This window comes from Siphateles boraxobius, unplaced genomic scaffold (assembly GCF_051911475.1).
Source record: "Siphateles boraxobius isolate OS27281-9 unplaced genomic scaffold, OSU_SipBor_1 119, whole genome shotgun sequence".
NCBI classification, from domain to species: domain Eukaryota; kingdom Metazoa; phylum Chordata; class Actinopteri; order Cypriniformes; family Leuciscidae; genus Siphateles; species Siphateles boraxobius.
This window is the reverse complement of record NW_027508721.1, coordinates 2,776,658-3,041,724: the sequence shown is the minus strand read 5'-3', so window position 1 is coordinate 3,041,724 and position 265,067 is coordinate 2,776,658. Positions and strand designations below refer to the sequence as shown.

Sequence of the window (265,067 nt, the reverse complement as noted above, 5' to 3'; positions counted from 1 at the left end):
GAACTGCAGAAGGTTTTTATCACCGTACAATCTATCACGCTCAGTTTAGGGTCACAAAATTCTGGACTTTTAGCAGTACCTAGGATATCTAAGTCCACTAAACTGGAGGAAGAACATGTTCGCATTTGGCTCTTATAAACTCTGGAATACCCTTCCTGATGATGTTTGGGGCTCAGACACACTCTAGAGAATGACACATCTCTTTAGCCAAACATTCACTTTGCATAATGCACCTCATAACCTTGTACTCCATTTATATCAGATGAAATGCATATGATTATCTTTTACTTCAAATGTTATGAACAGCAGCAGCTATGCCGCAAATTATTTTCAAATTGCTTTTCTGTCACACCTTGGGAGGCACGTTTCATAAGAGACTAGCCTACTTCAGCTCCAGTTTGATCCAACCTCTTACAAAGGCCCCAACACCTGTCAAGAGACGACACAAACTCCTGCGAGGACTTAAGATTAATCAAACCCCGAATCAACACGCACCAATGCTCAGTTTTCTATAATAGGCTATTGTAATCATTATGATCACAAATTGTAATAATTGCTTTAATGAGATAATTTTTCTGCTCAATGAATGATATATAGCCTAGCTAAATGCATGAATTGTTACTTTGACACAGTCACGTCTGATAACAGGCTACACTAAATTGTAATGTAGAAACATGCATTTTTCTGTAAAGCTGGTTTTTTGAGAAAGCTTTTTTGTTTTGTAAAAATCGTCATACAAATAAATTTGGATTCAGTTCAAGAGCTTGTTATAGAAATGGCAATACCGAATGAATGAAAAACATATTTACTCATATTATTATTGTAATTCATATATTATATTATATATATTTAAACAATATTATATCATTTTTAAAATGTGTAAAACAAAATAGAAATGTATTCAGAATTTATATACAGAAATGAACCAAACATTATTATTTATTATTAAAGTTTATTCATTTTAAAAAAAATCACAGGAGACACTCAAATTAAATCATTTACATTTGAATGAATATACATATTTTAAAATGGGGTTCAGCTGATAAAGATGGGAACCCCTGTGCAATCTCTCATGTACATTATCATATTTACAATGTTTGTACAGTATTTATTTAACTGTGGTAGTACAAATATCTTCCCAGAAGTGAACTAAATTCAAAACCCTTCAAAATCTCCCTCAATTAGAAAAACAAACAAACAAAAACAGTACACAATAAAAGCATAAATAAAGTTATCTTTTAATATTCTAAAAGTGAAACGTGGTTTTTTTAGGGGTAAAGTTATAGGGACCGTTAGTCCATAGCCATTTTACAGTAATTAGTTATAAAACAATATAAATACATATGTCCCCTTATATAAGTATAAGTAAAATAAATATGTGTGTTTATAGGATTGGCTATTATTAGAGCCAAATTATGGAAAATATCGACACAAATAGGCCTATGGCAAAAATATGGAGAAAAAAAACCCAACTTGTCAAGAAATTAGAAGTGACACAAAATTTTTTAAAGACTCATTAAATAAAATGTAATGTTAATGTTTTAAATAAAATTTAATGCGATGTTGTAGCCTGATAATTTCCAAGAAAACAACAATTCCCTATCCCCGTCTTATTAAAGTGATACAGAAATCAGAATCCAGTGATGCGCCCAGACAAAAACAAATCACACATCACGTACACCTCCACAGATGTGATGCAATGCATCAATTTAAGTGTTCATAAACAGGGTATTTTAAAGCACTCACACTGCAGGTACATAGATGGAAAAAGAGGATTCATGTAAATTATGAGGTCATGAAGAGTAATCTACAACAAAAGAGAAGCATCAGAAACACACACACACACACACACACACACACACACACACACACACACACACACACACACACACACACACACACACACACACACACACACACACACACACACACACACACATACACACACACACACGCACACATACAAGAGCAAGAGGATGATGAAAGGAGTGGGGGGTGAGAAAAAAACAGGGCAGACAGAAATTCTTCGGTATGTGTATCAGTCCTAATCAAGTGTCACCAACATGTGTGTACAAAGATCTATACAGGGCATTAATTACCGCCATGACGATGGGTTTTATATGTCTGTGACTAACATTAAGTGTTCTAGGGTTCTGTTCCCTTAGCAACATAGAAGTCCTGAAAATATTGCTGTTTTATCTATCTAATCTATATGGCCAGATGGTTAAAGCTACGTTATGAAAACATGGGTGTGGGTATATAAGGTATCGGTGTGAAAGTATATAGGTGCCTGTTTGTGCTATGATTTATTGCTGCCTTAATGTTCATGTGTTATTTCAAACCTTTATTCATCCTGTAACTTACATCCACAATCAAAACCAAACATACAAAATCTAATTGCGTCATTCTGTAAATGCCAGCAGCACTACACCCACCTTTATGTGTTCTTTCTCTATATCCTTCTCTCCATCCTGGTACAATTATGCAAATATTGACAGTGAATGTATAAAAGTGGTTTGGTTCCTTCATCATTATTCTGAACTGCTCTCTGATTTTATTGCAGTAATGATGGTAGAATGCACACACACACACACACACACACACACACACACACACACACACACACACACACACACACACACACACACACACACACACACACACACACACACACACACACACACACACACACACACACACACACACACACACACACACACACACAGAGTTAATGATTGAAGGACGCAGAATTAATGTTGGTAAGGCATTAATTACTGTTTGGCGTGTGTGTGTTTGTGTGTGTGTGTGTATGTCTAATTCTGTTGTTCAACAGCTGTTGTCACTCTTCTGTTTAATTGTATTGGTCTCTGAAGATGAGCACATAGCAGCACTGCTTGATGTATCACACACGAACAGACACAAACACCTGCAAAATCTTCAAATAGCACATGGACTGATCACACACCTCCAACAATCATAATGTCATCGGACTCATATTATACACAACATGACCAAAAGTATTTGGAAACCATGGCACACAATATGTGTGTGGTCCAATTCCAAACGTGCCTGACTTTGTTTTTTCAGTGAAACAAAAAATCTTTTTTTTTTCCAGCCACACAATGAATGTCAGTGGTGTCCAAAACAACATTGCACCCCAATGACTTTCATTGTATATGGAGGGGAAAATATATAGCTGCAAGCAGCAATTATCGGTGTTCAAGTGCTTTAAGGCCTTTAAGCCCATGTATAAAAAGGTATTGTTTTATTTAGCAAGCCTATAACCACCTAGATCATAGATGTAAAAGCCAATTTACAGCCAAAACAGGCAATTTACTCAGGAAATATGTTTTTAAAGCTTTTTAACAGTTATCGAGGTTGAGCCAAAAACCTTGGAATAGTTTGCAAAAGTAGGTTTTTGAAATAATCTCCATTATTTAACGAACGATTCGATTGACAGCGGCAACAAAGTTGCTAAGAATGAGGAGTTCTATGCGGTATGAATGTGGTATGATACAATCCTTTAAGCATATTGAATAACGGGAAGTCACCCCCAGTGACCAAATTCTTTCTAATTTCTCATTGGCCTCTAAGGCCGTGAGTCAAAAAGGCCCAGCTATATTCATCCTCTGTTAACCTTGTCTGACAGCCACTCGAACTTCATTGGCCATGGCGGTGTTTTTTGAGAAAGTTTTCCTCTTAGACAATCGCAGCACCTTGGACAATGACACCGCATACCAGTTTTCAAGTCAATAGTACTGACTGTTGAGTTCAGTTGTTGTCAGAATTATTGGCACCCCGGGTAAATATGATCAAAGATGGCAGTAAAAATAAATCTGCATTGTTTACCCTTTTAATATTTCATCAAAAGAATTCACAAAAATCTAACCTTTCATTGAAGTAAAAGAATTGAAAGTGCATGGGGGGTAAATAACATTATGAAATACATGTCTTTAAAAAAAAAGTTGGCCATTTGCCTTTTATTAAATTATTTTGCAAAGTCCTTTCGACAAGATAACAGCTCTAAGTTATCTCCTATAATGCCTGATGAGTTTGGACAACACCTGACAAGAGATCAAAGACCATTCCTCCATACAGATTCTCTCCAGATCCTTCAGATGTTGGTGCTTCTTCTCTTCAGTTCACCCCACTAATTATCTAGGGTTCAGGTCAGGGAACTGGGGTGATCATAGCAGAAGCTTCATTTTGTCCTCAGTGACACATTTTTGTGTTGATTTTGATGTTTGTTTTGGATCGTTGTCCTGATGGAAGATCCAACCATGGCCCATTATAAGATTTCAAAGCAGAGGCCGTAAGATTTAGATTTTTTATCTGTTGGTATTTGCTAGAATCAATGATGCCATGTATCTAAACAACATGTCCAGGACCTCCAGCAAAAAAATAAACAGGCCCACAACATATAAGATCCAGTATTTAACAGTATGCATGAGGTACTTTTTATTGGGGTGGGGTTATTTATCTGGTGGGTTTACTGCCAAAAAGCTCTATTTTAGTTTCATCTGACCATAGAATCCACTCCCTTTTGAAGTCTCAGTAATGTCTGACAAATGAATTTGCTGGATTTGTTTTTGGATTTTACTTGAAACCCTCCCAAACAACATGTGGTGATGTAGGTGCTGTTTGTTATTTTTAGGCTTCCTGACCCAAAGACTCAACTAACCTCTGCAATGCTCCATCTGTGATCCTTGGAGAGTCTTAGGCCACTCAAGTGACAAACACACGTCTTCTTCCAGGCAGATTCGTAACATCTTTATTTGATTTAAACTTAATTATTGCCCTTAAAGGGGTAGTTCACCCCAAAATGAAAATTCTGTCAGTATTTACTAACCCTCATGTTGTTCCAACCCCGTAAGACCTTCGTTCATCTTTGGAACACGAATTAAGATATTTCTGATGAAATCTGAGAGCTGGATCATTCCTCCATAGGCTTCTTCGGGGATTGAACTTGCCGGCCTCGAAAAGTTATTCTAGGGGGTTGCCAATAATTGTGGCCAACATGCATTGGAGAAAAAAAAAATCATAATGTAATTTTCCCCCCACTTTCAATTCTTTCTTTTACTTCAATGAAAGGTTAGATTTTTGCACATTTTTTTGATTGAATGATCACAAGGATATACAATGCAGATTCATTTTTAGAGCCATCTTTGATCATATTTACCAGGGGTACCAGTAATTCTGACAACTGTAGCTATAGCTGTTTTTGTGTTGTTGTTTTTTTAGTGCCACCAAGTGGCCAGTCACCGCATTGTACTGAGTTTAGTGAAATTCTCTCATTCCATTCAAGAAGAATAGTCGTTTTAGTAAAAGTGGTCACGCCCACTTCAAAAGTTTTGGCACCCCATCACAGACGTGAATCAAAATTTCAACTTTGCACTGGTTTGGTTCGGATCGGGAGAAAAACCTAGGACTAGTTCAGATCCAAACAAAACAGAAAATTTCATCAAATCAAATCAAATCCGAGAATGCTGATCCTTGGAAATTCTAACAATTACAACAGGATTTCAGCACTACCTGCTTGAACCACTAAAAACGTCTCGGTTAGCCTACATATGTAACCCTTGTTACGTCGACGTGACGTCGAATGTGACCGACAGAAAGGGAACACAGACATTCTTCAAAATATTAATTTTCTGCTGTATATATCAAGTGTAACGTTATGTAAAATGTCACCACTGTGACAACAGAGCACTGTCTGTAAACCCTAAAACAACTAGAGAATTTAAACAGTTTTACAGCTCAATAAAACAAGTTTTAACATAAGAATTAGAGAATTAAAGTGGTTTTATAAAATGATGCGATTTACATTTCTGCTTTGAAATCCTCCAAAAAATGCACTGTAAAAAAATCTGTAGAAATTACAGTATTACTGGCAGCTGCTTGCCAGTAACTTACTGTAGATTTAAATTGATGTATATTTACTGGCAACAGTTTGTTCAAAGTTAAATGAACTTAAACATTAACAAGTCTTTATCTTTACAGAATAAAACTAAAATAACAGCCTCATGCAAAGCATTCTGGGAACCAAAATCTGAAGGGAAAAAAAACAGAAAAAGGTTGATGAAAAATTCTGGTTCCCAGAATGCTTTGCATTAGATTGTTATTTTTTTTTATTCTGTAAAGACAAAGACTTGTTAATGTTTAATGTTCATTTAACTTTGAACAAACTGTTGCCAGTAAATATACATCAATTTAAATCTACAGTAAGTTACTGGCAAACAGCTGCATAACTACAGCAATTTTTTTTACAGTGTGGCCCTATTCATTGCACGTGCCTTACTGTAACACTGATATACTGTAATAAATATATTTCTTTTTAAGAATCAACATTTTACCACAAATGCTGTCGATTGAGAATAGCTTGTATTAAATCCTTTCAAATTTGTCTCCACTAGAATTTCTGTAAAAGCCAAAACTGTCCATTTAAAATGGTGTGTTCACTTATATATAAATGCACACATTTTAGAACATAAATTAATTTTTCTCAATAAATGTAAGGACTTTTAAACCTTATAAAAGGACTTTGCAAACCTGACTTCCCCTTTGAAGGATTTGAATCATACCGTGTTTGATCCTCAAGAGCAGCTGAGCTGGTTGTATATGAAAATAATGAGCTGGGTCTGTGATTTGGGCACCACTTCAAAGACGTGTGGAAAAACCATCTCCTCATTTGTGTCTTCCTCAGAGAACCTTATTAAACATGCAACATGCTCACTACTTTCTGCTGCTGCTCCAGACATTTACTTTACTTTACTGTTTATTGTTTATTTTTACACGGATAATGCACAATTAAGAGTAGTTGCACCAGAGTTAGCTAATAGCTCATCTGCTGTCCCTGGGCAGGTAAACAAATAAAATAACATACAATATTACTTATAGCCTAGACCACATAAAACATCAAAATACATATGTCCAGGAATGTAAGATTTACAAAATCAGTATATAAAAACAAATAGTTTACAACACAGTCATTAGTGGTTGCAGATTTGTTCTGATAGCAGCCAGTACTTAAGATTTGGTTTGTGAACCTTTTAAAATTCACAATTTAAAATTGTGAAGCTATCAATGCTTGTTTATGGAAAGGAATTCCATATCCCCATTACTAACCCGAAAAAGCTTTTTGACCAAAGGCTGTTTTTCTATACTGCGGTACCAAATCTACCCTAGCAGATGCACTTCTGTTATGGGCCAGGCAACCCTTAGGAGCAAGATTATGGATAATTTTTACATCAGTGTAAAATACAAAATTATTAAAATTTTAAAAATTTAACCTTTTCAAGATAGTACAATGATGATAGTCCCATGGCTTTTTGTCTAAAACTTTCATAATTTGTTTATGTTATATTTCATAATTTGTTTATGTTATATATATTTGTTTAAGTGTAGTTGTACCTGCCTGGGACCAACTTGTTATACAATACGACAAGTGAGGGAGAATCAAAGTATGTACAAAAAGTAGTGCAGCCGATTGAAAAAACTGCCTGATGTTTTTTAAATTATTCAAATTAAATGTAACATTATTTAGAACTTTTTAAAAGACGGGTGTTGGTTTATATTCCTAAATATTTGACAAATATTGCTTCACCATTGAATACAATGTCTGGATTCACCGAGTTTTGTTTTTGTATAGTGAAATACATGCAAACTGTTTTGCTTACATTAAGAGAAAAACAAGACTTATTTAACCAATCCGAGACTTTCGCCATTGCAGATGACAATTTGCTTGCAGCTAGTTCTTTAGTTCTTGCATGAGTAAAAAGCACAGTATCATCTGCGTACATTATAACATTAACACCTGGTCATGCTTGAGGGAGATAATTAATATAAATACTAAATAAAATAGGTCCTAAAATAGACCCTTGAGGAACCCCTATAGGACAGCTAGCAAAGGAAGAACACTTATCAACCACTCTTGTACATTGTTTCTTATTAGTCGGGTATGATTTCATCCACATCAAGGCAGTAGCAGATAAATTAAAATTCTGAAGTTTGGAAATTAAACAGTTATGATTCACTGTGTCAAATGCCTTTGCAAGATCTAAAAACACAGCTCCAACAACACCACCATTGTCAAGTTGACTTCTAATTTGTTCGACAAAAAACAATTAGCCGTTTCTATAGAATAGTTCTTTCGAAACCCAAATTGCATTGGGTGTAAATTCACTTCACTTTCATTTAAATGAGAAACTAATTGGTCACAAACGACCCTTTTTGCAATTTAGATCCTTTTAAATCATCAATTATTTTCAATACAGTAGATTCTGAGATATATAGATTTTGAGAACCTTATTAAACATGCAACATGCTCACTACTTTTTGCTGCTGCTCCAGACATTTCATTGTAAATTATAATCACATTTGGCATCTTCTGAAAACAATATCCGTTTATAACCTCATGTTCAGTCATAGGGGCAAATTCATACAGTTTCAAAAAGAACTAACAGATATAATAGCTATAAAATAAAGAATAATTTTATAAATAATAAATAATATAAATAATGAATAATAAATAAATAAAAATGAATTAGTTGATTGTATTGTGTAGATCAATGAATGATACCATAAATATTCCAACTTCCAGTAAATATAATTTGCTTGTTCTTGTTCTTTTGTTATTGACATAAATATGACTAAATACTACTAATTTGATTTTGTCTCAGACTTTGACAGAAAAAACATAAAGTTGGGTGTTACACAGTATAGAATTTCTGCTATTTTTACACAATAAAAACAGTATAGTACACAGTAAAGGGCCTGGGGATGATAACAAGATTAGCTGATATCTGCTTCTAACCCCTGATAAAGCCCTACTACACTGCAAGGTCACAGCAAAAACATGTAAGGCCACATTTTTTTATGTGAGACAATATAGCTGACATTGATCTTGTTGTCAGCAGTAAAATAATTAGTATATAAACATTATTTATTTTTCAGCCATATACATCCATCTTTGTGCAGCAGCATGAAACATATTTTAATCCAAGAATTGTCCTTAATGTTAAGATTGTGCCAGGAACAACACACTTTATCATAACTCCTAACATGCACAGTCCCTCTAAAAACCAAAATACCCACATTTACACACATAGACGCCTAGATGAGACGTATTAATCACTTCCTGTTCATAGCCTTAGAACAACAAATCAGATGCTCAAAAATGTAGTAATTCTTTCCAGACGTTACAGACTCATTAAAGTATAGTAATTAACCCTCTGGGGTACTTCGGTCATTTATGACCGGAATTTTTTAAATCATTTTTTTTTAAAATCGTAGCTTCATCGGAATGGTACGAAACTTGGTATACTTGGTATATGAACACACAAAAAAATTGGGGACATGATTTGAAAAGTCTAAGTGGTCGTAAAAAAAATAGTCACACTCGGGACCTGACCGCCCATAGGAAATGAATGGGAAATTGGCAAAAATATGAAAATTCAGAGTTTTTTTGTGCGTACAATCTACAAATCAGCCACGATGCAGAAAAAAAGCACACAACAGTGAAGGGGTGAATCTCTAAAACATCAAGAGTGCAAAACAGACACATACACTCTCACACACACATACTTATACACACAAAAACACACGCACACACAAATGAACGGGTGTCATTGCAAAAGCTAATTTTGGGAAATGTGTGAAATAAAAGCAATTATTCATCAATGTAAGGAATAAAAAGCACACAGCAATGAAAGCATGAGACTGTAAGCCATCAAGGTTGCAAAATAAACACACACACACACACACACACACACACACACACACACACACACACACACACACACACACACACACACACACACACACACACACACACACACACACACACACACACACACACACACACATATGAGACTGGTGAAACTAACTATATTTACATATGTGTATATTATTTGCATATTCAATGAACAGTAACTCTTATTCAAAAGGCAACAGGAATTATGAACAAAAAACTAAAATAACAGCAAAAGTATAATAATTGTCATAAAAAAGAGAAATAAAAAAGTGTTTTAAATATCATCCTATTTTCCATTTACTGTTTGATAATTATTATACTTTTGCTGTTATTTTAGCTTTTTGTTCATAATTGCTGTTGCCAATTTTGAATAAGAGTTACTGTTCATTGAATTGTACAAAAAATTATTTTAAACCAACCAAATAAACCAAAAACTTGACAAAAATAGTCTTTGAGAATCTCTTATTATATATTAAAATCCACAACCTGAAAAAATAGGCAAATATGTGCAAAACAACTAGAATTCACAAGCCTTTCTACAGAGAGCTGTAAATCCTTCAGATGGCACCAATCTGATTTAAAAAAAAAACTATAGGCCTAGTCTCTAATTCAACCTGAAATACAGCATTTATTAGAACAGTTTCTGTCATTTTAGTGTGTATGCGTGAGGTAATCGCAGCTGCTAACACACAAGAGCTCTTGAAACCCCGCCCTCTGAGGCAGCTCGTTTGCATTTAAAGGGCCAGGCACAAAACGGTGCATTTTTGCTAACCCTCAAAAAGTGACTTTTTGTCACTTTTACAAGCTATATAAAAATATCTGTGGGGTATTTTGTGCTAAAACTTCACACACACACTCCGGGGACATAAGAGATTTATTTTACATCTTGTAAAAAGGGCATTTTACAGGTTAAAGAAATGCATCTCAAACATCTTATTACTCCCCTTCTTTCGTTTCTGAGCGCTAAAAGATGTTAATCAGTGACTGCTAGTCTGACTGTATGTGACTTTATATGTTCTTTTAGGAGCAAAAACTTAACAACCAACAACAAAGCTTTAACGCTACAAGCCATTCTTTTCCACTTTGAAAAATATATATGAATTAACCATTCTTTTGAGCATTTGGAAGCAGCCTTTTTCTCTCTTTCGCTGCCAGACAAAGAAACAGAAACATAGGAGCCAATGAGCCATCATTGAGTAAGTGCTTCAACACAACAGACGCAACACACAAAATGAGAATGTCTGCATTGCTGCGAGTTCTCTGCTCTCTTCCTTTTGTACAGTTGAAGAAAATTCCACATTTTACATCCAGGATTTTTAATGATGTTGTGTGAAAGTGGATGAATAAAGGTTCTTTAGACTGCGGCTGCTGTGAGAGCTAGTCATTTCCAACATTATTAACCAGAGAGATTCGAAACAATCTTAATGAAGTGAGCTCATAATGGAGAGGACAGAGAGGGGAAATGATTGAGGAAAGGATATTCAGATGGGCTACTTAGTATCCCAAGAGACAGTCCTTTCATTGTACCAGCACACACTTTTTGTTTGGTGTGTTCAGTCTGATCACTGTGCCTGTTTTGTGTGTGGCCCTACTTAATTTAAGGAAGTGTCATTGTGTGCTGGATATGTTCATGTCTGTTCATCTGGCATATGTGCAAAGCTGCACATAACTTTTTTGGTCTGGTTCTCAAGGGAGCACCTGGAGATGTTGCTTGGTACTCACACCTTATGAAGCACACTTATCCTATAAGCCAAATCATCACAAATTAAATAAGTAGTGCTTTATATTTTTGTATTCAGATACAGACATTGAATAATCAAATGTAAAGTAAGACTACAGTCTTCAATGTATAAATTAAATTAATGTAATTAATACAATTTATCTGTGTTAAAGCTATAAAGGTGATTTTTTTCTCTTTTGTTGTTTGATTAACATTGGATTAAAAAACAGCTGCCGGTATATTAGGCTGCTATCAATTTAAGACAAATGCACAGATCCGTTTTCTTTCTCAATTGTTTACAGCACATAACTGATTGTGTTTATGAGGATACTTGCCAACAGTGGCGTCATGCCCATTCAAAGTGGGGGGGCACGTGCCCCCTCAGATTTTTCCTCCCTGATAATTTTTTTGTCACAACTTTATTCCTATTATGCTCCATAATTACCAGAGCCTATAAAGACTCAAATGTATTCTCAGAGAAGTGATTTTTCCGGATTAATTGGATTAAAATACATGAATTGGTTATGTCTAAACTGAAAGCAAACCGAGAAAATTGAGAGAAATCTGCTTGTCAAATGCGTGTATATTAGACGCGTCGCGTACAGGTCTTAAAGAGACAGTAGCCCTAATAATAAACATGCAGCCGCTTGTCCTTAAAGGGATAGTTCACCCAAAAATAAAAATTCTGTCATTATTTATTCACTGTAATGTTGTTCCAAACCTATATTAATGTATTTCTTGTGCTGAACACAAAAGAAGATATTTTGAAGAATTTGAGTAACCAGACAGTTGCTGGTCCCATTGACTTCCATAGCGAAAAATATACTATGGAAATCACTGGGGTACATAAACTGTTTGGTTACCCACATTCTTCCAAATAACTTCAACAGAAGAAAGAAACTTATTCAGGTTTAAAACAACTTTAGAGAGTAAATGATGACAATTAAAATTTTTGGGAGATCTATTTAATGTTAATAAAACAACAAAATCGGTATATTTTCCTGCTTTTTTGTCCTTAGCCAATCACATGGCTGATTCTTCTGGATGTGTAATAAATCGGTCAGCATCAGCCCGCCCCTTTTTCCTAATATGGTGTCTGTGTATATCAAATCAGCGCTCTTGAATCTTTGCTGTGTATGTTCAAACAACTCACTCGTCTCGCACGTTGAGCTGGCAATGTTTTACAGATGGTCTTGAAGTGGTAAGTGGGCAAAGCAACAAATCGGCATTGAATTAGTTATCGGATGATATTAAAAAGTAGTGGGATTATTTGTGGTTGACCTGGAAATTTGAACTTGATCAAAAAATTATGGATTTGATATTAGCTGCGAATTCAGAGCATTAACTTAAGTTGTGTCAGTGTAACGTTATCGATAGCTAGCCTAGTGTAACCGTCAGAAAACAATTGCCTCAGATTGTGCCCCCTCAGAATTTTGGCTTGCATGACGCCCCTGCTTGCCAATACAGGCATTTTGACTTAATTTTACGTCCACGTGTCTCTGAGCCATGGATGGTTCAGAGGAGAGGAGAGGAGAGAAAGGCCTGAATTCAGCGTTTACATGCTGTCTGCGTGGACAAAACAGCGCGTGAGTTCCAGTCTTGTTGTTGCGCTTGATCTTTCCACTGACAGTACTTAAAAACACATGCAAATGATAAAATTTCACTCTATGATGGGTAAACTTTGCAATTAATCAGCGAATCACATGCGTTTCGACTTCCGAACCGAAACCAGTCAACTGGGATACCTATAACGCTATGTGCATGACATCGCACATCATGCGGTGTGACTCTTTTGCGATACCCACATCGTGGATGCTAAAATGTTTTATCGTGGTGCCCTAATCATGACTGCTATCTTACCAGAGATAAAGAAAAACTCCAGTAAGTAAATGAGTCCGTGTCCCCCAAAATGTTGGTACGCAAAAGCGCTTCCCTGCACGTTTTCTGGTGCGCAGCGTTCATTTTTACCACGCATGCGCAGTTATGTGCACTACTGCATATGTGGGTAATTTCTACTGCGACAAAACCGCCAATTTATTAAGAAATAATCCAGATTTTTTTATATACCTTGTTCTAATTTATATATAAAAAAAAAAATGTTTTCTGAGAATGATTGCATCCTCCAGGACGCCACATTTTTTTTGGAAGCAAAACACAAATTATCAATGTATTTTATGAATTCAGTGATGTTTTGTGGTATTTGTTCCATCCTCAAGATTATTGTATATAAAAATATCTTTATACTTCAAAAATAAAATAAAAATGAACTTCAAGTAACCATCTAAATCTCATATGAGCTGACTTAAAACTAGCTCTTTATTTCCCTCCTGTTCCTATTTGACTTGATTGGTAACATTTTATTGCCATTATAAAGATTGTATTGCCATTATGAGTCATTTTAACAATCAGTTAATTCAATAGCAAACAGTTCAAGATACATGTTTCAATTCTCTCATCGTTGTGATGAATCAAAAATGTTACAGTCTAGATTACTGTCTATAATGTCCACCCAATATCTCTCATGTCTGTATACTATAGCATCACAGATAGTTTGTTTACACACCTCTTATATGGGAATGTCAGTGTATATAGAATCAGCATGTACTCATGTAGCACTAGGGATAAACAGCCCCCGCCACAGCAATATTATAAATCAGTCAGTATGATTGATGTTCAGGCAATTGACTGCAAAACACTGGAAGAAACAGTGTTGCATTTTAAAAACACACACCTGCTGTCTTGACACACTGCCAGCATCCTCTTTAAAAAGAGATTAAATGTCTAGAAAGAGAACTATGCAGAAAATGACTCTGTCATTTCAGGCATTTTTCCAAAGACCCTTCTAAGAAACAATTTAGATAATTGCACACTACATCTACAGATCAATCTTATATCTTCCCTTCTGTCACAATCCTGGTTGCAGCAGAGATGAAACTGTATCTTAATGCAGCAGTCTTTATTAATGAGAAACTCAAACTAACAGAAATACTCAAGATTCTCAGGATTCAAAAACAAGGGACAGAACAACCAGGAACTTTAAGGTAAACACAGACAACAAAAGACACTGAACAGGATTAAACATGGAGCTTAAATACGAAGGAAACAAGAGAGGGTAAATTTCTTAGACAAACCTGAACAGAACTAACTCAATTAGTAACCATGGAAACAAACTGACAGGGGGCAGAGGAGAACTGAGCCAATTAACAGAAGATTAACAAAGAAATACAAACATGAACAGAACAGGAAAAGAGATCAAAAGATGGCGGCCATCTTGGTGGAAGACCCAGGCATAGCGGCCATCTTGGCGGAAGATACAGGCGTTTTAATAATAATAATAATTTGTTACATTTATATAGCGCTTTTCTGGGTACTCAAAGCGCTTTACATAGAAGGAGGAATCTCCTCAACCACCACCAATGTGCAGCATCCACCTGGATGATGCAACGGCAGCCATATTGCGCCTGAACGTCCACCACACACCAGCTTACTGGTGGGTAGGAGACAGTCATGAAGCCAATCAGTATATAGGGATGACTAAGAGGCCATGATGGACAGAGGCCAAGGGGCAAATTTGGCCAGGATGCCGGGGTTATACCCCTTCTCTTTTTTGAAGGACATTCTGGAATTTTTAATGACCACAGAGAGTCAGGACCTTGGTTTAACGTTTCATCCGAAGGACGGTTTTACTCTCTGAAGCAGATTCGGGGATATCACACTCAAGAATGGACCATTTTGACGGTCGTTGTAGAATTCACACTGAAGGACTGTGAGTCAAATCTTCTGACACTAGCAGAATTTTGTCTGAGCGCTCATTAATCGGCTGTCAGTGAACATTTCAAACTAACGATCAGAGACTTCAGATTTTAGCCTAGGATCAGAGGAATCTTTAAGGATTTGCAAAATGTGTCTCAGAGTGCTTAAACGTGGCAAAATCGTATAGTGTGAACCCGGCTTTTGATAGTCAACCACAATATACTCCAAGACTGGAAAACTGGACAGCATTTGGTCCTCAGGTGGTTTAGATAATATTTAGAAAACAGGGATTACTATGTTAATAACTGTAAATCTGAGAGGACCTCTATTAACAGTGTTGTTACAAACTGTCTGAGACTTGGGTTGAAGATCCAAATGCAGCTTTATTGGGACAATCGAGAATCGTAACCCATTTAACAAGCAAAGGGTCAAACACACGGGCAAACAATCCAAATAAGCAACAGAGCAGAAAACACAGGCAAATGTTGTGATACAGACAAAGAATCAAAAAACCAAGGCACAGAAAACCAGGGTAACATTCAGAAATGCAGAGAACAACATAAAAGACTCCGCAAAGAATGACAGAACACACAAGGCTTATATATGCAGTTAACAAGGTATTGAGACACAGCTTAATGTAATCAAGCCTAATTAGTCCAGGCAGTGGATTATGGGAAATTCAGTCCATGATATGATAGCACAAGAGTCGGGAGGAGTACACTCTAGTGGAGATCATGGGCACTCCAGCTGGTGGATGTGACACGTGCAGTCCCCCGGGCTCAATCCTTGGACCTTTCCTGTGTAACGGTCTAAACGTTACCTGGGTTTTATCGTTGTGTTTTTTCTGGCTATTGCCCAAAAAGAGGTCTGGGTCACGTGCAATACCTTTTGGAGCCTCTTAAGCGCGCAGTGGCTACGAGATATAAGCCTGATATCCCATGAACAAGACAGTTCAGTTTGGTAGAGGGAAACCGCATGGTGCTACCTGCTTTACTCATTTAAAGTCCTGTTTGAGAACTCGTAGAGTTTATGCTCAGATAAAGAACCTGTGGTTGAGCTATTTAACTCTGGTCATTATATGAGCATTGTTGGGATGATCCTCTACACCACTCTAGGAAGCTAGAAGTAGGGATCTGGGTGTTACCACGCTGTGGCGAGGCAACAAACACCTTTGGCTATTTCACTTCACAATCATACTGGATTACGGGATTAAATCATTGCTTCGCTCTCAAATAACCTTGTGGATTTATACTCATCATCATCTCATCACCATCATTAGTGAACGCACCTAAAGACTGGACATTGACGATAAGTTTGACGACAAGACAAAGACTGCTTGTTTTGGTATATTGGTTTTTGTTGGGGCAATCATATAAATGCACGTAGAATAAAATAGAGGAAACGAGTATTTGTTGAGTGAAGTGTATTTTTCAGTACCAGTCGAATTTCTGTTGAACCCCCTCAGGGTAACACCTAAAAAAAAGGGGTGTTGCACCTGTTCCATCTGTATGCTCCTATAAGCCAGTGTTACGTCCAAGGACGTATTCATTGTGTGTCTGTTACATACCAGGAGTGTTGTGTGCATATGTATTTTTCTCTCTCTCTTCCTCTCTTGTGTGTCCTTCCCTTATAGGATTAAGGGCTACCACCTGTGCTCATTTAGTTGTGAGTGCTGTCCACGCACTGATTGGTGCGTGTCCTGAGGAGTCTAATATAAAGCAGCAGAGAGAGCGCTGAGGAAGGAGAGAGACATTGCGGCATTTGAGGTTTTTCCTCTCTCCAAGCCCAGACAAGTGAGCGCTGGTCGCGCTCTTTGGTGTGTGTGGTCACAATGTGTGTCCTAATGTGATTATTGAATTTATCATTTCTTTTCAGTTATGATCAGTTAAGAGTTTATGGGTATCGTAGGGTGGAGGATACCCATAACCTTTATCCCGTTTAATGGTTAGTTAGGGAGTGAGGGAAGTTATATGTTGTTTTGTTTTCTGTTTTGTATAGGTAAGTTAATGGTATTCCCCTTTTAGGTAGAGGTATTTTTGTTTTTCTTTTGAGTTGCGCCCTACTCACGAGGTAATACTTTTGTTTTGGATTTATTTGTAATGTGTTTATACTACTTTTATACTACTATACTACCTTTACTTTATACTACTATTTTCTTTAATAACTCCTGCTAAGGTTGAAAATAAAAAGCAGACATGCCATTTCAAACCGAAATTTGTTTGGTTATTTTGTGAATCTGGGAGAGCTGGAAATCCTCAGACTCTCCACTGTTTGTTCGTCACTCCCTATTTTACCCCTAGAATAAGGGAAGACGTAACACTAGATTATATATATATATATAAAAAAACGAAATTGCTTATATCTATGCAGAATACACCCATATCTACCTATAGCTCTACCATTAAGCCGTTAGTTACACCTTAATAGACTGTAGCTTGTGCATTAATATGAAAAAAATATATAGTAAGAATTACTTTCTGAGTATCCAAACCAGACCTACAAAAGACATTCAGAAGATCCTGCCTTTGACATTATCCTTTAAGTTGAAGTCTGTTTTTCCTGCATTTTTCTTATAGTGTACCATGTATGGATGTTTTTGCATGTGTGCCTGTTTGAGAGAAACAATATATATTTGTTAAATCTGCTTTTATCTGATTTGATTTACAGTATGAATCTGCCAGTAAGTCAGTATCTGTCCAGCAGTTGTGAAAAAAAGACCGAGAGAGAGAAAGAGGGGAGTGTGTCTAATGTCATGTGATTTTGTTTTGACAACGTAAATGCAAACTACAAAACTGCCATTAGAATATTAACGGTTCCTAAAACCATATTATTATGTAGTTGACATATAATACTTTCATTCTCACGTGTACCCTCACACATAAATAAACACATCCTCATTATGCCAAGATCCTCATTTTCATCAGAGGTTGTTTTTTTACTCATTAAAAAAAAAAAACATTTAAACTAAGAAATCCATTGTACTGAAAAAAAAATGCTTTTATCACTGCTTACAAAAAAATGTGAGAAAACACAAACCACATTTCAAAATGTCAAAATATTTAATGCTTCAGGGTTTTGTTTTTTCTTTAGGATGAAAGCCAGCTGGTTCGTGCTTGCAGACAGAAGAGGAAAAAGTTGCCTAAGAACCACAACTCTTTGAAATGTCTACCTCTTGTTGCTAGGCAACAGATTTTGCCCGAGTGCGGCTTTATTACCCCCAGTGTTTTAGAACTTATTGGAAACCTGAGTTTGTAAACTTATAATATAGTACTTAGAGGCTTCGTTTTATGATGCAAAACTTACTATGTGTCTTTTGTCATGGTATCTGTTCGTTCGTTCCCAGTGACTTTCGTCACTGCTCCTTGTTGTCATTGTAGCTCATGGCGGCTGTCAGGAGAGTTTAAGTACATGAGGCTCAAAAGTGAAGAAGAGGTGACCATCTTCCCTCTGGTCAGACTCATCCTCACATTCATCACATCCTCTCCTATTTCTATTACCCTTCACTCCATTATCCTTCACACTTTCTGTCCAACTGTCCAACATTTCTGTTCGATTAGTAGCCAGCTTGTGATGAATGACTAAAAATGTATCAACTTTTATGTTCAGCAAATTTTTCCTGTCACTAAGATTTATTCGGTCATTAGCATTTTCCATATATACACATACTGTATTTGTATAATAATTTTTTTTTTTGCTAAAATAGATTTTTCACGAGTTCACATCAATTAAACAGAGTAAAGATTATGCGTATTTGGCGTGCTGTCCGGAGGGAGGGCTCCGAGCTCGGAATTTTTGCCCGAACCCAGAGTACCTTTTCACGCACAACCATTTCTAGGGTTTACAAAGAATGGTGTGAAAAGGGAAAAACATCCAGTATGCGGCTGTCCTGTGGGTGAAAATGCCTTGTTGATGCTAGAGGTCAGAGGTGTAAGACTGGAAAAACTGGAAGGACTTTGAGAGAGGCCCACTCTCTGAGAAAACAAAGGAAATTAACATTTGAACTCCCCCTCATGCACTATTGAAACGAAGGTCTCACCTCCCTCATCCTGATCTACATTTCTCTCCCCCATTCTTCATCCTGGCAGAGGTCTCCCAAACTCACACAAGAATCTAAATGGTTTAATGTGAAGGATTATCATCGAGTTTTATACATGTTTGGTATTATTTGAAATGTCTCGGTGCGACTGGTACAAATGTCTCATTCCCAAAGAAGTAAACCAAAAAAAAAAAAAAGGTAATAAAGTTCTTAAGAAGTTTAGAAATATCTTCCAGGCTGGAGGGTGTGTCTTTGAGTTAACACCTTATGACCATTTCACTAAATGCTAATTTTCCACTGCTAGCAAATGGTGACATACAGGTAAATTTCCACTGTGGATTATGTTTAGATTTGAAATGAGGTCTGGGTATATAAATGAAACGCAACGAGAGCTCGGGGCTCCTTTCTGTATCTCAGATCAGCCCGTGAATGCTGAGGGACCCCGAGACTAAGCATTCATGTATGTCTTTGTCGGGTAAACATTTTTCCTCTTTGTTCTAGAACATTTGATGTTTTGCATTGACTATGAAATTGTAATGATACATTTACCTGACATATTAAATTGTGATATTCTAATTGGCTTCGACATTATTTCCATTCAAGAGTTTAAAAGAATAGTAAAACATTCGGTCACATGTAATGATACACGGATATCATTAAAACCCTTTTCATTTATGGAGTCAGATGAAATAACGAGTCAATACATATGAGAAATGTATTGCATTTAACCAAAAATCCCTTTGCCTTGAGAAAAGACGGAACACGCGTGCGTGAGACCTTCACCGCTAATTCGAATACCGCCATTGGATCGAATTAGATGGCCTTACAAAAAGGAGAATGGGCCGACTGATTCAAGCTGATAGAAGAGCAACTTTGACTGAAATAACCACTCGTTACAACCGAGGTATGCAGCAAAGCATTTGTGAAGCCACGACACGCACAACCTTGAGGCGGATGGGCTACAACAGCAGAAGACCCCACCGGGTACCACTCATCTCCACTACAAATAGGAAAAAGAGGCTACAATTTGCAAGAGCTCAACAAAATTGGACAGTTGAAGACTGGAAAAATTTTACCTGGTCTGATGAGTCTCGATTTCTGTTGAGACATTCAGATGATAGAGTCAGAATTTGGCGTAAACATAATGAGAACATGGATCCATCATGCCTTGTTACCACTGTGCAGGCTGGTGGTGGTGGTGTAATGGTGTAGGGGATGTTTTCTTGGCACACTTTAGGCCCCTTAGTACCAATTGGGCATCGTTTAAATGCCACAGCCTACCTGAGCATTGTTTCTGACCATGTCCATCCCTTTATGGCCACCATTTACCCATCATCTGATGGCTACTTCCAGCAGAATAATGCACCATGTCACAAAGTTCGAATCATTTCAAATTGGTTTCTTGAACATGACAATGAGTTCACTGTACTAAAATGGCCCCCACAGTCACCATATCTCAACCCAATAGAGCATCTTTGGGATGTGGTGGAACGGGAGCTTCGTGCCCTGGATGTGCATCCCAAATCTCCATCAACTGCAAGATGCTATCCTATCAATATGGGCCAACATTTCTAAAGAATGCTTTCAGCACCTTGTTGAATCAATGCCACGTAGAATTAAGGCAATTCTGAAGGCGAAAGGGAGTCAAACACAGTATTAGTATGGTGTTCCTAATAATCCTTTAGGTGAGTGTATATACACCGCTTGTATACTTGTATATACACCGCAACTCGTTGATTGGGTTGATTAACAGAGTGTGCTCCACTCGTCTCTAATTAGGTTTGATTATCTGAATGTGCTCCACATGTGTTTAATTAGGTTTAATTATCTGAACGTGCTCCTCCCGAACTTTGTTAATAAAACATCATTTCACGAGTTCACACTTAAATCAATTAAACAGAGTAAAGATTATGCGTATTTGGAGTTTTGAGAATATGCCTGGTCGCTTGACCAGGAGGGCCTGCCTGCTCACAAACAGGGAGCATTCGTAATTTGGAACAAACAGTCGGTAGGGCTCGCACCGTTTCTTGACAGGAGCAGCTCAAAGTCTCAGACAGGCAAGCTCTACTGGCCGATGAAGGAGGAACAGCGTGATTAATTCCACCTGACCAGGAGGGCCCTATTGGCTGACGAATGAGGAGCAGCAAGATTTGGGAATGAAGGGTGAGCTCTGCCGACCGATGGGCGGGGAGCAGCGAGATCTAAGATGGCCGACCGAGAGGGCCCATGTAGCTTCCGACGGGAGCAGCTCACAGCGTCGGGCTGGTGGGCCCTACCGGCCGATGGCGGAGTGACAAATTTTGGAAGCCCGGCCGGGAGATTTCTTGCTGTGTCCGCTGGGAAATCAATACCTGCTGGATGGGAAAGAGGAAACATAGATGAATGCTACGTCCGCTGAGAGACCAAAGCTCCCTGGACGGAGAAGGAAAAAACAGATGCATGCTATGTCCGCTGGGAGACCAATGCTCGCTGGACAGAGAAAGAGGAAACATAGATGCATGCAGCGTCCGCTGGGAGACCGATGCTCGCTGGACAGAGAAAGAGGAAATCAATGCATGCTACGTCCGCTAGGAGACCAATGCTCGCTGGTCAGAGAAAGAGGCATCAAGTAGGAGTTTTAACAGGAATATTAATTCTGAATAGTGAGGTACTGGAGAGGAGACATCACTGCTGCGGCAGTGGAGAAAATTAGCCAGAGAAACAGAGCTCCTGCGGGAGAAGAGGAGACATATCTGCTGCGGCAGTGAAGAAAATTAGCCAGAGAAACCGAGCTCCTGCGGGAGCAGAGGAGTCATCACTGCTGCGGCACTGGAGAAAATAGCCAGAGAAACAGAGCTTCTGCGGGAGCAGAGGAGACATCACTGCTACGGCAGTGGAGAAAATTAGCCAGAGAAACAGAGCTTCTGCGGGAGCAGAGGAGACATCACTGCTATGGCAGTGGAGAAAATTAGCCAGAGAAACAGAGCTCCTGCGGGAGCAGAGGAGACATCACTGCTATGGCAGTGGAGAAAATTAGCCAGAGAAACAGAGCTCCTGCGGGAGCAGAGGAGACATCACTGCTGTAGCAGTGGAGAAACTTACCTGGAGAAAAATGAGCTCCTGTGGAAGCAGAAGAGACATCACTGCTGCGGCAGTGGAGAAACTTACCTGGACAAATTGAGTTGCTGTGGTGTGAGGCTGAGCGAAGGGAGGAGTAGATTGGGGCCTGGCGGGCCAATGCTCGTCTTCTTGCGCGTTAATCAAAGATGCAAGGAAGAGGAGGTGAGAGATTAAATCCTTGCAGGATTATGCGCATCTGAAGTTTAAGTGGCCGAGCAAAGATAGCAGTTTGCGTTTAGAACAGTTTAGACTGTCTGGGAAGGTGGACGAGATGAGAAATATCCTATCGATTTTTTTCTTGTAAAGTGCAAATGGACGAGGCTGAACCCATGGTTTTAACCAGTGCAATTGGAATCCCGAGCTCAGCAGAAACTGTGCAGGGCTGAGAGATCGATTATTAAACGTTTGAAAATGTTCTTATTTTCTCAGTTTATTTAGTTTATTTTCATCATTTCTATTTTCTCAATTTATTTAGTTTATTTTCATCATTTCTATGGGTCACATTCCCTGCCGATTTGTTCGTTCTGAATCAGAAAAAACAATAGTGAAGCTGTGGGTTTAAATGATCTAATTCAAAAATAAAAATACATTTATGCTATAACTTTAAATTTCAAAGCGATTTTTGTAAATAAATTGCAGGACAGTGTTAACGAAAGGTTCTTAATGATTCTGTGTGCAATCTGCACGTAATGTGCGACCAGGACCGGCGCGTCCATATAGGCGAACTAGGCAATAGCTGGTTTTCACATGACGTCACGTCACTGCGTTGCCATGGTGATACATACAGATGGAATATATTTAGGAATCACTATAACAAACTCAAAATGCCTATGTTTTGCGTCGTTTATGGTTGCTCAAATCGATCAAACCACGAGGAGTTTTTATCGTGTGCCAAAATTTGTTGTTCATAAGGGGGGAAAATACAAGAAATTGACAGAAAAACATCGTAGAAATTGCCTTGCAAACCTACGTCTGCGGTCGGGAGGAGCCGAATGGGAAAATGCCCGTGTGTGTCAGTGATCACTTCGTCAAAGCTGAGTTAATACAGCTTATGTGTCTGTTTGTGCAACGTACCAGTCTTTGAACTTTGTAAAGTCAAAGTATGTCTGTGAGACGAGGTAGTTGCTGATATCTACCGCCTCAATGGCAGGCAAATCTTTCAATTCAGTTGAAAATCGGTCCTCTTCATAACGTAAGGATCACGTCCAACATATGTTTAGATTTTTTGTTTATATATTTAGCATGTAATAGCGTCTAAAGTAGTACAGTACGGACTTTCCTCCATCTCGTCCATTGCGTTCTTCACTTCCTGCCCTCCATCTGAATTTCACGCGTCAACACAGTCACGTGACTGCAAACAACCTATTGCCTAGAGCGGCACTTTTGTAAGGGCGGCAAAATGTGTGCCAACCGGGAATGAACAATTTACAAAATAGGTTATTTATATGATTTACTGAGCTGCCGCCGCCCACGCAGCGCCGGCACGCCCCTGCTCTCACGAGTCATGACTGGGTGATGGGAAGTTCGGATCATTTTACTGACTCTCTTGAGTCATTCGAGTCATTTCGTTTATTTAAGTGGCTTTAAATGTTATACTTTTTAACAGCCAAATTCCCCGATCACATCCACCTACGCAATGTTGATCATATTCTGAATTAAGAAATCATAATGCAGTAAAAAATTATTTATAGGGAACATAAATAATTACTTTACCTTCCGAGTCTTACGTTCATTTGGGTGATCCGTTCAGTGCGTCACGTGACATACGATCGTTCATTAATCACCGATCAGGGACTAATGCAGGATGTCGAAACAAACTAAATTATCTGTTTATATAATTTTATTATCATTTTAGTATAAAAAGAGACGACTTATAAAGGAGAAAGCACACCAACAACAGAATCGAAAGAGAGGATGCAGTTAAGACCTTTGCTGCGATGAAGGCCTGCCGTGCGCGCTTCTGAACCTGCTGATGATATATTAGAGTGTTGAAGTCATGATGTCACTTTGTAGGACAACTCGGAAGTTAGCGGCGCATGGGTTCCCTCGATCGAAAAGCTATGCATTTTCCCCATAGACTTTTGGAAAATTGCAAAAAATAAGATCTGTGTTCAACAAAGAGTTGACCCTTACACGTTTTGTCTATCAAGATAATCTTTACAAGTTAATCCAAAATTTATACAATTTGAAGCCTATATAAAGTTTTAAAAACCACAAGCAGACACAATAAAGTTTAAAAAACCACAAGCAGGTTATAACTGGTGTGTTTTATGTCATAGATCAAAACGTGAAAATATTTAGAGGCTTTGTTAACCACAGACCTTATTTCAGGCGATTTAGCAAAAACCCATTCAAAAAACCCATAGACTTTAGGGCGAGGGAGCCGGAAGTTCTAAAATGCTAACTCACTTCCGCGTTTTGGCCTACAAAGTGACGTCATAACTTAGGCAATCTATGTGCTTGCGGACATTTCATTTGTGTGTGTTTTACGCACATAAGAAAGTGGTGTAAAGAGATTCGCAACAGTAATTTGAGGAGGTGAAATGTCATTATATGGAAAAGTCATGTCATGACTGCTTAAAGAAAAATGCCAGCAGGCATTTGCCTCCTGCATGAACTTTAATATTGTTGACATTTTGGGCACACTCGCGTTGCGCACTATTTGCGTTATATGTAGGCCTATGGCTTATTGGTCTTTGTGTGTTGTTGCTGGTTTTGCATTATATGTAGGCATATGGCATATTGGTCTTTGTGTGTTGTTGCTGGTTTTGTGTTACATGTATATGGCATATTGGTCTTTGTGTGTTGTTGCTGGTATACGTTGCACGTTGGGGCGGCACAAATTTTTTTTTCACCTAGAGCGGCAGAAGTGCACTCGCCGGTCCTGTGTGCGACCTACTCTTTACGTGTGAGTTTACGCCACAAGGAAGCATCGTGTTGATGAACGGCAAATCATTTATACAGAAACTATTTAAAACGCGTGTTCCCCCGATCAAAAATTAGTATCCAGATAGCATAACTTGCTCGCGATTCAACAACTGAAGCCATGCGAAGTTCAATCAGGGACAGAAAACGAAAAGGTTTTGAGCGGAGCACTCACGGAGTTGACCCGGCAGACGGTGGCAAGGGCCCGTTTGTTTGGCCTGACGCCCATGAGATAATACCAGAGGATTGCGGCAAAGATTCCCAATTCTGAAGGACGAAAGATTCTTCATCGAATGGGAAGAGCTCGATTCGGACATGTTAGGAAAGGTACTGCGGGGCCAGTGTTGCCAGATTGGAAATATTCCAATTATCATACCAGTAGTTCAAAATTACCGTATTTGGAAGAAAATTATCGTACACGGTTTTGTTGGGGGGTGTGGGGGGATGGTGGGGGTGTTGACGTGCGGGCCGGGCGACACCGTGTGGTGCCTGTGTGTGTGTGTGCATGTGTGTGTGTATACGAGCTTGCGTGCAGGCAGGCGAGCCTGCGAAATGATTCTGGGTCAGAGAGAGAAGCGATAGGATGTGTGTTTGGACAAACGACTGAAAACTGAAATTATCGTACATTATGGGATTTTTTTCATTATTGATCGTACATCGTACAGAGGTCAAAATGATCGTACTCCCTACTATATCTTGAATTATCGTACATCTGGCAACACGGCCAAATGTTGTTAAACTGTCAATGAACGGAGGTAAGTTTCTTCTTCCTCGGTTTTTTAGGGCAGCTGGCATCCAAAATGTTGCATTACTGCCATCTGCAGTTTATTATCTTGACACTTCATACTTATATTCGTCTTTCCAGTCCAGTCCACTTTAGAAAATACAATACATATTTCTTTTCTTGTTCACTCTTCCCATATTCTAATATATTTTTAACATTATATTTTCCTATACCAATTTCTTGTAAATGATGTTTCAACTCTTGCCTTTCTTGTGTAAATTTCCTGCATTACATAAAAATGTGACTGACTGTTTCCTCTTCTTGACATTCATCACATTGACCTGTGGGGTGTTTTCCTAAAATACAAAGAGTTCCATTTAACTTACTATGCCCAATCCTAAGTCTTGTTAATACAACTTGCTATTTCCTTCTATTTGAAATCTCTCTTATAATACCTACTTTATTTTGAATCATGTATAGATGTCTTCCTTTGCTTTCATGATCCCATTGATATTGCCATATTTCCATTACCTTTTTCCACATAAGACTCTTACCTTCTGATTTTGACAATTTAATTTCAATGTCAACATGCTCTTTTTTTGTTGCCTTTTTTTGGCAATCTATCAACATATATATATATATATATATAATATTTTCCCCTTGTCTATACCCTTGAATTTATCAACAAGATTTCATATAATATTTCTTGATGACTAGTAGCTTTTCCAGTCTTCATTCTCATAAGAGCTGATACAGAGTCACTACATATTAAAATGTTGCTATCCCTGGATTGCTCAACCCATTCTAATGCAATACCTATAGCACATCATACAACAGCATAAACATTTAGATTGTCAGAAGTTCTTTTACTAATGCTCATCTCATACTTAGGGATGTATACCGCAGACCCTGTTGCATCTGATTGTAGGTCCTTTGACCCATCTGTAAAAATCTAAATACTGTCTTTATACTTGTTGTTCTTATATTTATAATATGCATTGGTTATATCTATATTTCTGTTACATCCTTTAATTGATAAAAGCTCTAGATCAACGTTCGGAATTTCCAAAGTCCATACTGGTTTAATAGGCCATACATAACACAGTATTAGCAAATCTTTTACTATACACTTCCATTTCTTTTGCAATTAAATCACCTGTCCAGCCAGAACTTTCTTTCTGTTTTCTCTCCTTTTCCCAGCACTTCTGTAACACCTTTTTTTTTCACCCTCTAAGATTTATCCAATAATTTGCTGACAGTTGTTTCCGTCGAAGCCACAGTGGCATTTCACCTCCCTCAACCTGAAGTGCACATACTGGAGAAGTTTTGATTGCGCCCAAGCATATTCTTAAAGCACACAATTGCACGATGTCCAATTCAGCTAATGTTGTCTTTGCTGCTGACCCATATGCAACACTCCCATAATCTAACTTAGACCGTAAGCAATATAGATATATTTTAAAGCTGAAACACTTGCTCCCCATTCCAACCCTGCAAGACACCTCATCACATTTAGCACTTTTTTACATTTATTAACTGTGTACTTTATATTTTCTCTCCATGTTAGTTTTGTGTCAAAATATAATCCCAAGAAACGAAAAAATTCTACTTTCTCTAATATACTTCCATACATTTTCAACTTAATTTCCTTATCCTTCTTTTTATTTGAAAAAGAGAATTTAAATCCCCATTTTATTCCCCAATTTTTAACTTGATCAATTCCTTCCTGCATCTTCTTCAAAATATACACAACATTTCTACCTTTCTTCCATACAGCACCATCATCTGTGAATAAAGACCTCCCTATATCCCCTGGAAGTTTTAAATAAATATCATTAATCATAATGGAAAATAAAGTTGGACAACATATATTGATATATACAACATATTGCTTTGATAAATCTACCCCAATTTTCACCTGTATATTCCTTTTATTTAAGAAATCCATAATCCAATTAAACATTTTCCCTACAACTCCCATTAAATGTAATTTGACTAAGAGACCCTCTTTCCACAGCATATCGTATGCTTTCTCCACATCAAAAAAACTGGTACCACAATTTCTTTATTTACTTGTGCTTTCCTTATTTCCTCCTCCAAGCTTATCGGATCCATTGTATTTCTTCCTTTTCAAAAACCACTTTGACATAAAGCCATTTTATTTCTACTCTCTAAAAAATATATTAGTCTTTCATTTATCATGCGTTCCATTATCTTGCATATATGCGATGTTAATGCAATTGGTCTGTAATTACCAGGATTACTTGGATCTTTTCCAGGCTTCCTTATTGGAATAATTACTGCCTCCTTCCAGCTTTGTGGAAGCCTTCCTTTCTCTCACACCTTGTTATATAAATTCAATAATTTCCCCAGCCCCTCTATACTTAGATGTTTTAACATACTGTAACAAACTTCATCTTTTCCTGGAGCCGTTTTCCCTGACCTATCCAGTGCTCTCTGCAACTCTCCCATGTTAAAAGAAGCATCTTGTTCCTCATCCCCATAATGTTTCCTGCATATCACATCCTTATACTGTGTTTTTGTTATTTCTATTGCTATTCTTCCCTCCTCTGTCAAGTTACTAGAACTGTTTATACTAACAAATCCTTTTGCCATCATCTCTACCTTTTCCTTATTCGTTATCGCATTCTCGTTTCCAGTCAAAACTGGATAATCCCCCCCCCCCCCCCACACCTACATTTTTTAATCATTCACCATATTTCATCTATTTCAGTTGTATTTCCTATTGTGTCACAATAAGACTTCCAGAATGTTCTTTTTGTCTGTCTGATTGTCCTCCTTACTATTGCTTGAGCTTGTTTATACTGAATCAAATGATGATAATTGTGTGTTCTTTTAACTAGCCTAAACGCTTTGTTTCTATTTTTCACTGCTTCTTTACATTTTTTATCCCACCATGGCACTGCTTTCTTTTTACGTCTTCCTTTACTCCTGGGAATGGATTCTGCTGCTGCTGATATTATGCCTTGCTTAATTTGATTGTCTAATACTTCAACACTCAATTTATTACTTTCCTCCTGGAATTTTCCCCAATCCGCTTTCTCAAAAATCCATTTTCCACTTGCTTCCCCAATACTCAATACTACCTCTATATTTATTTTACACCACACTGGATAATGATCCATTACCTACCTATTGTGCCATCTTTATACACTGTCCAATCACATCTTGCTGCAATTCTATTTGAAACTAATGTGAGATCTAATACTGATTCTTTTCCAGTGTTAACATCAATTCTTGTACATACACCATTGTTTAAGCACACGAAATTCTTCTCATCTAGCATTTCTTCTATTATTTGACCATTATAATCAGTTTTGTTCACTCCCCCACAATGTGTTATGCCCATTAAAAACCCCACACCATATAATATTATTACAATTTTGTCCCTCTAACTCTTCTAGCTTATTTTTCTCTAGTCTTTTACAAGGATTATAATAATTAAAAATCACCAACTCTCTCTTTCCAGCCCAAACTTTCACTACTACATACTCTTGTTCATTTCCCAATCCTAGATTTTATACGGTATTCCTTGCTTTATAAATGTGGCACAACCTCCTCCTCCCCCCTCCCTTCTATCATAACTTACCGCCACATAGTCATATAAAACAAAATCAAATTTAGGTTTTAACCAAGTTTCTTGAATGCACACTATCTGTGGTTTTTCTACCCTACTACCAACAAATTGCTTAAAATCCTGCCCATTAGCTAAGAGACTTCTCGCATCTAAGAGACTTCTCGACTTCTTTCCATCCATGCTTTCCTCTTCCCTTGCTGAACATTCATTTCCTCTTGTCCTTTATTCACTCTTACCTCTATATTCTGGTTCCCTTTCAGTCGATAACGTCAGACGTAGTCGACGGTCGACTGAATGGGGATCTCGCTAGAGAGCCTATCCTCTTCGATTACTATTGAACGAGCCAATGTAATTGGTGTGCGTGATTTGCATCACACACTCCGCCCCATCAGCGCGGGTATAAATACGTAAGTGGATGCACGCACTAGTTGCCTTTCGCTTCGGAGCCGATCGTTTGATGTCTCTGAGAGTGCTGTTGTCTACAACGAGCGAGTGTGTCGGTGTTCTTCAGGAAGACTCTCCCAGTGCTGGTGTTCTACAGCGCGAGTGCAGCGGTGATCGCGAGCTTTGAGCTCTCAACTGCTGTTTTAACAGCAACAAATTTCTGAATGTTTGTGTGTGTTGATGGCTGGTTAGAGGGCGGAAAAGTGAGTGCTTCACTGTTTCAGTTCTCTGTTCAGTGTTGCCGCGGTCATTCCCCTGTGTGCTCCGGCACTGGTGACGGTCCTATTTTCTGAAAGAGCAACATGGGTGCGTTTGCGTCTTTTTCAAGATGTCATTCCGCCTGTGCGTTTCTGGGTGTGGTCGTTCCCTGTCTCTCTCTGATGGTCACAACTGTTGTGTCACGTGTTTGGGCTTACAGCACGCTGAGACAGCTTTTGTGGACAGCTCCTGTTTTCACTGTGGGAACATGACTGTCGCAATGTTGAGGGCGAGACTCGAATTCGTTAAACACGGAGAGCGAGTCCCCATTACCATGCCCCACCCTGCACGGGTGCTGTGTGGGATGGGTGACCGGAGGATAGTGTTGGATGTCCCACCCGGTAACCCTTCCCTGTGGGCTCCTCACTCCTCCCTTCCACTGCAACCACTGGAGCCTCCTGTGTTGTCTGCTGGTCCATCTGTAATGGCTGGGCCAGCGGTTTCACTCAGGGCTCCCCTGGAGGACAGGACGTTGATTGCAGCATCGGAGGGTGAGCTGACTTCTAGAGATGATGACTCGGCTGCATTGTCTCCCTCCGGGAGTTCAATGTTGCCCGAGCCGGATCCAGAATTATCAGCTATGCTGAAACAGGCCGCCGAGGCTGCCGGGCTCGAGTGGAACCTCCACCTTGTCCCGTTCAGTCTCGGTTGGAATCTGGAGTTTGGTGTATTGGGGCGGGCCGCGCTGGTTCTCAACTCGCCGCCCCAGTGCCTTTCTTTCCCGAAATGCATGGAGAGCTTATCAGGTGGTGAACAGCATCTTTCTCTGCCAGAAACTGCCTGAATAGCTTTTCCCCCTCATTACCCTTGATGGAGGAACGGTGAAGGGTTGCGAAGGGTCCCTCCATTGGAGCGGTGTGTCGACACAGGTGCACCTGTGTCCGGCGGCCACTGCCTTTTGGGGGGATCCTCGTCTCCCCCCTAAGGCCTGTGAGTTTCGTCCGTTCCAACGGGCAGAGCTTACAAAGCCTGTGGGCAAGCCGCTTCCTCTTGCATGCCATGGCGTTGCTGCAGGCTAGGACACCCATGGCATGCACGAGGGTAATCCAGACCGTGTGCTCATAGGTGAGCACCGCACTGCATCCGACCTCACCCTCCGGGGCACAAGTGTCGTAGCGTGCGTGATCGGTCTGGCGATGTCCAACGTGGTGGTCCAGTCAAGTCAAGTCAAGTCAAGTCACCTTTATTTATATAGCGCTTTTTACAATACAGATTGTATCAAAGCAGCTTCACAGTGATAACATGAAAATAATATAACAGAGTTTGTTTCTAAAAGAAAATTGAGTCAACGTCCACCTTAAGCAAGGCAGATCAATAATATTATTGAATATTAAATGTCCCCAACTAAGCAAGCCAAAAGCCAAGGCAACAGTGGCAAGGAACCAAAACTCCATCAGGTGACAGAATGGAGAAAAAAACCTTGGGAGAAACCAGACTCAGTCGGAGGGCCAGTTCTCCTCTGGCCAACGAAGGAACAGTGCATGATTTATGATTCGGGCAGCATTACAAGGCAGATTGGATCGGAACATTTAGAATATTTATCCATTTCCATCTTTTGGAAGTCCAAGTAATCACGCCGGTGTTGAGACGAGTTGTTGAGGATCAGTGCCGTCCACCATAGAGGGTCCATATCGCCGGTGTTGAGTCGTCTTTTCACAGGCTTTGTGATTGGGGTATCTGAAGACTCCGTGAAAGGCTGGATACAAACTGGAGCTGACGAACGCCGTTTTTCTCGGGACTCGCGTCCCGAGATAACAGCAGAAAAGCAAAAAGGGAAAATAATTAGCGTAGCTGCTGTTCATAATGATTTCCATAACACGGGCGTAAATAATAAAAAACATGAAGACAGTGATTCTTGCGTCCCACAGTCACCCCCCTCCGTCCCCCACTCAACTCAGCCCTGCTTACTGACCTCTACATCCCTCCTGCTGCTGAGACCCAACCACAATCTCACAATCTCTCCGCAGCCCAACCATACGCGCCGACCCGTTTGACTAAGGCTGTCGAGCCCCACTGTCGTTAAAGCAGGTTCAGTGGCAACGGTTCCGTATGGCATACCACCTACCGCAAAACACAATATCTACCCAACCACCCGTCATTCACGCAATATACACAGGAACGTAATGACTGTAAATACTATGCAACCTATATTAATAACCTACAGACTCTTCAAGTTTTATAATATTAAATGCATTTGATCTGATTCAGCAGTGGTATAAAAGGTAAGCATTATGTAAATGCTTGGCTAAAGAGATGCATCTTTAATCTAGTTTTAAACTGGGACAGCGAGTCAGAGCCTCGAACAATATCAGGAAGGCTATTCCAGAGTTTTGGAGCTAAATGTGAAAACGCCCTTCCTCCTTTAGTGGACTTAGATATCCTAGGAATGACCAGAAGCCTCGAATTTAGTGATCTTAAAGAACGCGATGGATTGTAGGGCGATAGAAGGTCCATTAAATACACAGGAGCTAAACCATTTAGGGCTTTATAGGTCAGTAATAGTACTTTGTAATTGATACGGAATTTGATAGGTAACCAGTGTAGAGATGATAAAATTGGTGTTATATGATAATATTTTCCTGACCTAGTTAGAACTCTAGCAGCTGCATTTTGCACTAACTGTAGCTTGTTTATTGAGGTTGCAGGACAGCCAGCTAATATAGCATTACAATAATCTAGTCTCGAGGTCATGAATGCATGAACTAACTTTTCTGCATCAGAAACAGACAGCATGTTACGTAGCTTTGTAATGTTTCTAAGGTGGAAAAAGGCTGTTCTTGTAACATATGAAATATGATTTTCGAAAGACAAGTTGCGGTCTAGTATAACACCCAGGTCTTTTACTGTAGTGGATAAAGTAACAGGACATCCTTCTATATTAAAGTTGTATTGTAAGTGAGTTTGTGGGTAGTTTTTTTTGGACCAATAAGTAATACCTCCGTTTTATCTGAATTTTGTAGCAGGAAATTACGCGTCATCCAGCATTTTATATCTTTGAGACACTCTGTCAAATTTGATAAGTTAGTGTTTTTATCTGGCCGTGATGAAATATATAATTGAGTGTCATCAGCATAACAGTGGAAATTAATTCCATGTTTTCTTATAATATTACCAAGTGGGAGCATATATATTGAGAATAGCAGAGGGCATAAAACCGATCCTTGCGGCACTCCATAGTCTACTGACGTTATCTTTGATTTTTCCCCATTTAAACAGACAAAATGATAACGGTCTGATAAGTACGATCTAAACCAGCTTAATGCCTGTCCCTGAACACCAGTGTAGTTTTGTAGTCGATCCAGGAGTATTTTATGATCGATAGTGTCGAACGCAGCGCTAAGATCGAGTAGAACTAGTATTGAGATACAGCCTTGGTGTTGTAATGTCTGTCTGTGTTCCCCCTGTCTTTGTGCTTTTGGTTCAGTCCTGTTCAGTTTTCCCGCTCCTCGTTTGTGTTCATGTATACCACGCCCCCTTGTTATCTTGTTTAGCTTGTTTGGCCTTGTATTTAAGCCCTGTGTTTCAGTCCAGTCTTTGTGAGTTCTTGTTGTTGTACCTTGATGTTGGTGGTTCTGTTCCTGAGTCTTGTGCCCTAGCCAGAGTCTTTATGTAGTTTGAGTTTATTAAATAAAGTGTGCTGCAATTGGATCCTGCTTCCTCCTTGCTTCCACCTCATCGTGACAGAAGAACTCACCGCCAATGGATCCAGCAGTTGTTAGCAACCAGGCCTTAAGGAAATTCCTATCATCTCTGTCTCAAGATGGCCAGCCCTTGGAGAGGTATGTGAGGGACTTTTTGGCGTGTTGTCATCTGGGAGCGCTAAATGACACCCAGCTCGTGGACCTGTTTTGTAGCGGGCTGGATTGGCACATCGCTCAAGTGATGCCGGAGGATCATACTGGCTGGACCCTGAAAGGGTTTGTTGATCTGGCCCTTTCCTTGGGCGGTTCGGCACTTGCAGAGCCTGAGTTTCCCCGCGTCACGCCAGTCAGCGGGTCTGACACCGGATCGGTCTATGGGCGTTCAGGGCTGATGTCCAGCTTGGCAGATTCCCCGCTAAGGTCCGTACGGTCTGCAAGGATCACCGTCCTGCCTGAATCTCGTCCCGTCAAACCAGTTCCAGAGCCCGTCCAGCCAGAGCCCGTCCAGCCAGAGCCCGTCCAGCCAGAGCCCGTCCAGCCAGAGCCCGTCCAGCCAGAGCCCGTCCAGCCAGAGCCCGTCCAGCCAGAGACCGTCCAGCCAGGGACCGTCCAGCCAGGGACCGTCCAGCCAGGGACCGTCCAGCCAGAGACCGTCCAGCCAGAGACCGTCCAGCCAGAGACCGTCCAGCCAGAGACCGTCCAGCCAGAGACCGTCCAGCCAGAGACTGTTCTCGTCACGTCTTCCCAGTCAGAGACTGATCACGCCACGCATGCGCCGCCTGAGCCCTCAGTGACCGCAACACTAGCCATTATGGCCACAGCCATGTGGTGTGTGTGGGCTACGCACACACTTGAGCCGGTGTCCGCTGATCCTGCGCCAGAGCCCGCTGATCCTGCGCCAGAGCCCGCTGATCCTGCGCCAGAGCCCGCTGATCCTGCGCCAGAGCCCGCTGATCCTGCGCCAGAGCCCGCTGATCCTGCGCCAGAGCCCGCTGATCCTGCACCAGAGCCCGCTGATCCTGCGCCAGTCCTGTTCAGCCCAGAGTTTCCTTCACCGCTGGTCCTGCCCAGCCTAAAGCCCTCTTCACCGCTGGTTCTGCCTCTTTCTCCTGAGCCGGTGCCTTCTCCAGGCTACGACCCCGTAGCTACCCCCAAGAATTTTTTGGGGGGGGGCAGTAGGCCACCACCATGGCCACCCGAAGGGTCCTCTCCAGCATGGCCGCCCGAAGGGTCTTCACCGCCGTGGCCGCCCGAAGGGTCTTCACAGCCGTGGCCGCCCGAAGGGTCTTCACAGCCGTGGCCGCCCGAAGGGTCTTCACAGCCGTGGCCGCCCGAAGGGTCTTCACCGCCGTGGCCGCCCGAAGGGTCTTCACCGCCGTGGCCGCCCGAAGGGTCTTCACCGCCGTGGCCACCCGAGGGGTCTTCACCGCCGTGGCCGCCCGAGGGGTCTTCACCGCCGTGGCCGCCCGAGGGGTCTTCACCGCCGTGGCCGCCCGAGGGGTCTTCACCGCCGTGGCCGCCCGAGGGGTCTTCACCGCCGTGGCCGCCCGAGGGGTCATCACCGCCCTGGACGCCCGAGGGTCCGACAGCTCCGCCCTGGACGCCCGAAGGGTCTGCTCCGCCCTGGCAGTCTGTTCGTCCAGCTCCGCCCATGTTCCATGGCCCAGGTCCGCCATCGCAAGACCCCGGTCCCATTCCCTGCACGGACCTGGCCCGCCATCCCTCCCCCGGGACCGCCTCCGCTCCACCACCCTCCCGAACTATGTCTCTAGTTTTGATGGGCGTCGGGAGCCGCCCATAGAGGGGGGGCTATGTTGTAATGTCTGTCTGTGTTCCCCCTGTCTTTGTGCTTTTGGTTCAGTCCTGTTCAGTTTTCCCGCTCCTCGTTTGTGTTCATGTATACCACGCCCCCTTGTTATCTTGTTTAGCTTGTTTGGCCTTGTATTTAAGCCCTGTGTTTCAGTCCAGTCTTTGTGAGTTCTTGTTGTTGTACCTTGATGTTGGTGGTTCTGTTCCTGAGTCTTGTGCCCTAGCCAGAGTCTTTATGTAGTTTGAGTTTATTAAATAAAGTGTGCTGCAATTGGATCCTGCTTCCTCCTTGCTTCCACCTCATCGTGACACTTGGTCAGAAGCTAAGAGCAAATCATTTGTAATTTTAACTAGCGCAGTTTCTGTGCTATGATGCGGTCTGAATCCTGACTGGAATTTTTCATATATTTCATTTTCTTGCAAGAAAGAGCATAATTGAGCGGACACAATTTTTTCTAGTATTTTAGACATAAATGGAAGATTTGAAATGGGTCTTTAATTTGCTAAGTTATTTGGGTCTAATTGCGGTTTCTTAATGAGAGGTTGTATTACTGCCAGCTTGAATATTCTTGGAACATGACCTAAAAATAAAGACGAGTTAATAATATTGAGAAGAGGCTCTTCCACTACAGGTAACACTTCTTTCAGTAGTTTAGTGGGTATTGGATCTAATAAACATGTTGTTGGTTTCGATGCAATGATAAGTTTATTTAGCTCTTCCTGTCCTATAGTTGTAAAGCGGTGTAGTTGTTCCAGAGGGGCGATAATTGAGGCTGAATCATAAGACACCATAAAAGAGTGTACATTTACAATTGTGTTACGGATGCGTTCTATTTTCTCATTAAAGTAGTTCATACAATCATTACTACTATACTGTAACGGAATATTTTGCTCTGGTGATGTCTGTATATTTGTTAGTCTAGCCACGGTGTTAAATAAAAACCTTGGATTATTTTGGTTATTTTCTATTAATTTGTGGAGATGCTCAGCCCTGGCTGCTTTTAGAGCCTTTTTATAACGTGACATACTGTCTGTCAGCGCGATTCTAAAGACCTCTAAATTAGTTTGTTTCCATTTACGCTCTAAGTTACGAGTTTCTCTCTTGATAACATGCGTAGCACTGTTGTACCAAGGTGCTTTAGTTTTCTCTCTAACCTTTTTTTATCTAATTGGTGCAACAATATCTAATGTACTAGAGAAAATGGTGCTCAAACTGCTAGTCATTTCCTCTAGTTCATCTGTTTGTTTGGGTTCACTGAGCAGCTGAGATAGATCAGGAAAGCTTTTTGAGAATCTATCTATAGTGGTTGGAACGATTGTTCTGCCTGGTCTATAACGTGGCGCAACATGACAAATTTCAGCAGTACGTATTATACATGTTACCATGTGATGATCAGTGAGATCGTCACTTTGCGGTATAATATCTATATCAGTTGGATTGGTTCCATATGATATAATTAAGTCTAGTGTATGATTTAGACGATGAGTGGGACCACTGACGTTTTGCTTGACCCCAAAAGAGTAGTGCCTTCGTTGGCTCAGCCTGGTTGGTATGGCGGATGCGGACAAGGTTCGGTTCATCCAACAGTTCTCTGCCGCTCAAGCGCAGACGGAGGTCATCCGGCACATCCTGCCCCGGTGGCCAGCTGCTGCCTCCACCCGCTGCCGGTGGCAGCTCCTCTGCCTGCTCGTCGCCGTGGGCGTTCCCCGGCCGCCGCTCCTGCTGGGCCTCCGCAGCAGCCTCCACCCAGGCCTCAGCATGGAGCCGGCCGCAGTAGAGACGCCCAGCCCGCTCCAGGCGCTGCCAAGCCAGGTGGCAAGCGACAGCGAAAGCATTCCGGAGCGGGCCGCCCAGGAATGGATGAGATGCTCTTGGAGTGGCACGATCACTCCCTCCCCCCGGGTGAGGGCCGGGTGGAGCCTTTTGTTTGTGTGTGTGTCTGTTCCGCCGGTGGCTCCCTAAAAAAAAAAAAAAAAAAAAGCGGAGCAAGCGGTACCCACATTTCAAAGAGAGAGCAATTTCATCTGTTCCTGGGTCCCAAGAGGACCAGTCTGGCGGGTGTGACCCTGTATAGCCTTACACCCCTCAGCTCCCCCTTGGTCGCCAGCAGGCAGCTTGGTGCGTTCGAGTACCCGGTTATCCGCCTTCTCACGCGGCCCCTGCCGCTAGTGGAGACTAGTAAGTGTTGCACAGCACACTAACACCACTCTCTCTACTTTGCTGCCCCACCTCAGGCTCGGCTATCCCGCTCAAGTCAGTGATAATCATCACATTAGGTGTTGAGCAGACGTGCTCCTGAAAATTCAGTGATATTCATCACACCGAGTGTTGAGCAGTGCTCCTGACTTGTGCGTGCTTATCTTATCCTGCTGGCGAAGGATTTGATATAGCCGCTCCTCCAGCCGGTACGAAGGCCAGTTGTAAACTCGTTCTTCGTGCTACTAGGTGGTGGGTCGTGACCATCTTGACACACGATCGGTCTGCAGCTCCGACCTGAAAGACATGTGCTTCAGATCTCTACCTTCCGCACCGCAGGCCATCCTGTGTGTTGCGTGTAAGGGTGGAGTATCAGTACAGTGTCATTCCCCTCGAGAGCTTCAGAGCCCTTTGGTCTTCAGGTCAACTGGAAGAGAGTAATCTCACCCACGGGCTGAGTATCTCTTTTTCAGTTTTGGAGATGGACTCGGTCTAACACGTCTCTCCAATGAGAATGTGTTCAGCTGGTGTTTGAAGTGAGAAAGGGTCCCACTGAAAGAACTTATATGGGGTATATTGTAGTTGCAGCCTTTGGCTTCCTCCATATGTGACCGCTTCAGCGCTAGCTTCATGATCGAGTCCCGAGGTGATCGTGGCAGAGCAGCTCACCCTGTGTGACTATAGTTCATCCCGGTCTGCTGCCAAACCCTCTTCAACAGAGGGGCCATGTACAAAGGGCGTGTTTTAACGGGGGCCGGGGCGACCTTCGACCAGGGGCCCACAGAAATGCGTTTAACCCCAGTGAGCCTTCTAAAAGCGACGGCGACTCATGGTCGCCTTGCGCCTGCTCAAGTCAGTGAATTCATCACACTTCATGTTGAGCAGAAATGCTCCTGAAACTCAGTGAAGTTCATCGCACTCAGGTGTTGAGCAGAAATGCTCCTGTAGCTCAGTGAGTTCATCACACTCAGGTGTTGAGCAGAAATGCTCCTGTAGCTTTGTGAATTCATCACATGCAGTGCTGAGCAGAAATGCTCCTGTTGCTCAGTGAAGTTCTTCGCACTCAAGTGTTGAGCAGAAATGCTCCTGAAGCTCAGTGAGTTTATCACACTCAGGTGTTGAGCAGGAATGCTCCTGAAGCTCAGTGAACTTATCACACTCAAGTGCTGAGCAGAAAATGCTCCTGAAGCCCAGTGATCTTTACATGTTGTGTTGAGCAATGCTCCTGTCTTTTTGCGCCCGTCGCTTGCACCTACGTGCCAAGTCAGGAGAGGAACAGGTCTTCATAGTTGCCCCTTATTGGAACCCAACTAGACCTGGTTCCCATCGACAGCCTTCCTGACTTCCCCTGAAAACTCTTTCAGGGACGGGGCACGATGGCACGCGCGTTCTTCCCCCGGAGATTCCGGGCGGTCTTACATCTGAACGCGGAGGTTCAGGTGGCTATCACAGGCATGTGATAGTTACCATCACTTCTGCGAGCACCCCCTAGAAATGGGTAGCGTGCTTACGCCTTTAGAAGTGGAACCTAGTCGTTGAGTGCGTCTTCTCTCCAGAGGAGATCCTGAAAGCTTTTCGATCACTTCAGTGCTCTCTTTCCTGCAAAATGGCTTGGAGTAGGCTGTTTTCCTTCACCCTCAAAATGATGTTGCCTCGGTGTTTAAACGACGCTCATCGTGTTGCAGAAGTGTGCAGAAGCACGTTCTGATGGTCAGGTTCCTGAGGAGCAAGGTCTTGTAAATCCTTGCGTCCCTCTTTATCCTCTTGGGCCTTGTCCCTGGTGCGATGCACTGCAGAGACCACCCCTGAGCCACTGCAGGCAGTGAGTTAAAAATTCTGTTATATCAGTTCTCCTGCTCGCGTGGTCTCTACTAGAGGGTAGGGACTTGCTCGCTTTCAGTCAACGTATTGTGCCTGGAGTCTGGGCCGGCTAACTCTCACAAGCTGAGACCCCGGCTCGGATTGTGCCCAGGGTTCCTACCTCTCCCGTAATAGGAGCAGGTGGTGAGCCTGCAAGCGCTGCCCTGGAGGAGGCAGATCCAGCCCTGGCTTCTCTGTCCGTTCGCTTGGAAGTGTACGAAACGCAAGCCATAGACCTCAGACCAGCTCTACAAATATCTGTTGGAATTCAGCCGAGAGGGAAGGCTGTTTCCATGCAAAGTCGCACTAGTGCTTGCCTTCATTTCGGTAAAAATCCGAGATGCAACATGTCCACTTAGGTGTTGAGCTCCTCTATGATGAGTGTAAAGTGCTCCGCCTGGGCGTTGACGATATGCTTTGCTAAAACAGATTCTAGAGTTGGGGGCTGGACGACACCTAGTTGAACCGCTGCTTCCCATGGGCTCCCTTCTCATGAAGCCAGTTTCACCCGTGAGCCCCGTTCAAGAGTCGGCTTGCTGCGCCATTCCCCTCCTATGGACTGGATACGTGCGCCTTTCTACTCCAGTTGAGTTCCCTTAAAATTGAACCCTGTTGAGTTCCTCCACACCCCTCCGACGTCGGACGTGTGGAACGTCTGGTGTTAGGCCTACCACTCGTAAGCAGTGTGGAACCTGTGATAGGCTGGGTCCATATGTGGCGGTCCCTACGGCGACCCCATATGTGTATTCTTCCACGATACGGCTCCCTGCGGTGAGCCCGTGTCTTCCCTCGGCAGAGTCTCTCTGCCGTCACTGTCCAATGTGTCTCCCCCCGTCTTAGGCTGGAGCCACCCTAGTGACATTCCATATGTTAAACTGCCTGCTTTCCGCCCAGTTCATATGTGTATTTTCCACGTTACCTCCCTCTGGGTTGGATATGGCTTCCGCAGCGTCCCTTCCTTCCAATATACGGGGAACGCTTTCCCAGTGGTCCTGTAGGAACAGCAGTGACTTCCCTGGCCTAAGTCCTGTCCTTCCCCGCCTTAAATTTGCGGGGGCATGAGGAGGCTTTGGTTTAGGCACTGGAAGGTGGCAGCGTTAGTGGCGTTTTCAAAGGTTATCCCCATTTAGTCGACCATCGACTACATCTGACTTTATCGACTGAAAGGGAACGTCCTGGTTGCGTATGCAACCCACCGTTCCCTGAAGGAGGGAACGGAGGACGTAGTCCCCTTGCCACTACCGCTGGACCACCGCTGACCCTGGGTTACTCTCGGCTCCTCAGCGAAAAGCAACTAGTGCGTGCATCCACTTCAGTATTTAGTATTCAGTATTCGAAGAGGATAGGCTCTCTAGAGATCCCCATTCAGTCGACCGTCGACTACGTCCTCCGTTCCCTCCTTCAGGGAACGGTGGGTTGCATACGCAACCAGGACGTTCCTCTGTCCACTCATCTTAACTGCTTCAGTATATGACACCTTCTCTTTTAGTCGTATCTTCTGTAGTACTTCTACCTCTTTTTTAAGTGCTTCACATCCCCAGTATGCTACACTATGGTTTCCTCCACAGTTACAACACTTAGGTTGGGTTCCCTCACCACACATCCCATAATCAAGTTCACCTCCGCATCTAGCACATCTTCTTTTCCCTTTGCACATTTTAGCTGTATGCCCAAACTCCTGACAGTTGTAGCATCTCATTGATTTCGGTACATATTCTCTCACGTTGTATTTTACATATCCAAAATATATCCTCTTTAGGTAATTCTTTCTCCTCAAATTCAATCAGTTTTGACTCTGTCTCCTTTTTCTCTATTCCTCTGGTAAGTCTTTTTAAAATTTTACTGTGAAATTAACCACTCTCATGTTTTCCATTATCTCTTTATTATTGACATTAATGGGAATCCCATAAATCACTCCTTTGCATCCATTAAATCTCTTTTCTCCAATTTTTGCAACTTTCCAACATATGTCATCTTTTTAGCTTTGTCTAACTGTATGTCATTTTCACACCCAATAAGCAAATTTCCATCTCCTAGAATCCTTGCATATTTCACTTCCCCAATCTGATTCTTGATGATTTTTGTTAATTTAATCGGGTCAATTTTCTTAACTCCGCCTTCTCCCTCAAATCTAACAACTACATTCAATATTCCTTCCTTTACTGTTTTTCCCACCTTTCCGCTTCCATCACTTTCCGAATCTCCAATGCTAGATGCATGTTTTTTCTTTCTTTTCCGACACTTTCCCTTCTGTTCGTTTCCATCACTTTCCCATTCATTTAACCTACTCTAATTTCCCTCACTACAAGCCATGCTAATACTCTCACTGTCAGAGTCATTCGCTGCCATCTACTACGGATTGCAAGGAACTCCGTGAGACCACCGTTCCGGACCTATACAGGCCGTCAGTCGATAATCCTACTGCAAGTTCCTCACACAACCCCTTCTTTAATTATTATTTTAAACTGTATTTACAGTACCTTAACTTCTCAATCCTTAGTCTTTCCTCCTAGTAACTTGTCGCTATGTTTGTCACTGTGTCAGTCAAAAACCCTCTCATGCAGCATTCCACGGAGGTAAGTTTGCTGTATAGGCTATATATACACCGCTTAACTCGTTGATTGGGTTGATTAACAGAGTGTGCTCCCCTCGTGTCTAATTAGGTTTGATTATTTGAATGTGCTCCAAATGTGTTTAATTAGGTTTAATTATCTGAACGTGCTCCGTCCGAACTTTGTTAATAAAACATCATTTAAATATATACAACATGTTTGCATGTCTTCAACCCAAGCACATGCTCAACACTTAACACTTATGGACAGATGAAACAAACAAAAAAGAGCTTCTTGGCAGCAAACACTTAATATTGGTTTGGTTCATACAGTACAGGGATAAAAAAAGTACCCCATGTGTAAAATGAAATACTCTTTTGTAATTTTCTGCCAGAGGTCCTGGACATCTTGTTCAGATACATGGAATCATGGATTCGATCATATACCAACAGATAAAAAATCAAAACCTGACAGCCTGTGCTAGAAATCGTATAATCGGCCATGTTTGGATCTTCCAACAGGACAGTGACCCAAAAACAATCAAAATCAAAACAAAAATGGGTCACTGAGCAAAAAAAAACAAAGCATCTGCAATGGCCATCCCAGTCCCTGACCTGAACCATATGGAAAAGGAGTGGGCTGAATTGAAGAGAAGAATTGCCAACATGGATCTGGGAATCTGAAGGATCTGGAGAGATTCTGTATGGAGGAATGGTCTTTGATCTCTTGTCAGTTGCTCTCCAAACTCATCAGGCATTTTAGGAGAAGACTCAGAGTTGTTATCTTGGGAAATAATTGTTCCCAATGTGTTTTGGAGAAAAACATTTATTTCATAATGTGATTCCCCCCCCACACTTTCGATTCTTTTACTTCACTAAAAGGTTAGATTTTTGCATAAAAAAAAATAAAAAAAATAATATATATATATATATATATATATATATATATATATATATATATATATATATATATATATATATATATATATCAAAAGGATAAACAATGCAGATTACATTTTTTACAGCAATCTTTGATCATATTTATCAAGGGGGCAAATAATTCTGACCAGCACTGTATGGGATAACCTTGTTTCTCTTGAGAGCCCCCTGCTTCACAGCGTAGTATATGCTAAAGCTTGCCCGCACTTTGATGGGATTGGTTACAACATGTTTGTGACGTAGAGAACAGGGGCGATTTTAAACTGCATCTTTGGTAAACTGCAGTTTTAAGGAGAAAATACTCCAGTGTTGACAAATACCAAGTTGACTGATGAATTTGCACATGGTTTGTGTTAAAACATTAAAAACACCACATAGACATATAAACAACATTAAACACTTGATTTTTTACAATAGAGGGCCTTTAAAAAACACACACATGGGCCTATGTAAACTTTTATTTATTTTTATTTTTATTTGAAGGCTTAATAAACTGTTCAATTTCTGACTATTAGTTTCACATGTCAGCCTTTACGGTCCAAACGTAAATGTAAAGTGTGCATAGCTAAACACATTAGAAATGGTCTAAAAGCCCCAAACTCTAAAGTTCATGGGGTCTTCAGTTTGCTAAAAGGATTTTTTTTTTTTCAAATGAAACAGCTCAGAGATCCAGATAAGATACAGAGCAAAAACAACCATAACATGCATTTTTACATTTCAGATGTCATACTACAAAGAAATGTTGTGTCAGAGGTCATGTACTACTATGCCTATCAGAGAGAAAAGATCAATGCACTCAGTGAAGCAAATATGGATGATTTTGATAAAGTGCACTGCAGAACATCTTTGATGTGTCTGAATGTAACAAAGAGACACAATGACAAAAATCATGAAAAAAATGCCTTATAGAGTAAGCCTAAATATGAGCAATATAAAAACTAGAACATCACTTCAGAATTCACAGGATATCCACACTTTCAGTAAAATATTTCATTAAAGTAAAAAACATATTCCTTTCGAATATCACAAGTTTACGGATAACAGACAGTTGGAATATTCAGAATGAAAACAGCACTTTCTGGAATATATTACTTTGCTTGTTATTTTCCCAGAACAGGATTCCCCCTTGATTCCCTATAATGGCAAGAGCATCAGGGCTCACTTACACATCAGAATAAATAAATAAATATATAAATCTGTCAAATGTGTTTACTTGGGATTGTGATATTTTTGTTGCTCCATTTATGGCCGTGTCGCTAAGCTCTTGTGGGAAGTTAAAGAGCTTTCTCTCATGCTGAAAGAAAAAATGAAAGGCTTCTTCCTTTCTAAGAAATGCATTTTTGCTCACTTGTTTGCACCAGCAACTGTGTCATTTTGATGGCATCTTTCGAACAATCTAAATCTAAATAAAAATTTCTTCTTAGCAATTTTCAAGGTGGACACAAAATTAAACTGAATGAAAGAATTAAGATTATATAGAGTATAGTTCGGAATGTGTTTTTAATATTGCAATGTCTAAAAAGTCTAACATAAACAAAGATGGAGAAATAGACATCCAATGAAATAGTCATATATATATATATATATATATATATATATATATATATATATATATATATATATATATATATATATATATATATATATATATGGTACATTCTGTACACAAAAAGTACAGTGCCTTCCCCGCATGAACATACACATGACATAGCAAAGGTCTATAATTGCGTTGCTTTATAATCTGGTACTGTTTTACACTGGGTTGCTCATTTTGTGATTATACTGTTGTAGTAATTTAGAACGAATTAATCACCAATGTTGGAAAAATCCCAACAATAGCAAATGACAGTCTGCACAGCAATGGAGGAGCTTGATAACCACTTCAATGGCCCTCTATTTATCATTCTGAGGGTAAAGTATTGTAACATATATATATATGGAATACTCAATGTTTTTATCAAACCCTGTATTTTACTGTACAATTACTGTATCATAAAATATTTTTGCTCTCACAAATTCAAATGTTAATCTAAAAAAAAAAAACTTCATTGACCACATTGACCATAAAACAAATGAAGGCAATACATTGGCAAAACATTTTTTTCTAATATTGAAGCAATAAATCTAAAAAATATTTGAAAAATCTGTCAGTAAGCACAGTACCTCAATAATAACATGTTATATTCAAGTAGAGGAAATTAATATCATTATCAAGTTAGAAATAGCAAAGAATACTTTACAAAACAATCATTATGCATCAGTGCAGAACTACAGTACATTGATAAAACACTCTAAAAAATGCTGGGTTGTTTCATGTTTGGGTCAAATATGGACAAACACAACTGCTGCTTTTAAGATTTTAATTTAAAAATTTGAATCAATGATTGGGTATGTCCATATTTGATCTAAACATGGGTTGAAACAACCCAGCATTTAGAGTGTACTGATACATTCATATGTTTGTTTGTATATAATGTGGATTAGGTGAGAGTGGCAAAAAAACAAAGCAAAGCAAAAAACTAAACAAAACAAAAATCAAAGCAAAACAAAACAAATCAAAACAAAGCAAATAAAACAGCAAAAAAAAAGAGTTTAAATCAGGGGTAACCAATCCTTCTGGAAAGTTTCTAGCACCCCTAAAGACCTTGAATACCTCGGTCAGGTGTGTTTAATTATGGTTGGAAACAGGACAATGGCCTCCAAAGAGCAGGACTGGGCACCCCTGCCTTAAAATAAACAAACAAAAGCCTTGTTTACACTGACAGCAAGGTTGCCGGGCCACTCTGCTCAACTTTGTCTCATCACCAACAATCGCTGTTACTCGTGTTGTCAGAAATGGCCAATTCCCATTGAAATAGAACCATGTCGGGTCACTTTATTGCTGCAAATTGCTGTCAATTGCTGAAATTCATTATACATTTAAATCCATTGCTGAATTTGTGACCTCTTGGGCTTTGCATTAATTTTCATTTATTCTTTCTTCACAAAAATTCAAACACACAGCAGGAAGAATTCATTTGAGTGATCATAGCTCAGTCTGAACCTCGTACGATTTCTTTTATGTCTTCTGACTCTTACAGTACTTGGTCCCAATGAGCCCTCACTAAAGCAGGACATTGGATGTTTCCAAGTAATGTATCCAGCATCCTTGCTTGAATTTGTATATACAATTTTACAATTATACTGTAAAACAGATCTTGGAAAGTAGTTGCTTTCTTATAGCATAAGTCATGATATCAAACGTTATGTTTACTAACAATCACTCTATTTTTCTTTTAAATGCACACTTTTTTTTAACTAAATCTGAACAGACGTTTTATCAAGACAGTGCATTTTACAGAACACAGACACGAGTGTCACTTAGAAAACTGTACTAGAGATTAAGGCTACTAATTTTCAGTGACATCTTAGACACATCCGTTTGAATAGTCGACATGGCAACCATGTCATATTCATTCTCCCGTGCTGACACAATCTTGCAGAGTCGGAAAGCCCGAAGATCACGCTGGAAGTTACGGTTCAAGAACCCGTAGAACACCGGGTTTATGCAGACTGAGCACATGGCAGTTAGGTGACACAGTGAGAACAGGAGATTGTGGGTACAGTGCATAGCCACTTCATGGTTCCAGTCGATGACAGCATTAAAGACGTTCAACGGGAGCCAGCAAACCGCAAATGCCACCACGATGGAAAAGAGCATGATGTTAATCCGTTTTGTCTCACTGCTACGGTATTTGTTTTCACGTATTCTGTCCATCATGTTATTACGCCGCTGCAGACGAGTGTAGATCTGAGTGGAAGAGAAGATAAAAAATCGTACATTTTTATCTCATATTAGGATGTTAACACTTTTAGCTCTGTGGACAGTTAGTAAATTATTTAATTTATCCAACAGCAATATTTTTCCACCACAGTGTCCTTTCCACCACATATTAAACAATGTATAGTGTTAAACACCATAAAGGCATTGGAAATTATACCTTACATTTTTTTTGCGGGGGAATAAAATGACTCCTTTGTCTTGCTAAAGCTAAAATCAGTTTAGTTAATATATGGCTAAAGCTAGTATTTTATACATTATTTTATTATTATTTAAAAAAATATATATTTTATGCATCCTATAAAAACATAATGTTTGAGTTTCGTAATTTAAAAAAAATGAAGCAAAAAATGTTGCATGAAATATTAAAATGGTTTATGTTAATTTGACTCATTGTTTAAATTATCATAATTTTCACAATTTTTTGACGAATCGTCTCGGTTACTATTGTAACCCTCGTTCCCTGACTGAGGGAACGGGAGACGTAACTTAACGTCGACCTGACAACGTAATCGGGATCCCATGGAAAACGCCACGGTTGCTGCCACATCCAGCGCCCTATGCAAGACTCTCAGACCCCCAACTGGCTGGGGCGGAAGGCCTGCGTAGAGGGAGTTCGAACTGCTGTTACGTTATAACCCACACAGTGGAACTCTTTGGATAACACTGGGAAAGCGTAGCTTTCCAGGGGAGAGGGACGCTGCGGAAGCCACATCCTGCCCGAAGGCAGGTAACATGTGGAGAATACACATATGGACTGGCCGGAGGGGCAGTGCAACATATGGAATGTCACTGGGGTGGCTCCAGCCTGAGAAGGGGGAGGCTACAAAGACAGTGACGGCAGAGCGGACTCTGCCAAGGGAAAGACACGGGCTCACCGCAGGGAGCCGATCAGCCAGCCCGAAGGGTATAAGCATATTCTGGTATGGGTATTCTGCATAAGCATCTTGAACGCAGCCTGTGAAGGGACCGGTTCAGGACACGCAGGTCCAAGATTGGCCGCAACCCACCGCCTTTCTTGGGTACAATGAAGTACGGGGTGTAGAAGCCGGTCTTCATATCGTTTGGAGGGACCGGCTCGATCGCGTCGTTCGCCTTGAGAAGGACCAGCGCTTTCCTTTGAAAGCTCCAATGGCGGCTGTGCTTGTGAGGCGTGAGGGACCCACGGAGATTGCCTTGGCGGGGAAGCCCTCACGGTAATCCTCAGATCACCCTGACCATGCACAGAAGTAGGTCTATTCTGAGGTCCAGAATAGACACTAGATCGGAGCATAGGCGAGGGGACTGCATCTCCCTTGAGGTAAGCAGGATCTCAGTGCTGTCATAGTCATATTCCCGCAATGGGAACATGAACTATTCACAAAAGCTTCCTCAGCGTGCTGAATGCCCAAACTCGAGAGGCAACAATTGTGGCCATCTGCTAGCGCCAGGGAACGACCGCACCCAGAAACGCACTTGCTCTTTTAGTTGAGACAAAAAATATAGAAAAGAAAAAAATAACTCTCAGTGCTGAAGCACCCAGGGATAGCTGCGGTGTAATCGGGGTACACACTAAAAAAGGAAATGCCCACTGAGACCGACACATACAGACACACACACACACACACAACCAATGCTGTGGAAACAGCAGTTGTGAGCTGTAATGCTCGCAGCCACCGCTGATCGCGCCTTCACACCAGCACTGGATACAGAGTTCTTCTTTCCTTTGAAGTCTCAACGTTGCAGCAGTCGGCAGAACTCAGAGTCAAAACGAAAGCTCGGCTCGGAAGCGAAAGACAATGAGTGCGTGCGCCCGCTTCCTGTTTATACCCGCGCTGCGGGGCGTGTGATGCTTTTCACGCACGCCAACGTTCATTGGCTCGTTCTGTAGACACTCCAAGTTGATAGGGCTCCCTGAAGTGATCCCAATTACGTCGTCACGTTGACGTTATGTCGAACGTGAGCGACTGAAAGGGAATCTCAATTTCTGACTGAAATCTGGATCTTGGAAAAGGGTAAAACATTAGTTTATACATCAAAGGCATTTGACAAGAGACAGTACAGATATTGAAAGAAGTGTGTTCACAGAAAATTCCAAAAATAAAAAGTGCACTTTAAATACCCAGATGATACACTTAATAAACTGAAAAAATTAAGCGGGGAAGGTTAGACATTACATGCACTCAAATGTTTCAGCTTTACATATTACGTAGCAGATGGGGAGGGGCTATCAGACTCTGATATTGAATGACAAAATAACCATATAAAATTCATAAACTACACGATTGAGTACATAGTGCATTCGTACATAGTGTATATTTGGGAGAAAACTGTCTCCAAAACGAAAGAACTGATTCCTAACTGCCTGAAACGAGTCGTCAATATTTCCAGTCTTACTTCCTGCACAAACCTATGAAGGTTTGTAACAAATTTGCATAATACCCGCATGTCGTCTTCTAAAACATTCACTTTGAACTCCCAGTCACAACCAATTAAAACAGACTAAATCATTTGATTTTGACCAATCAAAGCAGAGTAGGTTCTCTGAAAGGAAGGAATACTTTAAGCCTCATTCAGGCTGTGTTCAGACTGTTACTCCAAATCCGATTTTTGTGCATATCAGATTGAAATCCGATCAGATTTAGCAAGTGTTTACGGCAAAAAATCACATGAAATGCAATTTTTTCAAATCCGTTTCAAGCTACATCCATTTGTGGTTTGAAATCCTATTCAAATCACATTTCTGGAAATCTGTTTCAGTCTGACTGCTCTGATCGTAGTTCTACGTCTGATCGTAGACTTTCTCACGCCACGTAAAACGTAAACGTCACACGTTGTTATAGGAATCGCTGCTGAAACAAGGCTGCGTTGTTCCAAAGTGCCGGACCAGCAGAAAAAGACAATATAAAGGAGAGATGTTTGTAAACCAAAAGAGACGACAGCACGGAATAAAGCCACGCATACCAGCCTCCTCCGGTTCTGCCATTGCCACAGAAGATGCAGTAGACCAGTGAGGCGGCTACACATTGTAATGTTAACAAATTTAAACAAGACAACTCTATTGCAAACCCCTTCATGTTGCATTGCCGTAGAAACCAATGCAGGTATTCCTGAAAATGAAAGAGCTGCATGGACACACAAATCGGTTCTGAACAGTTGCGGTACACAGTGTGGACGTCAATAATTTTAGATTAGATTCCAATCAGATACACAAATAATCGGATTTGGACTGACAGTGTGAACGTAGCCTCGGACTGTCCGTCCAAGTCCGATTCTTTTGCATATCCAATTGGAACCCCATTGGAATCTGATTATATTCAGATGTCACTTCCTCGTGCCATGTAAAAAGTAAACATGTCCGACATTGTTATAGGAAACTTGCTAAGTCGCTGCAGTGCTGGTCGAGCAGAAAATTACATTATAATGGAGACATGTTGAAGTTCGAGACCGGTGGAGACGACAGCACAGAATAAAGCTGCGCATACCAGCCTCATACATTTCTGCCACTGCCTCATAAGACACAGAAGTCCAGGGGGCAGCTATACATTGTCATGTTGTATATAAAACAGCATCAGTATTGCAAACCCCTCCATGTTGCAGTTGTTGTTGTTTTTGGCGTATACCTACCAACGCAATGTCATTGCCATAGAAACCAATGCAGATATTCCAGAAAACTAAAGAGTGCCATGGGACACACATATCGGATCTGAACAGTTGCGATACGCAGTGTGGACAGTTAATAATTTAGATCAGATTTAAATTGGACAGACAATGTGTACATAGCCTTTATTAACCATTTCAGACACTGTGAGAAGAGAGCATACTGCAATGTATATATTGAGAAAATGAAAGTGCTTTTTGATCTTGGTTGCATGTGGCCTATTGTAGGAGACCTCCAGAACAAAATTAGGAACCTTTAAATAGCATCATAGGGGCACTTTAATGTGATCTTTATCAAAAAGTTTGTACACATCCACATTTAGTATATATTTTAATTAGATTTGCAGTCTAAAATCAACACCCTCCACCAACAACCATGGTACACAACCCTATGACATGTTTGCCAGAGCTCAAAAACTATAGCTGACCTGAGGGCAAACCATCATTAAGAACACAGTGGGGGAAAAAGCTGCTCTGACATTTCAGATGATGATCTCGGTGTGTGTGTGTGTTTTCAGGCTCTATGTCTTTTATATTAGTGAATCAACACAAACTGACGGGCAGAATACCAACAGGACCCTCTTTAAGGGCTGCAAACATGACGTTGCAAGCTAAATAGTGGTGTTGTCAGAGATTAATGTGCCTTTGGAAGCACACTCAATATGCCAAAAACAAATCAAAGCAAATGTTTGGCAATTTCTCTTATTCCAATCTAACAACAAACAGAAGACAGGTAAAAGGAAAAGGAGGAATTGTCATAGTTTTAAAAACCTCTAAAAAATATTTTTGAAAACCTGTTTCCCACAAAATGTTAATCAGGGGCCCTGTGCTAGAAATGCAAGTTGCTTGTTTATAGTGTTGTTTTTGGCGGCCTGTTTTAATTTTAGTTTTAGTCCAGTCTTTGTGGCAAGCTGTCATTTTAATTTTTATTAGTTTTAGTCACATTCGTACTCTTTTTAGTCTAGTCAAGTTTCAGTCGACTAAAAGTCTAAACATAGTCTTATTTTAGTCAGAATTATCCATGACTATTTTTGTCTAGTTTTAGTCTACGAAAACTGATGACGCTTTAGTCAAGTTTTAGTCTACGAAAACTGATGACATTTAGTCTAGTTTAGTCAATGAAAATTGTATTTTAGTCTCTTTTTACTAATGCAATTATGTTTAACCCAGTCAATATAGCATAAGTACCTAGTAGTATAGGCGAAACCAAAATTTACTTTTAGCTAAACCCATTTCAAACAAGGTTATCTTATTATATTATTATTACCTTATAGACTCATGAATACATCCATTCCAGACACGGAAGATGCTCTGATTTGAATTTACAACATATTTATTATTTTAAAGTTTGTGGTGTTTTTTCCTGTGATTTTGTGGCCGCATTTCTCCCCATCTTTTTCCACAACACATTCCGTTCCCTTATCGAGTCGGTCTCTCGACATTACGTATGGGGGAAATCCATTTTCCTCGAATCATGAAGTCTGATAGAATAACTCTTTTGCTTGCAAATAGCCAATGGCAGTCCCGCCATCACCTGATTGGCTGACACTGCTCAATATAGGTGACGGCGGGCGCCAAAAACCTCAGAATCTTTTTTCTTCACTCGAGTCTGTTTCACCGTTTGATTTACGCATTCAGAGCGGAGTAAAATTAGGAGTTTTTATCCCCTCTCGCGTTCCGGTGGATTCTACTATGTCTCTTTGTCGCACGTGTGGTGGACCCATCGAATTCCCGGATGCACACAAACATTGTGTGCTGTGCCTGGGTCGGGACCACGCTGAGGCGGCACTTGAGGGATCGGGATGTCCCGCCTGTGAGGAGCTTCCCATCAAGATCCTTCGTGCAAGGCTGGCCGTTACACGTAACGACGACCTTGTGTCTCCTTCCTCTCCCCAGTCTGCCGCCGTCGAGCCGCGGACCGGGAGACAGCAGAGACCTCCATCCGCGGGTTCTGTTGAGGCGCTGTCGTCGACCCAAGGCCCACGCCATCCTCACGTGGCAGAGCCCGTGACTTACTCTGAGGCCTCTTACCGCCCTCCTCAGGAAGCGCGGGAAATGGTCTCGTTTGGATACGACGATGACGACGCCATGTCCACCAATGCCTCCGACCCCGGAGCATGGTCCGAGTCTCCGCCTGAAGGCGCCCCCGCCTCTTTGGATGCGGAGCTAATGGCCATTCTCTCAGAGGCGGTGGCAGATATGGAGCTGGAGTGGACGGCTCCCAAGGAGCTGCCGTCGAAAAGATGGATGGACGGTTCCTTCCTCGGCGCGGGCCGTCAAGCTGAAGCCCCGCGGAGACCCGCCCCCTTTTTCTCTGAGGTCCACGAGGAGCTCACCAGATCATGGCGCTCCCCTTACTCAGCCCGAGCCCATGCACAAGGTACCCAGCTGCTGACTACAGTGGAAGGAGCTGAGAAATTAGGGTACGCACGGTTGCCTCCCGTCGAGGATGCCATCGCGGCTCATCTGGCGTCTTCTCCTGGCTGGAAGACCGCCCAACTGCCTTCCAGACCATGTCGCGCTACTGCCCACATGGCTGAGAAGGCTTACACTTCTGCGGGACATGCAGCATCTGCCCTCCATACGATGGCAATCCTGCAGGTTTTACAGACGCGACTCCTAGGGTCCCTGGATGAGGGAAGCCCGGACCCTGAGTTGCTCAGGAAACTGCGCACGGCGGCAGATCTCGCTCTGGCGGCGTCTAAGAAGGTCGCTCAGGGAATCGGACGCAATATGGGCAGTCTTGTGGCCCTGCATCGCCATCTGTGGCTAACGCTGTCGGGGATGCGCGATACTGACAAAAGGCAGTTCCTGGACGCTCCGGTAAGCCCCACGGGCCTTTTCGGTGTTGCGGTGGAGTCGTTATCCGACAAGTACGCAGAGACCGTCAAGCAGTCTAGAATGATGCCGCATCTGCTGCCGAAACGGTCTCAAGCCCCCCCGGCGGCGAGATCCAGATCTTCCTCTGCACAGCGCCCAGCGGGACCTACCAGACGCGCGCCCCCGAGCGCGGCAGAACGTCACGAGCCAGAGCCCCCCTTCCGCCAGAGGCAGTTCAGGAAGCAGCCCCGCTTCGGTGCGAAGCCGGCCTCTAGTAGCCAAGGACGCCCGGCGGGCAAAAAGGAGCGGCATTCCTGATGCGTGTGTCGGGGAGGAGGGAGCGCGGGACGTGTTCGTCGGACCCGCTGCAAAGAGGGCGTGTTCCCGCCCAGAGTTCGACGAGAATGTGTTGATTTTGAAACCGCTGTGTTCTGTTTCAATAAACAAAGTGCATTACATGTCTCAGCAAAAGAGCTTTCCTCCTCCCAACACTATTACCCGCGCCATAAGCAAAACCTCTCCCCCGGGAGACGTTTCGCAGAGCGGAAGCTCGGGGAAACCCGAGAAGGTGGTTATTTATGTCCCCGCGCTAAGAGCCGCGGACGAGCCATCTGCCCTCAATATAGCGGCCAATGCTTCCCCGGTGGCTGGCGCCCAGCCCCCGCCGCAGCATTCATTAAAGCCCCCCCTATCGAGTCACCTGAGTGCGTGGTCAACATTACCGACGGCTTCAGTGTGGGTGTTAAACACGATAAAACGCGGCTATACGCTCCAATTCGCTCGCAGACCACCCCGCTTCGGCGGTGTGATTTTGACAGAGGTGTCAGAACAGAGCGCCCCGTTACTTCGGGAAGAAATCTCCTCTCTCCTGGCCAAACAAGCAGTAGAGATAGTTCCCAAAGAGCGAAAAAACTCCGGTTTCTACAGCCGTTATTTTCTTGTACCAAAGAAGGACGGAGGTATGCGCCCTATTTTGGATCTGAGATTACTGAACAAAGCGCTCGCGAAACGCGCGTTCAAAATGTTAACAGTGAAGCAGATCCTCGCGCACATTCAGCCCGACGATTACTTCCTTGCAGTGGATCTAAAGGATGCATACTTCCATATTCAGATAGCCCCGCATCACAGGCGCTTCCTTCGGTTTGCTTTCGAGGGTGTGGCATACCAGTTCAAAGTGCTGCCTTTCGGGCTGGCCCTGGCACCCCGTGTGTTTACAATGTGCATGAATGCAGCGCTTGCTCCCCTGAAGCTCAGTGGAATGCGCATTCTGAACTATCTCGACGACTGGTTAGTCATCGCGCGTTCGAAGAGTGTCCTTGTGGAACACAGACACAGACTCCTCGTTCACCTGACGGATTTGGGACTGTCTGTGAACATGCAGAAGAGCGCGCTTCAACCGTGCCAGTCCATCACATTCCTCGGTATGGTGCTGGACTCGCGCACTATGATCGCGAAGCTATCAGAGGCGAGAATCCAGTCGATTCAGAGAGTGTTAGCCCTATTCGTTCAAGGCAGAGCCATCCCCTTAAAAACGTTTCAGAGGCTACTCGGTCTAATGGCAGCTGCAGCTTCCGTCTGCAGACTGGGCTTTTTACACATGAGACCGCTTCAGCACTGGTTACAGGGGCGCGTACAGCCGCGGGCATGGAGAGCGGGAACGGAACGCCTTGTTATAACGCGTTCATGTCTGGAGACTCTAGCACCGTGGTTCGGCACGACCATGTTCGAGCAGGGAGCTGCTTTGGGCAGAGTGGTCAGACACGTAGTGGTCACTACGGATGCGTCGCTGTCAGGCTGGGGAGCCCTTTGCGATGGCAGACCGGCATTCGGTACGTGGACAGGAGATCGGACGCGCTGGCATATAAACTGCTTGGAGATGGAAGCGGTTCATCTAGCGCTGCGTGGGTTCCTCCCATTTGTGAAAGACCGTCATGTTCTCATCAGAACGGACAACACGGCAGTGGTGGCGTACATAAATCGCCAGGGAGGTTTACGTTCGCGATCCCTGCAGGGGCTAGCGAGGCGGCTATTATTATGGACGGACAAAGTACTACTGTCGATTCGAGCAGTACATGTGCCGGGCAGTTTGAATTGCGGCGCGGACATGCTGTCCAGGGACGGCATTGTGCACGGGGAGTGGAGGCTTCATCCGCAGACGGTAAACATGATCTGGAATCTGTTTGGCAAAGCGGAGATCGATCTCTTCGCATCGCAGGAGAACGCCCACTGCCCGCTGTTCTTTGCATTGACGGCGGCCCCTCTAAAGGGAGACGCACTGTCGAGCCGCTGGCCGAAGGGGCGGAAGTATGCTTTTCCTCCGATCAAGTTAATGCCGCTGGTGCTGCAAAAGATCAGGGAGGAGAGATGTGCGTTGGTTCTGGTAGCGCCGAGATGGCCCAACCAGCCGTGGTTCCCGGAGCTAGTGAACATGGCGCTTTTTCCCCCGTGGCGGATACCGCCGAGAAGAGACCTCCTATCTCAGGCGAGGGGGACCATATGGCACCCCAACCCGGAGCTGTGGGACCTGCACGTGTGGCAGATCAGCACGGAGTATCACAGCGGGTACTACAGACAATAGCAGAGGCTAGAGCCCCTTCAACGAGGCGCTTATACGCTCTAAAGTGGAGGGTGTTTGCTAACTGGTGTGTTGACAAAAAGGAGGACCCCAGGAATTGCGATATCGCCATTATTTTGACCTTCCTACAGGAGCGTCTGGATGCTGGCAGTTCGCCATCTACACTGAAAGTTTACGTGGCCGCTATTGCTGCTTGTCGTGATGTAGATGGCCATTCAGTGGGGAAACACATTTTGATAACGGGTTTCCTCCGGGGAGCGAGGCGGCTTTTCCCCCCCCGCCCTCGTCAGGTGCCGGTGTGGGACCTGTCGTTAGTGCTTAGTGCGCTGTCTGACCCGCCTTTCGAACCAGCTGAGTCTAGTGACATCAAAGTTCTCTCATTCAAGACGGCGTTTTTGCTCGCGCTAGCCTGCGGTAAGCGAGTGGGGGACTTACAGGCTCTGTCAGTGAACAGTGCATGTATGCAGTTTGGACCGGAAGATTGCATGGTCAGACTTTTACCCAAGCGCGGATACTCGCCTAAAGTGCTCTCAACTCCATTCAGAGCCCAGGTGATTACAATTCCAGCATTTTGCCCCGATGTGGCCAGTATTTCAGAGTCTCAGAAGGATGCTTTGTGCCCCGTGCGTGCCCTGCGTGCTTATGTGAACAGAACTAGCCATTTTCGAACTTCAGAGCAGCTCTTCGTCTGCTTCGCGGGTGCCAAGAAAGGCGGCGCGCTGTCGAAACAGAGGCTATCGCACTGGATAGTGGAGGCTGTGCGACTGGCTTATACTTCTCGGGGAGCTGTTTGCCCTATAGGAGTGCACGCCCACTCCACTAGGAGTTTGGCGTCATCATGGGCGTGGGCGAGAGGTATGTCTATCCAGGACATTTGCTTCGCGGCAGGCTGGTCGTCGCGTAATACGTTTGCGAGATTCTATAACTTGAATATTCCTTCATTCACACCGCATGTACTGTCAGTACAGGGAGAGAAAGCTGAGCTGTCATTGGACTAGGCTAGACATGCCCCTAGTGGCGCACACTCTAGCCGCGGTTCCGACTAAGCGTGAGTTATTAGCAATATAAAGCTATCTATTCTCTATGTTGTGTCCTTATTATTATGCCCGCATTCATAAGCCGGCAGTGTATTCCTAAGCACCAATCACATTGCTGCAATTCCCCACTCATTCAGTTCAGTGTTGCTTAACTGTGTGGGAGGGGCCACGTTGGTGCGGTTGCCGACTTGGCTCTGTGCCAAGAGGTGGTTTCGACCAGGTCCGGTGGCGGTTCCTGAGCTGTATAGGGATTAGCGCTTGTGCTATCTTCAGCTTGTTCTAGCTGGGCGGGGTTTTTCCCACGCGGCGGGGGTTTTATTGTTCCCCATACGTAATGTCGAGAGACCGACTCGATAAGGGAACGTCTCTGGTTACTCACGTAACCGTAGTTCCCTGAGAGGAGGGAACGAGACATTACGTAACCTGCCGTGTGGGAAGGGGCTCACAGTTCTTACTCTCGTTCAGCTAAGATTCTGAGGTTTTTGGCGCCCGCCGTCACCTATATTGAGCAGTGTCAGCCAATCAGGTGATGGCGGGACTGCCATTGGCTATTTGCAAGCAAAAGAGTTATTCTATCAGACTTCATGATTCGAGGAAAATGGATTTCCCCCATACGTAATGTCTCGTTCCCTCCTCTCAGGGAACTACGGTTACGTGAGTAACCAGAGACGTTTTCTTCTAAATGTCGTTTCTTCTTTTTCTCCCAAAGACGAACCCCTGCTGGCCGGCCATTGGTCCCTTTCTCTGTGTCAGACTTAACTTTGTTTGTTGTCGTTTATGCTAACTCACCGCAACTGCATCTTCTAAATAATACTGAGAGTGGGGTTTGAGGAAGTGAAGTCGCCCGCGTCTGCGCAGTACGACCTGAAGTAAGACACAGGAAACAGAAATACTGCAAAATAATAATAATAACGCGACTAAATGAGACGAAATAACGTTATAACATTTCATCTCGTCTCGTTTTGGTCAACGAAAATGAAGAGACATTTTAGCATAGTTTTTATTTTTTAAACCACATTTAGTCTTGTTTTTATTCGTCAATAATATTTCATTATTCATTTAAGTATAGACATCGTCACATGACCAGCATTTACGTTGCGTCTTGTCTCGTTTTCGTCACGTGATAAAGGTTCCTTGATGACGATATTAAGTCATATTTTTCGTTGACGAAAGCAACACTACTTGTTTAAACACAAACTAATTGAACTTAAATACATACAATGCAAAATTGAATACAAAAATGCAGTTGGACGAGTATAAGAAAATTTAGTTTGACAAATGTAATACATTTCAGTTAAACATACTAGAGTAAATTAATTTGACCTAAACCAAATAAATTGTGTTGACCCAACTAAACTGATTTATTTTAAATTAACTGAATTAAAAACTTTCCATATATTAAATTAGTTCACCAAAAAAATTAAGAAAAAAGTCATTAATTACCAAAGGCTAAAAAAAGCTGTAACTTGCCAGTTTAGGAGAAACTTTTTTAAATAATGGCTGTGTCAGTCCTAATTTTAGGATTTTAATACTTTAAATACTTAATACTTAAAAATGTTAATACTCTATGAGTATTTCACAAAGCACAGGATCGGGAAAGGTCCACGAGTAGGAACTCGAACTCGGGACACCCAAGCTAGCAACAAGGCTATCAGCGCAGATGATGGGACATTATTTCTGTCCATTACGTTGTATGGTTATGTTTAAGGATCTAAAAAAAATTGTCTATAAAATGGTATAAGGGCAATTATACAAATATCTTTGATATAAAGGATTCATAATATTTTAAGTTTTTTATCTTTAAAAACGTAATGATGTTTACGTTGAAATGTTGCCAAAATGTCCATATTGTATGTTTCAGCATCAATCCAAACATACAAAAAAGTATGTTTTATACCTGCTAATGTTACGTATTAATGCCTATGTATTAACAATGAGATCAGGTTGGAATAAAATCTGTTTATTATATAAAGCAATCATCCCTCTTCAGAAAATTTGGACTAAACCACTGAATTCATAGGGATAAATTTTACAATTTCTTTATGCACTTTGTGAAGTGTCAAAGTGGTAGTTGCGTGGACTGTCAATGGAGGGACAGAAATCTCTCAAATTTCATTTAAAATATCTTCATTTGTGTTTCAAAGATGAACAAAAGTCTTCCAGGTTTGGAACGATATGAAAGTGAGGAAATGATGACAATTTCATAATTTAAAAAATTTTCATTTTTGGTTGAACTAATCCTTTAATCAAGGATAATGAAAAGGGACTATTTATGAGAGCAGATTTTATTTTTATTTTTGTCTAACCCTGTAATGCAGCAGTTCTCAACCTTTTTTTGGTCAAGCCCCCCTTTAAACCTGGTCCCCATCCATCCAAAAAGTTGTGTGATTTTGTGAAAATATGGGACGGAGCCGTTCTCAAAAGCCTCATCTTTCTTTCCTAATGATGTAAAAGAATTCTGTCCATTAAGAACAGAACATCTGTACAAGCTCCACTCACTGTGTGTGCACATGCATATGCATGCATTACCGAAACAAGATGAATGAATTAAACATTAGTTCATAACATGCCAACAGATCAGAGTCTTGCAAACACAACTGACTCTAGACTTTTCCCTCCTTCTTATTTCTAGCTCTACTTTCCTCCGTTTTCATTCTCTCTCTTTATTTGATGAATGGCAACACTGGCACAGAGTCCTGTGACCTGAAATAACTGCATGACACAAAACCCAGAGGCAGAGAGAGAGAGAGAGAGGGAGAGAGAGAGAGAGAGAGAGAGAGAGAGAGAGGAGAGAGAGAGGATGAACACACAGATTGAGATGCAAGTGTTTATCTGTAACTTATTATTTACTTCAGCTCACATTTGAAAGCCAGCATTAGCCAGATTGGAATAGTGAATTTGTATACAGTTTGGTATTAAATTTGTAGGTTTGTCTCTATATCCAAATAATTTTCGATGGAGCTGGTTTTGTTTAGTGCGCTGATTAAATGTGGTCCTAGGTCAATTTTACTGACAGCTGAACATAAAAAAGTTCCTCAGTCATTAGGACGCATAAAGTTGTTGTCTCATACAGAAAGAGACTGATCTGATGCAATCAGACAGTTGCTGCCCTGACCGGACAGCCAGAATCTTTGTTGGCTTCACATTCTGAAGTACCGTGGGATGGTTGGATGACAGTAGCACCTAAGGATCCATCTGAATATAAGCCAATTTTCTCAGAATTAAGTAGTAGGAAATTACTAGTCATCCAGTTTTTTATATTAGCTATGCATTCCGTTAATTTTGTGAATTCGTAAGTTTCGTCAGGGTGTGAAGAAATATAGAGCTGAGTATCATCAGCATAACAGTGAAAACTAATGCCATGCTTCCTAATGATATCTCCTAAGGGTACATGTACAGAGTGAACAGCAATGGTCCTAGTTCTGAGCCTTGTGGTACGCCATAATGAACTTTTGATCAATAAGACATCTCTTCATTTACTACAAACTGAAAACGGTCAGATAAGTGTGAGTTAAACAATTCTAATGCAATTTCACTAATGCCAGCATAATTTTCAAGTCTATTTAAAAGAATGTTGAGCTCAATGGTATCAAATGCAATACTAAGATAGAGTAACACTAATAGAGAGATACACCCATGATCGGAAAAATCATTTGTGACTCTGATGAGAGCTGTTTCAGTACTATGGTACGGTCTAAATCCTGACTGAAAATCCTTGCAGATACCATTTCTTTCTAAAAATAAACATTGTTGTGAGGATTTTGCCAGAAAAGGTAGATTCGAGATCGGCCTGTAATTGACTATTCTGTAGGATCAAGATGCGTTTTTTTAACAAACGGTTTAATCATAGCCAGCTTAAAAGTTTTTGGTATGTATCCTAATGACAAAAAGGAAATAATGATATTAAGAAGAGGATCTATGACCTCTGGAAGCATCTCATTTAATAGCTTAGTCGGGTCTAACATACATGTTGTCGATTTAGATGATTTAACGAGTTTAGAAAATGATTCCTCTCCTATAGCAATGAATGAATCAAATTTTTCCTCAGGGAGAATACAATGCACAGTCTGTTGCATAGTTATAATTTTCACCCTGATATTATCAATCTTGTAAGTAAAGAAGTTCATAAAGTCAATACTGCTGTGCTGCTTGGAAACATCTGGGGTTGAAACTTTATTTTTGTTAATGTAGCCACTGTTTCAAATAAATACCTAGGGTTTTGTTTATTTTCTTCTAATAGGGTTGAAAAATAAGCAGATCTAGGCCTCTCTGTACGCAATCGTGCTCTCTTTCCATGAAATGTGAAAAAAACGTCTCAGTTACGTATGTAACCCTAGTTCCCTGATAGGGAACGAGACGCTGCGTCAAGCTGTGGGAACGCCTCTGCGTGTGTGCGTCATGAAGCACGTATGGAATCAGTCCAATGGAGAGACAGAACGTCATAGGCGGGTGACGTCATCGACCAGGAAACTATAAAGCACCCCCAAAACACAAGCGCGACAGCTTCTGATAGGCCTGAAGGAAGCGCTAACGGGCATGCTGGGAGTATGGCAGAACGACGCAGCGTCTCGTTCCCTATCAGGGAACTAGGGTTACATACGTAACCGAGACGTTCCCTTTCAAGGGAACTCGAGCTGCGTCAAGCTGTGGGAACGCCAATACCCACGTCGCCATAGGAGCAAATGACCGTCATGTGGGAACTAGCGCACAGAGGACGAGAGCACCTGCGCCCCAGGAGTGGAACTTAAGTCCAATTCATAGAACTTAACAAATGTATGCAGTGAGGACCACCCAGCCGCATCACAAACATCACTTAGCGATACTCCTGACAACAATGCTTTAGAAGCAGCCATACTCCTAGAAGAGTGGGCTCGTACAGCCAAAGGTGAAGGCTGACCAGCCGACTCATAAGCAAGTGAGATGGCCTCAACCACCCACTTGCTCATTCTCTGTTTAGACGCGGGACACCCTTTCCTGGGTGGACCAAAGCACACAAATAACTGTTCTGATTTCCTCCACAGGGCAGCTCTGTGGACGTAAGCGTCTAACGCCCTAACCGGGCAGAGAAGGTTAAGTTTCTCCTGATCTGATGACACAAAAGGAGGAGGATAGAAAGCCTGCAGCACTGCAGGTCTAACAGCATTAGTAGGGACCTTAGGGACATAACCTGGTCTAGGGTATAGAAAAACCTTAACCGTACCAGGCGAAAACTCCAGGCACGAGGTTGCAACCGACAGGGCCTGCAAATCTCCGATTCTCTTAAGTGAGGAGATTGCAAGCAGAAAAAGAGTTTTATACGTGAGAAATTTCTCAGAAACTTCCTCAATAGGTTCAAAGGGGGCAAAAGAAAGGCCCTCTAGTACAATGGCCAAATCCCAAGTCGGCACCCTCGTACGAACTGCAGGCCTCAGCCTCAAAGTGCCACGAAGGAAGCCAGTTATAAGTGGGTGTCTCCCAAGAGAAACTCCACTGAAAGGGACATGGTAAGCAGCTAGTGCCGCCACATACACCTTTAGTGTGGAGGGGGATAACCCTGCAGAGAAACGCTCCTGCAGAAACTCCAGCACTGCACCCACTGGGCCGTTAACTGGGTCCTGCCGGTGTTCTGCACACCAAGAAGTGAAAAGTTTCCACTTCAGGGCATATAACTTCCTCGTGGACGGAGCTCTGGAGTGAAGGATGGTCTCAACAACCTCAGTTGAGAGACCAGATTCTATGAGCTGGGCCCCCTCAGAGGCCAAGCCCACAGTTTCCACAACTCTGGGCGGGGGTGAAATATCGTACCGCCCTCCTGAGAGAGTAGATCCCTCCTGATCGGAATCTCCAAGGGAGAGCCGTCCAGAAGAGATATTAGGTCCGCGAACCATACTCGGGCCGGCCAGAACGGGGCTACTAGAAGTAGGCTGACCCCGTCCCGGCGAACCCTCTCCAGAACTCCTGGTAGCAGAGCAACCGGGGGAAAAGCATACAGACGTGACCTCGGCCACGGCTGTACCAGAGCGTCCAACCCCAGAGGGGCTGGCTGACTGATGGAGAACCACAGATGACAGTGTGTTGTCTCCTTGGAAGCGAATAGGTCCACCTCGGTGCGACCGAAACTCAACCAAAGGAGCTCCACTACCTCGGGGTGGAGCCTCCATTCCCCTGGCCTCGGCCCCTGCCTCGACAGGGAGTCTGCTACCACATTCAAATAACCAGGAAGATACATAGCTCTCAGAGACCGTAACTTCCCCTGGGACCACAGGAGGATCACTTGTAAAGTGGACGCGACCGCAGGCCCCCTGATGACTTATATACGAGACCACCGACATGTTGTCTGACTGAACTAGCACATGATGACCTCTGAGGTCTGCTAGGAAGTGTTTCAAAGCTTGGAACACCGCCAACATCTCCAGACAATTTATATGCCATGATAGATGATGGTCCTGCCACAGACCTTGGGCTGGATGACCACTCATGACCGCCCCCCACCCTGTGAGGGAAGCATCCGTCGTTAGCGTTACGCGACGGCAAAAACAGCCCCCAACACCATGACCAGAGCCCGAAGGCAGCGCCGCGTGACTTTGATCGTGCGGAGGGGTTTTCCCCTCGGGGAGAATCCCTTGGTCCGGAGCCACCACTGCAGTGGTCTCATGTACAACAGGTCGCAAGGTATAACGTTGGACGCTGCTGCCATCAGACCCAACAGTCTCTGAAACTGTTTTACAGTGAGTAGCTGGCCTAGCTTTACTTGTTTCATAGGTGAAAGAATCGAAGCGATGCAGGTCGGAGAAAGTCACGCCCGCATCGAGACCGAATCCCAAACGACACCCAGAAAAGTGGTCTTCTGAGAAGGAGATAATACACTTTTCTTTGCGTTCAGCCTCAACCCCAACTTTCTTATATGAGCGAGAACGACATCTCGATGCTGAACCGTAATCTGCTCTGTCTGAGCTAAAATCAACAAATCGTCGATGTAATTGAGGATACGAATGCCCTGAAACCTCAGGGGCGCCAAAGCTGCATCCATGCATTTCGTGAAAGTTCGGGGAGATAAAGCTAGGCCAAATGGAAGAACCTTGTACTGGTACGCCTCGCCCCCGAAGGCGAACCTCAGGAACTTCCTGTGTTGTGGAAGGATGGAAATATGGAAGTATGCGTCTTTCAGATCTATCGTGACTAACCAGTCCTCGGATCTGATTTGTGACACAATCTGCTTGATAGTGAGCATCTTGAATTTTAGCTTCCCTACCGAGCGATTCAACAGGCGCAGATCTAAAATTGGACGCAACCCCCCATCCTTCTTTGGAACGATGAAATATCGGCTGTAAAAACTTGACTCCAACCTGGGAGGAGGAACCCGTTCTATAGCCTCCTTTTGAAGGAGCGCTTTCACCTCTTGTTCCATTACCAGAGCCTGCTCGGGGCCCACCACTGTGGGCAGAACCCCTCTGAATCTTGGTGGACGACACCTGAATTGGATAGCATAACCCTTTTTTACTGTGTGCAGAACCCACTGAGATATTTTTGGAAGGCTTTTCCACTCTGCCAGAAATACTACTAAGGGTACCAGTCTCTCGAGACTGGCCTCTGGTGTAACTTGAGCAGCAAACAGAGCGCCCTGTAACGGCGCACCGGCAGGGAACGACTGGCTTAACTGCTCTGAGACCCTCCTCAGAGGGGGCGAGCGTCCCTCGGGAAAGCGCTCGCTGGGACCGTCTGTGCCCCGGCATGAAGGCGGGTTGGCAGAACGGGCCCCTGAGGGCACAGAAGAAGAGCGGGCACCGTGTAATGCGGTGAACACCTCTCTCCCATGGCAGGGACCACCCTCAGCATCTTGACTTCCTCTTTGCCGAAGCCTTCTTGGCCATAATAACTGTCCTCAGATCAGTTTTGCCAGAAGACTTCGGCTGAGAGTGCCGCGTCTGGTCCCACTGTTTGGAAGGGGGAGCGCGAGACGCGACACTCTGCTTCTGTTGCGCCCTATGTGAGGAGCTGACTGACGGCCTGGACTGCTCCCGCCCAGCAGTACCGGGGACATGAATTTTAAGAAGCATAAATTTCTGAAACGCTGCCGACTGTTTCTTCTCTTCCTGAAATCTATCTATGACAGTATTGACAGAATCACCAAAAAGACCATGAGGAGAGAGAGGAGCGTCCAAAAGAAAAGCTTTGTCTTTTTCTTTCATGCCAGAGAGATTTAACCATAGATGCCTCTCTGCGGCCACCAGGGCTGCCATAGTACGGCCCATTAGCTTGGCCGACTCCTTGGTGGGGCGCAGAGATAAATCTGCAGCCTGACGCAGTTCGCGAACTACGTCAGTGCTGACCTCTTGAGTGTCACTCACATCCTTTAATAAGTCAGCCTGGTATGCCTGCAAGATGGACATCGTGTGCAGGCACGCCGAGGCTTGACCGGCCGCCAAGTACGCCTTACCCACTAAAGCTGATGTATTTCTAAGAGGCTTAGAGGGTAAAAGTGGTGCTTTAAAAGAAGATGCAGCTTCAGCAGAAAGATGACTAGCAAGCGCCTCTTCTGCTTTGGGCATTGCCCCATAACCATGAGATTTAGCCCCCACAATGTTTGAATAAGTGGACGTTTGAGGGCTAAAAACATGATAAGGCTTTTTCCACGATCTCGAAACCTCTGTGTGGAGATCAGGGAAGAAGGGCAAGCACCGGCGTGGAGGTTGAGAACGGGAAGGCAAAAATCTTTCATCTAATTTAGATTTTTCTCTAGACTCCTGCCTAACAGCTGGCCACTCGATGCTTAATTTAGAAACAGCACGAGTGAGCACCTCCATAAGCTCCTCACTTTCGGTGGAGCGCGAGATGGCGAATCATCGACATCTCCCGCATCCAGACTAACAACATCCAGATCCTCAGAACTGGATAGTTGCAGTACTGAGGCCTCAGTTCGGGGGGAAGAAACCGCAGAGCGTGCTTCCGAACCCGAGACTGAGGCACTGGATCTAACAGGTAAGGGCTGAGATAGGGCAAAGCCCGTCTCAAGCCCCGCTGTTAGATCCATCTGCGATCCCCACGAATGACGTCGCTGCTCAGCCTCGGCATAAGCGGGACCCGGTCCGCGGGGATTGCAAACCGAACCACTCTCCTCAAAGAGTGATCGGCGGGAGCGGAGGGTCTTAAGAGGCAAACGCTCGCAATGCTCACAATCAGCCCCCTCGAGAGCTGACTGGGCATGCTGCACTCCCAAACAAACAACACATAAGCTGTGTGTATCCCCGCCCGTTAAATAGCGCGAGCAGGGAGGAACACACTTCTTAAATTGTTGTTCGCTCGCCATTGTCTCTCAATATAATATATTTATATATATAGTTTTTTGAAATAGTGAAACTCCTGCTTAGTGACAGACAAAAACACTTGAGACAGATCCACATATAGCGCCTACTGAAGGCATAGAAGCTGTCGCGCTTGTGTTTTGGGGGTGCTTTATAGTTTCCTGGTCGATGACGTCACCCGCCTATGACGTTCCGTCTCTCCATTGGACTGATTCCATACGTGCTTCATGACGCACACACGCAGAGGCGTTCCCACAGCTTGACGCAGCTCGAGTTCCCTTGAAAGGGAACTCTTTTTTTTTCTTCCAGTTGCGCTCCATTTTTCTGAATGCTCTCTTAAGAGCCCGAGTGTCCTCGTTGTACCACGGCGTTGGACTATTTTCTTTAATCTTCTTTAAGCGCAAAGGAGCAACTGTGTCTAAAGTGCTGGAAAAGAGAGAGTCAAAAGTTTCTGTGGCAATATCGAATTCTTCTAAGCTATCTGGGATGCTGAGGAGATGAAACTGATCAGGAATATTATTAATAAAGTGATCTTTAATAAAGTTTAATCAAAGGAATTCGTTAAAGATTAATAAAGTGATTTATCATTTACACTAGGTAGTGTTACATTAAGCACCAACACTTCAAAATAATTATATCAGAATCTAGACTTCTCAGTAATTCTGAAGATATTACTATAAATAACAGCAACACCTTTGCATTTTAGATGAGGCTCATGTTCATAACAGTAATCTTGTGGGGTTCACTCATTTAAAGTAATGTAATCGTCTTGTTTTAGCCAGGTTTCTATCAAACACAGCACATCTAGGTTATAATCTGTAATCATATCACTAACAATAAGTGCTTTTGAAGTAAGGGATCGAATTACAGCAACCTGAGCTTTATCATTTGTTCATCCGTATTATATCTGCTTTTTATTTGTTGAACATCAATTAAATTTTTACCCTTAAATGGGTTTAGGGGTTTTTTGTATGTCCTAATCCGGGGAACAGACACAGTCTCTAAGTGATGGTATTTATCTGACCTCAGTGACTTGAGACAGCTAGCAAATGGTCGGTTTAGCCGGTCTCTCTGCTTCCTGACCTGAGCCCCAATTCATGTTTTAGCTCTAAGATTATGTGCCATATTACTAGAGATAAGAGCAGCACCATCCCAGGAGGGATGAATGCCATCTCTTTTCAACAGGTCAGGTCTGCCCCAAAAACTTTTCCAATTGTCTATGTATTTTATATTATTTTGGGGACACCACTTAGACAGTCAGCCATTGAGTGAGTACAGTCTACTAAGTATCTCATCACTCCGGCAAACAGGAAGAGGGCCAGAGCAAATTACAGTGCCTGACATCGTACTTGCGAGTTCACACACCTCTTTAACGTTAATTTTGGTGATCTCCGACTGGCGAAGTCGAACATCATTAGAGCCGACGTGAATAATAATCTTAGAGAATTTAAGATTAGCATTAGCCAGCACTTTTAAATTTGCCATGATGTCAGGCGCTCTGGCTCCCGGCAAACATGTGACAATGGTGGCTGGTGGCTGATGTGTGTCTCTAGTTCTGAAATCTTCTCCGCCAGCCTGACTGTCTCCTTGCATTTATCCCATGCATATCCTATATTGCTGACAGAAAAGGCTATACTATACATGTGACATGAAGTGCAAGTGACAATAACAGGAGAAGATATTACTCACCGTGTTTGTTGACTGATCCTATACACCACAGTTATTTGTGGATTCGTAAAAGGCGCAAGAGAAAAAATAAATAAAGCCAGCAGGCACGGATGGCATGAGCGCATGAGAGAAAAAATAAATAAATAAGTAAAGACGACAGGCACAGATGGCGCGTTAACAGGCTAGAGAGTTACTAGTGTGTTGTGCAGGCTAGCGAAATTACTAGCATGTTGTGCTAGTGATAACGATTTAGATAGAAGCTAGCGATGTCAGATTAATGTGTGGTGATGAGTAAAATATAATTAGCAATATAAACAACACGGAATGATAGTAAATAAAGATTCAAAACCGAAAGCAATACGGAGCTTACAGACGCAAACCACTCTGCAGCAAGGCAGACAGGAATAAATGCTTTAGTCATTCTCTGTGGTAGTGATAGACCAAAATATTGGCCAGAGCGATTAATTGGCTGGTATGTGGCCATTTTAAGATTGCCAGTTACAAAAGACAGTGAATAGTGCACTTTTTCATTTTTTTAATGAATTTTGAATTTGAATATTTTTAATTGGTGGTGGTGGCGCAATGGATAAGACACATGCCTTTGGTGTGAGAGACCCGGGTTCGAATCCACTGTGAGAGACCAATGTGTCCCTGAGCAAGACACTTAACCCCTAGTTGCTCCAGAGGCGTGCGACCTCTGACATATATAGCATTTGTAAGTGGCTTTGGATAAAAGCGTCAGCTAAATGAATAAACGTAAACGTAATGAATTTTCAGTGAATTTTCAGTAAATATGATTTAAAATGAATGCTAATATAACGCTTATTTTCTTGTTTTAGTTGCACATCTTATTTTCATTATTAAACTGTACTATTTGTAACTGTTTCTTCAACTTACAGTGTATAGAATTCTTGAAAATCATTTACAAAACCTTCATCATTTATATTTGCTACTTTTTCATAGAGTATACTTTTTTATCCTTGTCCCTGTAATTGTAATGTTCCGTTTTGTCCTGTTAAAGTTCCATTTTCACTCTGTTTGATCTGTTCCTTTTAGCCTGATTTCCTAGTTTCCTCATTTGTTAATTAGTCCCACACACCTGTTCTGTTTCATCCTGATTAAGTTTCCTCATGTTTATAAGCCCTGTGTTTCATCAGTACTTCGTCCAGTATTGTTCATGTTAAGTGTAGTTGTTATTATTTCTACCAATTACCAAAAAAATAAAAATAAAATAAAAGTAGAGCTGCCCAAAGTTTGTGGCATCATTTTATCACATCATAAGAGATTAAAGTTATTGAGATCAAAGTTAGAAAACAATAAAAAAAATGTAAAGTAAATATCACATGAATATAATCCAATTAATCTTAAGCAAATTTACCAAAATGTGTGAAAACATTATATTTACATTATATTTAATTATGCATATTTTAGGATACACAAGAAAAGCTAGATTTAAAATTAGCCTTTAAATGAGACAAATGACAAAAACATAGCAACAACAAACAACAAATAAAAATCAAAAGATTTCAATCACCATTAATTGCATTATATATATATATATATATATATATATATATATATATATATATATATATAAAACGTCTCTGGTTACTTGCGTAACCTATGTTCTCTGAATAGGGAACGAGACGCTGCGGAAAGCGCAGTGGGATATTCTCTGAATGTGCCGATTGTCTGAAGCCTTATAGAATCACGCCAATTCATTGGCTGATGGCGTCCGCGCGATATGGCTCCGCCCCGACGCTCTTACGTCGCATCATTACATATTCGCGCGCGCGCCATCTGCTCCTCAGATTTCTCTGCCGAAAAGAAACTGTCAGCAGCGCGAGGAGCTTGGCCGCTAACGCAGCGTCTCGTTCCCTATTCAGAGAACATAGGTTACGCAAGTAACCAGAGACGTTCTCTTTCATAGGTTCACTCAACGCTGCGGAAAGCGCAGTGGGAACGGACTACCAAACTCGCCAAGCCAGAGCGCTTTTATAACTGGTAGATAAAAGAAACAACGACCGAAATGAGTTCAAACAGAAAGAACCTGGGAACCCGGGGTCATGTCAAGATCCAAGCTATAGAACCTTACAAAAGTGTGCGGAGAGGACCAGCCTGCCGCAACACAAATATCCCCCAAAAGTGCTCCTCTGAAAAGAGCTTGAGAAGATGCTACACTTCTGGTGGAATGTGCTTTAATGCTAAGAGGTGAAGGCAAGCCACGCACCTCGTAAGCCAACGAGATAGCCTCTGTGACCCAGTGAGAAATCCTCTGCTTTGATGCAGCAAGCCCACGGCGGCTAGCACCGAAGCAAACCAGAAGCTGGTTAGATTTCCTCCAACCGCCTGAGCGGTCTACATATATCTTAAGAGAACGAACTGGGCAGAGCAAGTTAAGCTTCCTATCTTCCTCAGACGAAAATGGAGGAGGGTGGAAAGCGTTAAGGTTAACTACCTGTGAGCGGAAAGTTGAGGAAAGAACCTTGGGGACATACCCTGGTCTCGGCCTCAAGGAAACTTTGACCAGGCCAGGGGCAAAGTCCAAGCAAGACTCGCTAACAGAAAGAGCTTGTAAATCTCCCACCCGCTTTAATGAGGACAAAGCTAACAAAAGAGAAACCTTGAGAGTCAGAATCCTCTCCGGAGCTGACTCCAAGGGCTCAAAGGGGGCTTTCGTCAAACCCTCTAAGACAACAGAAAGATCCCATGGGGGAACTCTAGGGGAGCGAGCCGGTTTCAGGCGCTTCACCCCACGCATGAAGGCAGAAACTAACCTTAATTTGCCCAGGGGAATCTCATCCGATTCCCTATGCGCTGCAATAGCCGCGACATAAACTCTGAGAGTGGTAGCGGCTGCTCCAGCAGCAAACTTCTCCTGCAGGAATTCCAGTACTGAACCAGCAGGGCAGTTAACTGGGCTCCTATCATGTGCTAAGCACCAAGTCTCAAACACCCTCCATTTGGAAGAATATAATCTCCTTGTAGAAGGGGCTCTAGCACTCGCAATGGTCTCCTGAACGTCAGTTGGGAGACCAGAGCTTAATGCCGACGGCCTCTGATCGGCCAAACGAACAGCTTCCACATGTCTGGGCGAGGATGCCATATCCTGCCCTGTAGCTGGGACAGAAGATCTTCCCTGACCGGGATCCTCCAGGGGGAAGATTCCAGTAGAGGAATTAGCTCCGAAAACCATGGCTGAGATGGCCAGAACGGAGCTACCAGGAGGAGGCGGACTCCGCTCTCTCTCACTCTGGCCAAGACCGCCTGGATCAGTTTGATGGGCGGGAAGGCATAGAGTTTCTGCGTTGGCCAAGGGTGAGCGAACGCATCTATCCCCAATGGGGCCGGGGGACTCAGGGAGAACCAAAGCGGGCATTGGGACGACTCTTGAGATGCAAAGAGGTCCACCTCCGCCTCTCCAAAAACCTCCCAGATCAGGGCCATCGTCTGGCGGTTCAACATCCATTCCCCCGATCTGAGTTTCTGTCTCGACAGAAAATCTGCCGCGAGGTTCAGAACCCCTGGGACATGAACCGCTCTTAGAGATAGGAATCTGCTCTGAGACCACAGGAGAAGGTGACGCGCATGCCTGTCTAGGGTGCGCGACCGAGAACCTCCCTGCCGGTTCACATGAGACACCACTGCCATGTTGTCTGTTCTGACAATGACATGGTGACCCTCCAGAAGAGGGAGGAAATGATGCAGAGCCAGAAAAACGGCTCTTAACTCCAGGCAATTTATGTGCCAAGAGAGAGCCTCTCCGGTCCAGACCCCACACGCTGGTCTGCCCTCGAAAACTGCTCCCCAGCCGGTGAGAGAGGCATCCGTCGTAATCATCTGGCGACGAGATACCGCACCCATGCTGATCCCTTTCCGAAGAAAAAGAGGGTCCCGCCAAACTGACAGGGCTCGAAAGCAACTGCGCGATACCTTCAGTAGGCGAAGGGTTGACCCGGAGGGTCGAACCCCTGAGAGTTTCACCCACCACATGAAGGGTCTCATGTGGAGTAGGCCCAGCGGTAGCACGGAGGAGGCCGCGGCCATAAGGCCCAGCATCCTGCGGCAGGTGCCCACAGACACATGATGGCCTAGCAAAAAACGAGCCAAGCATGTCATCAGGCTGGAAATCCGTGCAGGGGCCAAGCGGGCCTGCATGAGAACGGAATCCATGTGCACCCCCAAGAAAACGGTGCTTTGAGCCGGAGCAAGAACACTCTTCTCCGAGTTCAACCTCAAACCGAGAGACTGGATATGACTCAGAACGATGTCTCTGTGGTGGGCCACTAGGTTCCTGGACTGGGCTAAAATGAGCCAATCGTCTAGGTAATTTAGAACACGGATGCCCTGGAGCCGCAATGGGGCCAGAGCTGCATCCATGCACTTTGTAAATGTCCTCGGGGCCAGAGATAGGCCGAAGGGAAGGACCCTGTACTGGAACGCCCTTCCTCCAACGGCGAACCTGAGGAACTGCCTGTGTCGCTGAACAACCTGGATGTGAAAATAAGCATCCTTTAGGTCTATCGTCACGAACCAATCCCCTGGCCGAATCTGAGATATGATAGCTTTCAGCGTCAACATTTTGAATTTCCCTTTGTAAAGGGCGAAGTTCAGTCGGCGGAGGTCCAGTATGGGACGCAAACCGCCGCCCTTCCTCGGGACCAGGAAGTAACGGCTGTAAAAGCCCCGCTCGGTTTCCCCTGGAGTAATCTCCTCTATTGCTCCTTTGAGAAGGAGGGAAGAGATTTCCTGCTGAAGTACAGAAGCCTGAGTGGCGCTGTCTACTACAGTAGGAAACACCCCGTTGAAACAGGGGGGATTGCGGCAAAACTGAAGAGTGTAGCCGAACCGAATTGTGCGAAGAACCCAAGACGATACCCCTGGTAAGCGCTCCCACTCTGGAAGGAAATGTGATAGAGGAGGAGGGATGTTGTAATGCAGACGACATACCTGAGTGAGGGTGCCGTGCTGACGCTCCTGGAGTAAAGAGGTTGACTGTGCAGGAGGGCCATCTGCGTCCTGGCACGTGATGGGAGGCATCGATGCTGGGGTCATGGTGACCAGATCCGCCTGCTCCGGAGGAAAACGGAAAGTGCCTCCGAGGATGCGGCCGGTAGTTATAGAGAGTGTGGGGGGTGAGGGGAGAAAGCAGAAAGCGTCTCCTTCCTCCCGCACCAGACTGAGTAGAGAAGGTGAAATATGACCTGCACTTCGAGACACTCTGAGTGGCGAAGGTGACAGGGCAAGGAAAGGAGAGCTGGGAGGTGGGCAGAAACGCTTGTGCGGTCTGACCCAACCTTGAGGAAGCAGAGGAGCTCTCCTTTTTCTGACCGGAAGGTCAGGAACGGCTCTGGGCCGCCGGAGCAGTCGGTTTGTCGGACCGCCTCAACTGGAGGCGCTTGTGAGGCCGTTGACGGGGAAACGGGCGACCGCGGGCTCCCCAAACCGTGGTAGGTGGGAGATGCCCTGGTTCGCTTCTTCTGGAAGAGAAATCCGGTCTATGAGAGGGACGTTCTCTGGGTCGCACCGGGGCGGGAGCAGAAGGTTCCCTAGCCCTCCTGGGCATGAACTGTCTGAACGCGGCCGATTGGGATTTGGAGGAGCGGAATTTCTCAACCACTGTGTTGACCGCCTCACCAAACAACCCCGTTTGAGAAATGGGGGCGTCCAAGAGGAAAACCTTCTCTTTGTCACGGATCTCCGTGAGATTAAGCCACAAGTGGCGCTCCACCGCAACAGAACCAGCCATAGAGCGACCTATAGCGCGTGCGGTATGCTTGGTGGCTCTTAAGGCTAAATCCGTAGCCTTACGAAGCTCCTTGACCGCTTCAGGAGTCACGCCGTCGCCCTCGTCCATTTCCTTCAGGACGTCCGCCTGGTAAGCCTGGAGAATGGCCATAGTGTGCAGGGTCATGCCTGCCTGCCCAGCCGCCATGTAGGATTTCCCAATGAGAGAGGAAGTAGTCCTACATGCTTTAGAAGGGAGGAGGGGGCGCGATTTCCAGGACGGCGCAGACGACGGAGCAAGATGGTCGGCTAAAGTTTCCTCAATCGCCGGAATGGCTGAATAGCCCTGTTCCACAGAGCCTACCAGGTTGGTGAAATCAGCAGCAGCCGCATTAGTGAGGCGCGAAGAAAAAGGCTGCTTCCAGGATCTGGAAATCTCATGATGCAGATCACTGAAAAATGGCAGCTTCCTCCGTTGAGGCCTAGAATTAGGGCCACTGAGAAGCCTTTCGTCGAGTTTCGACGACTGAGACTCACGTGGCTCGTCGGGCCAATCAATAGTGAGCTTCTCCGTAGCGCGCGAAAGCACGTCAACGAGCTCCGCATAGGCCGCAGTAGGCCGCGCTTCCTGGCCGCTCGGCGGGATAACCTCGTCGGCGAGAGTAGGCCCGAAATCCTCGGAGTCGGAAGCCTCGGTAAAAAGTATATCCTCCAGCCCGAAAGAAACCGCGTCGCGTGCTCCCGGGCTGGGGCGCAAATAATCGTGTGAAAATTCGACTGGCATGCCTCGCGCGTGCCGAGGGGAGGGAGGGAGAGAAAGAGCGGGGCTCGTCTGCTCGAACTCCACATCCTCAAGGTCTACATCCGAACCCCATGTCGCAGATCCTCGAGAGGCCTCGGGAGCGCGACAGGGGGAGACGAATGATTCCCTCTCAAAGACCGCGAGCCGCGATTTAAGGGTTTTGAGCAACAAATTTTCACAGAATTTGCATTTAGACGATCCTATAACTGCCTCACGTGCATGTGAAAAACCCAAACACTTAACGCACTTACTGTGTGGGTCGTCGTTAGCGATGTAACGAGCACATGGCGGAGTACAGCGTCTGAAATCCATGGCAACTTCACCGTAAGGAGAAACAGAGTTCCGCTTGAACAGTCGCAGAAGCGCCGAGAATAATCCAGATGTATTTGTAGCTCAGAAAAATCACGAGCGAAGGGCAACGTGACCGCTTCGCTCTGAAGGTAGAGAAATCTGAGGAGCAGATGGCGCGCACGCGAATATGTAATGATGCGACGTAAGAGCGTCGGGGCGGAGCCATATCGCGCGGACGCCATCAGCCAATGAATTGGCGTGATTCTATAAGGCTTCAGACAATCGGCACATTCAGAGAATATCCCACTGCGCTTTCCGCAGCGTTGAGTGAACCTATGAAAGAGAACACACTATATAATTTGTGGTGGGAATTTTCATACCTTTCTTTAAAAAAATGACAAAAAATGCACATATGTCCACTGTTGGACATAGTGACTAAACAAATGAAATAAACTAGCAAGAGTGTGAAAAGTGGCTTTGTTTTTCTGTGGCGCAGTTTGGTCTAAACCACAAAAAAGCTAAATTTTTAAATGAGGATGGCAGATATGGAAAAAACACAAGCAATGAAGAGGGAAAGAGAGAAAGAATGAGACAAATATGGATGTGTTTGTATGTGGGTGTATGTGCTGTTCCATTTTTGAACTAACCACCCGTGGTTAATTGGGTGTAAAAGTGACAAGCATCTTTGACAAAATTTGGTCATTTCACTTGAACACCAACAAACGCTCAACAGCACTTGACAATCTGAACAGCGAACACTCATCACATTGACGGCAGAATGCTCATTCTGTCACCCCACACACGCATTTTAATTTTTACAACTCTATTAGCATAATAATCTCCATATTAAACCCATTACTGGGAAGCTGGAGCTTGTCACATGAATCTTCCGTTTCATTTATGCCATTCTTTTATACATTATGTTTTGAATCCTTTGTATTGTCGCATTTCTCCCTATTATTACTACTATTTTTGTACCCTTGGCAGGGGAGCGATTATGACTCATTCTTGTGATCTTGGAGGTCTTTTTGCACAGACCCTTTCTTCTCATCTTCTTTCTCGCTCTCTCTTACTCATTTATTCTGCCATTCTCTGACAAATCCCACCCTCTCTCCCTTCTCTTTCAAAACCTGAAGTACTGGGTTTGTGTTGGCAATGAGCTGATGTGTCACATCATGTTGGCTGTTGTTCATGTTCAGTCAGAACATACACTCTGCTTCACTATGTCCAAAGCCACTGGATAGGATAAAAAAAACCTCAGCAAAAATCTTTCGACAATACAGAAGACCAGAAGAGACATGCCTTCTTTGTGTGTGTGTGTGTGTGTGTGTGTGTGTGTGTGTGTTTGTTTGATTGCATTTCTAAGAATGCTATTCTATTGAACTAGTTTGTGTCTGCACTTGTATCTGGTTTTAAAAAGTCTACATGAATTTTCATTTTACTTCTGTAATGAGCAGTGTTGGGGAAAGTTAGTTTTAAAAGTAATGCATTACTGTATTGTGTTACGTCCTTAAAAGTAACTAATTGTTTTAATTAGTTACTGTTTATGGAAAGTAATGCATTACGCTACTTTTGTGTTACTTTTTCACACCTGGGCTGGGCTTTCTTGTTTGTTTTTAATTTTAACAAAATTAAGAAAATATCTATTTTTGGCAAATGTTAAGGCCCTTTCACACCAAAAGTAAAATGACAAAGGACAAGAAAGTTCTACACTCTTACTTCAGCAATACATTTTTTTTTTTTAAATGAAACGCAAATTTGATGTTTATCTAAAGTCATTTTTGCTCATTCGTAAGGTTGAATTGGATCATCGGCAGTATCAAATCAGTGGAGAAGGCAGTAAAAAATCCGTGGCAAATCAGCAGTAAAGACACTGTTTAATAATAAAGTGAGATTAAATACATAAAGTATATTTGTATTATTTAGCATATTTAATTATTGCAGGCATGCATTTCACTGTTTTTATTCATTTTGAGGAATACTGAATCTGTTTTTGTGCAAGTGAGATGAGTAAACCCAGCAAGCAATTTTGCGTTTAAAAGACCTCTCCAAACACAGTCCTGACGTCTTAAACAAGGCAAAATTTGGGCTGTCAGTGAAAATTTAATAGACGTCTAACCATAGCCCAAGAATAGACTAGTCATCTAGATCATGAAAATGTCAAAGAAACTAAACCAAACACCTTTTTTTCTAACTGTTGACTTTGCATAGAAGATGGAAGATCATACTATTGATGCAAGCTATTTAGGCTATTTAGGCTTCAAGCTATTTAGGCAAATACGACATGTGACCAAATTCAAGGTTATTTTGGCTAGAACTGGGCTACTCTTAGCCGGACTACAGTATATTGGGTCTAGTTAACCTAGATGGTGAAATGATGGCTATTGCTTGCTGGGAATGTTCACATTTAGCCTAGAACAACAATAACCATCATGTTTACACACACCTCTGCACCTCACTCCAGATTTCTCTCAACATGGGGACAGGAGAGGTTTCAGTCAATAAATGGGAAAACTTGCATTACTTATTTGAAAAAATAACTCAGATATTTTGTTGTAAATTTAAAAGTAATGCATTACTTTACGTTTTACCTGAAAAAAGGGTAATCTGATGACTCAACATTGGTAATGACCAGTATTTAGCCCCTTTCACACAGAGATTCCGGAAAATACACGGATAAAGCGACCCGGGATTTGACCCGGATTCGTTTGATTTTGGTTCATACACACTGCCAGTGATTTTCCGGAATCAGAGAGTGCGTTCACACACAACCCGTAAAAATCCCGTGACATCGATGTGACATGTAATGTCTCAGCAGCGTCTATAGTTTGCTTATGAGCTGCGATTTCTCTCTGGAGAAACCACGCTTGTGCATTTTTTCTCTGATTCGATCATAAACTAGTGCATTACGTTTCACTAGCCTGCTTTCACTTCACTTCAGCGTCATCATTACGACACGGCACTGATTACGGCTTTTGTTTACACAGCGAGCGTTCCGGGACTGACCCCGGCAATGTTACTAGGTCCCCAACCCGGGACCAATCCCGGCATCAATCCCGGGTCGTGTTTGCGTTCACACAGAAGGTGTTCTGGCAATTTCCCGGCAATTTCCCGGGATCAGCGCGCTGTGTGAAAGGGGCTAGAGTTAAACATTGTTCATTTTATTTTTGGGGGATTTGACTGGATGATGAAAAGAGGTGGGATTACAGAATAGTCAGACTGAACGTGAATTTGCTTAAATGTACTTAAGTGACATCAGTGAGAAAGATATTTAATTTTGATTAAATATTGATTGAATTTACGACAACCACATTTGTCTTTGGAATGATACACACTAAAGAATAGTTTACAACAAGACCATGAACGTGTATAGAGCATAGGTAAATTTTGATTTCTAGTTGACTTTTAAGACCGTCCTCAACTCTGTGTTAAGTCTCACAAAGCAGATAATTAGTTTAGATTGACTAAAATAGCTTTAAAATCTGATCAAACAATGGAGCTTCAACTGAAATTATTCACAGCAAGGTGCTTAGTTTATCACAGCTTTGCTTAGTTTATCACCTTACCTTTATTGCCTCTTATAATTGATAACGACTATTAAATTGAAATCTATGAAGTATGCCAGCTTAACATTACAAATAAGTACTTAGATAAGCCTGAATAAATGTCATACTGTGAAGCTCTCAGTGACATCTCACTGACCCCTAACCTCACTGGTCAGACAAAATTCCCCAGTAACAAGAAAAAAGCAACATGTACAGTACATCTGCTTTAATATCCTCGTTTTACCACAGGAGATGTGTACTAGGCTGTGAGACACCAGTCAGGATGTAGTAAGAGGGATTTGTTCTGTTCTGACTAATATGGGAATATACTGTAGAATAAATTGGGCTTTCCAGAGCCCAGAGAGTCCTGACAGAGAATTAAACATTCCAGCAGCAGCCCTAAAATTATCATTTAGTGTTACATTATGTTTTGACATTCTAACCCTGTATATTTATTTTAGAGGAAGATAAAGTTTTTAAAGAAATGTAACATCAATCTTTTCCATAAAACAACCTTTCAAAGTGACCACAGAATTTAAGCTCCAAAAGCACAAAAAAGCACTTTTAAAGTGGTCTATGTGAATCATGCACTATATATTCTAGTCTAAGTCTTCTGATAGCTTTTTGTGAGAAACGGGCCGAAATGTCTGTAAATTATTCCCTGATAATCTTGATCTCAAAAGCACCTCTCAAATAAAATAATTTGTCTATGATGACGTCTAGAGTTTTACATCACTGGAGACACATGGCGTCTTATGCTACTGACGGCCAACATGCTTGGTGTGGCATATCCAAATAGTGAATTCGATCAGTGTATAATTACGTCAGCACAAGGCCAATATAAAATTGTATTAAAATCACTGTATGGAAAAGATACTATTATGTTCTGTAAAAAAAAAAACAATATCAAATGAGTTTGTAACAGCCAGAATTTTTCTAAAATTTCATTATATCTGAAATATTCTCTGTTTAACTCAAATATCTTGTATTGTACTCAAATTTTTAAAAATATTTTGGTTACCAACATTCTTCAAAATATTTTCTTTTGTGTTCCGTAGAAGAAAGAAATGCATACAGGTTTGCAACAACATAAGAGGAATATCCATATTCACCTCCTAAGTGTTAGATGTGAACTTAAATAAACAGTGAAACTTAATTAGGAATACAGACATAAGGTTGGTCTCTTTTTAAAGAAGACACTCAGCAGACTATTGCAGAAGTGAAAGCACTTCAAAAAATGAAAGTGTAAAAATTTATAGAAGTTTACATTTAACGTAAAGAAAAAACAACCAAACTTTTTAGATTTTATACAAAATAAATCATTTACAAAATGATTTGGACTCTAAAAATTGCTTATTTTAAATTGATATTACAAAATTTGAGCCTGCTAAAAGGTTTTAAAGTACCATTTCCATGGTAAATATGTGATGGGGGAAAAAAGGCAATAGAAAGTTCAAAGACAGCTTTTATTTTTTGAAACAATGTAAAAGTCTTTATTGTCACTTTTGATCAATTGAATGCATCCTTGTAATTTCATTATATAAGTCTATATCATCTAGACCAGTGTTTCTCAAAAGTGGGTCGCAATACGTTTTGAGTGGGTCTCGTCAAAGTGTGCAGTCAAAGAAACGCCGATTCTGTGTTTCTGATGCAAGACTTTTATTGTGCCGACCAAATAAAAAGTCTCTCACCTAATAAAAACACCTGTAAGCCATTATACTGTGCTCGTAGCGCACACACGGCAAGCTGTATATCACTTCATTATACATAAAGTGCAAAAGAAATTATGAGCATGCAACGTCAATTATTTATGTTATCAATTAGTGAGTCATGAAATTACCAAAAAGTACCAATACATTTTGTAACTGGTCCTTTGTGTGTTAGTTGGGAAGGACTTGCATGCAGGTATGACATTCATTTTATTCATCAGGAGCAGTATTTATATATATATATATATATTAGGAAGGTTCTTTTAAAAAAAAAAAAAGGGTCGCAGCCAGGTAATGACCATGGGAAAATGTGGGGCCGATGGCCAAACCAGTTGAGAACCACTAATCTAGACCATGTTGTACATGAAGATTTATACTCTTACAGTATGTCAACAATAAAAACACACACACACACACACACACACACACACACACACACACACACACACACACACACACACACACACAAACACACACACACACACACACACACACACACACACACACACACACACACACACACACACACACACACACACACACACACACACGCACACAATCAAATGTATGACCTTTTCTTACTCTTATCATTCTGTTCTTACCTTCAGGTAACAGATGAAGATGAAGGTGAGAGGAGTGATATACTGCAGCACCAGCATGCCAGTGGTGTAGGTGAGCTTGATTTCTCTGGAGGGCCACTCTTCCACACACACCACCTTTCCCCTGTACTGCTCCTGAAACACTGAGGGCAGCTGCTTCAGCGGGGCGTCTGTCACCCTGGAAAACAACAGAAATGGTGTGGCAGTGAGGACGGCCAGGGCCCAGGTGAGGCTGATGCCCAGACAGGCATGGTTCAGGCTGGGCCTCCATCCGCGAGGGTGCAGGATGAGTTGGTGCCTCTCAATGGCAATCAGAACCAAGGAGAAGATGGACACCGAAACGGAGCAGCACTGGACCAGGCTGTTGAGTTTACACATGACCGCTCCAAACACCCAGTGGTCCATGTAGGTGTAGATGAAGGTAAACGGCAGACACACTAGGGACATCAGCAGGTCCGAAACAGAGAGGTTTGCGATTAAGACGTTTGTGACGTTGTGAAGTTCCCGTTGCCGTGCAATAACGAGGATGAGAGCCAGGTTGCCCACAACACCCAACAGTACCACAGCACTGTAGGCAATAGCCATGATAACAAACAAAGAGTGGCTGCCGTAGCACTCATCATCGCCATATGAAATTGTGGAGAGGTTAGCGAAAGAGCAATTGGATAGGCCCAAGGAACAGTTCAGAGCAGTGACTGGTGGAATTGGTGGAGACAGGGCGGAGTCTGGCATTGTTCCGGCTCCTCTGCAGTTATTTGGTGTTGGTTTAAATCAGGTGATTTTAGACTCGTTCCCTCCACGTAACAACCTTTCCAGGACCATGTTTTCGTAATTCTGACAACATTCTGTGGGGACATAAAAAAACAACAAAATCAATACTTACAAAAGACAAGACGTCTCTACTGTCATGTTTGATTACCGACCAATCCGGTTATAAAAATCAATACATTTTCTCTTCAGTTTTATTTAATAAAGAGTTATTTTAATCTTCTTGCATCACCTTTGTGATTGACCTCATTTCTAAGAATTATATTACACTTTTAAAGGGCAAGTCCCTCTAATGCACATTTAATCGGGCAATAATTATGAATCATCCAAAAGCATTTCTCAGGCGATGTATTAATATTAAAATATAATAATAATGCTTCCCATTTCTAAAAACTATAATTAAGCCCGAGTTGGTGTGCATGGAATTGACAAGTTAATTAAGATTTTGGCATTTGATTCATTTTATTTGTATATTTAAAATTAAGCCATCAAATACTCCTGGCTGAGCTACTGGTAATAATGTGAATAAAGCAATTTGATTTTGGCGCATTGCCTAAAGACAAGTACACACACACACACACCCACACACACACACACACACACACACTCGGCATTTTCCATGAACTTCTATTGTTTTCATAGTAAGCTAATGATATATTCTACCCCCTAAATCCTTTCTGCATGTTTATATATTCGTTAAGACATTATTTAGTGTGTTGATTAAGCCATCTACAATCTGACCCACATATTTCTGTTTTCTTCTTTAATATACAATATGAACGCATGTAGACATCATAAAAATGTCATAATTATTATTAATTTTACTTCCAGACATAAGCACAGACAAAAGTCCAGACATAAACTCTATTAAGGACTCGCATTGGTCTATATATCAGAGTCTGAAGCAGGTTGTCAAGGTAACAGAGGTGACAAAGCCTCCTGTTTTTAGGTCTCTGGTTCTTTCATCTTTAGCTCCCTCTTCTTCTGTCTCTATCAGCAGCCAATTTCAGCGCTCTAATTTCAGCATGTTCAGTTATTGTTAATAAATTGAATATGTATTTGAACAACAGAAACATTACAGGAAGCCCAGCCGTGAATCTCTGTCTAACCTTATTTATTTAGCAGGCCAATTCGCTTACAGTACAATAGTCTCTTGCACATGAACTGCAAAGGGACTCGTAGACGGAGGATAATCCCAATAGACTGAAGCTAAATGGCAGGCCATTCACATGCTCTGTACAGAGTATTCCCTTGACAGTACTGTTCTACAAAGTGACCTTAAGAGTAGAGTGGGTAACAAAGGGAATTTGCAAGCATTTGAAACAGGCACTTAAATGTCAAGATGGAGAAGGAGTCATTCATTTGTCTTTGCATGCCTGTAAAGGGGAAAACTAATTAGGTGTGCAGAGTATTAAAAATGTATTCCACTGACATTAAAATTAGATAAAATAGACAAAATCACAATGTCACTTAGGCCCAAGGAATTTGTAAAGGTAGTTAACAATTATCATAAGAATATTTTACTGTCATGGACAACATATGACAAATGCTATTACAAATATTACACCTTTATTGTTTAATTTTCCAGCGGAGCCTCATTAATACTTAAACTGTGTGAATAATAGTCTCTTATCCCACTGACATTTATCTTTAATCATTTAACAGACTGTTTTATTCAATGCAACTTACAAATGAGGAGCGATTCATCATAAGGACCTGGTAACATAAAAAGTGCTGCAATCCGTTTCAATATTCTTCTGGGAACTAGACACTAGAACAGAGATAAAAGTGAGAAGTGGTGAAATTTGAATTTGCAGGTTTGAGTCGAGTGCTCACGGAAGAGATGTCTTTAGATGTTTTGTGAAAGTTGAAAGACACTTGGCTGTTCGGGTATCTCTGATATTTGATGCATGCATAAAGTATATCTGGGTTATGTTTGCTTCAAAAGAATAGTGCATTCACTGAATGAAAATCTGACAGGTCTGTTTATCTTCTGAAATAATCTATTTAAAACCATAAAACCTACCAGACAAGTTGCACGTCGACAAAATGGAAATTCATCCCATCGGTTTTCTAAATGTGAGTTATCTATCCTCTTGTGAACGATTCATCCATGCATACGTTTCATTTATTTATATGGCCTCGTAATTTTTAATCAAAATGTCGATATTATACGGAGAAATGACAAACTTCTCTCAGATGACGTATGCTAGAATTCTCCAATCATTACTTTCTCATAAACTCTGTTCTTTCATACAATCTATTGTTTGCACTCAGATCTGCCTCCACAAAAATAATTTGTTTAATTTCTTTTCCCAGAAAAGATCTGTTGCTACTTCCGTTACATTGTGACTTTGATGTAACATGGTCCAGTGCCCAGTTTTAGGATCTAACTCAATTCTCTTTTACATCTTTCCTTCGCTAAATATTTAAGCTTAACATTTCAATTTAGGTATTTGAAATGTTTTTGCTTTTGTTTACAATAAGGTTTATACTGTATATGTATCATCAATTTACCAATTTGTTTAAATCCCATACATTGTAACTAATTGAACATTGTTTGTTCCACAGCCAGCCATACTTAAACTATTCATACTTTTCGACTCAATAAAAATCATTGTTTTCACAATTGACAGATTTATGCTGATTCTAAGCAATTTGAATAAATGCATTCTGAAAATATTATTATTTGATGAATATATTATTATTATTACAAAACCAAACATGTTAATAATAAACTATGCCATGATTTCTTTGAGTGTTGAAATCTTACCTGTTCCCTTTCAGTGCCTCAAGTTCGATGTAGTCGACGTGTCGACTGATTGGGATCACGCTTAGGGAGCCTGTCATCTTCGAGTACTGTAAAAATGAACCAACGCACATTGGCATGCGAGATCTGCATCCCACACTCCGCCCCGCGGCATGGGTATAAATATGGAAATGGATGCAAGCACCAGTTGTCTTTTCGCTTCGGAGCCGATCGGTCTTCATGTCGATGTCTCTGAAGAGGGTTGTTATATTACAATGAGCGAGTGTGCCGACACTTCTTCAGGAAGTATCTACCGGTGCTGGTGGTTCTACAGCGCGAGTGCAGCGGTGGTCGCAAGCCTTCTGAGCTGTCAACTGCTGTTTTAACAGCATCACAATTCTGTGTTTGTGTTTGTTTGTCTGACGGCCGGTTGAGGGTGAAGAAAGTGAGTGCTTGACTGGTAGAGGCTTGCACCATCCCTGTCAGTGTTGCCGCGATCATTCCCCTGTTTACTCCGGCACTGGTGAGAGTATTCATTTCCTGAAAGAGCAACACGGGTGCGTTTGTGTCTTTTTCAAGATGTCATTCCACCCGTGCATTTCTGGACACGGTCGTTCCCTGTCCCCCTCTGACGGTCACAATTGTTGCATCACGTGTTTGGGCTTACAACACACTGAAGCAGCTTTTGTGGATGGTTCATGTTCCCATTGCGGGAATATGACTGTCTTGGTGTCGAGATCGAGACTCGCCTTCGTCTATGAAGGTGGAGTCCCCATTACCATGCCCCACCCTAGGGTACCGTGTGGGATAGGTGATCGGAGGATAGTGATGGAATACCCGCCCAGTAAACATTCCCTGAGGGCTCCTCACTCCTCCATCACAACGCAGCGGTGGAGTCCCCCGTTGAGCATGCTGGTCCCTCTGCAATAGACCGACCAGCAGTTTCATTCAGGGCCCCTCAAGAGGACAGGATGCCGATTGCAGTATCGGAGGGTGAGCTGGCCTCTGAAGATGATGATTTGGTTGTGTTATCTCCCTCTGGAAGTGTAACGTTGCCCGAGCCAGATCCAGAAATGTCAGCTATGCTGAAAAGGGCCGCCGAGGCTTTTGGGCTCGAGTGGAATGCTCCACGGTGTCCCGCTCAGTCTCGGTTAGATTATTATAATAATAATAATTTATAAAGTTTTATTTATATAGCAACTTTCCAGGGCTCAAGGATGGTTTACAATGAACAAGCAACAATAATGGCAATGGACAATGATAACAAACAAAACAACAAAAGGTAAATGAGAGTAAAAGTACAGTAAAGGAGAATTATGAAGACAGGGCAGTATACAGCAGAATACAATCAGACACAACGAAATGTAGTACAACTTAAGAATTTAAGTTTAACTTAAGAAAATAAGTGAGTTTTAAGCATAGTTTTAAATTCAGAAATAGTATTAACACAACAGAGTGATCGGGGGAGAGAGTTCCATAGTTTGGGTGCAACACTGAATGGACTGCCCTCCTTTGAAGGTAGGCGATGCCAAGGAACAACGAGAAGGCTGGAGTCAGAGTATGATTGGTTTCTCGGGGCGGGCCGCGCTGGTTCTCAGCCCGTCGCCCCAGTGCCTTTCTTTCCCGAAGTGCATGGAGAGCTTACTAGATCGTGAATGGCACCTTTTACTGCTAGAAACTGCCTAGATAGCTCCTCCCCCCTCACTACCCTTGACAGAGGAGCGGTGAATGGTTATGAGGTTATCCCTCCAGTGGAGTGGTCTGTCGCGGCACACCTATGTCCGGTGGCCGCTGCCTTTTGGACAGGGGATCCTCTTCTCCCCTCTCAGGCCTGTGAGTTCTCGTCCGTTCTTACGGGCAAAGCTTACAAAGCCTGTGGGCAAGTCGCTTCCTCTTTGCATGCCATGGCTTTGCTACAGGTCTATCAGGCCAAGGCACTCATAGACATGCACAAGGGTAGCCTAGACCGTGCGGTCTTGAGTTAGCTCCGCAGCGCAACTGACTTGGCCCTCCGGGTCACGAGCGTTGCGGCTTGTGCGATCAGTCAAGCGATGTCCACCCTGGTGGTCCAGGAGTGCCATCGTTGGCTCAGCCTGGTTGATATGGTGGATCCGCGTGTACAAGGTTTGGTTCCTGGACTCCCCAATTACCAACAGTTCTCTGTAGCCCAAGCGCAGACGGAGGCCATCTGGCACATCCTGCCCGGCGGCCCGCTGCTGCCTTCTCCCCGCCGCCGACTGAAAGGGAACGTCTCGGTTAAGTATGTAACCCTCGTTCCCTGAAGGAGGGAACGGAGACGTAGTCCAGTCGCTACTATTGCTGGACCACCGCTGACTCCGGGCTCTGCTTGGCTCCTCAGCTAAAAACAACTGGTGGGTGCATCAACTTCCGTATTTATACCTGAGCCGTGGGGCGGAGTGTGATATGCAGATCTCGCTCGCCAATGTGCATTGGCTCGTTTTAACAGTACTCAAAGATGACAGGCTGCCTAAGTGTGATCCCAATCTGTCGACATGTCGACTAGGTCTCCGTTCCCTCCTTCAGGGAACGAGGTTTACATATCTAACCGAGACGTTTCGGTTACATAAATGTAATTTTAAGTACAATCAACTTGGCTGTATAAGTCTTTTTACCTTTAGTTGCATTAAATTGACTTGAAAAAGTGGAATGTTCTATAACTTAAAAAAAGTTGAAAATTTTTTAAAGAATGTAACTCTACACCCTTGCTTCATTGATCCATGAATATGAAAAATAGTCCCTGCCTCCTATTTATCACACCAGCTCAGACCACCTGATCTTTACTTGGTCAACTGCAGTAAACACTACACAATGGCAAGTAGAAATATTGGTTTAATTCAGACATATGTTTGAAAAATAAACTGATTCATAAGAAGAAGAGGAAGAGCGAATTATTCAGGATCATCTACATGTCATAAAGTAGGCCGACAGAATGGTAATGCGTTTTATGTATCACTCTCTATAACGTCGGACACATAACGGTAATTGATATGATTATCTTTGGCTTCACTATGGTTTGTTTTAAAGCATACTAAAAACACCACATGGACATACATTTTTTACCACATGGGTTCTTTAACTTATTTTGATGAGTTAAAGTAATATAAAAACATATGTTTTCATGCTTATTGATCATATTATTTTTTACAGGGTACATAAATCTTAAATTTAGGGCTATATATTTTTTGAGTGTAGTATCCTCTGTTTCTTATATTGTTGATGGTCACAAAGCTAATTCCCAACTGTCCTAAGTAGGCCAGTAGTCCACCCCGAAGTTAGTCCACAGGTCACCCAAAAATAATAATGTGGTCACTATTTACTCAACCTAAAGTTGTTCCAAACCCGCATGCTGTTATTTTTTCTGTGAGACACAAAAAATAAAAACGATAAAGATTCTTGATGCACCATAAGTATTCAATTCATATAGCCTATATTTCTAAATGACTAAATTAGAGCCAATCGCCACCAATTGATAAAGTCATCGCGTCATCTTTTTTTGTCATGATTTGAGAGTTTAGAAACAAAATGTATGAGACAGTTATTGTCAGATTTCATTGCCGATTTCAATTATGAATTTGAATCGTAAGCTTAGTGAAAAGCTTTGGAGAATTTGATATTTCCCCATTCAAAAAGATAGGAGCTGTAATTGCATGACTGAAACAGCATGCCCGAGAGGCTTTTCAAAGATGGCCGCTAAGTGAAATTACTTGCCTAAAGGGACTTTAGATATATTCAGAATTTTCTGATAATCATTCTATGAGTTGGGTCATTTCACTCAGTTCGAAATCAAACTGAACAATTTGTTCACAAATCAGACTGATCTGGTTTGAGATCAATTTCAACACACTGTCTCGTCATTAACTTGCAGCTCAAGTTATGAAGAAGCCATCCGGAAGTGAAAATCATTGAATAATAACTTCCATTTTGATCTGTTCCTCATGCAAAAAAAGCAAAAAAAGCTTCAAACAGCTTGTACTTTTTAGAGCTTTTTTTTCTTTTTTAAGTCACTTTGAATAAAACAGTCACACTGTTTAACTTATTAAAGTTAAATTTGAATGAGACATGAGGCTATTCACTATACATTCAATAGTCACAGCATTTTCGATATGTTGTTCATAACAATAAAATAACCCAAACATACATTGGTAAAAGTAAAAGTCAACGTATTCTATTATACTATTATTCTATTATAGTATATTATAGTATTTATTATAGTATTTTTTTCTGAGGTTTTATGGGAAAGTTAAACAGTAGTGTGTAATATTTGCCATTGCCTTGGTCATATGTTCAATTGGCCATAACAATAAAATTAATTGTTACAGTCATTGACACTATGAACTGCGGTTGAATATAAAAAAAGTTGTGTGAAGATTCTTCAAAATATCTTCTTTTGTGTTCCTCAGACAAAGAAAGTCATACAGGCTTTGTAAGACCAGGAGAGTGAGACAGAACTGTCATTGTTGTGTTAATGTTAACTATTCCTTTAAAGTCCCCCTGTGGTGAAAATCAAGCTTTTAATGTTGTTTATATGTCTCTGTGGTGTTTTTAATATGCTTTAAGACAAATCATGTGCAAATTCAAAAGTCGACACCATTGCTGAGTATTTTCTCCATAAAACTGCAGTGAAAAAAAGTCTAAAAAATGCAGTTTGAAATCGCGGGTGTTTCTGAGCTGGTGTGAGTGAGTGGAGGCGGGGCTAATTTGCATTTTCATAGAACTGCATATACTAAATTAAGCAAGGGTGTAGAGTTACATTCAAGCTATTTTAAGGCATGAAGAATTTTTTTTCAAGGAAAAAACTTTAAATATGTCATTTTGGTGATCAAAGGTGAGTTTTTGGTATAAAATTATTGACTACAGGGGACTTCAAGATACATTATGGCACTGTTGTGTCTCAGAAATTTGTGATTACTGGCAGCCCAAACAATATCAAATTAGACTGTATGGTCAGTACTGACCATTTTTTTTTAATGAGTCGATAAACTATGAAATTAATTAATTCATCAGCAGAGGCTTTTAATGCCATTGCCATGACAATGTAATTAGGTCACCGACTGTGGTCTTTCTAGAGCCCATTGAAGAAACTCATTGAAGAAACTGAGAATGTGTGCATAAAGAAGCTGATATAAACGCCATTCAAATCGAGACTTTGAGGAGCCTAAACAAGTATCTGAAAACATGAAATGCTCCATTCTGTTCTGGGTAAATTACTTACAAATTGTAGTCGGTAACTGATTCCAAATTACATGAAAAAAATTGCAGTTAGTAACATATTCCATTACATTTCACACATAAGGTAAAATAATCTAACTACTTTTTGATTACTTTTGAATCCCAGTAAATATGATATTTGAATGTGTGCATTTTAATGTGTTTGAAAGACAAAAGCTTTCAAAAGTGTTTTTCAAAAAAACAAGTATTTTCAAAGACAGCGTGTGTGTGTGTGTGTGTGTGTGTGTGTGTGTGTGTGTGTGTGTGTGTGTGTGTGTGTGTGTGTGTGTGTGTGTGTGTGTGTGTGTGTGTGTGTGTGTGTGTGTGTGTGCAATTCCAGTGTGTGTGCAATTCCACGAACCTGAAGACCTTCTGAACATATTATAAGCAGTAGGCTTTTTTAGAAAAGAAAATGTAAAAGATAGTAGTATGGATAATCAATGAAGTATTAATAATTCACTGCCATTGTGAGAATAAAATGTGATCATGTAATCAATAAAGAGGTGTAATGTAGTCTGATTGTGAGTATTTTAAAAAAGTAATAATCTTACAAGAGCTTAATTTTTGGAATCAGATTACGTAATCCAGATTTCATGTAAACAGTTACCATCCAGGGGTGCGTTTCCTAAAAGCATCGTTGGCCAACTATGATCGCAATTTCCATTGAACTCTATTGGTAACGACGGAACTTGCGACCATAGTTGTCTTTGGGAAACGCACCCCAGGACTACTCCCATCACAATTTGAGGCCTAATAAGATTTTATGACAAAAAAAAAATGACATACAATTTTCTCCAAATAGAGCCACTGGGAGCCATGGGAACCAAGTGAAGGAGAGACAGTACAAAAAGACAAGCAGGTGAAGAAAGAGAAGGGTGGAAGAACGCAGTGACATATCAATTTACAGAATATGCGAGAAATAAGAATAGGAAGGAGAGAGGGTGGAAAAACAACTGTTTTAAATTATATCTGATGTCAGTGTTTTAGTAGCAAAACTGGATCCCACATCATGTAACTATAAGCTGCCAGTAGCAACTAAATAGCCTTCCTCTAACCATCCAAATTTATCAGGAGAGGGGAAAAAACAATATCTCAGAAGCACAAAAATCAATTCCCCAAAATATAGTTTTAAAGTTGAACGAATCAGTTTTAAAATCTGACAAAAACATATCCTTCTTTCATAACACACAGAACCAGACATCCTTCGGCTTGAATGATGACACAATATGAACTTTGATATTTTCAGCCTGCACCAGAAATTTATAGAGCACCATAAATGACAAATTCACAGAGTATGAAAGCAATTACAATAATATATATCTCGTGTTGAAATACAATCTTGACAAGACATAAAGAGATTTGATTTGAGCTCATCAACACATTACCTTAATGCATCCTCTTAACAATCTGAAATGTGCGATTACATCCTTAAGAGAAAGAAAAACCCATCCAAGGAAAACATTTAGGCTAGGTGTGCGAGACATCTCCTCGCTGTCATTTCGTTCCCACACTTCCAATGAGAGCATTTGATCAATTATTGCGCGTTATTGGTTCAAACTCCTGAGCTAAGTGCTTTCATTGTGTGTATCGTAAACAGGTCAAAGTCCTGCAGGTACTTTAGTCCTCATAGCCCAACGATCCTTTTTTTGACCACCAGCTGCGCTTAGTATTTTGGTGCTCAAAGTTTATTTTAGAACACATTATAAAAATCAGCTAAATCTATTTAGCCTATCCTATATTTCAATTCGTTTCCCCTCCAAAACGTGTTATAGTGAATAGCATCTTAACAGAACCGAATAACATCAAACAATATAACGTGAGAATGAACCGCATTGCGTGACTGGCTTCTCTTAAATAATATGACATTTTCGTTTACAGAAAAAGCAGAGATGATCACGATCGAGTGGATATATCCGGCGTGTCTCCAATTAAGCGCGTTCGAGAGTCTTACCTGAAGCGCTTTCCATGAAGGCACGCGCGCGTCTCCATCAGTCTGAATGAGTGAACGTGTGTGTGTGTGTGTGTGTGTGTGTGTGCATCACTGACACTGAACTGACAGCGCGCTCAACTGCGCCTCTGCACAAGCGTTACTCACGCGGGGTCCATGTCTGTCCAAAAAAGCACCAAACGCCACCGATTCACAGCATGCCACCGTGATGCATTCATTGAGCTGTTGAAAACATGTCTCCAGTTCGTTAATTCTGAGAAACTATTCACAGGACTTTATTAAAGCTTTGTCATGTGATGGGGGTCTTTGGCATTATTGGTGAAGAAGAACATTTAATATCCATGGAACCTTTCCATTGCACAAAAAAGTTCGGTCAACAATGCAGAGGTGGGATCAAGTCATTGTTTTGCAAGTCAAAAGTAAGTTTTTTTTTGTAAGTAGGCCTACATTTTATTTAGACTAGTTACAGCTTACACTGACCAAAGTGCTGTACAAAAACAATTATAAAATAGGCCTACAATACATTTTTTAAATAAAATAGTGAAAATCTAAATAAAAGTTGATCATTTATAAGTTAATAATCAGAAAAGGCTAGAGTAAAGATGTGTCTTAAGTCTAGATTTAAAAACAGAAATAGAAGGAGCACTCTTAATGTCTGGTGGCAACTGATTCCATAACCGTGAACAGCACCAGATCTGTCACCTTTCGATTTAAGACGTGACCGAGGGACATGTGGGAGAGCTTTATTGGCCAACCTGAGGACTGGAGCTGAATTCAAAGAAATGAGATCAGAAATGTAAGACGGGGCTTGTCCATAAGAGCTTTAAAAACAATCAAAAGCAAAATTTTGAACTAAATTCTAAAAAAGACAGAAAGTCAGTGAAGAGAAGCTAAAGTTGGAGTGATATGATCACGTTTTTTTTTTTTTTTTGCACTATAGTTAAGAGTCTATCCGTTGCTTTCTGAACCATCTGCAAAGGTGCCAATGAATATTGGGGAAGACCAAGATACAAAGAATTACAATAGTCCAGACATGATGTTATAAATGCATGAATAACTTTTGAAAGGAAAGTGACAAGATTATTTGCCATTGAGTATTTTATATCCTGAAGACAGTCAAGTCTTGAGTCATTGTTGTCAGAGTCTAAGTCGAGTTGCAAGTCTTCTTTGATTATGTCAAATCGAGGCGCAAGTCATCACATTTGGGACTCGAGTCCAAGTCAAGTACAAGTCATGCGACTTGAGTCCCCAACCCTGATATTAAGTGTCTTTAATTACTACGTACTAACTTTTTAATTAATCATTTAATACAATGCACTTATTGTGTACATACATTGTACTTATAGGCTATTTAAAAAAAATACCTGCAGAAAAAGTGTTCTGCAATACAGCCTTAACACAATATGTAGCAGTTATTATGTAAGTACATAGTTAAATACATCTAATATGAAGGATGACCAAAGGGGTGAAAAAAGGTTCTTCAGATTATTAAAATGAAAATTTCAAAGTCAACCTCAATGTCATTTTTAGTATACATTGCATGGCAATGAATAAAAAAGAAACAATTACTTCAGGATAAACAGGGAAAACGTAGTAGACAGTCCCAACGACTAGTAAATACAGAATAAATAAATAGGTAAATAAAAATAAATTGGCATCATGGCGCAAAAAGCCCTTTTGAAACCTTTATTTTTAACAGTTAGATATAGGAAAAGTATACAGGAAGCCAAGGCTAGTGTTTAGAGGAAAAAGTCCAACTACACGTGTGTATAAAAAATAGTTCAAAACCCTCTTAAATATTTATTACCCTCTAAATCAGGTAAAATTATTATTATTATTGTGAATTCTGTCCTCCAGACTAACATTTCATATTTTTGTTATAGCTGCTAGGTAAACAAGTGAACACAATAAATCATACTGGCATATACTCAGGCAAGAGTCAACTATATTATGATGATAGATTTTAACCAAAATGTTGAATTGTGCTGTCAGGATTTTTTTTTATTTATATATATTTTTTTTTATATAAATGTCAGGTCAGGGCAAGTTGTCACATGCATTTTAATTGTAAATGTATATACCTTTATATAACCTTTAGGCTACATTTTTGCTGCCTCATTAATTGGTTTCTGTTTTTTTAATTGCTTTTTAACATCTTGCTGAAAAGTCAATAATATTCACAGTGGCATGCCAGGCTATTGAGGCATGTCCTCACAATGTCAACTGTGTTTAATGATCTGTATCTTTTTTCCAGGGTGATAACAGTGGACACGGTCAATATCTTTTGGTAGCCAAGACTTTAAGTTCTAAGAAATTCGATTTTAAAAATAAACCTACCCTGACAAATGCTGTGGAATCAGTTGAAATACCCTGGAAACGTTCCACTGTATGCGTGATGATGTGACATTTCTCGTACTCTCGTGAATAGATCAGCGCCACCTGGTGGAGTAAAGTAGCGAGAAACTGAGTTCATGTCAATGGATACAATTCAGTTTGGACGCATTATTTACTTTCATACAAGTAATTTAACTGTTTATGTTTTAACACAGTCCTCAGTTCTATAGCAAAAATATCACACAGTCCATTTAACCCCACATAAGCAAATATAAGCAAAATAACTTAATTAGATATAGAATAGATAAATACTCCTTTTAAAAGGTTAGATTTTCTTCCCAAATAAATTTCTTCAGACATTTTAAACCAACTACTACTCGACTATTACTATGTCAGGGTCAAAAAAAAAAAATTACTGTCATTTTATTTAATTAATTTATTTTCATTAAACATGAAAAGTTTTTATGAAAAGTTGGTAAAACTATGTTGTCCACAAAAATTAACGCACAGGTCACTGAATAGGTTTTGAAACACTCTTCTTACACTTAATGACAACTAGACAGAAGTTCTATAGATTTTTCTGCCAATTACATTAGCAGTAGCTCTGGAGATCAAGCTCTTTTAAATGTCAGTGAACTTTCTCTCTGACCTGTTTGTGCGAGCTGTCACTTTTTATCTGCATGCATGGTTCTTTTTCTCAAACTTCTTTAAAGGCCCAAGTCAGTGGGAAGGTCAAAACGAGTGAACTGTGAGCTGTTATTCATCCGTGTGTGTGTAATGAACAATGTGCAATGGCATGAAGCTGAAATCTACAAAGTATGGTCTTTACGATGCAATGGGTACAATATAAGAAACAAAATTAATCTTTGGGTAGCCTTCCTTTATATCCCAGGTGTTGATTCTGGGGATGAAACAAATTTATTAAAACTTTATTTATTTTGTTTTGTAAATATGACTTTTTACATGTCTTGCATAATTTGTATGTATTGTTTGACCCCCTTAAACCTTAAAACAACAACAACAACAACAACAACAACAACAACAACAACAACAACATGCCATTACATGATATAAATATTGCCTAAAATTTTTTTTTTCAAACATTTCCACCACAATGAACACCTGATTGTGATGTAGAATTATTTTTTTTCTAATTAAATGGTCTTTTTATAGGGATAGTTCACCCAAAAATGAAAACTGTTTTATTACCGACATTCTTCAAAATATCTTCTTTTGTGGAGATGATCGTGGACTTCAGGAGGAACAGCTCAGCACTCCCCCCACTCACCATCATGAACAGCACTGTGGAAGCAGTGGAGTCATTCAGGTTCCTGGGCACTACCATCTCTCAGGATCTGAAGTGGGACAATCACATTGACTGCATTGTAAAAAAAGCCCAGCATAGACTGTACTTCATTCGCCAGCTGAGGAAGTTCAACTTGCCACAGGAGCTGCTGATTCAGTTCTACTCAGCCGTCATCGAGTCTGTCTTATGCACATCCATCACTGTCTGGTTTGGTTCAGCTACCAAATCAAACATCAGGAGACTACAACGGACAGTCCGGACTGCGGAGAGGATCATTGGTGCCCCCCTGCCATACCTCCAGGACCTGTACTCTTCCAGAGTGAGGAAGAGAGCAGGTAAAATCATCACAGACTCCACTCACCCTGGACACCACCTGTTTGAACTGTTACCGTCAAGACGGAGACTCAGATCACTGGCCACAAGAACATCTCGGCACAGGAACAGTTTCTTCCCACAGGCCATTTCCCTTCTGAACAGTTAACACACCTCCCAAGGCATACGCCTTTAAGTGCAATACTCCCACTGTTTAGTGCAATATCCTACAACTCAGGTGATACTTATATTTAGATGTATTTTTTATAATATTCAAAACACTGTAAATATGTTCATAATCTGTAAATCTGGAAATGTCTATTCTGACTAAACCTAACTGTGATACTTTTTATTATCATATATTTATATTTTTATTCTTTATTCTTATAATTTGTAGTATTATGTTTCAAGTTTCTTGTTGCATTTGTATAGTCCACTGGAAGCCTCAGCACCAAAACAAATTCCTTGTGTGTGCAAGCACACTTGGCAATAAAGCTCTTTCTGAATCTACATAATTCATTTAGCCTACAATTTAGCAACAATAGACCTAAAGCAAACAACAGATGACGAGACTTTTCCTGAAATATTGAACTTCGCGTTCCAAAAGGTCCCTATTTGAACAGATACGAGTGTAAATAATATTTTCCCTATTTTAAAACGCATCACATTGTTGTTGTTGTTGTTTTTCCAATGTAATAGCTCTGAAAGTTTCCAGTAGTATGACTATTTAGGTGTTAATCATTTCACAGCCCACGTGATTCCTTTCTGCTGGCCAGGAAAGACCACAGTAGTTTGTCAATATGGGCTAATATATGCTGAAAATCTATTTTATAAATATTGAAAGAGAAGATTAACATTAACGAATAGCATTTTTAGTGTACAAATATGTACAGACAAAAGAGGCATTTTCAGTGGCATTTTTTAAAATGTTTGTGTTCAAGCAACGCTTATGAAACTTATGAAATATGAAATAGCATGTATGACTTGCATTGCACGCCCTATGCAATAGGTGGCGACAGATTATACTTTCAAGAGACTGAGACGCCCGCGAAGAAGAGTAGTTGTGTTGTTAGTGGAAAAATGGCGTCGTCCATGGGCGGAATGTTTACTGGTCAGCAGCCGTCTGGATCTCATCCACCTACAGGTCCAGGGGGTCCAGGTCAGCCAGGGCTTCTCACAGGCCCTCCCGGTAATAGAGGGACAAATAACACTTTAGTAGATGAGCTGGAAGCTTCTTTCGAGGTGAGATCAAGAAAACTGCTGCCACAGTGAAAGTTTCTGTGCAATTATACTAAAAGTGACTGTTTGTAGATAAATTGTAAACTGATTATGCACTCATTGAATATTGTTTTTTATATTTAATATGATTATATTCTTGTTTTATATGTAATATGTAATTGCAAGTTTAATGCATTTAGTAGAAATTAATTTTTTGCTGAATTGTAGATCGAAACAGTGTAATTATTTTCAGTGGAGTTATTATATTCCTGTCAGTGTAGTAATATAACCGATACTGTTATTAATTTATATTTTTGCTTTAAAAATGTTCTTTAATGTTTTTATTTCTCCCAGGCGTGTTTTGCATCTCTTGTCAGTCAAGACTATGTAAATGGAACCGACCAGGAAGAAATTCGGACTGGTAAAAATGTTTTGTATTCTTCTGTTGTTTCTTATAAAAATGACTGTAACTGCTATGCTATCAAATGGTAATTCCAGGGAATTTTAATAAATATTTATTTCTGAAGGATTACCATATTTATATATACCATACTACAAGCTGCTTCAAAGAATTCCATGATATTTCCATAGTGCCATGTCCAAAGCATAATATAATATAATGGTACCGTTTTGTACATTATCAAAACTTAGCAGATTCTAACATTATTTTAAAATGCATACATATATTAATTTTAAGACACAACACCACAGATGAACAGGGAAAAATTATTACTAATAGATAACACCATACTTTCCCAATTGATTTATCACAGTACATTAATACCGTTGTGTATTGCAAGTTTTCTGAAATATTACTTAGAATAATAATAATAGAATAATAAACACACTGAACTGAAGTGGAGATTTGTCTCAATGAGAAAATCTACAGATGCAAATAGATAGTGTAATTTGGATGTTGTCTTTCTGCTTTTCTGAAAGCAGACATGTTATGAAAGCAGAATAGCCCAAAATCTTTTTTTTAAAAAGACCAGTGGATGAAAAAATCAATGGTTTTACCTATAACGTCTGCCATACTGATTTAACCTGTTGTGTATTTCAGGGGTTGATCAGTGTATACAGAAGTTTCTGGATGTGGCCAGGCAGACTGAATGTTTCTTCCTTCAGAAGAGACTACAGCTGTCTGTACAGAAACCAGAACAGGTGGAAAAAGAGGTAAACTTCTATTTTTGCCTTTGAATTCTCTGCAGCATTGATAAAAATCCAACTGTACATTATTTAAACCAATACTACCGTATAACTTTTTACAGTTACATTGTGACATTTGAAACACTGTATACTGTAGTTCAGTGGTTCCCAACCTTTTTCCTTGGGGGCCCCCGGTGTACATATTTAACAATCCGTGACCCCTCCCCCCCGTATATATATATATATATTAATGCTATGCACATAAACACACACACACACACTGTATATAGTAACTAAATTTAGTTTTAAGTTTTTAATGACATTTTATCACATGAATACACAGGAAATGTTCGTTTCAACTTCAATTGTTTCCTTTTAGCCTAATATTTTCATTTTTTCACAACTAGTAAAACGCAGTTGTTTCTCTTTTTCAGGATTTTGTGTATAAACATAGAATACTGAATGTTATGACGTAATGTTAAATATGCACGGATTGAATGTATGTAGCCTACTTACATGCATGCATGCACAGATCCTTATTTTTTACAAGGCTAATCATAACGTCAGCGTAAACACATAACGCTAATGTCCACCTTGGGCTTGCATGCCTTTGACTAGTGATGGAATGTCAGGTGTAATGCCAGTCTAAAATCGCTGTGAACTTCCAGTCTGTTGCGTGACTTTGTTTTTATAGCCACAAGGGCACTGAAGGCTGTCTCAGAGAGGTAGGTGGTACTGAAAGGAAGAATGATCTTTGTAATGGCATAGTTTGCGAGTTTAGGTGCGACAACAGGTCCCCTGGCTATCCAAAGCCTTTTGAATCCATTCTCCTGGAAGTACTTTTTTGACAGTGAATCAGTTTGTAGTTCAGCGAGCTCATCTTCACAGCCAAGATATTCCACATCTTCCAGCCTGGCTGTGAATGGATCCATAACCCACGACTCCTTGGATAATGTGTCAACATCCGCAAAGCGGGACTTTAATTCCTCCTGTAGCGAAGTCATGTGACGGCAAAACTCGACGCGCAAAGATGCACTCACGGTACCCCCAGAATGTTGAAGCAGCAGTGGAAAATGTTGTAAATGCCCCTGTGACATTTTTCCAGCCCTGTACTCCAGCTTGCGCATAAAAGCATCGATTGCTTCTTTGCACTCCAAGATGTTTGACTCAGAGCCCTGCAGTCTCTTGTTGGTCTCATTGTAAAGAGTGAATATGTCAGCAAGGTATGCGGTTTTGATCCAGAACGCATCAGTCAGCTGCTCCAACAGTGTGTTTTGATTTCGCAGAAATTCCAGGATTTTATCCTGCAGTTCTAGAAAGCACACAAGCACTTTGCCACGCGAAAGCCAGCGCACCTCCGTGTGTAGCAGTAGAGTTTGGTGCGCTTCATCCTCACACAGTTGTGCAAATAATCTCTGGTTGGTAGGGCGAGCTTTAATGAAATTTACGACTTTTACAACTGTTGCCAGTGTGTCACTAAGGTCTCTGGACAGTTTTTTACTGGCAAGTGCCTGGCGATGTATCATACAGTGGAAAATTACACAGTCTGGAGCCTTTTCCATCAAACGGCTGTTAAATCCCTTATTTCTACCCATCATCGCGGCAGCTCCATCCGTGCAGCAAGCGATGATATTTGTGTAGGGCAGATCGTACGATGTGAGGTATGAATCAACAGCCGTAAAAATATCCTGACCTGTAGTTGTTGTGGGTAAATTGGTAGACATAAGTGTGTCCCGTTTCAACTGATCTCCGTCCACATACTGTACATATACGATAAGCACAGACTCTCCCGCTACTGTGGTCGTTTCGTCCAGCTGTATAGCAAATTGGACTTCTCTAAGCTTTTTGTGCAACTGTTTTTTGCAGTTTTCTGCCATTTTATCAATTCTGTCTTTAACAGTGTTGTTAGAAAGTGGGACAGATTTAACCTTTTCAGCTGCTTGCGGGCCACATAGTCCCTCCACTATTTTAATGCAGGCGGGTTTGATTAACTCCTCTCCAATATTATGCGGCTTTTTTGCCTTGGCAATCAACAGCGAACACTCAAAGGAAACTTTAGTGGCCTTCTGTAAATCACTACCTGCTCTTTCGAATACTTTTCTGATGTCTGTCGATCTTTTTGACAGAGCCATGTCTTTTTTTCTCTCTAAGAATTCCTTATCTTTACCGATAGTCTCTGGATGCTTCGTTTCCTGGTGTCTTTTCATCTTGCTTGGTTTCATGCTGTCGTTTGCCAGTTTTTCACCACAAAAGACACATTCTGGCCGAGACTTGTCTTGGCCTTCAATAAAACCAAAATTTATGTAGGTTTTGTCATAGTGTCTTAACTTTTTCTTCGCCTCTGATGAAGAATCACCGCATTTACGTTTCTCTGCCATTTTCCTTTTGATTTTGCCCTTACTATGACAAGCACATTGGGCAAGTGACGGTGTGCGTGCAAAATTTAAATTATTTTATATAAGAGATAATTTTTTACTGCCTTATCTTGGCATTGTAAGCATATGATTTTTTTTTTAAACTTTGAAAAAAATATTTTTATATAAAATTATTAGTGGAACATTTTATGCATCTTTATTCACCTCAAAGCATATCCACTCCCGCGCCCCCCCTGTGAACTCTGGCGCCCCCCAGGTTGGGAACCAATGCTGTAGTTGATATAAATGTGCGGTTTGGTCTTTCAGGATGCATCAGAACTGAAGAATGAACTCCAGAGGAAGGAGATGCTGATTCAGAAACATCTCGCTAAGATCCATCATTGGCAGCAGGTGTTGGAGGACATCAACGTCCAGCACAAGAAGCCCACAGAACTGCCACAGGGTCCACTGGCCTTCCTGGAGCAGGCATCAGCAAACCTACCCGCTCCCATGAAACCAAACTGATGCATGTAGATCCAGAACCCTTTTCAGACTGTGTTCCAGGGACCACTTCCTCTCTCCACCCAGAAAATTGGACAATAATGCCTTGTTGTAGAATCTATTAAGAGATGTGTGATGTGAAAACATGTTTCAAGAGCTACTAAAGGACGTTACTGCCTCTTATCTCTCATGAGGGGCTTGTAAGTCTGCCAGTAGGTGGTCATTTTAAACTACTCTAGAGTCTTTAATATTTAGTCATGAGCATACTTAAGAATTAATTTACTGACAAGTTAATTTTAAGTACAGGTGTCATGTAGAGGAACTCTATTGACGAGAAAGGGCTTTAGTTGGAGAGAATTAATTGGGCTAAAACTTTTTTTTTTTTTGAAATTGTTCTTATTTTATTAAAACACCTTTTTTACAATTTAAAATAAACATGTTTTGTCAAGTGAAAATGTAAATTCTCTTTAGTCTTCCTGTATTTCCTGGCATGGCAGTCCAGCACTGTGCCTCCCTGGAATATTGCTTTTCCCCCCCTCCCTTTATAACATACTATATCAAAATAAGGAGACCCACATATCCAGTAACATCGCATTTGAATATTTATTTCCCTTTTAGTAAAGTAAAAAAAAAAAAAAACCTAAGGCCTTTGACACATTTTGGCAACATTAAAACAAATCAGCCATCAATTAATCCTTAAGTGGTTAACCTGTAAATGACATGCTAAAATTTCACATTCTTTCATAAACTCAAAAAGAAATTAGATTTTTTTTAAATAAATGACTTAGAAATTATATAAAAGAAAACAAAGCCTACTTTTTAGACCATGAAGATTTTTACATGGTGATTAATTACATTTTACCCCAATATTTGAATATAATTTAATTGCGAATGCAAAAAAAAAAAGGATGTGGAAACTTTGCTTAATTACATAAAAATAGTCACCGCCTTTTTAGAATGTGCTTTAAAATAGGCTTTGTTGTCTATTGTCTTTATGCTATATAATTCCTGCTTTTATCCTGTGCAGTCAGATCCATCAATATAATAAAAAGCAACCATTACATGTGCAAACATACAGTGAAATGAGGTCCATTATAGTGTAAACATGACTTAAAAGTGTGTTAATTCAAATAGAAGTAAAATATAGTGAGAAATAATTGTGTAACTTCCCAAAAACATTAACATAACATCTGTACAAATATTGCTGTAACATTTCAAGTATTTTAGGACCATCTCCCTACCTAATATAGATTATATTTCTTCTCAATTTTGATCAGGTTGTTGTAGCTGCGTAGCCTGTATAAAACGCATAATAAATCTCTAATTTGCAGTATTCAAAATATTTAAAGCCGCAGTGATTTAAAAAATATATATATAATGTTAAAGCGCTCCACCGAAGACTCTGTTTTGTACATTTCTTGCTCTTATCTTAAAAGGTTTACACCTTTGAGAACGCAGTCAATAATGCCCCAGATAGAACAAGACAGAAAGCAACGATGAGGACAATGTAATTTCGCCAACCCTGAGGGAAAGAGGAAGAGATGGGGAGTTCAATGCAATATAAAAGCAATAGACCGCCGGAGCAGAACTCATATACCAAACACACAAGTATTTACCTTCACTTCTTTAAACACTACAACACCCCAAAGAGCTGCAATCAGTCCAGGAACCTGAAATGGAGCATTCAATTTCAACGTTAACATTAAAATACAAATGTAAATAGTACAAAAAAATCCTTCTGAGATCTGTCACTCACTGTGGTGATAATAGGGAAGCTCACTACAGCACTGAGATAGTGGTTGGCCAGGAACCAGCAGCACGTGGCCACACCCCACATGATGCCAGAAAGGAATCCTACACGGGAAAAAACATCATTCTATACAAAATAACATCAGACGTATGCGGAGTAAAGATGATAAACAATTCAAAAGGAAGTGAAAATGAAACTGAAGTGATGGCGTTTACCTGGCAGCACTGCTTTTGGAAAAACTTGTGGTTTGTTTTTTTTGATGGCACAGTACAGGAGGAAATACACTGTACTAGTGAGGAAAATCCCACTATATTGTGCAAAGACGTAATCCAGATCTACACAAACAAAATGCATTATAGTTCATATTTAAGAATTCAGCCAATTCATATCATGAGGTATTCTGGATTTACCAAACTGGCTAGCCCCACTGTACTGGCTTTTTGGATCATCTGCATGATTTTTAATGTATAGAACTGGAACAAATGATGACCCGTACAGCACTCCAGCGACGACAGCAAGAAACGTTCCACTGAAAGACATAACATTCAACATTCGTTTACGAATGTATTATTCTTATTAGATACATTATGAGCATGCAGAGACTCTAATAATTTAATTAGAATTTGATTGCGGTTGATACTATTAGTCCAAAAAGTACATTTACATTTTGATTGTGTACATCTACATGCTGATGCTATATAATGTAAATTAAATTATTAATCCAATATGCAAGATAGAAGTGTGATGTTGTGTACATACACAAGACGTTTGGTGCGTGGTCTTAATGCATCCACCCAGGAATCATCTGTTGCCATCACAGTTTCTGAGTTCACTGCCTTCGGATTAAATTGATCAAATCATTTAACTGAATAATTTAAAAATGCAATATTTAAAAATGTACGAAGCCTCTAAAGGGACAACATGGTGATGGAAAATTATGAAATTGGAGGGGGAAGTTCATTTTTTTTTGACACTTTTCTATTACTCCGAGAACAAAGAACGGGTTTACTAGCGAACGCAAAAATCAATTAAAATGCTTTTGGGTTCTTTTTCCCTGAGACACTTTGTGTTGCAAAAAGATTGCGCTCTCCGAGAAACTTTGCATTTGCTCGGAAAAAAAACAGATTACAGGCAAACGCAAAGTTTCTCTGGGAAATGCAAAAGTCTTCCATTTAATATTTTTGTCCACCACCATGTTCCCTTAGGGGCTCCATAAAAATGTCACAATTCCAAATGTATGTCAACATACGTGGTCTATTAGTAAAGGCGTTTCTTCAGATGTTGATGACCTTTGAACATCAGTCTTCACGAAAAAAAAAACAATGGCACTGTAAACATACAAAATTAAAAGGATTAAAAAGGGGGAGGAAAAAAAGAGAACATACATTATTTAAAATAATAAGACTTAAAAGTAACATCACATTCTATTGCATTCAAAAAGAAAATAAATAATATGAATGCATCACATTTACCTAATTAAACAAAGACCTGCTCCACAGGAGTTCAGCACTGGTTTGGAAACAGTCTCAGCACCAATACCAAACCAGCCAAACCTAAAATCAGCAGCAAGAGTCAGTGTATGATAAAGAAGAATATAAAGTTCCTTATTTGGATCCTGAAAGCAGATTCTACTTACCGTGAGCTAGCCCAACCCAAGAGCAAATTAAATGAAGCCCATATAAGAAGACCAAGACCAAGCCCAATAGTCTTTACGATGGGAACTACAGTTATATTACCTATAGAGAAAACACGTAAACATTGACACAAACATGTGACAGAACTGAATCATCACTGAAAAACAAAACAAAATTTTTTTTCAAATATGACAAGTAAAACTTGTTGGTGTATGTAATCACACAATCTATATCTCAAGCAGTGATGATCAAATGCTAAATTATACAAGCATAATAAATAATTAGATGTTACCAGTAGCCCAGATGGCTCCTCCCACCATAACAAGAGGCCAAAATTTTGGACTGTTCAGAATGATGTTCACCACTAAGGAGACTGTCCATATAGCAGCACATAAAATCCACTGGAAAAACATACCTGCACAGTAGGGTGAACAGAAAATAAATGAAATATTATTGAGCACACTTTCTCTCTTCAGTGTGTTTTCAAAGCAGTATAGCCTATTATATATTTTTATATTTATTTCAACAAAAAGAAAAAAGATATTCTATGTCCTCTATAGGGATATCGAGACCCAGTAATAATTTTAGCTGCCGAATTTCCCATACTTTTTGATAATAATTGGTTCCATTTTTTTTTATTTATTTTTTTTAACGGGAACCATATTAATTAATGTAACGTTCTGTGTTTGCTGGGGTTTGATGTGTTCTGAACTGTTGGGGTCTTGTGGAATCACTACAGGTGAACCGCTTAAATGATCTATCTATCAGTGGTATTACTCTGTTACAACATTGTTTGCTCCCAGAGGACTCCCAGAGTCCCTAGAATCAACACTGAAAACTCTACTGAATTTGCCTAAAGTCCTTCAGTTACTTAGCAATATTAGCTAATAATACTATTACAACATTTCGATGGAAAAAAATAGACAATTCTGTCATTATTAATTCACCCTTACGTTGTGTTAAACCTGTCTTTCAATCAAACACAAAAATAGATTGTTAGGGAATGACAGCCTCATTTACCACTTTTATTGCATCTTTTTTTTCCACACAATGAAAGTGTGAAACAAGAAAGAACAAACAAACTCAGATAGGTTTGATAATGAGGGGGAGTAAAAGGAAATAGACTTTAAAATGTTGTCAAAACATCACTTGAAAGTATTTCTGTTGACATTTAGTACCATAAATATGTACAGTGAAATAAAGAAAATTCAGTTGAGAATCAATAGGCAAACACATCAACAGGAAGGCAAATATAGTTTACGCACAATAAAGTGTAAAAAATAAGAAAAGCTTGACTAACCATCACCAGTATCTATCTTTTTCACTGGTACGAAGTTGCTCCCGAAAAAGACAGCGGCAACGGCGCAGGATATGAATCCATAAGTCAGATCAGACGAGTTGGTGCTGTTGGGCTCTTGCTGAAGGTGCACGGACGCGTCTGACAGCCCCTCTATTTCAGTTACATTACACTGTGTTTTACTCATTACATTTATCAGTTATTCAATGCATAAATTACTTGTGTATTCTCTACCTGTGTCAAAGTGTTGCGCGGCCCCGGTGCAGAGCGCGCAGAAGAGCGAAATGATTAGCGCAGCCACGCAAGGATTCATGTTCATGTTTTCACACGCAACAGCCTTCAAGCAACTTACAAATATTCATAAAACTACTTTCATGAGGAGATTGCTGGAATAATGTATTCCAAGCGAGAGCAGCTCAATGAATAAACGTGTGACTTCCGTGTCAGCTGACAGTCATGATCACATGATTGTAGACGCATCTTGGGTACGCGTGGATGAACAACACACATTTGAATATGATGATTACTGACAATTTCACTGTTCTGTGGGTAGCGTGATTTGCTGATGGACGGTGGTTTGAAAAGGAGTGAAAAATAACTTTTGTTTTTTAGTTTATTGCCGATTGTACAGATAACAAATTGTGTTTGAGATAGCATATGTTCTTTTGAACTGTGTGGTTTAGTACAATGAACAGATTTTAGAAGGGGAACTGAATTATCGTAAAAATTAAGTCCCATGAATTATAAAACAACAACAACAACAACAACAACAACAACAACAACAACAACAACAACAACTGAAGCTCAGAACTATAACACTTTGATGTACCATTACCAGATCAATTGTTTCAGTATTGCAGGTGAGAAAATAAATTATTCAAGTTGTCCTTTTTCTGAGTTTCATACAATTTCTGATTGTATTATCATTAGGCTATCATCTTTCATTCATTTCATATCATTATAATATGCATCAAGACAAACGGCAAGGTTTCATTGCATGAACAAAAACATCTAGGCTACTCGCTGTAAAACAAAAAAACTTCATGGAATTTTAAAGAAAACATGAGCTCATGAAATACAGCCTTTTCCTGTTAATAACTAAGTATGAGAATATTAGTGATTATGTTATTATTATATAGTGCCCTATGTTATTTTAGATAACAACCCGCATATGCGATGGACATCAGTTATGCTCATTTTAGGTAGCCTAGCTCCTTTGAAGGCATTTAGAGTAAAACAGCTTATTAACAAAGCACATACAAAAAGAGCTGAAACTGGAAGCAATGCAAGCTGTTTAACCGAATGGATGCGTGTAGGGAACGGGCATAACGTCTTGGTTACTTTGTGTCGATGTAGTGACACTAGGGGTCGCCCTTGTGACCCACAAAAACCTCTGATACTTCAATAAAGGCCAGTGAAATTGGCATGTGGAATTTGCATGCCACTCCCACGGGCATATAAAAGTAAGGGGCTTGCTCCACTCATTCAGATTTGAGCTGAGGAGCAGACGGTGTCCAGGCCATTTCAGCAGGTAGTTTAGTGTTTTGGCAGGAGGGACACAATGTCTTCACTCCATCAGAGAATGGAGGTTACAATAACTGATGTTCTATCTGTCACTCACTCAGTCTATGTAGCCTACTAGTGTGTCACTATGGTCCTTATACTAAACGCCACAAGCAGCTGATCTGTGTTAAGAGGCCCAGCAGTGCAGATGCAGGCAGGCTGCTGCGTGTAAGTAACGTGCACTGACTCATGCCACAGTAACCTTCCCAATGCCCCAATAAGTTGCCGTAGTCCCCCATACCACAGGGGGCGGAAAGGACTGTACTTACAGTGTTGGGGAGTAACGGAATACATGTACCGGCGTTACATATTCAGAATACAAATTATGAGTAACTGTAGTTACAATTTAAATAGTTGGTATTTAGAATACAGTTACATTGTTGAGATCAATGGATTACATGACGATACTTTTCTGTTTCATGAGTTTATTCACTCTCCAAATAAATTAAGGCAACTCCATGCATTTCCCAGAAGCCCCAATATGAAAACGAAAAAATGAGCGGTTTGCGTGATCAGTCACAATGGAGTCTGAAGAGGAGAAGTGGGAGCTAGAGGTAGAGATGGAGCTGGGACAACAGAGCCAGGGCAAGAATGCGTTTCTATCTTGGAAATTCAAACAGCATTTCACATTAAAGAAAGAGAAAGGAGAACAAATGTAACTGTTTATAAGTTATTAGTTGTATCAGGTAGGTACCTAACCTGTAATCATATTATTTATCAGGTATTTTATAGTTGTATCAGGTAGGATACTAGCTACAGGGCTGTAACGATATGCGAAGTGAAACCGAAATCGCGACACTCAGATCCATGAACCTGTGTCTCGTGTGAGAAGGCAGAATTGCGACACACTCCTTCCAACTCCCAGAGTTATCCTTCCCGTCCAGAACCAATGCTAGCACATCTTTAAATTACTATTAGTATTATTTGAAGTTAACATTAGGCTATAAAATACGTAGACCTACACCACAAAACTAGTTGCGGAATAATTATTTAAAATTTAGCAATTGCGTTGGACGTGACATTTGCAGTCAAAACTTGAAATATAAATTCTCAGAAAATGCATTTAATACGAATATATCGAAACGTCTGTTTGTGTATCCATACTCCCTTAATAAAGGAGTCCAGACATTAGAAAAAATCTGTCTACACATGTGTTTTATATTTAATATGAGGGAAATAAACATGCGTGACACAAAAAATATTTAACTTTTAGGCCAAATATTTTTTAGTAGGCTACTTCTGTGAATTAGGCCACTGCGCAAAAGTAATACCCACCGGATGAAGAAGGGTTGGCTCTCCACAGAACATAAAATATTTATTTTATTTTATTTTTCTTGTTAGCATTTATGAGGAAAAAACAATGTTACGGACGTGACCACTCTGAAAAGCGGCACTAAGAGACTGCTTTAAAACTTTCACAGAGACATCAAACAGATGCACAAAGCCTTTCTTTAAAGTGAATTTCCATTTGTATTAATTGTATGTTAATTTTAATCAATGTTTCATCAACCAATTGCCTGGAATAAATAAATAAGTTGTAAATATAGCAGACAATAGATATAATGGCACGGAGGCGCCGGTGCGTGAACTGGGACTAGTCTCATCGATGAACCGAAACTTAGCGTGTAAGGTAGGCTATAGCCTACTTGCCTCACAGACATGTCTACTTTTAAACAGAACAATTCAAAACGAAAGAAAAAAGACTGCTCTCTGTTTATATAATCCGTATGAAATGTTCATTTCTCTCCGGCTCGTTCACTAGGGTGCTGCGAAGATCGCGAGTCAGCATCGTCAACTTCATCTTTGCAGCCGACACTAACATATTCAGTCATTAGGCTACTTTTGCCGGTTCTTTGTGACAGCTTTTAGGTGCTTTATTGGCAGCGCCACCTTTACATGTTACATGAACGTGTCACCACCTCATCACCGCACCGGTGACCGCAACATACATAGTCTTTGTTCTTCTATAGCAAATTATAATATATTGCACTTTCAGGGAGACATGGGCCTAACACATTCAGCCAGTTGGAACAGAAAAACACACCAGAATAGGTCTGTTTAGCAAGCAGGATTTGATGGCCGCATTCCTACACTTATAAAATGCAATTCAATGTGGAAGTAATCCAAGTATTCAGAATACGTTACTCAGATTGAGTAACGTAACGGAATACGTTACAAATTACATTTTTGGGCATGTATTCTGTATTCTGTAACGAAATACGTTTTGAAAGTATCCTTCCCAACACTGTGTACTTACAATGAGAATAGTTCGTTTCAGCCGTTTCTGTTTTTTTGTTGCTGAGGGCAATCAAATCAGAATTGAAAATGTTCAGTGAGATTTTTATTGTTCACACATTTATCTCAGAATCAGTGCTGAATGTGAGGGGGCAAATTATCTGTTTTGGATGTTTCACTTTATAGTCTTTTATAGTTCTGTTGCTTAATTTCACCCAAAAATTCTGTCACGTTAATCTTCGCAAGACATTTTTAATGAAATCTGTTTCTGTCCCTTGAGAGTCCAGGTAACCATGCATAATAATTTCATGAAGGCATCATCGAACAGAATGATTTAAAGCTACAATATGTAATTTTTTTAGCCGCAAGGGGTCGCTAACCTCTTACAATAACAAAGGCATAGATTGATGACGCAGTGAATCATGGAACTTGCCGTCATGCTGATGGGTCTAATAATGTTTATGGATGAGTGAAAACTTTCATGTTTTTTAACATGACTGTGGTATGAAGCAGGTCGCAATTGCTAATCAGAGACAGATATCAGCACCACACGCAAGCTCCGTGGATATAAAGGAATGAGGACACTTAATTCTACTGAACTACCCATAAGTGCTGAATTAACAGGTCAGTTTATTTGACGAAATAAACTTGTGAGGTAACGCAGCGCTGTTTCACTTGGTCTAACATTACACTATTATACTAAACAGCATTGAAGTGTATTGAATAATGTTATTCTATGTGTTAGTTTCTTGGCTGTATGAGACTAGCAGTAAGCAAGATCAACATTAGAATAACATACTGATCATATTCTAACATTTCATCATGTTGAGCTATGTAACATTGATTTGTTTTATGTACATTTGGTCACCTGTCTAATAAAGCATAGGCTATGCAAGAGCGGCATCTCAGTCAAGTTGAAGTTTGCCGCAAAGCTCTTGGCATCTCGAAAAAGCAACGCCAATAACAATTATTCTTTTGTCCCAAGGTCTGCTTGCCATGGTCCATAATGTTTGAACGAAACACCAACAGCGTGAGTGTGCCGCTAAACTTTACGCAGTTGTCCACATCTGTCACCATGGTTACTATGGCAGTACAAGCGGAAACCAGGGATAACGCGGATATTACGTCATTGACAAGTGACAATGGTGACTCAGTATTTAAAATTTTGAATTTCTCTGAATTTACAAATTCTTGGAAACATTTAGGATAATGTAAGTACATCATTTAAAGAAATAACACTGTGCAAGTGGTTTTTGGATATTTTGATACAAAATTCTTACATATTGTACCTTTAACTTAGGCTTTTGTTTACATCTAAACAATGATCAACACACATTTGTGTTTTGAAGATATCAAAGTCTTATGAGTTTGGAACGACATGAGGGTGAGTAAATAATGACTGACTTTTCATTTAGTGCCTTTAGTGGGTGCCTGTCAGTGATTCTTTAAACTCTTTTTTTTAAATACCACACATAGGTTTAATGTCCCAACTATCTTACAGATATCACTGAATTGGGTGTCCTGAGAAATCAGGCTAATTAAACAGCAAAAAACGAAACCATGTTAGAATGTTGTGTTGTCAGAATTCACATTGTTTGCGTTTAAGTGTCCTGTTGTTCATGTGATTAAAGCAATAGCTGCAAGTGACGTTTGATAGGCTAAACACCACTCAATGTTTTACATCAAAAGTAAAAATATTCTACAATTCATTATATGTTTTTAAAATATTATTGCATTAACCTTCATTTGAAAGTGGTCAAACTACAAACACAAATCACAGATAATCATGGTCACAAACAACTACCAACATAAGAATGAATAAGTGCCTCAGTGGCCTATATTGATTGTTTGATTGGCCATGGGAACATCTATAGGATCCCAGTGCAGCTATTACAGTTAATAATGTCAGTTATTCTTTATTAGGCATTTGGATGTTTAATGGATACTAAATGAGAGATAAAGTCACCATGAAATCGATGATTCTTCTTTTTTTATGGAATATTGGAGTATTTATTATAAATTCAATTTCTGTGCTCATTATTGTTTTAAAATCCATGTGTTCCCATAATCTATATTCAAAATAACTTCCCCATCTTCACTGATGACTTGTTTACTGGCACAAGGGTGGGACAACCTGTCACTCACATGAGATCACAGCAATAGGAAACGACAACGATCCAATCAATTCCTGATGAACAAAATCAAGTCCCATCCTAATTTTTGTTTTGTTTCACTCAGATACACAACAAAATAGGGAAGAAAATATTACGGTAACACTTTATATTACGACCCGCAAACAACTGCGTAAGTACACCGAAATTACGGTGTACGTTTCTGTAATTATAGTGTATTAGTGTATATATAATAGTGTATAAGTTTTGGGTAATAAAGGGGTAACAAGCAGATATACAACCTGCAAAGAACTTCGTAAGTAAACCGAAATTACGGTGTACGTTTCTGTAATTATAGTGTACCTCCGTGTAGGTATAAGGGAACAATATGTTAAGTTTTGGGTAATAAAGGGGTACAACCAGATATACAAGCAAATTATTTATAATGTAATTATTTTAAAACTAACAGGTACCTATTCTGTTAATATATTCCAGGCAAACATTGTACTGTTGTACAATTTTTATCACATGTCTGGCAAAATATGTTCTTGTGCAATGTAGTTACAGGGTAATTTTGACATCTCTGGGTTGTAAATTAAACATATATATATATATATATATATATATATATATATATATATATAAACTTTCACATTGTATTGCAATGACACTTAAATGTCAGGGCAAATATACTGTGTAATTAAAACGTTTTTTTTGTTTTGTTTTCTTAATAAGAGTACCTTTCTCTGTAATTACTGTGCAAATAGTGTTGTTTGTTACATAGTAAGTAGTGGTTGTTACCCGTTTCAACTGTGTATTTACAGGGTAAGTGTAACTCCTGCGGGCTGTAAATTAAAGTGGCTGTTTACTTTGAAATTTTGTTTTGATTTTTTTTTTGTAAAATAAAAGTCAGAAATTAAATGGGATCCTTTATTGTATATATACTGCACTTACCAAGTAACTACACAGAACAAAGGGGTAACAAAAGCCCACTTTAATTTACAGCCCGCAGGAGTTACACTTACCCTGTAAATACACAGTTGAAACGGGTAACAAACACTACTTACTATGTAACAATACGAAACAACACTATTTGCAAAGTAATTACAGAGAAAGGTACTCTACTAAAACAAAACAACGTTTTAATTACACAGTATATTTGCCCTGACATTTAAGTAGTTTAGTAAGAAAAGCCAATAAATTACATTTTTATCATACTGTGCATACATACAGCCATATATATATATATACAGGTCCTTCTCAAAAAATTAGCATATTGTGATAAAGTTAATTATTTTCCATAATGTAATGATAAAAATTAAACTTTCATATATTTTAGATTCATTGCACACCAACTGAAATATTTCAGGTCTTTTATTGTTTTAATACTGATGATTTTGGCATACAGCTCATGAAAACCCAAAATTCCTGTCTCAAAAAATTAGCATATCATGAAAAGGGTCTCTAAACGAGCTATTAACCTAATCATCTGAATCAACTAATTAACTCTAAACACCTGCAAAAGATTCCTGAGGCTTTTAAAAGCTCCCAGCCTGTTTCATTACTCAAAACCGCAATCATGGGTAAGACTGCCGACCTGACTGCTGTCCAGAATGCCATCATTGACACCCTCAAGCAAGAGGGTAAGACACAGAAAGAAATTTCTGCACAAATAGGCTGTTCCCAGAGTGCTGTATCAAGGTACCTCAGTGGGAAGTCTGTGGGAAGGAAAAAGTGTGGCAAAAAACGCTGCACAACGAGAAGAGGTGACCGGACCCTGAGGAAGATTGTGGAGAAGGACCGATTCCAGACCTTGGGGGACCTGCGGAAGCAGTGGACTGAGTCTGGAGTAGAAACATCCAGAGCCACCGTGCACAGGCGTGTGCAGGAAATGGGCTACAGGTGCCGCATTCCCCAGGTCAAGCCACTTTTGAACCAGAAACAGCGGCAGAAGCGCCTGACCTGGGCTACAGAGAAGCAGCACTGGACTGTTGCTCAGTTTTGCATGTCATTCGGAAATCAAGGTGCCAGAGTCTGGAGGAAGACTGGGGAGAAGGAAATGCCAAAATGCCTGAAGTCCAGTGTCAAGTACCCACAGTCAGTGATGGTCTGGGGTGCCATGTCAGCTGCTGGTGTTGGTCCACTGTGTTTTATCAAGGGCAGGGTCAATGCAGCTAGCTATCAGGAGATTTTGGAGCACTTCATGCTTCCATCTGCTGAAAAGCTTTATGGAGATGAAGATTTCATTTTTCAGCACGACCTGGCACCTGCTCACAGTGCCAAAACCACTGGTAAATGGTTTACTGACCATGGTATTACTCTGCTCAATTGGCCTGCCAACTCTCCTGACCTGAACCCCATAGAGAATCTGTGGGATATTGTGAAGAGAAAGTTGAGAGACGCAAGACCCAACACTCTGGATGAGCTTAAGGCCGCTATCGAAGCATCCTGGGCCTCCATAACACCTCAGCAGTGCCACAGGCTGATTGCCTCCATGCCACGCCGCATTGAACCAGTCATTTCTGCAAAAGGATTCCCGACCAAGTATTGACTATTGAGTGCATAACTGAACATAATTATTTGAAGGTTGACTTTTTTTTTTGTATTAAAAACACTTCTTTTATTGGTCGGATGAAATATGCAATTTTTTTGAGACAGGAATTTTGGGTTTTCATGAGCTGTATGCCAAAATCATCAGTATTAAAACAATAAAAGACCTGAAATATTTCAGATGGTGGGCAATGAATCTAAAATATATGAAAGTTTAATTTTTATCATTACATTATGGAAAATAATGAACTTTATCACAATATGCTAATTTTTTGAGAAGGACCTGTATATATATATATATATATACGTTTAATTTACAAAATTAAATTACCCTCTAACTACATTGCACAAGAATATTTTGCCAGAAATGTGATAAAAACTTTTATATACAACTGAAATACAATTTTTGCCTGGAATATATTAACAGAATAGGTACCTGTTAGTTTTAAAATAATTACATTATAAATAATTTGCTTGTTTATCTGGTTGTACCCCTTTATTACACAAAACGTAACATATTGTTCCCTTATACCTACACGGAGGTACACTATAATTACAGAAACGTACACCGTAATTTCAAACGCAGTTGTTTGCGAGTCGTAATATAAAGTGTTACCCAGATTTCGAAGGTGAAGAGGAATTAATCTTTTGTGATGCTCACCATTGATTTTGTGCCTCTTTATGTTTGTGCCATGACACACAACTGACTCATTGATTGCAGATTTCTAAAGGGAACATTTACTTTAAGTGCACATCCAGTGACTATTATATGTAGGTTCAGTGCCTTGAACCTTTATGCAGCAACTGGTGGCAAGTGGAGTGAGACAGTAGGAATGTTTACATGCACTAATTTTCGTCAATCTGAATGAATCTAATTCGATTTCAGATGCTGAAAGTTCTGTTTATATTAACCATTAACTTTGGTATTCAATTCACATATTTGTTTATGTGTGTAACATGTATTCCAAACAAAACTTAACGAGGTCATCGGATGTAAAATTCACTTTTATATGGTGTTTGCATATAAATGTGTCTTTGCAGTGTGTGGACACAACCACCAAACAATGAAAAATATCCCTTCACTGCTTTCTTTTTAATCCTCAAAAAGCCTAAACACTCTCAATAATCAAGCTGTTTGGATTTTCAGAGCAATATGATGTCATATTGCTTATGCTCCGCCCATGCCCACCCATTTGTATATTGTCTGCCAAGGCAGCACTTTATGTGTCTTGTGTCAACATGGGTGATCAGTTGCTCATTATCATTTAAAGAGACATGCACCGAAATGGGTCGCTGTGAACAGAGCTGTTTTTGAGGAGGTAAAAAGGGTGTTGTTTTACACAACCATTGAGGAATTTTAACCAAAGTATGTTTCAAACTTTACAAAGACCCCAAAGAATCATACCAACTTGTGGAAATTGGGCATTCGATGATCACTTTAAATATATGCGCAGAACCACAACGATAATCGCTGGAGCAACCATATGTTTTGGTAGCTAACATTGTACTAAAAATAGTCTAATTTCAGGGACTGTATTGTGCTGTGTGTTGATGGGACCAGGGCCTTAGTGGCGTTAAAGAATCTGGGGCCCCATCCATTGCCATATGTGCAGAGTGGCCCAGGTGCTCTAGTATTCAGATCCTTTGGAGGACTAGGACTTCAAGACTTTGGAGGCCCTTGATAGTCTAAGGCCCCAAGGCACTGGCCTGGTCCATAATCCTGGATAGTGTAATTGTTGATGAGCATAGCTAAACTGTGATGTATTACCAAGCTGGCTGGGAAGATGCGGAGCTCTGTCTTGGCTAAGCTGAGCTTGAGGTCATGTTCATTCATTCAACATCGTTTCAGCCCCTGTGGAATTGTCAGGCTGGAATGAGAGCAGAGCTGTGTATCCGTGCAGCAGAGGTATGAAAACCAATGTGCCTGGATGTAAGGTCCCAGCTATTTTGTGTATATTGAGAAGAGGACTGGGCCCAGCACTGAACCCATGGGTACCCCTATTAAATACAAAATGCTTAATAACAAATAAAAACAGTGTGCTTAGATGCATTAAGTGCAATAAATACATGTTAACTGCTACCTAAATGTACTAATACTGATACCTAAATTGATTTGATGCTAAACGTTAATTGGCTGCAACAGACTCAACTTTGTTTGGCAACAGGAGAATACTGATTTCTTATTGGCTGAGGAAGGTAATATGGAACGAGGCACAGCAAGAGGAAACTCAACTGCCGAGCTGCAGATGCTGTGCCAGTCTGTATGCCTGGGAGCCTTGCCTGAAAAGAGAATGTATGTGTGTTTGTGTGTGTGTGTGCCAGAACAATAACATGGCATCACATTAACATCAGGCAGTAGCCACTGGTCTTTCACTAAGAAATCAATAAGAACGCACACATACACATTTTGGCAATTGTCCTCCCCCAAAGGATAGTCAGGTAATCAGAATCAACAATCAATATTCAAATACTATAGCTTGTTTATGAGTACATGGAAGCACAACACTAATGTGTCCCCAGTACACACTGAACGAGGCCACATCTGCTCCTGTGCTACTGAGCTGCTCAAAGCACATTAGCTTGAACAACTCAACAAACCCTTTTCATTGGATCAGAGCTCTGTCAGTGCACAACAACTCTCTAATGGAAAAAGGCAGAGAAAACAGTGAACAAAATGCAACTGTAATTTGCATATTCAGTCTACACAGAGATAATGATCTGAAAAGGGTCCAAATTGATTTTTTGCCACATCTGCCAATGGTATGTGAATTGAGAATAACAGTAATTGTCTTTATAGAAATTTATATTAAACTATTCCTAATGGAATTATTTAGTTGACCTGTCAAAAAATCAGGATGACATACAGTATTTTGTTGCTCATAGCTTAATGTTAGGAATATTTTAAATTTTACCACATGTTCTGTAAGAAAAAAAGAGGAATCCTAGATTCATAAAACATTTTCATCTTCTGTGTTAATTTTGGACCCAGGATGTGAAATTATGTGTGAACAGCTGACATGCTTGTCAACCTCCTCCTTTCTCATTTCCATGAAACAGAGTAAAACAGAATATCAGAGGATTCTCAGTCTCTGTTTATTCCAAAAGATTCCAAAAAATAAAGCAATCAGTCCACATTCCATTTAGAAAAATGTCCTCCATTTCATCCCATGACAGACTTTCCAACTGAAATGATGCTAGTGATGAGTCCATTTGTGTGACTGTATGAGAGAGCTTGGTACTTCTCTCATAGGTTCCCAAGTGTACTCCCAAAATGCACAATATGAGCAATCCTCTTTGTGTGCGTCTGTGTGAATTTGTGTATCATCCAAGATTTTAAGTTATACACATGAAAGGTTTCTATTTACATGTACAGTACATATACATATAAAACTAATGAACAAGATTTCAGTTCCACACAGCATGGCATAGAAAAGGGTGATTGGCTTATACTTTTATCAATATAATTATCAATATAACTATCTGTAATCCTCTCCATCTCTTAGTCTTCAGGTCATAACTGGACTACAAAAATTAAATACCTAGTTAATAATATCAGTGATATACTTAATCATTGCTTTTATAAAAACAAACATAACTAAAGGTTGTCATGCTTTTCACAGTTAAAACTGCATATCGTAGTGCACCTTATTAAAATACAACGCATTTGATATGAAAAACAAAACAAAACAAAACAAAAAAAGCCAGTGATATAAATATCAAACCCTTGAGTAAAGGGTGCTAGTTTTCAGTCTTTACATTTCCCCATAGAGAGACAATATTAATAAATGCATCTGAAATGCCTTGACATATTTTGGCACACTGCAATATTTGGCATTTTGGGATATCGTAATATATTATGAAGTTCATATATTCATATGTAGATCCATCTTAATATAACAATTTCAATATATCATCTAAATGGTGAAATGCAGAAGGTAAAATATTATTTAAAGTTTTTCTTCTTTTTTTTAATTAAAAGACAATTATAAAACTACTGCTTGCATCGTCCATAGGCAAGAAAAACGGATCCGAACACAGTGATCCAAAAAATTAACATCACAAGAAATCAAACCAGTGAGGAGGAGAAACAAAACTACTCAAATCATTTTGTTTTTTCTTTAAGACAAGCATTTGCATGGTAACATTAACATCTAATAAACAAAAATGTACTTATATACATAATTTATTATACATATCTCATATAATAAGAAATGATTCTTCAAACATTTTTAATATATCATGTAGATTGAGTAAACAAAATCACATTTGATGCAGATGTTTCGTGTGCTTGAGTTCTTAAGAATCAGAGATTCCAAAAACATGTTGCTATGGAAACAGGTGTCGAGCCTTTCCCATAGGAATTATTTTCAATGTGTAACGTTGTTCCTTAGTGCAGCATTGCAATGTTATCACTTACAATGTGAAAAACGTAGATGAAAAACGAAGCAATGGGGCAAGTGTGTTTGTGTGAGTGAATATATGAGAACAATTAGGTCATACTTTATGCGAGTATGCAAGTGTGTGACAAAACGAGAACTTGGAAGTGCAGTTATGTAAAATCTACACAACAAGAAACTTTATAGAAGTGTGGCTACAGAAAGTTTGTGAAGTTGTCTGCATATGTACACACAGCAATGTGCCTGTATACCTTTTTTATGCGTCTTGTCAGAATGTTTTTGCAAATGTTAGTTGTACACACGACCGTTGGTCAAAACATGACTGCACTGAACAGTAAACGTATGTGTTAAAGTGTTACTATGCATGTATGGATCTGACATCATGTGTGTGATTCATTGTATATGAAATAATTAACTATTATTGTATATATATATATATATATTTATATATTTGTGTGTGTGTGTGTGTGTGTGTGTGTGTGTGTGTGTGTGTGTGTGTGTGTGTGTGTGTGTGTGTGTGTGTGTGTGTGTGTGTGTGTCTATGTGTGTGTGTGTATGTGTGTGTGTCTATGTGTGTGTGTCTATGTGTGTGTGTCTATGTGTGTGTGTCTATGTGTGTCTGTCTATGTGTGTAAGAATATGTACACGTGTGTTTGATTTGTATGAAAGTGGGGGTACAGCATGCTTGCACCAGTGTGTGTGTGTGTGTGTGTGTGTGTATGTGTGTATGTAAGGCACTCAGGACATCTCGCTCACACTCAGAGGCATTGCCATGCCAGGTCTCAGGTACGGCACAGCATGGACGGCTTTAGAGAAGTCTGGAGTCAGCACTCGCCCATTCTCCCCTGTACTGCCCGTTATAGACAACCTGGCCTTACTGCGCATAGCATCTGTGAACGTCATCTGTTACCAAACACACACCCACACAAACAGAATATATAAATACACAGATTCACACCCAAATGCACACACATGAGAGAAAAAGAAAACAAATAAACATTAATTAACGTTATAAAGAGCATCTTATATGAAATACAGATTTTTATTTTACATATTATATAAACTGTAGATTTTTATGAGGAGCAGATGGGGTGGAGAATGACTGACAGCTAATGGGTCTCGCACTAAGATGGCGGAGCTTTATATCAAAAGCAAGCGGCGCAGCCAATTCACAAACAACCACAAGCGTCAATGATGATAAACAAACGGAAAATGATGACACTCCAGCTGAACGAAATGAGCTAATATATATATTATATATATATATAATATTTTTTTCCCCCTCTATGAACCCTCCATCTTTTGATTCCTTCAATCCATTTTACCCTCCCTCTGTTTATCCCTTGTCCACCCTTACAATATTTCTTTAATCTTAAAAACGTGCTTTTAGGCACCATATCAAAACTGTGCTGTCAAACAATTGATTGTGTGATATAGTTTTTTAAAGAGGTCATATCATGAAAAATCTAATTTTCCTTTATCTTTTGATATGCACTACTGTTTAATAGTTTGGTGTCAGTAAGATTGTTTTTTTTTTTTTAAGAAATCAATACTTTTATTCAGAAAGGATGCATTAAGCTGATCAAAAGTGACAGTAAAGACAAGGCAGCACAACTGTTTTCAACATTGATAATATATAGAAATGTTTCTTTAGCACCAAATCAGCATATTCGAATAATTTCTGAAGGATCATGTGTCACGGAAGACTAATGGCTGCTGAAAATTCAGGTTTGCCGTCACAGGAATAAATTACATTTTAAAATATATTAAAATGAAAACAATTGTTTTTAAAAATTGTAATAATATTTCACAATATTACTGTTTTTATGTATTTTTTTGTAAGTAAATGCTGCCTCGATAAGAAAAATAAATAAATAATAATAAAAAAATCTTACTGACCACAAACTTTTTAATGGTAGTGCAATTTGATATACTATGTGACGTTTTAAAACAGAAAACTCCCTCCCAAGTCCAACAAGACCATCTACTGAAAGTAAGATGCAAAAATCTTTTTCAAAATAGTATTTCAGATGTAAACTAAATGTATAAATTAAGACATGACTGCCCCTATTTACACTTCAGTGATGCCTGTGCTGTGTTTTGAAACTTGATCTGCATGTTGCAGTGAAGTAATAAAGAGGAGGAAGCAGAATGATTATGCCAGTTAACTGATGATACTTCCAAAGGATCCAAGTGTTGGGAAAGAGTGATACATCACATCTGGTCAGCATGTCGCATACGGTGTAGTTGATCAAGTTAAAAAAATGTAACGCATCCAAAGCTCAAATCGGATCTCAAAATTCCGCAATCACAGATGGTCGCTGTGGCTTAAGGCTCAAATCAAAGAGGAAAACTTACGTACAACTAAATTACTGCCTAAAATTAAATCTTTCCAGTGGACCTCAGGGAAAAACAAAGAAATTGGGATATTAAAACTATGATATGACCCCTTTAAATCTTGGACAAATGCGTGCCAGTGTGATGCCTAGAGATTCGTGTAGTGACGATGAAGCGCTTGGCATACGATAAAAAAATGACCAAAAAAAAACAGTGAACAAACGACAAAAATATAACCTCTGCCATTCCTACCCCACTAGATCTTAACACTCTCCAGCCCATAAACGTTGTACCCTTCCTTATAAGTAGCAAAATTCTGAGAATTCTGCGAGGAAGAGGAAGGATTTAGAGCCTGAGTCTTGGCAACCTTCATGCGTTTGGCCTCTGCGCGAGACTTGTAGCAGAACTCCACCAGAGCGACCAGCATGGCCAACCCAAGGCCGCCCACCAGGATGTAGAAGACACCCGCAACGTTACTCAGGCTGAGGGCGCTTGTCTTCTCCTGCAAGGGGTGAAGGACAAAGGTCACAAATAAGGGAGAGAAAGGATAACAGTATGTCAATACTACTGATTATCACTGTATATTTAATGACTTTTAATTTTATGACACATTATAAATTTAAAGTTAACTGCTCGAAATAGACTACAAAAACAGTACAGTATTAAATGTGTATATGAGTGTCTAACAGTAAATCACATAGAATACAAAGACGGCTACAAAAGTACAACAGGACAGTGCGGTGCAGTGTGTGCACATAAAGAAGGAAAAAAGACGCCACCTACAGAATTGCAATTAAAGACAGCTGAAGTAAAAGGCAAATATACAAACAACATTTACAGCATTGGTGAGGGAGAAGGAGAGACCGCATGGGAAAGAGAAAGAGAGATAGGAGGGAGAAAGAAAGAGTGTAAGAAACAAAAAATGAAAAGTAACAGGACAAGTTGTCAATAAAGCACATAGAAATACAAAGGATCACAAGGAAATTCTGAGCCTATACAGGTATGAGTTTGGTGTTTATGTGTGAGGGGAATGTGGATCAAGTACGCACAATAGTGCATATAAAATATGACTCTTGCATGCATTACTGTGTTTATATCACCCTGCTTGTATAGGCATCATTGATTGTATACACAGGTCAGGCTCTGATTCATGCGGTGGTAAATCTGTGTAGGGGATTTGCTTTTGACACACACACACACACACACACACACACACACACACACACACACACACACACACACACACACACACACACACACACACACACACACACACACACACACACACACACACACACACACACACACACACACACAACCATAGGCTGTAATTCGTTTTTGTAGAAGCTTGCTTTCGTATCGCTCTCAAACTCTTTTCCTCTCGAATACACAAAGACCCACACACTCAGTCTGTTGATGCTTGGATTTGGATCACCCAAACTGAGACAGTGTTTTCACAAGTTTTCATGCACACACACATACTAGCCCTGCCAGACACACACACACACACACACACACAAGCTCCCTGCAGTGACTGACCTTACTTCCAGAGTCCTTGGCTCCACATTCTCCCTTATCGTACCACCATTTGTTTTTCAGCTTGTCTAAGATGCCTTGCTCACTGAGTTTCAATACTGCAAGGTTTACTGGCGTTCTTCGCGTATGGGAAATAACATAAATAACATTATCAATGTTATTTTATGTTATTGTCAGTAACATTTGCACTCGCTATCAGCGCTGGTAATGATTCAGCCCTGAGCGTGGTGGCGATCGCCAGTCTGCGCTCCATTTGGCAGTCGGCAAACGCGGCTTTGCCGTGCCAGATGTGCACAGACTCATCGCCTTGAGCAGGAAGCAGAAACAGCGCCCGTAAACAAGCCTTTTACCTCTAGGAATGTGTTTTTTTAGGTAGTTTAGATTTTATTTTAGTGTAGATGTGTCTTACTGAAAGCTCTCGTTGGCTAAATGATAGTATAATCAAGTTAGTAGGTGCCTTGGCTTGTTTCCTGGGACCACTGGTTGTGCTTCTTGCTCATTTGCATTTTGTTCATTTCATTTTGTACCCATATGTACCAAGCACGGGTCTGACCTTTGACTCCCCGCCTCCGCTGCCGCACTCTCCTTTGTCGTACCACCATTTGTTTTTCAATTTATCCAGAAGCCCCTGCTCGTTCAGTTTTAGCACTGCAAGGTTTACCGCGTTTCTTAAACAAACGATAAAACATACTTGTCAGACAGCATGAGGGGGGGCGGGGCTGCAGCGGGCAACGCCCCCCACAAGTTGCATAGAATGAATGGAACATTGGGTTAGACAATCCATCAATCAATCAAATCAACCAACCAATCAAAATCATGTTCAGCAACCCATTAAAATGTAAGGTGGTCGAGCTTTAAGAGTTCTTTTTTAAACTAAAACTCTTGTGGCAGGAGGCTAGAACAGAGGAGGATCAGCAATAGTATCAGTTATTACACAATCGCACATACAGATCCTCAAATCAGTGAGCAGAAAAAAATTTAAGCGTTGAGGCAAACAAATCTGGTTAGATGTATCAAGAAAGACAGCATGCATAGTTCAAACAGTGCATCATCAAATGCATTCATAATCAAGTAACTGTTTTCAGCCCCTAAATCATCAGCTTAAACATTCTGTAATGCTTATGGCGACCATTCATAATCCAAGGGCCCAAACGCATGCATTGATTTTTATTGCTTATCAATAATAGCTTTTGTCATAACAAAACAGTCTGGTTGCAAGAGGCCATTGCTTCAGTCATTAAGAACAGACATGCATTCAATAAAACAGATGCTAATGGCAAACATGAGTAGAAGGGGTTACACTGAACTCAAATTAGCATATTAGCTCTTTGGTGCTAAGTGTAAATCTTGTCCCCGGTTTTTCACTACTACACTATGCTTTGGTTTAGAGGGGGTAGAAAGCTATTAGCAATATAGTTCATAACTATAAATAGTTAAACCGTTTGCCAATGTTTGCTTCATTGAACACATGGCAGTCGATTATCAGCAAAACAGGAGAAAAAAAGGCTTCAGAAATTGTAGACTATTGGAGGAGGGGGGGGGGGGGGCACATCTGAAACTTTCTCTTCATTTATCTACTGTGAGCTCCACGAGTAGACCTGGTAATTCCTGGAAAAGAATCACATGAGCTAACCTATTATGTTTAGGGCTGTCAAAATACAATGGTAACACACGTAATTAATTAAATGTTTAACGCCTTTAATGCACTTTTCATATATCTGTGTTTCAGCTTAATCACCACTCCCCTGACTCAATCGTAGAGATAAACCGATTATCGGTTTTGTCAATATTTTTTCCAATATTTAAGCTTTTTCTTTAATCGGATATCGGTTTTGTAATACGCGGCAATGGATATCAGTAGTTTTCAGTTTTCGTTTTCAGTAGGAACATTTTGTGAGTTGAATTTCAAGAAATAATTGCCTACTGCACTGTTAGTTATCAAGCTCAGTAAGTATAAAATATCACATGTAAGATTAAGTCCATAAAGTACATGAAAAGTGTTACACTATTTATTGCAGATACATATATAGACATATTTCCACTAATTACCACACTCAATAATTACACTTAATATTTAACTTTTCTTTTCTCAATAAAGGAATTGAATGTGTTAACGTGTTGACTACAAAAAAATATTAAATTCATTTTTAAATATATTTTAATTATCTGACAGCCCTAATAATTTTTCATATAATCTCAATTCCTTGTGCAATTTCATTATGGTGCTCACTTGCTTCCTATTAAAATCTTAAAACTTGACTGTTACTAAGCCTATGGTAAGATTTGTTCAACACTACATTATACTCCATTTTCTATGCCATCCTTCTCGAGAGCACCGGTTGCTAGGTAACCTGCTTGTCTCCTGTCAGCTAGACTTTCTAAAGCCCTCACTATCCCTCCAGTTACCTTGGTAACACTGCTGTTTATGCCTAGGTTACCACTCATCCCTACACTCAGAGCTGCTATTACCTAGTTTACCTCATTTTAAAAGGGGACCCCCGGCCTACATCAGGGTAGGTGGGATACTATAACAACATGGGCCATATTGTTATACTACTCCACCCACCTTAAAGCAGATCCCTTGGGTGTAGCGATGCCGTAGCCTTTAGAGTCAAGGTTCCCGCCGACCTTCATGGTGTCACAGGGCTTGCGCTGTTCGATGTACTCATTCATAGTGGACTCCAGAAGGTAGGCATATTTGCCTTTGGATTTCCGGACACGCAAAACGCCTTCTACTGTGTTTTTAACAAACACAGAAGGTTCTGCGCTCTTCATGTACTGCCACATCTTGTCAAAGAGAGCAATCTTCGATCTCTGGTTGAAGTAAAGACAGAGACAAAGAAAAGGAAAGGTTTAGATTCAAGGTAGTGAGGAAATGAGGGTTAGCAATGTCAACTTTTTCATTCTAGATCCGAATATCAAAAATAGGTCAATCAATGACATGATGGTTTTTTTTTTGCCTTCATCTCGTAATTTATTCAAAATTACATTAAAATGCAATTAATTATTTGAATGTACAACAAACAATGACTTAAATACACTTCTTCAAAGATGAACATGTGTTTAATATATAAATAAAAATTAATTTTGATATTTTTAAAGGCGATTAAGTCAAAAGTTAAGACAAAGATAAACCAAATTCAATTCAATTTAATTTGATAAAAAATATAATTAGAAAAAAAAACTTTATTTAATACATTGGCATAATCCTTTATTATTATTACTTTTATTATTATTACTACAGTTTTTCTAAAATATTTGAAAAATATTTGTCTGTCAAACAATTTTCATGACATGACAAGGTTAGTTCAAACCCACACACAAAAAAAAAAATTTTTATTTGTGAATTAATAATTCAGGATTTGTAAAAAATAAAAAAAGTTTTTGGAACATTCTGGAAAATGATTATTTGTACACTCATATGTATCTAAGGTCTAAGGACAGTGTGTTACTATTTTCTTTACTTGATGGTTACACCACATGACATATTATCCATGGCAAGTTAGGCTGTCTGCAGCCCTAAAAAATTATTATTTTTAAAAAAGTCCACTTTGGTCCACTCACCCTAAAGAATTCTTTGGTGGAGCCTGCATCCAGTGTCCCATAGGCAATCTCGGTCTGTTTGGCCAGGTCTTCAGCACTCTCGATAGGTGACACCATCCTCTCCACAGTAAGAAAGGCAGCCAGGTTAGCCGTGTAGGAGGAGATGATGATGAGGGTGAAAAACCACCACACACCACCAACTATACGGCCAGACAAGGACCTACACACAGCAAACACAGTCAGCCACACACAAACACTCCACCAACAGAACCAGCATGGTGTTACTGTAATATTTCAAAAGAAAGAAAGAAAGATAGTAAAGAAAGAAAGAAAGAAAAAAGAAAGAAAGAAAGAAAGGAAAAAAGAAAGAAAGAAAGAAAGAAATAAAGGAAAAAAGAAAGAAAGAAAGAAATTAAGAAAGAAAGAAAGAAACCCCTTTACTTTGGAGAAAATGGGGAATATGCAGCCGAAACACGGTACCACTCCAAGAGGGCAGGAAACGGCGACCTTGTGCACTTTACTGTTCCCAGCTGGATGAGTATATGTTCACATAAGAAATGTTCAACCAAATTTTAAACCACAACTTCGATTAAACATTTCTAATCCTGTGTTAGCTCTTTCTTCTTACCCATGGAACACTGAAGTTACTATAACTTACATATTATAATAAGATATTTTACAAGTTAAATAACATCTTGATTATTTCCAATGGAAATGGATACAAAGCAAGACCTGCAGGACCGTGAACATACACAGACCACGGCTATGGTGGGAAAACTGTTGGTGCACAAAGACGAAAGCACACCCCACGCGCTAGCCAGCTAGCATTAGCGCTCACTGCACGCACCAACCTTGGCGAAATATCGCATCCCTGCTGCATAAAAGCGCCCAGAGAAAACCATAGACTATTAAAGATGCCAAATTCGTTGGTAGATTCGCTAGGGCCCAGCTGCCCATCCTCAAACTCTTCAGTGTGCCACTCGTAAGGGCTGAAGCGGCTAACAAGGAAGAGCACAACGCTGACTCCAATGTAGGCGAATACAATGCACATCCAGATCTCGTAGGCCAATGGGTCAAGGAAAGAGAAGACACCCGGCTTGGATTTCTGTGGTTTCTTGATCATTATGGATATGCCAAGACTCATGAAAGGTTTTGAGAAGTCGATCACCTCCTCTCTGACCAAAGTGATGGTGAGAGGAGCTACAGCTATGTCTGCTTTCTGTCAACAGTAAAGAGAAGAGGAATTGGGTAAATGAGAGATATACACACATATATAAGAGATGTACACTAACGGTCAAAATGTTTTAATAATTAGTCCCCCGTGGTGAAAATCAAAGTTTTAGTATTGTTTATACGTCTTTGTGGTGTTTTTAATATGCTTTAAGACAAATCATGTGTAAATGTACATGTCAGCACCGTTGCTGAGTATTTTCTCCTTAAAACTGCAGTGAACCAAAGACAGTCTCAAAAGCGTGCTTTGAAATCGCCGGTGTTTCTGACGTCACAAACTACCTTGTAACCAATCACGTCAATGACTGGATCTTTAAGAGCTGGTTTGAGTGAGTGGAGGTGGGGTTAATTTGCATATTCATAGAACCACTTTACAAAATAAGGTATGGGTGTAGAGTTACATACAAGCTATTTTAAGGCATGGAGCATTTTTTTTTTCAAGAAAAATGCTTAAATATGTCATTTTGGTGATCAAAGATGAGTTTTAAGGGATAAAATAATTGACTACAGGGGGACTTTAAGATTTTATTTTGAAAGAAGACTCTTTTGCTCACTATTTGATAAAAAATACAGTAAAAACCGTAATATCGTGAAATATTATATAACTGTTTCCTATTTTAATATTTTTTGAAATTTCATTTATTCCTGTGTTGGCAAAGCTTTTTCAGCAGCCATTACTCCAGTCTTTCAGTATCACAGTGTCCTTGAGAAATCTGAAGAATTTGTGTTTCAGTTATTAATAAGGGTTGTTATTATGATCAATGTTTAAACAAAAACGTTTTGATGCTTAAAACTGTGATACATTTTTTTCCAGGCTTCTTTGATGAAAACAAAGTTTAACAAATATAATTTATTTGATACAGAAACAGAAATTCTTGGTAACATTATAAATGTCTTTACGGTCAATTTTGACTAATTTGATGAATCCTTGCTAAATAAAAGTATTATTATTTTCTTAAATATTACTTTCCCCAAACTTTTGAATGGCAGTATAAAATGGTTTACACAAAAATATTAGGCAGCACTTTTCAACATTGATAACGATAAAAATTGTTCCCTTTCGTAGTCACTCCGAGTTACGTCGGATGACGACGAATGGGGGTTTCGCTTAGAACACCTATCGACTTCGAGTATTACAAAACGAGCCAATGGCGATGAAATGCCATGGGTCTGCGGAATTTGCATAGCGTATCTCCGCCCCACCGCGTGGGTAAAAAGGAGGACGCCGGCAACATGCAGGTATGTTTTCGCTTCGGAGCCAAGAATATTTCTTCACTCCACAATCATCTCTGACTTCGCTCTATGAGACGAGCTTCTCTCTCCGGTGTTGGTGTGACGGCGATCTGCAGCGAGCTCACAGTGCCTGCTGATCTGTGCAGTGATCTGCCAGTGTGTGTGTGTCTCCCTGTGCGCTTCAACATCGCGGAGTTTTTTTCTCCTCTCATAAAAGAGCTCGCACGCGGCACGTCTTTTTAAAGACGGCTCGCCCGTGCATTTCTGGTTGCAGTGGACTGGTATCGGACTCTGATGGGCACGAGCGCTGTCTAGTGTGTTTGGGCTTTGATCATGCTTGAACAGCGCTCGTGGATGACTCATGTTCTCTCTGGGAACGTGATCATCGCGTCATATATAGGTCGAGACTCTGTGAACTCGCAAGAGTGAGAGTCCCCTCATCCACTACCCGATCTTCGGCTGGTGGACAGGGTGACCTGAGGGTGTTGGTCTGGAACAAGGCGCCGACTCTGTGTCCACGCCCCAGCCCCCCCTCTTTAATGACGGTGCCCGCTAGCGAACTGATGATTCCACGAGTCTACCCTCTGGTGGCCCGTGTGTTTTCATTTGAAGCTACAGAGGATGATGCTGTGTCTGTAGCAGCATCACTAGGTGGGCTTGATTCTTCTGGAAATGACGACTCTTCACAGCTGCCACCCTTTGGTGTGCATACGGCTGTGCCTGAGTCTGATCCGGAGATGATGGCCATGCTTTCCCGGGACGATTGGTTTTTGGGTGAGGCCGCCGACGCGTCCACGGCAAACCCCAATATCTTTCCTCCCGGACGTGCATGATGAGTTCACGGGTCCTCTCGTTGGTCTCATCTGCCTTTCCTCCCCTCAGGGGCCGCTGCCCATGGGTACACTGGGGTTCCCCCGGTTAAACGCTCTGTTGCCATGCTACTGTGTCCTCAGAGTGCTTCCCGGCGCAATCCTAAGCACCCGTCCAAGCCTGTAGTTCTTTTCGTCACAGTAATCTGTGGCGAAATCCTATAGTGCCACAGGACAGGCAGCTGCCTCACTGCATCCCATGACCGTTCTGCTGGTCTACCTGACCCAGACGCTCATGGACATGCAGGAGGGCGGGACTGACCCGAGGCTCTTCAGTGAGCTGCGCGCCGCCACTGACCTTGCTCTCCGAGCGACGAAAGTGGCCGTACGCTCTCGGAGTCAGGTGATGTTCACCAGTTTGGGGCTGACCGGTCTGATGTGCAAGATGTCGGGCGGACCCGTCTGCTCGACACCCCCATCTCCCAGGTCGGCCTCTTCGGCGGTGCGGTTGAGTGCTTCTGCCCACAGTTCTCAACCGCCCGTGAGCAGATTGAGGTTATTCTGCCCGACGGCCCGCCGTCCGCTCAGATCCCTCAGTCTGCCCACCGCCGAAGGCTCCCTCCCACGGTTCCAACCCCGCCCGTTCACCCGGGCCTGGCAATGGAAGACCGTAGGGGGATGCCACAGCCCTCTCCAGCCCCGCACCCCGCTAAACGCCGGGTTAAGCGGCACTTTTGAGATGGGCTGCTCAGAGATGAGACTCAGTTCTTTCCAGGAGTTGGTAGCAGGGCCACTCCTTTCCCCGGTGGAGGGCTGGGGAAGAATCCTTATTCAGGAAGAACTGACTCTCTCCTCTCTGAGCATACAGAGTTCTCGGACGACACAGAGCGCCGCCCAAAAGCCGTGCTCTCCTCTTCCCCCTCTGCCCCAGAGGTGGTTGACACGGCGTGCCGTCCACGGACCGTTTCGCCCCTGTCCCCCTCTGTCGCCAGACCCCTGACAGAGCAGGCCCCCGTGGAACGCTGGTCCTTCCCTGGCCTCCTTTGTCAGGGTGCGGTTATGACCTTGCCCCCACACCGGGCCGCTATGCCGCCCTCGTCTGGGCTGGTCATTTCCGCTTCGCTGCACCACCGGGGGGACGTCTGTGGTTCTTCACTCCGCTGGCACAGTTGGGAGCCTGCACTAGAGCTCCCTATCTGTTCCGCTGGGTCGTGCGAACCATCGGCTCGGCTATGCGATTCAGTTCGCACGGTCTCCTCCCGGCTTCACGGGAGTCCGCTCCACTTTCGTCGGTGGCTATGCCCCTATCATGAGAGCGGAGGTTGCTCCCTACTGGCGAAGGGTGCGATTGAGACTGTCCCTCCAGCCGAGATGAGGTCCGGGTTAACAGTCCCTACCTCATTGTCCCGGAGAAGTCTGGTGGGTTACGGCCAATCCTGGACCTATGCATCTGAACCGCTCCCTTCTCAGGCTGCCGTTCAAGATGCTCCTGGCCAAACGCATTTCTGGATGTGTGCGGCCACAGGATTGGTTTGCAGCGATCGACCTGAAGGACGCCTACTCTTATGTCTCCGTTCTCCTTCGACTCAGACCGTACCTACGTTCTGCTGTCAGGGCGCGCGCATGTCAGTACGCTGTTCTCCCATTCGGGCTAGCCCTGTCTCCTCGCGCCTTCACAAGGTTGTTGAGGCAGCCCTTGTTCCTCCATGGGAACACGGGGTTCGCATCCTGAACTATCTCGGTGACTGGCTGTCTTAAGCTCACTCCTGAGACCAGGTTTGTGAATACAGGGACCCAGTGCTCCGGCACCTAGCTCGTCTGGGCCTTCGGGTCAACTGGGAAAGGAGTAAACTTTGCCCCGTGCAGGGGAGCTCTTTTCTCTGCATGGACTTGGTCGCCTTCTCCACTCAGCCATTAAACAAGAGTGCGGTCCCACTGAAATTGTTTCAGAGGCTCCTGGGGCATATGGCATCTGCAGCTGCGGCAACGCCGCTCGGATTGCTTCATATGAGACCGCTTCAGCTGTGGCTTCGCGATCGAGTCCCGAGGTGGGCATGGCATCATGGCACGCTCCGAGTTACAGTAACTCCGACCTGTCGTCAGACCTTCACCCCGTGGTGGAACCTCAGTTTCTACGGGCCGGTGTTCCCCTAGAACGAGTTTCCAGGCATGTTGTTGTCTCCACAGATGCCTCTTCCACGGGCTGAGGCGCCATGTGCAACGGACATGCTGCCGCGGGCTCCTGGACAGGACCCCAGCGCCTTCTGCTTGTCAATTGCCTCGAGTTGCTGGCAGTACGCCTTGCCCTGCACCGTTTCCTCACGTTGCTCAGGGGTCAACACGTACTAGTCCGTTCAGACAATACCGCGACTGTAGCGTACATCAACCGTCAGGGTGGTCTACGCTCCCGCCGTATGTCGCAACTCGCACGCCACCTCCTCTTATGGAGTCAGAAGCACCTGAGGTCCCTTCGTGCTATCTACATTCCGGGAGATCGGAACTTTGCAGCCGACGAGCTGTCACGGTTTCGGCCCATCTCCGGCGAATGGAGACTCCATCCCCAGTCGGTTCAGCTGATTTGGGACCAGTTCGGGGACGCACAGATAGATCTGTTTGCCTCTCACGACTCGACCCATTGCGCCCTTTTCTATTCCCTGACCGAGGGCTCTCTCGGCACGGATGCACTGGCGCACAGCTGGCCGCGGGGCCTACGCAAATATGCGTTTCCCCCAGTGAGCCTTCTCGCACAGACCTTGTGCAAGATCAAGGAGGACGAGGAGCAGCTCATTCTGGTTGCGCCGTATTGGCCCACCCGGACCTGGTTCTCCGAACTGGTACTCCTCGCGACAGCACCTCCTTGGCCAATTCCTCTGAGGAAGGATCTCCTTTCTCAGAGACGGGGCACCCTTTGGCACCCTCGACCCGATCTCTGGAGGCTCCACGTGTGGCTCCTGGACGGGACGAGGCAGGTTTGAGTACCCTGCCACCAGCGGTGGCGGCTACCATCACTTCCGCTAGAGCATCGTCCACGAGACATGTCTATGCGTTGAAGTGGAACCTCTTCGTCAACTGGTGCTCTTCTCGTCGAGAAGACCCCAGGAGATGCTCGATCTCTGTCGTGCTTTCCTTCCTGCAAGATGGGTTGGAGCGAAGGCTGTCTCCCTCCACCCTGAAGGTGTAAGTGGCCGCTATCGCCGCATATCACGAAGCAGTTCAAGGTAAGTCTCTGGGGAAGCACGACCTGATCGTCAGGTTCCTGAGAGGAGCGAGGAGACTGAATCCTCCTCTCCCTCCTCTCGTTCCAGCCTTGGCTTTGCTCTGTCCAGTACGCGCTCTCCGCGCTTACGTTGACAGAACGCAGTGTTTCAGGACCTCAGACCAGCTCTTTGTCTGTTATGGTGGGAGACTGAAGGGAAAGGCTCTCTCAAAGTAGAGGTTGTCTCACTGGATAGTGGACGCCATTGCTTTGGCTTACCAACAGCAAGGCCGACCGTGCCCCCTTGGTGTGACAGCCCACTCCACTCAGAGTATGGCTTCCTCTTGGGCTCTAGCACATGGCGCCTCGCTGGCAGACATTTGTAGAGCTGCAGGCTGGGCGACACCCAACACATTCGCCAGATTCTATAATCTCCGAGTGGAGCCTGTGTCCTCTCGTGCTGGACCCGCTCAGGTGTCTTCGCTTGCTCGCCATTCCACTCCACGGACTGGATACGTGCGATTATTCCTCAGGTGAGCCTTCCTCTTTGAAGCCCTGAGTTCCTCCTGCACTGTTGACGCTGGCGCCAGTGTCTATTGCCTGGGCGTCGGCTAGGTGCCTCCGTGTGTATGGTTCCTCCCTGAGTAACCCCCACATGTGTATTTCCACTGTAAGCCTCCTTGAGCATGTGTCTTTCCCTTGGCAAGCCATCTTGCCCTCCTGGAGTTGAAAGTTGCCACCCCTCGGGCTGGTCACTCCAGTGTTCCTCCATATGTAGCCCTCCGGCCATATGTGTATCTTAAGTCCTCCCTACGGGTAGGCATGCTGCGGCATATCTCCTCTGAGATATGCTTCCCAGTGTACCTTGGTATTCCTGTGTTAAGTAGGACTCCTTCGTCTGTGCCAGTATCACGACAGGGGGATCAGACTTTCGCAGGGCACTGGAAGACAGCTGTGAAGGTGGCGTGATTTCACGGGGACCCCCATTCGTCGTCATCCGACGTAACTCGGAGTGACTACGAAAGGGAACGTCTCGGTTACGTATGTAACCCTCGTTCCCTGAGTAGGGAACAGAGACGTTACGTCTCCCTGCCACTTCCGCTGTACCGCTGGGCAGACGCCTGAGTTCAGTCTCGGCTCCTCAGCGAAGACATACCTGCATGTTGCCGGCGTCCTCCTTTATACCCACGTGGTGGGGCGGAGATACGCTATGCAAATTCCGCAGACCCATGGCATTTCATCGCCATTGGCTCGTTTTGTAATACTCGAAGTCGATAGGTGTTCTAAGCGAAACCCCCATTCGTCGTCATCCGACGTAACGTCTCCGTTCCCTACTCAGGGAACGAGGGTTACATACGTAACCGAGACGTTTCTTGAGCAGCAAATCAGCTTGTTAGAATGATTTCTGAATGTCTGACACTGTGACACATGTTTTAATGTGTCATGTAACACTGAAGACTGGAGTAATGATGCTGAAAATTCAGCTTTGCATCACAGGAATAAATCACATTTTAATATATAGAAAAATGTAATTCTAATAATATTTCACAATATTACTGTTTTACTGCATTTTTGATTAAATAAATGCAGCCTTGGTAAGCAAATCCAAAAGAGACTTCTAAAAAAAAATTTACCTTTAGTGTATGATGAACATAAAAAATTTCCTGGAGCTATTGTTCACTGTTCCTCAATAGTGCACTCGTGTGAGTGAGTGTATGATTTACTCACCCCATACACCAGTTCCCCAACCATGCCATTCCAGATCTTGGTCTCAGCATCTCGTGCGCCATACTTTCCATCTGCTACAATCCTCAGCTGATACTTAAACCCACAATGCTTAGCAATCTCAGCAGCCAGGTCCACACAGTATCCTTCATAACGTTCATTATCGGTGAATAACTCTGCATTCTTTTTCAGCATTACATATGGTGCCTCCTACAACATGCAGAGAAATATATTGACACATTTACTAAATTTAAGTGATTTCAATTGATCTTGATATAGAATATCATGGAATATCTCTTACCAGGATTGTTGTCACAACCACAGTTTTATTCTCCATTCCCATGGTGTCGTTAGGGAAGAGGTCAGATTTCGTCACTGCCATTTTGTCCATCTCATTCCAGTAACCAATCTGAGAAAAAGTACACACTCATGAAATAGAAAGTGTGCTTTTGTTGAAAATACAAAACACAAATAATCAAATGTTTACCAGGTGCTAAGAGTTAAGGTTAGCAATCAAGAACCTCGTTCAGAACTGTTCTTTTGTTTTTGTTTTGGATATAGGGTACCGTTAGTGGCTCTTTAATGACTTTATTTTTTATGCAAATGTGGACAGAACACTGTACTAAAATATTCTGACAGTGTTTCCTACATCGCTATTCACTGGTGGTGTTGTGGCCCGACTGAATCAACAATGCCAAAAAAAGAAAAAGAAATTATGTTTGTACTGGGCTGTCTGCTTGAAGTCTGACTTGAATGTGATGAAATAGAAGGAATGTTTGCAGTTAAATAAGACAAAGACCATAAATTGTCAACACACCTTTATAATGTTTTGCCCCCATCCTCACAATCAGTGTGATCTGGTTTAATAATTACTTTTATTAACCAGTTCTTATAATGTATCACAAAGGCTAAAGAATAATTTTCGAACTCTTGCCCATCTTTCCTAAAATTCCACACACCCCTCACCCCTAGTTTATTCAGTATTTTAAGAAAGCATATTTATATTAGGCCAATGTTTTCAGCTACCAATGAAAGTGTAGTACTTTCAAATTGGTTAAACACACTTAACCCATTCTGCAGAAGTCAGACAAACTTTTTTTTGTTGAAAGAAGTCTCTTATGCTCACAAGGCTGCATTTATTTGATTAAAAATACAGAAAAAACAGTAATATTGTGAATAATTATAACAATTTAAAATAATAATTTCATTTTTTAATACATTTTAAATTGTAATTTCTTTAATTCCTCTGAGGCAAAGCTGACTTTTCAATATCCATTATTACCAGTCTTCAATGGCTTATGATTATTCAGAAATCATTCATGCATTTCTCATAAAACACTGGTGCTCAAGAAACATTTCTTACTATTATGAATGTTGAATAGAAAGTTCAAAAGAACAGCATTTATTTGAAATAGAAGTTTTTACTTTTAAAGTCTTTACTGTCATTTATATTCAATTAAATGTGTCCTTGCTGAATAATTTCTTAAGTAAAAAACAAAAACTTGCTGACTCCAAACTTTCAAACGGTAGTGTAGGTAAAGATACAGATAAAGATGGTAGTTTGAAAATCCAGTTGTTCATTGTTTGTTCATGTTAGTTCACAGTGCATTAGCTAATGTTAACTAATACAACTTTTGATTTAAACAATGTATTAGTAAATGTTGAAATTAACATTAACAAAGGTTAATAAATGCTGTAGAAGTGCAGTTAATCATTAGTTCATGCTAACTAATGTAGTTAACTTATGTTAACTAATGAACCTTATTGTAAAGTTTTACCAAATATACTATCAAAGAGTATTGCTTAAGTTTATTTATTTTTTTATTATATAATTATTAAAACCAGTAATTAGAACTTATTCTAGGGCGGTGGTGCAGGAATCATTATTTGGTATCATTAAGTGCTATTGAAATCAGAATCTCTTGTAAGAATTATTCAAATTCCCATCCCTACTAGAAATAATCAAGATCAGGAAAAAAACAGAAATTTAGTTCAAGTTTGTGTTACCTTCACAGGGCCACTGTTTTTCAGCTCCATGACATTGACTGTGTAATTCACTCTTCTGCCGTACTGATCAAATTGAATATTCCCTGTTAATCCATCCACACGCACCTGAGCAAACACACGCACAAATGTTAAAAGGCGTAAAGTTCTCATACACAGACAACAGGCATTGGTGATGTGTTGGAAGGGCGGACCTGTTTGAGAGCACGCTCTATCTCCACCCCTTGAGCCCACGGCACCGCAGGATTGGCCAGGCAGTCTCCGTTGTTGCCACGGCGACTGATATCAATCCTTTGTTTATGCAGAAAGCGGAATGCCTCTGTCATTACTTGCACAGCATCATATGTGAGAGCGGAAGTGTACTGCAAGGTAAAGAAATATGAAGACCATGAAAATGTATTCCACAAGTCTCTTTTGGTGTTTAATTAAAGGGTCTAATATACTTCAAGCAAAATCATAGAACGAAATGATGTGATGTCATTTTTAACAAAATCAGGCCAAAGCAAAGCTTGTTTAGAGTTCGTATGGGAGAACCAGCTTGAAAAAGAGAACTTTCCGGTTTTCTCTAGCTGGTAAACATCTTCCAACTACCATAGAGTGGTGTATGACGTGAGAACCCGGTAGTCTAATTCACGCTGGTTCCTTCAAGATTTTCCAATTGGGTTTTTCAATTTATGAGTAAAATAAAGCCAGTGATAAACATAACTTGACGATACTTTGACGTTTTGTTCTACATTGTAAACTGCACACACTCACACCACAATAGCTGGCTTATCTAGTTACTTATTAAAAAAGTACGTTTTCAAAAATGAACATAACTGCTTCAAAATTCCCATTTTGCTATGGGTGCGTGTAATTTACGTCGTAGAACAAAATGTCAAAATATCGTCAAGTTATGTTTACTACAGTCTTTATTTTACACATATATTGAAAAAGCCCATAGGAAAACTGCGAATTAACTAGAGGCGAACTAGACTTCCGGGTTCTGACATCATACAGGCACCACTCTATTGGTCAGTGGTGATTAAATAATAGGTGGGTGCGTTCACAGGCTCCACCTTCTTTAACGTGGAAATCTTCCCCGGTTCATTCTATTTAGTCAGTCGAGGTCAGTCATCCGCAAGTAAAAACATGAATGAACTCTCTGAGAGCCTCTTTATAGTAGACATTAAAGTTATAATTCTAATTGAAAGAGACACTGCTACTGTTTTTTCATGTTTAATACTGTAAAGCTGCTTGCTTCTAAAGAATCTATTGTAAAAAAGTTTTATATAAATAAACATGACGCGAGTTTACTGGAGTGCCGAGTACTTCGCTGTGAGTATATCTGAGCCATTATGATAGATAATATAACATTCATAACAAATAGAGGTTTGATGTTGACAACGTTCAAAAATGCTGTGAGCCGCATTTTTAGTGCAGCATAATTTAAATATTTGCACTCCTTCACCCTGATTCTGCTATCTGCTCCAGGGTACTCCTTCTCTTCCAGTGCTTCCCAGCGCTGGTCAAATTTAGCAACAAGCGGGTCATCAAAATCCACTATCTGGAATCCAGATACATTCGCTCCTCCATACTGAATCTTGGACAAATCTCCATCCACAAAGCCCTGAAAAAACAGACACACACCCTTTCTAATAACATAATTCAAGTTATACACACTATTGTATTGTTAGTATCACAAACAAAAATGCTAACTCACTCATTCTCTCACAAACAACATACATACGCGTAACCCACGTTCCCTGAAAGAGGGAACGGAGAAGTTAATCGGAGGGATCTTTGAGAGAAACTAAACGAGCCAATGCAAATTGGCATGTGATAATTGCGCCAACTGCTTCTAACACGCAGTGCGGGTATATAATGAGTAGCAGGTGCAACGAGCCAGGGACCTGGCCGTCTGCTGTGTGGGTACAACAACATGCAACGGGACGAATGTCTCCTTTCCCATTTTCAGGAAACGTGGGTTACCACACGTAACCAAGACGTTCCCTTTCATGTCGGTCACCTACCAACACGCCATGTTGACCCTTCCAGTGCCCTGCATAAGCCTTAATTCTCTCCCTTTATTAGGGGCAGAAGCTTATGCGGGGAGTCCTGGCCACTGATGTTCCGCAAGACCCATTCAGTATGAACATTGGATACCACTGGGAAAACTTGCCCTTCCTAGGAGAAGGAGAACGCTGTGGAAGCCACGACCTGCCCGGAGGGAGGTAACATGTAGAAAAAACACATATGGACTAGCCAAGCAGGGTAGTGCAACACATGGAAGTCTCTGGTGTGGTTCCAGCCTAATCTAGGTGGGAAGTGCACCGGCAGAGAAGGCAGAGAAAGACACTGGCTAGCCAACAGGGTAGCCGCACCATAGAAATTACACATATAGGGTCGCCGCAGGGACCGCTACATATGGACACCCAGCCTAGCACAGGTTCCTCAATGAATACGAGTGTTAGGCCTGCGTCAGACGCTCTGCAATCTCTGACTGCCGTGGGGTGATGGAGGAACTCAACAGAATGGCGTAGCAAGCCAACACTTGAGCGGGTTTCCCGCGCTTCTGGCCATTTGGGGCGAGTATACGGGAGGATACCGACTCTACACAAAGGCTATAGAATCTAGCGAACAGGTTGGGTGTCGCCTAGCCCACAGCTCTACACATATCTATCAGCGAGTCGCCTTGAGCCCAGCAGGAAGCAACACTTCTAGTTGAGTGCGCTCGCAACCCGACAGGCAAGGCATGTCTTGGGATTGATGCGTTCTGTCCATGTATAACCCCAAGAAGCGGACGGGACAGAGAAAAGCCAAGGCTGGGTCTGCCTCCTCCGAGGGCAGCGCTTGCAGGTTCACTGGCTGGTCTCTAAAGGGCGTAGTAGAAACCTTGGGCACATATCCGGGCCAGGGTCTCCGGACGATGTCAGCCGATCCGAATTCTAGGCACGATGCGTCGACCGAAAACGCTTGCAGGTCCCCTACCCTCTTGTTAGAAGTCCTTCAACTGCATCATGATGTGAGGCAATAGCGGCGACATACACTTTGAGGGTGGAGGGAGACAGCCTTCGCTCCAACCCATCTTTGCAGTGAGCCCGCTGTCCATCGTCTGAACCAATTCAAGCAGTTTAACACTGACTGGACGCGCTCCTCAGTGAGGCACGCTGTCTAGATGATCGAGTCCAGCTCCATACCGAGATAAGAGATTCTCTGCGCAGGGGAGAGTTTGCTCTTATCCCAAATGAGCCGAAGTCCCAACAGGCTGAGGTGCCCGAAGGGAAGGACTTTGTACTGATACGCCCGTCCTTTGTACTGAAACGGCCACTGTCCTGCGTCTGAACCAATTCAAGCAGTTTAACACTGACTGGACGCGCTCCTCAGTGAGGCGCGCTGTCTGGATGATCGAGTCCAGCTCCATACCGAGATAAGAGATCCTCTGCACAGGGTAGAGTTTGCTCTTATCCCAATTAAGCCAAAGTCCCAACAGGCTGAGGTGCCCAAGGGAAGGACTTTGTACTAATAAGCCGACCCTCAAAAACAAAGCTCATGAAAGGTCTGTGTCGTGGAAGAATCAAGACGTGAAAGTACGCGTCCTTCAGGTCGATCGCTGCAACCCAATCTTGGGGATGGATGCATTCGTAAATAAATTTCTGTGAGAGAATTTTGAATGGGAGCTTGTGCAGGGCCCGATTCAAAACTCACAGGTCCAAGATTGGCCGTAACCCACCGCCTTGGGTACAATGAAGTAGGGGCTGTAGAACCCTGACTTCATATCGGTTCAGGTTGCCCTTCTCAGAGGTTATTTTTCACTGACCGCATGGCGGCTGAGATGAATGGCGTCGTTTCCCTGCGAGGCTCATCGTCAAAGTTGAGCTGGCTGTGGCGGAGTCCCCTTTTTTTTTAGATGAGAGCATTGAGACGGCACACTTGGCGATATCTCGCACCTCTGCAAGGTTTAGGCAGGGGGTGCTTCTGGACCACCAGGGTGGACATCGTCTGGCCGAGGGCCAACACTTTGACTTAATCTCAGTCAACATGCGTAGCTCAACCCCAGCTCCGAACTACCCTCCTGCATTATGAGTGTTTTGGCCTTCCATAGTTTCAGGGTGGCCATCGCATTGAGGGTAGAGTCGGCCTGTGCGTAGCACTGCCACCCCACCAATGAGGGTAGTGAGAGAGAAAAAACTTTTTCTGCAGATTTAGGCATGCCATATTGGCACCAATATGCTTCCATACTGCCAAAGTTCTTCACGCACATCCGGGAAAACAGTACAGAGGCGGGCAAGGCGATTTACACGTTGCGCTGCGCCCCCCAGAGCAGCCCGGGAAAGCTTGGCTGTCAAATCTAAATCTGTCCTCAGCTGGAGCCCTGAATGAAACGCTAGGTCCCCCATGAGAAGGACCAGCAATCCCATCCATAAGCTGCCAGGCATGAGAGACCATGGACGATGGCACACAGTGCGCTGAACGCTCATGCCCTTACGAGAAAGGCAAGACGAACAACACACCGACGTGGCCATATTCTCCTGAGAGAACATGAACCACCCACGAACACAGTCTCAACATGCTTGCGATGCGCTAGAGGAGTGAGGGGCCCAAGGAGGTGGTCTCGTCGGGGAACACTCCCTGTAATCCTCAGATCACCAGTGCTATTAGCCAAAGTAGCCCTTTTCTGGTGGCCCAGAGAAGAGGAAATAGATCAGGAATAGGCAAAGGGACTCCACCTCGGGTGAGATATTCGAGTCTCGACCGTGTATCTAGAGTGCCGCAAGACACGCTGGGTTGCCTTGACAACCTGCGCACCGGCAGCTCGCCTTTGAATGCTCAAGCCCTTGCGAGAAAACTTTTTTGTGGTTATGCAATTTTTAAAGGAACATTCCTGTAACATTCCTTCAAAAGGAAGGTTACTTTTTAATGTTCAACAAACAAGTAGGAACATTTAAAAAATGTTAGACGAACATCCAACTAAACGTTTCAGAAGTGGTAAAAACAATGTGCTAATGTTTTGATAACATTATTAAAGACCAGATAACTTTGAACCAACGTTGTATTTACATTATTGAAAGAATGTTTCATAACTGTGAGATAACCTTTTTCAGAGGTAGATGGTGAGTAAACGAAGACAAAATTTTAATTTTTAACATTTCTTTAAATGACAGCAATAAAAATATATATGCTTGACAACTTACAAAATTTGCAATGATGTAATGATATCCTTTCACATGTCGACCGATCGTAATGACCTGAGGGGAAGCAGGCAAAAAATTGTCGTTCACAAGAGCAATTTAATTAAAGAGTCACATAATGAATGTTAAAGGTGTACGCAATACATCATTCTTTAACTACATTTCTGACCTTACACATATATTGTAAAGTGTTTTTAGTACACCGTTCACCTGCTCCATAATGTCCTTGACTTTGTCCTGTTCACAGTCTAGGATGACTCTCCGCTCTTTCTTGTTCTCCAGGTCCTGAAAGAGGGAGCGATATGCCTCGTCTTTCCACTCATCCTTCAGGTTGCCAACGTTTATGGCTGTTACCTGCCATTTCCTCTCTGCTGCTGTGTCCAGCACTGCCTGCAGGGTTGACAGACCTACATAGAGAGATGCACAGCATGTGAGTGCTTCAAATCAAATGTGTTCATAAAATTTTTCATCAATCTGCTCAACCTTTAATTACCTTTCTAAAGTTTAATTGCTTTAAAACCCCACATCTATTAGCTTCACTGTGTCTTTTTAAATGAGATTCAATCTCAATTACGGCTACTCTCTGTTTTAACCACTGCTCTACTTTAATCAACCACCACTCCAAATTACACCCAAAGACCTTGATTTCAGGTATTTTTATTGCACTAGAGGGTCCCTTGAGACACCTTTTCTCATTCATTTATCATTTCTCCTCCTCACTGTCTTTATTACAACATTCTCTCTTTTGCTCATTTGCCCTTTCCTACTCCTCTTCTCTTAAGCTTCCCTCCTTGCAGCACATCTCTCCCCCTCTCCCTCTCTCTATCTCTCTCGGTTGATTTCATATCTAGGTCTTGGGGGAGAGATTTATTTCGCTGCCTCAAACCAGAGATGCAGCATATAACGGACACTCCAGTCAACGGTGAAAACATTCAGCCAACATAGTCACAATGACAGAAATTCTAGCACTGCCAAAAAGTGTGGGTAAGAGCTCACAGAATATGTCCCAGACTGAGTTACGATATGCAATATTTGTTAGCCTTTTCACAATACTTGTTACATAGAAATATGTATGTATTTCTCTGAAATTATTTAAAAGAGAATTTTTTTTTTCAGTCAGAAGAACCATCATTTCAACCAAACAGACTGTAGTTGACCTAGTTGACTTGAAACTTATCTAAAAACCTTAACATATCTGAACATTTTAAATTTGTGATTTCCAGGCTTGGAAAAGTCATGGTCATTTTTATAGTGAATATAAGTTTTTCTTGCTTTGCTCTTTATGAGTGTGTGGCAAGTAGGACGAGGACAACAAAAGTTCAGTATGGCGTACCACAAGGTTCAGAACTCAGTACAGACCGTTGCTGTTCACTCTGTACATGGCATGCTACCCTTAGGAGATATCATTAGGAGGCATGGCATTAGTTTTCACTGTTATGCTGATGATAGTCAGCTCTATATTTCTTCACGCCCTGACGAAACTTACCAATCAGAGCATGTGAGCAGAGTGGAGCGGGAGCAAGCGGGGAGCGCGAGCGGGCGGATCTTAAACAGAGCGCAGAGCGGCATTTTTAAAAGGACGGAGCGTCGCCCTATTTCCCGCTCCGATTTGGCTCCGCAGTACGCTCACACCACGAGTCTGAAGCATGCTTAGTCAAGCCTGTCTCGCACAGTCAACAGTAAACTATTTTCAGTCAAAACTCGGCCTAATAATGTAGTTCAAAAAGAAGACAATTTTGGAAAGAAAACTCCACGTCTTTCCCCGCCAGGTTAAAGTAGCTCGCATTGTGTTCAGCATCCCAAGCGGGTCTGCGAGCGCAGAGAGGGATTTCTCCGCTTCTGGCCTGCTGTCAAGAAACCACTGTATGAGTCTGAAGCCTCAGATATCGTCCAAACTTGTCCACTCGTCGTCAACTCAAAAGAACTGTAGATAAGGAAAGCAATTCATATATATATATATATTTTTAAGTTTGACAACATAAGCCAATTTAAATTGTAATCCTCTGGGCAAAAGTTTAGTTATAAGAATTTTGGCCTAATAGTTAATTTACTTTTAAAACGTTTATGTATATATACATATATATGTGTATATATATATATATATATAGCCTATATATATATATATATATATATATATATATATATTCTTTTTTTAATTATTAGGCCCATTTATTCGGTTAATTTTACTGCAGTTTGTGTGTACAATGGATATAAGCCAATTTAAATTTTAATCGTGCGCTTTGCGCAAAAGTTCAGTTATCAAAATTCTGGCCAGTAGTTAATTTACTTATAAAACTTTTATGTATAATTTTTTTTATATAATTTATTTATATTATTAGGTCAATTTATTCGTTTAATTTTACAGGACTTTTTGTGTAGGCTATATTCCTTCTTACACAGGCTAGTTTGTAATTTGAAATAAAACATTTCTATTTGGAAAATGTTGTTGTTGCTCTTTAGTTCTTTGGGAGGTAAGCCGTGGTCTAAGCTAAAAGTGAAATACATGCAGTTTTTTTCCCTTTTTTGGAGCGAGCGGGGTGCGATTTGAGTGGAGCGCGAAGCAAACTGCATTGAGCGCTGAGCGATAATGAGCGGAGCGGCCTGATGTGGCTTTGAACGGGGGAGCGGAGAGGTGAACAGTTCCGTGAGCGAGGAGCTGAGATTCTCTTGATAATACCTAGAATATCAGAATCGACTGCTGGCAGTAGATCCTTTTCCTATTTAGCACCACAGTCTTCCTAACATTCTCCGGGAAGCAGACACACTCTGTCAGTTCAAATCTAGACTAAAAACACATCTCTTTGACCTAGCGTACACATAACACTTTATAGACTTCTATAATTCAATGTTAGGCTGCATAGATTAGGTCAGCCGGTACCGGGAACACTTCCCATAAATCCTGATGTACTTGTTACATCATAAGAAGGATGGTGTCTACGCTAATATTAGTCTCTCTGTTTATCCCGAGGTTCACCGGATCCAGGCCTAATTCAGATCTGATGAAAGACCTGCGCATCGACACAACGACAACGCAGTCCTGAAATGTCAACTAGTCTCTCCCCTGTGAAGGCCTCCTTCTCTTCCCTTTACCTCTGTACAGATAAAACATTGTCGGGATAATTCCGGTTCACGCGGCTATGCAGAAGTGATAAAAAATAAATCTGTATCATACATTTTTCAAGGCTTGTACCTTGGAATTTATTCCATGGTCTGCATTCTTGAGCCACCAGGCACTATTTTGTGCAAATGAGCGGCCGGATCGCATTAAAGGGTAACTAAACCCCTGGTCAAAGCCTGACTCCACCCACTGGCAATATTTGAAAAATGCTGGAAAAGTGGGCAGACCCCAGCGAAGATAGAGGGGACGAACCGAGGGCGGGGCTGAGCGGGGGGGACGTGCACCTGAGACCCGCAGAGACAGCTGCTGTCAAACTAGCTAAAATGGAGTGTCGCAAATAGCTTTGCAACAGAGCGGTCATTTGAAGTCGAGAACTTTTCTCCCCCACCTTCACCTGAAGTGGAGGAGGGTGAATTGTCTGTGGACACCAGCTCAAACTGCGGTCTTAATTACCACATCGCGATCGGCATCCGATTATTCTTATATTCAGTCATTTTGAGGTAATTTTTTAATTAGAAGGAATAAGAAGGAACATAAATTGTGATTAAAAATATATGCTCACTCACATCATGACGCCGCTGACGTGACAGAGTGACGTCAGAGAGTATACTACGTCAGAGAGTACCCCTACTGCAGGAGCTTTCCGTTTAACCTGAAGAGGGCAGCACTCAGACGTTTTTACACCATATATTTGAAAAGTAAAACACTTTATACCCAAATGTCAAAAAATTTAGTCGAATCAATGAACAGCATTTATGTAGCTCCATTCTTACAGATAAGTAACTAAAAAAAGTTGTTTCAGTGTTTAGTTACTCTTTATGGGTTTTCTGTTAGAACGGTGTCGTGTTAGCAGCCCCGAAGTTAATAACTAATGAACGTTGCGCTGGAAGTGAATCAATCAAAATTAACTTTAGCTAGACAATAACTTTATTCTAGAGCTGCTGCTTTGTTACTTTAATTTCCTATTATCACTGTAAAGCTGCTTTGAAACAGTCCATATTGTTAAAAGCGCTAAAATAAATGAAGGTGACTTGACATGACTTGACTTGAATACTAAATATATTGCCCACTGGTAAATGCAATAATTTACAAAAAACAACAACCAAACATTGTGTCTCAATCAGCTGAGAGGGTGGGACAAGTGACTAGTGACAAGATAAACTTGAAAATTGCTTGGATTTTATTTTTGCGTAATCTATGTTTTCAGATTTCCCATAACACCACATTACACGTATTATACAATATTATATGATTGGCTATGACTGTATCATTCTGCACAGCAGCTTTACATTAAATTTGGACAGGTAAATTGCTTGTCAAGAGAAATTTGTCATGTCACATCTGGTTAGATATCAAAGACAAAGCCTGCAAAAAAAAGTAATGAAAAAAACAACAAATAAATGACAGAAAACAGGTATGAGTAAAGCATAAACCAGTGAGTGAGTGAATGAAAAAGAGAGAGCGAGAGAGAGACTGTAATGTGCTTATCTATAAGCACTCCCAACTCACATGCACTTTCTCCAAGAGGCGTTTCACCACAAAGTAATAGGACTATTGATTAAATTCTCTAGTTGATGCGTGTGTGCAAGCAGCACTGAAAGACCTTGCCTGAGAAAAAAGATAAAGAATGCATGCATTTCTCAAAAGAGAAAGAGTGTTTACCTCTATCGCTGTCGTACAGATAGGCAAACTTCTCCCACTTGTAATACTCCACTAGGCTGATGAGAGGGCCTTTGATATCAGGCCTCATCTGCAGAACAAACTTGTTGAGTCCGTCAGCTGGAAAACTGGGCGTGATGAAGGACACATGCAGCGTCTCACAGAACGACGTGATGGTGTTCACCGACTTCTTGTCGTAGAAGCCAAAGATGGCATATACTCCTCTGGAAAACTGTGAGCAAACTGAAAAAAGAAGAAGGAAAAAAACTGTAACAGCCACAAATATTTACAACACCGTTCAAAATAAACAACGAGACACGTAGTGGAAAACAATACCACAATTCTCTCAGTTCAGTTCTCTTATTCATAACATCATAGGGAGGGGACTATGGACTGCATGTAGTTCTAATGGTTGATATACTGTACTAGTCTGAGAGTATTGAGCTTAATCTGATCTGATCTGGGAAGGTGTGACTGAGAATTGAAGGGAAAGAAATGGATTAGATACAAACGATGCCCACTCAGGCCAGCAGGGCTTTTTAAGCACAAAAGATCTATGCAAACATGATATACACACTAACTGCCAACAACCTGAAGTAGTCTTTAGTTGATACTACATTTTGACAGAAGCCACTAAATGATCTACACTGCAACTAATAAGACATACATCAATTAAAGAATTAAGTGTGTTTACTTGCACTTTGAAGGTTCTGAAGGACTAAATAAATAATTCATTTTTAACATGTCATGTAATCTTTTTAGTCCAACTGAAATCGTGCCAGTATCCTTTTAGGAAAGTCGGACTAATAGACCTATAGTATATATTGCGATTCATCCAGCATACATTTAGAAAAAAAAAACTCTAGATTTGGCCACAAATACTTACAGAATATTTCGAATGCATATTTTGTCATGTATACTTGGAAAGACAGATGGACTACACAAAAGCCTGCTGTATACTGAATGTTGAAGAAATACAGTTAATCTAGTTTAAGAAAACAAAATAAACCTGGCACATACAAATTTATTGAAATTAAACCCTGAACTGACCTAAGCATACATTAATCTCGTTCGGACACACTATTCAGATATTTCGGATAAAAACAAGCTACTGTATCTAAATATAACAAGATCATACACAGCACCACAAATGTATCAGCATTGTGAACAACATAAAGACCTGAAATGTAGACATGTATACAATATCTACAGTATACAAAAAATCTAACAAAAACAATTAAAGGTCCAATTGATATTGGTAACAAGAATACTCCCTGTAAAAAACTTTTAGACAAACATGATTCTCTACCGTCAGATTTTATCAGCCAATGGCGTTTAACATTAATGTCAAAACCTAGGGTGATGCATCTTGAGTATGCACAATTATATGCTCAAGATTATGCATCTTTAATATAAACACAATAATGTACAATTGTACAATTAGTCATTTAATACCATCTGCATCATTAGCGAGTGAGACATGTCCTGACCACTTTTTGCTGATTTTGAAGTTGAATTTATAACCCACCACAATTTGAAAGCCATTTAAAAAATTATAATGTGGAAGGCTTACAACGCAATGAAAAAGCAATTTGTAATTTTTAATAAATAATTCATATGTAACAGAAAATACTTTTGCAATGACCAGACAGGCCTGATCTATAAACCTTGTCACAAATATATAGCGATTTCTAAAAAAAATAAACGGCTTAAGTATGTACACAGCACCTGCACACTCTGGACTGTGTACACACTCTGTGTGATCGAAGAGAAAGAGAAGACTATCCATTTACACATTTAGATTAAATAATATATGCCATATATAAAATACATGCCAGAGTTACACACACAAATTGCATGAAATCATTATCCAGAAGTTAAAAATTATATGAATTTAAGGTATAAATATAATATAATAGATGTGCATCTTTTGGAATATTTTTCCTATGACATGCTACATTTTAATATAAAATTTTAATGGCAAGGAGGATTTGCTGTGAAAATTTAAATTGCTTTAAATTGTGTTATATATTGCCAAAAACACAGTCTGAGCTAAAAGATTTTTTTTGTGCTGTTGGTGTCATTAAATGTGCTAGATAAAACACCAAAATAACAACAAAAACAACAACACACAAATAGCAGTGAACTGATGCTGAACTCTGATGATGCCCTAGTATTAATACAAATGATGTTTATACTTTATATATTTTGCTTCTAGCTACCTTTTCAGCACAGTCCTCATACGAAATCAGTATGCAATATCTGTTTGCCATGACAATTTCACATACTCACTGCTGCTCTGTTGTCCTATAGTAAAGGAGCTTGAATATTATATTTGGAGTTCCAATGATTTTAGGTTTCATCATGAATATTTAAAGCAGATGTATAAATACCCAGCACCACAAAAAAAAAAAAAAAAAAAAGCACAAACCACTTTTTAAGATGACATTACGCCAATAAAATCAAATTTGAAAATGTATTATTTTTTAATGGAATATTACATTATTCATTAGAAATGATTGTGCACATCATCATGATTATATTTTTTTAATTCATGTTCCCCCATAATCTTTAATCAAAATAACTTTCCCTCTGTCTTGCGGCGACATCTCTTCTCTTCTCTTTTATTTGTTTATTGGTGTGAGGGTAGGACAACCTGTCACTCACATGAGATGCCAGCAATAGCAAACCACAACAATCCAATGATCCAATCAATTCCCGATGGACAAAATCAAGTCCCATCCTAATTTTTTTCTTGTTTGAGAAGCAGTTTCGCTCAGATATACATCACAAGTCACTTCAAGAGAACACTATCCCAACTTCCGTTTCATGACAACTTTAAATACTATTTATCTGAATATTATAGGTAGTGTATGGTTCTGAATTTGTGCACTGAAGGGGAAAACATATGATCATATATATACACCGATGAGCCAAAACATTATGACCACCTGTCAAATATGCTGTTGGTCCTCCGCGTGCTGCCAAAACAGCACTGACCTGCCGAGGCATGGACTCTACAAGAACCGTGTATATTATATAGGTCACTTATGCTCTATATGCCCTATTTTGCATTTGTAATTCCATGTGTATATGTACAGTATGTGTGCTCATCGAAGTATGAAACATATTAATAAACTGTGCTGCAACTTGTGCTCACGCCGAGTGATCTGCAGATAATCTGCATGCAGTCAGAAAGCTAAATATGAGACTTTGATCAGCAGTCACACAGAACAGTAGAGAGAGCCTGCTGCTCCAGCTGCTGTGTCTGAGCTGGCAATGCCACACATCAGGGCTTCTGGGATATGCCTGTGTGTGAACGGGGCCGCACACATATGTGCACTGGGGATTCATTTGTGTGTCAATTGCTCTAGCTGTCTAAACGTCTTGTCAGTACAGTAGGGAATTTCAGTATGGCTATTTGTATGCTATATTCATACTGGGAATCGTGAGCAGAAAATAATGTTTTTCCAGCATATTCTTCCAGTTTAATCAAAGTTAGGATACTAAAGGATAAGTAATAAATACAAATATTTCAAACAAACAAATGTCTCTTCTACAAAAAAATTGGTGCTTCACACATAGTAACATTTCTATTTAGAACCATATCATCCTGAAGAACCATGTTTTGCTAAAATTATTTTAGAGTTCCCTTTCAGTCGATAACGTCGGACGTAGTCGACGCGACTGAAATGGGATCACGCTAGGGAGCCTATCATCTTCGAGTACTATTGAACGAGCCAATGTAATTGGCGTGCGTGATTCGCATCACACACTCCGCCCCCGCGGCGCGGGTATAAATACGGAAGTGGATGCACGCACTAGTTGCCTTTCGCTTCGGAGCCGATCGTTTGATGTCTCTGAGAGTGCTGTTGTCTACAACGAGCGAGTGTGTCGGTGTTCTTCAGGAAGACTCTCCCAGTGCTGGTGTTCTACAGCGCGAGTGCAGCGGTGATCGCGAGCTTTGAGCTCTCAACTGCTGTTTTAACAGCAACAAATTTCTAAATGTTTGTGTGTGTTGATGGCTGGTTAGAGGGCGGAAAAGTGAGTGCTTCACTGTTTCAGTTCTCTGTTCAGTGTTGCCGCGGTCATTTCCCTGTGTGCTCCGGCACTGGTGACGGTCCTATTTTCTGAAAGAGCAACACGGGTGCGTTTGCGTCTTTTTCAAGATGTCATTCCGCCCGTGCGTTTCTGGGTGCGGTCGTTCCCTGTCTCTCTCTGATGGTCACAACTGTTGTGTCACGTGTTTGGCTTACAGCACGCTGAGACAGCTTTTGTGGACAGCTCATGTTTTCACTGTGGGAACATGACTGTCGCAGTGTTGAGGGCGAGACTCGCCTTCGTTCGCGGAGAGCGAGTCCCCATTACCATGCCCCACCCTCGGGTGCTGTGTGGGATGGGTGACCGGAGGATAGTGTTGGATGTCCCGCCCGGTAACCATTCCCTGTGGGCTCCTCACTCCTCCCTTCCACTGCAACCACTGGAGCCTCCTGTGTTTTCTGCTGGTCCATCTGTAATGGGTGGGCCAGCGGTTTCACTCGGGGCTCCCCTGGGGGACAGGACGCCGATTGCAGCATCAGAGGGGTAGCTGACTTCTGGAGATGATGACTCGGCTGCATTGTCTCCCTCCGGGAGTTCAATGTTGCCCGAGCCGGATCCAGAATTATCAGCTATGCTGAAACGGGCCGCCGAGGCTGCCGGGCTCGAGTGGAACCTCCACCGTGTCCCGTTCAGTCTCGGTTGGAATCTGGAGTTTGGTATCTTGGGGCGGGCCGCGCTGGTTCTCAGCTCGCCGCCCCAGTGCCTTTCTTTCCCGAAATGCATGGAGAGCTTATCAGGTGGTGAACAGCATCTTTCTCTGCCAGAAACTGCCTGAATAGCTTTTCCCCCTCATTACCCTTGATGGAGGAACGGTGAAGGGTTGCGAGGTGTCCCTCCATTGGAGCGGTCTGTCGACACAGGTGCACCTGTGTCCGGCGGCCGCTGCCTTTTGGGGGGATCCTCGTCTCCCCCCTAAGGCCTGTGAGTTTCGTCCGTTCCGACGGGCAGAGCTTACAAAGCCTGTGGGCAAGCCCCTTCCTCTTGCGTGCCATGGCGTTGCTGCAGGCTAGGGCACCCATGGCATGCACGAGGGTAATCCAGACCGTGCGCTCATAGGTGAGCACCGCACTGCATCCGACCTCACCCTCCGGGGTACGGGTGTCGTAGCGTGCGTGATCGGTCTGGCGATGTCCACCTTGGTGGTCCAGTAGCGCCTTCGTTGGCTCAGCCTGGTTGGTATGGCGGATGCGGACAAGGTTCGGTTCCTGGTCTCCCCAATTTCCCAGGTTGGGCTGGTCGGCGACGCGGTGGAGAACTGCATCAAACAGTTCTCTGCCGCTCAAGCGCAGACGGAGGTCATCCGGCACATCCTGCCCCGGTGGCCAGCTGCTGCCTCCACCCGCCGCCGGTGGCAGCTCCTCCGCCTGCTCGTCGCCGTGGGCGTTCTCCGGCCGCCGCTCCTGCTGGCCCTCCACAGCAGCCTCCACCCAGGCCTCAGCAGGGAGCCGGCCGCAGTAGAGACGCCCAGCCCGCTCCAGGCGCTGCCAAGCCAGGTGGCAAGCGACAGCGAAAGCATTCCGGAGCGGGCCGCCCAGGAATGGATGAGATGCTCTTGGAGTGGCACGATCACTCCCTCCCCCCGGGTGAGGGCCGGGTGGAGCCTTTGTTTGTGTGTGTGTCTGTTCCGCCGCTGGCTCCCTAAAAAAAAAAAAAAAAAAAGCGGAGCAAGCGGTACCCACACTTCAAGGAGAGAGCAATTTCATCTGTTCCTGGGTCCCAAGAGGGCCAGTCTGGCGGGTGTGACCCTGTATAGCCTTACACCCCTCAGCTCCCCCTTGGTCGCCAGCAGGCAGCTTGGTGCGTTCGAGGACCCGGTCATCCGCCTTCTCACGCGCCCCCTGCCGCTTGTGGAGACAGGTAAGTGTTGCACAGCACACTAACACCACTCTCTCTACTTTGCTGCCCCACCTCAGGCTCGGCTACCCCGCTCAAGTCAGTGATAGTCATCACATTAGGTGTTGAGCAGACGTGCTCCTGAAAATTCAGTGATATTCATCACACCGAGTGTTGAGCAGTGCTCCTGACGTGTGCGTGCTTATCTTATCCTGCTGGCGAAGGATTTGATATAGCCGCTCCTCCAGCCGGTACGAAGGCCAGTTGTAAACTCGTTCTTCGTGCTACTAGGTGGTGGGTCGTGACCATCTTGGCCCAAGATTGGTCTGCAGCTTTGACCTGAAAGACATGTGCTTCAGATCTCTACCTCCCGCACCGCAGGCCATCCTGTGTGTTGCGTCTAAGGGTGGAGTATCAGTACAGTGTCCTTCCCCTCGAGTGCTCCAGAGCCCGTTGGGTCTTCAGGTCAACTGGAAGAGAGTAATCTCGCCCACGGGCTGAGTATCTCTTTTCTAGTTTTGGAGAGGTACTCGGTCCAACATGTCTCTCCAATGAGAATGTGTTCAGCTGGTGTTGAAGTGAGAAAGAGTCCCACTGAAAGAACTTTCAGAGGCTCCTGGGGTATATGGTAGTCGCAGCCTTTGGCTCCCTCCATATGTGACCGCTTCAGCGCTAGCTTCACGATCGAGTCCCGAGGTGACCGTGGCAGAGCAGCTCACCCTGTGTGACTATAGTTCATCCCGGTCTGCTGCCAAACCCTCTTCAACAGAGCGGCCATGTACAAAGGGCGTGTTTTAACGGGGGCCTGGGCGACCCCCGACTACACGGGCATTCGTGCCTCGAGTTGTTAGACATTGCGACCGTTGCGCAAGCTTCCCTTGCATGTCACAAACTCACCCGTCACCTCCTCCTTGGAGTCAGACGCTTCTGAGGGCGCCTTATTCCACTCCTCCCGCTTACTCAATCGTGCCGCCATCGAGCCTCACGACAGTTATAGCCAGGGCAAGTGGAGACTCCATCCCCTGGGTCCGGCTGGGTCATGACCATTCCGGGGCCGCTCAGTTGCCCCCCCGGTTTTATTTTTCCGCCAGTGTTTGGGTAAACCGAGCGGACTACCCTTGGACAAACACTGGGACTCAGCGGCCCCAGGGGCCCGCAGAAATGCGTTTAACCCCAGTGAGCCTTCTAAAAGTGACTGCGACTCATGGTCGCCTGCAAGTCAGTGAAATCATCACTCTTCATGTTGAGCAGATTTGCTCCTGAAACTCAGTGAAGTTCATCGCACTCTGGTGTTGAGCAGCAATGCTCCTGTAGCTCAGTGAGTCCATCACAGGTAGCTCAGTGAATTCATCACACGCAGTGCTGAGCAGAAATGCTCCTGGTGCTCAGTGAAGTTCCTCGCACTCAAGTGTTGAGCAGAAATGCTCCTGAAGCTCAGTGAGTTTATCACACTCAGGTGTTGAGCAGTAATGCTCCTGAAGCTCAGTGAACTTGTCACACTCAAGTGCTGAGCAGAAATGCTCCTGTCGCTCAGTGAGGTTCTTCGTACTCAAGTGTTGAGCAGAAATGCTCCTGAAGCTCGGTGAGTTTATCACACTCAGGTGTTGAGCAGGAATGCTCCTGAAGCTCAGTGAACTTGTCACACCCAAGTGCTGAGCAGAAAATGCTCCTGAAGCCCAGTGATCTTCACATGTTGTGTTGAGCAATGCTCCTGTCTTTTGCGCCCGTCACTTGCACCTACGTGCCATGTCAGGAGAGGAACAGGTCTTCATAGTTGCCCCTCATTGGCCCAACTAGACCTGGTTCCCTTCAACAGCCTTCCTGACTTCCCCTGGATTCGGGGACGGGGCACGATGGCACACGCGTTCTTCCCCCGGAGATTCCGGGCGGTCTTACATCCGAACGCGGAGGTTCAGGTGGCTATCACAAGAACATGTGTTAGTTACCATCACTTCTGCGAGCACCCCCTAGAATTGGGTAGCGTGCTTACGCCTTTAGAAGTGGAACCTAGTCGTTGAGTGCGTCTTCTCCCCTGAGGAGATCCTGAAAGCTTTCGATCACTTCAGTGCTCTCTTTCCTGCAAAATGGGTTGCAGTAGGCTGTTTTCCTAAATCACCCTCAAAATGATGTTGCCTCGGTGTTTAAACGACGCTCATCGTGTTGCAGAAGTATGCAGAAGCACGTTCTGATCGTCAGGTTCCTGAGGAGCAAGGTCTTGTAAATCCTTGTGTCCCTCTTTATCCTCTTGGGCCTTGTCCCTGGTGCGACTGCACTGCAGAGACCGCCCCTGAGCCACTGCAGGTAGTGAGTTAAAAATTCTGTTATATCAGTTCTCCTGCTCGCGTGGTCTCTACTAGAGGGTAGGGACTTGCTCGCTTTCGGTCAACGTATTGTGCCTGGAGTCTGGGCCGGCTAACTCTCACAAGCTGAGATCCCGGCTCGGATTGTGCCCAAGGTTCCTACCTCTCCCGTAATAGGAGCAGGTGGTGAGCCTGCAAGCGCTGCCCTGGAGGAGGCAGATCCAGCCCTGGCTTCTCTGTCCGATTCGCTTGGACGTGTACAGAATGCAAGTCATAGACCTCAGACCAGCTCTTCAAATATCTGTGGAATTCAGCAGAGAGGGAAGGCTGTTTCCATGCAAAGTTGCACTTAGTGCTTGCCTTCATTTCGGCAAAGATCCGAGATGCAACATGTCCACTTAGGTGTTGAGCTCCTCTATGATGAGTGTAAAGTGCTCCGCCTGGGCGTTGACGATATACTTTGCTAAACAGATTCTAGAGTTGGGGGCTGGACGACACCTAGTTGAACCGCTGCTTCCCGTGGGCTCCCTTCTCATGAAGCCAGTTTCACCGTGAGCCTGGTTCAAGTGTCGGCTTGCTGCGCCATTCCCCTCCTATGGACTGGATACGTGCGCCTTTCTACTCCAGTTGAGTTCCCTTAAAATTGAACCCTGTTGAGTTCCTCCACACCCCTCCGACGTCGGACGTGCGGAACGTCTGGTGTTAGGCCTACCACTCGTAAGCAGTGTGGAACCTGTGTTAGGCTGGGTCCATATGTTGCGGTCCCTTCGGTGACCCCATATGTGTATTCTTCCACGATACGGCTCCCTGCGGTGAGCCCGTGTCTTCCCTCGGCAGAGTCTTTCTGCCGTCACTGTCCGGTGTGTCTCCCCCCGTCTTAGGCTGGAGCCACCCCAGTGACATTCCATATGTTAGACTGCCCGGTTTCCGCCCAGTTCATATGTGTATTCTCCACATTTCCTCCCTCGGGTTGGATGTGGCTTCCGCAGCGTCCCTTCCTTCCAACGTACGGGGAACGCTTTCCCAGTGGTCCTGTAGGAACAGCAGTGACTTCCCTGGCCTAAGCCCTGTCCTTCCCCGCCTTAAGTTTGCGGGGGCATCAGGAGGCTTTGGTTTAGGCACTGGAAGGTGGCAGCGTTAGTGGCGTGTTCAATGGTTGATCCCATTTCAGTCGCGTCGACTACGTCCAACGTTATCGACTGAAAGGGAACGTCCTGGTTGCGTATGCAACCCACCGTTCCCTGAAGGAGGGAACGGAGGACGTAGTCCCCTTGCCACTACCGCTGGACCACCGCTGACCCCGGGTTACTCTCGGCTCCTCAGCGAAAAGCAACTAGTGCGTGCATCCACTTCCGTATTTATACCCGCGCCGCGGGGGCGGAGTGTGTGATGCGAATCACGCACGCCAATTACATTGGCTCGTTCAATAGTACTCGAAGATGATAGGCTCCCTAGCGTGATCCCATTTCAGTCGCGTCGACTACGTCCTCCGTTCCCTCCTTCAGGGAACGGTGGGTTGCATACGCAACCAGGACGTTCTTTATTCCTGCCTTTTTAAAAATCATTTCAAAGACTCTTATTATTGATTTTCTGGAGCTCAAAATCCAACTAAAAGACTGGTAACACTCTCAACATGTACTTGATATCCTTCTTAAAATGTATAATGCATATTAGTGCTCCTGTATTGAAAATTGTTACCTGTTTTTTAGAACATGTGACAAGCTCTGTTCAGTTGAGGATTCTTCTCTCCTTTTCTCCACTAACAAGTAGAGATATTAAAGTTATGATTTATATTTTTTAGTATTTTCAATTATTATTTGGGTTACTGCATAAACATGCCCAGTCACAAAAAAATTAAAGCTATCCCATGACCTTTATCCCTTTATCCCCTCTCCTTTTCCCCTCACATACTGTCTATTCACATTGGCTATTTAGGACTTTATTAAACTTAATTGCTTTTACCTAAACAAATAAAAAGAACACGCTGGGAGTCTGGGACACATATATATATATATATATATATATATATATATATATATATATATATCATCTGCAGAGAAAAAAAACGTGACTCAATCACACCAAAATACGCACATAATAATAGACATTAAGACATTGAGGATTGTGAAGATATTTCACTGTAACTCGGCATTGATTAAATTTACTTTGTGTTTCTGTTTTGTGTTTTATGTATTTATTCATGTTCAATGTCAATTCTCATTTATTAATCAATTCAGTTAATAACTTATTAGAGTACTCTCATTTTTGGTACAATTTCTCATGTCGATAAAAATAAAAACTTGCTTATATATTTTAAAAAAATGTAAAATCCATAACAGAGGCTACAAAGTATTATAGAACCAGATAGATATTTAGAGGGATAAAAGGCATAATATTAATAAATTATATATATATACGTGTGTGTGTGTGTGTGTGTGTGTGTGTGTGTGTGTGTGTGTGTGTGTGTGTGTGTGTGTGTGTGTGTGTGTGTGTGTGTGTGTGTGTGTGTGTGTGTAGAATGTTTAATTGTAATAAACTATTATTAAAAAAGGTTTTTTATAACACCATTAAGGTTTTGTATAGAACTTTCGAAACATGGTTCTTTAAGGAATCTTTTAAAAAAAGGGGCTATTTAGCACCAAAAAGGGTTCTGCTATTGTTACAAGCCAAAATCCATAAACTGGTATGCTTAGAATTATTTTCTTAAGAGCATATAGTATTATATAGTTCTAATGCAAAAATATATATAAATAATATTTTTGCTTGAAGTATTATGGATTTTCAGAGAGGGTAAACTTTACCAATTGATTGGATCTGTCAGCTATTATTAGCATAAACATTAAAGTCGATTGATAAGACAGCCTATCCGTCAATCAGTGATAATCAGAACACATGGGTGTTTATGTGACCTTGAATTAGGGAGAGATGCAACTACATTTGCATTTGGTCCTGGGCATTGACATATCAGTCTACCCCTGTCATTTTTTATTTGAATATGCAGGTGTTACTGAGACTTTATGAAAGAAAATGCACTTTGCTCGAGTTTCAAAGTCTCTCTTCATAAGTTAAGAGCAAATATTTCATGAACATTCACACACATTTCAGTGTAGGGATGATATAAATAAAATTTCTATCGTACTACTTACTGAATAAAACAGCATTCGGGAAAATTTCCCGAGCCAGAACATTCCTATATTCTGCTTGCTTTCTTTCACACAAATACCAGACAGTCCCGTAAAGGTGTCATCACAAATGTAACGTGTATAGTCTGTTTTTGTGTCGTTTTCTCTTTGTTATGTGCTCATTTTGCCCAAGTTCCCAGTCATCATTAGTATGTATAGTTCCTGCACCTGTTCTGTTTTACCTTGATTATCTCTCCATGGGTATTTAAGATAAGATAAGAATCTTTATTGTCATTGCACATCAAGTATACAATGAAATTGCAGTGCATCTTTGGCCAGGGCATAATAAATATATAAACATTAAAAAGAGAGAAGTAAGCAATATTTTGCATATATACATAATTTACACATCATTGCGCACACACACTTTATGAATTCAGGGACCTAATGGCCCAAAGAAAAACACTGTTTTTGAGTTTATTGGTCATGCTTTTAAGGCACCTGCCAGAAGGCAGAAGGATGAAAAGGTGCTGTCCTGGGTGTGAGAGGTCGGCAGTGATTGCCCTAGTTCTCCTGAGACACCGCGTGCTGGCGATGTCTTCTAGCGAGGGTAGGGGACTGCCTGTTATTTGTTGTGCTCAGTGGGGCTGGTTCCCCCTTGTGTATCCTGAAGTCTATGACCATCTCCTTAGTTTTGCTGGTTCTGAGCAGCAGGTTGTGTTTGGAGCTGCTGCCAACCTGTTAACCTCGTCCCTGTACGCAGTCTGATCCCCTCCGCTGATGAGCCCGATGACCGTAGTGTCATCCGCAAATTTAATGATGGTATTGGAGGGGTGGATGGGTGTACAGTCATGCGTGTACAAGGAATACAGGAAAGGGCTCAGCAAGCAGCCCTGGGGGGAGCCTGTGCTAAGGGTTAGGGTGGAGGAGCAGGTGGTGCCTACCTTAACTGTTTGAGGGTGGTCAGTGAGGAAGTTCTTGATCCAGGCACAGGTGGAAGAGGGGAGAGCAATGTTGATCAGGTTATCCACCAGGATGTCAGGGACAATGCTGTTAAATGCCGAGCTGTAATCTATGAGCAGCATCCTGACGTAACTCCCTGGCTGCTCCAGGTGGCTAAGTGCTGTGTGAAGAGCTGTAGCGATGGCGTCTTCCGTTGATCTGTTAGCTCTGTAGGCGAACTGATGTGGGTCCAGGTTTGAAGAGAGCTAGGCCTTGATGTGGTGTAAGATGAGCCTCTCAAAGCATTTCATAACTACTGATGTTAAGGCAGTAGGTCTGTAGTCGTTGGGACACTTTGGGGCAGAAGACTTTGGGACAGGAATGATGGTAGCTGATTTCAGGCACTGGTGGATGGTAGCCTTTGACAATGAGAGGTTGAACAAGCTAGTTAAGACTTCCACTAACTGGTCAGCACAGGCACAGAGTACTTTTTCGATTACACCATCCGGACCGGCTGCTTTTCTGGTGTTTACAGTCTTCAGCACCTGCCTCACCTGATGTTCCTGGAGTGTGAATGTGCTGTGACTGGAGGTCTGTGGTGGCCGTGCTGCAATGTGTGGAGCCTCTATCTCGAAGCGGGAAAAGAAAATGTAGAATTCCTCAGCCAGGGTTGCGTCAGTGATGGTAGTGATGGGTGTGGGGCCTTTGTAGTTAGGGAAGCTCTGTAGCCCCTGCCACACCAGCCGCGTGTTGTTGTTTACGAGGTGGTCTTCCACTATCCTTTTGTGAGCCGCCATTGCAGTTTTGATGCCTGTACTGTTCTTTGTCACCTGACTTGAAGGCAGAGTTCCGGGTTCTCAGGAGTGTCCGGATGACCGTGCTAGTAGACCGCCCCTGCAGCCCCGCTTCTGCCTCCGCTCTCTGTGCCTCCTCTGGCGTCTCTTTGGCCCAAAACAATCCAGGGTGTGCCCGGTGATCTCGCTATACCCAGCGGAATGTTGTGGAGCCGCTGGTACTCCGTCTTAATTTCCACCCTACATGAGAATCCCACCTTTCTCAGCATAGCTCGGGTGTAGGTGTGTTTTATCTCACTCACTCTCACTCGTACACACAAAAACATCCATGCCATTATGAAAACAATTCACCGAAACCAAGAGCTGAGAGCCGCTGCTGTCACAGTGTCTGGTTGTTCCCTGGGTTAAACACTAGAGGTCCTCAGTTTTCACGGTGTCTATGCATTCTCACTACAATTCCCATGATCCCATCTGTCACTGATTGTTCATTGCCTTACAGCTGTTTCTCGTCACCTTGTTTGCACTTGTGTATATATACCCTGTCTATTTCAGTGTTTGTCACGGAGTCCTTGTATTATGTCCCCACACTTCCGTTATTTGTATCTTACTGGTTCTCGTTTGTATTTTATGTTTTGGATTGCCTTATTGGACTTTTGACCCCTGCCTGGATGACTACGAGTTTGGATTGCCCTTTAATATTAAACTACTGCTCTTGGATTTTCTGCCTCCTGTGTGTGTTCCGTGACAGCGTCCATAGGCGCCGCCATCTTAACCCAACCCTTAGACCCTGAGTTCTGTCTGTTTGTTGTTCTGTATCATCAGTGTTTAACTTGGTTGTGTTCTTCTGTTATTTCTAAAGAGTGTTATAAAATATCTTTTTTAGATTATCTCTTTCTTCGTGTGCATCATTACAGCCACAGCGATTTGTGACAACATTGTGACATCTTTTTTTGCAATTATCCGGGTTCAAACATTTTAAGGCCTTTAAGCACATTCATAAAAAGATATCGTTTTATTTAGCAAGCATGTAACCACTTAAATCATAGAAGGAATAGACCAATTGCAGCCTTTACCATAGGAAATATGTTTTTTAGAGCTTTTTAACACTTATAGCACATCCTATGGTATGATATCCATAAAAGGTTGGAGATAAAACTATTGTAGGCTTTTGAATATATTTTGCCACGCACATTTTCTAAATGACCCTATCATAGCCATCCAAAGACCAAAGTTCAAAATTGTTTTGATTAGTCCCAAGAATTGTGCCACAGTTGTTGAGCCGAAAACCTAGGACTAGTTCGCAAAAGTGTTTTTTTTTAATTTTTGCCAGTGCGACAATCAAATCCGGTTAAGGAGTTATGAGCAATTTCGTACTTTTCACCGCTGTAGTGCCCCCGTCAGGCCGATCGGGGCGAGCCTTGGTGATGTTGTAGATGGTATGAGTACTACCAGCCCTCATAGTTTCAAGACTCTACTACTTACGGTTTGGTCAGCCCGATCAGTTTTAGGGGAAAATGCTGATTCTTGGAAATTTTTACAATTACAATAGGGTTTCAGCGCTACGCGCTTGAACCACTAATTATGTTGTGAAAATAAACTCTATTAAGAAATTAATTTTATTCCTTACCTATACTTGGAATTACAACACATTTTTTTGTTACATAAAGCAAACTATGAAAGTTGAGTGATTAACTTTAGACCATTCGCTACAGAATTGCTTTCCACTCACTGATCCCTATATATAGATTTTAGACATAGGCGTTGATCCCGTAACTCGAGCACCCACGGAAAAGTTGGGGCACCCACAGAATTTTTTTAATTCATTTTAACTAATTAAAATCGTCAACAGATTTCCTTTACTCTCGTAGTTGCACAAAACAAGACGCACATTCTCAAATATACAGTGGACTCATGACTTTTGCACTCGCTCAGATATTAAGTGTGCACGCTCAAACTTTGTCCTGTGCACTCTCGAATCTCTACTTGATGTTGCCAGAAGCTTTTTCATTCATGATAAAATAATTTTCAAGCTGATTTTAGTCAGTCAGTTCTACGCACTAGCAGAAACATAAATTGTCGCCTATGATTATACATATATGATAATAGCCTATTATAGATCAGTATTTATGACAAGTTTAAAATCGACAATCTCCTTCCACTGTCACGACTTGTGTATCATTAAGAATTTAGAGTTTCCCACTTGTCTCTTCTCCATCTACATGACATCACTAGGATCTATGATTCAGAAACATGGCTTTTCCTATCACTGCTACGCTGATGACACACAACTCTACCTATAATTCCAGCCTGATGATCCAACGGTAGCTGATCGAATCTCAGCCTGCCTGACAGACATTTCTGGCTGGATGAAGGACCACCACCTTCAACTAAACCTTGCGAAGACAGAGTTGCTTGTTGTCCCGCCAACCCAACACTACACAACAACTTCTCCATTCAGCTAGGTTCGTCATCCATAACTCCATCAAGGTCAGCCAGGAACCTTGGAGTTGTGATTGATATCAATTGAACTTCACAGAGCACATTGCTAGAACTGCCCGGTCCAGCAGTTTTGCCTTATTTAACATTAGGAGGATCAGGCCCTTCCTATCAGAGCATGCAATACAACTCCTTGTCCGAGCACTTGTTCTATCCAGACTGGACTATTCTAATGCTCTCCTGGCAGGTCTTCCAGCTTGCACTGTCAAACCTCTGCAACTGATCCAAAATGCTGCAGCTAGAGTGGTCTTTAACGAGCCGAAGAGGGCACACGTCACTCCTCTACTCACAAAATTGCACTGGTTGCCAGTTGCCGCTTGCAACAAATTCAAGTCACTGACTTTTGTCTACAGAACAACCACTGGCTCTGCTCCTTTTTACCTAAACTCATTACTTAAGACTTACGTGCCATCCAGGAACTTGTGCTCTGCAAGTGAACGCAGTCTTGTGGTGCCAACTCAAAGAGGCACAGAATCTCTTTCTCTGACCTTTCTCTGGTCTGTTCCATGCTGGTGGAATGACCTGCCCAACTCAACCAGAGCTGCGGAGTCCGTGACGATTTTCAAGAAACGCCTGAAGACGCATCTTTTTCGGAAACACTTGATCGATTAATACTAACACTTTATCTTCTATTCTATATCTATTATCTTAAAAAAAGTACACGTAGTGCATTAGATTAAACTGGGAAGGGTCATAGCACTTGCATATTGTTGTCCTATTGTTAGTTTTATTGCTTCTATTGTACTCATTTGTAAGTCGCTTTGGATAAAAGTGTTTGCTAAATGAATAAATGTAAATATAAATACAACTTTGCTTGGTCATTCATGTGCTCAGAACTCGCAAGTACTTTTCTTGAAGGGCACAAACTTCTTCCCCTGGTCAAATAATATGTCATCAGTAACGCCATTACTACTAACAGGTGGTGGCTCTGATGGGCTATTTTTCACACAGAATCAAACACCAGACCCAGAGTGAATATGTCTTGCGTTTGCAAGTTCCAGACAGTCTGTGCATTAATTCCTCTGGGTATTTTTAACTATGGGGTACACATTCTATTATTACTGGATACATGATTGAGATTATGTATGGTGTATGTTCTGTTTAGGTTTATTATCTGGTAACATCAGTGTTTATGGTTGTGTTTGCTACTTCTCCATCGAGTGGATTTAATAAAGACTTTACTTGTTACTCATCTTCTTCATTGTGCGCTTGTATACAGCCATCCTGTGACTTTCCCCCGAAAAGAGGACCAACAAAAGTTAAGTTATGAACTTAACAGCGTTGTGGCTCCCCCCAAAAACTGTTATTTGTTGGGGTATTTGAGCTGGATGCTCCGAAAAGTTGGCCTCTCCATCACGGCCTGTGAGCTCGAGACAGCCACCTTGTTCGTCCCAGAACCACCAGAGCCCCGGAGTCTACTCAGTCCATCCCAGAGCTAGGAGTGGATCTTTGCCTTATAAATCTATGGACGACGGATCCAGTCTCCACCCTCGAATCTTCACCTTATTTGCTGGTCACGTCCGGCTATTTGGATGTTTTGGTCCCATCCAGAAATCTCCCTCCTCCAATGTTCCCAACTGATTTCCTTGTCCAATCTCCTCCGATGGTAATGGTCCCTGGTTCAGTCAACTCTGATGGTGTCGTCCAGCTCATCGGCACTGCCCCCCGCTGCTTGCACCGTGTGGCTGTTCAGCTCCACCTCGAGCTTCCCATCCACTAGCTCGGTGTGAGGTCACCTCGGGCCTCCAGGACCATGTCTCCACCCCGGCCTGTCGGCCTGGCAGCCTGTCGGCCTTGCAGCCTGTCGGCCTTGCAGCCTGTCGGCCTTGCAGCCTGTCGGCCTGGCAGCCTGTCGGCTCTGCCCTGGCTCTGCGTTCCCTCAGCTCCACCGTGGCCTGTCAGCCCTAGGACTCATCTGAGCTCCTTTGTTCCTTCAGCTTAACCTCTGTCAGTCATCGCTCAGCCTCCGCCATGGACTTGATATGATGTTTTGATAGCAAAAGTGCAGCTGGTCTTTCGTGTTTCAAGCCAAGTAAAACTAAAACTATTGCAACATTTTTCTTTGTAATTACTATAATATGAATTTTTACCCTCTACAGGTTGTAATTTAAAGTTACTCCCTTGATCCACATAGTTACAGGGTAAGTACAATAAATAAAGTTCCACAGCCCTAGCGTGGTGTTTCCGTGACTGCCCAAAGCACGTGAATATAAGGCACGTGATTGGTTGTCGGTTGCTAAGCATCTAGTTGTAACATTCTAACACCGCATAATTTCAAACAGTACAAACATATCCCCGGGTAAAAAGCGGTGCTAACCCTGCATCTAAATGTGAAATGCTTCTTTACCCGGGGTTAAAAGCGGTGTTTAGATTGACGACAGTGTGAAAAGCCCTGAGGTGTAAAACCTTGGCCAGGATCATTACTCTCCTCTGAATTAGGTCCGCCTTCCCCCATTGCTGGAAATGGGTAGTTGAAAGTCCTCCCCACCCATGCACTGATTCCCAATAATGTCCTTCAACTTCAGCCTGTTCTCTGCTTGTGCCAAAGTGACTGTAACAACTGAATCAGACTGTATTGCGAAATCCCTCAATATGCCTGCGATGCACTCTGCAACATTCTCTGCTGTATGGCTACCTTTCAGCGGTTTCGTTTGCAGTACAAAATCGTGGAGTTCCCAAGTCTCTGAAATGACGTGTGCTGTTACTGTGATATATGCCTCTGTAGCGAGGGAACTCCATCAATCGGTAGTCAGAGCAACATTTTTGCTATTCAAAATCTGATGCATGTTTTCACGACTAGTGTCATAGATTTTTGCAATCTTCTTAGTTACTGTGGTTCGGCTAGGTATAATGTATCTCGGCTCAAGTTCATGAAAAAAAAATGAAACCTTCACCCTCCACTATGCTAATTGGCCTCATGTCTCGACAAATTAACTTTGTGAGCTTAGACTTTATAGCCTCTTTCCGTGCAGCAGGTAGGGGTGCAGACGGGGGAAAAAGTTCGTCTGTCTTGGCTGTTTAGCAGGTGGCTCTACCGGGTCAAGGTCTTTGTATTCATCTGGATGAAGAAACTGCATATGCCCCCTCATAGTTGTAGTGCTGTTGTAATATGGGAACTACTTTGTTCTTCTTCATAGTTTGATCTACAGTCAAAACCCAGAGTGCTTCTATATCGAACTCCTCTAGTTATAAGTGGTTATCACTCGTCTCTCATGTCGCACAGGTTGATCGCCGTTGTCCTCCATTTTTTTGGCAAAACACCAGCAGCAGCCGATTGAAACTACAGGCGCGTAAAATTGGTGAGAACTTTCTTTTTAGCTTTCGCAACACCTACTGCACTTTCGGAATTCTTTATTTTCTTTTTCTGTTTGTTTGTGAGTTTTGTTACATCTATCTTTTTTATTTGTTTAATTCTTTTAAAATGAATAGTGTACATATTTGGTTAAAATCAATTCCCTATTTTCATTTTCAAAACTTGTGTTGGTTGGTCTGATCGATTGTGCAATCGATTTTCGAACGTAAACTGTCAGTCCTAGAGGAGAGTATTTAAATGAATCACGCAAGGTGATTTACTAAGGTTTGCGCTCGTCAATGTACTGGTGTTTGTGCCATTATTTACAGCCCAAAAAAAGAAAGTCTTAAACCAGATGCTACCTGATAGATTGCGTTGGTCATTATGGAAATGATCTGACTGCGTCTGTGTTCTTTAATTTGCACATTGTCAGTAGATCACAACATTGTCAGACCTTTCCACTCCCATCGGTGCTGTTTTGGAATTGCACTCTCACACTAATTTGCCTTGTTTAGTAAATCTGCCCCTATGAGTCTTGATTTCTTTTATCAGATGCAATATCTCTCTCTCCCTCCTGTTGGGCCATTTTCAAGGTGATCCACTGATCCCTTTTCTCATCTGTGCCAAAGCGTTATCTAGCCATGCTGAAGATGATTGTTGACATACTGTACTATCAATTTTCTTCTCAGCTGTTCCTACTAATACTGCCTCTAGAACTCTATCAAGTTCCTGGTCTAGCTGGTTCCATCATGTCTTATTATTAGCTGGGGGCCATTTCACTCTCTGTCTTGCAGGATGGGTGTTTAGGTTAACATCAGGAAAGTTCCTCATGTTGCCTCAGGGTGAGACAGATGCTGAGTGGTCTCCTGTACATTTTATACAAATAAATGTAAATTGAATTGAATTGAAAGAAATTTCAATGAATTATTCATTTATCTAATTCGTTCAACCCACTGCTTCATTCAGGAATTAAACACAACTACTGTGTTGCTCGGAGACTCATTTCTGCTTTGGCTTAGTTTGAAACTTTTCATTAGCGGAGGGAAAGTAGATAAAGTAACTGGCAATGTTGTGTTTACAATGCAAGTTATTCAATCCTAACTTTTGTTGATTGAACTCAAAATCAATACCAGCACAGATGCTCCTATTGCACCCAGAACACCAACTTGCTTGAGTGATTTTGAAAAAATATAGTTATTTTTGCTGGAAATCTAATGATTTTTGGTACTGCCTATTCTTCTTTTTTTTTCTGAACTAGATGGATGTTAACCAAAACACACGATTATTAATAACAAATTAACTGTGTTGTAAAACATGCCTGGGATGGCACATATATTGAACTAGTATACTGTATTATCAATGCACCAATTTGCGACATTACTCGACAACCAAGGACATGTACTTGTGTCACACCCCTTAATAACAAGTTCACCTCTTAATAGCAAGTGATATCATCTCTTTTCCCCCACTACTTTCTTATCCTCTCACTTTTGAACAGATTGATGGCCTCATTCATCTTCTGACATCCAATCCTATTTAACCTTCAAAAACATGCTGTAATGAATGATCAGGTTATCCTTGCAGGCACACACACATTAATGACTTTAAAAGAGCCGGTTTATCTGCAGAGCACCAAATCATCACCTCACATACACATTCCTCATTCAAATGTTGACTGTATTCTCCTGATTAACTAACCTCTTTAAATAAACCCGTGCTTTTCATACCCCCCCCCCCCCCCCCCCCCTCTTTTTGTTCCTCAAGGTGATTGCAGATTGTTGGATTGAAGGACTGTCAGTAAAGGAGAGAAAATGCTCAGTCACTCGTTTTTCATCCTGTCTTCAGCACTAAATCCTCCACACCCCCGTCTGGACGCGCTGATGTGAATATCTTTAATATAGCACACACACATACAACACACACACCATCATCATGTTGCCTTCAACATGCTGGTGGTTGTGTGAAAGAGATAGCAGAAGTTACAGAGAGATCATTTTATAAATGCTGAGCATATTATATGAGTAATACATACAGTGTCAGCAGAAACTGTTATTTTTATGTCACATATACAGGACCTTCTAAAAAAATTAGCATATTGTGATAAAGTTCATTATTTTCCATAATGTAATGATAAAAATTAAACTTTCATATATTTTAGATTCATTGCACACCAACTGAAATATTTCAGGTCTTTTATTGTTTTAATACTGATGATTTTGGCATACAGCTCATGAAAACCCAACATTCCTATCTAAAAAAATTAGCATATTTCATCCGACCAATAAAAGTTTTTTTAAAACAAAAAAAGTCAACCTTCAAATAATTATGTTCAGTTATGCATTCAATACTTGGATTCAATTTAATCAATAAAATCAAGGTATTGATTCATTCGGAAATCAATAAATTGATTTCCGAATGACATGCAAAATTTGCTTTCATCCGAAAAAAGTACTTTGGACCACTGAGCAACAGTCCAGTGCTGCTTCTCTATAGCCCAGGTCAGGCGCTTCTGCCAGTGTTTCTGGTTCAAAAGTGGCTTGACCTGGGGACCTTGACCACGCCTGTGCACGGTGGCTCTGGATGTTTCTACTCCAGACTCAGTCCACTGCTTCCGCAGGTCCCCCAAGGTCTGGAATCGGTCCTTCTCCACAATCTTCCTCAGGGTCCGGTCACCTCTTCTCGTTGTGCAGCGTTTTTTGCCACACTTTTTCCTTCCCACAGACTTCCCACTGAGGTGCCTTGATACAGCACTCTGGGAACAGCCTATTTGTTCAGAATCCTTTTGCAGAAATGACTGCTTCAATGCGGCGTGGCATGGAGGCAATCAGCCTGTGGCACTGCTGAGGTGTTATGGAGGCCCAGGATGCTTCGATAGCGGCCTTAAGCTCATCCAGAGTGTTGGGTCTTGCGTCTCTCAACTTTCTCTTCACAATATCCAACAGATTATCTATGGGGTTCAGGTCAGGAGAGTTGGCAGGCCAATTGAGCACAGTAATACCATGGTCAGTAAACGATTTACCAGTGGTTTTGGCACTGTGAGCAGGTGCCAGGTCGTGCTGAAAAATGAAATCTTCATCTCCATAAAGCTTTTCAGCAGATGGAAGCATGAAGTGCTCCAAAATCTCCTGATAGCTAGCTGCATTGACCCTGCCCTTGATAAAACACAGTGGACCAACACCAGAAGCTGACATGGCACGCCAGACCATCACTGACTGTGGGTACTTGACTTCAGGCATTTTGGCATTTCCTTCTCCCCAGTCTTCCTCCAGACTCTGGCACCTTGATTTCCGAATGACATGCAAAATTTGCTTTCATCCGAAAAAAGTACTTTGAACCACTGAGCAACAGTCCAGTTCTGCTTCTCTATAGCCCAGGTCAGGCGCTTCTGCCATTGTTTCTGGTTCAAAAGTGGCTTGACCTGGGGAATGCGGCACCTGTAGCCCATTTCCTGCACACGCCTGTGCACGGTGGCTCTGGATGTTTCTACTCCAGACTCAGTCCACTGCTTCCGCAGGTCCCCCAAGGTCTGGAATCGGTCCTTCTCCACAATCTTCCTCAGGGTCCGGTCACCTCTTCTCGTTGTGCAGCGTTTTTTTGCCACACTTTTTCCTTCCCACAGACTTCCCACTGAGGTGCCTTGATACAGCACTCTGGGAACAGCCTATTTGTTCAGAAATTTCTTTCTGTGTCTTACCCTCTTGCTTGAGGGTGTCAATGATGGCCTTCTGGACAGCAGTCAAGTCGGCAGTCTTACCCATGATTGCGGTTTTGAGTAATGAAACAGGCTGGGAGTTTTTAAAAGCCTCAGGAATCTTTTGCAGGTGTTTAGAGTTAATTAGTTGATTCAGATGATTAGGTTAATAGCTCGTTTAGAGACCCTTTTCATGATATGCTAATTTTTTGAGATAGGAATTTTGGGTTTTCATGAGCTGTATGCCAAAATCATCAGTATTAAAACAATAAAAGACCTTAAATATTTCAGTTGGTGTGCAATGAATCTAAAATATATGAAAGTTTAATTTTTATCATTACATTATGGAAAATAATGAACTTTATCACAATATGGTAATTTTTTGAGAAGGACCTGTATATACATATAGTTTACAGAAAGATTTACCGAATTCTTTCTGTTTTTTAAAGACTTATAAGATTAATTATTATTTGATTCTACTGAGAGCCAAAGTTCCATGTTTCTCTTAGGCTTTATATATATACAAGAAATTTAGTAGTGGGTAGGAAAAAGAAATCATGTAAATTTTATAAAAATATTTTATTATTATTATCAATGTTGAAATAGTTTTGTGGAAAGTTGTTACAATTCTTTTCAGGATTCTTTGATGAATAGAAAGTTCAAACAACAGCATTTATTTGAAATAGAAATCTTTAGTAAGTGTAAAATTATGTTGTTATTTTTTTTATCAAATAAATGCATCCTTGCTGAATTAAAGTATTAATTTTCCTTCAAAAAGTGAAAAAAAGAAGAAGTAATGTGTTATTAAAATTATTTTAATGATTGGCTGACTGTACGTTATGCCATTTATAACAGCTATTTAACAAATAAATAAAAACTGCACATAAATATTTATCTGAGTTGAATCTGTTGTGACAAGAAAGGATCTACTGAGTGATAGGTGAGACATGAAACAAACATGTAAAAAATCAGTTGCCTGGTAAAAAAATAAGTTAACATTAAACAAAATAATGCTGCGATTACCCAGCCAGAATCAAGGAATCCACAGAGCTGTGGTGGTGTGTTACAATTGTTGGTGCGTCACAGTAAAGGGTTGTTGTTGTATATAGGGTGATAGGATGTCATATCTGGCGGCAAGCTTGAGGCGTTGTATGATCAGTGTTAACATTAATGTTATTCAATCTGACTAATGAAAAAAAGCTTCTGTGTTCCAGGAACAGAAACTCTAATATCATCAAGGAATATGCGTAAGCAAATGGGACTATCCGAAAACAAACATGCCTTTGAAAGTGTTTGAACAGAATAACAGTGACTGCTGCACACTGAAGAATAAACAACATGTAACAGCAACAACAATGCTGAAACCTTTCTAGGGCACATATCTGTCAATAGAAGATGGGTCTCCGACGAGTCACTTCAACCACCTCAAGGCTACAAACAAGCGATAACAGAGTGCATGTTACACCATAAATGTGTTTTTTCCACAATGGCAGACAATAAACTGTATAAACATTTGGCTCTTCTGCCAATGTGTTTCTTATCATAATGCTTATATATTTCAGAGAAAACGCTGCTCAGTGCCATCTATATATATCTGCATGTGGGTGAATGTGCTAGGGTGACAACTAACAGCAAAGGAAATCCCTTGTGTGTGTGTTAAATATACAACATTATAGGTCTAAGCATGTTTGAATATAGCATGACTAAATACTAGGCCTATTCATCTTCCAGATGCTCTGAATACAGATTTCCTAATATTTGCAGTCCCAAATCAGTAAACACATCCCTCTATCCCACACCCCTTCTCACGATAAAATACCTAAGCAATTTCCATAATGTTATGTATGCGTACCCTGGCCTGAAGTATCATTGAGTTTTTGTATGTGTGATGTGTGTATGTGTGGGACGGGTATGTGGGAGTGGGCAGGCCGCTCACATGAATCAGCGGCTGTTCAGGCCGCTGAGACAGACTTGTCGCAGTGAAGCTCACATTGTGAAGCATCAGTGTTTGACATCAAAAGGAGCCATGCCCACCAAGAGAAAACTCATTCAGGTTATTGGATTGGGTGAAAAATACACTAAAGAGGCCAAACCAAGTGTCTCCACGACCAAAAAAGATTTGTTCGATTTTGTCTTCAGAGAGCTCAGTCAAGCTACGTGTTTGACGTGTAAAATTTTAATTGCATAGATTTCTATTTAGTAATGATGTCTTACAATATGCAATCGTTAAACAAAAATTAACGTATCTATACAATATTAATCATTATCAAAAGCCTGTTTGTTAGATTCCAGAGTAGGGATGAGAGGTCTGCCTAATTTCTGCGAATCGGGATGTTTCAAAAACGTGGTAAAAAAAATGATTAAATTATTCATTAGCGTGATGATGTAAATACGTCATAGCAGGGTTTTTGATATTCTGACATGACATATAAATGCTCTAAAACGTTTTTTTTTTAAACGTATTAGTGTTTCACTAGTTCACACTTACAAATTAGTAAGATAGAATAAATGGTATGCATATTTGGCATGCTGTTCGGGGAGAGGGCTCCGAGCTCGGATAATTGGCCCGAACCCAGTGTACTCCCCCCGTATTGCTGTTAAGGAGTAACCAGGCGAGTGTGAGGAGACGGGGTGGTGGAGGGATGCTGAAAAACTGTCGAGGAACACTGGTGAGTCAAATGAGTATATATATATAGGTCTCCAACTCAAGCTGATTGGATAGACATGATGATTACTGATTGTCGACAGCTGGTTGGAATGATGTGATAATTGGATCAATTATTTGAACGTGCTCCTCCCGAACTTTGTTAGTAAAACATCATTTGTTTCAATACATTGCATGTTTTCTTTCCCAGTTCAGTCTGTTGCAGCCATGATTCAGCTCATAAATGCATTTATATAAATGTAATTAATGATGGGAAAGTCTGACTCATTTATATGAATTGGTTTGTAAACAGTTCATTTCAAAGAAGTAGTTAAAAGTAGTTCCGCCTTGACATAATTGCATCATAGTCTGGTCTCTGACATTTTGGCGTGACATATTATAAATGCTCTAAAACATTTAAAAAATATGTATGTAGCATATATTGATGTTTTTTCCCAGTTCAATCTGTTGCAGCCATAATTCAACTCATAAAAACATAAAGGAATTTATATAAATTTAAATAAAGTTATATAAATATAACATTTACATTAAATTACTAAAAAATCTCCAAGATGTTTATTGTAACATTTCTGCAATGTCCCTTCAGATGTTTCAATCTAAATGATCTTGGTATCATCAGCTCACTCATCGGTTCTCGACTCATTACGAATCTGACATGTTGGATAGAGACAGTTCTTAGTTCAGTGAATCAGTTTTGTTAGGTCTGTTCAACTTAAAGCGGCGCTATGCAAACCGATCGGTCAGCGCAGCGTTGCTTGAAGTCGAACACACCTATTGACTCGGAACCGCTCTGGGGTGCGTTTCCCAAAAGCATCGTTAGCCAACTATGTTCGCATGTTCCGTCGTTATCAGCGTAGTTCAACGAGTCATGTTTCCCAAAACCATCGTTCCAATGAACATTCGCAAACAGCATAGCATCGTTGTAAGGGAAACGCACTCCTGACCGATACAGATCAATTTATGTATAAGGGTGTGTTCACACTTGCCATGTTTGGTTCTATTAAAATGAACCCTGGTGCGATTGCTGTTAGTGTGGTTCATTTGAATAAGTGTGAACGCTGCCATCCGAACCCCGTTGAGCACCAAACAAGCATACCAGGGCCGCTGAAAAGATGGGTCTCGCTGCCATCCAAACCCTGGTGAGCACCAAAAAAGCAGACCAGGACCGCTGAAATGATGGGTCTCGTTTCCAAAAGGACTCTGGTCCGGTTCGAATGAAATATGAACGCAACATGGACCAAAGGCATGCAAACAAACCAAAAACGGGACATGATGTCACAAGATGCAAGCCTAAAAAGGATAGAATGCTGAAGCATACCTGTTTTTTCTCGTCATCGTCGCAATGTTGCCTATCACATTTCGGTACTGGCAGAACAACGTCTCATCGCAGCAGATCGTTTTTGTATGCGAGTCTGACAGAGGGATTCCTGCCTCTGTTTTGACTCCTTTACACATTTTATAAGCTCTTCAAAATTAAGCGTAACGTCAGTTCTGGCAGGTCATGTTAGTCAACTCGCATCAGCTGATCCACGTCTACCTATAGGAATACAAAGTCTATCACTGTATACATATATAAGCTTGTCAGTATTATCAACAGCTATCGCGTTCTCAGGAGCTAATTACCCTCCTCCATCCCCAGCTCCTCCTTTCGTGCAGTCAGGATTTGCCATTCTGATTCCCCCTGAATCAGACTAAAATTATCTAATTATGTTGTACATTAAAATGAATTAATAATATCTGCAATATATTCATGTTGGTTCTGTTCTGTTTACCCTAAGGGGGGTTATTGCTGCTCTCCCTCTCTTATCCATGCTAGGCTGCAAGGAATGTCCAGGGAGTTATTGCCCAGAACAGAACCATACCGCCAATCCTAACTGTATGCTAATTGTCAATCGTATTTGACGATAGTGGTCCTGACAGAAATACCATCTACGCACACACAATGAGCACATTTAGCCAATCACATAGCATTGTTTTGATGTTAAGTAAGTTATGTGGCTAAATACGTAATAAAAGCGACCAAACAGGTTGTGAACATATCCCTATGTTGTTGGGTTTTTTTTGGTCCGGACCAAACAAAACAGGCAAACCGAACTACAAGTGTGAACACACCCTAAATCGTGCAGGCTGGATTTGTGCATCCATTGAACAGAACCACTCTATTGAAGAGATCTGACTCTAACCAGTCTGTATGTGATGTAAGACCAACAATTTTAAAGAATCTTCTAACCTGTGTGACACAAACTCAAATGCACTACCAATTAATCGCATTTTCGAATTGGGCTAGTATTTCATCATTCATTAGCCTACTGGTATTCATGCCTCAGATGTAGCCTAAGAAGATGCGTGGGGGAGGGACGCGCGCGAGGTCCTCGTGCCTTGCAAACGTCTGTCAAAAACCCTTTCATTATATATAGGCTATTGCAAAATTATAATATAGAAAGTGTACGTAAAACATTCAGCAACAAATGACACAAATACCTTTCGAAAGAGGCAACCTGCTGTTTCATTTACTATCGAATTGTGCATATGCTGGTAAAACGGGGCCATCTCCTCTCCTCTGTTACTGTGGAAACCATCATCATGCTGCTCCCGCGAATGGTAATTATTATCACCCCCCCCCCCCCCCATAAAAAAAACAGGTTTATATAACTACCATCTTCCCAACGCATAGTTTACACAACCAGACAGCAAGAAACAAAATGTGCCACAGTTCAGACTCAAGAAGCTAAAGTGCTTGAATGATAAACCGAGTGATTGCCAACATCCAGCCCCCGGTCCTTTCATGGTTTGCGTAAAGGAATAAATAACACACCAGCGTTAATAATAGAACACATGTTTGCAGGCGATAGCTATTCTGTTAACTCAAATAGGAATAACCCATAGATCCTGCCATGCAGGCTCCTGTAATATTTAATATGGCATGAATGCAGGATGAATAAATAATATAGGGAGGGAAATGATCGCACCTGTGCATAGGCAGACTAATTTATAGCAGCATCAAGATTAGTAGGCTAGCCTATATGGGGAATTAATTAGTTAATTAATTAATTAATTAAGCGGTATGTAGGTCCATGTTGACTTACAGCAATTTGTGATGGCGAAGCTGTTAGCCACCTCCAGGTTATCAATGTGAGGAGTGAGGCGGAATTCGGCCGTACCGAACTGAACCATTCCGATCCGAAATGCGCTGTACTCTTGATCTGCTCCTCTGGGGAACAGGCCGCCTGAGAAATGAATACATAAAAATTATTCAGAATTATATCGTAAGAAGAATCATGACACTGTCTCAAATGCCAAAAACAGACATATTATATCGTTTTATCATGAAATTATCACATGGCAAGTAAAGAGGACATTTATATGTAATTTCTGTTATCAGAATTATTTTTATGATTTGATGAGCATGATCTAAAAGGCGTAGACAGGTGGAGTGCGCTCACCGATTTGGACGCTCGGAGATCCGCCGAGCGCCAGTCCCCATAACGCGGGGAAAAGGAGACCCGACAAAATCATCGTCTTCTGCTTATCCACGCGACCACATCCACCAAACGCGCACTGTTCACAAAACAGCGGGAACAATATAGAGTCGACACATGTTAAAATAAACCACAGTTAAAGCGCAAAGGCTCTCGTTAGTCCGCTGTGTTGGTGAGGGAAAGAGCGGGCGCGATGATGCGGGAGTCTTGCTCTCCTCCTTTGCGGCTTCGTCCCTGAGACTCGTTTCAACTCAGTGGACACGGTAAGAATACTGATGAAGACGAAAAGAGCCGAGCGGAGCCGAAAGCTGCTCTTATTTTGAACGCGCGCGCAGCAGGGAGAGGCGCTCGCTCTTGGACATCGGCTCAGCTGCTTCAGGAAATAGGAATTTTTAATTAGTTAAATTATATGTCCCGTGATTTCTTATTATTATGTTTTTATTGAATTAGAAAAGGCCTAATATGTGTCCACTATGAGGCAGAATGGTGACAGATGTTCCCCTGCAATCCAATAGGCTTGGGCTCCACCATCTTCTGCAATACAATGAACTGCTTAACCACCTCCACCCATACTAATACTGACATACTTCCATTACACATATTACTATGAGCTCTTCAAACATTTCCAGACCAATGACCTCTTGGTGGAGAGAGATGAAATCAGGATCCCTGTAGAAAATTGTTTGCAGTTTAACATACCATATATTAATGTAATTTACAGTTTATTTTGATGGTGCTTACATTAAAAAGCCATTAAAATAATCATTAACTTAATGATTCACATACTTCAAAAAATTTAAAACATTTTTTAACATATTTTACTTTCTTTACTGTAGCTTTGGTTGATGTTATCTTAATATTGCACTTTTTGATAAAATTGTTGAGGACTTTTGACCGTGTGGTCACAGAAATGGGTCAGTAGGCTACGTAGAATCTGAGCAAATCTCCATTGTGCTTGTGAGCCTTTTTGTATGTATAAGGAACATTCTAACAAAAAGGACCTGATTTATAAAAAAGTGATGAGCACATCAAGATGAAACAAGTGTAAATATCTTTAAAAATACAGCACAGTTCTAATTAACAAACCCTGAACCCTTGATCAATTATAATAATATTATAAAGAGTTAGTTCACCCAAAATTGAATATTCTGTCATTAATTACTTATGCCGTTCCAAACCCGTAAGACCTTAGTTCATCTCCGGATCACAAATTAAGATATTTTTGATGAAATCCAAGAGCTTTCCCCCACATAGACGGCAACGTTATTACCAATTTCAAGGCCCAGAGAGCTAATAAAGACATTGTTAAAATAGTCAATTCATTCATCAGCATTAAACAGCATATAAATCAAAAATGCCTAATGTTACTATGTCGACCCAGGACGGGGACTGTGCAAGCTTTGGGGGTATTGATGAACTCGATCTACTCTATACGTTTTGATCATCGTTCTGAAATTTATCCAGACGCAGTCTTTGACAAAAATGCAATTTTCTCAGTTTGCCCAAAAAAACTCCTTTTTACGTAACACCCACATTCAAGTGTTGATAAAACACTTTTGATATATTGCATGTTCAGATATTCATACAAAAATTATTCTGGGGGCAATAAAAAATTTGTTAAAATTATCAAAAATGCTGGCGTGGCTGGCAATTAAAAAAAAAAGCGTGGCGAGGAAAGTTAACATATTACAAGGATGTGCATAGACTAGAATTTAAGCCAAATTATAAATTGACTTCAACAAAACATCAAACAAAACAAGATTAGGTTTAGATATTTAAGAAGTCTTTAGGTGCCTTCATTAATTGTGGTGTTTTAACAGCCATTGTCCAATACTGCCATAATCAAAATCTGCTTGCAGCACAGTAGTTCCCAGCACAACCAGCAGAGAGCATTGAAGTGCTGTGGAAGCCTGATCCAACACATGCTGAATCTTCTAGTACAGGGGTGTCAAATCTTGCCCAATGTCCTCCAGAGTTTAGCTCCAACCTGTCCCAACACATTTGCCTGGAAGTTTCTAAGACTGTGTCCGAAATCACTCCTATACCCTTATATAGTCCTCTATATGAGGGGACATCCATTTGTTGTGGTGTCCGAAACCATATTGGACATTATCAAGTGCACTCATTCAATCTCATAATGCACCTTAATCAGCGGTGTCCAATCCTGCTCCTTATGTCCAAATTGTCTACCTAATTCTTATGCCCATCGTATGTACACTTCAGAATCTTTCCGGAAGAAGTGTCTTTTTACCTACTCTTTTATGACTAATGTGAATCGTACATACTTCTTTTGTCACATACTGTTTTGTGCCTACTATGGTTGATGCGGTTTGGAATGCAGCCCTCTAGACACTTTCAGACAGGTGTGTTGAAGCAGTTTGGGGTTAAACTCTCCAGGACAGTGGCCCTCCAGGGTCAGGATTTGGACACCCCTGCTATACATAATCCAAACTTTTAATTCTTTTAAGACACCATTATTTTAGGCCCTCATATAAAAAAGTGTACTTTACTTCAAGTTCATTTTATTAAGTATACTTACGTAAAGTTCAAGTATACTTTACTAAGATCAATGTAGTAGTATACTTGTAAGTGTACTATTTCAGTACATCTTGGGACTAAATTGGGCCACTTTTTAGTGTAGCATATAAAACTATGTGAAAAAAAATATTTATTTGGCTACTCAATCAAAAGAATAAACACAATTACAAGCCAAGTATACTTAGAATATTTAATTATACTTTTAAAAATATCACAATCAAAAGATTGAGTAGATAAGATTGACTTTTCTGTCAGTATAAGTCATATACTTTTAAGAATATTTGAGAAGTAATAAAGAGTAGACTGGAAGTATACTTTAGCACACTTGAATAAACTTATTTTTTGTAAGGGTATAGGCATATAAGTTGCAATGTGCATGACCTATACATAGTCTATTTTGAGTTCTATGAGAACTATAATGTCAAAGTTTGTTTATTATACAAGAGATGAATACAATAATATGCAAATTCTTAGAGGTTAGATCATTTTAAATGTGCATGGTGCATGGTTTGACTAGCTTTCTCCCACCATTCCAATGCATTAAATGCTAAACATTTGAGAGACTAAGGAATATTCTAAGAATATGCAGCCAGATAAAGCAGCCAATTTTCTTGAGGCAGTGATTTCCTTAGATGAATCAAATCATTTTTCAGACATTTTTGCATCAATCATACAGATTCAGCCAATTGTATGATTAACTGTGATACTCAGTTTCCCCACTTTTCCCATGTTTGCATGGACATGTAGGACTGGGCTTCATTATTACAAATGTCTTAATTTAGGAAAAACATATCTAGTGATCTGCCAGCAGCCATATAACCCTGTAGCCCAAGACTGGTTGCTCACTGAAGCTAAGCAGGGCTGAGCCTGGTCAGTACCTGGATGGGAGACCTCCTGCTGGAAGGGGTGTATGTGAGGCCTTTAGGGTGCTCACCCTGTGGTCTGTGTGGGTCATAATGCCCCAGTATAGTGGCGGGGACACTATACTGTCAAAAAGCACGTCCTTCGGATGAGATGTTAAACCGAGGTGCTGACGCTCTGTGGCGTTCTGGCGCAATATGGCTGCCGTCACATCATCCAGGTGGATGCTGCACATTGGTGGTGGTTGAGGAGATTTCCCCCTTCTATTTAAAATGCTTTGAGTGCCTAGAAAGTGCTATATGCAATTAATTATTATTTTTATTTATTATTTAGGTCTGGATGTAAACTTTTGAAAAAAGCAGATTATATAGATAGATCATTTATTTGTCCTCAGAGGAATGGATGTGTAAAAAACACAAACACAACAACACCATACTAACAATCAATCACAAAAAACATACAACAAATGCAAGAGCATAAGATGACATGCCAATGGTTTCTGCTTTCTTATGTATTTAAAGCTCATAGCTATATGAACACAACTCTTACTATAGCTGGCCTTTCTGCACATAGGGAGTCTATACCTGCGGGCAGAAGGAAGGGAGATAAAATACTGATGAAGTATAGATGGTCTGGATCATTTTAAATTTTATGTGCCTTCAAGAGCGGAAATGAAATGACACAGTCCAATAAATTAGGAGTAGGAATAACAATATTTTAGTTATTTAGTATTTAGTTATCTTTAAGAGTGTGTTCTTATTGGTAGCTGTTTTGAAAGAAACAAATGGCACCACTTAAAGGGACATTGTGTAGGAATTTCTCCCATCTAGCGGTGAAATTGTATTTTGCATTCAAACGAATTGTGCTCTCCAGCGCCTCGCTTTTCTACGGTAGCTGTAATGTACGAAAAAGCTATGACAGGATGTCTTCTAACACCACTTCGTCGAGTTTTCCTTCGGGTGAACAGGTTTGTTATTTCAAACAAACTGCAACTTGACACAACGAACAAACGAATGCTACAGTATGAACAATGGAATGCAGCCTTTTAAATTTGCCGGGGCAGTGACAAGCGCCTCTCACTGCTCTGCTCCTCCGTTTATGCTGCTTTCAGTTACGTGATTGTGGTGAGGGGGGCGTGGTTTAACGGACTCTGAAGCAGAGAGCGAGGGCGGAGCCGAGCGGTGAGTAAGTGGGTCAAGTGCAAAATGACGAACACCTGTTTCTGATTGCAGTAACTGGCGTGGGGAGATCGCATAAAAGCCAGCTGGTATGAGAGAGCGGGGAGAGAGAAGGACTGGGACTTCGTGCACAAGACCTGACTGGAGAACTGGAGGACTTTCAAATGGACTGAGTTTATATTAAAGTGGAAAGAGTGTTTTTGAACGTTGCTATAGAGTTTTCTATGGTGAAGGCGCACCTCGCGCATACTGCTGTTCAAACGCATTCTGAGTTAATAAAAACCTGTACGAGTCCCAATCACGCTGACCCTTGTCTTCTTCCATCACACCCACACTGAACCTACACTACACTGGTGCCGAAACCCGGGATGGAAGAAGACGCTGCCGCCAGACAGTCCCCGACACCATTGCGGATAATTTCCATGCGCTCGATGGACTCCAACAGCAACAACACCAAGAGCTACTGGCCATGGAGGAACAACAGGAGTGCCGATTCGAGACGCTCCTCCGGGCCCAGCAGCAGGACTGCGAGCTGTTCCGGAGCTGGATGGACCAGGAGGTTCGGGCCGCCCCATCATCGCCAGCTGCAGCCTCGGCCCCGCCCATGCCTCTCAGCAAAATGGGTCCACAGGATGACCCAGAGGCTTTCTTGGACCTCTTTGAGAGGTCGGCTGAGGCGCGGACTGGCCAATGCGGCTGATCCAGTTGCTGTCTGGAGAAGCACAGATCGCCGCACAACAACTGCCAGTCCGGAACCTCCTGGTCTCTGAAGACCTCAAACGCGCCATCCTACAGCAGGTCAGCCGGACCCCGGAGAAGAGCAGACAACGCTTCCGGACACTGGAGCTCGGAGAGTCTGGCCGACCCTTCATCTTTGTGCAGCAGCTCCGGGACGCGTGCCGCAAGTGGTTGATGGCCGACGGACGCTACGTCGAGGGAGTCGTAGATCAGGTGGTACTGGAGCAGTTTGTGGCGTGGCTTCCCCGGAATACCGTGCAGTGGGTCCAGTGCCACCGCCCTACGTCACTGAACCAGGCCATCCAGTTGGCGGAGGACCAGATGGTGGCGTGCCCAGGGGTCGGCGAACCCCTTTCAGCAGCTTCTCTCTCTCTTCCCCCTTCTGTCTCTCCTTCTCACCCTGTCCCTGTACCCAGGTCCAGAGCTTTCCCACCCAGGCCGAGACCCCGCTGGAGGTCTGAACCCAGAGTGGAGCCTGTTCCCGCACCCCCACCGCCTAGGGGAGCAACCTCCGCCATGGCAACCCTCCACCACGGACACATGCGCTCTCCCCACGCCAGTCTCTTGACCCACTTCCCGCCACTGGGGTGGCGGAAAGGTCTGGGCCGGCCTGTTGGCGTTACGGGGACCCTGGGCACTTTGTCGACCAGTGCCCAGTGATGGAGGTGGGGACGCTGGTCAGGGTCCCTGACACACCACAGGCTGACCCCGATCAAGCTGGGTTGTACCAGATACCAGTAAGAATAAAGGGGGGTACCTATCAGGCATAGGTGGATTCAGGTTGTAACCAAACCTCCATCCATCAAAGCCTGATTCAACCGGAGGCATTGGATAAGAGCCGCATGGTTAAGGTTCGGTGTGTGCACGGGGAGATTGTGGATTGCCCGTTAATGCCAGTCACTATTCAATTCCAGGGCCAAAAGCATAGTGTGGAGGTGGCCGTTAGCCAGCACCTCCGACACCCGCTAATTTTGGGGACCAATTGGCCAGGGTTTGAAGTATTATTGGCACATTTGTGTGCGGGTGCTTCTGGGACAAAAAGGAAGTGGGGGAAGAGAGCGCTCGCTCAGGTGGGAGAAGCTGTGCCGGGACCGTCGGTGCCTGTGCCAGAAGAACGAAACGCTGTTGAAAGGATGTCACTTTCAGAGCGTGATGACTTTCCTCTGGAGCAGTCCCGAGATGAGACGCTCAAAAACGGGTTTGACCAAGTCCGCACAATCGACGGACAGCCTTTCCACCCAGACCGGCCTCTCTCATATCCTTATTTCACAATCATAAAAGATAAGTTGTATCGGGTGACCCAGGACGCCCAATCAAATCAAGATACAACTCAATTATTAGTTCCGAAGAGCCGCCGGGAAACGCTTTTCCAGGCAGCTCACTGTAATCCGATGGCTGGGCATTTAGGGCAGATAGCTACACTGAATCGTCTAATGACCCGATTTTTTTGGCCGGGCATTCACGAGAATGTGCGCAAGTGGTGCGCGTCTTGTCGTAAATGTCAGTTGGTGAACCCACCGGCCAACCCAAAAGCACCTTTGTGCCCCCTTCCTTTAATAGAGGTCCCCTTCGAAAGAATTGGCATGGACCTCATCGGGCCATTGAAACGATCTGCACGTGGGCATCGTTTTGCATTAGTCCTAGTGGATTATGCAACGTGATACCCAGAAGCAGTGCCGCTTCGCAATATTTCTGGGAAGAGCATGGCGAGCCCACTGTTTCAATTAATCTCCCGGGTGGGAATCCCGAAAGAGATTCTTACCGACCAAGGCACGGCGTTTATGTCACGTACCATTCGTGAACTTTACGAATTGTTGGGCATTAAATCGATTCGTACCAGCATCTATCACCCACAAACAGACGGACTGGTGGAACGATTTAATCGCACGTTGAAATCCATGATTCGTAAGTTCGTACGGGAAGACGCCAAAAATTGGGATAAGTGGCTAGAACCCCTCTTGTTCGCTGTACGCGAGGTCCCCCAAGCCTCCACGGGGTTTTCCCCCTTCGAGCTTCTCTATGGGCGGCAGCCCCGCGGGGTGATGGCCGTGCTTAGAGAAACTTGGGAGGATGGACCTTCGAATAGTAAGAATGAAATGCAATATATCATGAACCTGAGAACAAAACTCCACACCTTGGGGTGGCTTTCTATGGAGAATTTGTTACAGGCTGAGGACAAACAGAGTCGGCTGTACAACAGGGGGGCTAGATTAAAAGAATTTGCACCGGGAGATAAAGTACTTGTATTGCTCCCCACTTCCAGTTCGAAATTACTCGCGAAGTGGCAAGGACCCTTTGAGGTCACATGGCGAGTTGGGGATCTCGACTATGAGGACATCCGAACAGATAGGGAAGGGGCACATCAAATTTACCACCTGAACCTACTTAAAAAGTGGAATGAGGCGGAGTCAGTGATGCTGGCGACAGTAGTGAGCGGGGAGGAGGATCTCGGTCCAGAAGAGAGCTCAAAGTCCCAATGTCTCGCTCTGGCAGTTGGAGGAGATCACCTCTCGGCGTCCCAACTCACTGATATACATAATTTACAAGCAGAATTTGCTGATGTGTTCTTGCCCCTGTGTTACGAACCCTTTTGTTAAAAGTGGCTACGTAAGGGTTTCACAACATAAAAAAGGACATGTGAGACTCGAGTACGTTGCGATGACATTTATCACTCACAAACATCCAAAATATCAAGAAACACGTATCACAAATAAAGAAAAATAGTGAACTTCAAATAAAATGAAGATAACAAATATTAACATGACGACCAACAAAGTAATTTAAATAAAAGAAACGAAAAGAAAGAAAAACTTGTTTGCTGGTTCTCCTTTCTCCTCCCATACTCCGCTTCAGCGTCCTTATTATAGTGTATCAGAAACGACTCCAACGAGGCGCAGGTGTATAATGATACACAGGTGCAGACCCATCAGTAAACTCAGACACACAAAAAGAAACACAGAGTCATGACGTCATCACGAGTAGAGGAAAACACAAGACGCGAACCGTAACACTCCCCCACTTAAAGAAAGAACCAGTCTTCTTTTTAGACAGGTTCTGGATGAAGCGACCAGTAGGAGCAAACAAGAACACCATAATAAAAGTAAAATTATACATAGGCTACATATAAATTAAATTATACATTTACCTAGCCCCGAGAAAGGGCATCTGCCACGACATTGTCAGTTCCTTTCTTGTGGTGGATCTCAAGGTTATAACATTGAGCCATTAGCGCCCAGAGCATCAACCGTTGGTTATGATTGTACATTCTATTTAAAAAAACCAAGGGATTATGGTCCGTGTAAACGATGACGGGAGTAGAGCTGTATCCAACATACACATCAAAGTGCTGCAAAGCAAGCAACATAGCTAGAGTCTCTTTTTCGATAGTAGAATAATTCAACTGATGACAATTAAATTTAGCTGAGAAATAAGAGACTGGATGGGATATGCCATGAGCACCACTCTGAAGCAGGACAGCTCCAACTCCGATCGCGCTGGCGTCTACCTCGAGCTTGAACGGACGAGCCAGGTCGGGAGCAGACAACACCGGAGCACTGCAAAGGAGAGACTTTGCACACAAAAATGCACTTTGACATTCCACAGTCCAAGTAAAAACAACTTTAGAGCTACACATCTTCGTTAGAGGAGCAACTACAGTCGAGAAATTTTTACAAAAACACCTGTAATAGCCAGCCATGCCTAAAAATCGTCGCAACTCTCTCCTAGTAGTGGGCACAGGGTATGCAAGAATAGTGGTCACTTTTGCGTCAACCGGACGTACTTGACCGTTTCCAACCTGTTTCCCCAAGTATGTAACGGAGGCATTTAGTCAGATTTAAAGTTAAAGAGGCGGCGGCTAATCAGCTAAAAACATTGTGCAAAGTAGAGATGTGATATACGTTCAGTACACGTTCAGTTAATGGCACCTGCCAATAGCCTTTTAAAAGATCTAATTTCGTAATGTACCGAGCAGTGCCAAGGTTGTCAATACAATTCTCTACTCGAGGCAACAGAAATGCATCCGGCACAGTAACAGAATTCACCTTGCGAAAATCAGTACAAAAACGGAATGAACCGTCAACTTTAGGTACTAAAATGCACGGTGAACTCCACGGGCTATTACTCTTTCTGGCAAAACCATTTTGAACCAGATAGTTCACTTCACATTCAATGATCTCCCGTTTACCCACTGGACAACGATACACATGCTGTTTTATTGGAACTGCATTACCCACCTCAATATCATGTTGGATGACAGAGGTACCAATAGGAACATCACTGAACAAGTTAGGATAATCTTCTACTAAATCAATCACATCCTGACGCTGTTCGCTAGATAAATAAGACAAACGAGATGGTAAAACTCTTAAAATCTCTGAATTCTTTAGATGACCACCACTGAACATCTCCGTGGACATTTTCAATCCATCATCTACATGTTCAGCACCCATGGTACTGGACAGCAAAGATACCCGTTCTACATTTAACACCGACTGTGCCTCATTTGGGGACAACCCATTCACTTAATCAGTCTTCTCAATTCGAGCTACATATTGTTTCAGCATATTGACATGACACAAACGTGTCTTCCGTCGTCTTTCTGGTGTATTGATTATATAATCAGTGTCACTCAGCTTGTTCTTAATCACATACGGACCATCAAATCGCGCAGCTAAGGCAACGGAAGGAAGCAACACTAAAACTTTTTCGTCAGGCGTAAAATTACGCACAACCGCGCCTTTGTCAAAAACAACGCTTCATTTTTCCCTGCGAAAGAGAAAGAGCTTCTTTCGCAACAGCACAAGCATTTCGCAAACGTTCGTGGGTACGAGAAAGGAAATCAAGCACATTATGTTTCTCAGATGTACCAGTAGAGAGAAACTCCTCTTTTAGTACTTTTAAAGGTCCCCGTACATTATGTCCAAAAACCAATTCCGACGGACTAATACCAAGTGACTCTTGTCGCGCTTCACGCAATGCAAATAAAACCAAAGGGACTCCCTCATCCCACTCATTCCCTGCCTCCAGCCTCCAAGCAATATTTCCACAAACTGGATTTCAACATCTGGTGCCACCTCTCCAGTGCCCCCTGAGATTCAGGATGGTAAGCACTGGATGTGACATGTGACACACTCAAACCTTTCAACACATTTCGGAATATTTTAGACAAGAAATTAGTACCTTGATCTGTTTGAAAAGTTCTCGGCAATCCAAATATTGTGAAGAACTTTATTAGAGCTTTAGTGACGCTTTTGGCAGTTATATTCCGTAACGGAATTGCTTCTGGAAACCTCGTGACAGCACACATAATTGTTAAAATAAACTGCGAACCAGATTTAGTTTGTGGCAACGGCCCAACGCAATCTACCAAGACGCGTTCAAACGGATCTCCTACAGCCGGAATAGGGTGGAGTGGAGCAGGTGGCACAATCTGATTGGGCTTTCCCACCACTTGACACGTATGACAAGACTTACAATACCGAGATACATCAGCTATCAACCCAGGCCAAAAGAAATGCTTGAGCACCCGATGGTAAGTTTTATTTATACCAAGATGCCCAGACCAAGGATGATCATGTGCCAAGCTTAAAATATGCTGTCGAAATTTCGAGGGCACCACAATCTAATGAACCACGTTCCAGTCATTCAAATTTTCATCATTCGATAATCGAACATTCCAGCTACGCATCAACACAGTGTTGTTCCAATAGAACTGATGATTGTACGAAGGTGATCTTTTACTGTCAGCACTTATACGACATTTCTCTAATGTATGATCACTTTTCTGTGCCGCAGTAAGAACATCGCGCGAAATAAGCAAAAATACGTCAGGATCAGGACAAACAGATTCTTGGATCGAATTAACATCCATGCTCTGTCAAGACATTTTTCTCAAACATCTCTGAAAAAATAGACTCACCTAGATTCACTTTTCATTCTCTTTAGCGAGACTTTTCGCCTGAGCGCGCGTCGTAACTGCACTAGAAGCAAAAACATTTGGAAAATGTTGGGCGAGTACATCTGGTTGTTGATCAGTCACTGGCCTATTAGTAACATGTACAACTGCCATTATTTTCCCTCCAGTCAGATAATTTCCCATAATAAAATGAATACCTTTCACAGGTAGGGAAGAACGAGCCGCTACATTAAAACATCCAGAAACTAATTCAGACGTCACTAAGACGCGATGAAGAGGTACAGTGATGAAACCCATTTCTATACCCTGCACGATAGTGCTAGTATCACATTCGGAGCCTGCACAGAAAGGCAACGTGTCAGAAGATAGAAGAATCCAACAGTGACTGGGCAAGCCCGATAGTTTTAGTGCCTAAAACCGAAGGCTCGGTCCGGTTCTGTCTGGATTATCACAAGGTTAATGCTGTGTCGAAATTCGACGCATATCCAATGCCTCAGGTTGGCGAATTACTTGATCGGTTCGGTACAGCTCTATTTTATTCGACACTGGATTTGACAAAAGGATATTGGCAGATCCCCTTAACTCCAATATCCAAAGAAAAGACCCCTTTCACAACGCTGTTTGGGTTACACCAATTCGTTACTCTTCCTTTCGGCTTGTTCGGGGCTCCAGCAACCTTTCAGCGCCTGATGGAGAGAATTCTCCGGCCGCATACTGCATATGCCGCTGCTTACTTGGATCATATTATCATCTATAGTAACGACTGGCAGCGGCATATGCAGCATTTGCGAGCTGTCCTCAGGACGATGTGTGGCTCAGGGCCAACCCAAAGAAGTGTGCAGTTGGGCGTGTGGAAGTTAGGTATCTGGGTTTCCACTTGGGTCATGGACAGGTGCATCCCCAAATTGATAAGACGGCAGCAGTTGCGACCTGTCCGAGACCTAAGACCAAAAAGGAGGTTAGGCAGTTCCTGGGGCTAGCGGGATATTACAGAAGGTTTGTGCCTAATTATTTGGACCTCGCTAGCCCGCTGAGTGACCTAACTAAAAAGGAAGCACCAGATACCGTCCAGTGGACGGAGCGGTGTCAGCAGGCCTTATCCTCGTAGCCAGATAAAGGCTGCTCTATGTGGCGGACCGCTCTTACAGGCTCCTAACTTTTCTCTTCCTTTTATCCTACAGACTGACGCCTCGGACAGGGGGCTGGGTGCTGTCCTGTCCCAGGAGATGGAGGGTGAGGAGCGGCCGGTGCTGTACATTAGTCGTAAGCTCTCTAAGAGAGAGACTAAGTACAGCACCATTGAGAAGGAGTGTCTTGCCATCAGGTGGGCCGTTCTCACCCTCCGCTATTATCTCTTGGGGCGGTAGTTCACCCTCTGTTCGGACCATGCTCCCCTGCAGTGGCTCCACCGCATGAAAGATACCAACGCGTGGATCACCCGTTGGTATCTGGCTTTACAACGTTTTAAATTTCAGGTGGTCCACAGGCTAGGTGCACAGATGGCTGAACAGACAGATGTTTTAGTTTATGGATAAGTGTAAGTCTCTGTTGACAGCACATGTAAATACCTAGAGTGTGTTGATTGAAGTTGAGATGTTTATCCAATGTAATGTCAAGATATCTTGAATGCTCCACCCTTTCAACCATCTCTCTGTTAATGATAATACTGGAAGGATGGATTGTTCCTTAGTTCCATAGTCTTTGAAATATTATCATCACACCATACTGAAATATGCTATGGAGCGTTGATAGTCCAAACAAAAAAAAAAGAAGATTATTTCAGATATTAAGTTTTTATTAAGCAGTGCAAGAATGGCTGTATCATCTGCATATTTAAAGTAATGAGTAGTGGCAAGTAGACTGTGACAGTCATTTGTATAGAGAATATAAAGAAATGGGTTACGCACACACCCCTGAGGGGCACCAGTGTTGAGAACAATGGTGGACGACATTGCATTGGCTTTACCACTCGTGGTCTATACGAAAGGAAAGTATAAATCCAATGTATTAGAGGTTATGGAAATTGCAGACACTGTAGTTCCTTGATTACCTGGTGGCACTGAATTGAATGAAAGGCGGAGCTACAGTAAAGTCAATGAAAAGAAGTCTGGCATAATTTCCAGGGATATCTAGGTGTTGAAGTAGACAGTGCAAGAGACAAGCCACTGCATCCTCATTTTCTCAAAGCATTTCATTATGATAGAGATTAATGATACAGGCCTGTGGTGATTTAACTCTGATGGATGAGTTTTTGTTGGGGACAGGAATAACAACTGATGTTTTCCAGATGACCGGTATTATTGAAGTGCAGATTGATCAAAGGAAAACAAAATGAAGAATGGGGTATGTGAATATGATAGGTAGGTTAATATGAAGTCAAAGAACTCAACGTATGTATTTATCACAACCAGAAGTGTTGCACAATGCACATATGCATTAATTAGTAGGTCTGTATTAAAACACACACACACACACACACACACACACACACACACACACACACACACACACACACACACACACACACACACACACACACACACACACACACACACACACACACACACACACACACACACACACACACACACACACACACACACACGAACAGAAAATAAGAGATTTTCATGCATATTTATCCATGTATAGGTTAATAGTTTAACTAAGAGCAACACATAATCCTGAAAAATAATGGTGAAATTAATGTAATTGTAATGAAGTCCACTGAAGGCAAGTTTGCAGAACCCATGTGCAGTTTATTAACATAAACGTATAGACAAAATATACAATAAACAAAGACTTTGACATGAACTAAACTTGAACAGAAACACAAACTTTTTACACGATTAGATAAAGGAACAATGAAACATGAAGCATAAAGTAAAATAAACCATGAAACAAAATCAAAAACAACATGACAGTTATAGAGTAATACTTAATGTAATACATCTCTCCACTGATGAAGCCCAGTCCTACAAACACAAAAAGAATGTATTCTTTAAGTATTTAACTAGTATTCATATATCTCCTAAAGGAAATACCAGCGCTTGCTAGGCAGTAATACTGTAAAATTGTATGTACTCTAGTCTTTCTGCATAAAATAAAATGCTGCAGAGCTGTTGTCATGACAGTGATCATGTGTCTTGTTTTCAGGCGGCTGCACACAAGATTCAGCACTATTGCAGTGTAAAGACAGCTAAAAATGGCTAAATGCAAGACAGGAGTAATTCATTCAAAATGCAAATAGACGAACGAAAGAGGACAACCAGTTTTAATTCAGTAAGGAAATATTACAACATGATTGCAGTTGGTCACGATTTATGTACAGAGCAGTTTATTAAAGCACATATATTAGATTTTGACTGAAATGATCTTCAGAAAAGTTTTAATGTATGTTGTTTGTATGAGTCTGTACATTAAGTTGCTAAATTAATATGAGAAGTTTAAAACAAATCCCTGAACAGAATGGCAACAATGCAAACATACGATTATCCAAAATAATATAGACAAGAGATTGCAGTTGATAAAGGATCTTTATTGTATGGCTCAATAACAGCAGTTTAATCCCTTTTCATCACAGACTTATATGCAATAAGCCAATTTTGAAAACTACATGCTGTCTTTGTCCAGATCTTATACAGTCCTTTATTCCATAAGTACATTCTTGCCTGAGTTTATAAACAACCGATATTTACTGAAGTGTTGGCATGGGACACTATCTAGCAGCCTGGGCCAAACATGGCTGAACACACACTGTCTGTAAAGTCATGCTGCCCGTATTAAAGACACACATCTCAAAAAGCGACTTACAAGGAGAAATACAAATAAGCAGGACTATTTAACAGACATCAAAGAATGTAAAGGATGAACATTTCGACACTTTGTTCATGCTTAATCATCGCCCTCATCAACATAAATGCACACGCACACAGACGTTGTCATGGTTACAGGTAGACAGACCAGTAAATAACATTGAAGAAAAGGAAAGTGAAAGGGAACAGAGCGCGTGCATAGAGATCAACCCGTTTAGCAGCGGACGGAATGACGGGTTTCGGAGGTGAAGGCTTCTTGTTGTTCTTGTTCTGTGATTTGCCGGAGGCATCTGTGACCTCTATGGGCTTGCCGTAACAGTCGAAGTTTGAGAGTTCGAAATCTCGCGGGAGAGAACCGACAATACTGAAATCATTTGAGCGCAGATCTGATTTAGAAGTGCACACCTTCTTACTCCGGTTTTCCACAACCTACAAAAGCGTGAAACACACAAAAGACATTTAGACATCCATCTATGTATCAGTCCTTCCATCTGTCTACCTATCCATCCATCCATCTATCTATCCATCCGTCCGTCCGTCCATCTGTCTAACCATCCATATCTATCCATCCGTCCATATCTATCCATCCGTCCGTCCATCTGTCTTCCTATCCATCCATCTATCCATCCATCCATCCATCCATCCATCCATCCATCTATCTATCTGTCCATCCATCATTTGTCTACCCATCCACCTATCTATCATCCGTCCATCTATTTATCCATCCGTCCATCTGTCTACCTATCCATCCATCCATATCTATCCATCTGTTCGTCCATCCATCCATCTATATCTATCCATCCATCTATCTATCTACCCATCCAACTATCTATCAATCCATCCATCTGTCTACCTATCCATCCAACTATCCATCCATCCGTCCATTCATCTGTCTACCCATCCATCCATCCATCCATCCATATATCTATCTATCCATCCATCTATCTATCTATCCATCCAACTATCTATCAATCCATCCATCTGTCTACCTATCCATCCCTCCATCCATCCATCCGTCCATTCATCTGTCTACCCATCCATCCATCCATATATCTATCTGTCCATCCATCTATCTGTCTACCCATCCATCCTTCCATCCATCCGTCTATCTATCTATCTATTTATCCATCCATCCTTCCATCCATCCATCTATTTATCTGGGTAACTGTTTTAATCTGACAAAGTATAGAGAAAAGGAAGTCAAAACCATCAAGTGTATTGTCAATTCGGTCAGTTAAATGCAAAATGAAAAATGTATGATTGGAACACTATTTTATTCATAAAATGACAAGTTTCTCATTAAATTCAATCTCCTGTTATTTCAGTCATCCTATGAAGACATTTCTCTTAAATATTGTTTTTAATATGACCTCTACCCCTTATTCATACACACAAAGAAGTGCACACACACTTGTGAACCCCTGTGCTGCTCTGTCATAGCTTCAGGCCTCAGTGCTGTCGGGTCACATTACTCTCAGTCCCCCTGAATCCTCTGTTCTTCTCTGCACCCATGTCCCACTGATCACGCCCAGAGCAATAGACTCAATTACAGCCATTTCATCTTCCCATGCACCCATTAACACACACACATTCATCTTACATAAGGAGAAGACATACACACATCATACATAGAGAGAACGAAGTCACACACTCATAAATGTATGTGAATACTAACATTAGAGCACACACATGAATGCACACACATGAATGCACACATTCATCTTACTTAAAGGAATACATGTGCGTACTTACACTGACCTGTAGTGTGCTGACATGTATAGGTGTCCCTCCAGTGCCATTGGCACTGTTAGTTTTGGCTGGTATCTTGCTCTCTCTTTCTATTCTAGCTTTCTCTTTCTCAGCCATCTTTATTTTTTCTTCTGCAATACCCCTGGGACTGTTCAACATCACCTGGGACACAGCACAAAAAAAAGACACTTGAACACTTTAGGGCCACTTACACAGAACGTCCATTGTACTGCGCTACTTTTCGTAAACGTGTTAGACCAATGTCTTTAACCTTGTGTCTTTCACAGTGTCTCGCGCATGACACGCCATTCTAAAAAACACAGCACTCAATATTAAAATAAGTTCAACCTTTAAAAACAAACTCTACTGTAGATCTTGTGATTTTTTCATTCCACTGACCTGAGACTACAACCACAAACATTAGTTGAGTCAGTTGCCCCTAAGCCACACTTTTTGTACGAATATGAAGTGGCATTTGTTTCATAGACGTACATTTTTAATCAATACATTTCACGAAAACAATTTTGGACACTTTCTGGCACTCAAACTTCATAAATAGTGTTCATATTAATAAGATAGACTAAACGTCCTGGTTGCGTATGCAACCCACCGTTCCCTGAAGGAGGGAACGGAGGACGTAGTCGACGGTCGACTGAATTGGGATCTCGCTAGAGAGCCTGTCTTCTTCGAGTACTATTGAACGAGCCAATGTAATTGGCGTGCGTGATTCGCATCACACACTCCGCCCCCGCGGCGCGGGTATAAATACGGAAGTGGATGCACGCACTAGTTGCTTTTCGCTGAGGAGCCGAGAGTAACCCGGGGTCAGCGGTGGTCCAGCGGTAGTGGCAAGGGGACTCCTTCAGGGAACGGTGGGTTGCATTTGCAAACAGGACGTTCCCTTTCAGTCGATAACGTCAGACGTAGTCGACGGTCGACTGAATTGGGATCACCCTTTGAACACGCCACTAACGCTGCCACCTTCCAGCGCCTAAACCAAAGCCTCCTGATGCCCCCGCAAACTTAAGGCGGGGAAGGACAGGGCTTAGGCCAGGGAAGTCACTGCTGTTCCTACAGGACCACTGGGAAAGCGTTCCCCGTACATTGGAAGGAAGGGACGCTGCGGAAGCCACATCCAACCCAGAGGGAGGTAACGTGGAGAATACACATATGAACTGGGCGGAAACCGGGCAGTCTAACATATGGAATGCCATTGGGGTGGCTCCAGCCTAAGACGGGGGAGACACACCGGACAGTGACGGCAGAGAGACTCTGCCGAGGGAAGACACGGGCTCGCCGCAGGGAGCCGTATCGTGGAAGAATACACATATGGGGTCGCCGTAGGGACCGCAACATATGGACCCAGCCTAACACCGGTTCCACACTGCTTACGAGTGATAGGCCTAACACCAGACGTTCCGCACGTCCGGCGTCGGAGGGGTGTGGAGGAACTCAACAGGGTTCAATTTCAAGGGAACTCAACTGGAGTAGAAAGGCGCACGTATCCAGTCCATAGGAGGGGAATGGCGCAGCAAGCTGACACTTGAACCGGGCTCACGGTGAAACTGGCTTCATGAGAAGGGAGCCCACGGGAAGCAGCGGTTCAACTAGGTGTCGTCCAGCCCCCAACTCTAGAATCTGTTTAGCAAAGCATATCGTCAACGCCCAGGCGGAGCACTTTACACTCATCATAGAGGAGCTCAACACCTAAGTGGACATGTTGCATCTCGGATTTTCACCGAAATGAAGGCAAGCACTAAGTGCAACTTTGCATGGAAACAGCCTTCCCTCTCTGCTGAGTTCCAACAGATATTTGTAGAGCTGGTCTGAGGTCTATGGCTTGCATTCTGTACACGTCCAAGCGAACGGACAGAGAAGCCAGGGGTGGATCTGCCTCCTCCAGGGCAGCGCTTGCAGGCTCACCACCTGCTCCTATTACGGGAGAGGTAGGAACCTTGGGCACAATCCGAGCCGGGGTCTCAGCTTGTGAGAGTTAGCCGGCCCAGACTCCAGGCACAATACGTTGACCGAAAGCGAGCAAGTCCCTACACTCTAGTAGAGACCACGCGAGCAGGAGAACTGATATAACAGAATTTTTAACTCACTGCCTGCAGTGGCTCAGGGGCGGTCTCTGCAGTGCAGTCGCACCAGGACAAGGCCCAAGGGGATAAAGAGGGATGCAAGGATTTACAAGACCTTGCTCCTCAGGAACCTGACGATCAGAACGTGCTTCTGCACACTTCTGCAACACGATGAGCGTCGTTTAAACACCGAGGCAACATCATTTTGAGGGTGAAGGAAAACAGCCTACTCCAACCCATTTTGCAGGAAAGAGAGCATTGAAGTGATCGAAAGCTTTCAGGATCTCCTCTGGAGAGAAGACGCACTTAACGACTAGGTTCCACTTCTAAAGGCGTAAGCACGCTACCCATTTCTAGGGGGTGCTCGCAGAAGTGATGGTAACTATCACATGCCCTGTGATAGGCACCTGAATCTCCGTGTTCAGATGTAAGAACGCCCGGAATCTCCGGGGGAAGAACGCAGGTGCCCTCGTGCCCCGTCCCTGAAAGAGTTTTCAGGGGAAGTCAGGAAGGCTGTCGATGGGAACCAGGTCTAGTTTGGCCAATAAGGGGCAACTATGAAGACCTGTTCCTCTCCTGACTTAGCACGTAGGTGCAAGCGACGGGCGCAAAAAAGACAGGAGCGTTGCTCAACACAACACGAGAAGATCACTGGGCTTCAGGAGCATCTTCTGCTCAGCACTTGAGTGTGACAAGTTCACTGAGCTTCAGGAGCATTCCTGCTCAACACCTGAGTGTGATAAACTCACTGAGCTTCAGGAGCATTTCTGCTCAACACTTGAGTGCGAAGAACTTCACTGAGCACCAGGAGCATTTCTGCTCAGCACTTGGGTGTGACAAGTTCACTGAGCTTCAGGAGCATTCCTGCTCAACACCTGAGTGTTATAAACTCACTGAGCTTCAGGAGCATTTCTGCTCAACACTTGAGTGCGAAGAACTTCACTGAGCACCAGGAGCATTTCTGCTCAGCACTGCGTGTGACGAATTCACTGAGCTACAGGAGCATTTCTGCTCAACACCTGAGTGTGATGAACTCACTGAGCTACAGGAGCATTGCTGCTCAACACCTGAGTGCGATGAACTTCACTGAGTTTCAGGAGCAATTCTGCTCAACATGAAGTGTGATGATTTCACTGACTTGAGCAGGCGCAAGGCGACCATGAGTCGCAGGCACTTTTAGAAGGCTCACTGGGGTTAAACGCATTTCTGCGGGCCCCTGGGGCAGCTGAGACCCAGTGTTTGTCCAAGGGTAGTCCGCTCGGTTTACACAAACACTGGCGGAAAGATGAAACCGGGGGGGCAACTGAGCGGCCCCGGAATGGTCATGACCCAGCTGGACCCAGGGGATGGAGTCTCCACTTGCCCTGGCTATAACTGTCGTGAGGCTCGATGGCGGCACGATTGAGTAAAGCGGGAAGAGTGGAACAAAGCGTCCTCAGAAGCTTCTGACTCCAAGGAGGAGGTGACGGGTGAGTTGTGACAGCAGCGGTCGCAATGTCTAACAACTCGAGCCACGAATGCCCGTGTAGTCGGGGGTCGCCCAGGCCCCCGTTAAAACACGCCCTTGTACATGGCCCCTCTGTTGAAGAGGGTTTGGCAGCAGACCGGGATGAACTATAGTCACACAGGGTGAGCTGCTCTGCCACGGTCACCTCGGGACTCGATCATGAAGCTAGCGCTGAAGCGGTCACATATGGAGGAAGCCAATGGCTGCAACTACCATATACCCCAGGAGCCTCTGAAAGTTCTTTCAGTGGGACCCTTTCTCACTTCAAACACCAGCTGAACACATTCTCATTGGAGAAACGTGTTAGACCGAGTCCATCTCCAAAACTGAAAAAGAGATACTAAGCCCGTGGGCGAGATTACTCTCTTCCAGTTGACCTGAAGACCCAACGGGCTCTGGAGCACTCGAAGGGAAGGACACTGTACTGATACTCCACCCTTACACGCAACCCACAGGATGGCCTGCGGTGCGGAAGGTAGAGATCTGTTCTTAAGCACATGTCTTTCAGGTCGGAGCTGCAGACCAATCTTGGGCCAAGATGGTCACGACCCACCACCTAGTAGCACGAAGAACGAGTTTACAACTGGCCTTCGTACCGGCTGGAGGAGCGGCTATATCAAATCCTTTGCCAGCAGGATAAGATAAGCACGCACAAGTCAGGAGCCCTCATCAACACTCGGTGTGATGAATATCACTGAATTTTCAGGAGCACATCTGCTCAACACCTAATGTGATGACTATCACTGACTTGAGCGGGGTAGCCGAGCCTGAGGTGGGGCAGCAAAGTAGAGAGAGTGGTGTTAGTGTGCTGTGCAACACTTACCTGTCTCCACAAGCGGCAGGGGGCGCGTGAGAAGTCGGATGACCGGGTCCTCGAACGCACCAAGCTGCCTGCTGGCGACCAAGGGGGAGCTGAGGGGTGTAAGGCTATACAGGGTCACACCCGCCAGACATGGGACCCAGGAACAGATGAAATTGCTCTCTCTTTGAAGTGTGGGTACCGCTTGCTCCGCTTTTTTTTTTTTTTTTTTTAGGGAGCCAGCGGCGGAACAGACACACACACAAACAAAGGCTCCACCCGGCCCTCACCCGGGGGGAGGGAGTGATCGTGCCACTCCAAGAGCATCTCATCCATTCCTGGGCGGCCCGCTCCGGAATGCTTTCGCTGTCGCTTGCCACCTGGCTTGGCAGCGCCTGGAGGGGGCTGGGCGTCTCTACTGCGGCCGGCTCCATGCTGAGGCCTGGGTGGAGGCTGCTGCGGAGGGCCAGCAGGAGCGGCTGCCGGGGAACGCCCACGGCGACGAGCAGGCGGAGGAGCTGCCACCGGCGGCGGTTGGAGGCAGAAGCTGGCCACCGGGGCAGGATGTGCCTGATGACCTCCGTCTGCGCTTGAGCGGCAGAGAACTGTTGGATGCATTGTCTCCCGGAGGGAGACAATGCAGCCGAGTCATCATCTCTAGAAGTCAGCTCACCCTCCGATGCTGCAATCGGCGTCCTGTCCTCCAGGGGAGCCCCGAGTGAAACCGCTGGCCCACCCATTACAGATGGACCAGCAGACAACACAGGAGGCTCCAGTGGTTGCAGTGGAAGGGAGGAGTGAGGAGCCCACAGGGAATGGTTACTGGGCGGGACATCCAACACTATCCTCCGGTCACCCATCCCACACAGCACCCGAGGGTGGGGCATGGTAATGGGGACTCGCTCTCCGCGAACGTAGGCGAGTCTCGCCCTCAACACTGCGACAGTCATGTTCCCACAGTGAAAACATGAGCTGTCCACAAAAGCTGTCACAGCGTGCTGTAAGCCCAAACACGTGACACAACAGTTGTGACCATCAGAGAGAGACAGGGAACGACCGCACCCAGAAACGCACGGGCGGAATGACATCTTGAAAAAGACGCAAACGCACCCGTTTTGCTCTTTCAGAAACACTGAACAGAGAACTGAAACAGTGAAGCACTCACTTTTCCGCCCTCTAACCAGCCATCAACACACACAAACATTTAGAAATTTGTTGCTGTTAAAACAGCAGTTGAGAGCTCATAGCTCGCGATCACCGCTGCACTCGCGCTGTAGAACACCAGCACTGGGAGAGTCTTCCTGAAGAACACCGACACACTCGCTCGTTGTAGACAACAGCACTCTCAGAGACATCAAACGATCGGCTCCGAAGCAAAAGGCAACTAGTGCGTGCATCCACTTCCGTATTTATACCCGCGCCGCGGGGGCGGAGTGTGTGATGCGAATCACACACGCCAATTACATTGGCTCGTTCAATAGTACTCGAAGAAGACAGGCTCTCTAGCGAGATCCCAATTCAGTCGACCATCGACTACGTCTGACGTTATCGACTGAAAGGGAACCAGTGTTACTCGTTGCCCTTTATGCAATTACACCTGTTAGAACCTGAGGAAAGCTTAAAGTCCCCCTGTAGTCAATAATTGTATCCCTTAAAACTCCGTCTGCCGGAAGCTAGTTATTTTAGTCGATAAAGTTTTAAATATGGATATTTTTCTTACACGAACGCATCGCTTCACTTAAGAAGGCTTTTATTAACCCCCCCAGAGCAGTGTGGAGCACTTTTATCATGGATAGATGCACTTTGATGGACTTCAAACTGTATAGAGCCATTCACTGCCATTATAAAGCTGGGAAGCCAGGACATTTTTTAATATAACTCCGATTGTATTCGTCTGTAAGAAGAATATCATATACACCTAGGATGACTTGACGGTGAGTAAATCATTGGCTTACTTTCATTTTTCGGTGAACTATCCCTTTAAAGCATATTAAAAACACCTCATAGACATATAAACAACATTAACAGCTTGATTTTCACCACAGGGGGACTTTAACAACATTGTGACCTGTTGGCTTACAGTGAATAAATAAAAAAAATGATGAAATGAAAAATGAAATTCATTCACTCAAATTTAGCTTAAGTGTCCAAAGTAACAGATACATCCAGATAAATGTCCAGTTTAATATAATATTAGGGCCATATGGTAGCAGTCTTCTAGCCTCCTCCTTCCTCTCTGTTCCATTGATTGCTCCAGTAGAATCAAACATATCTCTTCTGGTGGGGATAAAAATGCCATTTCTAAAAGTAAATATTACTGCTGTGTTGATTTTACCTGTTACAATTCATATTTATAATAAATATTTATTCACGAACAAACAAATCTGATAACATTTTTAATGCAGGAGGTTTTTAAAACTAAGAATAAATTATTCAGTAATTGCAGAAAGTAAATTGCAGTATTTTCTGGCTCTGTGCTCCCGGAGCTGCCCCCCTCCTTTTTTTAGGATTGACGGACAATGTAACCACAGGAACTGTGTATCTCTATCATGGTTCAGAAGGAGTTCATTGCTTCTTGGTAAGGATTTTTCTTGCAGTTGCTGTTCTATTTTCAGGCTTTGATTGCTGATCTATTTTCTACTAGAAAAGAGCGCATTTCCATGTCAGCCTTTTTTACTTTCCTATTTAAGTAACAGCTATACAAGACATTTAGGGTTCTGGGATAAAGTTTTAAGGGCCCTATTTTAACGATCTGAAACACAAGTATCAAACTCAAAACCAAGTAACTTCGTGGGCGGTCGCCGGGCGCTGTTGCTATTATACCGGCGGGATAAATGAGTCTTGCGCCCGACGCAAATCTAAAATGGGTTGGTCTGAAGTAGCTACTAGGGATGGGCGTATCGATACAAAGTATCGATATATCGATACTGACGGCGAGTATCAAAAGTATCGATACTCAAATAAAAATATCGATATTACAGTTTTTTACATTTTGTTTATTTGACAAGAAGTTTAATGCGTACAATATTCATTGAATTGGATGAATAACCTGTTTAGTAAATAATTGTTTAGTATAACTATTTTCCTGCTTATCTGAACACACGCAAATGCTGCAAGTCAGAAGCAATCAATCGCAGAGAGCGTTCACACACTGCCGACAATGCATTCAAACAGGGCAGTGTTTCCCAAAAGTATCACAAGAAACTATTGATGCTTTGGGAAACGCAGCCCAGAACTAAGCTTAACAGAAGACAGAAAAACATCATATGTTTGAGCTATTTCACAATAAACTAAGTTAAATTGTTGCCTACATAGTTTGTGCAAATAAATAATTTTTTGAATGTTAAAAGTTCTATTCGGTAACTAATTTTAATATAAATCATACACTGTCAGAATAAAAAGGTTGCATTTTATGGGTGCAACAGCCGGTCACTGGTAGTCCCCTATGAAAATTAACATTAAAATGATCATAGTTCAACTAGGCCTATAATATTTTGTAGATTTCCATGGTTACCACTACAAGTAAACATTGTAACCACGTGTAAATAAAAATATAATCTAACAAATTCCAATTAAGGCGTATTGATTGTTAAATTGCCTCTAAAATAGAATGTTAAGTCGGTATCATTACCCATTTTAATCTTAGTAATTCAATAATATAAGAAATTTTCAAATTTAAAAGTTCAGTTTAGAAGTATAGGTATCGGTATCAATATCGGCGATACTGGCCTCGAAAGTATCGGTATCGTATCGAAAAAAAAAAAAAGTGGTATCGCCCATCCCTAGTAGCTACATTACTCATAGGTGTGGTTTGGGCGTAACGTGAAATAAACCAATCAGAGCATCATCTCACATTCCCTTTAAGAGCAGGCGCGCTTGTTCCATGGCGGATTGCTATTATGATGGCGGATTTGCTAGGCGCACGCTAGGAGCGGTTTACAGCCGAAGAGATCGACGTTCTCATCAGGATCCACCCAAATTAGCTTGGGTTGAGCAGACGTATAATTCGGGTAAATGTGTAAACTAGATTTATGCCTATTTTGTCACATCTTCATGGGCACCACAATGATTTCCCTCGTGTGGTAATATTTTTCCTTGTAATTATGTATGGTTTTCATAAATGGGAACTGCTGCGTCTGTGTAAATGAGAGAAGCTAGGTGTATGTGCGTTGTGCACACGCTACATTATGGCCAAGCATGCGCCCTTAAAATAGCATCTGAATAACGCGCCACTGACTTTAGACTAGGTTTTTCCTGGTCTGTGGCGGAATTGTTTTCTGAAACTGCAAAATAGCAAAATACCAGGGAACGTTTGCGCTGGAACACACCTCCTCTTTTCGCTGAACCACCCGCGGGAGCGGAAATTCATTCCCTCATTTACCGATGTGCATCTGTGGAGGGAAAAGTCCGCTGTGCGTCGGGTGTAAAATAGGAATGATACCTGCGTCGGTGTACAAAGTCAATTGTGCTGGGTGCAAGATAGGGCCCTAAGAGCCGAAGTCAAACACAATGGAATAAAAATCCTGATAATATATCTGAAACATAATGGCTAAAAGACTGGAGTTAGAAAACATCAATATTTTGCTACATGAGCAGAAAGCAATAGTTTAAAGTGACAAACTGCTAATCAATATTAGCCTACAGTTTCAAGAACTATATAAAATATCTAAACTATTATTATAAATAATTAAATAAATAAATGTAGAAAACATTGGTGTCTTCTGATTTGGACTTCGTGTCATGCCTTAGAACACTTATTTTCTGTGGTAAAATAATGTACAACCTCTTCTGGTTTACTGCTTTAAATGATAGAGGTTTGCCTCAGCAGAAAGACTGGAAATCTCATACAAACAGATCCAACATAAAAGATCTGGGGCCTGATGTATAAACGTTGCGTACGCACAAAATGGGCATAGAAATATGCGTACGCATTTTTCCACGCACATAACGGGATTTATAAAAAATAAACTTGGCGTAAATAAGTGCGCACCGTAAGGATGCTCTTGACCGTGCGTACGCACTCTTTTAGAAGAGTATGTGTTTTGGCGACACCAACTGGCCCAAATAGCAATAACTATTTAAAATGAAAAACTTCTAAATTATCCTATTACATCACCCAATAAATCAAATTGCGTCAACCTATTACGTTTAGTGAAACTGACGCATACTGCCTATCTAAAACCGTAAATCTTCATTATAAGTCCTAATCATAAATACAGTGCATGTTCACAATAACAGTTTAAATAAATAAAAGAATGATTTAAACTTTGTTTTACTTATGATGTAAACATTTAGATTAAATAATTACATGAAATCATTACTGAGAAGTTACAACATTTTTTATATTCAATAAATAGAAATATTTGTTGTGGATGCAATGCTTTCGAACACTTTTCCTCAGGCATGCTGTGTTTTAATGTTTAACTACAGGGATAATTGCTTATCATGATAATAGCAGATTGTCTGAGAAAATAGTTTTGTGCAAATAATGCACAACAAGATCTATGTGTTTCCATTAAAAATATAAATCAATTAGAAATACTATTTGGCAAGTGGAAAATATAGTGTAAAATACATTTCAAAGAAAGTTTTTCTTAATTTGATTTATTTATTCAAAATCAAGGGAAGGATAGGCTACTAAATTTTTTTTAATGTAACTAATGTGACAGCACATCCGCATTTCATATTTTCCTAATGTCTTGTACCGTTAAACATGTTATCACGTGGATGAATAATCATATGTAAATGATATGCAGATGAGGATATGCATAGTAAAACTAGGCATTGTAAGCTCATATATGGTTATTTCGGGGAGGAGACGCATGTGCGCACAATCTTACGCTGACTGGCATTTATAAAGTGAATTCAGTGCAGATTCTGGCGTACGCACGGTTTTATAAGTCTGAATATTTTTTTGCGTACGACATTTTTGGCTTTTTGGCGCACGTACACTTTTAGTAAGGATCCTACGCACAGTTTTATACATAAGGCCCCTGTTGTGCAAATAACAACTTGCACATAAACAACACATACTGTTTTGGATGGTGCTGTCCATGGTACTGAACGACATTATACATTATTCACTCATATTGCTGAATAAGAAATAAATACATACACAAACAAATACAGATATGAGATATAAATATAAAGTTATGTATTTAAAGATGACTGAAGTTGTACAAACTCATGTGAAATAAATAGCTTTTAAAAAAAATTAAGAGACCACTGCAAAATTTTAGCAGTTTTTCTGGATGTAGTATTTATATGTATGTGCGTTTTGGAATAATATTTTTTCGTTTTATTCTATAAACAAGTGAAAACATTTGTTCCAAATTTTAAAACAAAATATTGTCAAGTAGACTACAGCAATTATTTACAGATTTATTAATGTATTAAAAAAAGTATTTATTCAATCTGTAAATTTGTGACATTATGCAAAAAGGATTAAAACAGCATTTTAATTCAGTTTTTTTGGGTACATATAATGCTACCTCTAAAATATACCTTACCAAGAGAAAATAGTCTGTCATTTTACTATAAAATTCAGTGTCATTCTCACCCCAGGACGTTATTAAAATACATCATTTAAATGAGGTTGAAATGAAAATCTAATTTTCACTGGGATGAAAATGTTCATGAAAAATTAATGACAAAAAAATACAAAATTCTCTTGAAATGCATGTTTGTCCACTGTTGGGTACTGTTAGCAGAAAAAAAACCTAGTGAGAGTGTGAAATGTGTATTTTAAGCAAGTTTATTTTAAGCAAGTTTAGTCCACAGGGCCCAAAGTGTGAAACACCCATATAGTGTGCTGAAGCAGCTGTTAAATCTGTAGTTCTGCAGTGTTTCAATGCAAGACAACAGCAGACATGTGCATACACACCTGAACCACAGCGTACTCCACAAGAGAGCCAAAACCATACAGCAAACAGGCAATCATCCAGATATCAATGGCTTTCACATAGGAGACCTTAGGAAGTTCAGATGCTAGAGATGTACACTCAGACGAGAGTGACAGAACAGACAGAATACCTAAAGAGAGAGATAGATGGGGAAAAAGAAAGACAATATTTCTCATTTGGTTGCATACATAAATCACTTCACTATGCCCTGATCTTGAGCAGATATCTTAAGTTTCCTTTAATAAAACGCTTTAATTTTAAAACTGACCTGGAATTGACAGCCATCCCTGGAATGGACAGATGAACAAATGAGAGAAAGGAATGAAGGAGAGGTGGAGCCTATGAGAGGAGGAATATGGAGAGATGAGAGAGGAAAACGGGTTGGATTTCGGGTAATCATGGGAATGACTGACGGATGAAGTTCCCAGTTCAAACATTTTTTAAATCTGTGAAACAAGTTCATGGCTATGAATCATTGTGGAAAATATTGTGATGTAGTGTGTTTAATTCAAGATTGTTTCGACAATTGCAATTAAATGCATGTGTTTTGATGGCTCCCAGTTTATTTAATCCATCTTATTTTTTGTTAAATAAAAATTAGACTCATTTTGCAATCATTGTGTACGGTTCGCTCCCCCCCTTGACCACACCATCATCCCCTAAAGATTTTTTACAATTCGTCCACTGGACACCTTTCAAGTAAGAAATTAATACTTTTATTCTGCAAGGATTTATGTAATTGATGTAAAAGATAGAAACAGATTGACAGTAAAAAAAAATCTATTTCAAATGAATGCTGTTCTTTTTCTATTAATCAAAGAATCCTGGGAAAAAAATTTGGTTGCACTTTATTTTACAGCACATGAACTTACAGTGTACTTACCTTAGAAAGTACTGGTTAATATAAGGTAACTACAGGTTAAAGGTTAAAGTTAGGTATAAGGGTAGGTTCACGGTTAGTACATATTATTACCCAGTTATTGTAATAACTATAAGAAGTACATAGCATATACATAGGGAACAGGGATGTAAAATAAAGTGCTACCAAAATGTTTTATGATGTTCAGAAATATTAAGCAACACAACTGTTTTCAGCATTGATTAAACTTATAAGAAATCTTTCTTGAGCAGCAAATCAGCATAAAATAATGATTTGTGAAGGATCATGTGACTCTGATGACTGGAGTAATGATGCTGAAATTTCAGCTTTGCCATTACAGGAATAAATTTAATTTTAAAATATATTAAAATAGAAAACTATTTTAATAAAATTAGTGTTTTACTGTATTTTTGTGAGCATAAGTGACTTCTATCAAAAACATTTAATTATTAGGAATTTCTATTACGAAAGCCTGCAGAGCTGATCACCTTGGTCACATAAAACCCCATGGCTTATAAAATCATTAAATGGGCAATGTAATGAAGAAAAGTATCTCTGATATGGGTCATCATCAACACAACAATTTCAGCTCCATTTGAAGGCTGACTCACCTAAGGGGACTCGGGCTGCACTGGCGTCTGGGTTGATCCAGAAGGACAGCCATGATAGGACGACAATGAGCAGGGTGGGAGCATAAACCCCCATCAAGTAAAAGCCCACCTGCCTCCTCAGAGTGAAGATGACCTCTACACATGTATAATAACCTATACATTTTGAGATGGGAAACAAGAGAGATGCATAAAATGATGTAAAGTTCTTGAAAACATCTTCATAATTTACTTTGCTACAATATGCTTTCTATGTATAGGTTTTATTGTTTTATCCTTGTCCCAGACTTACACTTTCAATCTTAAAACATATAAATCCTCATAAAAACACCACATTAATAATCTTAACAAAGACCAAGAGTGATAAAAAACAAACCATAGTACTTGGTTACCCAAGAGACTGCAGTAACAGTGAGGAGCTTAAGATGAAATATAAGACATGTAATACAGGTCCTTCTCAAAAAATTAGCATATTGTGATAAAGTTCATTATTTTCCATAATGTAATGATAAAAATTAAACTTTCATATATTTTAGATTCATTGCACACCAACTGAAATATTTCAGGTCTTTTATTGTTTTAATACTGATGATTTTGGCATACAGCTCATGAAAACCCAAAATTCCTATCTGCGGAAGCAGTGGACTGAGTCTGGAGTAGAAACATCCAGAGCCACCGTGCACAGGCGTGTGCAGGAAATGGGCTACAGGTGCCGCATTCCCCAGGTCAAGCCACTTTTGAACCAGAAACAGCGGCAGAAGCGCCTGACCTGGGCTACAGAGAAGCAGCACTGGACTTCAGGCATTTTGGCATTTCCTTCTCCCCAGTCTTCCTCCAGACTCTGGCACCTTGATTTCCGAATGACATGCAAAATTTGCTTTCATCCGAAAAAAGTACTTTGGACCACTGAGCAACAGTCCAGTTCTGCTTCTCTATAGCCCAGGTCAGGCGCTTCTGCCGCTGTTTCTGGTTCAAAAGTGGCTTGACCTGGGGAATGCGGCACCTGTAGCCCATTTCCTGCACACGCCTGTGCACGGTGGCTCTGGATGTTTCTACTCCAGACTCAGTCCACTGCTTCCGCAGGTCCCCCAAGGTCTGGAATCGGTACTTCTCCACAATCTTCCTCAGGGTCCGGTCACCTCTTCTCGTTGTGCAGCGTTTTTTGCCACACTTTTTCCCTCCCACAGACTTCCCACTGAGGTGCCTTGATACAGCACTCTGGGAACAGCCTATTTGTTCAGAATTTCTTTCTGTGTCTTACCCTCTTGCTTGAGAGTGTCAATAATGGCCTTCTGGACAGCAGTCAGGTCGGCAGTCTTACCCATGATTGCGGTTTTGAGTAATGAAACAGGCTGGGAGTTTTTAAAAGCCTCAGGAATCTTTTGCAGGTGTTTAGAGTTAATTAGTTGATTTAGATGATTAGGTTAATAGCTCGTTTAGAGACCCTTTTCATGATATGCTAATTTTTTGAGATAGGAATTTTGGGTTTTCATGAGCTGTATGCCAAAATCATCAGTATTAAAACAATAAAAGACCTGAAATATTTCAGTTGGTGTGCAATGAATCTAAAATATATGAAAGTTTAATTTTTATCATTACATTATGGAAAATAATGAACTTTATCACAATATGCAAATTTTTTGAGAAGGACCTGTATATGTTAAGAAAGCTCAAGGCACTGTAAGTGTAAAATGTGAACAGAATATTTGTATTGCATGCATTTCCAATCAAGATGTCATTTGTCAAAAGATTTAAAAAGTGTACAAATACTCAATTCTGTCTTTAGGATGAATTAAATACTGGCTATGAAATTAACCTTAGTTAGATAAAAGGAGTCGTATAATAAATCTGTCATTTCCACCAGAAAATAAAAAACAACAACAGCATAATTTTGTGTGAATGACATTTTATCTTGTTTAGACAAAATAACAAAAAATAAAATAGTGAGTTTGAAACATGTGTTTTCTAAAAGTCTACAGGGCTAGACGTTGCCCATAGTTTTATCATTCTGATAAACTTCACCAAATTATTGATTCAACTGATACAGATTCTTATTTCAGTGCTCATGTGTCGGTGCTGTGTATGTGAGTGTGTTTGTGTGCAACCATTTGCTGATTCCCTAAGAGGAGTTCATTATGGGATCACTATCAAATCCCTGTTGAACACTGAACATCTGTCAAAAAAACATTAAATACACTACTTCAAAAACAAATGAATGACAAAATAATATCAAACTGAATTAATAAGTGGAGCACAAGTTCCCCACATGAAATGGAGCATACTGTGAAAAAAAACCTAGAACATACTGTGCATACTGTACAGCCATACATATTTATGTTCTTTTGTCTTTAATTTAAATTATTATTCTTATAAGTTGTTGTAAGAATATGATGATAAATAACGATGATGAATATTATACAGCAACTTCAGTGATCATTGGGCATATGGACAAAAGTATCGGGACACCTGAGCATTACAACAATAGGGATTGTAATGACATCGTATTCTAAATACATAGACATGAATATGGAGTTGGTCCCCCTTTGCAGCTATAACAGCTTCCACTCTTCTGGGAAGGCTTTCTGCAAGATTTTGGAGTGTGTCTGTAACAATTCTTGCTCATTCATCCAGTAGAGCATTTGTGAGGTGAGGCACTGATGTTGGATGAGAAGGGCTTGCAATCTCTGTTCCAGTTCATCCCAAAGGTACTGATGTGGTCAAGGTCAGGGCTCTGTGAGGGCCACAAAAATAAGGGGTTTTGCCAAGAGCATTACTGAAACTGCCAGGTGCATTTCTCAACACTCTGAAGTTGGAACATGAATTGATCACCACATGATACACTTTCCAGAATGTTGTCAAAAGCTCTTCCCAATGTTGTCTGTTTTTTTCTTTTAACCTTTAATAGTCACCTCAAAAAATATTCACAGTGGAAGAAACTTTAGCAACGGTGCAGTGAGTTCAAATTAATTATGTTTACAACAGGATCAGAATACAGATAAAGTTGTAGAATAATATATGACAGATTGCTCTGATTTATTAGCATTACTAAAGACATTCATTACCTATATGTAATAGATAACACAGACACTCCTGATTACCCTTAGAAGCACAATCTCTAGTGTTCATTTTAAAGCCGTATCATCAATCATACAAATGAAGAAAAGAACAGTGCATTTAGAAACACAGGGCTGAATTGCTGACTTGTACATCATGTGGCGATATTATCATCACTGTGAAAATATAAAAATAATCTGAAGTAGCACAACAAGTTTTGAGCTAAGAGTGACAGTGTTCCTTTAAAATAGTTAAAGAGATCATAAAGACCAGACAGATGTTTTTATTTGATGATAAGCAATGACGATGAATAATATACAGCAACTTTAGTGATCATTGGGCTTATTACATGACCGCGGGAACTAGAGGTGCGTAGGGTGCTGCTTCAGCTGTTTCACCACATTGCTGGAATTTAAGATGACACCGTTTTTTCACTTTTATTCTTAAAATTACTCTAAAGATCATTTTGTTTATATATGTTGTCGAATATGTTTTATTGACTTTGAAAAATTAATTTAGGCTATTTCAAAAGCCAATCTCGTATGGAGTGAGTAATGTGACTACACTGGTTGAGGACCAGCATGTCTCAGAATTCATTTGACACTTATGCATGTTCACGCAGATATCGGTGAAAAACAAAATATAGAGATCTTGATTAAAGCATTCATTGGCATCAGGGGCCGTTCACACTGAATCGTTTTTCCATTCCTCTGTGCTACTTTTTTTACATTGCTTTTCTATGTAAAACATACTAGACGGACGTGTTCAACTGTTGTGCTCGCGTCTTTTGCAGCGTCTCGGGCATGACACAGCGTTCTAAAAACGTGGCGCTCAAGTTAAAATAAGTTCAACTTCTAAAAAACGTATCTCGAGACCTTGTGTTTTTCCCTCATTCCAATGCCCGTGTCTTGCGTTTTTGCTTTGAAAGTTTTTGCTTTTTGTGTGAACCAGCACCAACTCCTGAGCGACAAACTTGTAGCAAAATAGCTCAAGGGAAATATGAATAATTAAATATAACTCGTTATAATTAGGGACTCCAGTAATATATTAGGAACTCCAGTATATGAGCTTGAAACACAAACAACTTTACATGTAACATGAACAAGACTTTATTAACTCGACTAAACATGTACAGTAGACTAATTAACACACACACACACACCTTTTCGGTCTTTTAGTGGTCTTTTAGTTGTTCCGGTAACGCGCCTGAAAACTATGGGTGACAGGGCGTTTTCTTCGGTTGCCCCAAAGGTATGGAATTCACTGCCCTCACAAATTAGAAGTGCTCCATCTCTGAAATTGTTTAAGTCATCCCTTAAAACTTATTATTTTAAAGAAGCTTTTGGGTGAAACGTGATTGTTGTGGTTCTCCATGTAATATATTTTACGGTTTTGTTTAACTTATGTTTTGTTTATTGATTTTAAATGTTTTTTTTTTTAGATTTATAACATTGTTTGTATACATGCACTGTTTGTATGTCATGCTTATTTTATCTATTGTCTATGTTAAGCGCTCTGAGAATTGACTTTTAAAAGCGCTATACAAAATAAAGTTATTATTATTATTATTATTACACCTACATGCATAAATTTTAACAATGGAAAGAGAGCTGAAGAAGAATACAGGAAAGCAATAAGTTATAGCATAGTTTGAAATTCAGCAGATACAGCCTTGAGCAAACCATCAGTTTCTTAGTCCTAACACTTTTCTTTAAAAGGGGTAGGGATACTTAATGTATCAAATAATGAGGCTAAGGGTATGTTCACACTTGGCATGTTTGGTTCGTTTATAACGAACCCTGGTGCCATTGCTCTGTTAGGTATCAACATATAATGTAAATGATCACTCAGGTCATAAAAACAGAAACTCATAGATGGTACACGTGTGATCTTGATTACAGTAAGTAAGGCTAAAACATTCATTCAAAGAGTTTCGATTAATACATAGGCAAAAACACTATAACGAAACATATGATTGCATAGGAAAATTGGATACATGATTGTACATATCTCAAGTAATTATATATAGAGGGTATATAGGGATGCAGTGATTAATTGATTTCATGATTAACCGCAATTTAAAATGTCACAGTTAATTAATCGTAAAGGCTCCTCTGCACCAAGTGTTTCAGTTGCATGGAACGGAACTGATGCAACTTGCACAAACCGAAAACAAAGTTTTCGGTTTGTGGGACTCCCACAAAATAGAAATATCAAAAAATAAAACATCTAAAAACAAATAAATTGTTATTCATATTGCACAAAAGCAACGAGAACAACTGAAATAAATAAAAACGATTTATAGGGCAAGCATAGGCAGAGTTTCTATTTATAAAATGTTTTTTTGCAGCGGTGTGCAACAAAGCCAATCACAGACATATGTGTTGATTTCTTGTGCGGAATGGCTAATCAGATGCATTTATTTTTGCAAAATAAATCGCCATATAACAGAGGTAGAATTTTTTCTGGCCACCAGTTCAGTGTCCTTCTGCTCGGCATCCTGCATTAACTTTTCACATGGTATTTTCATACAAGTTAAAATATTAATAAAAAAATAAAACCCTGCAATATGCCCTTTAATAGTGCAGCACAACAAACAAAGTGTAGACATTATGAAAGATTGATTAATTGCGCAGTCAGCTTCATTGGCTCTAACGGAGCTTTGTGAGATTGCGATGAACTGAGATGTCAGCTTTTTATACTGTAAGGATTTTTTAAGGGAGTGCACTTTGCGTGCATTCTATCATGCCAAACCATGCAGGTGGTAGCCTATGCTTGTATTTATGTTAAATTAACAGTGGTTTGAATAACAAATAATTTGTTAAACTTTTATGCATGCTTTTGCAGGTGGGAGTGGGACAAAACATGAATGTTGCGGGTGGGAGTAAGTAGCATATATTTGTGTGATCTATTACCATTTGTTATTTATAAAAGGGAAATGCTGACATGGATGTTTACAGAGCAGAGGTCATCTGTCTTTAATTACAAAGGGAGAGATGGAATTTTGTTTGTCTTTATAATTATTTTGAACTGTATTTGGTTACTGTGTTATTTCTGTTTCAAAAGGCAACAGTATATAACACTTTAAAATCTAAAGAGTGTTCATGTGATTTTATTGGTTTGAATTTAGATGAAACTCTACATTCCTGAATTTAGATTGAAAGTCTACATTCCTTTGAGTTGTAAACCTTATCTTTGTTACCACAGTAACCAGAGGCCTGGTGTTAGCTGCATTTGGGGTGCTAGGTGCAGTTTCGGTGGATGGTTGACAGAACTTTGTTTGGAGAGTGAGTTTGATGGATTATTCATTAAATATAATGAATAATTGCGTGCTTGATTGGTCCAGACGCTACAAACTACATTTGAGTATCATAAGGTAAGAAGCAGATTTCTGTGCTGACGCTGTGTAGTTGTCATGCTGTCTCTTAGAGACTCTCTCGATGAAGGAGTGTAGAATCCAGGGAAAACATTCATTTAAATACAAAACCAAGAAACCCAGGAATATCCAGGAATAACATTTAAAAGAAGCTATAGCAGCTTGAGACATTAATATGGAGCTATAGCAGCTTCCACTCTTCTAGGAATGCTTTCCACAAGATTTTGGAGTGTTTCTGTGAGAATTTTTGCCCATTCCTCAGTATAGCATTTGTGAGCTCAGGCACTGATGTTGGGCGAGAAGGCCTGGCTTGCAATCTCCGTTCCAGTTCATCCCAGAGGAATTTGATGGGGTTGAGGTCAGGGCTCTCTGCAGGCCAGTCAAGTTCATCCACACCAAACTCATCCAACCATGTCTTAATGGACCTTGCTTTGTGCAAGTTGAAAGCATTGTCCAAAATGTCTTTGTATGCTGAAGCATCAAGATTTCCCTTAACTAGAAGTAAGGTGACTTGCCCAACCCCTGAAAAAAGCCCCATACCACTATCCATCCTCGATCAAACTTTACAGTTGGTACAATGCAGTAAGGAATGTAACTTTCTCCTGGTATCTGCCAAACTCAGACTCGCCCATCAGATTGCCAGACATTTCCACTTTTCCAGAGTCCAGTGGCGGTGTGCTTTACACCACTCCATTTTACACCACTCCATAATGCTTGGCATTGTACTTGGTGATGTGAGGCTTGCATGCAGCTGCTCTGCCATGGAAACCTATTCCATGAAGCTTCTGCCACACAGTTTTTGTACTGATATTAACGCCAGTGGAAGTTTCGAACGCTTCAGCTATGGAATCAGTAGAGCGTTTTTGACTTTTACCCACCATGTGCCTCAGCACTCAGTGACCCCACTCTGTGACTTTACGACTTCCGCTTCTAGGCTGAGTCACTGCTGTTCCTAAATGCTTCCACTTTTCCATAATACCACTTACAGTTGACTGTGGAATGTAGCTAGCAGAGATGAAAACGGTTGGAGATTTTTTTAATCTTGTTTTTTCCTTTCCAGATGCCCGACAGCTCTTTCACGGTAAGCAAAGGGTAGTTACCTCTCTCCCTCACTCCCGCTGCAGGGACGCGAAGAGACTTTTTCATTTAGATTTTTCTTTGCCGGATGCCAGGCGACTCTTTCACGGTCAACAAAGGACAGTTTCCTCTCTCCCTAGGTCATCCCTGACATCAGACGTTTATGGCCATCGATTTTGTGACGGCCATACGTCGAGTATATGCATCAGAACCCTGGTGGCTGCGAACAATTCGCATTCCCACGTTCTCCTGTCATGGGCCTGGGCAAAGAGACAGGTAAGTATGACGACCCGAGAAAGCCTATGTTCCTCCGCTGTCACTAACCCCTGTACTGTGGGCCCCCAGAGCAAGGTAGGTGTGCCACTAAACCATACGGCACGGTTTCTTGGAGATGCTGGGCCTTCTGATGTGGCAGAACCTGCTCCACCTTGCCGCGAGCCTCCCACGCTGGGTATCACGGAGGTTTTTCCATTGGTGCCTCTTGTGCAGAGTCTAAATGTGTGGTTAGCTCTGTTCTAACCGTCATGTTGGCTTATCAACATATCGACTCGGCTATGCGATTCAGTCCACCAGGTACAGCGTTCTTCTCTTGTGGGCAGAGATTGCAGTCCTTTAAAAGAAGGACCTGATAGATCATGTCCCTCCAGCTGAGATAAAAGAGTTTACAGCCCTTACTTCATTGTACCCAACAAAGATGGTGGGTTGCGACAAATCTTAAACCTGCAGATACCGAATCAGGCCCTGCACAGGCCGATGCAAATGTGAATGTGTTTGGCATCAAGATTAGTTTGTGGCGTTAGACCTGAAGACGAACTTTCATGTCTTAATCCTTCCTCAGCACAGACAGTTCCTACGGTTTGCTTTCGAGGGTCAGGCATACCAGTAAAAGCTCCTCCCTTTTGGGTTGTCCCTATCTCCTTGTGTCTTCACGAAGTCGCAGAGGCTGCCTCAGGGAAGTGGGCAATTCGCATACCTGGGATCTGCAAGCCCTCTCTATCAGCAATTCATGGCGAGAGTTTGGCCTGGCATAGTCTCCTGTTGTCATGAGACGCCGGCCAGGCAACGTGCCCGAAGTTCTCACTACTCCCTTCAGGGACCAAGTAGTGAACCTGCAATCGCTCTCTCGTGACGGAGAGACCCAGCCCTGTCACTGCTGTGCCCAGTGTGCACTTTGCGCATATACCTTGAATGCACACAGAGCTTCAGAAGGTCTTATCAGCTCTTTGTCCGCTTCGGAGGTCAGCAGAAGGGGAAGGCTGTCTCCAAACAAAGAAATCCCCACTGGATAGTGGATGCCATTCATCTGGCTTACCACCACCAAGGCGCACCTTGTCCCTTAGAGCTCAGAGCTCACTTTACCAGAGGCACTGCAGCCTCTTCAGTCCTGGCGAACGGTGCGTCATTGACAGACATCTGTAGAGCAGTGGGCTGGGCTACACCTAACACCTTTGCAAGGTTTTGTAATCTCCATGTAGAACCAGTTTTGTCCCAGGTTTTGGGTACTAACAGGTAAAGCTTTGACAACTGGTCGATTGTAGTGTTTCCATGAGCAACCTCCCCCTCCACAAGGTGGAAAAGTGCGCCTTTTCATCCCAAAGAAATTCCCCAGGTTTGGTGAACCCAGGTCACCCATAACCCCTAGTACTCATCTGTGACAATTTCGGCAAAGGAATTGCCTTCCAGGCACATTACTCGTGGTATGCCCCTTTTAGGTGAACCCTTGTAATCTGGCTAGTGCTCTGTATGTAGTGGTTCACTAATGATGACCCAAAATGTATTCTTCCACTGTTCAGTTTCTCTATCGGCAAACCCTTGGTCTTCCCTTGGATGGATCTAGCTCCATCACCAGTTGTTGTGGCCGGTATTTATATATATATGACCTCTACCAAGTAAGGAGGTCCCAAGTCCCAGTTATAGGGAGACCTGAGGTAATTTACCCTGGGTGCTGGAAGGTTGCAAGACAGCATAGCTGCACTTGTCATTAGGGATGGGAATTGATAAGAATTTAACGATTCCGATTCCATTATCGATATTGCTTTGCTTATCAATTCGATTCCTTATCGATTCTCTTATCGATTCTCATTGAGTGAGGGAATAAGTACAAATTTGTTAGTTTGTATTAACTTATTGAACTTATAACTTAACTAATTTTTTTGTTAATTATTATTAACTCGCTGACACAGCACAGAGTATTAGGGGTGTGAACCTACACTGGTCTCTCGGTTCTGTTCGATTACGATTATCATGTCATCGATTCAGTTCAATTCGATATCTCGATGCATAACATGCACTGCATCCTCAATTTTCAATTTAACTTCAAAAGTGATGTGTGCGTGCGTGCGCGTGTTCGCCTGTTTGTGAAGTCGCAGTGACAGAAACAGTGACATTCCAGTTTAATTTTCATGGGACTAAAGTCTGTTCATGCTCTGTGTGTGGCCAAATGTTTCTGCATATTGGTGGTGGTTCCCCCCCTTTGACGAAAGTGTTGCAAGTGACCGTATTGTTATGAGGCGCCGTCATACTCTCATTGAGTATGTGCGCAAGTTTGAGTGTGTGTGTGTGCTCGCGTCTCATATAGGTATGTGCGTGGAGAGTTTGTGTGTGCGCGCGCGCGCGTCTCATATGAGTATGTGCCGGGAGAGTTCCGTGCATCTTGTGTGTGTAGAGTTTGCGTGTATGTGCGTGAGCGACTTTAGGTGTGTCGTTGTGCATTTCATATGTATTTGTTTGACCATTCAGCAGTGTACATGTATGTTTGACTACTTAGTATACGTGTATGCAAGTGTTACATATACGTGTGCGTGAATGAAGTTTGATTTAAGCCCTAGACGGCGCCTCATATTGTCGTCTTTTCACGTAAAATATAACCAAACTTTAGAGCGCTTCTGCATCGATGCCATGTTTGCTGCGGGGCAGCGCGTGTGTGACGTCATGACACATTTGCAACGAGCAGAACCGATAAGCGGAATCGTTAAGCAGGCATACTAACGGTTCCAAGGAATTGGTTCATTGGGCACCGATTCTGAAGAAGAACCGGTTCTTGATTCCCATCCCTACTTGTCATTTTGGCACATGAAAGCCTGCCAACATCTCCACCACAAGTTCTCGAGACTCAGTTCTGTAGTTGTGGCTTTTAGTATAGAGACCCCTAGGGTCATCACATCAACACCACATTGAAGTGAATGACAGTTACTGTTGTAACCTCCGTTCCATGATGGAGGGAATGAGACGTGGTGTCCCTCCTGTCACAACTCTGAACTGCTCGCTGAAATGGCCTGTCTCGGCTGCTCAGCACAACCTGAATGAGTGGATGCACGCCACTTTTTTATACCCATATGATGGGGAATGGCATGCAAATTCCACTCTGCAATTCTCATTGGCCTTTTCTAATGTATCAGAAGTGTATGAGGCTCCCAAATGCAACCCCTAGTGTCATCATATCGACCCCATGCCTCGTTCCCTCCATCAGGGAATGGAGGTTACAACAGTAACTGAAGCATTTTCTTTTAACATGTATAGTCACTTAAAAAAATATTCAGAGTGAAAAAAGCATTAGCAATGGAATGGATTATGGATTATGTTTACAAAAGGTTCAAAATGTAGATAAACAAAGTTGTAGGGTAATTTATGACAGATTTCTCTTATTTATTAGCATTACTTTAACATTCATTACATGTAATAGATAACACAGACACTCCTGATTACTTTTATAAGCTTTCAGTGTTCAGTTTAAAGCAGTATCATCAGTCATACAAGCAAAAAAAATAACAGTGCATTTAGAAACGCAGGGATAAACCTCTGACTTGTACATCATGTCGAGATACCATTGTCACTGTGAAAATATCAAAATATGAAACTATGAAAAATTTATTTTTTTCTGAAGTAGCACAAGCTTGGAACTTAGTGTGACTGTATTACCGTAAAATTAAGACCAGACAGATGTTCTTTTTATTGTCTTGTTTGTGCTTTAACTGTGTTTGATCATTTATATATAAGTGTGTGAAAGTACTGCTGTCACTGTGTGTGATCTTAGCGAGTTACACTCATGCTGTTTTCTTATATAAGAAGTGAATAGTCTATTATGTAATAGATTCCCACGGGAGAAATACACTCCAATAATAAAACTATACTTTATGTTAAAGGTAAAAATGTGAGTATGTGTGAGTATTTTTAATCACCCTGAAAGGATTTATTTTGCAATAATGACCCGCTGACTATACACTATTCCCCTTTTTACAAGGCTACTTAACATAACAAATAAATAAAATAAATGTATATGACATTTTGATTTGAGTTGAAATTAAACTTCTGGTGCTGTTAGAGACATTAAATTAGTCCATCTGAATATAGAAAAAACTACATAGTTTAGCGGTCTATATAAAAAAAGATTTGACTAATAATAATCCAGTATTCCAGACAGCCATGTAAAAAGGTTTAATATTTGCCTGTGCGCGCACACACATAAAGACTGACGAAACTCTCTTTTTTTAATTCTTTTTTCTTCAATCCTCAAATTTGTATCTATTCATGGAACATCCCCAAGGAGTTCTTAAGCAGTTTATAGGGGGTTCAAGGAAATATTTAAAAAAACAAATTTTAAAAAATAAGCTAAAATGTATTAGGGCTGTGAAAAAGACTTTAAACACTGAACTGCTAAAGCAAGGTATTCATACAAGAATGTCATACAAAAAAATAACTACAGACATTACATGGCAAACACGCTGTGCACAATCTATAGCAACATTAAGAGTATCATTATCACTAACATCTCTGCCAGTCTGCATCAGGCACAGAGTGCAGCAGAAACTAAGAGAGCTATATATATTATTTGTGAATAAAGCAAATGATTGGCTATGTTCAGAATCAAATACTTGCATACCGTTTGCTATATACTGCACAGTACAGTATATACTAGTATGTGAAACAGTGTGCAATATGCAATACTAACATTTCAAGCACTGGAAACATCTTGGATTTTGTGTTTGGCATCCATTACCACTTGTAATGAATAAATAATTTGGATTTTTGAAATGTTTTAACTTTCGAAAGATTCTATCTTTGTAAGCACCCCTATTCACCGTTTGGAAATGTAAAAAGTGTCAGACCCTCTTTGTAACCTGTTTGTGGAAAGTGCCAGATACAGGATTTTGCACAATGGGCTATGGTTGAGCATGCCACTTTTTGGCGAATGTCAAGTCAAGTTCAGTGTATTTTTGTATTGCACTTTTGCCAATATACATTGCTTCAAATCATCTTTACAGAAACTATTATAAAAATATAAATATAATATAAATATATCTCAATTGACCAGATCAATTGTTTAGAGCTTGATGAGAGAGTAGAAGGTGCATGCAAGATTTATCATTTTAAAAAACACTTCATAACAACAACATTCATTAAAAAAGAAGTGTGATCATTCCAAGAGTTTAATGCTATAGTAAGACTCTGGCTCCGATGTTGAGGTCGTTCAGCCAAGCTACCGATCTCAGAGGTATTGATTCATTTGAGTTTGAATTAGGAGTGTAAAAGAGGTATGAGCTCAGCGATTTCTCACTTGTATGTATGTGTGCTGTTCTTGAGTTGTTGCCTTTCTAAACACTATGTTCTCTTTCTCTGTTGCCCTCCTTTAATATGTATGCAAATATGAGTGTATATTTATGTCAATCCATACCTGTTCCTGAATAGAACTTTGTGCAATTTCCATACTTGATGTCTTCTTGCTTTACATCAAACTGTGGCAAAGCAATCTCATCCATCTGAACAGGATCTCCAGACTGCCACATAAACACCAGGTCCTTTGTGGTGTAGCCAACTACGTACGCACAAAAACATAACACACCACATTAAGATGGCTGTTTTACCATTCTTTCTTTTCATCTCTTAAAATAAAAATTAATTTTATTGCAGGAGCACCAGTGTGTGTGTTTAATTCACTTACAGCTCTCTAACTGCATCTTGCAGAGCTGGGTGTCCATAGGAAAGAGTTGTAGATCCAAAGGGCAAGACAGAGTGACAGACAACCTGAAAAAAGGGAATTTATGTAAATACATAGCCAGTTTTTACAGAGTTTAGAACTGACGGTATGTGTGCGAGATAGTATGAAGAGAGGATAGACACACACACACATACACACTGCAAGGTTCATTAGTCTTGGGTACATGTGGAGCAGCAGTAGCAGATGAGAGAGAGAGAGAGAGAGAGAGAGAGAGAGAGAGAGAGAGAGAGAGAGAGAGAGAGAGAGAGAGAGAGAGAGAGAGAGAGAGAGAGAGAGTGTAAAGGAAGCTGTGGGGTGGGATTCTCACCCCAAGGCTCTCACACACACACACACACACACACACACACACACACACACACACACACACACACACACACACACACACACACACACACACACACACACACACACACACACACACACACACACACACACACACAGTAAAGCAAAGATGTAGCATATTCTCTCATCTGCCACAAAGACTCTTTCAGCTTGAGCAAATAGCCATGGCTTCTGCTATCTAAATATGCTGCAGTTAAAGATCAGAGAAGAATAAATAACCTAAAAAACAGCAAGAAAAATATATACTGGAAAACTTTCAAATGATAAATGTGAATGTGAGAAGAAACAGATCAGATTTCAACAGATCTTTCAGCAAAGGAAATGTAAAAAGGACACATTGCTAGAGGTGCAATAAGCATTCGATACAGTATATGTGAAATTAGTAAACCCCAAGGCCAGATTTAACATTATGTTCCATTATATAAGCAGTATTAAACAGTTTTTCTTCATATTTATCTTTATATCATCCTATATGCAAAATATTTACAACTACTGCAAATATAGTTTAGACCTAATTCTAATGTAGGCCAACTGCTACAAACTGTTATTCTGTTATTATTCATGCTTGACATGATGACTATTAGAAATGATAAAATCAAGTTTGGATTAGTTTTTGATGATCTTCCAGTGCTGTTTTTAGCTGTGCGCTCCTTTTCTATGTCGCATGGTAATCAAGACATGTCAATCAGAGCGATCGATCCAATCCAAGCGTTCTCAAGCTGTAAAACAGTGTCCGGTTGTTCTTGATATAATCAAAATATAATTAAAATGGCATGTTAAATATCCCAACACATCTAGTACTTACGAAAATGTTTATTACATTTGTAAAAAGAATAAAAATAAACTATAGGGTAATGCAGCTAAAGCCAAATTATAAGAAACCGAAATGTTTTATTAATTTATTAGTTGTTGGGTCTTAAGTTCAGGCTATTGCAGTCTGATTCTGTTAGTTCACCTCACCTCCTGATCCGAGACGTTCTTTCCTCTGCAACTTCATATTTATCAGGTTAGTTCTCCTCTCGTGTCTCGAGACGTTAGTTGTCGACTCGTCAGTGTCTGACTCTGATCTGTCTGCTGGGCCGACCTAGCCGTGTGTGATACAGCAGGGCCGGAAAGAGAAATGATTAGTTCATCTTTCGAGTCTCGAGTTCGGGTTCGGCCGGGTCAGAGCCCTTCGTTCTTCCTGTCAGTCACATAGAGGCTATGCTGTCAGTACCGGAAAGAGAAATGATTAGTTCATTTTCTGCGAGTCTCGAATTCGGGTTTTAAATCCTTTTGTCTTTTGTCACGTGACCACTGGTATCTCGCATCAAATATAACATTAGATTTGTATTATTGACTCCGTCTTAATGTATATAGTGTTTTATATTCAGGAATTAAAATACAAAATATGTGCAATAAACATTATCTGAAAAATAAAAATTCCCTCTTATTAGCTTATTGTCCCTGTCCGTCTCTTTTCTAAATGTTTCTTGTGCATCTGTGGTGTGTTTTGTTATATATTATACATTAATTAACTACTATTATATTATACATTAACTAAGTGCTTGTTTGTAAAAAGGTTGTGAATTAGTATGCTATACGGTGACAAGTCACGTGACAAAAGAACGAAGGACTCAAACCCGAAGACTCGAAAAAAATGAACTAATCATTTCTCTTTCCGGTACTGAGAGCATAGCCTCTGGGACTGACAGGAAGAACGAAAGACTCGGACCCGGCCGAACCCGAACTCGAGGCTCGAAAGATGAACTAATCATTTCTCTTTCCGGTACTGACAGCATAGCCTCTGTGGGACTGACAGGAAGAACGAAAGACTCGGACCCGGCCCGAACCCGAAGACTCGAGAGAGATGAACTAATCGTTTCCAGTACAGATTCAGAACCCATATGTTGCGCAATGCGCATGCGCGGTCAACACAAAATGAACGAATCACTCTCTGAGACAACTCGGTAGTCCCGAGTCATATTAAAGATTCGTTCAAAATGAACGAATCGTTCATGAACGACACATCACTATGTCCTAGAGCTTTAACCAAGCAGCATGTCATGTCGCTCCGTGAGGATTTTCTCAAGATCTCCACATCGTTATGTTGTGTTTGGGCTCATTTGAATCGAGAAAACCTGCTCTAAATAAAGATGTGTGACTTACTTTAGTTTACTAAAGTCTCATAAAGATAAAAAGCATAACGTGGAGCAAAAGCCTCATCTGTATACAGCTTACATGCGTGTCGACGGCAACTTTTTGCGGTTTTACGTCATCGAATTCCAATTGTTTCATGAGATCGGCCAAATTTAGTGACTCCCGAATCCCGATTGAGTGATAGAATGTGGGGGTTATACATTTGGTAAATTCAGATCTGGCTGATACAGATCTGCGACCGATCGATCAGAGGATCAATATATTGAACATTGTTGTTTTTATTATCATATTGCCACTGTATTATTAAAACAATAACTATGGCCTTGACCTACCTCATGCTGATGAGGACGTCTCCATTGCGGAAGATGAACAGGAGTATGTTGTCCTGTGTGACGTCGTGAAAATTAGCATTTTTTTCATTGGCGAAAAACAGATCTGGCTTCCACAAGCACTGGAACATTTTTGGATCAACGGTCAATGCATCCGACTTAAAATCAGCTGGCAACTTCAGCCGTGGGTCATTCCAGCGTTGGCGCAGGAATATATTTATACGGTAATCCTGGAGAGGAAACAATGTACAATGTAGTATCAATAGAGGCAAATATATTTTGTAAATCAATAAAATGAACAACATTTAACAAGATTGTGTGCCTAAATGAATAATATGGAATAGAATAGAATAGAATAGAAAGTACAAGTAAATTACACACACATACTAACCATTGTAGTCTCCTGAATCGACCCAAAGCTGTTGATGAAGATGTTCACCTTATCCTCCACTGGGATACCTGCAAACACACGATAGCAACTCATATTTCATAGGAATATAATCATGGACATCAAGTGTGTAGGATAAAAGCTGTGTGCTATTCTCAGATTCCCCAAAGTACAATACAAATACTATCAAATGTGAGAATATTCTGTGCTTCGTTGGATGTAAGAACTTGGAACCGTAGCAGAAGCCCATTGATCTAACAGTTTCGTTCTGACATATTCTTATCCTACTGGGTTCAGAACGACACATTCTAATCCCACAGGGTCTAGTGATGCTCAGCAGCACGATAGAGGAGAATTTCCAATTACTCTGTACAATACACACTCTTGCCATTTTCTGACACTGTGATTAAATTATCATTCCAATGAGGTCATCCATTATGTTATTTGTGACTTTGAGAAAAAAAAATACAAGTACTGAATTTTATAGTTGTTTTATGAACATGCTAGAGGTCTGAGAGGTTTGGTAATCAGGGTATGACACAAAAACAAAAAAAAGCTTCACTAAAATACCACAATAAAATCAAAGACCACTGATCTGAACCTAAAAGAATGTGTCATATGCAACCAATTTTACTTCTGTAATCGGACACATTTCAGAGTAAAACAGGATATTAAAAAAAAAACGTAGAACAAATTTTTTTTTCGGAAAATGTAATGCCTTAAACTAATTAACATAACTCAATAAACCATCTGATCTGATCTGGGTGATATCAGAAGAAAAAGTAAGGTTGCTCAGAGGATGAGTAAGTTATTACAATTTAATTAAATATTCCAATGACAAAATATTTTGGTAGCACTTTAAACACTGAACTGATTTAATTGAAAAATTACTGTTCCCTCTCTCTTGGGTTTCGCTTAGAAAGCCTATCAACTTCGAGTATTACAAAACAAGCCAATGGCAAAGAAATGCCATGGGTCTGCGGAATTTGCATAGCGTATCTCCGCCCTACCTCGTGGGTATAAAAGGAGGACGCCGGCAACATGCAGATATGTTTTCGCTTCGGAGCCAAGTTTATTCTTCGTTCCACAAGCCATCTCTGAACTGTCAGCTTTACAGACGAGTGAGATTCTCTGGTGTTGGTGTGACGGCGATCTCCCGGCGAGCGCGCACTTCCTGCTTATCTGTGCAGTGGTTTGCCAGTGAGTGTGTTTCTCCCCGGGCGCTTCAACACTCTCAGAGTTTCTTTTCCCTCATAAAAGAGCTTGCACGTGGCACGTCTTTTTAAAGATGCATCGCCACTGCACTTCTGGTTGCGGTAGACTGGTGGCCGACTTTGATGGGCACGAGCGCTGCATAGTGTGTTTGGGCATTGATCACGCTAGAGCAGCGCTCGTGGATGACTCATGTTCTCACTGTGGGAACATGACAATCGCAACATTACGATCAAGAGTGAGGGTCCCCTCATCCACACCCCGATCTAGCGCCCCCACGAGAGGTTCTACTTCGGCTGGTGGCCAGGGTGATCTGAGGGTGACGGTTTGGAACAAAGCGCCGACTATCCGTCCGTGCCCAGCCGCACCCGCTCCAATGTTGCAACCTGGATTTCCTTTGGCGCTCCAGAGGAGGACACTATGTCTATTGCAGCATCACAAGGTGGGTCTGATTCTTCTGGAAGTGAAGATTCGTCACAGCTGCCACCTTCCGGTGTGCATACGGCTGTTCTCGAGTCCGATCCAGAGATGACGGCCATGCTTTCCCGGGCCGCCGCGAGCATCGGTTTAGAGTGGTCCCCTCCACCCTGTCCCGAGCACTCGCGGTTGGATGATTGGTACTTGGGTAAGGCCGCGGACCCCCGTCCGCGTCAAACCCCAATACCTTTCTTCCCGGACGTGCATGATGAGATCTCGAAGTCCTGGAAGACCTCCATGTCTTCCCGTGACCGCTCGTTGATCTCATCCGCCTTTCCTCCCCTCGATGAGGCGGCTGCCAGTGGGTACACTGGGCTCCCCCGGTTGAACGCTCTGTTGCGATGCAACTGTGTCCTAACTGTGTGGTGAGCCTAAGCACCCATCCAAGGCCTGTAGATATTCTTCTACGCTAGTGGCGAAGTCTTACAGAGCGGCGGGACAGGCAGCCACCTCTTTGCATGCCATGGCCATTCTGGAGGTCTACCAGGCCCAGATGCTCAAGGACATGCACGAGGGTAGGACAGACCCAGGTCTCTTCAATGAGCTGCGCGCTGCCACCGACCTTGCTCTCCGAGCGACGAAGGTGACCGCACGCTCCCTGGGTTTGGTGATGTCCACAGCTGTGGTCCAGGAGAGACATCTCTGGCTGAACCTCGCTGATATGCGGGATGCCGAACGGTCCCGCCTGCCGACACCCCCATATCACAGGCCGGCCTTTTCGGCGGTGCAGTCGAGGATTTGCCCAACAGTTCTCGACTGCGCAGAAACAGACTGAGGCTATCAAGCACATTCTGCCCCGACGGCCCGCCGAGGGCGACCTCCTGCGTTTCCCCACCTCCCGGCCGGCCCAAGCAGCAGCCTCCGCCCGGGCCTGGTCGCGGAGGAAGCCGTAAGAAGGCACCCCAGCCCTCTCCTGCCCCGCCCCCCACTAAACGCCGGGCCAAGCAGCGCTCCTGAGACGGGCTGCTCAGGGATGACTGTCACTTTTCAGGAGATGGTAGCAGGACCACTCCTTCCCCCGGTGGAGGGCCGGGGGAGAATCTTTTGTTGTCCACTCCCCGCTGCTCATCCCCGGGTGGCCAGCAACCTAATGTGATTAAGGAAAGAAGTGACATGTTCATCCCTGAGCACACAGAGTTCTCGGACGACACGGTGCACCGCCTCCGAGCCGTGCACCCCTCGTCCCCCTCTGTCGCCAGCCCCCTGGCAGAGCAGACCCCCGTGTAACGTTCGTCCTTCCCTGGTCTCCTCTGTCAGGACGCGGTCAATGACTATGCCCCGACACTGGGCCGCTATGCCGTCCACGTCTGGGACAGTCATTCCGCCTCGCTGCCCCACCGACGGGAAGTCTGTGGTTCGCATAACCCCGCTGGTACAGTTCTTGGGACCCTGGCTAGAGCTTCCCAACCTGTCCCGCTGGGTCGCTCGAACAATCAGGCTCGGCTACGCGATTCAGTTCGCGCGGTCTCCTCCCCGCTTCAGGGGAGTCCGCTCCACTTTGGTCGGTGGCAATGCCCCTATCATGAGAGCGGAGGTTGCCACCCTCGCTTTTCTCGGTATGGAAATCGACTCGGTCGCCATGTCCGCGCAGCTTACGAGCAGTGACTGAGCGCGGTTCCACTGAAACTTTTTCAGAGGCTCCTGGGGCATATAGCATCTGCAGCCGCGGCAACGCCGCTCGGATTGCTTCATATGAGACCGCTTCAGCTTTGGCTTCACATGGCAACACGGCACCTTCCGAGTACCAGTTACTCCGACCTGCCGTCAGACCTTCACCCTGTGGTCGAACCTCAGTTTCCTACAGGCCGGAGCGCCTCTGGAACGAGCTTCGCGGCATGTTGTTGAAACAACAGATGCCTCCTCCACGGGCTGGGGCGCCATGTGCAATGGAATTACTTCTTGCACAGACCTTGCGCAAGGTCAGGGAGGACGGGGAGCAGGTCATGCTGGTTGCGCCTTACTGGCCCAACCGGACCTGGTTCTCCGAACTAGTACTCCTCGCGACAGCACCTCCCTGGCCGATCCCTCTGAGGAAGGACCTCCTTTCTCAGAGACGGGGCACCCTATGGCACCCTCGTCCCGATCTTTGGAACCTCCACGTGTGGCTCCTGGATGGGACGAGGCAGGTTTGAGTACCCTACCACCAGCGGTGGTGGCTACCATCACTTCCGCTAGAGCCTCGTCCACGAGACATTTCTATGCGTTGAAGTGGAACCTCTTCGTCAACTGATACTCTTCTCTTCTCTCACGTGATCCTGAGACCCCGGCCTGGATATGTGCCCAAGGTTCCCACCACTTCCTTCCGGGACCAGGTGGTGAACCTGCAAACGCTGCCCCCGGAGGAGGCAGACCCAGCCTTGGCCCTGCTCTGTCCAGTACGCGCTCTCCGCGCCTATGTAGACAGAACGCAGTGTTTCAGGACCTCAGACCAGCTCTTTGTCTGTTATGGTGGGAAGCTGAAGGGAAAGGCTCTCTCAAAGCAGAGGTTGTCTCACTGGATAGTGGACGCCATTGCTTTGGCTTACCAGCAGCAAGGTCGACCGTGCCCTCTTGGTGTGACTGCCCACTCCACCCGGAGTGTGGCGTCCTCTTGGGCTCTAGCGCATGGCGCCTCGCTGACAGACATCTGCAGAGCTGCAGGCTGGGCGACACCGAACACATTCGCCAGATTCTACAATCTCCGAGTGAAGCTTGTGTCCTCTCATGTACTCGCTTCAACCAGCTAGTACTGGACCCGCTCAGGTGTCTTCGCTTGCTCGCCATTCCACTCCACGGACTGGATACGTGCGATATTCTCCTCAGGTGAGCTTCCTCGAAAGCCCTGAGTTCCTCCAGCACTCCTGACGTCGGCGCCAGTGTCTATTGCCTGCGCGTCGGCCTAGGTGCCTCCCGTGTGCATGGTCCCTCCCCTGAGCGACCCCCACATGTTTATTTCCACTGTAAGCCTCTCTGAGCATGTGTCTTTCCCTTGGCAAGCCACCTTGCCCCCTGGGGTTGAAATATTCCAACTGCGGCTGGACACCCCAGTGTTCTCCATATGCATCCTTCGGGTCATATGTGTATTCTCTAAGCCACCCCCTCTGGGCGGGCAATCATTTTCCCTAAACCTGGGTTATGCCCCCCAGTGTACCTTGGTATTCCTGTGTTAAATAGGAGTCCTTCGTCCGTGCCAGTCTCACGACAGGGATCTCAGATTTACGCAGGGCACTGGAAGCAGCCAAGAAGGTGGCGTGATTATACTGGTAACCCCATTCGTCGTCATCCGACGTAACTCGGAGTGACAACGAAAGGGAACGTCTCGGTTACGTATGTAACCCTCGTTCCCTGAGTAGGGAGCGGAGACGTTACGTCTTCCTGCCACTTTCCGCTGTACCGTGGGGATCGCCTGAAGCTCAGTCTTGGCTCCTCAACGAAGAAACATATCTGCATGTTGACGGCGTCCTCCTTTTATACCCACAAGGTAGGGCGGAGATCCGCTATGCAAATTCCGCAGACCCATGGCATTTCTTTGCCATTGGCTCGTTTTGTAATTGTCGAAGTTGATAGGATTTCTAAGCGAAACCCCATTCGTCGTCATCCGACGTAACGTCTCCGTTCCCTACTCAGGGATCGAGGGTTACATACGTAACCGAGGCGTTAACTATTATGTTTTTAGAGCTGCTTTACAGAAGAATTCAATTATGTTTGCATCATTGAATCCTTATTTAGCTGTTTATCACTGTAAAGCTGCTTTGAAACAATCTGTGTTGTATAAAGTGCTATATAAATAAAGGTGACTTTACAATCAAGTTCAATTCATTAACATTTGTTAATCCATTAGTCATAAAAAAACTTTTTTTACAGAATTTATTAGCTAGGTTAATTCATAAATATACTTACTACTTATTGTTAATGTATGTTCATTCATAATATATTAACACATTTTAATATGTACAAATTAATATTAACCTACAGTATATTAATAAAGGCATTACAAAAATTTTCATTGTTAGTTCATACCTAATGCATTAACTGAAGTTTATTTTTATGTCATATTTATAGTTAGTCATTAGTCATTCTTACTGATTGAACCTTATTGTAATGTGTTACCAATATTTTTCATTTGCATTTTTTTATTTTGTGTCTTATTTTTTCGTCTGTAAATGTTTGGGAGTCATTTTGGTTATTGCTTCACTGTGGCAAAGATAATATGAAATAAAACATTTTTTTGAGAAAGTATTTCAAGGTAGTATTCTGAAATCTCAGTACCTTTGAAGTTTGGTCGTATTCGTGAATCATAGGTCATCAGCAGGCGGTTCAGTATGTTGCTGGTCGAGTTCGCTGGGACTCTGTCCAAGTCCTCTGCTGATAACTGACTGGCAATGTCAAAACAGACACATGCACAATATACTGGCAGTGCATCACTTATCAGTCATACTAGGATGTAACTTGCCCTGGCAAAAAAAATCACAGCCCTCTCAGATTCAAGAAATATTCACTATTCAATACATCATTCCTCTGGAATAATGTCAGCTATCAGAAAATACAGTAAAAAGCAGAGACAATTACTCATGCTTAGTCATACAGAAATGGACCACTGGCCCTGCCTATGGCCTGAGGCCAATTTAGCTGGATCTGTTAGTGTGTAATAGAGAGTGTTGATAAGGACACAGCTGGTCCTGGACCAGTGCTAGCAGAAACATCCAGTCTGGCAGGCTCCAAAATGTATTACCAATCTTTCAAACTGCTTAACAGTACTGTAATTCTTCATGACTGACATCCTTGCATACAAGGCAACCTTAAATGATTATGGGATCAGCACACATATGTATGCATGAGAGTGTGTGTTACTGCCTGGGAGACTTACGAGGGACAGACGACTTGTTTGCCCTTTTTCGCCTTCTTGGGTTTGACTCCTTCTGCTGTGCTTTCCGCAGAGAACTGAAGCAATAGCATCAACACAATCAACCCCTTAAGAACCATGACTGCACACCTGCAACACACAGACACATGAGTCAGCAAAAAATACAACGGCAAAACGCTTGAATGTAACTGTGAGGTTGATTTAAATATGGCATTTACTACATCAATGCCGCAAAACATCAGGCCAGATCAGGAATAAATAAATTCTTTAATAATTTCACTTGAACAAGTTACTGCTGAATAGATAACAAAGTAAATTCTAGACGTATGACATTTCTCTTTCAAAAAATCTTTAGTGCCAAATGCCAATCCAGTAACAAAGTCAACATGGAAGTTGGATAGTCTTTTTTCCATTTTATGTTGTACATCCAAGTGAAACAGCTTCTCAAACAAGAAAAAAGAAAAGAAATGCGGGACTTGATTTTGTCCGTCAGGAACTGATTGGATCGTAGTGGTTTGAGAGCGACAGCTTGTCCCGCCCTTGCGCCAGTAAACACATCATCAGAGAAGAGATGAGAAAGAGAAAGTTACAAATTGTAAAGGTTGATTGAGCTTGTATAGGCCAAGTATATTAAATATATAGAGGCCAAGTATGCAATATAAAATTTTATAATATATATGTGACCCTGGATCACAAAACCAGTCTTAAGTAGCACGGGTATATATTTGTGGGAATAGCCAACAATACATTGTATGGGTCAAAATTATCAATTTTTCTTTTATGCCAAAAATCATTAGGATATTAAGTAAAAATCATGTTCCCTGAAGATATTTTGTAAACTTCCTACCATAAATGTATAAAACATTTATTTTTGTGAGTGAATGCAGCACAATCGCGAAAATAAATGGACAACTTTAAAGGCGATTTTCTCGATGTTTAGATTTTTTTTGCACCCTCAGATTCCAGATTTTCCTATACAGATGTCCTATCCTAACAAACCATACATCAATGGAAAGCTTATTTATGCAGCTTTCATGTGATGTATAAATCTCAATTTAAGAACAAAATACCCATATGACTGGTTTTGTCATCCAGGGTCACATATATAGTATATAATACATAGTATATAATATATTAACCATGATTTAACTAAATGATAATAATAATTTCATGCATCAGGCCTATATGTGATGTATGAAAGATCAGTGCATAAAGATGCAATTGTAACATTGCATTTGTATAGAACATGTTTGAAAATAAAGTGAGGTGAGGGACAATTCAAATTTAGAATTTTCACAGATTCTATTCTATTATATATCTCCCATATATAAATACAGTCATTTATTTTTATATGGGAGGCCTGGCCAAGGCTAGCTGTCTAGCTATTGGACATTTTGCCTGTGATTTCCCAGGACAACAGAAACAGTTCACCGAACACACTTTCAGCTGGGGGCATGTTGTCTTAGTTTATGACTAGGTTGTCACAATGAAACATTATGTTGACCATTATAGGCCTTTCAGCTAAACAAATTGAATAAATACATAAATAAATAAATAAATAAATACAGCAAAACAGTTATGAAAGAAAACAATTTATAAAAATGCAAAACAGCAAATGTGTCCAAAGCATATGGTATACATGAACACTTAAAACGATGACCAAAAATTATAAATGTGCCAACATTCCCTGACATAGGCTACTATGAAATTCTTGTGCTGAGAGAACACGTCAGTTCAACATTTTGGTTAAAATCCATTTCCATTAATTGACAGTCTGAATGTAAAGTACATGTATATGTAAAAGCCACAATGGCAAAAATATGATATCTGAATTTTAGTTTGGAGAAGAGAATTCACAAAAATGATCCTAATGTAAAAAATTGTTTTGAACATGTTTATAATTACAGGCCTATATAGCCTACAAATGTTTGGTTTAGTTGCGTATCTTTATAGAGAAATGTCGTAGTTTAAAATGAACAATACAATCTCTTACAAAACCTCTGGACTAGCTTGATCCTCGCGCTTTGAGCTGACCTCGAGAATAATGTACAGATTAATTAAGGCTAATAAAAGCTCTCGCTCCAGTGGCGAAGTGAAAAACACCCGGGACTGAATCCAGCACTAGAGATCCGCAGTGGGAACACCAGAAAACACTCATTACATCATTAAACACTCTTAAGACCCCCCAATGCAGACTTACACTACAATATAAAGACACCCGCAAGTCTCTCTGAGAACTTGCGAAATCATGTTGAAGCGAAAAAAGCGCGTGTCAGTGAGACCATAATGACAGTATAAGCCACGTAGCCTCACCTCAGGAAGAAAACACAGATGATATTAGTGCCCCCCGCTCAAACACGGTTCCAGCAAACACACGTCTGTCATCGTATGTACATCCACACACTCCAGGCTCAGTTTCGGTGTGTGTTATGGATTGCGCGTGCATGCACCTGTCCCGCCGCTGCAGTGAGGCTGCTGTGCTCTCGCGTGATGAAGCAGGCGCTGTCCCGCACCGGCGTCACTTTCTCCTCCTGGATTTAAGTTACGAAACCTACTGAGCTACAATGCCATTAAGTGGATTTTAAGATATAAGGTACATGTGTTATGTAAAAGCAAGAGTGGTATCATTTAAGCTGTTAAACGTACACGCACATTCAACGAAATAACGGTGAAAGCAGCACACTCTGATACTAAGCAAGAAAGACTTCACGAGATGTTGGTGGTTTTGTGAACAGCTCTGCCTCACCTCGACTTGTCCTTTGTGTCACATTAAATCACGGCCCCTCTCTCTTAACAGATTTACACTGAGCCCACAGAGCTAAACGAGGGCATGGGATGGGCTGTGTGTGTGTGTGTGTGTGTGTTTGTGAGAGAGAGAGAGGGAGAGAGAGAGAGAGAGAGAGAGAGAGAGAGAGAGAGAGAGAGAGGAGGTGGCAGTAAAGATAAATGATCCCACGTGAGAATAATAATGAGAGAGAATGAGCAAGATACACATATACAATATGAGAATAGGATGAATTATATTTGCTCAGTATATCTTATATACATAAATATATAATTAATATGCTTAAATTAATATTAAATTAGTATCATATAGCTAATATATTAATGTATGTATAAATATACAATGTATTTTTATTATATACATTATATATATATATATATATATATATATATAGAGAGAGAGAGAAGAGAGAGAGAGAGAGAGAGACTGAGAGAGAGAGAGAGAGAATAAGATGAATTACATTTGTTCAGTAAACCTTATAAAGTTATATATTTTATATTTATATCTTTCTTTCTCTCTGTATGTATATACACATACATGAAGTAGCAGCATATACAACTTGGGTGCATAGGTGTGTGAGATACCAGTACAAAGAAATACAGTGCAAATGGGAAATAAAACACTACAACTGTGTTTCTGAATTTGTGAAGCCATTCTGCTCACAGCGTGGCACAACGCCAGCATGCTGCAGAGGAGACACACACAAACTCTCTCGCTGTGCTCGCACACACACACCCACACACTGGACAGCTTCATGATGGTCTTTACAAATTACAAACTTACCTCAGCATTTCAGATGCTGTAAAACATCAGCTCTTAATCCTCTATCACACACACATACAAGCTTGTCAGATGTGGTAGTTTCACAGGTGAATCAAATGAATATTGTGCATTGTGTAATACAATTAGAGTGAGTGACTATTATTCTTATAAAGTGATCATTAAAGGGCACACTTCATAACCGCTCAGATACTACAAAACAAGACAGATGCTGTGCTAAATATGGGACATGCTTTCATGCCTTCTACACATATACAGTACATATAACACACACCCACACCATCTGTCCGGGGCTGACAAGAACACAATTCATCCTGAGCTCGGGCAATTTTTTGACCACTATAAGCAAAGAATTTAGTTCACTGATTGAATACCATGTCCAAAGACAGAGCAAGGGTTCATATTTTTTATCCACATTATGTACAGTACTTTGTATGATAAGAGCACTGACCTGTTTTTTTTTACTTTTAATTGTAATACTCAAAAATATCTTCATACAAATCTGTCTGTCACACTCTGTCACACAACACAGGGACACCTAAGATGTTCCAAAAAAACACGTTAAAAGGATAGTTCACGCAAAGATTCTGTCATCATTTACTAACCCTCATGTTTTTTTTTTTACATTTTTTAATTTCATACAGGTTTTTGAATGGCATCAGGGTGAGTAAATGATGACAGAATTTTCATTTTTGGGTGAACTATCCATTTCAAACACATACTTCAATCTCTTTAAAGGGTTAGTTCGCCCATTTAAGACATGAAGTTGTATGGAATCCTTACCAGCACTATAGTGCATACACACTGACCCACTCTGTAGTCACCTCCCTGGTCAGAGTTCTGGCCGCTGGAAGTTTTTCAAGAAAGTATTCCCGGTTAGTTTCCGGGGCCTCAAAACTGTGCGTTTTTACATGAAAAAATTATTTGCCAGGAAAGAAAATAGTGCAGATTAAAACTGAGGTATGAATTTTGACCGGCGTGTTTTTTGTGTGTTAAATTAATCAAGCTTTGAAACGCAAATAAAACCGGTGTGTTTTTCATGTCTTAAATGGGCGAACTAACCCTTTAAAGCATCTACTGTAGTTCAGCCTCAGAGTACAGACATACCACAAAATGCAAATAAATCAGGCCTCACATGCTCTAATAATTATAATTTAAAAAAATTAGTACAGTAAAGCTAAAGCTTATACAAAATGCAGAAGCTCAACTTTAAAAGAGAGAGTTGTTGACTTTAAATCTATGTGGACTAATAAATGTAAGCCCAAATGTAAGGTGAATGGAAAGTCCAGCTCATAATAAATGTCAGCACTTGGGTGGTTAGATTAACATTCTCCTTTTATTAGCTCACACTGCAGTGCTGAACTCTTGTGGTCAGGCTACAAAACAGCAGTACAAAACACTCAGATTAAAGCTGATGTGCATTTTTCTCCTATACAAGTTTAATAGAGATAATATTCATAGGCTGATTTCCTCAAAAAGGAAAAAGGCAGAGGCTTTATGGTACTTTCAACATTGCTTTGACTGTTTAAAAAAGGCCCAACATAGCAACAGCAACTTAGCCAATGGCATGAGTTTGGGGCGGGACTACCTGTTTGTACAGCCAATGGCAGATGAAAGTATGCACTTTACCTTTAAAACACCGTAGAAGTACATTTTAGAGTCACTATACAGATATACATACATATTTTCTTTTCTTTTTTTCTCTGTATTTTAAGATAAATATACCATGATTGCAAATTGCTACAATATTAGTAAATACATATTATTGGTAAATAAATAATATAATGTTTATTACCAATAAACTTTTTTATGTTCAACAATATCAGGAAAATGCAATCATGACTGGCTTGAAAGGTTACAATAGTGATCCTAGAATATTGATTTTGTAAAGACTGACCATCATACATCATCACAGGTGTGACTGTCAGCACATTTGAGAACATCAATTCTCTGTATCTGAAAACAGAAAACATAAGGGGAACTTTATATCATCAATTTTAGCTCTGTTTACAAAAATAATCCCGAAAAAATAATAATTAAAACACTGTAATATTCCATATCTGTCTATTTTGTAAAAATAAAGGGAACAATAAATATAATGTTAATACCTAATTAAATATCAAAGACACACATTTTCATCAAAATGTTATTTCATTAGGCAAAAATAAGTGCTAGAAGATGTAGTCTTTGACATATATCTATATCTTTTGGAAAGTGTGCTGAATAGGTATATACAGTGGAAATAAATACAAACCTAGAAAACTTAATGCAAGAATTTTGGCTTTTGATTTAAATTAAACATTTTAATGTTCACAATAAATTACATGAAAAAAAAAAGATTTTCAATTAAGCACTCAAATGTTATGCAGATTATATAATATATAATTAAAAAACAAACAAATTTAAACTAGATAAACGCAAAAAAGAAGCATTTTCATTAGTTTCAGACATTTAGCCCGCGAGCAAGAGATGCAAGAGATGTTTTTCTCTTATTACCCTTTCATCTCTCCTTTCTTGCTCTCTCGATCTCAGCGCTCCAGTTGGTCCTGCTGCAGATATTTAGAGCAGTCTGAAATCTTTTTCACATCACTGACATTTAAAGTCTCAGAGCACATTGGGCAAACTGACTCTGTCTCTAAGAGCCTGAAACAAAACACATACAAATACAGAAAAATCAATGTATGGATAGGTGACTAGATAGATGGATGGATAGATGAACCATGGATGGATGAGACTCACTGGGTGAATTGCGAGTAGAGAGCAGGAAAATCACAGTGTGGGCAGACACTCCAATCTTCCTTGACCAAGTGACGACCCTGAAAATGATGACACACACATCTATCAGACAGACTGTGGAACTGTGCGTGTCTGCATTTACACACTTAAAGGTCAAGTCAAGTTTATTGTCATTCCTCTCGTTAGAGTCACAGACGAGTCATGAATGAAATATTGCACCCAAAGAGGGAGTTAAAATAGGGTCTGTTTTTCAGGCAGGGGAAGAGGCTCTGTGACGTCAGCACTGTGGAACTGAAGCTGTAGGTTGCGAGAGCTGTCAGTGCAGTGACGCAGTAGATTAAGTTGCCTGTACTCACTGTGGCGATACAGTAGGGCAGACTGTTTTTGCAGCCGGGACAGAGCAGCTCACAGTCAGGAAGGTTGAAGCTGCAGTAGGGACAGGGTGAGCTCTCCTCCTCCACCTCAGAAGTATCTGGACGACTGATGGAAGACAGAAAAAAGGTCAATGATTGGGTCACTGCAGCAGCAGGATATTTCATACATTACAGTAGTTTAGAGGTGAAAAAATTAAAAAATGAACCCCCACATACAACAGATTGAAGAAAAACTTTAAAAAACATCAGAAAGAGAATCAATCAAACAATTTTAGAAACAATTCTTTTCTACTTGTAAAAGACAGATTAACTAGTTCGTAGATGGACAGAATGATTAAATTAAAAGAAATTGAATGAAAATTAGTTTTTTTTTATTTATATATAATAATTTATATATAATATAATAATAATTATTATTATTATGGTAAAACAATAATGAAAGGACAGTGGTAAAAAGAAACTGCGGAGCGAATTCAAACAGTTGTGCCACTTTTTAACACTGTATTTTGTATGGTTGTTTACTAACCATCCACAGTACAGAAAGAACAGAAAGCTCTTAGATTCCATCAAAAAGATCTTCATTTGTGTTCCGAAGATGAACAAAAATCTTACGGGTTTGGAACGACGTGAGGGCGAGAAAGTAATGACAGAATTTTCATTTCTGGGTGAACTATCTCTTTAATGGGTGCAATTCATTATTAGTAAATTTTTCTTGTGTGTCTTACCGGACCATGGCCTCTATCTTCTTCTTGTATTTGAGATCAATCTTGTTACGATACTCTGGTCTCATCAGCATAGAGGCAAAACTGAAGGCAGAGTTCCTTAATCCAGCACGATGACATTCAATAACCGCTGATGTGAGGATGGGAACAATGTCTGTAGGCCACACACACACACACACATACACACATACACACACACACACACACACACACACACACACACACACACACACACACACACACACACACACACACACACACACACACACACACACACACACACACACACACACACACACACACACACACACACAGACACACACACACACAGACAGACAGACAGACACACGCACGCACACACACACACACACACACACACACACACACACACACACACACACACACACACACGCACACACACCTTTATGTTACATTAAAGATGGATCCAGAGCCTACAACATTAGCTCAAAAAGGAGCAATGCTCAGGGAGACCACAACTGCTATTGTGTGGAAACAGCTCATTACTCAGCACTGTAGTAAAACTCTTAAAGCATTTCAATGAGGTCAGGGTCATTATATAATTAGCTCACAAGCGCAAGTGATCCATTATTGACAATTAAACCAGTGATACAGACGTAGAGGTTGTCATCTCCTCTCTATATAAGAAAAGATCTGGTGGATATGACAGTAACATAACAGTGCTGAAGTGTGTGTGTGTGGGTGTACAAGAGAGGCTCACGGGATGGGAATTTGCTGATGTTATTGGACACACGGATAAGCATTCGTGCCCCCTTTAAATGATCTCCCCTTTTAACATGGATCTGAAAAATGAATGAAAAACAAACATCTAAAACTTCAAGGAACACTGAATACCTCATGAGCACATGAACACGTTGAATATAAACGTCCAACATAGACAGAATTCTAGGCCTTTCTCACCTATTATTACATGTTTGTTAGTTAAATAAACATGAAAAATACTGGGGCCACAAAAAGTATTTAAACACTCTTGGTCAATTAAACCACATTTAAAATGTATGAATTTAAAGTATTAGATACACAACATCAAATCATGTGATGCACAACCAACTGGTATCTAGGTGATTTTTAGGGTATGTTTACAAGACAACGATGTACTAAAAACGGAAAAGATTTTTCTTTTTCTTTTTCGCATTCAGACAATAACATTGCCAAATCGATCCCCATTCACAAGGATCCGCAAAAATGATAAAAAAACGCTGTATTATGCATCCCAGGCCAGTAGTTGGCGATGTCCCTTTGTAAAGAAAACCTACACACTTATAGACTGAACACACTGAATTTAGTTATAAATTAAAAATATTATAAATATAACTATAATAAATTACAGTATATACTCCCGTTTAAAAATTTGGGGCCGCTAAGATTTTTTAAACGTTAAAGTCTTGTATGCGCTCCATGGCTGAATTTATTTGATAAAAATACAGGGGGAAAAAACAGAAATATTGTCAATGTTTATTACAATTTAAAATAACTGTTTTCTATTTTAATATATTTTAAAATGTGAGGGCAAAGCTGAATTGTCAGCAGTCATTACTCCAGTCTTCAGTGTCACATGACCATTCAGAAATCATTCGAATATGCGGATTTGATGCACAAGAAACATTTCTTATATCATTGTTGAAAACAGTTGTGCTGCTTAATTGTTTTGTGGGAAGCATAGCACTTTTTTTAGGATTCTTTGATGAATACAAAGTTGCAAACTTAAAGGGATAGTTCACCCAAAAATTCTGTCAGTATTTACTCACCCTCATGTTGTTCCAACCCCGTAAGACCTTCGTTCATCTTCGGAACACGAATTAAGATATTTTTGATGAAATCTGAGAGCTGGATCACTCCTCCATACTAGTCCATAGGCTTCTTCAGGGATTGAGACTTGCCGGCCTCGAAAAGTTATTAAAGACATCGTTAAAATATTCCAAGTGACTACAGTGGCTCAATCTTAAGTTTATCAAGCGACGAGAATACTTTCTGTGTGCAAAAACAAACATAAATAACGACTTTATTTCAACTATTCATTTCCTTCTCTTTGGGCCTCGAGTCAGTTAACTTAGTGTGATTGCGTAGAGCTACGTCACACGTAGGCTCACTATTGGCCGACGCTGGTCATGTGTGTGATGCTACTAAACTAGTTACCTGACTCGAGGCCCAGAGAGAAGGAAATGAATAGTTGAAATAAAGTCATTATTTTTGTTTGTTTTTGCGCACAAAAAGTGTTCTCGTCGCTTGATAAATTTAAGATTGAGCCACTGTAGTCACTTGGACTATTTTAACGATGTCTTTAATAACTTTTCGAGGCCGGCAAGTTCAATCCCTGAAGAAGCCTATGGACTGGTATGGAGGAGTGATCCAGCTCTCAGATTTCATCAAAAATATCTTAATTCGTGTCCAGAAGATGAACAAAGGTCTTATGGGGTTGGAACAACATGAGGGTGAGTAAATGCTGACAGAATTTTCATTTTTGGGTGAACTATCCCTTTAACTGTTTTGTAACAATGTGAAAATCTTCACTGTCACTTTTGATCAATTTAATATATAATTTCTGAATAAAAGTATGAATTTCTTCTTTTTTTTTTTAAATCATACTGTGGCGAACAGGACGAGCCCGAGGGACGTGAGAGAACGGCGCGAGGACGGTGGTGCGAGCGTTAATGAGCGACACCTGTGAGCACACCGGTCTTGCATCTCTCACGGAGGAGCGGAAGCATAAAGGAGGAGCGAGGACGTGGTTGATCGAGAGAGGAACAGGCCTGATTTTATGTTGTGTTTTGAATTGTCCGTGAAAGGAGTCGTCCGTGAGGGACTGCTGGCTTATACTTTTGTTTTTGTATTTGTTTTATTTTATTATTAAAATGTTTAAATGTTCGCCAGTTCCCGCCTCCTTCTTCCCTGAACTTTGCTACACATACTAAACCTACTGGTTTGCTATTTTTCAATATACTGCAATAACATTTGTTTATTTGTACTTTTTGGGCCTACTACATAAAATTTAAAGAATGCATGTTGTAACAGTGACATTGCATTTTTCACTATTTTGCTTCAAATAATGTACATGAGAATGTTATAATCCACAGTCAAGATATGTCTTTGTGTAAACGTGTTTCCCACCTTCACTAGTATGTAACTGTGCAGGATCATCAGGTTTGTGGCCATCTCTGCTGGGATCTTAATGTGCTGTGTCTGAAGCTCAGCGTACATGCTGAACAAAACATCATGGGCGTTCCTGTAGTTTCCTACAACACACACACAAATAAGTGTGCTTACCCAAAAAAACACATGGTGGGAATTCCCTAAAAATGTATTGCGTCTTCTTATTTGCACAAAGTGTCTGGATTGTTTTAGAGCTAGGTTGGAGTTAATAAGTTAATAAGAATTATACAAATCAAGTAATGATGCAACATGCTTACAAATATTTGTGCTGAAGGCAACAACATTGAATGACAATCTGTTTCATAAAATAACATTATAATATAAACCTATACTACCTAGATAACTGACCAAATAGCACTGAAATCAGACCTGCAGATTGCTCCTCTCTAGCGATTATAATAGCTGTTCTCGCTGCTTCTCTGTACTGTTTGAGAGCCATGTACAACCGGAACAGATATTTTGCATCCTAGGAAAGAGCAGAACCAACAAATATTATCCAGTTGATACAATATTTCTTATAGCACTGCTGATGCTAAATACTAGTACGTTAAACAAAACAAAAAAGTAGACCACCCAAGTTCTATACAAAATGATTTGGGCTGAATCAAACCATTTTCAAACATATACAGTTTAAAGAACTACAACACAAACACACACACACAGTCAGAATATGAAGTGACTGCACTGAAACACAAAAACACTTTCACATATGCACACAGACACACAGAGTGCCTTCTGCTTGGTCACCACAAGGGGAAGTATCAGCAGATGCAATGAGCTACTCACGGCAAGAGACTACACACATGCAATGACACGCAAGAGAGAGAGAGATGATGAGTGTAAGGACAACATGCACCAGACAATTAAAAAATATTTACAGAACATAATTGAAAAATCAATAGATGCTTGTTCTAAATACAGGCACTTAAAGGGTTCAGTGCCCACACATTTTAAAAGAGGTGACACATTTACAAGAAACAAACTGACAATAAATGACCATGTGAAAGAGCTCTGGAGACACTAGATAATCCTCATGTTTATTATAATTTAATAAAAAATTAGGGGTTCTATCCAGTGAAAATCAAGTCCTGGAGCAAGGAGTGGTGATGAATACAGTGGGGTAATAGAAAATCCAGGAAACAAATGCAGTAAGTTGCAAAACTACTGTTCAAATTCAAGTCAGTAAGATTTTTTTTTTTAATGTTTTTGAAAGAACCCTCTTATTTGATCAAACATACAGTCAAATAATAATAATTTGGAATATTATTACAACTTAAAATAAATAGTTTCTGTTTTAATATATTTTAAAATGTAATTTTAAAAAGTTAAAATTAAAAACTTTTTTTTAAAAGAGTAAAAGTTTTTACAGTAACCTTTGATCAATTTATAGCATCTTTTCTTAATCTTAATAAAATAAAATTTAAATTCAAAGAAGTAAGTTCCAATAAATGTATTAATTTTAATGTATTAAAATTTTAATTTTAGTTTCAGTTTAATCCGTTGTTTTAAATACCTTTGGCATTCCGTCACTTTCCCCCATCAGATAATCAATAAGCTGATTGGTTAGAGCTTCATCCTTTGCTTCTCCTACCTGTTACACAGACAAATCATCATCATCATCATCATCACAACAATTTTTTATAATCATCATCACAATTCTCGCCAAACACCAAGGCATCAATATAGGAATTCTAGCTGATAAATTAATTATATTTATTTGTTAAGAATAATAACCATCATGATGACTAGTTATCATTTGCAGCTCAAAAGTTCATAAGTATTTATATTAAGTTTAAAAAACATATTTTATTAACCTTATTAAACTAATTATATTAAACTATGTTTGCAATTTAGCATCTTCAATATTGGCATCATGTTGAGAAAGTTTGTTGTGAATCGTATAACGCCCTTTGGAGCATTAGTTTTAAAAATTCAGAGCTTCAAACAAAAATAGCTTACTTCCTGTTGGTCAGAGCTAATGACTGTTAATTAGAAAGTTGTCCAGCTCAATGAGAACAATATATGTAGAGAGTTTTTTTAACTGTAGGTAAAACTAATCCCCCACTTGGCACTACTGAGCCCCTCCTACATGGCCATTTCCAAGGCTTTGTTCTGGCCGACAACTCTGATGTGTGTGTCGAGTTTCATGCAATTTCAAGCATGCTAAGAGTCTTAAAAACATCCAAAAAGTATATTAAAGTTTGACGCATAGCCATGACAACAGCATCTTGATGTCTTGACATTATGACAATTCTGACAAAGCCAATTTTAAAGCATTTTGAAAGTGACACACTTCCTGCTATGACTCTGACTCACAATAGACACATCCATGTGATCGTCTTTCTGCAACGAACACACAGCTGAAGTTTAATCAAAATCAGTCAATGTATACAGAAGTTATAACACACTTCCTGTTTCATTTTTATCTGCATAAATTCGTTGCCTCACCACGGCCAAACCGTGCACTAACTTGGATGGGTTGAGTGCAGATGATTAATTCCAAGCATAGGGTTTTTGATCATGATCGATCTTGAAGACGATCAATCTGAAGAAGACGATCTTGAAGTAGATCAATCTACTTTTCTAGCGAATCGTAGAGATCGTGATCTTTTATGTCCTCATAAAAATGTAAACATACAGCAATGACTGCCTACTAGTAGATTGCTGGCCAAATTATATCACGTGTCTCTATCAAGTGTATTTCATGGGTGGTGACGCATTTGAAAAACAATTCAACAGCAGCAGGGCTGTCCGATGTATTATGCTGTATTATTAATGAATAAGCCCTCAAATTAATTATTAGAGATCTGGCGATATGATCGATCTCTGGGTCATAATACTATTCTGGGTCATAATACTAATTATATATATATATATATATATATATATATATATATATATATATATATATATATATATATATATATATATATATATATATAAATTAACTATACATACAATATATAAATATCATGAATATATTGTGATAAATTGTGTGAATTGTATGTGTTAAAGAGTGAATTAATTGCTCCCCAGCTGTACTCACTGTCTCAATGGCCATCTCTATGGCCAAACTGTCATCAGAGCTAGGACATTTCAAAAAGTGCTTCAGCGCCTGTGTGCAGAAAGACAGATACAAATATATTAATAAGCATTTAATGACCAAGGTAATTAGCACAGTCAGTTGAGTAAAGAATCCCTCTGGAGATAATGAGCAAAGAGAGCGGGGCAACCAAGTGTGACGAAAGTGAGAGCTTGAAAGACAGACGGGCAGTGGGCTCAGGCATGGCAGGGAAAGAGAGAAAGGAGTCTAACAGCACGCACAGATCTCATACCCTATTGTACTGTCCACACTTCTGAAAGAACTTCCCAGCCTGAAGATGATTCTTCTCCCCCTCGAAATACAGCGCAATGCTCTGATAGTCCTCTATTGTAGCCTCCGAGCCTGGACACATGTAGTTAAATTAAGTTATTTACTTTTAACTATATATATCTTTAAAAAAAAAATGCTTCAGCAGAATTTAAAGGAAGCATTTATATAACAGGGTTCCTCATATTTTTAGAAATATACACTGGTCAGATTTAGACACTTAAACTACTATTTATAGCTTGATTATTTACACAATGGTAAGAGAATGAACAGAAAGAAAATAAAATAATTAAGTAAGCCTTTGCTAAGTGAAGGATTGAGAGTTTAAAATATAGCCTTAACTTTAAGTCAATTTTTTTTAACCATGAAAAATTATGTTCTTTCTTTGGCTTCGTAAATAAAAGTGATATTACAAAAGATTAACAGAATGGAAAGTCCTGAAGAGTACATAAGAAAACTTATACAGGTCCTTTTCATAAAATTAGCATATTGTGATAAAGTTCATTATTTTCCATAATGTAATGATAGAAATTGAACTTTCATATATTTTAGATTCATTGCACACCAACTGAAATATTTCCGGTCTTTTATTGTTTTAATACTGATGATTTTGGCATACAGCTCATGAAAATCCAGAATTCCTATCTCAAAAAATTAGCATATCATGTAAAGGGTCTCTAAACGAGCTATTAACCTAATCATCTGAATCGACTAATTAACTCTAAACACCTGCAAAAGATTCCTGAGGCTTTTAATAACTCCCAGCCTGTTTCATTACTCAAAACCGCAATCATGGGTAAGACTGCCGACCTGACTGCTGTCCAGAAGGCCATCATTGACACCCTCAAGCAAGAGGGTAAGACACAGAAAGAAATTTCTGAACAAATAGGCTGTTCCCAGAGTGCCGTATCAAGGCACCTCAGTGGGAAGCCTGTGGGAAGGAAAAAGTGGGGCAAAAAATGCTGCACAACAAGAAGAGGTGACCGGACCCTGAGGAAGATTGTGGAGAAGGACCGATTCCAGATCTTGGGGGACCTGCGGAAGCAGTGGACTGAGTCGGGAGAAGAAACATCCAGAGCCACCGTGCACAGGCGTGTGCAGGAAATGGGCTACAGGTGCAGCATTCCCCAGGTCAAACCACTTTTGAACCAGAAACAGCGGCAGAAGCGCCTGACCTGGGTCCTCATTTATAACCATTGCGTACGCACAAAACTGGCCCTGAAAGAGGCGTACGCCACTTCCGACGCAGAAGTTGTGATTTATAAAAAAAAACTTGACGGGAAAATTTGCGCACCTGCACGGAAACTCTGACCCATGCGTACGAACATTTTGGAGATGGAGCAGTTTGGCGACACCGATGGTGAGCTGGAGTTAAAGGTTTTTTTGGTCACTTTTAGACAGGAAATCTAAAAAAATTATACATATACAGAAAGATAATACAAATATAATTTCACTTGCCAAGCCTATCACATGAAGCAAACATCCATCCCTTCTTAAATGTCCGCGCCAGCGAGCGCGTTGGGCCGTTTAGTGAAACTGACGCATTGCATAACGCATCTAAAACCATATAAATCTTCCTTATAAGTACTAATCATAAATACAGTTCATGTTCACAATAACAGTTTAAATAAATAAAAGAATGATTTAAACTTTGTTTTACTTCTGTTGTAAAGATTTAGATTAAATATGCCATGCTGATTATTGGAGTTAAAGACTTAAATTACATGAAATCATTACTGAGAAGTTACAAAAAAAATTATATTCAATAAATAGAAATATTTGTTGTGGATGCAATGCTTTCGAACACTTTTCCTCTGGCATGCTGTGTTTTAATGTTTTAACTACAGAGATAATTGCTACGAAATAGTTTCGTGCAAATAATGCACAACAAGGTCTATCTGTTTCCATTAAAAACATAAATCAATTAAAAATACTCTTTGGCCAGTGGAAAAGATTGAGAAAAACTTTCTCCGAAATGTATTTTACACTGTTTGATTTATTTATTCAAAAACAAGGCAAGGATAGGCTACTAAATTATTTTTATTAATGTAACTAATGTGAGAGCACATCCGCATTTCATATTTACCTTATGTCTTGTACCGTTAAACATGTTATCACGTGGATGAATAATCATATGCAAATGATATGCAGATGAGGATATGCATAGTAAAACTAGGCGTTGTAAGCTCATATATGGTTATTTCGGGGAGGAGACGCATGTGCGCACAATCTTCCGTTAACTGGGATTTATAAAGTGAATTCTGCGCAGGTTCTGGTGTACGCACGGTTTTATAAGTCTGAATATTTTTTTGCGTACGCCATTTTTGGCTTTCCGGCGCACGTACACTTTTAGTAAGGATCCTACGCAGAGTTTTATAAATGAGGCCCCAGGACTGTTGCTCAGTGGTTCAAAGTACTTTTTTCGGATGAAAGCAAATTTTGCATGTCATTCGGAAATCAAGGTGCCAGAGTCTGGAGGAAGACTGGTGAGAAGGAAATGCCAAAATGCCTGAAGTCCAGTGTCAAGTACCCACAGTCAGTGATGGTCTGGGGTGCCATGTCAGCCGCTGGTGTTAGTGCACTGTGTTTTATCAAGGGCAGGGTCAATGCAGCTAGCTATCAGGAGATTTTGGAGCACTTCATGCTTCCATCTGCTGAAAAGCTTTATAGAGATGAAGATTTCATTTTTCAGCACGACCTGGCACCTGCTCACAGTGCCAAAACCACTGGTAAATGGTTTACTGACCATGGTATTACTGTGCTCAATTGGCCTGCCAACTCTCCTGACCTGAACCCCATAGAGAATCTGTGGGATATTGTGAAGAGAAAGTTGAGAGACGCAAGACCCAACACTCTGGATGAGCTTAAGGCCGCTATCGAAGCATCCTGGGCCTCCATAACACCTCAGCAGTGCCACAGGCTGATTTCCTCCATGCCACACCGCATTGAAGCAGTCATTTCTGCAAAAGGATTCCCGACCAAGTATTGAGTGCATAACTGAACATAATTATTTGAAGGTAGACTTTTTTTTAGTATTAAAAACACTTCTTTTATTGGTCGGATGAAATATGCCAATTTTTTGAGATAGGAATTTTGGGTTTTCATGAGCTGTATGCCAAAATCATCAGTATTAAAACAATAAAAGACCTGAAATATTTCAGTTGGTGTGCAATGAATCTAAAATATATGAAAGTTTAATTTTTATCATTACATTATGGAAAATAATGAACTTTATCACAATATGCTATTTTTTTGAGAAGGACCTGTATATTAATTACCAATTAAAACTATATCCTCATGAAAACATGTTGTCTTTGTTTAGAGAAAGAAAAAAGTGACCTAGAATATTTCTACAAACCAAAGTATTCACATGATATAACCCATATCTTCACATAATTGTAAGATTGTGAAAATTACTAAGATTTCCATCTTTTAAAAATGTGAATTTAATATTTTATCAAGACATATAATGTACTGTAGGAATGACCCAAGTATGAGATGATCAGAGAGCTCACCGATGATGTCAGCATAGACCTCCATCTGCCCGTGCTGCTGGGCGAGCTGAAAAGCTTCATCGCTGCAACGCGACAAAACCAGGAACTGGATCGCTGAGCCGTAATCACTCAAACGCAGGAAAAACCTGTGTAGTCAAAGAACATTTCATTTCACTAAAAGAACATCAAGATGAGCAAAGAACTTGAAATAAAAGGCACATGTTCAATCCTAATAATCTATCAAAAAAATCTTTATCACTTGTTGAGAATTCATTTTTTAAAAGAAAAAAATTTTTTCATTTCCACGGCTGCTCTCTTTACTGACCTGGCTACCATTTTGGCTCCTTCAATGGACTGAGTTTCACGTACGATGCGGACAGCCTCCTCAGGGTTGTTAAGATTCTCCAGTAGGATTCGAATTACGTTGTCCCAGTCTCGTGCACTTTCATAGGCCATTGCTGCCTCTTTATATCTAAACACACACACGCACAAAATTTAAAAAGTGGCAATTCGGTTGGTGTTTCTTGAATGTGGTTTTACAGTAGTATTCATAAGGAGAAACATTTTCCAGAATAAACACCCAGGAAACAACCCTCCCCAGAGGACAAACATGCCTTCCCAGAGGACCATTTAATAAGCTGAGCTGAATTTTTTTCCCATACTCCAAAAGCCAGATTATCAGTCAACCAGAAAACTAATTTTTTTTCCGCAAAATAAAATATTTTCTTGTGAAAATGGACAGTGCTGTATCTCATTTCACATGTGAAGAGGATGTACTACACAACAGTCACAACAATGAAAACTAATTGTAATGGTCACAGGGTTGAAAATTGATAATTCATATAAAAAAATAATAAAATGGGAAAATTATGGAAAATGTATTCTTCATTTTGGCAAAAAATCTTTAAATAAATAAATAATAGTATGAAGTGAGCTCTGTTAGTCATACATTATATGAAGTGATCGTTTACGTTGTTGGAGGGACTGCATTGCATTTGGTACATACTTGCCATCAGCCTCCTTTGCCTTAGCGTACTGCAGGTGAATCTTCGGGGATGTCACGTGGGGCAGGAGCTCGCCCACCTTTGCCCTGACATTAAGAGGTTAGAGATCAATATTAGTAACAAATCACAAGTATTTTTCCCTAGCACAATGTTAAAATCAGTGATGTACGCTGTTAATTACAATTGTGAAGTTGTATTACCAGTTTTTGCAGCGTACGTAGACGGAGGCAGCTTTGTCGTAGTACTGGCCTTTCTCATACAGCTGAGCCGCTTCTGAATATTGCTGCACACATTCAGCAAAAAAGAAAATCTGAAAACTCTCACTAACTGCTCTCACTTTTTATGCCATGGCTAGGGTCCTCGTACAGTGTGCATGACGTGAATATCAGCATACTGTACGCGTGCAGCCCGATTTTTCGAACATGCGTATTGAATTGTTTTGACCAAATTAGTTCATCTACAAAGTGACAACAGTGCCCCAGGGCCATTGATTCACAAAGTAGTTAAAGAAAAAATGTTATAAACAGAAGAGAAAGAAACATGTACAAACTACAACAACAATGGATGGTTAAGTAAATGAGCGATTTTGAAAGGAAGATAGAAAGAACCTGCATTTTTACAACTACTAGCCTAAATGATTATAAAGATGTGTAAATATCTTCATGACATGTTTTAGGGCTACAAAGATGCTAAAGGGAAGTAGTGCAAGTTGTCGTAATGCGCATGCGCCAATCGCCTGTTTAAGCATACTTTTTTTTAAACGGAGTATACTTTGAAAGGCTATACGTACAACTGTGCAAAAATGACGTATACTTTGGGCTAAATGAACACACACACACCTTCATGCTTTCCAGAATGGCTCCACAGTCTTTCTTCAGAGCCCTGCTGGGATGTTTGATGGCCTGGTTGGCTCCTCTACGAATGTCACCCATTCTAATGGACATACGAGCCACTCCTGCTAGACAACTCTCATCATGATCCTGGAACTACAAACACACACATATCAGGATCTACTGTCTATGCTCATGGTTCTAGACACCATAAGAAGGTATTTTTGGAATTAAATCATGTCATTTTGAGTTGTTATTCATGTAAAATCTTCTCCTCTTCATTGATTCTCAAATTTTATTCTTGAAAAAGATATTGTATGGCTTCAGAAGACTCCATTTTTGGAAATTGACTGCCCTTGATCACTCCATTCGCTGAATTGAAATATGCACCATTAATATTCACACCTTTCTGTTCCATGAAAGAAAGGCACTCAAACATCTTTGTAAATGTGTAAATGATAACAAATTTGTCATTTCTAGATGATAATTTCCTTTAAGGTGGTTGATCACATCATTTGACACACATGCAGACACTTACTTTGTTGTTTCCTGTTATGCCTTTCTCATAGTGAGCCAGTGCATTCACATAATCTCCACTAGAGGGTGAAACAAAAACATAAGACATTACATCAACAATAGAGTGCTGTATTAGGGATCACATATTTTTGTAGGCTAAAACCCAGAAACAAGTTGGCATTTTACCAATTTCATCTTCCTGTCAATAGGTGTGCACCAGTTCGCGTACTATTCGATGCTGTTTTGTAGTATAAATAGTGCGAGTAGTGTGTTCAGAGAGAAAATTCCAAAAGGAAATGTAGCTGCGAGCAGCAATTATCGGGGTTCAAGCACTTTAAGGCCTTTACAGAGGAAAATATGGTTTTAAAGCTTTTTAACAGATATAGCCCCACCTATGGGCCGATTCCTATAAAAGTTTGCATGCTCGTTTAGAATCATATGTCCCATGTTCTCACCTGTTTTTGTGAAGTTTCGAGTTTTCGTTTAGGAATGACAGGCTTTTGGGTGGACTTGGCTGCGCCTATTTTCTAAATGCCCCAGCTATAGCTTTCAAAAAACAGCTTGTTTTGATATTGGGGGACCTCGGACGCCACACGAGCAAATGCATTTGCAAATGCCTGCCTCCAGAGAAAGACCTTAAAAATGAGTTATATATCATCACACCATAGGCCCCGCCCACTGGCATTCAGTTGCTTAACGGCTGACATTTGCCTACATAGGATGCGAGCGTCACGTCAAAAGCAAATAGAACCCATTATTGTCAACCAGACAAATGGAAGACTGAAACAATGTTTGGTTTGACGCATCCAATTTTTTTTATTATTATTATTTTACCTATTTTACACAAAAAAAAATAAGGACTAATTTTATGTAATGTGGGGCAGGGCAGCGTCAAGCTCTGAAAGTTCTGCTAACAAACAAAGAGAAGGGGATAATGATATTTTAACCTTAAGAACAATGTACAATTTATTCGTAACCTCAGACAAAAAAATCTTACCTGGAGTACAATACCATAAAAAATAGAGGTATGTGTCTGGGCTATTTTAAAATTACATTGGACACAGACTGGTGAATTGGTGAATTGATACGTCCAATTTAAACAGCTTGTTTGCGTTTCTGTATAGACTTCAGAAGGATCCAAGCGTCGGAAAATAAGTGGATAGTTTATTTTAATGGCATCCCAGGATAACGTTGAAGGATTATATGTTTGTTCAGACCATTTTGTTGGAGAGTTTGCAAATAAACTTTTGTTGAAAGATGAAGCAGCCAACTGTATTGGATCTGACAGCAGCTCCATCACAAACCGTGAGTAAATGGTTTCATAGTGCTTTGTCTGTAAATGATGGTTTTATATGGATAATGTGTTCATTAACATTGGAACTTACTTTGTTGATACTGTTTCCTATGCACTGACGTTAGCCAATCATAACAGTGACCGTTTACTTACAAAACTTAAAGGAGCCACCCCTTAAAAATGGGTCATTTCAGACAGAGGGTCAGAATGAGGGTTAAAAACAATTGTTTTTCGGCATAAATATTTGGTAGGGAGTTTTTTTGTGCAAAAAACTTTATTAACATTATGAGTAAATATTTAAATATTATATAAATAACGTAATGTAGTTGACTTACACAAACTCCAGCTGTATAGCATATTCTTTAGAAATGAATGGGATCTCATCAGGGTCCAGTCTTTTAGCCAGCTGTAACGCACTGTCCCAATGCTGCAGGTCTCTTCTCATCTACACACACAACAGTACTGTAGTCAATGTGACTTGGGAAGTCTAAAACGTACATAGTTAGATGCATACATATAAATGCATGTGTGTGTGCATGCCTATTTTACCTCCAGGGCTGCCATGGGATACGAAGATGTCAGATACAGGTCCTGGGCTCGGTTGTAGTCATTGCAGAACATGGCCAAATGTCCAGCCAGCAAATTTTGATCCTCTATTCCCTGCAGACACAGTCAATGAACAATGAACAGTGTGTAAAATAGTTCAAACGTCTTTACTCCGGACACACAATGTCTCCGTTCCAAAACCTAGTGAGCTCCCTCACTGCTTACTGCCCTGAATGGGGTGCTTCCTTCTATGGCAACATCCTAACTGAAATAGAACCTTATAAAAGACCTGATTTAGAGTGTTATAATGTGTCATATAAAAGTGCTCCTTGTGCACTGAATACTCAACATTTATTTCAATACAGGCAACACAATAATTAATAACAATAAATAAACGTGGCACACACAAATTTTATATTAATTGGTCAAACTTTACAGTAAGGTCCCATTAGTTAAAGTATTCTCTAACATTAACGATGAGCAATACATGAGTTACTGTATTTATAAAATTGTATTAACATTAGTTAATAAAAATACAACTGTTGATTGTTAGCTCTTTATCTGAGTTTCATTAAATAATATTAAGAGATACAAATTTTTATTTATATAATGTATTAGTAAATACTGAAATTAAAATAAGCACAAGTGATTTAGTAGTATTTTTCATTGTTAGTTCATGCCCACTGATTTAGTTATTAAAAAATTAAACCTTAATGTTAAGCGTTACCCTTTTTTCACTATTAAAAAATGTATCAATACTTCTAAGTATTGAATGAATTATTTTGTTATCATTTTAAAATATTTATAATAAACATATCTTTTGTATTGTTTTTTCACATTGGTTGTCACAGTGCATTATGGCATTATATTCTCCATGGAATACATGCAAGGCTTTTATTTTAGGGGGCAATGAAATGAGATGCCAAGCTTTTGGAAGCTTTAAGAATCAGTGCACATATGATGAAGTCACGATTTAACGAAAGTAGTGTAATATCTTTTATTCAATACTGTGACATATACATCTGAGTGAAACGGATTATCGGGGGAAAAAAAGTAGGATGGGTACTTGATTGGATAGAGGTAGATCTTAATATGAGCTTGCAGTCGATTGTAAGAAAGGGTGAGGGTTTATGTATACAAAATAATAGGAGAAGTCTGTTGTTTCGCCGGAAAATCGGTTTATGACATTCTGATTTAAAATTAGAAAAAATAAATTGTTCACAATAAGTTCAATAACACGCATTTAAAAAAAATAGATATGATAAATTTCCATTTTATGCTAATTTTAAACTTCTGCCTACTGAGGCAGTGCACTATGTTTTAGAACAGAGCTAGGCTTTGTCCACACTAATAGGTTTTGTTTGAAAAAGCATGTTTTTCTCTCCGTTTTTCCCTTCTATCCACACTGAGACGGCGTTTTTAGCAACAAAAAACAAAGCTTTTTGAAAACGCTTTCCACAGTGGATATATTTAAAAAACGCCGTTTACGCGTTGTAGTCTGGACTGTGAAAACGGAGGTATTTTTAAAACGATGACGCAAGTTTAGTTATGTGACACATATTGAACCCAGATATTCATGTTTATACCGGTATTGTGCCTGTTATATGCTATTCACTTTCACACAGTTGCTAAAATATTGCTTTGTACACTCTTCATATCACAGTGACACAGTCCTGCAAAGATGACAGAAAATTCACTCGCATTTGCTGTCCAGCGGCAAAACATATCAGAGAGCAATTGAGTTTTAGAACAAACATATAATGGTGAGTGAGTGCAACCTGGGCGCATCAGTGAATGTTGAGATATTTTGCCCAAAAAAATGATCCTGTCAGAAGATTTGCATGAGAACTTGACTATGTCTTGTTCTGTCTGTATCATCTCAGTGAGCTTTTATGATGGTTTACGCATTCTCTGTAATTAAGCGTTTTACGACGTTTCAGTGTGGATGAGATACGTTTGGAAAACACTTGAAAACTCTAGTGTGGACGGAGAGCGTTTTTGAAACGAAAACTCCCGTTTTCAAATCTATCCGGATTAATGTAAAATAGCCCTAGTGACATGATCACACCTTGATGTCCTCTAGGGACATGACCATGCCGACGTTTCCCATCATGCGGTATACTCTAATGGCCAGTTCCACCTCCATGTGGTGCAGGCATGCCCTGCCCAGCTCACCCCACGCCTCGGTTTTGTTCAGAGCTTTACAGGTACTCCACGCATCAGAAAACCTGCACACAAACATTTTACAGAGTTCAGAACATTGGTGAAGAAATCATGCGAACCTGGATACAATCATTGATAAATTATACATTGAACAACCTTGCTTTCAGATAGTTCGGTTTGTATTTTTTGGCTTGATATCCTGTAGTTAAGAATGCACAATAAACTTCCAAATCAAACTAGTGTAGCATGAAATTACCTTTTCAGCATGATGGCCTGTTGCAGTAATGACTGGAGTTTGTCTTTGCTAGTGTCACTATGTGGGTTGTTGAGGAATGAATGTGTGTTTAAAACCACACTGTTAATCTTCCCACTTTGGGTTTGACATGTCAGCTCCCCATTATGCAACAGCAAGGGCTTATGGGAAAAGGGCAACTTGGTGGCACCAACTAGAATCACTTTAGAGCCTAGAGAAAAACATGTACAAAAACACGCTACTAACGAAAATTCAGAAGCAGTGTAGTCTGTTTAATTGCCCGATAAAATAACTTTTTAAAAAGAATTTTAAACCTTAAACAAAGTTTTAACACTGTCCATGCTTCCTCAAAAGAATTACTAAAAGAACGTCTATCAGAACCATTATCCATATCCGTAATCATTACATGAAATCGGAACCAATATTACAACTCCCATACCTATTAATGATAAAAATATTCTGCTTTTTAGTTTTACCCTGTATGGTGTCTTTGTGGAAGGCATATGTGTAGACTTTGTCCTCCTCATACGCCACAAACACACCCTTATTGCTGATCCAGTTTTCCCACAACACCCCTTTAATGGCAGGAGAGAAGTCTGGGATCTCAAACACTGAATCATTCACCTATAGGAAAACAGATGTCACTTGGTTTAAAGTTTTTCAATTTTTTTTTATACTGCTGGTCATTAAAGACATAGTTCACTCAAAAATAAATATTCTGTCATCATTTACTCCCACTCATATCATTCCAAACCTACTTAGCTTTCATTTTCGGAACACAAAATAAGATATTCTGAAAAAAGTCATACAGATTCGGAACAACATGGTGGCGAGTAAAAAAAAAAGAAAGTTATTTTTTTTGCATGAACTACCCTTTTAAGAGTGGAAACCGTGTTTGTTTGTGTGTACCGGACAGTATAGGAAGCCGTCACTTTTTTCATCAATAAAAACGAGACGTGTCCCATTGGGGTCGGGAAAGACTTTGCGTACACCCACTGTATGGCGATATTCAGTCACACTCTGCCAGTCCTCAAAATAGAAACACTGAATCAACCCGGTCTACAGAATGAGAGAGAGACAAAAACACAGGCAGAAAAAACACAAAGAAAGACACATTTAGGTAATAAGGTACGAAAGGCCATGTTATATAATGAACAGAGTCACATTGAAGGGCTCACATTACTCACAAGGCTCACAAGCCTTATTGCTTTTATCAAACTACAAAATATTCAGGGCATGCATTTTCATTAAAAAGTTATTTTAATAAGTATCCTGCTGCTAGAAGACATAATATATTTTATATAAATAATTCAACTATAATATATTATTAAATAGAGTGAATCTCCAGTTGCCTCATTAATCGATTCAATTACGATTCAGAAGTTATTGATTAGACTATAAAATGATTCTCGATGCATCTTTTAATGCAAATTCTTTTAATAATAATAAGGTTCCACTTTATTTTACAGTACGTGAACTTACATGTACTTCCAGTGTACTTACCAAAGAAAGTAGTGAGCAATACAAGGTCACTACAAGGGGCTTAGAGGGTAAGGTCAGGGTTAGTACCTAGTTATTACCCAGTTATTGTAATTACTATAAGTAGTACATAGTATGTACATGTGGAAGAGGACTGTATATTAAAGTGTGACCAATAATAATTACTATATTAATAATCACAATATAGATTCTTTCCCCAAACTGTTTACGTTCACTTAAGACATAACGACTATGTTCATGTAAATACTCACCAAGATTCATTTCATATTTTGAAATGTGTCTCTGACCGTTCAAGAACAATTACCGCTAAAGAGAACTGAATTCAGGATCGCATGATGTCTATGTCCATGGCTTAATGCGCTTAACTCTTTTTAACATTAAGCATGGTCTGCACCTTATTTTGTCATTCATGCATGTTCTTTTTGTAAAAACAGAAATGTGCACAAATATCGGCTTTTAAGAAGTTACACAATGTGTTTTATAAAGTGTATTAGCATAAACCAACACGAACAGCATTCAGAACCACAACTATCAATTTAATAAAACGAGGTAAGGATGAAAAAAAGAAGATGTATTTGTGAATGACTCACATCAGTCCCATAATACAGAAACTCAGAGGTGAGAGCATGACTGATGATGCGGTATTGCTGATCGGGTTCCGGAAACAGTTTCGTCTGTCTGTCCTCCTGAACAACCTGCTCATCTCCATCAATCTTTCATACACACACATTCAAACAAAAAGTAAGTAGAAAAATCTGACAGTAATATATTCATAATTATGTCTTTTTACACGATTTTCTTCTTACCACATGCAATTGGACTTTCCCCTCAAACAGGGCAGCAGCATAGTCACAGTTCAGGCACATACTGGCCACTGTCCCTAAATACTCAGTGTCTTTTACACGCTCCACACCTGAAACACACAAATGCACAGATTAGTTCACTTCAAAATGAAAATGATGTCATCGTTTACTCACCATCAAGTTGTTTCAAACCTGTATGAATTTCTTTCTTCTGCTGAACGCAAAGGAAGATATTTTGAAGACTGTCGGTACCCCATTGACTTCCATAGTAGGAAAAAGGATACTATGGAAATCAATGGGGTACATTAACTGTGTGGTTACCGAAATTCAAAATATCTTCCTTTGCGTTCAGCAGAAGAAGGAAATTCATACAGGTTTGAAACAACTTGGTGGTGAGTAAACAATGACATCACTTTCATTTTGAAGTGAACTAATCCTTTAAGATGTAAAGAAAGTTACTGCTACAAGTCAGAATATTTCCTTTCTTCTCAAATGTTAATTCATACTGTTTCTCAATTACCACCATCTCCTAATGCATAAAACCACGCTCTGTTATTCATGCCCACAGCAACATGATATGGTCCCACAGCTATGAAATTAGGCTCCACCTCCACTGACACAGCAACGGGGGACTCCTAAGAAGAGATAAAATGCCATCTCTGAACTCTATTTTTACATTTTCTGGAAAAAACATTCAGGCAAAACCACAAAATAATAGGGTGTTGTGGGTGGTTGCAAGGGCATTGTTATGCAGTTGTTAGTCATTCTAATGGCCCGTTCACACCAAGGAAAATAACTATAAAGATAGCGATAAAGATATAGTTCTAAAAATCTTTCTCAATATTAAAGAATAGAAGAGTTCACACCACAGCTGTAACGATAACGGCACAGAAAAACGATATCATTGGAATCACTAACGATTTTATCCAGCTGATGACTGATAAAAACATTGACAGTCAATCAGAATCCATCCTGGTGTAATGAGTTCAAGCATTTAAAGTGACAGACAAACACACGCTTAGAATAAACAGAACAATATTGTCCACTGGTGTGAACGCTAATACACTTATCTTTATAGTGATCAATCTTGGTGTGAACTGGCCTTTAAGGGTGTTGCTAGGTAGTTGCTAGGGTGCTCTGGGCGGTTGCTTAATGTTCCAAATTAAAAGAAACCCACCCTTAATCTCTAGATATGGTTCAAGTCCTTCCTTCAACAAAAATCGAAGGGATTTTCTCAACCTTTCCGTCATGTACCAGGTAGAGCTGGACAATTAATCGTTAAAAGATTGCGATCTTGATTCAAACACCCACGCGATTTATTCATAAATGACAACGATTTGGCTATGTCTATTATGTTAAATAAAAGTATTTGTCATTGAAACATTCATTCAAGAGATTAGTTCAAAAATGCTGATTTATCCTTTTAATGAAACAAGTGAATGCTGTGTCTCAATTCGAATACTAGTCATCCTAAATAGTATTCAAAACTACAATGTAGTACTTATGTTGAAATGAGTATACCAAAGATACCCGGATGGTTTACTATTTCCGGTTAGAATCTGATAATTGTCGGCTAATATTGCTCACAACCCATTGCATGTTGGATGAGGATTCATGTTTATTCAATGTTATCCACATTATATTTCATCTGCAACACCATTGTGAACCTTTATGAAGATAAGTTTGGTCATTAACTTTTAAATGCATCATTATACAAACACATGAGGAGAGTATGTGCATGAAAGACCCACGACTGGCAGATCAATGTGCTACTACATTTCTCTTCGATACAGTAGGATATTATTTTACATTGAATGTGGAAGATTTTAACTGTGACAAGATGATTGACAGGTCAGTTTAAATGGTGACAGGATGCACATAACTAAGTGACAGAGCTGTCCGTTAAAGATGCGATTGTGAAGAAGTAGTATGTCCTAAAGCTTGCCTACGATTCTGATACACACCTAAAAATATGTACTTTTTCTTCACAAAAACAGTACATAATTTTAGGGCATAGTATAAGTAGGCGAATTGGGATGCAGCAGACGTTTTTAATGAATCCTTCATTCAAAACTATTATTAATTCAGATTAATTAAATATTTTTGTTAAATAGACAGCAGCAATTAACCTTTTTTCAGAACCTTTTCAGAACCCAGAAGTTAATTACATGTTATTTTGTTTGGTTGTATATTCAGAATAGTGATCTCTATTTTAAACAAAAAATTAGTGATTCTCAATGTATTGAGAATTGAGCAGCTCTAATACCGATAAAAAGTGCAATTCTGATTGCTTAGAAAAGTAATAGCATACCTCTTTTCAGTAAGTTGCACAATTTGCGGTATCATACACATTTGTAGTGCTAACAATGCAAGACAGGTTACATGCATGTTTAGTATTTGGCATTAGGAGTTTGGAAAAAGATGATCAATAGTTATAGTAATGCTTTGTGAGCACATTTAACAGATTTTTTGTATAAGTCTAAATGTCTTTGTATCATCTTCTCACCCCTTCCAACTGGTTAGCGACTGTAACCTCCAGCAGGGATGTAAGATATGCAATTCTAGTGCCACTGCTGTCTCCCAATATGGGAAGCTTGGTGAGGAAGACATGCAAAGTGCCTTGCTGAGAAGACACTGCTAACAGCTGCCCATCATCAGTCCAACACATCTGATCAAGGCCTGAGAAAGAAATGAGTGAGTGTTCACTGAATATGCACACTTCAGAGAGAACACTTTCTTTTTTTTTAACACATATACAGGGCATCAATATGCATCAGAATTTATTTTATACCTTTGGTCTCCTCATCCAGCGTGACTATAGCATACATCTCCTTTAGATCAGTCAGGTCATGTATCTTAATACTAACAGAGAGATACAATAGTGTTATCTTAACAGCACAGAAATAAAATTTCATGTTAAATGAGAGTTGTGGATAAAACAGTCATGATTGGATGAAACAGTGAAGTGTGTGTCTGAGAGCTGTAGGTGAGGTCAGTCCTTTAAATCTATTTATAAGCACTTTGTATATGTAAATTGGTTTTGACAACTGACCTAAACGGTCGATCAGCTTACCGGGGAAATTTGGTATATGGCAGTTATCCAGATATCTATTGTAATGTGCACACTAGCAAAGTCCCTTTAAGGTAAGTCATTTCACTCAGCGGGCATCTTTGAAATGATTCTCGGGCAGCTATTTCAGTCATGCAAGTATAGCTCATATCTCTTTGAATGGGGAAACATCAAATCCTCTAAAGCTGTTCACCAAGCTTACGATTAAATTTTTTATTTGAAATCACCAATGACATCTGACAACAACTGTCTCATAAAATTTGTTTCTAAACACTCAAATCATGACAAAACACTTCATTTTACAGGCTGGACCAGCCAATGCACAGTCATAAGTATACATCTCACTGACTTTATGATTGGCTCTTTTATTTAGAAGGCGGGACTTATTCCGCCACATAGCGCATTGCACTTTCTCCCATCCATAGTTATACGAGTGCACCGTCTTTGTATATCTAAATTATTTGATTATGATGGTGATGATATTTGCTGTGAAACAGTTTTCAGCAAGAGAGTCCGGCAAATCCTGTTTTCTGTATCTGTCAGATTACTGCTCTCTATCGAGCCGGCTATTCCTGTTTCTCTCTATTGTAAGCAGATTACTGAAACTTTGGTAGCTTCACTGTTTGAATAGTTATGCTGATTGGATTGGAATTGGTAACACTCTGTATAGGGCAGGTTCCTAAACCTGTATACCTCATTTACATGCTTTGTTCATCACAATGTTAAGCCCTGCCCCTAAATGTATATAAATGTATAATTGCAAGGGAACGTTTCCCTTAGTCAGACTCGAGACGAGCTTGGAAGACTACAGCAACGCACAGCTCGTGTTCTCAATAAAGAAACCTCCTTAAAAGATTACGCCCGAGTCTCCTGGTCTTGGCTTCTGAGTTTTCAAACACTTTAGAAGTAAAAGTTCACAACAGATGCTAATAAACACTTACCAGTTGTCCCCACAGGACGCAGCCTTGTTTAGTGACTGTGAGATGGCGATGCTAGAAAGGCTGTCTTTATGATTGTGGGCTTGAAACAACTCTTGGCCAATCTCACGGATATGTGTGGAAATTACCACAAAATAACCATGAGAAAATCCTATCATGATATAGCCATCCCCATACCTATAGACAGAAAGGAAATATGTGTTCAGTATATGAAAAAACACAATAAGCAATTATGTTTTGAGTGATGTTTTTTTCTCTTTGTGTTTGGTGGACTTTTTTGAACCTTTAAGATAGGTACATTATAAATAATTTTGTGCTGTCAAATCGATTAATTGCAACTTACATAAAAGTTTGTTTACATTATATACTGTGTATACACACATATATTTTGTATTTATATATACAACCCCAAATCAGAAAAAGTTGGGACATTTCGTAAAATGCATTAAAATCTAGAATCTGTGATTTTTACAAAAGTACAAAGAAAAGTTTTCCAATGGTTTCACTGACCAACATTATTGTATTTTGTAAATATGAACAAATTTTGATTTTGATGGCTACAACACACCCCAAAAAAGTTGGGACAGAGACAAAATAAAAGTGAAAAGATTATCCAACTATTTTGAAACAGTCCACAATGAGCAGGTGAATTGGTAATAGTTGAGGGTGTCGTGTTTGGGTGTAAAAGTGCGTCTCAGTCTTTTTAAGCAAAGATGGGTCATGGCTCATCACTTTGTGCCAAATATCATGAGAGAATTGTCAAACAATAAACAAAAAACACATTTCTCAATGCAAGATTGCAAAGAATTTATGTCTTTTATCATCTTCCATACATAATATTGTCACACGATTCAAGGAATCCAGAGAAATCTCAGTCTGTGTTGGGCAAGGCAGTAGACCTCTGTTGAATGTGTATGATCTTTGAGCCCTCAGATGGCATTGTACGAGATACCATCATGCTACTCTGTTAAATACAGACACATGTGCTCAGGAGTAATTTGGAAAACCGTTTTCACTGAACACAGTCTGACTCTGTATCAAGAAATGCCACTTGAATCTCCGTTACGCAAGGTGAAAGCTTTACATCAGTTCTATTTGGAGATGCCGGCAAGTTCTCTGGGCCTGAGCTCATCTCAGATGGTCTAGAAGACAGTGGGAATGTGTGCTGTGGTCAGATGAGTCCATGTTTCAGCTTGTTTTTGGGAGAAAATGGACATTGAGTTCTAAGTCCCAAAGACGAAAGGGACCAACCAGACTTTCACCAGCGACAGGTGCAAAAGCAAACATCTGTGCTGGTATTGAGGTGCATCATTGCAAACGGTATGGGTAACTTGCATTATTGTGAAGGTACCATTGACATGGAGGCATATATTTGGATTGTACAGAGACATAAACTGCCATCAAGATGACATCTTTCCTGGGAAGCAAGACAATGCCAGGCCTCATTCTGCACATGCTAAAACTGAGTGGTTTCTAGACACTCTGCACCATAGAAGGGATGTGCCTGCCTGTTTACTGCAGTCCAGATATGTCTCTTATGGAAAATGTATGACCCATCATGAAAAGCAGAATCAGGCAACGATGACCACAGACTGTTGAGCGGCTGTCTTGTATCAGACAAGATTGGGCAAATATTCTACTAGCAAAACTCCAACAATTAGTATCCTCAGTTCCCAAATGATTAAAAAGTGTAATTAAAAGGAAAGGTGAAGTGACACAGTGGTAAATATGTCTCTGTCCCAACTTTTTTGGGTTGTGTTGCAGCCATCAAAATCAAAATTTGTTCATATTTACAAAATACAATTATGTTGGGTCAGTGAAAACATTGGAAAACTTTTCTTTGTACTTTTGTCAGTTAAAAAAAGTTTAAATAGAATTATCAAATCATAGATTCTTGATTTTAATGCCATTTACAAAATGTCCCAACTTTTTCTGATTTGGGGTTGTATATATATATGGGTGTGTGCCAATGTCTGTGTATATATGCATATATATATATATGTAGAAATATGTGTGCGTGTGTGTGTATACAGTACACACACACACACACACACACACACACACATGTATATATACATATATATATATATATATAAATATAATAATATATACACACACACACACACACACACATATTTTTTTATAAACTTTAAATAAACTTTTATTTTAGATGCGATTAATCAATTAGACACAAAAATAATTATAAATGTATTATTATTATTAGCAACTAAAATGGCAGTTAACTTTTGCGTGGCACTGGCAACCAGGATGCTTTTTTTTTTATTCAGCCCTTAAATCTGTGGTTAAATGTCTTGTTTAAGCACAGTGGTCAAAGAGTTAAAACAGTCACTCCCACACTGAAGTACATCTGTGTGTGTGTGTGTGTGTGTGTGTGTGTGTGTGTGTGTGTGTGTGTGTGTGTGTGTGTGTGTGTGTGTGTGTGTGTGTGTGTGTGTGTGTGTGTACCAGCGGTAGGAGATGATGTTGCCATAGCGCTGCTGGAAGGCCAGTTCTATAGGGTTATCGGGATCATTAATGTTAAAAAGAAACAGGGTCTTCTTACCCAAAGCCACACTCACCTGCAAGTTAAAGTTCAGACTCATGAAACAACGTTAAAAAAAAAAAATACAGAGATGAAGAAAGTTTAGTTTCACTGTTTGTATAGTAATGCCAGAAAGCTTTTTACATCCATAAAGTTCAAAATAAAGAGAAAATACCCAAAAGACAAAGCACCTTACATTAAGTAATTAATACACAGTATAATCGCATATTGTGATTATTACAATTATAAAAATAACATATATTATATAAAATATATATACATCTTTTTTAATAGTTAATATTAGTTATCTGGATTTTACTGTGATATGAAATTACTCATAACATAATATAAGATTTTTGATGTAAAAAGATCAGTGTAGAAAATCAGGTAAAATGAGCATGTCAACATACAGTGCTTTCTCCTGGAGATGATCTCTCATCTGTTTTCATCACTGAGAACTGAACATCTGCAGGATCTGCTCTCACAGAGGTCTGAAGGCAAGAAAGAGCGGAAAACAACATTTCAAACTATGCTATCTATACGTCTACACCAACAGATACGCTAACACAGGATCTCGCTCTGACAGATCCTCACGTGCCTGTCGAATGGTGTCTCCCTCGTGGTTGCTGATTGTTACGCTGCGGTCTTCACTGCCTAACGCCAGGAGGTTGTGAGAGCTCCAACAGCCACATGTGATTTTCTTTGTGTGCTTACCTACATTAATATACAGCATGTATGTTTTTTTTTTACCCAAAATAAAAAGTAGAATGGAGAGAAACATAATATTTGATAAGGAGTACCTAAACTCCAGAGTTTACAGAGTGTATTCCATACAGCAAATATTTTTTTGTGTCTGCCCAAAATATATGTGAAGCATATTAAAAATTGTAATATATTATTAAATTGAAAATGTATTTTGTTTAAACCTTCACATTTCATGAATATATATATATATATATAGGGATCAGAGAAACAATTAAAACATTAGGCTAAAGGCAACCTTTTACGTTCTTTTGGAATTGTTTTATCCATTTCATTCATATATATTTAGTATTAATATATTATATAATTATATTAAAATTTAAATAAGTTATATAAATATATAAAAAACACATGTCTGAAAGAAGAAATAAATATATGACATGAGAAATATTCACGCGTTTCTTTTTATTCTATTTTACCCAGAACAGGAATCTTGCGTGAGGTTTGCTGGTTGTAGATGAGAAGGTTTCCTTTAGATGTGCCAACAGCCAACAGTGGCCCAGTTTTGGACCAGAGCAGGAAGGACATCTGATCTCTGTATCAGCCCAAAAATATCAACCCCCCAAAAAAGACAACAGCTGAAAAACAGTTTAGAGAGTTTATTCTCTAACACATTCCCTTTCTCATCACATCACTCACCTCATACCACTGTCTAGCTGAGAGGTTTTGTTAACATTTGCATCCCACAAGTAAATGGAACTGGACTTTTCAGCAATCACAGCCAAGATATCACCATCTTTATCCCAGTCAAGAGATAGACAATTCCTGTAAACACAAAAACACGAAGGTATGAGCAACTGCAGGAAGAGAATGTCCGTCCTGCAAATATTGCTCTATAGTTATAAAGAAACAATATTACATAAAATCTTAAAATATCTTTAAACTCTAAATTAGAGTCTCAGACAGAGCATGCCTGAATGCTCACTTACCCAGGGAGATTTAACTCATTGACCTTCTGTCCATGTCGATCAAAGATTTTTACAAAATTGTCAGGGCTGTGGATATAGAAAATATTTCACTCAAACATTGCCCAAAAAGATGAACACTTCTTGCCTATATAAACCAGCAAAGGGTACTCACCCTGCAGCTGCAAGATAGTTTCCTACTGTTTTCTGCCATTTGTATTGCAAACATGATCCAGACCAGGACTTTTCTGACAGCGTGAAAACACGCTGAAAAGAAACAAAACAAGTCTCAAATAAATACAGTTCATTAATAAACGGCAGTCATAGAATATCAGGCTAAACTGACAACAAAACTACATACAATCGTGGAAGATAATGTAATAACTGTCCAATGCCATGTTGCTTTTTGGACAACATTTATATTATTACCAGACAGGAAAAAGTTTAGTTTATCAGTATTTTGCAGCTTGTTGACTTTTATTTACATTAATTTTCTTTCACTAGTGAAATACATTGCTGCTGAGCTAACTAGCCATCGTGCTAATGCTATACATGATGCTTTTAAAAGCATCTTCGCGAAAGCACGTGTACTTCAAATAGCGATATTCAGTTTAAATGCAATAGGAAACCAAGTGTTTTTATATATAATATCATACGTGCCTTCATTTTTGTTTGCTGAAAACGCTTCACTTCCCAGGGTGCTTCACTCCGACGCGTCCTGATCTCTCTTAGCAACCTCTAAGCAACAGCCAGTCAGCAAACAGTAAAACATGATTTACAAAACAGCAGAATAATAAATAAATAGTAGAACAAATAATAAGAAAGGTTCTAATTAATAAATACGGTAATACAATTAGAAAGCTATATTTAATTAGGAGTAATAGGAGTAAATAACTAAAATAAATACTAAATAAAAACGAAATAAATAAAAATGTTAAAAAATATATCCGATCCATGTACAACCAATAAAATGTTGACTGAGACCCGAATCTTAAATTCAGATCTTAAAGACAGCAAACTGTTACTTTATTTCTTGTTATGAGAATTCCATTTTTAATCATGTATCAGGACGTTTTTTTACAGTCTATGATCAGGACAGATATCAAAAGGTGTCTGTCTCCCTCATGTGGAAGTGAGAGGAAACGCAACTGACCTTTGTACTAAACGCCAGGCGCTATTAAAGTGCAGGCTGTTATTTGGAATATTATCAATTCATGTTGGTTAACATGATCATCAGGTATTGAATGTAACTTCCAAAAATTATTCATTTCTAATTTATTTTTCACACGCGCGCATGTTTTTTTCTTTTATGGGGACTTTCCATAGACATGATTTTTATACTGTACAAACTGTATATTCTATCCACTTATACTAACCCAACCCATCGTTGAAAACTTTCAGCATTTTTACATTTTCAAACAACATCACAGTATGATTTATAAGCTGTTTTCCTCATGGGCACCAAAAAATGTCCCCATACAAGTAAAATGATTTCAGATATTGCCATCTTGGTGGGGATATTTTGTCCTCATAAATGTAGGGTTTACCATTTTCTTCAAAGAAAAATGTCAGATTTATATTTATAGAGCAGCCTGTTCATGTCAGTGTTGGCATAATTTTAAGCTTTTCTTTATTTGTGTATTTTTATTGTTTATTATTATTACTGATTATATGTCGTTCCTAAACAGTACATATGCTGTGACCTTCAAAAGACACCAATGTGCATTCCATGTTTATTCTGACACCTTCAATTATGCTAATGCTCAAAAATCTGTTTTTATAACAGTAAAAACTCTTCATGTAATCGTATTAGCTGTATCTTGTGTCATGTTTTTCAAAGAAACTGTACTGAATGAAATAAAGTACTGAATGAAAGTATTTCTGTTGCTACATTTGAACGTTTGAAACGTCTCATACGAATGTCTCGTCAAATACATTTAATCCACTTCATCTGCAATAAAGACAGCAAACACTGGTAATCCACTCTGTAGACACAGGTGATATAACCTTACACCTTAAAAAAAGTCACCTGCATGACAAAATGTTTTATAATATATATATATATATATATATAAACCTCTCAAAGACTTTTTCTTTTTGTTTAAGTTACTGTTTTAGTAAAACATCATAAGGAGAAACAGAACACTGTTGTGTACCAATGGGTGATAAATCTGCTCCATATAATAATCATTAGTTGCCACACTTTCTCCAAAGATAAGAACAGCAGGGAAAGTAGATTGCGAATTTCAGACACATTCAGTACATTTCCATATAACAACCCGGTTTGGAGGAAATCCACATGATACAATACAAAGTATCAAAAGCATTTAATAACATTTCCTTTTTACAAACAACACGATGAAATAGTACAAAAGGAGAGTTATCAAGAAAACAGTGAAATAAAGAGGGCTTGTTATAAAGGTACAGTGAACTGAAAGGTAGAATCAATACATACTACATCATAATAAATGCAGAGATAAACATTCACTAAAACCTTTTCTTGGATCTCTGTTTTTGTACAAGAGGAGATTCCACATTCCACTGCCTGGGCACTGGTTTTCTAAAGGGCGGAATGAAAAAGAAAAAAGAAATCTTAACCAATAATAGTAAAACAGTATAATTGTGAAGGATCATTTCATTATGTACCGGTAGTTGTTGTACCGTGTCTATTAATGTGTAAAGCTAAAGTAACATCTTCAGCTAGACAGCTTGAGATCCTTTCTATCTAAACTGGTTATGTTTCTTAAGCCTAATAGGGAGTGTTTTATGAGCAGTAGGACGACCATTTTCATCCGCATGCAGTGGCGAAGCACAACCCAAAAAAAATTTATTCTGCAAAATGCATGCAGTTCTGCTTTTTAACAGTGTACCTTTAATTGAAATGTAAATGAACGATGTCTAAAACTCTTGTCTAAGCCTCTTTAAGATGAAGTGCTTCTTGTATCCCTCGTTAAGTCACTTTATTTAAAAGTGTCAGTTAAATGAATAAATGTAAATTCAGCTTAGCTCTTAATGCATAATGAAATGTATAAGCTTACTGTTGCTCTGGTGACATCAGATGTAGAACACCCTCTTCTTCCTCCACATCTTTGCTACCTGTAACTAAGTACACATTTGACCATTTTCGATCAAATTTCAAAGTACATGTTGAATGGTTTAAAACATTTGAACACCATAGTGTTGTAAATGAGAT

At 41.1% G+C, this 265,067-nt stretch overlaps 8 protein-coding genes across 17 annotated transcripts in view; 1 reads left to right on the top strand and 7 right to left on the bottom strand.

The window, feature by feature from the left end:
- Positions 1–46,579: 46,579 nt before the first annotated feature.
- On the bottom strand, positions 46,580–81,659 carry npy1r (neuropeptide Y receptor Y1). Its single transcript, XM_077204581.1, has 2 exons — positions 80,822–81,659; positions 46,580–47,095 (listed from the first exon to the last, which is right to left on the bottom strand). Exons 1-2 carry the CDS (start codon positions 81,548–81,550, stop codon positions 46,679–46,681), a joined length of 1,146 nt encoding a protein of 381 aa, XP_077060696.1. The 5' UTR covers positions 81,551–81,659; the 3' UTR covers positions 46,580–46,678.
- On the bottom strand, positions 71,058–75,265 carry LOC143712393 (uncharacterized). The gene is made up of 2 exons (XM_077204576.1): positions 71,920–75,265; positions 71,058–71,574 (listed from the first exon to the last, which is right to left on the bottom strand). The coding sequence occupies exons 1-2, from the start codon at positions 73,198–73,200 to the stop codon at positions 71,188–71,190; spliced, it is 1,668 nt and encodes a 555-aa protein (XP_077060691.1). The 5' UTR covers positions 73,201–75,265; the 3' UTR covers positions 71,058–71,187.
- A 14,817-nt stretch (positions 81,660–96,476) lies between the features above and the next one.
- Positions 96,477–101,138, top strand: med28 (mediator complex subunit 28). Its single transcript, XM_077204582.1, has 4 exons — positions 96,477–96,706; positions 97,037–97,103; positions 97,743–97,855; positions 100,510–101,138. The coding sequence occupies exons 1-4, from the start codon at positions 96,545–96,547 to the stop codon at positions 100,705–100,707; spliced, it is 540 nt and encodes a 179-aa protein (XP_077060697.1). The 5' UTR covers positions 96,477–96,544; the 3' UTR covers positions 100,708–101,138.
- Positions 101,139–101,267: 129 nt separating this feature from the next.
- On the bottom strand, positions 101,268–105,840 carry tmem144a (transmembrane protein 144a). The gene is made up of 12 exons (XM_077204579.1): positions 105,599–105,840; positions 105,368–105,517; positions 104,360–104,482; positions 104,070–104,169; positions 103,906–103,986; positions 103,683–103,761; positions 103,193–103,269; positions 102,844–102,962; positions 102,649–102,768; positions 102,440–102,537; positions 102,300–102,353; positions 101,268–102,205 (listed from the first exon to the last, which is right to left on the bottom strand). The coding sequence occupies exons 1-12, from the start codon at positions 105,681–105,683 to the stop codon at positions 102,122–102,124; spliced, it is 1,170 nt and encodes a 389-aa protein (XP_077060694.1). The 5' UTR covers positions 105,684–105,840; the 3' UTR covers positions 101,268–102,121.
- Positions 105,841–118,862: 13,022 nt separating this feature from the next.
- Positions 118,863–174,732, bottom strand: gria2a (glutamate receptor, ionotropic, AMPA 2a). 5 transcript variants are annotated; one of them, XM_077204567.1, is made up of 16 exons: positions 174,461–174,732; positions 174,104–174,244; positions 145,785–146,024; positions 141,215–141,411; positions 141,008–141,061; positions 137,284–137,442; positions 136,028–136,195; positions 135,837–135,941; positions 134,131–134,238; positions 133,833–134,039; positions 126,488–126,855; positions 125,658–125,856; positions 124,660–124,907; positions 122,647–122,761; positions 120,925–121,059; positions 118,863–119,123 (listed from the first exon to the last, which is right to left on the bottom strand). In XM_077204567.1, exons 1-16 carry the CDS (start codon positions 174,531–174,533, stop codon positions 118,959–118,961), a joined length of 2,682 nt encoding a protein of 893 aa, XP_077060682.1. In that variant the 5' UTR covers positions 174,534–174,732; the 3' UTR covers positions 118,863–118,958. The 5 variants fall into 5 exon arrangements, 4 of the variants coding, with proteins under 4 accessions (XP_077060682.1, XP_077060683.1, XP_077060684.1 ...); XM_077204568.1 differs by lacking the exon at positions 122,647–122,761 and adding an exon at positions 122,097–122,211; XM_077204569.1 differs by having other exon boundaries at positions 118,984–119,123; positions 120,810–121,059.
- Positions 174,733–188,463: 13,731 nt separating this feature from the next.
- glrba (glycine receptor, beta a) lies at positions 188,464–230,104 on the bottom strand. 3 transcript variants are annotated; one of them, XM_077204286.1, is made up of 12 exons: positions 230,045–230,104; positions 229,612–229,829; positions 227,302–227,427; positions 226,704–226,810; positions 220,770–220,837; positions 220,382–220,608; positions 217,512–217,594; positions 217,245–217,385; positions 204,070–204,222; positions 202,560–202,708; positions 191,293–191,451; positions 188,464–189,969 (listed from the first exon to the last, which is right to left on the bottom strand). In XM_077204286.1, the coding sequence occupies exons 3-12, from the start codon at positions 227,415–227,417 to the stop codon at positions 189,673–189,675; spliced, it is 1,500 nt and encodes a 499-aa protein (XP_077060401.1). In that variant the 5' UTR covers positions 227,418–227,427; positions 229,612–229,829; positions 230,045–230,104; the 3' UTR covers positions 188,464–189,672. The 3 variants fall into 3 exon arrangements, with proteins under 3 accessions (XP_077060401.1, XP_077060411.1, XP_077060407.1); XM_077204296.1 differs by having other exon boundaries at positions 191,299–191,451; XM_077204292.1 differs by having other exon boundaries at positions 191,299–191,451; positions 229,612–230,104.
- Positions 230,105–232,180: 2,076 nt separating this feature from the next.
- Positions 232,181–262,629, bottom strand: wdr19 (WD repeat domain 19). Its single transcript, XM_077204278.1, has 37 exons — positions 262,535–262,629; positions 262,050–262,141; positions 261,899–261,964; positions 261,609–261,734; positions 261,389–261,504; positions 260,806–260,921; positions 260,618–260,698; positions 260,132–260,244; positions 257,669–257,842; positions 256,449–256,519; positions 256,164–256,336; positions 254,178–254,292; positions 253,661–253,767; positions 253,445–253,567; positions 252,264–252,413; positions 251,831–251,978; positions 251,358–251,565; positions 251,007–251,166; positions 248,942–249,052; positions 248,728–248,837; positions 247,121–247,178; positions 246,592–246,738; positions 245,953–246,035; positions 245,755–245,838; positions 245,074–245,220; positions 244,770–244,894; positions 241,220–241,329; positions 240,931–240,999; positions 239,398–239,475; positions 238,254–238,350; positions 237,843–237,967; positions 235,435–235,516; positions 234,699–234,849; positions 233,956–234,079; positions 233,603–233,679; positions 233,360–233,506; positions 232,181–232,819 (listed from the first exon to the last, which is right to left on the bottom strand). The coding sequence occupies exons 1-36, from the start codon at positions 262,538–262,540 to the stop codon at positions 233,392–233,394; spliced, it is 4,038 nt and encodes a 1,345-aa protein (XP_077060393.1). The 5' UTR covers positions 262,541–262,629; the 3' UTR covers positions 232,181–232,819; positions 233,360–233,391.
- A 1,555-nt stretch (positions 262,630–264,184) lies between these two features.
- The window catches only part of ncapd3 (non-SMC condensin II complex, subunit D3), a 17,392-nt gene continuing 16,509 nt past the window's right edge, over positions 264,185–265,067 (bottom strand). For all 4 annotated transcript variants that reach the window (XM_077204256.1, XM_077204264.1, XM_077204262.1 and 1 more), the window contains exons 34-35: positions 264,913–264,976; positions 264,185–264,434 (exon numbers count right to left, since the gene is read on the bottom strand). In XM_077204256.1, coding sequence (XP_077060371.1) covers positions 264,362–264,434; positions 264,913–264,976 — 137 coding nt within the window. In that variant the 3' untranslated portion in view covers positions 264,185–264,361. The remainder of the gene's footprint in view (positions 264,435–264,912; positions 264,977–265,067) is intronic.

Excerpts from the sequence above, each read along its gene's own strand:
- gria2a (XM_077204567.1), bottom strand. The coding sequence starts at position 174,533 with ATGATTTTGTCGGGTCTCCTTTTCCCCGCGTTATGGGGACTGGCGCTC. Across the intron at positions 125,857-126,487 it reads GGATGCGATATTTCGCCAAG|GTCCTTGTCTGGCCGTATAG; the intron begins GTTGGTGCGTGC and ends TGCTGTGTGTAG. Across the intron at positions 121,060-122,646 it reads GCGGAGGCGGGGAGTCAAAG|GAGAAGACAAGCGCCCTCAG; the intron begins GTCAGACCCGTG and ends CACCCCTTGCAG.
- med28 (XM_077204582.1), top strand. The coding sequence starts at position 96,545 with ATGGCGTCGTCCATGGGCGGAATGTTTACTGGTCAGCAGCCGTCTGGA. Across the intron at positions 96,707-97,036 it reads AGCTGGAAGCTTCTTTCGAG|GCGTGTTTTGCATCTCTTGT; the intron begins GTGAGATCAAGA and ends TATTTCTCCCAG. Across the intron at positions 97,104-97,742 it reads CCAGGAAGAAATTCGGACTG|GGGTTGATCAGTGTATACAG; the intron begins GTAAAAATGTTT and ends TGTGTATTTCAG.
- wdr19 (XM_077204278.1), bottom strand. Across the intron at positions 253,768-254,177 it reads TTATGCATTAGGAGATGGTG|GTGTGGAGCGTGTAAAAGAC; the intron begins GTAATTGAGAAA and ends TGTGTGTTTCAG. Across the intron at positions 245,221-245,754 it reads GCAAAGGAGGCTGATGGCAA|ATATAAAGAGGCAGCAATGG; the intron begins GTATGTACCAAA and ends GTGTGTGTTTAG.
- LOC143712393 (XM_077204576.1), bottom strand. The coding sequence starts at position 73,200 with ATGACCCCAGCATCGATGCCTCCCATCACGTGCCAGGACGCAGATGGC. Across the intron at positions 71,575-71,919 it reads AGGGCAGACCAGCGTGTGGG|GTTTTTGGAGAGGCGGAGGT; the intron begins GTCTGGACCGGA and ends CTGATCTGGGAG.
- glrba (XM_077204286.1), bottom strand. The coding sequence starts at position 227,417 with ATGGTTCTTAAGGGGTTGATTGTGTTGATGCTATTGCTTCAGTTCTCT. Across the intron at positions 217,595-220,381 it reads GACGTCCTCATCAGCATGAG|GTTGTCTGTCACTCTGTCTT; the intron begins GTAGGTCAAGGC and ends CCCTTTTTTCAG. Across the intron at positions 217,386-217,511 it reads CAAGATGCAGTTAGAGAGCT|TTGGCTACACCACAAAGGAC; the intron begins GTAAGTGAATTA and ends GTGCGTACGTAG.
- npy1r (XM_077204581.1), bottom strand. The coding sequence starts at position 81,550 with ATGCCAGACTCCGCCCTGTCTCCACCAATTCCACCAGTCACTGCTCTG. Across the intron at positions 47,096-80,821 it reads TCTTCATCTGTTACCTGAAG|ATCTACACTCGTCTGCAGCG; the intron begins GTAAGAACAGAA and ends TCTTCCACTCAG.
- tmem144a (XM_077204579.1), bottom strand. The coding sequence starts at position 105,683 with ATGAACATGAATCCTTGCGTGGCTGCGCTAATCATTTCGCTCTTCTGC. Across the intron at positions 102,354-102,439 it reads GCTTCCCTATTATCACCACA|GTTCCTGGACTGATTGCAGC; the intron begins GTGAGTGACAGA and ends GCTCCATTTCAG. Across the intron at positions 102,206-102,299 it reads TAGTGTTTAAAGAAGTGAAG|GGTTGGCGAAATTACATTGT; the intron begins GTAAATACTTGT and ends TCTTTCCCTCAG.